This window comes from Rhinoderma darwinii (genome assembly GCF_050947455.1).
Source record: "Rhinoderma darwinii isolate aRhiDar2 chromosome 1 unlocalized genomic scaffold, aRhiDar2.hap1 SUPER_1_unloc_22, whole genome shotgun sequence".
Taxonomy (NCBI): domain Eukaryota; kingdom Metazoa; phylum Chordata; class Amphibia; order Anura; family Rhinodermatidae; genus Rhinoderma; species Rhinoderma darwinii.
The window spans coordinates 107,369-377,998 of record NW_027461659.1 but is presented as its reverse complement, the minus strand read 5'-3'; the positions used below and the strand labels follow the sequence as shown (position 1 = coordinate 377,998).

Sequence of the window (270,630 nt, the reverse complement as noted above, 5' to 3'; positions counted from 1 at the left end):
CTCCAACAATAATATCGTCCTGAAGCCAGCAGACAAGGCGGGCAACATTGATCTCCTGTCCAGTAATTATTATGTAGAGGAGGCCCTTCACCAATTGAATGATCGCACAGTATATAAATTGCTTGATAAGGACCCAACCATGACATACCTGGGATCTTTGATATCATTATTAAGGCGAGGAGTAGTGTAATGATGGGGGTAGGGAAACGGACAAGTGAGCCCTAATCTACCCGCCACTCTGTCCCTGCCTATTTGCAACGACCCGCCCTAGGCGACGGGGTACAACTGGGCGGCGGTCCCTACGCTCAGTAAATGCACGAGACAAACAGACAAGGGTACACAAAGCTAAGGGAAATGGGGCAGTTGCCCACGGCAACACCGTGAGCAACAAGAGTGGTGAACAAGCCGAGTCAAACCAGGAGTGCACGAGGTACCAAACGCAGAGCAGAAGAGTAGTCAGTAAGCCAGGGTCAGAATGGAGCAGGATCAAATAGTCAGAAGCTGTAGCTGGGCCAGGAAACCACACGAGAAGAATCACAAGCAAAGGAGGAACAGGAAAGGCAGGTATAAATAGACAGAGGGCGGGAGCTAGCTCCGTCTGGCCAGGCTGCGATAGGCTCTCCCACTCCTAAGCCTGCCATCCTGAGTGGTGGAAGCTGGAGTCAGTCTCAGAGACATAGACTCAGGTGCAGACTGATTACCTATGGGCGTATACACAGAAGTTGTGCCTGCCACAGATCCTTTACAGTACCCCCCCCTTTTATGAGGGGCCACCGGACCCTTTCTAAGTGGACCTGGTTTATTGGGGAAACGAAGGTGGAACTTCCTGACCAATACCCCAGCTTGAACATCCTGGGCGGGTACCCAAGTCCTCTCCTCAGGCCCGTATCCTCTCCAATGGACCAGGTACTGGAGGGAGCCTTGGACCATCTTGCTGTCCACAATCTTGGCCACCTCGAATTCCACCCCCTCAGGGGTGAGAACGGGAACAGGAGGTTTCCTCGAGGGAGCCAAGGACGGGGAGCAACGTTTAAGGAGGGAGGCATGAAACACGTCGTGTATTCGAAAAGATGGGGGCAACTCCAGTCGGAAGGAGACAGGATTGAGGACTTCAATGACCTTATATGGCCCAATAAACCGGGGAGCAAACGTCTTGGATGGGACCTTAAGGCGCAAGTTCCTAGACGATAACCACACCAGATCCCCGACCATAAACAAGGGGTTAGCAGAACGTCTTCTATCAGCCTGAGTTTTTTGTATGCTCTGGGACGCCTCTAGGTTCTTCTGAACCTGGGCCCAGACTGTGCACAGTTCCTGGTGAACGACCTCTACCTCGGGATTGTTGGAACTACCAGGTGAAACGGAGGAGAACCGTAGATTAAACCCAAAATTACAGAAAAAGGGGGAGACCCCTGACGAGTTACTGACCCAGTTATTAAGGGAAAATTCGGCGAGGGGAATGAATGAGACCCAATCATATTGACAGTCAGAGATAAAACACCTTAAATATTATTCTAGAGATTGATTAGTCCTCTCAGTTTGGCCATTAGTTTCAGGATGGAAGGCAGAGGAGAAGGACAGATCAATCTCCAACTTTTTACAGAAGGCTCTCCAAAACAAAGAAACAAATTGTACCCCTCTGTCCGAAACAATATTGACAGGGACCCCATGGAGACGCAGGATGTGTTTGACAAACAAGGTAGCTAACGTCTTGGCATTGGGTAGTTTCTTGAGGGACACAAAGTGGCACATCTTCCTGAAGCGGTCTACTACAACCCACACCACCAACTTGCCTTGAGATGGAGGCAAATCGGTGATAAAATCCATGGATATATGGGTCCAAGGTCTCTGGGGAATGGGCAAAGAACATAGTAAGCCCGCTGGTCGGGAACTGGGAGTCTTGGACCTAGCACAAACCTCACAAGCGGCGACGTATGCCTTAACGTCTTTAGGCAACCCAGGCCACCAATAGTTTCTGGCAACGAGGTGTTTGGTACCCAGGATGCCTGGATGACCAGATAGTGCGGAGTCATGATTTTCCCTAAGTACCCTTAGCCAGAATTGCAGGGGAACAAACAGCTTGTCCTCAGGAAGGTTCCCGGGAGCTGAACCTTGATCAGCCGCAATTTCAGAGACTAAATCAGAATCAATAGAAGAAATGATTAAACCAGGAGGCAAAATACAAGCAGGATCTTCCTCCAAAGTAAGGCTGGCCATGAAGCTACACGACAGTGCATCGGCCTTAATATTTTTAGACCCAGCCCTATAGGTAACCAAAAAGTTGAATCTGGTAAAAAATAGCGCCCATCGAGCTTGTCTCGGGTTTAGCCTCTGTGCAGATTCTAGGAAAACCAGATTCTTGTGGTCGGTAAGAGCCGTTACCTGATGCCTAGCCCCCTCCAGGAAGTGGCGCCACTCTTCAAATGCCCATTTAATGGCTAAGAGTTCGCGGTTGCCAATATCATAGTTACTCTCAGTGGGCGAAAACTTCCTGGAGAAGTAGGCACAGGGACGGAGATGGGTGAGGGACCTGGTACCCTGGGACAAGACAGCCCCCACTCCCACCTCGGATGCGTCAACTTCCACGATAAATGGCTCCATTTGGTTGGGCTGAACCAGCATCGGGGCCGAGATAAAGCACTTCTTAAGGACCTCAAAGGCCTGGTCAGCCTCAGGAGGCCAGTGGAGGAGATCAGCACCTTTGCGAGTGAGGTCCGTAAGAGGCTTAGCGATAACCGAGAAGTTAGCAATAAATCTCCTGTAATAATTAGCGAACCCCAAGAAACACTGTAACGCCTTCAGGGAGGCAGGTTGGACCCATTCCGCCACAGCCTGGACCTTGGCGGGGTCCATGCGGAATTCATGAGGAGTGAGGATTTGACCCAAAAATGGTATCTCCTGTACCCCAAACACACATTTTTCGGTTTTCGCAAACAGTTTGTTTTCCCGAAGGACCTGGAGCACCTTCCTGACATGCTCAATGTGGGAGGACAAGTCCTTGGAAAACACCAGTATGTCATCAAGGTACACTACAAGAAATACCCCCAGGTAATCTCTTAAAATCTCATTTATGAAATTCTGGAAGACCGCAGGAGCATTACACAACCCAAAGGGCATGACGAGGTATTCGAAATGACCTTCGGGCGTGTTAAACGCAGTCTTCCACTCATCCCCCTCTTTGATGCGGATAAGGTTATACGCCCCCCGTAGATCAAACTTAGAGAACCATTGGGCCACCTGAACCTGATTAAAGAGATCAGGAATCAAAGTAAGGGGATACTGGTTCCTTACAGTGACCTTATTCAAGTTTCGGTAGTCAATGCATGGCCTAAGACCACCATCCTTCTTCCCTACGAAGAAGAAGCCAGCACCTACCGGAGAAGTAGAGGAGCGAATGTAACCCTTGGCCAGGCATTCCTGGATATACTCTCTCATGGCTTCATGTTCGGGACAAGAAAGATTAAATATCCTACCCTTAGGGAGCTTAGCTCCTGGTATCAATTCGATAGCGCAATCGTATTCTCTATGAGGAGGTAACACTTCGGAGGCCTCCTTAGAGAAAACATCAGCGAAGTCCTGAACAAACTCAGGTAGCGTGTTCACCTCCTCAGGGGGAGAAATAGAATTAACAGAAAAACATGACGTCAAGCATTCATTACCCCATTTGGTAAGCTCCCCAGTATTCCAGTCAAACGTGGGATTATGCAACTGCAACCAGGGAAGGCCTAAAACCAAATCGGACGATAATCCCTGCATCAACAGTACAGAGCACTGCTCCAAATGCATGGAGCCAACAAGGAGTTCAAAAACAGGGGTATGCTGTGTAAAATAACCATTAGCAAGAGGAGTGGAGTCGATACCCACTACCGGGACAGGTTTAAGCAAATCAATCAAAGGCATAGCTAGAGACATAGCAAATTCCACAGACATGATATTAGCAGAAGACCCTGAATCCACTAAGGCACTGCCGGTAGCAGACCTACCACCAAAAGAGACCTGAAAGGGAAGCAAGATTTTACTACGTTTCAGATTTATGGGAAATACCTGTGCGCCCAAGTGACCTCCCCGATGACCACTTAGGCGCTGAAGTTTTCCGGCTGCTTATTCTTACGGCTAGGACAGGTGTTCACTTGATGCTTGTCATCCCCACAATAGAAGCAGAGACCATTCTTCCTGCGGAACTCTCTACGTTGTCGGGGGGACACGGAGGCCCCGAGTTGCATAGGTACCTCCGAGTCTTCCGTGGAAGAGCGAAGCAACGGGACCTCGGGAGACATCATGGGGGAGTCAGAGGGGAAAACACAAAAACGTTCAAGTTGTCGTTCGCTGAGACGTCGGTCAAGTCGTACCGCTAAAGCCATAACCTGGTTTAGGGAGTCAGAAGAGGGATAGCTAACTAGCAGGTCTTTCAGGGCGTTCGACAGACCCAACCTAAACTGGCACCTTAAGGCAGGGTCATACCACTGAGAAGCTACGCACCACTTCCTAAAGTCAGAACAATACTCCTCAACAGGTCTCTTACCCTGACGTAAGGTCACCAGCTGACTCTCGGCAAAGGCAGTCCTGTCAGTCTCGTCATAAATGAGTCCGAGAGCAGAAAAGAAACGATCAATGGAGGAAAGTTCAGGGGCGTCAGGAGCCAAGGAGAAGGCCCACTCTTGGGCCCCTTCCTGGAGCCGGGACATAATTATACCCACCCTCTGGCTCTCAGAACCTGAGGAGTGAGGCTTTAAGCGAAAGTAGAGCCTACAACTGTCCCGAAAGGAGAGAAAAGTCCTCCGGCCCCTGAGAACCCGTCAGGCAACTTGAGGTGGGGTTCAAGAGGTGAGGTGAGGGGCACTACCATGGTAGCGTCAGGCTGGTTGACCCTCTGAGCCAGGGCCTGGACCTGTAGGGAGAGACCCTGCATTTGCTGGGCCAGGGTCTCAAGGGGGTCCATAGTAGTGTCAGGGACCAGGGTAGACTAGGTATATGGGCTTGTGATTATGTAATGATGGGGGTAGGGAAACGGACAAGTGAGCCCTAATCTACCCGCCACTCTGTCCCTGCCTACTTGCAACGACCCGCCCTAGGCGACGGGGTACAACTTGGCGGCGGTCCCTACTCTCAGTAAGTGCACGAGACAAACAGACAAGGGTACACAAAGCTAAGGAAAATGGGGCAGTTGCCCACGGCAACACCGTGAGCAACAAGAGTGGTGAACAAGCCGAGTCAAACCAGGAGTGCACGAGGTACCAAACGCAGAGCAGAAGAGTAGTCAGTAAGCCAGGGTCAGAATGGAGCAGGATCAAATAGTCAGAAGCTGTAGCTGGGCCAGGAAACCACACGAGAAGAATCACAAGCAAAGGAGGAACAGGAAAGGCAGGTATAAATAGACAGAGGGCGGGAGCTAGCTCCGTCTGGCCAGGCTGCGATAGGCTCTGCCACTCCTAAGCCTGCCATCCTGAGTGGTGGAAGCTGGAGTCAGTCTCAGAGACATAGACTCAGGTGCAGACTGATTACCTATGGGCGTATACACAGATGTTGTGCCTGGCAGATCCTTTACAAGTAGAGGGAGGGTTTTTCTCAGATCGATTTGCGGAGAAATTGATTATATCCCTACCACATAAGCCATATTGGTATATGATTCCTAAGATACATAAATCTATGACCCATCCACCAGGTCGTCCTATCGTGGCGGGGAGAGGCTCGGTCATTGAGCCACTCTCCCGCTACTTAGATTGGTTATTACGTCCCCTGTTGTTGAACATCCCTTCGTATCTAAGGGACACCGAAGGAATTTCTATCTATCATTACTGATTTTGGGTGGCAACCCCATTTCAAATTGGCCACCATTGACGTCGAGAGCCTGTACACACGCATCCCTCAGAATGCTGGTGTGCAGGCTATCGGTCGTCAATTGGCATATACAAAGGGCGATCCCCTTTTTTCAAAATATATCTGTGAAGCGTTACAGTTTGTCCTCAACCATAACTCTTTCCAATTTGATGGACAGTGGTACCATCAGATAGCCGGTACGGCAATGGGGACCCCTGTGGCCCCCACCTTTGCGAACCTTTTCCTTGCAGAATTGGAGCGTGTATTAGTTTACAATATATCCAATCCCTTTGTTAAACATTTGCAAATCTTTTTGCGTTATATCGATGACATATTCATAGTATGGTCAGGGACACAAAATTAATTTGTCCAGTTCATGGAATATCTCAATAACAACACGATGAACATGAATTTTACTTATAAATTTGGAGATCAAGAGATAGAGTTTTTGGATGTACATGTGAGCATGATTGAGGGTCAACTATGTACTAAGGGATATAGAAAACCTACTGCAACTAATTCATTGCTAAGGTTTGATAGCTATCATGCTGGTCACGTTATGAATTCCATCCCGTATGCACAATTTTTGAGACTAAGGAGACTAAATAATCAAGACGACACATTTTTTGAACAATCTGAGGAACTTAGTCAGAGACTAGCTAGTCGGGGATGCCCTACACATCTCATTGCAAAATCATTAGCTCGCGTTACTGGCCAAAGTCAACGATCATTGTTAAAATCTAGACGTAGGATTGTGATCTTCAAAAAAGACAGCAAACGTTTTGTGTTGTCGTTTGCTTTTAGCCCAATGAGTGAAGTAATACGCTCGATTATTCACAATAATTGGCATCTGGTCGAGAATGATCCTTTACTTACGGACGTCTCGACCAGACGTCCAATTGTTTCTTTCCGTCGCAGTCAAAATCTGAGAGACGTACTTGTTAAGGGGAGGTTTTCTTCCCATTCTGAGTCAGGAGATTGGCTAACAGCATCTTTACCGAAAGGGAATTATAGATGTGGCCAATGTAGGTTTTGTGATCTGCTTTTGCAAACAAGGTACCTAAAATTGGGGGGCTGTTCGTTCTACGTAGATGACATGATTACCTGTAAATCGCAATTTGTGGTCTATGTGATTTTCTATCCTTGCAAAAAATTTTATATAGGCAAGACAATACGCCAGATGCAGAAACGCTTTGGTGAACATGTGAGATCCTTAGACACAGGAAAGGGCTGCCCAAGATTCATGCAGCATATGAACGAGTGCCATGGTAACAATTACAGGATTAACTCAGATTAAATTGTCCCCATCGGGGGGAGACAGGCATGGCACCCTATTAAGAAAGGAGGCTGAATTTATTTTAAAAACTGAGGCACTGGGACCGCTGGGTCTGAATGACCGCAACGATCTTAGTTCCTTTTTAATGTAATTATTGTTTCAATTTGTTGAATAAATTTCGTTCTACATGCACATTGTTAGATCTTAAAGGACCAGTGTCACGAAAAAAAATATTTTTTAGTTCAATTTGATTTTAGTGTTTTATTAAACATTTTTTTATTTATTTGTGTGTTTGTGTTTTACTTTTTTTTATTTTTTCACTTTTTTTTCCCTATGGGGGCTGCCATTTTTTTTTTCCATCTCTGTATGTGTCGATTAACGACACATACAGACATGGAATACGGTACATACAGTCCAATAGTGAATGCGAACGGGGCCCGTTCCATCCACTATGCTGTACACCGTCTGTGTGGGAACGGCGCATGCGCCACTCCAACACAGTCCAAGTTGAACTGTGCGACGTCCGGCGCCATTTTCCTGTGGACCGGAAGTCGCGGCCGGACAGTAAGATTACTACTTCCGGTCGCGGCTTCCGGACTTGTGCACTTGGAGCGGAGGTAGCAGACGGAGCGGAGGGAGCGGCAGGAGCAGGTAAGTTATTTCTGTGTATGTTCGTGTTTTAGTGTGTTTACTACTGTATGTAAACCTACTACACTGTGTGTTAGCTCAAAAAATGGCGACACACAGTGTAGGAGGTTTGACCGTTCAATCCCCTCGTTTCTCCCGGCACTAGCCAGGATAAAGGAGGGGGGGGGATTCTGAGAGCTCACTAGAGCGAGTGAGTTTTCTCAAATTTTGCAGCATAAAGCAATGTGGTTGCTTTACCACATGCAATGCTGCAATTTTGGGAATTGCTCCATCTAGTGACCAGCGCTGGGAAATATTATAAATTAGAATCTAATTTATAATATTTCCTGACTCGTGAAAAAACTTAAAAAAATTCGAACAATGTTTAATCACCTACACACTAATAGTTTAACTAAAAAAAAAAAAATTTTTTTCTAGCGTCACATTCCCTTTAAGTATCTTGTTACCTATTTTCTGTGCACTCTTGTGTTCCTTTTTATGTGTTTCCTTTATTGTACTTGTAAGCTCTTATGGGCGTGTTATAAAAGGAGCAATGAGGAAGTGACGTGTTAGCCTTGACAAAGCGCTCTCAGAGTTAAACAGTCGTTGGCATCTTGGTACATCATCATTGACCAAGAGCTGTTCAAATAAATCCTTTCTATTGCCAATGCGGTGAGTGCTTCGTACATTCCTCCTGTCCATCTTACATAATAATAGTCTGGACATGCTGGGAGTTGTAGTCTTCTCCTCTTATACCCCTCCCCATAATGTCCTCTGATATCACATAATAACAGCCTGGACATGCTGGCAGTTGTAGTACTCTACTCTGGTACCCCTCCCTGTAATGTCCCCTGACATCCCATAATAACAGTCTGGACATGCTAGGAGTTGTAGTTCTCTCCTCTTATACCTCCTCCCTGAAATGTCCTCTGATATCCCATAATAACAGTCCGGACATGCTGGGAGTTGTAGTCCTCTCTTATACCTCCTCTCTGTAATGTTCTCTGATATCACATAATAACAGTCTAGACATGCTGGGAGTTGTAGTGCTCTCCTTTTATACTCCTTCCTGTAATGTCCTCTAAAATATAATAACAGTGTGGACATGCTGGGAGTTGTAGTCCTCTCTACTTATACCCCTCCCTGTAATGTCCTCTGATATCACATAATAACAATCTAGACATGTTGGGAGTTGTAGTTCTCTCCTCTTATACCTCCTCCCTGTAATGTCCTCTGATATCGCATAATAACAGTCTGGACATGCTGGGAGTTGTAGTCCTCTCTTATACCTCATCCCTGTAATGTCCTCTGATATCACATCATAACCTGGACATGCTGGGAGTTGTAGTTCTCTCCTTTTATGCCTCCTCCCTGTAATGTCCTCTAATATCCCATAATAACTGACTGGACATATTGGGAGTTGTAGTACTCTCTTCTCATACTGCCTCCCTGTATTAACCTCTGGTATCCCATAGTAACATTTTGGACATGCTGGGGGTTGTAGTTCTCTCTTATACCTACTCCTTGTAATGTCCTTTGATATCCCATAATAACAGTCTGGACATGCTGGGAGTTGTAGTACTCTCCTCTTATACCCCTCCCTTTAATGTTCTCTGATATTACATAATAATAGTCTGGACATGCTGGGAGTTGTAGTTCTCTACTCTTATATCTATTCCCTTTACTGTCCTCTGATATCACATAATAACAGTCTGGACATGCAGGGATTTGTTCTGTCCTCTACTACCCCTCCCTGTATTGTCCTCTGATATCCCATAATAACATTAAAAAGAAGAACCAAGGAGTCTCTAAGTCAAAAATTACATAATCTTTTTATTTGACAATATTACACTGTTTACAAAAAACAAGTTTCTAAAAATGAATCACAAATAAAAGCATGGCCGCCACATGGGTCAATATACGTCGGATATGGTCATATATGTAAAGACACATTACAGTATACCTCAAAGACAACAATGTAGGTAGTGTGATGTAAATAGGATGAGGTATACAGGCTACAGGTAATATGTTAAACTGCTTCAGGAAAACGGTAAGAGGGATGAGACTCCCATGTATGAAAAATGCAAAAGAGAACAGGACTGAGAAACAACGTGTTATAATGTCCAAAAAGAAAAGCTCAAATATGTGTAAATATCGGGGAGTTGTTCATGCATATATAAGAGAGCCCAAATACCATGAACCAGCAAACACTGAACCAAGGAGCACTATCAAAGTACTAACCCATGTAGCTGAGACTCCAAGAATGGCGGCCGGCCCCAACGCGTTTCGGCTTCCGCCTTCGTCTGGGGGTGACATCTACAAATATGTCCCTCCTATTTATCTAGCCTAAGGACCAATCAAAAAATGATTGGCCAGGTGAAAGCATTGTATAATACACATACCTCAATCAGCTGTGGCGTCATGTCCGCGTTTGTCAGTAGACAAACATCACATGGTGTGGGCATCATGTGATACGCGATGAGTGCGCCGCGTGATGATGTCACAGCGGCGCCCTTCATCCCGCGCACATCAAGATGCCGACTCCTAGTGAGTTGCCAAGGACGCCAGCGCATGCGCACTAGATTGAGGCATGTTGATAATAGATCCACCAAGTGTAATATGTACGTATAGAGAAAGATTACACATCGTACAATGAGAATTAGATGTTCAATGTTCATAAATGTTTATAATTATACAAAAACCATAGTAATCTATGAATATATATGGTTTTTAACCCAAAAGAAATACCCATGTGATATATCGCACAAAATCTTCAAGAAAATGCATAATAGATTTATATTAAAATACATGATTTTATATTAAGACATAAAAAAGAAATTAAACGTGAATTAAACCATTATGTCACAAAATATACTGTGTTGAACAGTACAAATTAGTGTATGTACATATATCTTTTATAGTGAAAAAAGAAAATAAAATAAATAAATGAGTAAGTGTTATATATAACAGACAAAAATTATATACACATACATACACATACATCCAAGTATATATCTCAAACGCATAACACCATACCATATAAAGTAAATATAGAGATAAATATATATGCGTTTATTGTCATGCTCATGTATCTGTATGTACATAAATCATATGCACATATAGTCAGGTGAAAAGATATATATATATGTATATATGTATAGAAATTTTCTGTATGTAAAAGTGCTAACATAATAAATACTTAAGAGTATAGAAATATATATTTCAATACTAAAGTGCAATAGTGCAAAAATTCATAAAGTCTACAAAATTGTTTAAAAATTATACATTTCATTATTTTATTATTATTCTACGCTGCCATATATAGATTCCTATAGAAGTAAGACAACATCTGAAGAACAAATTGTTCTATATATATCAATCACTGTAACACAACGCTTCAGCATACATTGTTGTCTTTCACTGTATAGATAATGCATCACTGTATATCGATGGTATTTCATACACATCTACATCTGGTAGACTAGGGAAGAGAAACTAGGAGAGAGAAAAAAAGGAACATATGTTAAAATCACACAAAATAATACATCACGAGATTAGTTAAAAAATGATGCCACACAAACACATACACAGTGATCAGAGAAACGCGGCATACCCATGCGATTCGTTTAAGCCTCTCGGCTGCATGGTCTTCAAAGTCCAAATCCATTTACTTTCCAATCGCAATAATTTCTTCATCAAATCTCCACCTCTTATATTTAATTCCACATGGTCTATTCCTCGTACCTTTAGTAGTCTAGAATTACAATTGTGATACTGTTTAAAATGGCGTGGAATCGTTTTCAATTTCTCTATTTTATCAGTATCATGGACCTCCTTTGCAGATTCAATATCCCGCACATGTTCACGTACTCTGATTCGAAAATCGCGTGTGGTCAGTCCTATGTATATTTTATTACATGGACACACTGCATAATATACCACCCCGCGTGTAGCACATGTAATGTGCCACACGATTTTGAATATTTTACTTTTCTCAGAATCAGTAAACTCTTCTGCACGTTCAATATTGGGACATGAAATGCATCCTCCACAAGGGGAACACCCCCATTTTGGGCCTTTGGTCCCAAAGAATCTAATTCCCTGTGCAACTGGGGTATAAAAACTTCGGACCAAATGGTCTTTCAAGTTTTTGGCACGACGATAGGTTACAGATGGCTGTATAGGCAATATTTTATTGAGTATCGGATCAGCTTTCAGGATCGGCCAATATCTCTTTAAATAATCTTTCATCTCTTCCCACCGGGAATGGTATGGCGTGATAAATCTCACCTCGTTAATTTTATTTTCTCGAACCGCTGGTTGTAAAAGTTTGTTTCTCTCCGTTTCCTGAGCTCTTTTTTTCGCTTTCCTGATGCACCGATTGCTGTAGCCCCGATCCATAAACCTATATTCTAAATCCTTAGCCTGTTTTCTAAAATCTTCCTCTCTGGAACACGTACGCTTTAGTCTAAGAAATTGACCTGTGGGAATAGCAGCAATAGTTTGTTTAGGATGTGCAGAGGTAGCGTGTAAAAGAGAATTCACAGATGTCTCTTTCCTGAAAAGATCAGTTTGGACATCACCATTTACATCACATTGGATTTTAATGTCCAAAAAATCTACTTGTTTTTTGTCACATTTGTATGTGAGTTTGATATTCTGATCATTCAGATTTAATTCTGCCATAAATTGCTGTAATTGTTCAAGAGTCCCCTGCCAGATCAAGAAGATATCGTCAATGAAGCGGGCCCAAAAAATGACCCGGTTCATTGACGTACCGTGATCTGACAGGAACAAATTTCTCTCCCACAGCCCCAGGAACAAGTTGGCATATGAGGGGGCACAAGATGCCCCCATTGCCGTTCCCTGGAGCTGTAGGTAGAATGACTCATTGAACGTGAACACATTGTGTGTCAAGGCAAAATCTAATAGTACACCAAGCAGTTTAATAAGCCCTTCCTCCAAATTGCTCGTACTCAAGAAAAAATTGGTAGCTTTTATCCCATCGTGGTGTCTAATGCTGGTATAAAGCGATTCAACGTCGCAGGTGACTAACCACATGTCGACATCTAGATGGGTGCATTCCAATTTCTGTAAGAGATCTGAGGAGTCCCTGATATAGGAGGGTAAGCATTCCACTAATGGCTTAAGATAATAATCTATAAATTTACAGATGTTCTCTGTAAAGTTACCTTGGCCAGAGATAATCGGTCTTCCTGGTGGAGTCTTTATATTTTTATGGACTTTTGGCAAAAGGTACAATGTCGCTACTACAGGTATTGGAACAAGGAGTGCATCATATAAATCCTTAGTCACAACTCCATCATCCATCGCTTGTTTTAGAATTTTGGCCAGTTGTTCACTATAAGAAGAGATAGGGTTGAATGTTAATTTTTTGTAGCATTTTTTGTCTCTTAACTGACGATTCGCTTCGTTTACGTACATCGTCCTCGGCCACACAACAATGTTTCCCCCTTTATCGGCGGGTTTGTAAATGACGTCTCTAAGATTTTTTAACTTATAGAGACTTTCTCTTTCATTTTTAGATAAATTGTCATTAACCAAAGTTGTTGGTATTCTATCAAATTCTTTGGACACTGTTTTCACGAATGTATCAATTGCTGGGCATAGGAATAGAGGTGGAAATTTGGCCGATTTTCTTTTTATACAGTCAGGAATGGCTCTTACCTGTATGTCATCTTGTTCGCCCATAAGTGTTTCTAGATCTCTTAGTGCAGTCCTTTCCTCAACAGTGTCAAAGATCTGATCCTCTTCCTTATAGTGCCATCTCTTGAACATCAAGGTTCTGGCAAACAGGTTCAGATCTTTTATGGCTGTAAAAGCATCAAATGGTGCAGTCGGTGAGAAAGTCAAACCTCTGCTTAATACATTTATATCAGTTACAGAAAGTATATGTTCTGACAAATTGATTACCTTGGGATTTCGATCCAAGGATTCAGCAGGTCTGTTAGCTCTCCTTTTATTATAGCCACTATCTTTGTAATCAAATTTGCGTTTGGATCTAGTGGGTCTTTGACTAAGTGTGAGGGACTGTAGTGTTGTTACTTCATTCTCACTTTGAAGTGAAGTAGATGACATAGAGGATGATCTGCTCAAATTTCCCTGACGTTCTTTTCGTCTCCAACGATACACTCTGTGTTGAGATGCATCATTTTGATCTCTTGAAAGTTTTTTGGTCTTCATGACTTGTATCTCCTTCTCCCAAATCTCAAACTGCTTATCCAAATCATGGCTAAAAAGTGAGAGATTTTCTGGTGTAGTGATCTCTTTCAATTCAATATTTAGTGCCTCAATTTCAACATCTATTGTTTCTAATGTTCCTTTATTGAGACCTATCAATAGGTTCATAAACTTTTTAGAACATATATTACAGGCTTCTTCCCAATCAGAGATGAAGCTCTCATTATCTATAGGGAAGGAGGGAAATAGCTGTATACGCAGCCCCCTAGGTATTAACCCTTTATATATGTATTGTTCAAGGAAAGCTCTGTTCCACCAGGTTTTTGTTCGTCTGTGAAGTAAATTCTTAAGTTTCCTTTGTATGTCTAAACTATTTCTCTGATCACTGGTGCTAGTATCTGTGGACTCATTATTAAAAACAGATTCAATCTTGGACTGCCAGGCACGTTCTCTGGCTTTGTAGTCCATCGGGATTGTGATGCCCAATTCTGTAATAAATACAGACAAAAATACAATAAATCCTATATACAGGGCATACATGCTGCATCATCTGGCACAAATTATGTATATCATCCCTTATAACTTACGACTGTACTCCCAAAATATATTGCACCAAAAAGAAGAACCAAGGAGTCTCTAAGTCAAAAATTACATAATCTTTTTATTTGACAATATTACACTGTTTACAAAAAACAAGTTTCTAAAAATGAATCACAAATAAAAGCATGGCCGCCACATGGGTCAATATACGTCGGATATGGTCATATATGTAAAGACACATTACAGTATACCTCAAAGACAACAATGTAGGTAGTGTGATGTAAATAGGATGAGGTATACAGGCTACAGGTAATATGTTAAACTGCTTCAGGAAAACGGTAAGAGGGATGAGACTCCCATGTATGAAAAATGCAAAAGAGAACAGGACTGAGAAACAACGTGTTATAATGTCCAAAAAGAAAAGCTCAAATATGTGTAAATATCGGGGAGTTGTTCATGCATATATAAGAGAGCCCAAATACCATGAACCAGCAAACACTGAACCAAGGAGCACTATCAAAGTACTAACCCATGTAGCTGAGACTCCAAGAATGGCGGCCGGCCCCAACGCGTTTCGGCTTCCGCCTTCGTCTGGGGGTGACATCTACAAATATGTCCCTCCTATTTATCTAGCCTAAGGACCAATCAAAAAATGATTGGCCAGGTGAAAGCATTGTATAATACACATACCTCAATCAGCTGTGGCGTCATGTCCGCGTTTGTCAGTAGACAAACATCACATGGTGTGGGCATCATGTGATACGCGATGAGTGCGCCGCGTGATGATGTCACAGCGGCGCCCTTCATCCCGCGCACATCAAGATGCCGACTCCTAGTGAGTTGCCAAGGACGCCAGCGCATGCGCACTAGATTGAGGCATGTTGATAATAGATCCACCAAGTGTAATATGTACGTATAGAGAAAGATTACACATCGTACAATGAGAATTAGATGTTCAATGTTCATAAATGTTTATAATTATACAAAAACCATAGTAATCTATGAATATATATGGTTTTTAACCCAAAAGAAATACCCATGTGATATATCGCACAAAATCTTCAAGAAAATGCATAATAGATTTATATTAAAATACATGATTTTATATTAAGACATAAAAAAGAAATTAAACGTGAATTAAACCATTATGTCACAAAATATACTGTGTTGAACAGTACAAATTAGTGTATGTACATATATCTTTTATAGTGAAAAAAGAAAATAAAATAAATAAATGAGTAAGTGTTATATATAACAGACAAAAATTATATACACATACATACACATACATCCAAGTATATATCTCAAACGCATAACACCATACCATATAAAGTAAATATAGAGATAAATATATATGCGTTTATTGTCATGCTCATGTATCTGTATGTACATAAATCATATGCACATATAGTCAGGTGAAAAGATATATATATATGTATATATGTATAGAAATTTTCTGTATGTAAAAGTGCTAACATAATAAATACTTAAGAGTATAGAAATATATATTTCAATACTAAAGTGCAATAGTGCAAAAATTCATAAAGTCTACAAAATTGTTTAAAAATTATACATTTCATTATTTTATTATTATTCTACGCTGCCATATATAGATTCCTATAGAAGTAAGACAACATCTGAAGAACAAATTGTTCTATATATATCAATCACTGTAACACAACGCTTCAGCATACATTGTTGTCTTTCACTGTATAGATAATGCATCACTGTATATCGATGGTATTTCATACACATCTACATCTGGTAGACTAGGGAAGAGAAACTAGGAGAGAGAAAAAAAGGAACATATGTTAAAATCACACAAAATAATACATCACGAGATTAGTTAAAAAATGATGCCACACAAACACATACACAGTGATCAGAGAAACGCGGCATACCCATGCGATTCGTTTAAGCCTCTCGGCTGCATGGTCTTCAAAGTCCAAATCCATTTACTTTCCAATCGCAATAATTTCTTCATCAAATCTCCACCTCTTATATTTAATTCCACATGGTCTATTCCTCGTACCTTTAGTAGTCTAGAATTACAATTGTGATACTGTTTAAAATGGCGTGGAATCGTTTTCAATTTCTCTATTTTATCAGTATCATGGACCTCCTTTGCAGATTCAATATCCCGCACATGTTCACGTACTCTGATTCGAAAATCGCGTGTGGTCAGTCCTATGTATATTTTATTACATGGACACACTGCATAATATACCACCCCGCGTGTAGCACATGTAATGTGCCACACGATTTTGAATATTTTACTTTTCTCAGAATCAGTAAACTCTTCTGCACGTTCAATATTGGGACATGAAATGCATCCTCCACAAGGGGAACACCCCCATTTTGGGCCTTTGGTCCCAAAGAATCTAATTCCCTGTGCAACTGGGGTATAAAAACTTCGGACCAAATGGTCTTTCAAGTTTTTGGCACGACGATAGGTTACAGATGGCTGTATAGGCAATATTTTATTGAGTATCGGATCAGCTTTCAGGATCGGCCAATATCTCTTTAAATAATCTTTCATCTCTTCCCACCGGGAATGGTATGGCGTGATAAATCTCACCTCGTTAATTTTATTTTCTCGAACCGCTGGTTGTAAAAGTTTGTTTCTCTCCGTTTCCTGAGCTCTTTTTTTCGCTTTCCTGATGCACCGATTGCTGTAGCCCCGATCCATAAACCTATATTCTAAATCCTTAGCCTGTTTTCTAAAATCTTCCTCTCTGGAACACGTACGCTTTAGTCTAAGAAATTGACCTGTGGGAATAGCAGCAATAGTTTGTTTAGGATGTGCAGAGGTAGCGTGTAAAAGAGAATTCACAGATGTCTCTTTCCTGAAAAGATCAGTTTGGACATCACCATTTACATCACATTGGATTTTAATGTCCAAAAAATCTACTTGTTTTTTGTCACATTTGTATGTGAGTTTGATATTCTGATCATTCAGATTTAATTCTGCCATAAATTGCTGTAATTGTTCAAGAGTCCCCTGCCAGATCAAGAAGATATCGTCAATGAAGCGGGCCCAAAAAATGACCCGGTTCATTGACGTACCGTGATCTGACAGGAACAAATTTCTCTCCCACAGCCCCAGGAACAAGTTGGCATATGAGGGGGCACAAGATGCCCCCATTGCCGTTCCCTGGAGCTGTAGGTAGAATGACTCATTGAACGTGAACACATTGTGTGTCAAGGCAAAATCTAATAGTACACCAAGCAGTTTAATAAGCCCTTCCTCCAAATTGCTCGTACTCAAGAAAAAATTGGTAGCTTTTATCCCATCGTGGTGTCTAATGCTGGTATAAAGCGATTCAACGTCGCAGGTGACTAACCACATGTCGACATCTAGATGGGTGCATTCCAATTTCTGTAAGAGATCTGAGGAGTCCCTGATATAGGAGGGTAAGCATTCCACTAATGGCTTAAGATAATAATCTATAAATTTACAGATGTTCTCTGTAAAGTTACCTTGGCCAGAGATAATCGGTCTTCCTGGTGGAGTCTTTATATTTTTATGGACTTTTGGCAAAAGGTACAATGTCGCTACTACAGGTATTGGAACAAGGAGTGCATCATATAAATCCTTAGTCACAACTCCATCATCCATCGCTTGTTTTAGAATTTTGGCCAGTTGTTCACTATAAGAAGAGATAGGGTTGAATGTTAATTTTTTGTAGCATTTTTTGTCTCTTAACTGACGATTCGCTTCGTTTACGTACATCGTCCTCGGCCACACAACAATGTTTCCCCCTTTATCGGCGGGTTTGTAAATGACGTCTCTAAGATTTTTTAACTTATAGAGACTTTCTCTTTCATTTTTAGATAAATTGTCATTAACCAAAGTTGTTGGTATTCTATCAAATTCTTTGGACACTGTTTTCACGAATGTATCAATTGCTGGGCATAGGAATAGAGGTGGAAATTTGGCCGATTTTCTTTTTATACAGTCAGGAATGGCTCTTACCTGTATGTCATCTTGTTCGCCCATAAGTGTTTCTAGATCTCTTAGTGCAGTCCTTTCCTCAACAGTGTCAAAGATCTGATCCTCTTCCTTATAGTGCCATCTCTTGAACATCAAGGTTCTGGCAAACAGGTTCAGATCTTTTATGGCTGTAAAAGCATCAAATGGTGCAGTCGGTGAGAAAGTCAAACCTCTGCTTAATACATTTATATCAGTTACAGAAAGTATATGTTCTGACAAATTGATTACCTTGGGATTTCGATCCAAGGATTCAGCAGGTCTGTTAGCTCTCCTTTTATTATAGCCACTATCTTTGTAATCAAATTTGCGTTTGGATCTAGTGGGTCTTTGACTAAGTGTGAGGGACTGTAGTGTTGTTACTTCATTCTCACTTTGAAGTGAAGTAGATGACATAGAGGATGATCTGCTCAAATTTCCCTGACGTTCTTTTCGTCTCCAACGATACACTCTGTGTTGAGATGCATCATTTTGATCTCTTGAAAGTTTTTTGGTCTTCATGACTTGTATCTCCTTCTCCCAAATCTCAAACTGCTTATCCAAATCATGGCTAAAAAGTGAGAGATTTTCTGGTGTAGTGATCTCTTTCAATTCAATATTTAGTGCCTCAATTTCAACATCTATTGTTTCTAATGTTCCTTTATTGAGACCTATCAATAGGTTCATAAACTTTTTAGAACATATATTACAGGCTTCTTCCCAATCAGAGATGAAGCTCTCATTATCTATAGGGAAGGAGGGAAATAGCTGTATACGCAGCCCCCTAGGTATTAACCCTTTATATATGTATTGTTCAAGGAAAGCTCTGTTCCACCAGGTTTTTGTTCGTCTGTGAAGTAAATTCTTAAGTTTCCTTTGTATGTCTAAACTATTTCTCTGATCACTGGTGCTAGTATCTGTGGACTCATTATTAAAAACAGATTCAATCTTGGACTGCCAGGCACGTTCTCTGGCTTTGTAGTCCATCGGGATTGTGATGCCCAATTCTGTAATAAATACAGACAAAAATACAATAAATCCTATATACAGGGCATACATGCTGCATCATCTGGCACAAATTATGTATATCATCCCTTATAACTTACGACTGTACTCCCAAAATATATTGCACCAAAAAGAAGAACCAAGGAGTCTCTAAGTCAAAAATTACATAATCTTTTTATTTGACAATATTACACTGTTTACAAAAAACAAGTTTCTAAAAATGAATCACAAATAAAAGCATGGCCGCCACATGGGTCAATATACGTCGGATATGGTCATATATGTAAAGACACATTACAGTATACCTCAAAGACAACAATGTAGGTAGTGTGATGTAAATAGGATGAGGTATACAGGCTACAGGTAATATGTTAAACTGCTTCAGGAAAACGGTAAGAGGGATGAGACTCCCATGTATGAAAAATGCAAAAGAGAACAGGACTGAGAAACAACGTGTTATAATGTCCAAAAAGAAAAGCTCAAATATGTGTAAATATCGGGGAGTTGTTCATGCATATATAAGAGAGCCCAAATACCATGAACCAGCAAACACTGAACCAAGGAGCACTATCAAAGTACTAACCCATGTAGCTGAGACTCCAAGAATGGCGGCCGGCCCCAACGCGTTTCGGCTTCCGCCTTCGTCTGGGGGTGACATCTACAAATATGTCCCTCCTATTTATCTAGCCTAAGGACCAATCAAAAAATGATTGGCCAGGTGAAAGCATTGTATAATACACATACCTCAATCAGCTGTGGCGTCATGTCCGCGTTTGTCAGTAGACAAACATCACATGGTGTGGGCATCATGTGATACGCGATGAGTGCGCCGCGTGATGATGTCACAGCGGCGCCCTTCATCCCGCGCACATCAAGATGCCGACTCCTAGTGAGTTGCCAAGGACGCCAGCGCATGCGCACTAGATTGAGGCATGTTGATAATAGATCCACCAAGTGTAATATGTACGTATAGAGAAAGATTACACATCGTACAATGAGAATTAGATGTTCAATGTTCATAAATGTTTATAATTATACAAAAACCATAGTAATCTATGAATATATATGGTTTTTAACCCAAAAGAAATACCCATGTGATATATCGCACAAAATCTTCAAGAAAATGCATAATAGATTTATATTAAAATACATGATTTTATATTAAGACATAAAAAAGAAATTAAACGTGAATTAAACCATTATGTCACAAAATATACTGTGTTGAACAGTACAAATTAGTGTATGTACATATATCTTTTATAGTGAAAAAAGAAAATAAAATAAATAAATGAGTAAGTGTTATATATAACAGACAAAAATTATATACACATACATACACATACATCCAAGTATATATCTCAAACGCATAACACCATACCATATAAAGTAAATATAGAGATAAATATATATGCGTTTATTGTCATGCTCATGTATCTGTATGTACATAAATCATATGCACATATAGTCAGGTGAAAAGATATATATATATGTATATATGTATAGAAATTTTCTGTATGTAAAAGTGCTAACATAATAAATACTTAAGAGTATAGAAATATATATTTCAATACTAAAGTGCAATAGTGCAAAAATTCATAAAGTCTACAAAATTGTTTAAAAATTATACATTTCATTATTTTATTATTATTCTACGCTGCCATATATAGATTCCTATAGAAGTAAGACAACATCTGAAGAACAAATTGTTCTATATATATCAATCACTGTAACACAACGCTTCAGCATACATTGTTGTCTTTCACTGTATAGATAATGCATCACTGTATATCGATGGTATTTCATACACATCTACATCTGGTAGACTAGGGAAGAGAAACTAGGAGAGAGAAAAAAAGGAACATATGTTAAAATCACACAAAATAATACATCACGAGATTAGTTAAAAAATGATGCCACACAAACACATACACAGTGATCAGAGAAACGCGGCATACCCATGCGATTCGTTTAAGCCTCTCGGCTGCATGGTCTTCAAAGTCCAAATCCATTTACTTTCCAATCGCAATAATTTCTTCATCAAATCTCCACCTCTTATATTTAATTCCACATGGTCTATTCCTCGTACCTTTAGTAGTCTAGAATTACAATTGTGATACTGTTTAAAATGGCGTGGAATCGTTTTCAATTTCTCTATTTTATCAGTATCATGGACCTCCTTTGCAGATTCAATATCCCGCACATGTTCACGTACTCTGATTCGAAAATCGCGTGTGGTCAGTCCTATGTATATTTTATTACATGGACACACTGCATAATATACCACCCCGCGTGTAGCACATGTAATGTGCCACACGATTTTGAATATTTTACTTTTCTCAGAATCAGTAAACTCTTCTGCACGTTCAATATTGGGACATGAAATGCATCCTCCACAAGGGGAACACCCCCATTTTGGGCCTTTGGTCCCAAAGAATCTAATTCCCTGTGCAACTGGGGTATAAAAACTTCGGACCAAATGGTCTTTCAAGTTTTTGGCACGACGATAGGTTACAGATGGCTGTATAGGCAATATTTTATTGAGTATCGGATCAGCTTTCAGGATCGGCCAATATCTCTTTAAATAATCTTTCATCTCTTCCCACCGGGAATGGTATGGCGTGATAAATCTCACCTCGTTAATTTTATTTTCTCGAACCGCTGGTTGTAAAAGTTTGTTTCTCTCCGTTTCCTGAGCTCTTTTTTTCGCTTTCCTGATGCACCGATTGCTGTAGCCCCGATCCATAAACCTATATTCTAAATCCTTAGCCTGTTTTCTAAAATCTTCCTATTGATAGGTCTCAATAAAGGAACATTAGAAACAATAGATGTTGAAATTGAGGCACTAAATATTGAATTGAAAGAGATCACTACACCAGAAAATCTCTCACTTTTTAGCCATGATTTGGATAAGCAGTTTGAGATTTGGGAGAAGGAGATACAAGTCATGAAGACCAAAAAACTTTCAAGAGATCAAAATGATGCATCTCAACACAGAGTGTATCGTTGGAGACGAAAAGAACGTCAGGGAAATTTGAGCAGATCATCCTCTATGTCATCTACTTCACTTCAAAGTGAGAATGAAGTAACAACACTACAGTCCCTCACACTTAGTCAAAGACCCACTAGATCCAAACGCAAATTTGATTACAAAGATAGTGGCTATAATAAAAGGAGAGCTAACAGACCTGCTGAATCCTTGGATCGAAATCCCAAGGTAATCAATTTGTCAGAACATATACTTTCTGTAACTGATATAAATGTATTAAGCAGAGGTTTGACTTTCTCACCGACTGCACCATTTGATGCTTTTACAGCCATAAAAGATCTGAACCTGTTTGCCAGAACCTTGATGTTCAAGAGATGGCACTATAAGGAAGAGGATCAGATCTTTGACACTGTTGAGGAAAGGACTGCACTAAGAGATCTAGAAACACTTATGGGCGAACAAGATGACATACAGGTAAGAGCCATTCCTGACTGTATAAAAAGAAAATCGGCCAAATTTCCACCTCTATTCCTATGCCCAGCAATTGATACATTCGTGAAAACAGTGTCCAAAGAATTTGATAGAATACCAACAACTTTGGTTAATGACAATTTATCTAAAAATGAAAGAGAAAGTCTCTATAAGTTAAAAAATCTTAGAGACGTCAAGGTCCATGATACTGATAAAATAGAGAAATTGAAAACGATTCCACGCCATTTTAAACAGTATCACAATTGTAATTCTAGACTACTAAAGGTACGAGGAATAGACCATGTGGAATTAAATATAAGAGGTGGAGATTTGATGAAGAAATTATTGCGATTGGAAAGTAAATGGATTTGGACTTTGAAGACCATGCAGCCGAGAGGCTTAAACGAATCGCATGGGTATGCCGCGTTTCTCTGATCACTGTGTATGTGTTTGTGTGGCATCATTTTTTAACTAATCTCGTGATGTATTATTTTGTGTGATTTTAACATATGTTCCTTTTTTTCTCTCTCCTAGTTTCTCTTCCCTAGTCTACCAGATGTAGATGTGTATGAAATACCATCGATATACAGTGATGCATTATCTATACAGTGAAAGACAACAATGTATGCTGAAGCGTTGTGTTACAGTGATTGATATATATAGAACAATTTGTTCTTCAGATGTTGTCTTACTTCTATAGGAATCTATATATGGCAGCGTAGAATAATAATAAAATAATGAAATGTATAATTTTTAAACAATTTTGTAGACTTTATGAATTTTTGCACTATTGCACTTTAGTATTGAAATATATATTTCTATACTCTTAAGTATTTATTATGTTAGCACTTTTACATACAGAAAATTTCTATACATATATACATATATATATATCTTTTCACCTGACTATATGTGCATATGATTTATGTACATACAGATACATGAGCATGACAATAAACGCATATATATTTATCTCTATATTTACTTTATATGGTATGGTGTTATGCGTTTGAGATATATACTTGGATGTATGTGTATGTATGTGTATATAATTTTTGTCTGTTATATATAACACTTACTCATTTATTTATTTTATTTTCTTTTTTCACTATAAAAGATATATGTACATACACTAATTTGTACTGTTCAACACAGTATATTTTGTGACATAATGGTTTAATTCACGTTTAATTTCTTTTTTATGTCTTAATATAAAATCATGTATTTTAATATAAATCTATTATGCATTTTCTTGAAGATTTTGTGCGATATATCACATGGGTATTTCTTTTGGGTTAAAAACCATATATATTCATAGATTACTATGGTTTTTGTATAATTATAAACATTTATGAACATTGAACATCTAATTCTCATTGTACGATGTGTAATCTTTCTCTATACGTACATATTACACTTGGTGGATCTATTATCAACATGCCTCAATCTAGTGCGCATGCGCTGGCGTCCTTGGCAACTCACTAGGAGTCGGCATCTTGATGTGCGCGGGATGAAGGGCGCCGCTGTGACATCATCACGCGGCGCACTCATCGCGTATCACATGATGCCCACACCATGTGATGTTTGTCTACTGACAAACGCGGACATGACGCCACAGCTGATTGAGGTATGTGTATTATACAATGCTTTCACCTGGCCAATCATTTTTTGATTGGTCCTTAGGCTAGATAAATAGGAGGGACATATTTGTAGATGTCACCCCCAGACGAAGGCGGAAGCCGAAACGCGTTGGGGCCGGCCGCCATTCTTGGAGTCTCAGCTACATGGGTTAGTACTTTGATAGTGCTCCTTGGTTCAGTGTTTGCTGGTTCATGGTATTTGGGCTCTCTTATATATGCATGAACAACTCCCCGATATTTACACATATTTGAGCTTTTCTTTTTGGACATTATAACACGTTGTTTCTCAGTCCTGTTCTCTTTTGCATTTTTCATACATGGGAGTCTCATCCCTCTTACCGTTTTCCTGAAGCAGTTTAACATATTACCTGTAGCCTGTATACCTCATCCTATTTACATCACACTACCTACATTGTTGTCTTTGAGGTATACTGTAATGTGTCTTTACATATATGACCATATCCGACGTATATTGACCCATGTGGCGGCCATGCTTTTATTTGTGATTCATTTTTAGAAACTTGTTTTTTGTAAACAGTGTAATATTGTCAAATAAAAAGATTATGTAATTTTTGACTTAGAGACTCCTTGGTTCTTCTTTTTGGTGCAATATATTTTGGGAGTACAGTCGTAAGTTATAAGGGATGATATACATAATTTGTGCCAGATGATGCAGCATGTATGCCCTGTATATAGGATTTATTGTATTTTTGTCTGTATTTATTACAGAATTGGGCATCACAATCCCGATGGACTACAAAGCCAGAGAACGTGCCTGGCAGTCCAAGATTGAATCTGTTTTTAATAATGAGTCCACAGATACTAGCACCAGTGATCAGAGAAATAGTTTAGACATACAAAGGAAACTTAAGAATTTACTTCACAGACGAACAAAAACCTGGTGGAACAGAGCTTTCCTTGAACAATACATATATAAAGGGTTAATACCTAGGGGGCTGCGTATACAGCTATTTCCCTCCTTCCCTATAGATAATGAGAGCTTCATCTCTGATTGGGAAGAAGCCTGTAATATATGTTCTAAAAAGTTTATGAACCTATTGATAGGTCTCAATAAAGGAACATTAGAAACAATAGATGTTGAAATTGAGGCACTAAATATTGAATTGAAAGAGATCACTACACCAGAAAATCTCTCACTTTTTAGCCATGATTTGGATAAGCAGTTTGAGATTTGGGAGAAGGAGATACAAGTCATGAAGACCAAAAAACTTTCAAGAGATCAAAATGATGCATCTCAACACAGAGTGTATCGTTGGAGACGAAAAGAACGTCAGGGAAATTTGAGCAGATCATCCTCTATGTCATCTACTTCACTTCAAAGTGAGAATGAAGTAACAACACTACAGTCCCTCACACTTAGTCAAAGACCCACTAGATCCAAACGCAAATTTGATTACAAAGATAGTGGCTATAATAAAAGGAGAGCTAACAGACCTGCTGAATCCTTGGATCGAAATCCCAAGGTAATCAATTTGTCAGAACATATACTTTCTGTAACTGATATAAATGTATTAAGCAGAGGTTTGACTTTCTCACCGACTGCACCATTTGATGCTTTTACAGCCATAAAAGATCTGAACCTGTTTGCCAGAACCTTGATGTTCAAGAGATGGCACTATAAGGAAGAGGATCAGATCTTTGACACTGTTGAGGAAAGGACTGCACTAAGAGATCTAGAAACACTTATGGGCGAACAAGATGACATACAGGTAAGAGCCATTCCTGACTGTATAAAAAGAAAATCGGCCAAATTTCCACCTCTATTCCTATGCCCAGCAATTGATACATTCGTGAAAACAGTGTCCAAAGAATTTGATAGAATACCAACAACTTTGGTTAATGACAATTTATCTAAAAATGAAAGAGAAAGTCTCTATAAGTTAAAAAATCTTAGAGACGTCATTTACAAACCCGCCGATAAAGGGGGAAACATTGTTGTGTGGCCGAGGACGATGTACGTAAACGAAGCGAATCGTCAGTTAAGAGACAAAAAATGCTACAAAAAATTAACATTCAACCCTATCTCTTCTTATAGTGAACAACTGGCCAAAATTCTAAAACAAGCGATGGATGATGGAGTTGTGACTAAGGATTTATATGATGCACTCCTTGTTCCAATACCTGTAGTAGCGACATTGTACCTTTTGCCAAAAGTCCATAAAAATATAAAGACTCCACCAGGAAGACCGATTATCTCTGGCCAAGGTAACTTTACAGAGAACATCTGTAAATTTATAGATTATTATCTTAAGCCATTAGTGGAATGCTTACCCTCCTATATCAGGGACTCCTCAGATCTCTTACAGAAATTGGAATGCACCCATCTAGATGTCGACATGTGGTTAGTCACCTGCGACGTTGAATCGCTTTATACCAGCATTAGACACCACGATGGGATAAAAGCTACCAATTTTTTCTTGAGTACGAGCAATTTGGAGGAAGGGCTTATTAAACTGCTTGGTGTACTATTAGATTTTGCCTTGACACACAATGTGTTCACGTTCAATGAGTCATTCTACCTACAGCTCCAGGGAACGGCAATGGGGGCATCTTGTGCCCCCTCATATGCCAACTTGTTCCTGGGGCTGTGGGAGAGAAATTTGTTCCTGTCAGATCACGGTACGTCAATGAACCGGGTCATTTTTTGGGCCCGCTTCATTGACGATATCTTCTTGATCTGGCAGGGGACTCTTGAACAATTACAGCAATTTATGGCAGAATTAAATCTGAATGATCAGAATATCAAACTCACATACAAATGTGACAAAAAACAAGTAGATTTTTTGGACATTAAAATCCAATGTGATGTAAATGGTGATGTCCAAACTGATCTTTTCAGGAAAGAGACATCTGTGAATTCTCTTTTACACGCTACCTCTGCACATCCTAAACAAACTATTGCTGCTATTCCCACAGGTCAATTTCTTAGACTAAAGCGTACGTGTTCCAGAGAGGAAGATTTTAGAAAACAGGCTAAGGATTTAGAATATAGGTTTATGGATCGGGGCTACAGCAATCGGTGCATCAGGAAAGCGAAAAAAAGAGCTCAGGAAACGGAGAGAAACAAACTTTTACAACCAGCGGTTCGAGAAAATAAAATTAACGAGGTGAGATTTATCACGCCATACCATTCCCGGTGGGAAGAGATGAAAGATTATTTAAAGAGATATTGGCCGATCCTGAAAGCTGATCCGATACTCAATAAAATATTGCCTATACAGCCATCTGTAACCTATCGTCGTGCCAAAAACTTGAAAGACCATTTGGTCCGAAGTTTTTATACCCCAGTTGCACAGGGAATTAGATTCTTTGGGACCAAAGGCCCAAAATGGGGGTGTTCCCCTTGTGGAGGATGCATTTCATGTCCCAATATTGAACGTGCAGAAGAGTTTACTGATTCTGAGAAAAGTAAAATATTCAAAATCGTGTGGCACATTACATGTGCTACACGCGGGGTGGTATATTATGCAGTGTGTCCATGTAATAAAATATACATAGGACTGACCACACGCGATTTTCGAATCAGAGTACGTGAACATGTGCGGGATATTGAATCTGCAAAGGAGGTCCATGATACTGATAAAATAGAGAAATTGAAAACGATTCCACGCCATTTTAAACAGTATCACAATTGTAATTCTAGACTACTAAAGGTACGAGGAATAGACCATGTGGAATTAAATATAAGAGGTGGAGATTTGATGAAGAAATTATTGCGATTGGAAAGTAAATGGATTTGGACTTTGAAGACCATGCAGCCGAGAGGCTTAAACGAATCGCATGGGTATGCCGCGTTTCTCTGATCACTGTGTATGTGTTTGTGTGGCATCATTTTTTAACTAATCTCGTGATGTATTATTTTGTGTGATTTTAACATATGTTCCTTTTTTTCTCTCTCCTAGTTTCTCTTCCCTAGTCTACCAGATGTAGATGTGTATGAAATACCATCGATATACAGTGATGCATTATCTATACAGTGAAAGACAACAATGTATGCTGAAGCGTTGTGTTACAGTGATTGATATATATAGAACAATTTGTTCTTCAGATGTTGTCTTACTTCTATAGGAATCTATATATGGCAGCGTAGAATAATAATAAAATAATGAAATGTATAATTTTTAAACAATTTTGTAGACTTTATGAATTTTTGCACTATTGCACTTTAGTATTGAAATATATATTTCTATACTCTTAAGTATTTATTATGTTAGCACTTTTACATACAGAAAATTTCTATACATATATACATATATATATATCTTTTCACCTGACTATATGTGCATATGATTTATGTACATACAGATACATGAGCATGACAATAAACGCATATATATTTATCTCTATATTTACTTTATATGGTATGGTGTTATGCGTTTGAGATATATACTTGGATGTATGTGTATGTATGTGTATATAATTTTTGTCTGTTATATATAACACTTACTCATTTATTTATTTTATTTTCTTTTTTCACTATAAAAGATATATGTACATACACTAATTTGTACTGTTCAACACAGTATATTTTGTGACATAATGGTTTAATTCACGTTTAATTTCTTTTTTATGTCTTAATATAAAATCATGTATTTTAATATAAATCTATTATGCATTTTCTTGAAGATTTTGTGCGATATATCACATGGGTATTTCTTTTGGGTTAAAAACCATATATATTCATAGATTACTATGGTTTTTGTATAATTATAAACATTTATGAACATTGAACATCTAATTCTCATTGTACGATGTGTAATCTTTCTCTATACGTACATATTACACTTGGTGGATCTATTATCAACATGCCTCAATCTAGTGCGCATGCGCTGGCGTCCTTGGCAACTCACTAGGAGTCGGCATCTTGATGTGCGCGGGATGAAGGGCGCCGCTGTGACATCATCACGCGGCGCACTCATCGCGTATCACATGATGCCCACACCATGTGATGTTTGTCTACTGACAAACGCGGACATGACGCCACAGCTGATTGAGGTATGTGTATTATACAATGCTTTCACCTGGCCAATCATTTTTTGATTGGTCCTTAGGCTAGATAAATAGGAGGGACATATTTGTAGATGTCACCCCCAGACGAAGGCGGAAGCCGAAACGCGTTGGGGCCGGCCGCCATTCTTGGAGTCTCAGCTACATGGGTTAGTACTTTGATAGTGCTCCTTGGTTCAGTGTTTGCTGGTTCATGGTATTTGGGCTCTCTTATATATGCATGAACAACTCCCCGATATTTACACATATTTGAGCTTTTCTTTTTGGACATTATAACACGTTGTTTCTCAGTCCTGTTCTCTTTTGCATTTTTCATACATGGGAGTCTCATCCCTCTTACCGTTTTCCTGAAGCAGTTTAACATATTACCTGTAGCCTGTATACCTCATCCTATTTACATCACACTACCTACATTGTTGTCTTTGAGGTATACTGTAATGTGTCTTTACATATATGACCATATCCGACGTATATTGACCCATGTGGCGGCCATGCTTTTATTTGTGATTCATTTTTAGAAACTTGTTTTTTGTAAACAGTGTAATATTGTCAAATAAAAAGATTATGTAATTTTTGACTTAGAGACTCCTTGGTTCTTCTTTTTGGTGCAATATATTTTGGGAGTACAGTCGTAAGTTATAAGGGATGATATACATAATTTGTGCCAGATGATGCAGCATGTATGCCCTGTATATAGGATTTATTGTATTTTTGTCTGTATTTATTACAGAATTGGGCATCACAATCCCGATGGACTACAAAGCCAGAGAACGTGCCTGGCAGTCCAAGATTGAATCTGTTTTTAATAATGAGTCCACAGATACTAGCACCAGTGATCAGAGAAATAGTTTAGACATACAAAGGAAACTTAAGAATTTACTTCACAGACGAACAAAAACCTGGTGGAACAGAGCTTTCCTTGAACAATACATATATAAAGGGTTAATACCTAGGGGGCTGCGTATACAGCTATTTCCCTCCTTCCCTATAGATAATGAGAGCTTCATCTCTGATTGGGAAGAAGCCTGTAATATATGTTCTAAAAAGTTTATGAACCTATTGATAGGTCTCAATAAAGGAACATTAGAAACAATAGATGTTGAAATTGAGGCACTAAATATTGAATTGAAAGAGATCACTACACCAGAAAATCTCTCACTTTTTAGCCATGATTTGGATAAGCAGTTTGAGATTTGGGAGAAGGAGATACAAGTCATGAAGACCAAAAAACTTTCAAGAGATCAAAATGATGCTTCTCAACACAGAGTGTATCGTTGGAGACGAAAAGAACGTCAGGGAAATTTGAGCAGATCATCCTCTATGTCATCTACTTCACTTCAAAGTGAGAATGAAGTAACAACACTACAGTCCCTCACACTTAGTCAAAGACCCACTAGATCCAAACGCAAATTTGATTACAAAGATAGTGGCTATAATAAAAGGAGAGCTAACAGACCTGCTGAATCCTTGGATCGAAATCCCAAGGTAATCAATTTGTCAGAACATATACTTTCTGTAACTGATATAAATGTATTAAGCAGAGGTTTGACTTTCTCACCGACTGCACCATTTGATGCTTTTACAGCCATAAAAGATCTGAACCTGTTTGCCAGAACCTTGATGTTCAAGAGATGGCACTATAAGGAAGAGGATCAGATCTTTGACACTGTTGAGGAAAGGACTGCACTAAGAGATCTAGAAACACTTATGGGCGAACAAGATGACATACAGGTAAGAGCCATTCCTGACTGTATAAAAAGAAAATCGGCCAAATTTCCACCTCTATTCCTATGCCCAGCAATTGATACATTCGTGAAAACAGTGTCCAAAGAATTTGATAGAATACCAACAACTTTGGTTAATGACAATTTATCTAAAAATGAAAGAGAAAGTCTCTATAAGTTAAAAAATCTTAGAGACGTCATTTACAAACCCGCCGATAAAGGGGGAAACATTGTTGTGTGGCCGAGGACGATGTACGTAAACGAAGCGAATCGTCAGTTAAGAGACAAAAAATGCTACAAAAAATTAACATTCAACCCTATCTCTTCTTATAGTGAACAACTGGCCAAAATTCTAAAACAAGCGATGGATGATGGAGTTGTGACTAAGGATTTATATGATGCACTCCTTGTTCCAATACCTGTAGTAGCGACATTGTACCTTTTGCCAAAAGTCCATAAAAATATAAAGACTCCACCAGGAAGACCGATTATCTCTGGCCAAGGTAACTTTACAGAGAACATCTGTAAATTTATAGATTATTATCTTAAGCCATTAGTGGAATGCTTACCCTCCTATATCAGGGACTCCTCAGATCTCTTACAGAAATTGGAATGCACCCATCTAGATGTCGACATGTGGTTAGTCACCTGCGACGTTGAATCGCTTTATACCAGCATTAGACACCACGATGGGATAAAAGCTACCAATTTTTTCTTGAGTACGAGCAATTTGGAGGAAGGGCTTATTAAACTGCTTGGTGTACTATTAGATTTTGCCTTGACACACAATGTGTTCACGTTCAATGAGTCATTCTACCTACAGCTCCAGGGAACGGCAATGGGGGCATCTTGTGCCCCCTCATATGCCAACTTGTTCCTGGGGCTGTGGGAGAGAAATTTGTTCCTGTCAGATCACGGTACGTCAATGAACCGGGTCATTTTTTGGGCCCGCTTCATTGACGATATCTTCTTGATCTGGCAGGGGACTCTTGAACAATTACAGCAATTTATGGCAGAATTAAATCTGAATGATCAGAATATCAAACTCACATACAAATGTGACAAAAAACAAGTAGATTTTTTGGACATTAAAATCCAATGTGATGTAAATGGTGATGTCCAAACTGATCTTTTCAGGAAAGAGACATCTGTGAATTCTCTTTTACACGCTACCTCTGCACATCCTAAACAAACTATTGCTGCTATTCCCACAGGTCAATTTCTTAGACTAAAGCGTACGTGTTCCAGAGAGGAAGATTTTAGAAAACAGGCTAAGGATTTAGAATATAGGTTTATGGATCGGGGCTACAGCAATCGGTGCATCAGGAAAGCGAAAAAAAGAGCTCAGGAAACGGAGAGAAACAAACTTTTACAACCAGCGGTTCGAGAAAATAAAATTAACGAGGTGAGATTTATCACGCCATACCATTCCCGGTGGGAAGAGATGAAAGATTATTTAAAGAGATATTGGCCGATCCTGAAAGCTGATCCGATACTCAATAAAATATTGCCTATACAGCCATCTGTAACCTATCGTCGTGCCAAAAACTTGAAAGACCATTTGGTCCGAAGTTTTTATACCCCAGTTGCACAGGGAATTAGATTCTTTGGGACCAAAGGCCCAAAATGGGGGTGTTCCCCTTGTGGAGGATGCATTTCATGTCCCAATATTGAACGTGCAGAAGAGTTTACTGATTCTGAGAAAAGTAAAATATTCAAAATCGTGTGGCACATTACATGTGCTACACGCGGGGTGGTATATTATGCAGTGTGTCCATGTAATAAAATATACATAGGACTGACCACATGCGATTTTCGAATCAGAGTACGTGAACATGTGCGGGATATTGAATCTGCAAAGGAGGTCCATGATACTGATAAAATAGAGAAATTGAAAACGATTCCACGCCATTTTAAACAGTATCACAATTGTAATTCTAGACTACTAAAGGTACGAGGAATAGACCATGTGGAATTAAATATAAGAGGTGGAGATTTGATGAAGAAATTATTGCGATTGGAAAGTAAATGGATTTGGACTTTGAAGACCATGCAGCCGAGAGGCTTAAACGAATCGCATGGGTATGCCGCGTTTCTCTGATCACTGTGTATGTGTTTGTGTGGCATCATTTTTTAACTAATCTCGTGATGTATTATTTTGTGTGATTTTAACATATGTTCCTTTTTTTCTCTCTCCTAGTTTCTCTTCCCTAGTCTACCAGATGTAGATGTGTATGAAATACCATCGATATACAGTGATGCATTATCTATACAGTGAAAGACAACAATGTATGCTGAAGCGTTGTGTTACAGTGATTGATATATATAGAACAATTTGTTCTTCAGATGTTGTCTTACTTCTATAGGAATCTATATATGGCAGCGTAGAATAATAATAAAATAATGAAATGTATAATTTTTAAACAATTTTGTAGACTTTATGAATTTTTGCACTATTGCACTTTAGTATTGAAATATATATTTCTATACTCTTAAGTATTTATTATGTTAGCACTTTTACATACAGAAAATTTCTATACATATATACATATATATATATCTTTTCACCTGACTATATGTGCATATGATTTATGTACATACAGATACATGAGCATGACAATAAACGCATATATATTTATCTCTATATTTACTTTATATGGTATGGTGTTATGCGTTTGAGATATATACTTGGATGTATGTGTATGTATGTGTATATAATTTTTGTCTGTTATATATAACACTTACTCATTTATTTATTTTATTTTCTTTTTTCACTATAAAAGATATATGTACATACACTAATTTGTACTGTTCAACACAGTATATTTTGTGACATAATGGTTTAATTCACGTTTAATTTCTTTTTTATGTCTTAATATAAAATCATGTATTTTAATATAAATCTATTATGCATTTTCTTGAAGATTTTGTGCGATATATCACATGGGTATTTCTTTTGGGTTAAAAACCATATATATTCATAGATTACTATGGTTTTTGTATAATTATAAACATTTATGAACATTGAACATCTAATTCTCATTGTACGATGTGTAATCTTTCTCTATACGTACATATTACACTTGGTGGATCTATTATCAACATGCCTCAATCTAGTGCGCATGCGCTGGCGTCCTTGGCAACTCACTAGGAGTCGGCATCTTGATGTGCGCGGGATGAAGGGCGCCGCTGTGACATCATCACGCGGCGCACTCATCGCGTATCACATGATGCCCACACCATGTGATGTTTGTCTACTGACAAACGCGGACATGACGCCACAGCTGATTGAGGTATGTGTATTATACAATGCTTTCACCTGGCCAATCATTTTTTGATTGGTCCTTAGGCTAGATAAATAGGAGGGACATATTTGTAGATGTCACCCCCAGACGAAGGCGGAAGCCGAAACGCGTTGGGGCCGGCCGCCATTCTTGGAGTCTCAGCTACATGGGTTAGTACTTTGATAGTGCTCCTTGGTTCAGTGTTTGCTGGTTCATGGTATTTGGGCTCTCTTATATATGCATGAACAACTCCCCGATATTTACACATATTTGAGCTTTTCTTTTTGGACATTATAACACGTTGTTTCTCAGTCCTGTTCTCTTTTGCATTTTTCATACATGGGAGTCTCATCCCTCTTACCGTTTTCCTGAAGCAGTTTAACATATTACCTGTAGCCTGTATACCTCATCCTATTTACATCACACTACCTACATTGTTGTCTTTGAGGTATACTGTAATGTGTCTTTACATATATGACCATATCCGACGTATATTGACCCATGTGGCGGCCATGCTTTTATTTGTGATTCATTTTTAGAAACTTGTTTTTTGTAAACAGTGTAATATTGTCAAATAAAAAGATTATGTAATTTTTGACTTAGAGACTCCTTGGTTCTTCTTTTTGGTGCAATATATTTTGGGAGTACAGTCGTAAGTTATAAGGGATGATATACATAATTTGTGCCAGATGATGCAGCATGTATGCCCTGTATATAGGATTTATCCCATAATAACAGTCTGGACATGCTGGGAGTTGTAGTACTCTATTCTTATACCCCTCCCTGTTATCTCCTCTGATATCCCATAATAATTGTCTGGACATGCTAGGAGTCGTAGTCCTTTCCTCCCATAAACCTCCCTGTAATATCCTCTGATAACCCATAATAACAGTCTGGACATGCTGGAAGTTGTAGTCCTCTCCTCTTATACCTCCTCCCTGTAATGTCCTCTAATATTCCATAATAACAGCCTGGACATGCTAGGAGTTGTAGTCCTCTACTCTTCTACCCCTCCCTCTAATGTCCTCTGATATTACATAATAATAGTCTGGACATGCTGGGAGTTGCAGTTTTCTCCTCTCCTCTTATACACCTCCTTGTAATGTCCTCTGATATTACATAATAACAGTCTGGACATGCTGGGAGTTGTAGTCCTCTCCTCTTATACCCCTCCCTGTAATGTCCTCTGATATCACATAATAACAGCCTGGACATGCTGGGAGTTGTAGTATTCTACTCTTATAACCCTCCCTGTAATGTCCTCTGATATCCCATAATAACAGTCCGGACATGCTGGGAGTTGTAGTTCTCTCCTCTTATTTCTCCTCCCTGTAATGTCCTCTGATATCACATAATAATAGTCTGGACATGCTGGGAGTTGTAGTCCTCTCTTATACCTCCTCCCTGTAATGTTCTCTGATATCACATAATAACAGTCTGGACATGCTGGGAGTTGTAGTCCTCTCTTTTTATACCCCTCCCTGTAATGTCCTCTGATATCACATAATAACAATCTAGACATGCTGGGAGTTGTAGTACTCTGCTCTTATACCACCTCCCTGTAATGTCCTCTGATATCTCATAATAACAGTCTGGACATGCTGGGAATTGTAGTTCTCTCCTCTTATACCACCTCCCTGTAATGTCCTCTGATATCTCATAATAACAGTCTGGACATGCTGGGAATTGTAGTTCTCTCCTCTTATACTCCTCCCTGTAATGTCCTCTGAAATCCCATAACAGTCTGGACATTCTGGGGGTTGTAGTCCTCTCTTATACCTCATCCCTGTAATGTCCTCTGATATCACATAATAACCTGGACATGCTGGGAGTTGTAGTTCTCCTTTTATACCTCCTCCCTGTAATGTCCTCTAATATCCCATAATAACAGACTGGACATATTGGGAGTTGTAGTACTCTCTTCTCATACTGCCTCCCTGTATTAACCTCTGGTATCCCATAGTAACATTTTGGACATGCTGGGGGTTGTAGTTCTCTCTAATACCTGCTCCCTGTAATGTTCTCTGATATAACATAATAACAGTCTGCACATTCTGGGAGTTGTAGTCCTCTCTTATACCTACTCCTTGTAATGTCCTCTGATATCCCATAATAACAGTCTGGACATGCTGGGAGTTGTAGTACTCTCCTCTTATACTCCTCCCTGTAATATCCTCTGATATACCATAATAACAGTCTGGACATGCTGGGAGTTGTAGTTCTCTCCTCTTATACCTCCCTGTAATGTCCTCTGAAATCCCATAACAGTCTGGACATTCTGGGGGTTGTAGTCCTCTCTTATACCTCATCCCTGTAATGTCCTCTGATATCACATAATAACCTGGACATGCTGGGAGTTGTAGTTCTCCTTTTATACCTCCTCCCTGTAATGTCCTCTAATATCCCATAATAACAGACTGGACATATTGGGAGTTGTAGTACTCTCTTCTCATACTGCCTCCCTGTATTAACCTCTGGTATCCCATAGTAACATTTTGGACATGCTGGGGGTTGTAGTTCTCTCTAATACCTGCTCCCTGTAATGTTCTCTGATATAACATAATAACAGTCTGCACATTCTGGGAGTTGTAGTCCTCTCTTATACCTACTCCTTGTAATGTCCTCTGATATCCCATAATAACAGTCTGGACATGCTGGGAGTTGTAGTACTCTCCTCTTATACTCCTCCCTGTAATATCCTCTGATATACCATAATAACAGTCTGGACATGCTGGGAGTTGTAGTTCTCTCCTCATAGCCCTCCCTGTAATGTCCTCTGATATCCCATAATAACAGTCTGGACATCTTGGGAGTTGTAGTACTCTCCTCTTATACCCCTCCCTGTAATGTCTTCTGATATTCCATAATAATAGTCTGGACATGCTGGGAGTTGTAGTTCTCTCTTATACCTCTTCCGTGTAATGTCCTCTTATATACCATAATAACAGCCTGGACATGCTGGGAGTTGTAGTTCTTTCCTCTTATACCTCCTCCCTGTAATGTCCTCTGATATCCCATAATAACTGTCTGGACATTCTGGGAATTGTAGTACTCTCCTCAATTACCCCTACCTGTAATATCCTCTGATATCCCATAATAATAGTCTGGACATGCTGGGAGTTGTAGTTCTCTCCTTTTATACCCCTCACTGTAATGTTCTCTGATATCCCATAATAACAGTATGGACATGCTGGGAGTTTTATTACTCTCCTCTTACACCTCTCCCTGTAATGTTCTCTGATATTACATAATAATAGTCTGGACATGCTTGGAGTTGTAGTTCTCTCCTCTTATATATATTCCCTATAATGTCCTCTGATATCACATAATAACTGTCTGGACATGCTGGGAGTTGTTCTCTCCTCTACTACCCCTCCCTGTATTGTCCTCTGATATCCCATAATAACAGTCTGGACATGATGGGAGTTGTAGTACTCTACTCTTATACTCCTCCCTGTTATGTCCTCTGATATCCCATAATAATTGTCTGGACATGCTAGGAGTTGTAGTCCTCTGCTCCCATACACCTCCCTGTAATATCCTCTTATATCCCATAATAACTGTCTGGACATGCTGGAAGTTGTAGTCCTCTCCTCTTATACCTTTTCCCTGTAATGTCCTCTGATATTCAACAATAGCAGTCTGGACTTACTAGGAGTTGTAGTCCTCTACTCTTCTACTTCTCCCTCTAATGTCCTCTGATATTACATAATAATAGTCTGGGCATGCTGGGAGTTGCAGTTTTCTCCTCTTCTCTTATACTCCTCTTTGTAGTGTCCTCTGATATTACATAAGAACAGTCTGTAATGTCCTCTTATCTTACATAATAATAGTGTTCCGGAAGTCATAGCTCAAAATATAGGAGACTGAAATTTAGACGAGTGTTCCAACAGACACTCCAAGAATGTTATCCAGGTGCTAAGCATGTATTAGATCGATATATATATCGAGAGAGGAATAAAACACACAGACAATGCTCGCATGGTCAAAATACTCCTCTGAGGTTTATTGCCAAAATCTATTACAATAATATCATTCAAAAGGGGTGTAGGCGTGAGGTTAACCAATCAGAGGCAATGTGACAACAACTCGGATTCAGCCAATAGTAAACAATGAGGATATTTCATATTCAGCCAATAGCATATGTCACTGCATAATTTACTTTGTCCCTTAACTTTGGACATTATCTGAACTTGTCTATGCGTTCCATATTAATGAATGCTCTCTCACTGGTGGATCTGAGAGAGGCCGGCCGGCTGGAAAGAGACCATGGCACGCAGCGTTGGTGTTCAAAACAGTATCTGCCCCTGGGAGGTGCAAATGCATCTTTGTTTATAAGGAAATGAGAGTAGGCGTTCCCCTCATAATTACACATATACATTCTACATATGGTAACATACAGAATCCTCATCTTAGTATGTATCTTTAGCCAAAAGAAATACAATGTCTTCAAGTCTTGTCACGTCCGCCTCTGTAACAGCTGAATGTAAATTCATACACCAGAAGGCTTAGAATAGGATAGCCACACCCTCTTCTGTAGGCTGTTGTTACAGCAGTTCTGTAATCACCAGTTACACCTATCCATAGCAGTAGATAGTACATAGCACTTTTATGTTCACACATATAAAGGTATTAAAATATCTTTGACGATTCCCTTCTTTTGAACATAAATTTGCTTAGCCATGTATTAGAATACTCATACGAGACTACGTTCTGATCAGATCCCCTGAATCAGGGTATCCCGTTGTGCCATTCACCTTTGGATGGGTACTCAGTATACATGTCTAGCAATAGGTGAGTATACAGCGTTACATACTGTACACACCTGAAGATTTAGGGAATTCCAGGTTTTACAATTCGGGCAATACCATCTATTTTGGTGTCGTGCTACGGCTTGACAAATAACTTTATTAGGTATGAAAGCATTCAGTGTCACGTAAACAGGTAGCCCTGAATGTCTCCTCCTTTCTCGGTGCTACGGGTGGTGGATGGAACCACATGCACTTTAATATCCTGTGCTGTTTTCTTAACTTCTGATACTTTTTCAATCAAACATATTACAAGTTTAAACATAATATATCTCTATCTAAGTACCTAAGCACGTCCACTGGAGTGATTAAACACTCCGGCAATCCAGTAGAACAAGATCATGTCCCGTCCAGTGGCATTTATCGATGCCACCTCTTTATTAGTTAGATTACCTTTTATTGCACTTTCTAGGCCCTGCATCATCCATTTTCAAGCTGTCTCGGAGCACTGGGAGCTGGCAGTTGGTTTTACCCCAACACAATATACATATTCCGTGTTTTCTTTCCCTCACAGTCGGTGAGGTTTAAAGCATCAAACAACATGTCATTTTTATTAACCTGACCTATGTTTACACATCACACAGTGTCATTGGCGTAACATCTAATCATGGACTGCATTATTCCTGGCCTGAGATCTCTTTTCCACAGTGCTTGCCTTTTTAAATGTCATAAACGGTAAAACAGCCATGGAACTAATGTAACCTGGCTATTATAAGGGAAACAACTCAGGAGAATTGGGGTTATGTGCTAGGGAAAAGAGATGGGACAGCAAGGCCAAGGCAATAACCTCCTCTATCTTCAGGGGTATTGCTAGATCTGGCATTGTTTTTGAATGGATACATATCCAACAGTCCAGCAATTTAGTCAAAACGGATATCACTTCATGTTTGATAAATGTGTCATTAAACTCTTCTTCTAGCTCATCATTTAGACAGTAGGTAAATTAGATATGATAGAAAAGATGGTCAGCTGGAGCTTGACGAGACCCATAGTTCAGCATCGTGATTGAGGACCTTTTAGCAGTGACTGGCGTGTATCTAAGTTGTTTTCTCTTCTAACTTAATGGATGTGGAAGTTGTGAATTGGACTTAGTATGGAGGTCACAGTGCGGCTCTAGCGTTTTTTTACTGTGTCTCTTTAAACATGCCCAGTCCCCTGGCTGTAAACAATGTCCTCCTTTCACTTAGGATCTGGAATGGAATCATAAACATATTTATACATCTGCGTGAGGTTTTTTGTTTTTTTTACAGAGCTCCTACATAACTTGTGAGGTCAGAGTGCAATGGACAGACACTCAGTCCTTGGTTTATGGGTTTCAGCCATGACCTTCTGGATTTTTAACTTTAAAGTGCTATTCAACCTTTCTACCTTCCCACTGCTCTGGGGATAAGGGGTGTGAGAAGCTGCTCTATACCCAGGGCCTTCAAGTTTTCTTGGAGTACCTCTCCAGTAAAGTGAGTTTCTCTATCACTTTCTATTGTCTCAGGACTCCATATCTACATACCACTTCTGAGAGCAGTTACTTTTGCTACGGCCCTCGTTACTGGAAACGCCTCAGGCCACCTAGAGAACAGATCTACACAGGCCGGTACATGTTCATATTGTCCCACCTTTGGTAACTGAGTCAATCTGCAATCGCTGATATTAGTAGTCTGCCTTTACCATATGCCTTTTTGCAACCCGCACAGTTTTGCCTATGTTATGGCAAACACATGTCATACACCTCTGGACAAATCTGGCAGCAGCACTGCTGAAACCTGGGGCTATCCACCATTTGGTCACCATTGCACACATCCCTTCTCTTGACACATACGTGGGTCTTTGCATTAGTTGGGTTACCATGGGGAAGAGGACTCTGGGTAGGCACATCCTGTTACCCACCTTCCATAGTCCATCCTCCTCTTCACTGGCACCTTTTGTCTGCCAGTGTCCTTTTTCTTCTTTTGTGGCTTGACTTTGTAGTCTACTTTAATATTATCATGTCTATGGGACCAGATGCTTTGCTGGTCAAGAATACGTCCTCCTCTTTGAGGGACGTGAGAGCCGCAGCTTTCGCAGCCTCGTCTGCAAGTCTATTTCTCCTCTCTTCAGGGGTAGCTCGCACTTTCAGTATACCTACCTGCTTTGGCAGTGTCAGAGCTTCAAACAGTTCGTTCACACTCTCAACATTATGGGTTTACCTGTGGATCCAGAAAATCGCTGCCCCTCTAGATTTGGCCATAATCATGTGCAATACCAAAAAGCATATCTAGAGTCAGTATATACAGTGAATGAAATAAGTATTTGATCCCTTGCTGATTTTGTAAGTTTGCCCACTGTCAAAGACATGAACAGTCTAGAATTTTTAGGCTAGGTTAATTTTACCAGTGAGAGATAGATTATATAAAATAAAAAAAAGAAAATCACATAGTCAAAATTATATATATTTATTTGCATTGTGCACAGAGAAATAAGTATTTGATCCCCTACCAACCATTAAGAGTTCAGCCTCCTCCAGACCAGTTACACGCTCCAAATCAACTTGGTGCCTGCATTAAAGACAGCTGTCTTAAATGGTCACCGGTATAAAAGACTCCTGTCCACAGACTAAATTAATCAGTCTGACTCTAACCTCTACAACATGGGCAAGACCAAAGAGCTTTCTAAGGATGTCAGGGACAAGATCATAGACCTGCACAAGGCTGGAATGGGCTGCAAAACCATAAGTAAGATGCTGGGTGAGAAGGAGACAACTGTTGGTGCAATAGTAAGAAAATGGAAGACATACAAAATGACTGTCAATCGACATCGATCTGGGGCTCCTTGCAAAATTTCACCTCATGGGGTATCCTTGATCCTGAGGAAGGTGAGAGCTCAGCCGAAATCTACACGGGGGGAACTTGTTAATGATCTCAAGGCAGCTGGGACCACAGTCACCAAGAAAACCATTGGTAACACATTACGCCACAATGGATTCAAATCCTGCAGTGCCCGCAAGGTCCCCCTGCTCAAGAAGGCACATGTACAGGCCCGTCTGAAGTTTGCAAATGAACATCTGGATGATTCTGAGAGTGATTGGGAGAAGGTGCTGTGGTCAGATGAGACTAAAATTGAGCTCTTTGGCATTAACTCAACTCGCCGTGTTTGGAGGAAGAGAAATGCTGCCTATGACCCAAAGAACACCGTCCCCACTGTCAAGCATGGAGGTGGAAAAATAATGTTTTGGGGGTGTTTCTCTGCTAAGGGCACAGGACTACTTCACCGCATCAATGGGAGAATGGATGGAGCCATGTACCGTCAAATCCTGAGTGACAACCTCCTTCCCTCCACCAGGACATTAAAAATGGCTCGTGGCTGGGTCTTCCAGCACGACAATGACACAAAACATACAGCCAAGGCAACAAAGGAGTGGCTCAAAAAGAAGCACATTAAGGTTATGGAGTGGCCTAGCCAGTCTCCAGACCTTAATCCCATCGAAAACTTATGGAGGAAGCTGAAGATCCGAGTTGTCAAGCGACAGCCTCGAAATCTTAATGATTTACAGATGATCTGCAAAGAGGAGTGGGCCAAAATTCCATCTAACATGTGTGCAAACCTCATTATCAACTACAAAAAACGTCTGACTGCTGTGCTTGCCAACAAGGGTTTTGCCACCAAGTATTAAGTCTTGTTTGGCAAAGGGATCAAATACTTATTTCTCTGTGCACAATGCAAATAAATATATACGGGTCATTTATATGGATACACCTAAATAAAATGGGAATGGTTGGTGATATTAAATTTCTGTTTGTGGCACATTAGTATATGGGAGGGGGAAACTTTTCAAGCTGGGTGTTGACCATGGCGGGCATTTTGAAGTCGGCCATTTTGTATCCAACTTTAGTTTTTTCAATGGGAAGAGGGTCATGTGACACATCAAACTTATCGAGAGGACGGGAGTGGTTCTTACTTTAAGGGGGGATTCACACGAACGTGTATTCGGTCCGTGCGGGCCGCGTGGTTTTCACGCGCCACGCACAGACCAATACAAGTATATGGGGCAGTACAGACAGTCCGTGCTTTTTGCGCAGCGTTTGTCAGCTGCGCAAAAAACGCGACATGTTCAATATCTCCGGCATTCACTGTCGAGGGTGCTGAAAGAGTTACTGCCGATCAGTTAGCTCTTTCAGCACCTTGGACAGTGACGGACGTCGACTAGCCTCATCTCTATGATGGCGGCTGCGCGAAAATCACGCAGCCGCGCATCATACACGGATGACACACGCAGCTGTCAAATGGTTTTTGCGCGCGCAAAACGCTGCGTGGTTTGCGCGCGCAAAAACGCAACGTTCGTCTGAATCTGCCCTAATACCTCTGTTTTGGTAGTAATAGTATACCCAGTCTTGTAGCATCCTTCATGGTGGTACCTGGAACCATCTACAAAAAAAACTCAAAATCTGGATTAGATATGGGATCCTCTGTTACATTTTTCTTATATTTTCATCTCTATTGTCATTAATTCAGGACAATTTTGTTGGTGATCTGGGTACTGGGGAATCAAATGCGCTGGGAAATCAACTTCCCACCAAGTTGGAAATTCTCTGTCTGCTATTTCGTGCAGCTTATCCCATTCCCCCTCAAGTCCCCCATTGATCATATAACCTATCCTTCTCTTCCTCCTCTGTTGGACCCTGCGGAAGCAATGTAGAAGGGTTCAACACTGTACATCTCTGTATGGTTAGGTTAGATGGGGTGATGAGACTAGTCTTATACTTAGTGATACATAAAGTAGACATATGCTTAGTATGTGTTTTAGTATGAATCTCACTAACAGCCTTGGGGCACCATGAGAACTAGGGGCTAATCTTAGCACGGTCTGTTGTCTTGTCTTTGTGTAGAGCAGCTGCTGCTACGACACAGATACAAGCATGCTTCAGAAAGTTAATGGCTTCAACTTCTTCCTCTGTCAAAGTGAAGGGTTACTGCCCTATTGCATCGTATAGGAGTTGCATTATGGCAAAGGCGGAGTGCACCCATTCTTTACAGTACCCTATGAGAGAGACGCTGGAAGGTACAAAGTTGCTTGGCATTCTTAGGGAGTTGGGCGTTTGCAAGCACATACACATTTCTTCAGTACCCCTGCCTCCAAATACTGTCTTATCTGGTTGTCAATACTTTTCCACTGTGGGAGGCTAAGAGGGCACTGCTTCAACTGAGGTTTGGGGCTGTTTGCAAACATTTTATTAGTCACAAGGGCCACAGACATGTGTCCTACGTCTGTTTACCCTGTGCCCAGAAGGAGGACAGGACCACCCTCAATATTTCCTGAGATGTGAGGTCTTCCTCTCAGCGCAATACCTCATAGAGTACAACACACACAAAATTTAGCATATAATCAGTAACTTCAATTTGTTCATTAGGCTTATATTGGATGACAACCTACATTGCTACAAGGATGTCAGAAACTAACAGATCAACTGGACAGGAATCTGATACCAGAAACTTGGCAGCAAGCTCTTGTGAATGTTGTAATATTATTTGCATTTTCATTACGTCAAATATATTCCCAATATGTGTGTGTGTGTGTGTGTGTGTGTGTGTGTGCAGCGCCCATGGCCGCAGGCCGTCGGGTTTACTCACCTCCCGACGCCCGCAGCCATGGATCTGTGAGCGCTGGCCTCCGTCTACCGCCTAGGAGATGCCAGCACTCACTTCCGCTCCGTTCGGCTGGGTCCCGTAGGGTGCGCGCGCACGCTCGCGCCCGGCCTTAAAGGGCCAGCGCGCGCAATTAGGAAATCGTCATCACAATCAACCGCCACGATTTCCTGATCTATATGAAGGCCCCTGGCCTTCTAATCCTTGCCTGAGCGTTGTTAGTCTTTCCCAGTCTGTCTCGCAAATGGTCCCTTAGTGTCTCCCGTTCCAGCTGTTACACGTGCCCTTTTACCGTTCCTGTATTCCGTATTGTGCCTGTGCCTACCCGCATTCAAGTGTCATCTGCAACATTAAGTGCCATCTGCCATGTCAAGTGCCATCTGCCACGTCAAGTGTCTTCTGCCACGTCAAGTGCCTTCTGCCACGTCAAGTGTCTTCTGCCTTGTCAAGTGCCATCTGCCACGTCAAGTGCCATCTGCCACATCAAGTGCCATCTGCCACGTCAAGTGTCTTCTGCCACGTCAAGTGCCTTCTGCCACGTCAAGTGTCTTCTGCCACGTCAAGTGCCATATGCCACGTCAAGTGCCATCTGCCACGTCAAGTGTCATCTGCCACGTCAAGTGCCATGTGCCAAGTCAAGTGCCATCTGCCACGTCAAGTGTCTTCTGCCACATCAAGTGCCATCTGCCACGTCAAGTGCCATCTGCCACGTCAAGTGTCATCTGCCACGCCAAGTGTAATCTGCCATGCCAAGTGCCATCTGCCACGTCAAGTGTCATCTGCCACGTCAAGTGTCTACCGTCAAGTGCCGCGCCTGCCTCCATCCGTGCTGAAGCCACAGCCACCGCCCGGACTATTTCAGGTACCCAAGCATTACTGCCTGCCATTTACTTCTGCTTAGACTGCGACCTGGTCAGCTGCCTCCCCGCTACGGCGGAGCGGCCTAGTGGGTCCACAAACCCTGTGTCCGTGACAGTGTGTGTGTGTGTGTGTGTGTGTATAACAAAAAAAGATACTGGTATAAATTATAAATAGATGTTTGAAAAATATTTATTTCCTTAATTAGTATATGAAAATGTGGAGTTGTTCAGATAGCACTAGTTTTTCTCAGGTGCTCAGAATAGGGTCCCAACCCAGTTGAAAAAATAGAAAGAAATTTATTCGGCACACTCTTAGAAAGGTAAAGTAAATTTTATTTTGATTTTTCAAAATGTCAGTGGCTATATGCGCAACGTTTTGGTCATTAGAGCTTCATCGGGCACTAGAAAAACATATACAAGTAATTTAGTATAATGTAAAGATAGCATTAAAAATACAGGATGTATAATGTTTAACAATGAAATACATTGCAAAGAGTTCATACAAAACAGTGATATGTACAACATTGGATAATATAAAAAAGGAAGGAACAGTGTCTAGCATCATGTGACAGTATAAGGCATCAAGTAGCTGGGTGATAATATCTTAACAGTATCTGAATTGTAGTTACGGAAGCAAGTAGACAATGTAACATATGGTGTGTAGTGAGTCATAGTTTCACATCAACCTGTCATAGAATGTGAAATCTACGGGGTGACCAATAGGGCACAACGCTGGATAGTCATAAGTACGATACATTTTGACAAGACACATAACAACAACAGCATGACATATCACAGCATTACATACCTGAGCCATACTGGGGACTGTTTTAACGTAGATGGTGCTCTGTAAATAATGGCGGCTTGCCGCTTAAAATGGCGCTGATTATCAATAGTGGATGTTATGTCCAAGGGGAGAAAGGGGGCGGCGTTGGCGCTCCGGTGTATGAACTGACGTCATGCTGCGCGTCGGCAAAATAATTTATTGCATAGTTAGTATTGAATACAGGAATACAAGTACAGTGAAGGAAATAAGTATTTGATCCCTTGCCGATTTTGTAAGTTTGCCCACTGTCAAAGACATGAACAGTCTAGAATTTTTAGGCTAGGTTCATTTTACCAGTGAGAGATAGATTATCTAAAAAAAAACAACTGAAAATCACATAGTCAAAATGATATATATTTATTTGCATTGTGCACAGAGAAATAAGTATTTGATCCCTTTGGCAAACAAGACTTAATACTTGGTGGCAAAACACTTGATGGCAAGCACAGCAGTCAGACGTTTTTTGTAGTTGATGATGATGTTTGCACACATGTTAGATGGCATTTTGGCCCACTCCTCTTTGCAGATCATCTGTAAATGATTAAGATTTCGAGCCTGTCGCTTGACAACTCGGATCTTCAGCTCCCTCCATAAGTTTTCGATGGGATTAAGGTCTGGAGACTGGCTAGGCCACTCCATGACCTTAATGTGCTTCTTTTTGAGCCACTCCTTTGTTGCCTTGGCTGTATGTTTCGGGTCATTGTCTTGCTGGAAGACCCAGCCACGAGCCATTTTTAATGTCCTGGTGGAGGGAAGGAGGTTGTCACTCAGGATTTGACGGTACATGGTTCCATCCATTCTCCCATTGATGCGGTGAAGTAGTCCTGTGCCCTTAGCAGAGAAACACCCCCAAAACATAATGTTTCCACCTCCATGCTTGACAGTGGGGACTGTGTTCTTTGGGTCATAGGCAGCATTTCTCTTCCTCCAAACACGGCGAGTTGAGTTAATGCCAAAGAGCTCAATTTTAGTCTCATCTGACCACAGCACCTTCTCCCAATCACTCTCAGAATCATCCAGATGTTCATTTGCAAACTTCAGACGGGCCTGTACATGTGCCTTCTTGAGCAGGGGGACCTTGCGGGCACTGCAGGATTTGAATCCATTACGGCGTAATGCGTTACCAATGGTTTTCTCGGTGACTGTGGTCCCAGCTGCCTTGAGATCATTAACAAGTTCCCCCCGTGTTGTTTTCGGCTGAGCTCTCACCTTCCTCAGGATCAAGGATACCCCACGAGGTGAGATTTTGCATGGAGCCCCAGATCGATGTCGATTGACAGTTATTTTGTATGTCTTCCATTTTCTTACTATTGCACCAACAGTTGTCTCCTTCTCACCCAGCGTCTTACTTATGCTTTTGTAGCCCATTCTAGCCTTGTGCAGGACTATGATCTTGTCCCTGACATCCTTAGAAAGCTCTTTGGTCTTGCCCATGTTGTAGAGGTTAGAGTCAGACTGATTAATTGAGTCTGTGGACAGGAGTCTTTTATACAGGTGACCATTTAAGACCGCTGTCTTTAATGCAGGCACCAAGTTGTTTTGGAGCGTGTAACTGGTCTGGAGGAGGCTGAACTCTTAATGGTTGGTAGGGGATCAAATACTTATTTCTCTGTGCACAATGCAAATAAATATATATAATTTTGACTATGTGATTTTCTTTTTTTTTTTTAATATAATCTATCTCTCACTGGTAAAATTAACCTAGCCTAAAAATTCTAGACTGTTCATGACTTTGACAGTGGGCAAACTTACAAAATCAGCAAGGGATCAAATACTTATTTCCTTCACTGTATATACTGACTCTAGATATGCTTTTTGGTATTGCACATGATTATGGCCAAATCTAGAGGGGCAGCGATTTTCTGGATCCACAGGTAAACCCATAATGTTGAGAGTGTGAACGAACTGTTTGAAGCTCTGACACTGCCAAAGCAGGTAGGTATACTGAAAGTGCGAGCTACCCCTGAAGAGAGGAGAAATAGACTTGCAGACGAGGCTGCGAAAGCTGCGGCTCTCACGTCCCTCAAAGAGGAGGACGTATTCTTGACCAGCAAAGCATCTGGTCCCATAGACATGATAATATTAAAGTAGACTACATGTGATTTTCAGTTTTTTTTTAAATATAATTTATCTCTCACTGGTAAAATTAACCTAGCCTAAATATTCTAGACTGTTCATGTCTTTGACAGTGGGCAAACTTACAAAATTAGCAAGGGATCAAATACTTATTTCCTTCACTGTATATGTATGTTATCTAATGATCAGTGTCTAATGTTATATTTATTGTATATTGAGATGTGAATACAGGAATACAAGTATGTGCATGTTCTCTACTTATCACTGTCTTATGTGATATTTATTGTATATTAAGATGTGAGTACAGGACTACAAGTATGTGTGTTCTCTACTGTTCACTGTCTTATGTGATATTTATTGTACAACTAGATCTGAGTACAGGAATACAAGTATGTGCATGTTCTTTACTTATCACTGTCTTATATGATATTTTTTGTATAGTAAGTATCAAGTACGGGAATACAAGTATGTGTATGTTCTATACATATCACTGTCTTATGTGATATTTATTGTATATTGAGATTTGAGTACAAGAATACAAATAAGTGCATGTTCTCTACTGCTCACGGTCTTATGTGACATTTATTTTATAGTTAGTATTGAATACCGGAATAGAAAAATGTGCATGATCTCTACTGATAACTTTCTTATGTGATATTTATTGTATATTAAAGGGGCTCTGTCACCAGATTATAAAATCCCTATCTCCTATAGCATGTGATCGGCGCTGCAATGTAGATAACAGTAAAGTTTTTTTTTGTTTTTTTTTAAACAATCATATTTGGCCAAGTTATGAGCAATTTTATATTTATGCAAATGAGCCTTTCTAATGGACAACTGGGCGTGTTTTCTCTTATTTACAACTGGGCGTGTCTTGTGTTTGTAACATCTGGGCGTGTTTACTTGTTTTACTAGCTTGGCGTTGTGAATAGAAGTGTTTGTCAGCATCATACACTTCTATTCACAACGCCCAGCTAGTAAAACAAGTAAAGATGTTATAAACACAAGACACGCCCAGTTGGAAATAAGAGAAAACACGCCAAGTTGTCCATTAGAAAGGCTCATTTGCATAAATATAAAATTGCTCATAACTTGGCAAAAAATGATCGTTTAAAAAAAACAAAAAAAAACGTTACTGTTATCTACATTGCAGCGCCGATCACATGCAATAGGAGATAGGGATTTGATAATCTGGTGACAGAGCCTCTTTAAGTTTTGTGTACAGGAATACAATATGTTCTCTACTGATCCGTCTTATATGATATTTATTGTATAATTAGATGTGAGTACAGGAATACAAGTATGTGTATGTTCTCCACTGATCACTGCCTTATGTGATATTTATTGTATATTTTGATGTGAGTACAGGAATACAAGTATGTGCATGTTCTTTACTGAAAATCATCTTATGTGATATTTAGGGTATAGTTAGACCTGAGAACGGGAATACAAGTGTGTATGTTTTATACTAATTACTGTCATGTGATATTTATTGTATGGTAAGATGTGAATACAGGAATACAAGTATGTGCATGTTCGCTACTGATCACTGTCTTATGTGATATTAATTGTATAGTTAGTGGTCAAAACAGGAATACAAGTATGTGTATGTTCTCTACTGATCACTGTCTTATGTGATATTTATTGTCCAGTTAGTATTGAGTACGGGAATCCAAGTATTTGCTTGTTCTCTACTAATCATGCCTTGTGTGATATGTATTATAAAGTTAGATATGAGTACAGGAACATAAGTATGGATGTAGCCATCTTTAACTTGACTCTGATAACTTGCTGCAGTGTGATATTACAAAACAAAATGTATTGAAAAATAATTGAAAAGGCAAAATAAGGGATCTAGCCACTGTTTATTTAATGCGTTAAAAGTCAAGGTAAAGACAGCTAAATCTGTATGTGCATGTTCTCTACTGATCACTGTCTTATGTCATTTTTATTGTGTAATTAGACGTGAGTACAGGAATACTATAATGTGCATGTTCTCTACTGATCAATGTCGTATGTGATATTTATTGTATAGTTAGATGTGAGTACAGGAACGTAAGTAAGGATTTAGCCATGTTTAACTTGACTCTGATAACTTGCTGCATTGTGATATCACACAACAAAAGCCATTGAAAAGTCATTGAAAAAGTCAAAATAAGGGATCTAGCCACTGTTTATTTAATGCGTTAAAAGTCAAGGTAAAGACAGATAAATCTGTAAGTGTATGTTCTCTACTGATCACTGTCTTATGTGATATTTATTGTACAGTTTGATATGAGTACAGGAATACAAGAATGTGCATGTGCTCTACTGATCACTGTCTTATGTGATATTTAATTGATAGTTAGTATTGAGTACTAGAATACAAGTATTTGCATGTTCTCTACTGATCCTTTTCTTATGTGATATTTATTGTATTTGAAGATATGAGTACAGGAATACAATCATGTGCTTGTTCTCTACTGATAACTATCTAGTTAAATGTATGTAGGGAACTACAAGTATGTATATGTTCTCTACGGATCACTGTATTATGTGATAGCTATTGCATTGTCAGTATTGAGTACTGGAATACAAGTATGTGTATATTCTCTACTGATCACGGACTTATGTTTTATTTATTGTATAGTAAGATGTGAGTACAGGAATACAAGTATATACATGTTCTCTACTGATCACTGTCTAGTTAAATGTGAGTACAGGAATACAAGTATGTTAATGTTCTCTAATGAAGATTGTCTTATGTGATAATTATTGTATAGTTAGTATTGAGTACTGGAATACAAATATGTGCATGTTCTCTACTTATCACTATCTAGTTAAATGTGAGTACAGGAATACAAGTATGTGTATGTTCTCTACTGATCTGTCTTATGTGATATTTTATGTATAGTTAAATATGAGTACAGGAATACAAGTATGAGCATGTTCTCTACTGATCATTGTCTTATGTGATATTTATAATATAGTAGGTTTTGAGTACAGGAATACAAGTGTGTGTATGTTCTCAACTGATTACTGTCTTTTGTGATATTTTTTGTATAGTTTGATGTGACTACCGGAATATAAATATGTGCATGTTCTCTTCTGATCACCGTCTTATGTGATATTTATTATATATCAAATTTTGAGTACAGGAATACAAGTATATGCATGTTCTCTACTGATCACCGTCTTATGTGACATTGATGGTATAGTTACATGTGAGTATAGGAATACAAGTGTGTATATGTTTTATTCTTATCACTGTCATATGTGATATTTATTGTATAGTTGTATTCATGTACTGACATCTAACTATACAATAAATATCACATATGACAGTAATCAGTAGAGAAAATGCACATACTTGTATTCATGTACTGACATCTAAGTATGTGCATGTTCTCTACTGATTACAGTCCTATGTGATATTTATTGTATAATTAGTATTGAGTACAGGAATCCAAGTATGTTCATGTTCTCTACTAATCATGTCTTATGTGGCATTTATTATATAGTTAGATGTGAGTACAGGAACATTTGTACGGATGTAGCCATATTAACTTGACTATGTTAATTTGCTGCAGTGTGATATCACACAACAAAAGCCAATGAAAAGTCATTAAAATAATCAAGATAACAGATTTAGCCACTGTTTATTTAATGCGTTAAAAGTCCAGGTAAAGACGGCTAAATCTGAATTCACATGTTCTCTACTGATCACTGTTTTATGTGATTTTTATTGTATGAAATGTTGTGAGTACAGGAATACAAGTAAGTGTATGTTCTCTACTGATCACTGTCTTATGTGATATTTATTGTATAGTTTTATGTGAGTACAGGAATACAAATATGTGCATGTTCTCTGCTGATCATCGTCTTCTGTGATATTTATGGTATACTTAGATGTGAGTATGGGAATACAAGTGTGTTTGTGTGTGTGTGTGTTTGTGTGTGTTCTATACTGATCACTGTCATATGTGATATTTATTGTATGGTAAGATGTGAGTACAGGAATACAAGTATGTGCATGTTCTCTACTGATCACCGTCTTATGTGATATTGATGGTATAGTTACATGTGAGTACGGGAATACAAGTGTGTGTATATTCTATTCTGATCACTGTTATATGTGATATTTATTGTACAGTTAGATGTCAGTACATAAATACAAGTATGCGCATGTTCTCTACTGATCACTGTGTTATGTGATATTTATTGTAGTTAGTATTGAGTACGGGAATCCAAGCATATGCATGTTCTCTACTAATCATGTCTTATGTGGCATTTATTTTATAGTTAGATGTGAGTACAGGAACATAAGTACGGATGTAGCCATATTAACTTGACTATGTTAACTTGCTGCAGTGTGATATCACACAACAAAAGCCAATGAAAAGTCATTAAAATAATCAAGATAAGAGATCTAGCCACTGTTTATTTAATGCGTTAAAAGTCAAGGTAAAGACGGCTAAATCTGAATTCGCATTTTCTCTACTCATCACTGTCTTTTGTGATTTTTATTGGATAAAATGATGTGAGTACAGGAATACAAGCAAGTGTATGTTCTCTACTGATCACTGTCTTATGTTATATTTATTGTATAATTAGATGTGTAGTGTCCATTGCCGTGGGCCGTCGGGTTTACTCACCTCCCGACGTCTACAGCCATGGATCCGTGAGCGCTGGCCCCCATCTCCTTTCTAGGAGACGCCAGCGCTCACATTCACTCTGTTCTTCTGTGTCCCGTAGTATGCGCGGCATGCACTTGCCCGGCCTTATAGTAAGTCTTCATCATCATCAACTGCCACGATTTCCTGGTCTATAAGAAGGCCCCAGGCCTTCTGATCCTTGCCTGAGCGTTGTTAGTTTTCCCAGTCTGTCTTGCAAATGGTCCCATAGTGTTTCCCGTTCCAGTTGTTACCCGTATCATGTTCCCTGTTCCTGTTTCCCATTCTGTGCCTTTAGTATCTAGTCATCTGCCACGTCCGGAGGAATCCGCCATGTCCTGTGTCCTTTGCCACGTCCGGAGGTATCCAAAACGTCCTGTGTCCTCTGCCACGTCCGGAGGAATCCGGCACGTCCTGTGTCATCTTCCACGTCCGGAGGAATCCGCCACGTCCTGTGTTATCTGCCACGTCCGGAGGAATCCGCCACGTCATGTGTCATCTGCCTTGTCCGGAGGATTCTGCCACATATGGCGCAACCTGCGGCACCTGTGTCATCCGCCATGTTTGGTGTCATCTGCCGCAACCATATACATAAGTGCCAGAGCTGCGCCCACCGTCTGGACTATCCAGGTACCCTTGTGGGAGACATTGTATTTCTGGGGTTTCCTGTTGTTTGGCCGGCTGCCTCCTCGCTACGGCGGTACGGCCTAGTGGGTCCACTAACGTGCTCCGTGACAAGATGTGAGTACAGGAATACAGGTAAGTGTATGTTCTCTACTGATCTCTGTCTTATGTGATATTTATTGTATAGTTTTATGTGAGTACAGAACTACAAGTAAGTGTATGTTCTCTACTGATCACTGTCTAATGTGATATTTATTGTAAAGTTAGATGTGAGTACAGGAATACAAGTATGTGCATGTTCTCTTCTGATCACTGTCTTATGTGATATTTATTGTATAGTTACATAGTTACATAGTTACATAGTTAGTACGGCTGAAAAAAGACACATGTCCATCAAGTTCAACCAAGGGAAGGGAAAAGGGAAGGAAAAATTTCTACACATAGGAGCTAATATTTTTTTGTTCTAGGAAATTATCTAACCCTTTTTTAAAGCCATCTACTGTCCCTGCTGTGACCAGCTCCTGCGGTAGACTATTCCATAAATTCACCGTTCTCACTGTAAAGAAGCCTTGTCGCCTCTGCAGCTTGAACCTTTTTTTCTCCAGACGGAGGGAGTGCCCCCTTGTTTTTTGAGGGGGTTTTACAAGGAACAGGATTTCACCATATTTTTTGTATGTGCCATTAATATATTTATATAAGTTAATCATGTCCCCCCTTAGTCGTCTTTTTTCAAGGCTAAATAGGTTTAATTCTTTCAATCTTTCCTCATAACTTAAATTCTCCATGCCCCTAATTAGCTTCGTTGCTCTTCTTTGTATTTTTTCCAACTCCAGGGCATCCTTTCTATGAACTGGAGCCCAGAACTGGACTGCATATTCTAGATGAGGCCTCACTAATGCTTTGTAAAGTGGTAATATTACATCCCTGTCCCGCGAGTCCATGTCTCTTTTAATACACGACAATATCCTGCTGGCCTTTGAAGCAGCTGATTGACACTGCATGCTGTTATTGAGTTTATGATTTACAAGTACACCCAGATCCTTCTCAACAAGTGAATCCGCCAGTGTAGCTCCCCCTAGGACATATGATGCATGCAGGTTGTTGGTACCCAGATGCATAACTTTACATTTATCTACATTAAACTTCATCTGCCAAGTGGACGCCCAAACACTTAGTTTGTTTAAATCTGACTGTAATTCATGAACATCTTCCATAGTCTGAACTATATTGCATAGCTTGGTGTCATCTGCAAAAATAGAAATAGTGCTATTAATCCCATCCTCTATATCATTAATAAATAAGTTGAATAATAGGGGTCCCAGCACTGAACCCTGGGGTACACCACTTATAACCGGTGACCATTCAGAGTAGGAATCAATGACCACAACTCTCTGGATACGGTCCTTGAGCCAATTCTCAATCCAATTACAAACTATATTCTCTAAACCTATAGTCCTTAATTTACCCATTAGGCGTCTATGGGGGACAGTGTCAAATGCCTTTGCAAAGTCCAAAAACACTAAATCCACAGCGGCCCCTCTGTCTAGACTTCTGCTCACCTCTTCATAAAAACAGATTAGGTTAGTTTGACAACTTCTGTACTTAGTAAAACCGTGCTGGCTGTCACTTATAATGCTATTTATTGTCACATAATCCTGTATATAGTCCCTCATTTAGGTTTTGCTTTGTTTCTCGGAAATTTTCTGGGAACTGTAATTCAGGGGCAATGTTTCAAATATTGGAAAAAGCTTTTGATTAGTAAAGGAGAACTTATGAATGTCAATGAGTATAGGAAGTATTTTAGAGAACGAGTCAGGCCTGATATAAGTTTTCTGAGAAGGAGGACAGAAATTGTTCTTTTCCTGAGAAACTGCAGCATGATTCATTTTAGTTATTTTACAGTTTTAATAGGTTTATGAGACAGGAAAGGCTCAAAGTGAAACTAAAGGAATTCATGTATTTCGGGAAAGTTTTAATTTCCTGTGTAAAATGCTTTGCTGTGAACAGGATTTCAACCTGTGCAGGGAGACCCCATTGGATTTCGAGTGCAATGCCTTAACCCCTCGGCCATCACAGCTTAGGTTTTGCTTTGTTTCTCGGAAATCTTCTGGGAACTGTAATTCAGGGGCAATGTCTCAAAAATCATAAAAAGCTTTTGATTAGTGAAGGAGAACCTATGAATGTCAATGAGTATAAGAAGTATTTTAGAGAACGAGTCAGGTCTGATACAAGTTTTCTGAGAAGTAGGAAAGAAATTGTTCTTTTCCTGAGAAACCGCAGCATGATTCATTTTAGTTATTTTACAGTTTTAATAGGTTTATGAGACAGGAAAGGCTCAAAGTGAAACGAAAGGAATACATGTATTTCGGGAAAGTTTTAATTTCCTGTGTAAAATGCTTCGCTGTGAACAAGATTTGAACCTGTGCAGGGAAACCCCATAGGATTTCGAGTCCAACGCCTTAACCTCTCGGCCATCACAGCTTAGGTTTTGCTTTGTTTCTCGGAAATCTTCTGGGAACTGTAATTCAGGGGCAATGTTTCAAATATTGGAAAAAGCTTTTGATTAGTGAAGGAGAACTTATGAATGTCAATGAGTATAAGAAGTATTTTAGAGAACGAGTCAGGTCTGATATAAGTTTTCTGAGAAGGAGGACAGAAATTGTTCTTTTCCTGAGAAACTGCAGCATGATTCATTTTAGTTATTTTACAGTTTTAATAGGTTTATGAGACAGGAAAGGCTCAAAGTGAAACTAAAAAAATTCATGTATTTCGGGAAAGTTTTAAATTCCTGTGTAAAATGCTTTGCTGTGAACAGGATTTCAACCTGTGCAGGGAGACCCGATTGGATTTCGAGTGCAATGCCTTAACCCCTCGGCCATCACAGCTTAGGTTTTGCTTTGTTTCTCTGAAATCTTCTGGGAACTGTAATTCAGGGGCAATGTCTCAAATATTGGATAAAGCTTTTGAATAGTGAAGGAGAACTTATGAATGTCAATGAGTATAAGAAGTATTTTAGAGAACGAGTCAGGTCTGATATAAGATTTCTGAGAAGGAGGAAAGAAATAGTTCTTTTCCTGAGAAACCGCAGCATGATTAATTTTAGTTATTTTACAGTTTTAATGGGTTTATGCGACAGGAAAGGCTCAAAGTGAAACGAAAGGAATTCATGTATTTCAGGAAAGTTTTAATTTCCTGTGTAAGATGCTTCGCTGTGAACAGGATTTGAATCTGTGCAGGGAAACCCCATTGGATTTCGAGTCCAACGCCTTAACCCCTCGGCCATCACAGCTTAGGTTTTGCTTTGTTTCTTGGAAATCTTCTGGGAACTGTAATTCAGGGGGCAATGTCTCAAATATTGGAAAAAGCTTTTGATTAGTGAAGGAGAACTTATGTATGTCAATGAGTATAAGAAGTATTTTAGAGAACGAGTCAGGTCTGATATAAGTTTTCTGAGAAGGAGGAAAGAAATAGTTCTTTTCCTGAGAAACCGCAGCATGATTCATTTTAGTTATTTTACAGTTTTAATTGGTTTATGAGACAGGAAAGGCTCAAAGTGAAACTAAAGGAATTCATGTATTTCGGGAAAGTTTTAATTTCCTGTGTAAAATGCTTCGCTGTGAACAGGATTTGAACCTGTGCAGGGAGACCGCATTGGATTTCGAGTGCAATGCCTTAACCTCTCGGCCATCACAGCTTAGGTTTTGCTTTCTTTCTCGGAAATCTTCTGGGAACTGTAATTCAGGGGCAATATCTCAAAAATCGTAAAAAGCTTTTGATTAGTGAAGGAGAACCTATGAATGTCAATGAGTATAAGAAGTATTTTAGAGAACGAGTCAGTTCTGATACAAGTTTTCTGAGAAGGAGGAAAGAAATTGTTCTTTTCCTGAGAAACCGCAGCATGATTCATTTTAGTTATTTTACAGTTTTAATAGGTTTATGAGACAGGAAAGGCTCAAAGTGAAACTAAAGGAATTCATGTATTTCGGGAAAATTTTTACTTCCTGTGTAAAATGCTTCACTGTGAACAGGTTTTGAACCTGTGCAGAGAAATCCTGCTGGATTTCGAGTCCAACGCATTAACCTCTCGGCCATCACAGCTTAGGTTTTGCTTTGTTTCTTGGAAATCTTCTGGGAACTGTAATTCAGGGGCAATGTCTCAAATATTGGAAAAAGCTTTTGATTAGAGAAGGAGAACTTATGAATGTCAATGAGTATAGGAAGTATTTTAGAGAAAGAGTCAGGTCTGATATAAGTTTTCTGAGAAGGAGGACAGAAATTGTTCTTTTCCTGAGAAACTGCAGCATGATTCATTTTAGTTATTTTACAGTTTTAATAGGTTTATGAGACAGGAAAGGCTCAAAGTGAAACTAAAGGAATTCATGTATTTCTGGAAAGTTTTAATTTCCTGTGTAAAATGCTGCGCTGTGAATAGGATTTTAACCTGTGCAGGGAAACCCCATTGGATTTCGAGTCCAACGCCTTAACCTCTCGGCCATCACAGCTTAGGTTTTGCTTTGTTTCTCGGAAATCTTCTGGGAACTGTAATTCAGGGGGCAATGTCTCAAATATTGGAAAAAGCTTTTGATTAGTGAAGGAGAACGTATGTATGTCAATGAGTATAAGAAGTATTTTAGAGAACGAGTCAGGTCTGATATAAGTTTTCTGAGAAGGAGGAAAGAAATAGTTATTTTCCTGAGAAACCGCAGCATGATTCATTTTAGTTATTTTACAGTTTTAATGGGTTTATGAGACAGGAAAGGCTCAAAGTGAAACTAAAGGAATTCATGTATTTCGGGAAAGTTTTAATTTCCTGTGTAAAATGCTTTGCTGTGAACAAGATTTGAACTTGTGCAGGGAAACCCCATTCGATTTCGAGTCCAACGCCTTAACCTCTCGGCCATCACAGCTTAGGTTTTGTTTTGCTTCTCGGAAATCTTCTGGGAACTGTAATTCAGGGGCAATGTTTCAAATATTGGAAAAAGCTTTTGATTAGTGAAGGAGAACTTATGAATGTCAATGAGTATAAGAAGTATTTTAGAGAACGAGTCAGGTCTGATATAAGTTTTCTGAGAAGGAGGACAGAAATTGTTCTTTTCCTGAGAAACTGCAGCATGATTCATTTTAGTTATTTTACAGTTTTAATAGGTTTATGAGACAGGAAAGGCTCAAAGTGAAACTAAAGGAATTCATGTATTTCGGGAAAGTTTTAATTTCCTGTGTAAAATGCTTTGCTGTGAACAGGATTTCAACCTGTGCAGGGAGACCCCATTGGATTTCGAGTGCAATGCCTTAACCTCTCGGCCATCACAGCTTAGGTTTTGCTTTGTTTCTCGGAAATCTTCTGGGAACTGTAATTCAGGGGCAATGTCTCAAAAATCGTAAAAAGCTTTTGATTAGTGAAGGAGAACTTATGTATGTCAATGAGTATAAGAAGTATTTTAGAGAACGAGTCAGGTCTGATATAAGTTTTCTGAGAAAGAGGAAAGAAATAGTTCTTTTCCTGAGAAACTGCAGCATAATTCATTTTAGTTATTTTACCGTTTTAATGGGTTTATGAGACAGGAAAGGCTCAAAGTGAAACTAAAGGAATTCATGTATTTCGGGAAAGTTTTAATTTCCTGTGTAAAATGCTTTGCTGTGAACAGGATTTCAACCTGTGCAGGGAGACCCCATTGGATTTCGAGTGCAATGCCTTAACCCCTCGGCCATCACAGCTTAGGTTTTGCTTTGTTTCTCGGAAATCTTCTGGGAACTGTAATTCAGGGGGCAATGTCTCAAATATTGGAAAAAGCTTTTGATTAGTGAAGGAGAACTTATGTATGTCAATGAGTATAAGAAGTATTTTAGAGAACGAGTCAGGTCTGATATAAGTTTTCTGAGAAGGAGGAAAGAAATAGTTCTTTTCCTGAGAAACCGCAGCATGATTCATTTTAGTTATTTTACTGTTTTAATGGGTTTATGCGACAGGAAAGGCTCAAAGTGAAACTAAAGGAATTCATGTATTTTGGGAAAGTTTTAAGTTCCTTTGTAAGATGCTTCGCTGTGAACAGGATTTGAACCTGTGCAGGGAAACCCCATTGGATTTCGAGTCCAACGCCTTAACCTCTCGGCCATCACAGCTTAGGTTTTGCTCTGTTTCTCGGAAATCTTCTGGGAACTGTAATTCAGCGGCAATGTTTCAAATATTGGAAAAAGCTTTTGATTAGTGAAGGAGAACTTATGTATGTCAATGAGTATAAGAAGTATTTTAGAGAACGAGTCAGGTCTGATATAAGTTTTCTGAGAAGGAGGAAAGAAATAGTTCTTTTCCTCAGAAACTGCAGCATGATTCATTTTAGTTATTTTACAGTTTTAATGGGTTTATGTGACAGGAAAGGCTCAAAGTGAAACTAAAGGAATTCATGTATTTCGGGAAAGTTTTAATTTCCTGTGTAAAATGCTTCGCAGTGAACAGGATTTGAACCTGTGCAGGGAGACCACATTGGATTTCGTGTGCAATGCCTTAACCTCTCTGCCATCACAGCTTAGGTTTTGCTTTGTTTCTCGGAAATCTTCTGGGAACTGTAATTCAGGGGCAATGTCTCAAATATCGGAAAAAGCTTTTGATTAGTGAAGGAGAACCTATAAGAAGTATTTTAGAGAACGAGTCAGGTCTGATATAAGTTTTCTGAGAAGGAGGAAAGAAGTTGTTCTTTTCCTGAGAAACCGCAGCATGATTCATTTGAGTTATTTTACAGTTTTAATGGGTTTATGAGACAGGAAAGGCTCAAAGTGAAACTAAAGGAATTCATGTATTTCGGGAAAGTTTTAATTTCCTGTGTAAAATGCTTCGCTGTGAACAGGATTTCAACCTGTGCAGGGAGACCCCATTGGATTTCAAGTGCAATGCCTTAACCCCTCGGCCATCACAGCTTAGGTTTTGCTTTGTTTCTCGGAAATCTTCTGGGAACTGTAATTCAGGGGCAATGTCTCAAATATTGGAAAAAGCTTTTGATTAGTGAAGGAGAACTTATGAATGTCAATGAGTATAGGAAGTATTTTAGAGAAAGAGTCAGGTCTGATATAAGTTTTCTGAGAAGGAGGACAGAAATTGTTCTTTTCCTGAGAAACTGCAGCATGATTCATTTTAGTTATTTTACAGTTTTAATAGGTTTATGAGACAGGAAAGGCTCAAAGTGAAACTAAAGGAATTCATGTATTTCGGGAAAGTTTTAATTTCCTGGGTAAAATGCTTTGCTGTGAACAGGATTTCAACCTGTGCAGGGAGACCCCATTGGATTTCGAGTGCAATGCCTTAACCCCTCGGCCATCACAGCTTAGGTTTTGCTTTGTTTCTCGGAAATCTTCTGGGAACTGTAATTCAGGGGGCAATGTCTCAAATATTGGAAAAAGCTTTTGATTAGTGAAGGAGAACTTATGTATGTCAATGAGTATAAGAAGTATTATAGAGAACGAGTCAGGTCTTATATAAGTTTTCTGAGAAGGAGGAAAGAAATAGTTCTTTTCCTGAGAAACCGCAGCATGATTCATTTTAGTTATTTTACAGTTTTAATGGGTTTATGCGACAGGAAAGGCTCAAAGTGAAACTAAAGGAATTCATGTATTTCGGGAAAGTTTTAATTTCCTTTGTAAGATGCTTCGCTGTGAACAGGATTTGAACCTGTGCAGGGAAACTCCATTGGATTTCGAGTCCAATGCCTTAACCTCTCGGCCATCACAGCTTAGGTTTTGTTTTGTTTCTCGGAAATCTTCTGGGAACTGTAATTCAGGGGCAATGTTTCAAATATTGGAAAAAGCTTTTGATTAGTGAAGGAGAACTTATGAATGTCAATGAGTATAAGAAGTATTTTAGAGAACGAGTCAGGTCTGATATAAGTTTTCTGAGAAGGAGGACAGAAATTGTTCTTTTCCTGAGAAACTGCAGCATGATTCATTTTAGTTATTTTACAGTTTTAATAGGTTTATGAGACAGGAAAGGCTCAAAGTGAAACTAAAGGAATTCATGTATTTCGGGAAAGTTTTAATTTCCTGTGTAAAATGCTTTGCTGTGAACAGGATTTCAACCTGTGCAGGGAGACCCCATTGGATTTCGAGTGCAATGCCTTAACCTCTCGGCCATCACAGCTTAGGTTTTGCTTTGTTTCTCGGAAATCTTCTGGGAACTGTAATTCAGGGGCAATGTCTCAAAAATCGTAAAAAGCTTTTGATTAGTGAAGGAGAACTTATGTATGTCAATGAGTATAAGAAGTATTTTAGAGAACGAGTCAGGTCTGATATAAGTTTTCTGAGAAAGAGGAAAGAAATAGTTCTTTTCCTGAGAAACTGCAGCATAATTCATTTTAGTTATTTTACCGTTTTAATGGGTTTATGAGACAGGAAAGGCTCAAAGTGAAACTAAAGGAATTCATGTATTTCGGGAAAGTTTTAATTTCCTGTGTAAAATGCTTTGCTGTGAACAGGATTTCAACCTGTGCAGGGAGACCCCATTGGATTTCGAGTGCAATGCCTTAACCCCTCGGCCATCACAGCTTAGGTTTTGCTTTGTTTCTCGGAAATCTTCTGGGAACTGTAATTCAGGGGGCAATGTCTCAAATATTGGAAAAAGCTTTTGATTAGTGAAGGAGAACTTATGTATGTCAATGAGTATAAGAAGTATTTTAGAGAACGAGTCAGGTCTGATATAAGTTTTCTGAGAAGGAGGAAAGAAATAGTTCTTTTCCTGAGAAACCGCAGCATGATTCATTTTAGTTATTTTACTGTTTTAATGGGTTTATGCGACAGGAAAGGCTCAAAGTGAAACTAAAGGAATTCATGTATTTTGGGAAAGTTTTAAGTTCCTTTGTAAGATGCTTCGCTGTGAACAGGATTTGAACCTGTGCAGGGAAACCCCATTGGATTTCGAGTCCAACGCCTTAACCTCTCGGCCATCACAGCTTAGGTTTTGCTCTGTTTCTCGGAAATCTTCTGGGAACTGTAATTCAGCGGCAATGTTTCAAATATTGGAAAAAGCTTTTGATTAGTGAAGGAGAACTTATGTATGTCAATGAGTATAAGAAGTATTTTAGAGAACGAGTCAGGTCTGATATAAGTTTTCTGAGAAGGAGGAAAGAAATAGTTCTTTTCCTCAGAAACTGCAGCATGATTCATTTTAGTTATTTTACAGTTTTAATGGGTTTATGTGACAGGAAAGGCTCAAAGTGAAACTAAAGGAATTCATGTATTTCGGGAAAGTTTTAATTTCCTGTGTAAAATGCTTCGCAGTGAACAGGATTTGAACCTGTGCAGGGAGACCACATTGGATTTCGTGTGCAATGCCTTAACCTCTCTGCCATCACAGCTTAGGTTTTGCTTTGTTTCTCGGAAATCTTCTGGGAACTGTAATTCAGGGGCAATGTCTCAAATATCGGAAAAAGCTTTTGATTAGTGAAGGAGAACCTATAAGAAGTATTTTAGAGAACGAGTCAGGTCTGATATAAGTTTTCTGAGAAGGAGGAAAGAAGTTGTTCTTTTCCTGAGAAACCGCAGCATGATTCATTTGAGTTATTTTACAGTTTTAATGGGTTTATGAGACAGGAAAGGCTCAAAGTGAAACTAAAGGAATTCATGTATTTCGGGAAAGTTTTAATTTCCTGTGTAAAATGCTTCGCTGTGAACAGGATTTCAACCTGTGCAGGGAGACCCCATTGGATTTCAAGTGCAATGCCTTAACCCCTCGGCCATCACAGCTTAGGTTTTGCTTTGTTTCTCGGAAATCTTCTGGGAACTGTAATTCAGGGGCAATGTCTCAAATATTGGAAAAAGCTTTTGATTAGTGAAGGAGAACTTATGAATGTCAATGAGTATAGGAAGTATTTTAGAGAAAGAGTCAGGTCTGATATAAGTTTTCTGAGAAGGAGGACAGAAATTGTTCTTTTCCTGAGAAACTGCAGCATGATTCATTTTAGTTATTTTACAGTTTTAATAGGTTTATGAGACAGGAAAGGCTCAAAGTGAAACTAAAGGAATTCATGTATTTCGGGAAAGTTTTAATTTCCTGGGTAAAATGCTTTGCTGTGAACAGGATTTCAACCTGTGCAGGGAGACCCCATTGGATTTCGAGTGCAATGCCTTAACCCCTCGGCCATCACAGCTTAGGTTTTGCTTTGTTTCTCGGAAATCTTCTGGGAACTGTAATTCAGGGGGCAATGTCTCAAATATTGGAAAAAGCTTTTGATTAGTGAAGGAGAACTTATGTATGTCAATGAGTATAAGAAGTATTATAGAGAACGAGTCAGGTCTTATATAAGTTTTCTGAGAAGGAGGAAAGAAATAGTTCTTTTCCTGAGAAACCGCAGCATGATTCATTTTAGTTATTTTACAGTTTTAATGGGTTTATGCGACAGGAAAGGCTCAAAGTGAAACTAAAGGAATTCATGTATTTCGGGAAAGTTTTAATTTCCTTTGTAAGATGCTTCGCTGTGAACAGGATTTGAACCTGTGCAGGGAAACTCCATTGGATTTCGAGTCCAATGCCTTAACCTCTCGGCCATCACAGCTTTGGTTTTGCTCTGTTTCTCGGAAATCTTCTGGGAACTGTAATTCAGGGGCAATGTTTCAAATATTGGAAAAAGCTTTTGATTAGTGAAGGAGAACTTATGTATGTCAATGAGTATAAGAAGTATTTTAGAGAACGAGTCAGGTCTGATATAAGTTTTCTGAGAAGGAGGAAAGAAATAGTTCTTTTCCTCAGAAACTGCAGCATGATTCATTTTAGTTATTTTACAGTTTTAATGGGTTTATGTGACAGGAAAGGCTCAAAGTGAAACTAAAGGAATTCATGTATTTCGGGAAAGTTTTAATTTCCTGTGTAAAATGCTTCGCAGTGAACAGGATTTGAACCTGTGCAGGGAGACCACATTGGATTTCGAGTGCAATGCCTTAACCTCTCTGCCATCTCCGCTTAGGTTTTGCTTTGTTTCTCGGAAATCTTCTGGGAACTGTAATTCAGGGGCAATGTCTCAAATATTGGAAAAAGCTTTTGATTAGTGAAGGAGAACTTATGAATGTCAATGAGTATAGGAAGTATTTTAGAGAAAGAGTCAGGTCTGATATAAGTTTTCTGAGAAGGAGGACAGAAATTGTTCTTTTCCTGAGAAACTGCAGCATGATTCATTTTAGTTATTTTACAGTTTTAATAGGTTTATGAGACAGGAAAGGCTCAAAGTGAAACTAAAGGAATTCATGTATTTTGGGAAAGTTTTAATTTCCTGGGTAAAATGCTTTGCTGTGAACAGGATTTCAACCTGTGCAGGGAGACCCCATTGGATTTCGAGTGCAATGCCTTAACCCCTCGGCCATCACAGCTTAGGTTTTGTTTTGTTTCTCGGAAATCTTCTGGGAACTGTAATTCAGGGGCAATGTTTCAAATATTGGAAAAAGCTTTTGATTAGTGAAGGAGAACTTATGAATGTCAATGAGTATAAGAAGTATTTTAGAGAACGAGTCAGGTCTGATATAAGTTTTCTGAGAAGGAGGACAGAAATTGTTCTTTTCCTGAGAAACTGCAGCATGATTCATTTTAGTTATTTTACAGTTTTAATAGGTTTATGAGACAGGAAAGGCTCAAAGTGAAACTAAAGGAATTCATGTATTTCGGGAAAATTTTTACTTCCTGTGTAAAATGCTTCACTGTGAACAGGTTTTGAACCTGTGCAGAGAAATCCTGTTGGATTTCGAGTCCAACGCATTAACCTCTCAGCCATGACAGCTTAGGTTTTGCTTTGTTTCTTGGAAATCTTCTGGGAACTGTAATTCAGGGGCAATGTCTCAAATATTGGAAAAAGCTTTTGAATAGTGAAGGAGAACTTATGAATGTCAATGAGTATAAGAAGTATTTTAGAGAACGAGTCAGGTCTAATACAAGTTTTCTGAGAAGGAGGAAAGAAATTGTTATTTTCCTGAGAAACCGCAGCATGATTCATTTTAAGTTATTTTACAGTTTTAATGGGTTTATGAGACAGGAAAGGCTCAAAGTGAAACTAAAGGAATTCATGTATTTCTGGAAAGTTTTAATTTCCTGTGTAAAATGCTGCGCTGTGAACAGGATTTGAACCTGTGCAGGGAAACCCCATTGGATTTCGAGTCCAACGCCTTAACCTCTCGGCCATCACAGCTTAGGTTTTGCTTTGTTTCTCGGAAATCTTCTGGGAACTGTAATTCAGGGGGCAATGTCTCAAATATTGGAAAAAGCTTTTGATTAGTGAAGGAGAACGTATGTATGTCAATGAGTATAAGAAGTATTTTAGAGAACGAGTCAGGTCTGATATAAGTTTTCTGAGAAGGAGGACAGAAATTGTTCTTTTCCTGAGAAACTGCAGCATGATTCGTTTTAGTTATTTTACAGTTTTAATAGGTTTATGAGACAGGAAAGGCTCAAAGTGAAACTAAAGGAATTCATGTATTTCGGGAAAGTTTTAATTTCCTGGGTAAAATGCTTTGCTGTGAACAGGATTTCAACCTGTGCAGAGAGACCCCATTGGATTTCGAGTGCAATGCCTTAACCCATCGGCCATCACAGCTTAGGTTTTGTTTTGTTTCTCGGAAATCTTCTGGGAACTGTAATTCAGGGGCAATGTCTCAAAAATCGTAAAAAGCTTTTGATTAGTGAAGGAGAACCTATGAATGTCAATGAGTATAAGAAATATTTTAGAGAACGAGTCAGTTCTGATACAAGTTTTCTGAGAAGGAGGAAAGAAATTGTTCTTTTCCTGAGAAACCGCAGCATGATTCATTTTAGTTATTTTACAGTTTTATTAGGTTTATGAGACAGGAAAGGCTCAAAGTGAAACTAAAAAAATTCATGTATTTCTGGAAAGTTTTAATTTCCTGTGTAAAATGCTGCGCTGTGAACAGGATTTGAACCTGTGCAGGGAAACCCAATTGGATTTCGAGTGCAATGCCTTAACCTCTCGGCCATCACTGCTTAGGTTTTGCTTTGTTTCTCGGAAATCTTCTGGGAACTGTAATTCAGGGGCAATGTCTCAAAAATCGTAAAAAGCTTTTGATTAGTGAAGGAGAACGTATGTATGTCAATGAGTATAAGAAGTATTATAGAGAACGAGTCAGGTCTGATATAAGTTTTCTGAGAAGGAGGAAAGAAATAGTTATTTTCCTGAGAAACCGCAGCATGATTCATTTTAGTTATTTTACAGTTTTAATGGATTTATGAGACAGGAAAGACTCAAAGTGAAACTAAAGGAATTCATGTATTTCGGGAAAGTTTTAATTTCCTGTGTAAAATGCTTCGTTGTGAACAAGATTTGAACTTGTGCAGGGAAACCCCATTGGATTTCGAGTCCAACGCCTTAACCTCTCGGCCATCACAGCTTAGGTTTTGTTTTGTTTCTCGGAAATCTTCTGGGAACTGTAATTCAGGGGCAATGTTTCAAATATTGGAAAAAGCTTTTGATTAGTGAAGGAGAACTTATGTATGTCAATGAGTATAAGAAGTATTTTAGAGAATGAGTTAGGTCTGATATAAGTTTTCTGAGAAGGAGGAAAGAAGTTGTTCTTTTCCTGAGAAACAGCAGCATGATTCATTTGAGTTATTTTACAGTTTTAATGGGTTTATGAGACAAGAAAGGCTCAAAGTGAAACTAAAGGAATTCATGTATTTCGGGAAAGTTTTAATTTCCTGTGTAAAATGCTTCGCAGTGAACAGGATTTGAACCTGTGCAGGGAGACCACATCGGATTTCAAGTGCAATGCCTTAACCTCTCTGCCATCACAGCTTAGGTTTTGCTTTGTTTCTCGGAAATCTTCTGGGAACTGTAATTCAGGGGCAATGTCTCAAATATCGGAAAAAGCTTTTGATTAGTGAAGGAGAACCTATAAGAAGTATTTTAGAGAACGAGTCAGGTCTGATATAAGTTTTCTGAGAAGGAGGAAAGAAGTTGTTCTTTTCCTGAGAAACCGCAGCATGATTCATTTGAGTTATTTTACAGTTTTAATGGGTTTATGAGACAGGAAAGGCTCAAAGTGAAACTAAAGGAATTAATGTATTTCGGGAAAGTTTTAATTTCCTGTGTAAAATGCTTCGCTGTGAACAGGATTTCAACCTGTGCAGGGAGACCCCATTGGATTTCGAGTGCAATGCCTTAACCCCTCGGCCATCACAGCTTAGGTTTTGCTTTGTTTCTCGGAAATCTTCTGGGAACTGTAATTCAGGGGCAATGTCTCAAATATTGGAAAAAGCTTTTGATTAGTGAAGGAGAACTTATGAATGTCAATGAGTATAGGAAGTATTTTAGAGAAAGAGTCAGGTCTGATATAAGTTTTCTGAGAAGGAGGACAGAAATTGTTCTTTTCCTGAGAAACTGCAGCATGATTCATTTTAGTTATTTTACAGTTTTAATAGGTTTATGAGACAGGAAAGGCTCAAAGTGAAACTAAAGGAATTCATGTATTTCGGGAAAGTTTTAATTTCCTGGGTAAAATGCTTTGCTGTGAACAGGATTTCAACCTGTGCAGAGAGACCCCATTGGATTTCGAGTGCAATGCCTTAACCCCTCGGCTATCACAGGTTAGGTTTTGTTTTGTTTCTCGGAAATCTTCTGGGAACTGTAATTCAGGGTTAATGTTTCAAATATTGGAAAAAGCTTTTGATTAGTGAAGGAGAACTTATGAATGTCAATGAGTATAAGAAGTATTTTAGAGAACGAGTCAGTTCTGATACAAGTTTTCTGAGAAGGAGGAAAGAAATTGTTCTTTTCCTGAGAAACTGCAGCATGATTCATTTTAGTTATTTTACAGTTTTAATAGGTTTATGAGACAGGAAAGGCTCAAAGTGAAACTAAAGGAATTCATGTATTTCTGGAAAGTTTTAATTTCCTGTGTAAAATGCTTTGCTGTGAACAGGATTTCAACCTGTGCAGGGAGACCCCATTGGATTTCGAGTGCAATGCCTTAACCTCTCGGCCATCACAGCTTAGGTTTTGCTTTGTTTCTCGGAAATCTTCTGGGAACTGTAATTCAGGGGCAATGTCTCAAAAATCGTAAAAAGCTTTTGATTAGTGAAGGAGAACCTATGAATGTCAATGAGTATAAGAAGTATTTTAGAGAACGAGTCAGTTCTGATACAAGTTTTCTGAGAAGGAGGAAAGAAATTGTTCTTTTCCTGAGAAACCGCAGCATGATTCATTTTAGTTATTTTACAGTTTTAATAGGTTTATGAGACAGGAAAGGCTCAAAGTGAAACTAAAGGAATTCATGTATTTCGGGAAAATTTTTACTTCCTGTGTAAAATGCTTCACTGTGAACAGGTTTTGAACCTGTGCAGGGAAACCCCATTGGATTTCGAGTGCAATGCCTTAACCTCTCGGCCATCACTGCTTAGGTTTTGCTTTGTTTCTCGGAAATCTTCTGGGAACTGTAATTCAGGGGCAATGTCTCAAAAATCGTAAAAAGCTTTTGATTAGTGAAGGAGAACGTATGTATGTCAATGAGTATAAGAAGTATTATAGAGAACGAGTCAGGTCTGATATAAGTTTTCTGAGAAGGAGGAAAGAAATAGTTATTTTCCTGAGAAACCGCAGCATGATTCATTTTAGTTATTTTACAGTTTTAATGGATTTATGAGACAGGAAAGGCTCAAAGTGAAACTAAAGGAATTCATGTATTTCGGGAAAGTTTTAATTTCCTGTGTAAAATGCTTCGCAGTGAACAGGATTTGAACCTGTGCAGGGAGACCACATCGGATTTCAAGTGCAATGCCTTAACCTCTCTGCCATCACAGCTTAGGTTTTGCTTTGTTTCTCGGAAATCTTCTGGGAACTGTAATTCAGGGGCAATGTCTCAAATATCGGAAAAAGCTTTTGATTAGTGAAGGAGAACCTATAAGAAGTATTTTAGAGAACGAGTCAGGTCTGATATAAGTTTTCTGAGAAGGAGGAAAGAAGTTGTTCTTTTCCTGAGAAACCGCAGCATGATTCATTTGAGTTATTTTACAGTTTTAATGGGTTTATGAGACAGGAAAGGCTCAAAGTGAAACTAAAGGAATTAATGTATTTCGGGAAAGTTTTAATTTCCTGTGTAAAATGCTTCGCTGTGAACAGGATTTCAACCTGTGCAGGGAGACCCCATTGGATTTCGAGTGCAATGCCTTAACCCCTCGGCCATCACAGCTTAGGTTTTGCTTTGTTTCTCGGAAATCTTCTGGGAACTGTAATTCAGGGGCAATGTCTCAAATATTGGAAAAAGCTTTTGATTAGTGAAGGAGAACTTATGAATGTCAATGAGTATAGGAAGTATTTTAGAGAAAGAGTCAGGTCTGATATAAGTTTTCTGAGAAGGAGGACAGAAATTGTTCTTTTCCTGAGAAACTGCAGCATGATTCATTTTAGTTATTTTACAGTTTTAATAGGTTTATGAGACAGGAAAGGCTCAAAGTGAAACTAAAGGAATTCATGTATTTCGGGAAAGTTTTAATTTCCTGGGTAAAATGCTTTGCTGTGAACAGGATTTCAACCTGTGCAGAGAGACCCCATTGGATTTCGAGTGCAATGCCTTAACCCCTCGGCTATCACAGGTTAGGTTTTGTTTTGTTTCTCGGAAATCTTCTGGGAACTGTAATTCAGGGTTAATGTTTCAAATATTGGAAAAAGCTTTTGATTAGTGAAGGAGAACTTATGAATGTCAATGAGTATAAGAAGTATTTTAGAGAACGAGTCAGTTCTGATACAAGTTTTCTGAGAAGGAGGAAAGAAATTGTTCTTTTCCTGAGAAACTGCAGCATGATTCATTTTAGTTATTTTACAGTTTTAATAGGTTTATGAGACAGGAAAGGCTCAAAGTGAAACTAAAGGAATTCATGTATTTCTGGAAAGTTTTAATTTCCTGTGTAAAATGCTTTGCTGTGAACAGGATTTCAACCTGTGCAGGGAGACCCCATTGGATTTCGAGTGCAATGCCTTAACCTCTCGGCCATCACAGCTTAGGTTTTGCTTTGTTTCTCGGAAATCTTCTGGGAACTGTAATTCAGGGGCAATGTCTCAAAAATCGTAAAAAGCTTTTGATTAGTGAAGGAGAACCTATGAATGTCAATGAGTATAAGAAGTATTTTAGAGAACGAGTCAGTTCTGATACAAGTTTTCTGAGAAGGAGGAAAGAAATTGTTCTTTTCCTGAGAAACCGCAGCATGATTCATTTTAGTTATTTTACAGTTTTAATAGGTTTATGAGACAGGAAAGGCTCAAAGTGAAACTAAAGGAATTCATGTATTTCGGGAAAATTTTTACTTCCTGTGTAAAATGCTTCACTGTGAACAGGTTTTGAACCTGTGCAGAGAAATCCTGTTGGATTTCGAGTCCAACGCATTAACCTCTCAGCCATCACAGCTTAGGTTTTGCTTTGTTTCTTGGAAATCTTCTGGGAACTGTAATTCAGGGGCAATGTCTCAAATATTGGAAAAAGCTTTTGAATAGTGAAGGAGAACTTATGAATGTCAATGAGTATAAGAAGTATTTTAGAGAACGAGTCAGGTCTAATACAAGTTTTCTGAGAAGGAGGAAAGAAATTGTTATTTTCCTGAGAAACCGCAGCATGATTCATTTTAGTTATTTTACAGTTTTAATGGGTTTATGAGACAGGAAAGGCTCAAAGTGAAACTAAAGGAATTCATGTATTTCTGGAAAGTTTTAATTTCCTGTGTAAAATGCTGCGCTGTGAACAGGATTTGAACCTGTGCAGGGAAACCCCATTGGATTTCGAGTCCAACGCCTTAACCTCTCGGCCATCACAGCTTAGGTATTGCTTTGTTTCTCGGAAATCTTCTGGGAACTGTAATTCAGGGGGCAATGTCTCAAATATTGGAAAAAGCTTTTGATTAGTGAAGGAGAACGTATGTATGTCAATGAGTATAAGAAGTATTTTAGAGAACGAGTCAGGTCTGATATAAGTTTTCTGAGAAGGAGGAAAGAAATAGTTCTTTTCCTGAGAAACCGCAGCATGATTCATTTTAGTTATTTTACAGTTTTAATGGATTTATGAGACAGGAAAGGCTCAAAGTGAAACTAAAGGAATTCATGTATTTCGGGAAAGTTTTAATTTCCTGTGTAAAATGCTGCGCTGTGAACAAGATTTGAACTTGTGCAGGGAAACCCCATTGGATTTCGAGTCCAACGCCTTAACCTCTCGGCCATCACAGCTTAGGTTTTGTTTTGTTTCTCGGAAATCTTCTGGGAACTGTAATTCAGGGGCAATGTTTCAAATATTGGAAAAAGCTTTTGATTAGTGAAGGAGAACTTATGAATGTCAATGAGTATAAGAAGTATTTTAGAGAACGAGTCAGGTCTGATATAAGTTTTCTGAGAAGGAGGACAGAAATTGTTCTTTTCCTGAGAAACTGCAGCATGATTCATTTTAGTTATTTTACAGTTTTAATAGGTTTATGAGACAGGAAAGGCTCAAAGTGAAACTAAAGGAATTCATGTATTTCGGGAAAGTTTTAATTTCCTGTGTAAAATGCTTTGCTGTGAACAGGCTTTCAACCTGTGCAGGGAGACCCCATTGGATTTCGAGTGCAATGCCTTAACCTCTCGGCCATCACAGCTTAGGTTTTGCTTTGTTTCTCGGAAATCTTCTGGGAACTGTAATTCAGGGGCAATGTCTCAAAAATCGTAAAAAGCCTTTGATTAGTGAAGGAGAACTTATGTATGTCAATGAGTATAAGAAGTATTTTAGAGAACGAGTCAGGTCTGATATAAGTTTTCTGAGAAAGAGGAAAGAAATAGTTCTTTTCCTGAGAAACTGCAGCATAATTCATTTTAGTTATTTTACCGTTTTAATGGGTTTATGAGACAGGAAAGGCTCAAAGTGAAACTAAAGGAATTCATGTATTTCGGGAAAGTTTTAATTTCCTGTGTAAAATGCTTCGCTGTGAACAGGATTTCAACCTGTGCAGGGAGACCCCATTGGATTTCGAGTGCAATGCCTTAACCCCTCGGCCATCACAGCTTAGGTTTTGCTTTGTTTCTCGGAAATCTTCTGGGAACTGTAATTCAGGGGGCAATGTCTCAAATATTGGAAAAAGCTTTTGATTAGTGAAGGAGAACTTATGTATGTCAATGAGTATAAGAAGTATTTTAGAGAACGAGTCAGGTCTGATATAAGTTTTCTGAGAAGGAGGAAAGAAATAGTTCTTTTCCTGAGAAACCGCAGCATGATTCATTTTAGTTATTTTACAGTTTTAATGGGTTTATGCGACAGGAAAGGCTCAAAGTGAAACTAAAAGAATTCATGTATTTTGGGAAAGTTTTAATTTCCTTTGTAAGATGCTTCGCTGTGAACAGGATTTGAACCTGTGCAGGGAAACCCCATTGGATTTCGAGTCCAACGCCTTAACCTCTCGGCCATCACAGCTTAGGTTTTTTTCTGTTTCTCGGAAATCTTCTGGGAACTGTAATTCAGGGGCAATGTTTCAAATATTGGAAAAAGCTTTTGATTAGTGAAGGAGAACTTATGTATGTCAATGAGTATAAGAAGTATTTTAGAGAACGAGTCAGGTCTGATATAAGTTTTCTGAGAAGGAGGAAAGAAATAGTTCTTTTCCTCAGAAACTGCAGCATGATTCATTTTAGTTATTTTACAGTTTTAATAGGTTTATGAGACAGGAAAGGCTCAAAGTGAAACTAAAGGAATTCATGTATTTCGGGAAAATTTTTACTTCCTGTGTAAAATGCTTCACTGTGAACAGGTTTTGAACCCGTGCAGAGAAATCCTGTTGGATTTCGAGTCCAACGCATTAACCTCTCAGCCATCACAGCTTAGGTTTTGCTTTGTTTCTTGGAAATCTTCTGGGAACTGTAATTCAGGGGCAATGTCTCAAATATTGGAAAAAGCTTTTGAATAGTGAAGGAGAACTTATGAATGTCAATGAGTATAAGAAGTATTTTAGAGAACGAGTCAGGTCTAATACAAGTTTTCTGAGAAGGAGGAAAGAAATTGTTATTTTCCTGAGAAACCGCAGCATGATTCATTTTAGTTATTTTACAGTTTTAATAGGTTTATGAGACAGGAAAGGCTCAAAGTGAAACTAAAGGAATTCATGTATTTCTGGAAAGTTTTAATTTCCTGTGTAAAATGCTGCGCTGTGAACAGGATTTGAACCTGTGCAGGGAAACCGCATTGGATTTCGAGTCCAACGCCTTAACCTCTCGGCCATCACAGCTTAGGTTTTGTTTTGTTTCTCGGAAATCTTCTGGGAACTGTAATTCAGGGGCAATGTTTCAAATATTGGAAAAAGCTTTTGATTAGTGAAGGAGAACTTATGAATGTCAATGAGTATAAGAAGTATTTTAGAGAACGAGTCAGGTCTGATATAAGTTTTCTGAGAAGGAGGACAGAAATTGTTCTTTTCCTGAGAAACTGCAGCATGGTTCATTTTAGTTATTTTACAGTTTTAATAGGTTTATGAGACAGGAAAGGCTCAAAGTGAAACTAAAGGAATTCATGTATTTCGGGAAAGTTTTAATTTCCTGTGTAAAATGCTTTGCTGTGAACAGGATTTCAACCTGTGCAGGGAAACCCCATTGGATTTCAAGTCCAACGCCTTAACCTCTCGGCCATCACAGCTTAGGTTTTTTTCTGTTTCTCGGAAATCTTCTGGGAACTGTAATTCAGGGGCAATGTTTCAAATATTGGAAAAAGCTTTTGATTAGTGAAGGAGAACCTATAAGAAGTATTTTGGAGAACGAGTCAGGTCTGATATAAGTTTTCTGAGAAGGAGGAAAGAAGTTGTTCTTTTCCTGAGAAACCGCAACATGATTCATTTGAGGTATTTTACAGTTTTAATGGGTTTATGAGACAGGAAAGGCTCAAAGTGAAACTAAAGGAATTCATGTATTTCGGGAAAGTTTTAATTTCCTGTGTAAAATGCTTCGCTGTGAACAGGATTTCAACCTGTGCAGGGAGACCCCATTGGATTTCGAGTGCAATGCCTTAACCCCTCGGCCATCACAGCTTAGGTTTTGCTTTGTTTCTCGGAAATCTTCTGGGAACTGTAATTCAGGGGCAATGTCTCAAATATTGGAAAAAGCTTTTGATTAGTGAAGGAGAACTTATGAATGTCAATGAGTATAGGAAGTATTTTAGAGAAAGAGTCAGGTCTGATATAAGTTTTCTGAGAAGGAGGACAGAAATTGTTCTTTTCCTGAGAAACTGCAGCATGATTCATTTTAGTTATTTTACAGTTTTAATAGGTTTATGAGACAGGAAAGGCTCAAAGTGAAACTAAAGGAATTCATGTATTTCTGGAAAGTTTTAATTTCCTGTGTAAAATGCTTTGCTGTGAACAGGATTTCAACCTGTGCAGGGAGACCCCATTGGATTTCGAGTGCAATGCCTTAACCTCTCGGCCATCACAGCTTAGGTTTTGCTTTGTTTCTCGGAAATCTTCTGGGAACTGTCATTCAGGGGCAATGTCTCAAAAATCGTAAAAAGCTTTTGATTAGTGAAGGAGAACCTATGAATGTCAATGAGTATAAGAAGTATTTTAGAGAACGAGTCAGTTCTGATACAAGTTTTCTGAGAAGGAGGAAAGAAATTGTTCTTTTCCTGAGAAACCGCAGCATGATTCATTTTAGTTATTTTACAGTTTTAATAGGTTTATGAGACAGGAAAGGCTCAAAGTGAAACTAAAGGAATTCATGTATTTCGGGAAAATTTTTACTTCCTGTGTAAAATGCTTCACTGTGAACAGGTTTTGAACCTGTGCAGAGAAATCCTGTTGGATTTCGAGTCCAACGCATTAACCTCTCAGCCATCACAGCTTAGGTTTTGCTTTGTTTCTTGGAAATCTTCTGGGAACTGTAATTCAGGGGGCAATGTCTCAAATATTGGAAAAAGCTTTTGATTAGTGAAGGAGAACGTATGTATGTCAATGAGTATAAGAAGTATTTTAGAGAACGAGTCAGGTCTGATATAAGTTTTCTGAGAAGGAGGACAGAAATTGTTCTTTTCCTGAGAAACTGCAGCATGATTCATTTTAGTTATTTTACAGTTTTAATAGGTTTATGAGACAGGAAAGGCTCAAAGTGAAACTAAAGGAATTCATGTATTTCGGGAAAGTTTTAATTTCCTGTGTAAAATGCTTTGCTGTGAACAGGATTTCAACCTGTGCAGGGAGACCCCATTGGATTTCGAGTGCAATGCCTTAACCTCTCGGCCATCACAGCTTAGGTTTTGCTTTGTTTCTCGGAAATCTTCTGGGAACTGTAATTCAGGGGCAATGTCTCAAAAATCGTAAAAAGCCTTTGATTAGTGAAGGAGAACTTATGTATGTCAATGAGTATAAGAAGTATTTTAGAGAACGAGTCAGGTCTGATATAAGTTTTCTGAGAAAGAGGAAAGAAATAGTTCTTTTCCTGAGAAACTGCAGCATAATTCATTTTAGTTATTTTACCGTTTTAATGGGTTTATGAGACAGGAAAGGCTCAAAGTGAAACTAAAGGAATTCATGTATTTCGGGAAAGTTTTAATTTCCTGTGTAAAATGCTTCGCTGTGAACAGGATTTCAACCTGTGCAGGGAGACCCCATTGGATTTCGAGTGCAATGCCTTAACCCCTCGGCCATCACAGCTTAGGTTTTGCTTTGTTTCTCGGAAATCTTCTGGGAACTGTAATTCAGGGGGCAATGTCTCAAATATTGGAAAAAGCTTTTGATTAGTGAAGGAGAACTTATGTATGTCAATGAGTATAAGAAGTATTTTAGAGAACGAGTCAGGTCTGATATAAGTTTTCTGAGAAGGAGGAAAGAAATAGTTCTTTTCCTGAGAAACCGCAGCATGATTCATTTTAGTTATTTTACAGTTTTAATGGGTTTATGCGACAGGAAAGGCTCAAAGTGAAACTAAAAGAATTCATGTATTTTGGGAAAGTTTTAATTTCCTTTGTAAGATGCTTCGCTGTGAACAGGATTTGAACCTGTGCAGGGAAACCCCATTGGATTTCGAGTCCAACGCCTTAACCTCTCGGCCATCACAGCTTAGGTTTTTTTCTGTTTCTCGGAAATCTTCTGGGAACTGTAATTCAGGGGCAATGTTTCAAATATTGGAAAAAGCTTTTGATTAGTGAAGGAGAACTTATGTATGTCAATGAGTATAAGAAGTATTTTAGAGAACGAGTCAGGTCTGATATAAGTTTTCTGAGAAGGAGGAAAGAAATAGTTCTTTTCCTCAGAAACTGCAGCATGATTCATTTTAGTTATTTTACAGTTTTAATAGGTTTATGAGACAGGAAAGGCTCAAAGTGAAACTAAAGGAATTCATGTATTTCGGGAAAATTTTTACTTCCTGTGTAAAATGCTTCACTGTGAACAGGTTTTGAACCTGTGCAGAGAAATCCTGTTGGATTTCGAGTCCAACGCATTAACCTCTCAGCCATCACAGCTTAGGTTTTGCTTTGTTTCTTGGAAATCTTCTGGGAACTGTAATTCAGGGGCAATGTCTCAAATATTGGAAAAAGCTTTTGAATAGTGAAGGAGAACTTATGAATGTCAATGAGTATAAGAAGTATTTTAGAGAACGAGTCAGGTCTAATACAAGTTTTCTGAGAAGGAGGAAAGAAATTGTTATTTTCCTGAGAAACCGCAGCATGATTCATTTTAGTTATTTTACAGTTTTAATAGGTTTATGAGACAGGAAAGGCTCAAAGTGAAACTAAAGGAATTCATGTATTTCTGGAAAGTTTTAATTTCCTGTGTAAAATGCTGCGCTGTGAACAGGATTTGAACCTGTGCAGGGAAACCGCATTGGATTTCGAGTCCAACGCCTTAACCTCTCGGCCATCACAGCTTAGGTTTTGTTTTGTTTCTCGGAAATCTTCTGGGAACTGTAATTCAGGGGCAATGTTTCAAATATTGGAAAAAGCTTTTGATTAGTGAAGGAGAACTTATGAATGTCAATGAGTATAAGAAGTATTTTAGAGAACGAGTCAGGTCTGATATAAGTTTTCTGAGAAGGAGGACAGAAATTGTTCTTTTCCTGAGAAACTGCAGCATGGTTCATTTTAGTTATTTTACAGTTTTAATAGGTTTATGAGACAGGAAAGGCTCAAAGTGAAACTAAAGGAATTCATGTATTTCGGGAAAGTTTTAATTTCCTGTGTAAAATGCTTTGCTGTGAACAGGATTTCAACCTGTGCAGGGAGACCCCATTGGATTTCGAGTGCAATGCCTTAACCTCTCGGCCATCACAGCTTAGGTTTTGCTTTGTTTCTCGGAAATCTTCTGGGAACTGTAATTCAGGGGCAATGTCTCAAAAATCGTAAAAAGCTTTTGATTAGTGAAGGAGAACTTATGTATGTCAATGAGTATAAGAAGTATTTTAGAGAACGAGTCAGGTCTGATATAAGTTTTCTGAGAAAGTGGAAAGAAATAGTTCTTTTCCTGAGAAACTGCAGCATAATTCATTTTAGTTATTTTACCGTTTTAATGCGTTTATGAGACAGGAAAGGCTCAAAGTGAAACTAAAGGAATTCATGTATTTCGGGAAAGTTTTAATTTCCTGTGTAAAATGCTTCGCTGTGAACAGGATTTCAACCTGTGCAGGGAGACCCCATTGGATTTCGAGTGCAATGCCTTAACCCCTCGGCCATCACAGCTTAGGTTTTGCTTTGTTTCTCGGAAATCTTCTGGGAACTGTAATTCAGGGGGCAATGTCTCAAATATTGGAAAAAGCTTTTGATTAGTGAAGGAGAACTTATGTATGTCAATGAGTATAAGAAGTATTTTAGAGAACGAGTCAGGTCTGATATAAGTTTTCTGAGAAGGAGGAAAGAAATAGTTCTTTTCCTGAGAAACCGCAGCATGATTCATTTTAGTTATTTTACAGTTTTAATGGGTTTATGCGACAGGAAAGGCTCAAAGTGAAACTAAAGGAATTCATGTATTTCGGGAAAGTTTTAATTTCCTTTGTAAGATGCTTCGCTGTGAACAGGATTTGAACCTGTGCAGGGAAACCCCATTGGATTTCAAGTCCAACGCCTTAACCTCTCGGCCATCACAGCTTAGGTTTTTTTCTGTTTCTCGGAAATCTTCTGGGAACTGTAATTCAGGGGCAATGTTTCAAATATTGGAAAAAGCTTTTGATTAGTGAAGGAGAACCTATAAGAAGTATTTTGGAGAACGAGTCAGGTCTGATATAAGTTTTCTGAGAAGGAGGAAAGAAGTTGTTCTTTTCCTGAGAAACCGCAACATGATTCATTTGAGGTATTTTACAGTTTTAATGGGTTTATGAGACAGGAAAGGCTCAAAGTGAAACTAAAGGAATTCATGTATTTCGGGAAAGTTTTAATTTCCTGTGTAAAATGCTTCGCTGTGAACAGGATTTCAACCTGTGCAGGGAGACCCCATTGGATTTCGAGTGCAATGCCTTAACCCCTCGGCCATCACAGCTTAGGTTTTGCTTTGTTTCTCGGAAATCTTCTGGGAACTGTAATTCAGGGGCAATGTCTCAAATATTGGAAAAAGCTTTTGATTAGTGAAGGAGAACTTATGAATGTCAATGAGTATAGGAAGTATTTTAGAGAAAGAGTCAGGTCTGATATAAGTTTTCTGAGAAGGAGGACAGAAATTGTTCTTTTCCTGAGAAACTGCAGCATGATTCATTTTAGTTATTTTACAGTTTTAATAGGTTTATGAGACAGGAAAGGCTCAAAGTGAAACTAAAGGAATTCATGTATTTCTGGAAAGTTTTAATTTCCTGTGTAAAATGCTTTGCTGTGAACAGGATTTCAACCTGTGCAGGGAGACCCCATTGGATTTCGAGTGCAATGCCTTAACCTCTCGGCCATCACAGCTTAGGTTTTGCTTTGTTTCTCGGAAATCTTCTGGGAACTGTCATTCAGGGGCAATGTCTCAAAAATCGTAAAAAGCTTTTGATTAGTGAAGGAGAACCTATGAATGTCAATGAGTATAAGAAGTATTTTAGAGAACGAGTCAGTTCTGATACAAGTTTTCTGAGAAGGAGGAAAGAAATTGTTCTTTTCCTGAGAAACCGCAGCATGATTCATTTTAGTTATTTTACAGTTTTAATAGGTTTATGAGACAGGAAAGGCTCAAAGTGAAACTAAAGGAATTCATGTATTTCGGGAAAATTTTTACTTCCTGTGTAAAATGCTTCACTGTGAACAGGTTTTGAACCTGTGCAGAGAAATCCTGTTGGATTTCGAGTCCAACGCATTAACCTCTCAGCCATCACAGCTTAGGTTTTGCTTTGTTTCTTGGAAATCTTCTGGGAACTGTAATTCAGGGGGCAATGTCTCAAATATTGGAAAAAGCTTTTGATTAGTGAAGGAGAACGTATGTATGTCAATGAGTATAAGAAGTATTTTAGAGAACGAGTCAGGTCTGATATAAGTTTTCTGAGAAGGAGGACAGAAATTGTTCTTTTCCTGAGAAACTGCAGCATGATTCATTTTAGTTATTTTACAGTTTTAATAGGTTTATGAGACAGGAAAGGCTCAAAGTGAAACTAAAGGAATTCATGTATTTCGGGAAAGTTTTAATTTCCTGTGTAAAATGCTTTGCTGTGAACAGGATTTCAACCTGTGCAGGGAGACCCCATTGGATTTCGAGTGCAATGCCTTAACCTCTCGGCCATCACAGCTTAGGTTTTGCTTTGTTTCTCGGAAATCTTCTGGGAACTGTAATTCAGGGGCAATGTCTCAAAAATCGTAAAAAGCCTTTGATTAGTGAAGGAGAACTTATGTATGTCAATGAGTATAAGAAGTATTTTAGAGAACGAGTCAGGTCTGATATAAGTTTTCTGAGAAAGAGGAAAGAAATAGTTCTTTTCCTGAGAAACTGCAGCATAATTCATTTTAGTTATTTTACCGTTTTAATGGGTTTATGAGACAGGAAAGGCTCAAAGTGAAACTAAAGGAATTCATGTATTTCGGGAAAGTTTTAATTTCCTGTGTAAAATGCTTCGCTGTGAACAGGATTTCAACCTGTGCAGGGAGACCCCATTGGATTTCGAGTGCAATGCCTTAACCCCTCGGCCATCACAGCTTAGGTTTTGCTTTGTTTCTCGGAAATCTTCTGGGAACTGTAATTCAGGGGGCAATGTCTCAAATATTGGAAAAAGCTTTTGATTAGTGAAGGAGAACTTATGTATGTCAATGAGTATAAGAAGTATTTTAGAGAACGAGTCAGGTCTGATATAAGTTTTCTGAGAAGGAGGAAAGAAATAGTTCTTTTCCTGAGAAACCGCAGCATGATTCATTTTAGTTATTTTACAGTTTTAATGGGTTTATGCGACAGGAAAGGCTCAAAGTGAAACTAAAAGAATTCATGTATTTTGGGAAAGTTTTAATTTCCTTTGTAAGATGCTTCGCTGTGAACAGGATTTGAACCTGTGCAGGGAAACCCCATTGGATTTCGAGTCCAACGCCTTAACCTCTCGGCCATCACAGCTTAGGTTTTTTTCTGTTTCTCGGAAATCTTCTGGGAACTGTAATTCAGGGGCAATGTTTCAAATATTGGAAAAAGCTTTTGATTAGTGAAGGAGAACTTATGTATGTCAATGAGTATAAGAAGTATTTTAGAGAACGAGTCAGGTCTGATATAAGTTTTCTGAGAAGGAGGAAAGAAATAGTTATTTTCCTCAGAAACTGCAGCATGATTCATTTTAGTTATTTTACAGTTTTAATAGGTTTATGAGACAGGAAAGGCTCAAAGTGAAACTAAAGGAATTCATGTATTTCGGGAAAATTTTTACTTCCTGTGTAAAATGCTTCACTGTGAACAGGTTTTGAACCTGTGCAGAGAAATCCTGTTGGATTTCGAGTCCAACGCATTAACCTCTCAGCCATCACAGCTTAGGTTTTGCTTTGTTTCTTGGAAATCTTCTGGGAACTGTAATTCAGGGGCAATGTCTCAAATATTGGAAAAAGCTTTTGAATAGTGAAGGAGAACTTATGAATGTCAATGAGTATAAGAAGTATTTTAGAGAACGAGTCAGGTCTAATACAAGTTTTCTGAGAAGGAGGAAAGAAATTGTTATTTTCCTGAGAAACCGCAGCATGATTCATTTTAGTTATTTTACAGTTTTAATAGGTTTATGAGACAGGAAAGGCTCAAAGTGAAACTAAAGGAATTCATGTATTTCTGGAAAGTTTTAATTTCCTGTGTAAAATGCTTTGCTGTGAACAGGATTTCAACCTGTGCAGGGAGACCCCATTGGATTTCGAGTGCAATGCCTTAACCTCTCGGCCATCACAGCTTAGGTTTTGCTTTGTTTCTCGGAAATCTTCTGGGAACTGTAATTCAGGGGCAATGTCTCAAAAATCGTAAAAAGCTTTTGATTAGTGAAGGAGAACTTATGTATGTCAATGAGTATAAGAAGTATTTTAGAGAACGAGTCAGGTCTGATATAAGTTTTCTGAGAAAGTGGAAAGAAATAGTTCTTTTCCTGAGAAACTGCAGCATAATTCATTTTAGTTATTTTACCGTTTTAATGCGTTTATGAGACAGGAAAGGCTCAAAGTGAAACTAAAGGAATTCATGTATTTCGGGAAAGTTTTAATTTCCTGTGTAAAATGCTTCGCTGTGAACAGGATTTCAACCTGTGCAGGGAGACCCCATTGGATTTCGAGTGCAATGCCTTAACCCCTCGGCCATCACAGCTTAGGTTTTGCTTTGTTTCTCGGAAATCTTCTGGGAACTGTAATTCAGGGGGCAATGTCTCAAATATTGGAAAAAGCTTTTGATTAGTGAAGGAGAACTTATGTATGTCAATGAGTATAAGAAGTATTTTAGAGAACGAGTCAGGTCTGATATAAGTTTTCTGAGAAGGAGGAAAGAAATAGTTCTTTTCCTGAGAAACCGCAGCATGATTCATTTTAGTTATTTTACAGTTTTAATGGGTTTATGCGACAGGAAAGGCTCAAAGTGAAACTAAAGGAATTCATGTATTTCGGGAAAGTTTTAATTTCCTTTGTAAGATGCTTCGCTGTGAACAGGATTTGAACCTGTGCAGGGAAACCCCATTGGATTTCAAGTCCAACGCCTTAACCTCTCGGCCATCACAGCTTAGGTTTTTTTCTGTTTCTCGGAAATCTTCTGGGAACTGTAATTCAGGGGCAATGTTTCAAATATTGGAAAAAGCTTTTGATTAGTGAAGGAGAACCTATAAGAAGTATTTTGGAGAACGAGTCAGGTCTGATATAAGTTTTCTGAGAAGGAGGAAAGAAGTTGTTCTTTTCCTGAGAAACCGCAACATGATTCATTTGAGGTATTTTACAGTTTTAATGGGTTTATGAGACAGGAAAGGCTCAAAGTGAAACTAAAGGAATTCATGTATTTCGGGAAAGTTTTAATTTCCTGTGTAAAATGCTTCGCTGTGAACAGGATTTCAACCTGTGCAGGGAGACCCCATTGGATTTCGAGTGCAATGCCTTAACCCCTCGGCCATCACAGCTTAGGTTTTGCTTTGTTTCTCGGAAATCTTCTGGGAACTGTAATTCAGGGGCAATGTCTCAAATATTGGAAAAAGCTTTTGATTAGTGAAGGAGAACTTATGAATGTCAATGAGTATAGGAAGTATTTTAGAGAAAGAGTCAGGTCTGATATAAGTTTTCTGAGAAGGAGGACAGAAATTGTTCTTTTCCTGAGAAACTGCAGCATGATTCATTTTAGTTATTTTACAGTTTTAATAGGTTTATGAGACAGGAAAGGCTCAAAGTGAAACTAAAGGAATTCATGTATTTCTGGAAAGTTTTAATTTCCTGTGTAAAATGCTTTGCTGTGAACAGGATTTCAACCTGTGCAGGGAGACCCCATTGGATTTCGAGTGCAATGCCTTAACCTCTCGGCCATCACAGCTTAGGTTTTGCTTTGTTTCTCGGAAATCTTCTGGGAACTGTCATTCAGGGGCAATGTCTCAAAAATCGTAAAAAGCTTTTGATTAGTGAAGGAGAACCTATGAATGTCAATGAGTATAAGAAGTATTTTAGAGAACGAGTCAGTTCTGATACAAGTTTTCTGAGAAGGAGGAAAGAAATTGTTCTTTTCCTGAGAAACCGCAGCATGATTCATTTTAGTTATTTTACAGTTTTAATAGGTTTATGAGACAGGAAAGGCTCAAAGTGAAACTAAAGGAATTCATGTATTTCGGGAAAATTTTTACTTCCTGTGTAAAATGCTTCACTGTGAACAGGTTTTGAACCTGTGCAGAGAAATCCTGTTGGATTTCGAGTCCAACGCATTAACCTCTCAGCCATCACAGCTTAGGTTTTGCTTTGTTTCTTGGAAATCTTCTGGGAACTGTAATTCAGGGGGCAATGTCTCAAATATTGGAAAAAGCTTTTGATTAGTGAAGGAGAACGTATGTATGTCAATGAGTATAAGAAGTATTTTAGAGAACGAGTCAGGTCTGATATAAGTTTTCTGAGAAGGAGGACAGAAATTGTTCTTTTCCTGAGAAACTGCAGCATGATTCATTTTAGTTATTTTACAGTTTTAATGGGTTTATGTGACAGGAAAGGCTCAAAGTGAAACTAAAGGAATTCATGTATTTAGGGAAAGTTTTAATTTCCTGTGTAAAATGCTTCGCAGTGAACAGGATTTGAACCTGTGCAGGGAGACCACATTGGATTTCGAGTGCAATGCCTTAACCTCTATGCCATCACAGCTTAGGTTTTGCTTTGTTTCTCGGAAATCTTCTGGGAACTGTAATTCAGGGGCAATGTCTCAAATATCGGAAAAAGCTTTTGATTAGTGAAGGAGAACCTATAAGAAGTATTTTGGAGAACGAGTCAGGTCTGATATAAGTTTTCTGAGAAGGAGGAAAGAAGTTGTTCTTTTCCTGAGAAACCGCAGCATGATTCATTTGAGTTATTTTACAGTTTTAATGGGTTTATGAGACAGGAAAGGCTCAAAGTGAAACTAAAGGAATTCATGTATTTCGGGAAAGTTTTAATTTCCTGTGTAAAATGCTTCGCTGTGAACAGGATTTGAACCTGTGCAGGGAAACCCCATTGGATTTCGAGTCCAACGCCTTAACCTCTCGGCCATCACAGCTTAGGTTTTGCTTTGTTTCTCGGAAATCTTCTGGGAACTGTAATTCAGGGGGCAATGTCTCAAATATTGGAAAAAGCTTTTGATTAGTGAAGGAGAACGTATGTATGTCAATGAGTATAAGAAGTATTTTAGAGAACGAGTCAGGTCTGATATAAGTTTTCTGAGAAGGAGGACAGAAATTGTTCTTTTCCTGAGAAACTGCAGCATGATTCATTTTAGTTATTTTACAGTTTTAATAGGTTTATGAGACAGGAAAGGCTCAAAGTGAAACTAAAGGAATTCATGTATTTCGGGAAAGTTTTAATTTCCTGTGTAAAATGCTGCGCTGTGAACAGGATTTGAACCTGTGCAGGGAAACCCCATTGGATTTCGAGTCCAACGCCTTAACCTCTCGGCCATCACAGCTTAGGTTTTGCTTTGTTTCTCGGAAATCTTCTGGGAACTGTAATTCAGGGGGCAATGTCTCAAATATTGGAAAAAGCTTTTGATTAGTGAAGGAGAACGTATGTATGTCAATGAGTATAAGAAGTATTTTAGAGAACGAGTCAGGTCTGATATAAGTTTTCTGAGAAGGAGGACAGAAATTGTTCTTTTCCTGAGAAACTGCAGCATGATTCATTTTAGTTATTTGACAGTTTTAATAGGTTTATGAAACAGGAAAGGCTCAAAGTGAAACTAAAGGAATTCATGTATTTCGGAAAAGTTTTAATTTACTGTGTAAAATGCTTTGCTGTGAACAGGATTTCAACCTGTGCAGGGAGACCCCATTGGTTTTCGAGTGCAATGCCTTAACCTCTCGGCCATCACAGCTTAGGTTTTGCTTTGTTTCTCGGAAATCTTCTGGGAACTGTAATTCAGGGGCAATGTCTCAAAAATCGTAAAAAGCTTTTGATTAGTGAAGGAGAACTTATGTATGTCAATGAGTATAAGAAGTATTTTAGAGAACGAGTCAGGTCTGATATAAGTTTTCTGAGAAAGAGGAAAGAAATATTTCTTTTCCTGAGAAACTGCAGCATAATTCATTTTAGTTATTTTACCGTTTTAATGGGTTTATGAGACAGGAAAGGCTCAAAGTGAAACTAAAGGAATTCATGTATTTCAGGAAAGTTTTAATTTCCTGTGTAAAATGCTTCGCTGTGAACAGGATTTCAACCTGTGCAGGGAGACCCCATTGGATTTCGAGTGCAATGCCTTAACCCCTCGGCCATCACAGCTTAGGTTTTGCTTTGTTTCTCGGAAATCTTCTGGGAACTGTAATTCAGGGGGCAATGTCTCAAATATTGGAAAAAGCTTTTGATTAGTGAAGGAGAACTTATGTATGTCAATGAGTATAAGAAGTATTTTAGAGAACGAGTCAGGTCTGATATAAGTTTTCTGAGAAGGAGGAAAGAAATAGTTCTTTTCCTGAGAAACCGCAGCATGATTCATTTTAGTTATTTTACAGTTTTAATGGGTTTATGCGACAGGAAAGGCTCAAAGTGAAACTAAAGGAATTCATGTATTTCGGGAAAGTTTTAATTTCCTTTGTAAGATGCTTCGCTGTGAACAGGATTTGAACCTGTGCAGGGAAACCCCATTGGATTTCGAGTCCAACGCCTTAACCTCTCGGCCATCACAGTTTAGGTTTTGCTCTGTTTCTCGGAAATCTTCTGGGATCTGTAATTCAGGGGCAATGTTTCAAATATTGGAAAAAGCTTTTGATTAGTGAAGGAGAACTTATGTATGTCAATGAGTATAAGAAGTATTTTAGAGAACGAGTCAGGTCTGATATAAGTTTTCTGAGAAGGAGGAAAGAAATAGTTCTTTTCCTGAGAAACCGCAGCATGATTCATTTTAGTTATTTTACAGTTTTAATGGGTTTATGCGACAGGAAAGGCTCAAAGTGAAACTAAAGGAATTCATGTATTTCGGGAAAGTTTTAATTTCCTTTGTAAGATGCTTCGCTGTGAACAGGATTTGAACCTGTGCAGGGAAACCCCATTGGATTTCGAGTCCAACGCCTTAACCTCTCGGCCATCACAGCTTAGGTTTTGCTTTGTTTCTCGGAAATCTTCTGGGAACTGTAATTCAGGGGGCAATGTCTCAAATATTGGAAAAAGCTTTTGATTAGTGAAGGAGAACGTATGTATGTCAATGAGTATAAGAAGTATTTTAGAGAACGAGTCAGGTCTGATATAAGTTTTCTGAGAAGGAGGACAGAAATTGTTCTTTTCCTGAGAAACTGCAGCATGATTCATTTTAGTTATTTTACAGTTTTAATAGGTTTATGAGACAGGAAAGGCTCAAAGTGAAACTAAAGGAATTCATGTATTTCGGGAAAGTTTTAATTTCCTGTGTAAAATGCTGCGCTGTGAACAGGATTTGAACCTGTGCAGGGAAACCCCATTGGATTTCGAGTCCAACGCCTTAACCTCTCGGCCATCACAGCTTAGGTTTTGCTTTGTTTCTCGGAAATCTTCTGGGAACTGTAATTCAGGGGGCAATGTCTCAAATATTGGAAAAAGCTTTTGATTAGTGAAGGAGAACGTATGTATGTCAATGAGTATAAGAAGTATTTTAGAGAACGAGTCAGGTCTGATATAAGTTTTCTGAGAAGGAGGACAGAAATTGTTCTTTTCCTGAGAAACTGCAGCATGATTCATTTTAGTTATTTGACAGTTTTAATAGGTTTATGAAACAGGAAAGGCTCAAAGTGAAACTAAAGGAATTCATGTATTTCGGAAAAGTTTTAATTTACTGTGTAAAATGCTTTGCTGTGAACAGGATTTCAACCTGTGCAGGGAGACCCCATTGGTTTTCGAGTGCAATGCCTTAACCTCTCGGCCATCACAGCTTAGGTTTTGCTTTGTTTCTCGGAAATCTTCTGGGAACTGTAATTCAGGGGCAATGTCTCAAAAATCGTAAAAAGCTTTTGATTAGTGAAGGAGAACTTATGTATGTCAATGAGTATAAGAAGTATTTTAGAGAACGAGTCAGGTCTGATATAAGTTTTCTGAGAAAGAGGAAAGAAATATTTCTTTTCCTGAGAAACTGCAGCATAATTCATTTTAGTTATTTTACCGTTTTAATGGGTTTATGAGACAGGAAAGGCTCAAAGTGAAACTAAAGGAATTCATGTATTTCAGGAAAGTTTTAATTTCCTGTGTAAAATGCTTCGCTGTGAACAGGATTTCAACCTGTGCAGGGAGACCCCATTGGATTTCGAGTGCAATGCCTTAACCCCTCGGCCATCACAGCTTAGGTTTTGCTTTGTTTCTCGGAAATCTTCTGGGAACTGTAATTCAGGGGGCAATGTCTCAAATATTGGAAAAAGCTTTTGATTAGTGAAGGAGAACTTATGTATGTCAATGAGTATAAGAAGTATTTTAGAGAACGAGTCAGGTCTGATATAAGTTTTCTGAGAAGGAGGAAAGAAATAGTTCTTTTCCTGAGAAACCGCAGCATGATTCATTTTAGTTATTTTACAGTTTTAATGGGTTTATGCGACAGGAAAGGCTCAAAGTGAAACTAAAGGAATTCATGTATTTCGGGAAAGTTTTAATTTCCTTTGTAAGATGCTTCGCTGTGAACAGGATTTGAACCTGTGCAGGGAAACCCCATTGGATTTCGAGTCCAACGCCTTAACCTCTCGGCCATCACAGTTTAGGTTTTGCTCTGTTTCTCGGAAATCTTCTGGGATCTGTAATTCAGCGGCAATGTTTCAAATATTGGAAAAAGCTTTTGATTAGTGAAGGAGAACTTATGTATGTCAATGAGTATAAGAAGTATTTTAGAGAACGAGTCAGGTCTGATATAAGTTTTCTGAGAAGGAGGAAAGAAATAGTTCTTTTCCTGAGAAACCGCAGCATGATTCATTTTAGTTATTTTACAGTTTTAATGGGTTTATGCGACAGGAAAGGCTCAAAGTGAAACTAAAGGAATTCATGTATTTCGGGAAAATTTTTACTTCCTGTGTAAAATGCTTCACTGTGAACAGGTTTTGAACCTGTGCAGAGAAATCCTGTTGGATTTCGAGTCCAACGCATTAACCTCTCAGCCATCACAGCTTAGGTTTTGCTTTGTTTCTTGGAAATCTTCTGGGAACTGTAATTCAGGGGCAATGTCTCAAAAATCGTAAAAAGCTTTTGATTAGTGAAGGAGAACTTATGTATGTCAATGAGTATAAGAAGTATTTTAGAGAACGAGTCAGGTCTGATATAAGTTTTCTGAGAAGGAGGAAAGAAATTGTTATTTTCCTGAGAAACCGCAGCATGATTCATTTTAGTTATTTTACAGTTTTAATGGGTTTATGCGACAGGAAAGGCTCAAAGTGAAACTAAAGGAATTCATGTATTTCGGGAAAATTTTTACTTCCTGTGTAAAATGCTTCACTGTGAACAGGTTTTGAACCTGTGCAGAGAAATCCTGTTGGATTTCGAGTCCAACGCATTAACCTCTCAGCCATCACAGCTTAGGTTTTGCTTTGTTTCTTGGAAATCTTCTGGGAACTGTAATTCAGGGGCAATGTCTCAAATATTGGAAAAAGCTTTTGAATAGTGAAGGAGAACTTATGAATGTCAATGAGTATAAGAAGTATTTTAGAGAACGAGTCAGGTCTAATACAAGTTTTCTGAGAAGGAGGAAAGAAATTGTTATTTTCCTGAGAAACCGCAGCATGATTCATTTTAGTTATTTTACAGTTTTAATGGGTTTATGAGACAGGAAAGGCTCAAAGTGAAACTAAAGGAATTCATGTATTTCGGGAAAGTTTTCATTTCCTGTGTAAAATGCTGCGCTGTGAACAGGATTTGAACCTGTGCAGGGAAACCCCATTGGATTTCGAGTCCAACGCCTTAACCTCTCGGCCATCACAGCTTAGGTTTTGCTTTGTTTCTCGGAAATCTTCTGGGAACTGTAATTCAGGGGGCAATGTCTCAAATATTGGAAAAAGCTTTTGATTAGTGAAGGAGAACGTATGTATGTCAATGAGTATAAGAAGTATTTTAGAGAACGAGTCAGGTCTGATATAAGTTTTCTGAGAAGGAGGAAAGAAATAGTTCTTTTCCTGAGAAACCGCAGCATGATTCATTTTAGTTATTTTACAGTTTTAATGGGTTTATGCGACAGGAAAGGCTCAAAGTGAAACTAAAGGAATTCATGTATTTCGGGAAAGTTTTAATTTCCTTTGTAAGATGCTTCGCTGTGAACAGGATTTGAACCTGTGCAGGGAAACCCCATTGGATTTCGAGTCCAACGCCTTAACCTCTCGGCCATCACAGTTTAGGTTTTGCTCTGTTTCTCGGAAATCTTCTGGGATCTGTAATTCAGCGGCAATGTTTCAAATATTGGAAAAAGCTTTTGATTAGTGAAGGAGAACTTATGTATGTCAATGAGTATAAGAAGTATTTTAGAGAACGAGTCAGGTCTGATATAAGTTTTCTGAGAAGGAGGAAAGAAATAGTTCTTTTCCTGAGAAACCGCAGCATGATTCATTTTAGTTATTTTACAGTTTTAATGGGTTTATGCGACAGGAAAGGCTCAAAGTGAAACTAAAGGAATTCATGTATTTCGGGAAAATTTTTACTTCCTGTGTAAAATGCTTCACTGTGAACAGGTTTTGAACCTGTGCAGAGAAATCCTGTTGGATTTCGAGTCCAACGCATTAACCTCTCAGCCATCACAGCTTAGGTTTTGCTTTGTTTCTTGGAAATCTTCTGGGAACTGTAATTCAGGGGCAATGTCTCAAAAATCGTAAAAAGCTTTTGATTAGTGAAGGAGAACTTATGTATGTCAATGAGTATAAGAAGTATTTTAGAGAACGAGTCAGGTCTGATATAAGTTTTCTGAGAAGGAGGAAAGAAATTGTTATTTTCCTGAGAAACCGCAGCATGATTCATTTTAGTTATTTTACAGTTTTAATGGGTTTATGCGACAGGAAAGGCTCAAAGTGAAACTAAAGGAATTCATGTATTTCGGGAAAATTTTTACTTCCTGTGTAAAATGCTTCACTGTGAACAGGTTTTGAACCTGTGCAGAGAAATCCTGTTGGATTTCGAGTCCAACGCATTAACCTCTCAGCCATCACAGCTTAGGTTTTGCTTTGTTTCTTGGAAATCTTCTGGGAACTGTAATTCAGGGGCAATGTCTCAAATATTGGAAAAAGCTTTTGAATAGTGAAGGAGAACTTATGAATGTCAATGAGTATAAGAAGTATTTTAGAGAACGAGTCAGGTCTAATACAAGTTTTCTGAGAAGGAGGAAAGAAATTGTTATTTTCCTGAGAAACCGCAGCATGATTCATTTTAGTTATTTTACAGTTTTAATGGGTTTATGAGACAGGAAAGGCTCAAAGTGAAACTAAAGGAATTCATGTATTTCGGGAAAGTTTTCATTTCCTGTGTAAAATGCTGCGCTGTGAACAGGATTTGAACCTGTGCAGGGAAACCCCATTGGATTTCGAGTCCAACGCCTTAACCTCTCGGCCATCACAGCTTAGGTTTTGCTTTGTTTCTCGGAAATCTTCTGGGAACTGTAATTCAGGGGGCAATGTCTCAAATATTGGAAAAAGCTTTTGATTAGTGAAGGAGAACGTATGTATGTCAATGAGTATAAGAAGTATTTTAGAGAACGAGTCAGGTCTGATATAAGTTTTCTGAGAAGGAGGACAGAAATTGTTCTTTTCCTGAGAAACTGCAGCATGATTCATTTTAGTTATTTTACAGTTTTAATAGGTTTATGAGACAGGAAAGGCTCAAAGTGAAACTAAAGGAATTCATGTATTTCGGGAAAGTTTTAATTTCCTGTGTAAAATGCTTTGCTGTGAACAGGATTTCAACCTGTGCAGGGAGACCCCATTGGTTTTCGAGTGCAATGCCTTAACCTCTCGGCCATCACAGCTTAGGTTTTGCTTTGTTTCTCGGAAATCTTCTGGGAACTGTAATTCAGGGGCAATGTCTCAAAAATCGTAAAAAGCTTTTGATTAGTGAAGGAGAACTTATGTATGTCAATGAGTATAAGAAGTATTTTAGAGAACGAGTCAGGTCTGATATAAGTTTTCTGAGAAAGAGGAAAGAAATATTTCTTTTCCTGAGAAACTGCAGCATAATTCATTTTAGTTATTTTACCGTTTTAATGGGTTTATGAGACAGGAAAGGCTCAAAGTGAAACTAAAGGAATTCATGTATTTCAGGAAAGTTTTAATTTCCTGTGTAAAATGCTTCGCTGTGAACAGGATTTCAACCTGTGCAGGGAGACCCCATTGGATTTCGAGTGCAATGCCTTAACCCCTCGGCCATCACAGCTTAGGTTTTGCTTTGTTTCTCGGAAATCTTCTGGGAACTGTAATTCAGGGGGTAATGTCTCAAATATTGGAAAAAGCTTTTGATTAGTGAAGGAGAACTTATGTATGTCAATGAGTATAAGAAGTATTTTAGAGAACGAGTCAGGTCTGATATAAGTTTTCTGAGAAGGAGGAAATAAATAGTTCTTTTCCTGAGAAACCGCAGCATGATTCATTTTAGTTATTTTACAGTTTTAATGGGTTTATGCGACAGGAAAGGCTCAAAGTGAAACTAAAGGAATTCATGTATTTCGGGAAAGTTTTAATTTCCTTTGTAAGATGCTTCGCTGTGAACAGGATTTGAACCTGTGCAGGGAAACCCCATTGGATTTCGAGTCCAACGACTTAACCTCTCGGCCATCACAGCTTAGGTTTTGCTCTGTTTCTCGGAAATCTTCTGGGAACTGTAATTCAGGGGCAATGTTTCAAATATTGGAAAAAGCTTTTGATTAGTGAATGAGAACTTATGTATGTCAATGAGTATAAGAAGTATTTTAGAGAACGAGTCAGGTCTGATATAAGTTTTCTGAGAAGGAGGAAAGAAATAGTTCTTTTCCTCAGAAACTGCAGCATGATTCATTTTAGTTATTTTACAGTTTTAATGGGTTTATGTGACAGGAAAGGCTCAAAGTGAAACTAAAGGAATTCATGTATTTCGGGAAAGTTTTAATTTCCTGTGTAAAATGCTTCGCAGTGAACAGGATTTGAACCTGTGCAAGGAGACCACATTGGATTTCGAGTGCAATGCCTTAACCTCTCTGCCATCACAGCTTAGGTTTTGCTTTGTTTCTCGGAAATCTTCTGGGAACTGTAAATCAGGGGCAATGTCTCAAAAATCGTAAAAAGCTTTTGATTAGTGAAGGAGAACCTATAAGAAGTATTTTAGAGAACGAGTCAGGTCTGATATAAGTTTTCTGAGAAGGAGGAAAGAAGTTGTTCTTTTCCTGAGAAACTGCAGCATGATTCATTTGAGTTATTTTACAGTTTTAATGGGTTTATGAGACAGGAAAGGCTCAAAGTGAAACTAAAGGAATTTATGTATTTCGGGAAAGTTTTAATTTCCTGTGTAAAATGCTTCGCTGTGAACAGGATTTCAACCTGTGCAGGGAGACCGCATTGGATTTCGAGTGCAATGCCTTAACCCCTCGGCCATCACAGCTTAGGTTTTGCTTTGTTTCTCGGAAATCTTCTGGGAACTGTAATTCAGGTGCAATGTCTCAAAAATCGTAAAAAGGTTTTGATTAGTGAAGGAGAACCTATAAGAAGTATTTTAGAGAACGAGTCAGGTCTGATATAAGTTTTCTGAGAAGGAGGAAAGAAATAGTTCTTTTCCTGAGAAACCGCAGCATGATTCATTTTAGTTATTTTACAGTTTTAATGGGTTTATGCGACAGGAAAGGCTCAAAGTGAAACTAAAGGAATTCATGTATTTCGGGAAAGTTTTAATTTCCTTTGTAAGATGCTTCGCTGTGAACAGGATTTGAACCTGTGCAGGGAAACCCCATTGGATTTCGAGTCCAACGACTTAACCTCTCGGCAATCACAGCTTAGGTTTTGCTCTTTTTCTCGGAAATCTTCTGGGAACTGTAATTCAGGGGCAATGTTTCAAATATTGGAAAAAGCTTTTGATTAGTGAATGAGAACTTATGTATGTCAATGAGTATAAGAAGTATTTTAGAGAACGAGTCAGGTCTGATATAAGTTTTCTGAGAAGGAGGAAAGAAATAGTTATTTTCCTCAGAAACTGCAGCATGATTCATTTTAGTTATTTTACAGTTTTAATGGGTTTATGTGACAGGAAAGGCTCAAAGTGAAACTAAAGGAATTCATGTATTTCGGGAAAGTTTTAATTTCCTGTGTAAAATGCTTCGCAGTGTACAGGATTTGAACCTGTGCAGGGAGACCACATCGGATTTCGAGTGCAATGCCTTAACCTCTCTGCCATCACAGCTTGGGTTTTGCTTTGTTTCTCGGAAATCTTCTGGGAACTGTAAATCAGGGGCAATGTCTCAAAAATCGTAAAAAGCTTTTGATTAGTGAAGGAGAACCTATAAGAAGTATTTTAGAGAACGAGTCAGGTCTGATATAAGTTTTCTGAGAAGGAGGAAAGAAGTTGTTCTTTTCCTGAGAAACCGCAGCATGATTCATTTTAGTTATTTTACAGTTTTAATAGGTTTATGAAACAGGAAAGGCTCAAAGTGAAATAAAAAGGAATTCATGTATTTCGGGAAAGTTTTAATTTCCTGTGTAAAATGTTTAGCTGTGAACAAGATTTGAACCTGTGCAGGGACACACCATTCGATTTCGAGTGCAATGCCTTAACCTCTCGGCCATCACAGCTAAGATTTTGCTTTGTTTCTCGGAAATCTTCTGGGAACTGTAATTGAGTGGCAATGTCTCAAATATCGGAAAAAGCTTTTGATTAGTGAAGGAGAACCTATGAAGGTCAATGAGTATAAGAAGTATTTTAGAGAACGAGTCAGGTCTGATATAAGTTTTCTGAGAAGGAGGACAGAAATTTTTATTTTCCTGAGAAACCGCAGCATGATTCATTTTAGTTATTTTACAGTTTTAATAGGTTTATGAGACAGGAAAGGCTCAAAGTGAAACTAAAGGAATTCATGTATTTCGGGAAAGTTTTAATTTCCTGTGTAAAATGCTTCGCTGTGAACAGGTTTTGAACCTGTGCAGTGAAATCCTGTTGGATTATCAAGTCATCACAGCTAAGGTTTTGCTTTGTTTCTCGGAAATCTTCTGGGAACTGTAATTCAGGGGCAATGTCTCAAATATCGGAAAAAGCTTTTGATTAGTGAAGGAGAACCTATAAGAAGTATTTTAGAGAACGAGTCAGGTCTGATATAAGTTTTCTGAGAAGGAGGAAAGAAGTTGTTCTTTTCCTGAGAAACCACAGCATGATTCATTTTAGTTATTTTACAGTTTTAATGGGTTTATGAGACAGGAAAGGCTCAAAGTGAAACTAAAGGAATTCATGTATTTCGGGAAAGTTTTAATTTCCTGTGTAAAATGCTTAGCTGTGAACAAGATTTGAACCTGTGCAGGGAGACGCCATTGGATTTCGAGTGCAATGCCTTAACCTCTCGGCCATCACAGCTAAGGTTTTGCTTTGTTTCTTGGAAATCTTCTGGGAACTGTAATTCAGGGTCAATGTCTCAAATATTGGAAAAAGCTTTTGAATAGTGAAGGAGAACTTATGAATGTCAATGAGTATAAGAAGTATTTTAGAGAACGAGTCAGGTCTAATACAAGTTTTCTGAGAAGGAGGAAAGAAATTGTTATTTTCCTGAGAAACCGCAGCATGATTCATTTTAGTTATTTTACCGTTTTAATGTGTTTATGAGACAGGAAAGGCTCAAAGTGAAACTAAAGGAATTCATGTATTTCTGGAAAGTTTTAATTTCCTGTGTAAAATGCTGCGCTGTGAACAGGATTTGAACCTGTGCAGGGAAACCCCATTGGATTTCGAGTCCAACGCCTTAACCTCTCGGCCATCACAGCTTAGGTTTTGCTTTGTTTCTCGGAAATCTTCTGGGAACTGTAATTCAGGGGGCAATGTCTCAAATATTGGAAAAAGCTTTTGATTAGTGAAGGAGAACGTATGTATGTCAATGAGTATAAGAAGTATTTTAGAGAACGAGTCAGGTCTGATATAAGTTTTCTGAGAAGGAGGAAAGAAATAGTTCTTTTCCTGAGAAACCGCAGCATGATTCATTTTAGTTATTTTACAGTTTTAATGGGTTTATGAGACAGGAAAGGCTCAAAGTGAAACTAAAGGAATTCATGTATTTCGGGAAAATTTTTACTTCCTGTGTAAAATGCTTCACTGTGAACAGGTTTTGAACCTGTGCAGAGAAATCCTGTTGGATTTCGAGTCCAACGCATTAACCTCTCAGTCATCACAGCTTAGGTTTTGCTTTGTTTCTTGGAAATCTTCTGGGAACTGTAATTCAGGGGCAATGTCTCAAATATTGGAAAAAGCTTTTGAATAGTGAAGGAGAACTTATGAATGTCAATGAGTATAAGAAGTATTTTAGAGAACGAGTCAGGTCTAATACAAGTTTTCTGAGAAGGAGGAAAGAAATTGTTATTTTCCTGAGAAACCGCAGCATGATTCATTTTAGTTATTTTACAGTTTTAATGGGTTTATGAGACAGGAAAGGCTCAAAGTGAAACTAAAGGAATTCATGTATTTCGGGAAAGTTTTCATTTCCTGTGTAAAATGCTGCGCTGTGAACAGGATTTGAACCTGTGCAGGGAAACCCCATTGGATTTCGAGTCCAACGCCTTAACCTCTCGGCCATCACAGCTTAGGTTTTGCTTTGTTTCTCGGAAATCTTCTGGGAACTGTAATTCAGGGGGCGATGTCTCAAATATTGGAAAAAGCTTTTGATTAGTGAAGGAGAACGTATGTATGTCAATGAGTATAAGAAGTATTTTAGAGAACGAGTCAGGTCTGATATAAGTTTTCTGAGAAGGAGGACAGAAATTGTTCTTTTCCTGAGAAACTGCAGCATGATTCATTTTAGTTATTTTACAGTTTTAATAGGTTTATGAGACAGGAAAGGCTCAAAGTGAAACTAAAGGAATTCATGTATTTCGGGAAAGTTTTAATTTCCTGTGTAAAATGCTTTGCTGTGAACAGGATTTCAACCTGTGCAGGGAGACCCCATTGGTTTTCGAGTGCAATGCCTTAACCTCTCGGCCATCACAGCTTAGGTTTTGCTTTGTTTCTCGGAAATCTTCTGGGAACTGTAATTCAGGGGCAATGTCTCAAAAATCGTAAAAAGCTTTTGATTAGTGAAGGAGAACTTATGTATGTCAATGAGTATAAGAAGTATTTTAGAGAACGAGTCAGGTCTGATATAAGTTTTCTGAGAAAGAGGAAAGAAATATTTCTTTTCCTGAGAAACTGCAGCATAATTCATTTTAGTTATTTTACCGTTTTAATGGGTTTATGAGACAGGAAAGGCTCAAAGTGAAACTAAAGGAATTCATGTATTTCAGGAAAGTTTTAATTTCCTGTGTAAAATGCTTCGCTGTGAACAGGATTTCAACCTGTGCAGGGAGACCCCATTGGATTTCGAGTGCAATGCCTTAACCCCTCGGCCATCACAGCTTAGGTTTTGCTTTGTTTCTCGGAAATCTTCTGGGAACTGTAATTCAGGGGGCAATGTCTCAAATATTGGAAAAAGCTTTTGATTAGTGAAGGAGAACTTATGTATGTCAATGAGTATAAGAAGTATTTTAGAGAACGAGTCAGGTCTGATATAAGTTTTCTGAGAAGGAGGAAAGAAATAGTTCTTTTCCTGAGAAACCGCAGCATGATTCATTTTAGTTATTTTACAGTTTTAATGGGTTTATGCGACAGGAAAGGCTCAAAGTGAAACTAAAGGAATTCATGTATTTCAGGAAAGTTTTAATTTCCTTTGTAAGATGCTTCGCTGTGAACAGGATTTGAACCTGTGCAAGGAGACCACATTGGATTTCGAGTGCAATGCCTTAACCTCTCTGCCATCACAGCTTAGGTTTTGCTTTGTTTCTCGGAAATCTTCTGGGAACTGTAAATCAGGGGCAATGTCTCAAAAATCGTAAAAAGCTTTTGATTAGTGAAGGAGAACCTATAAGAAGTATTTTAGAGAACGAGTCAGGTCTGATATAAGTTTTCTGAGAAGGAGGAAAGAAGTTGTTCTTTTCCTGAGAAACTGCAGCATGATTCATTTGAGTTATTTTACAGTTTTAATGGGTTTATGAGACAGGAAAGGCTCAAAGTGAAACTAAAGGAATTTATGTATTTCGGGAAAGTTTTAATTTCCTGTGTAAAATGCTTCGCTGTGAACAGGATTTCAACCTGTGCAGGGAGACCGCATTGGATTTCGAGTGCAATGCCTTAACCCCTCGGCCATCACAGCTTAGGTTTTGCTTTGTTTCTCGGAAATCTTCTGGGAACTGTAATTCAGGTGCAATGTCTCAAAAATCGTAAAAAGCTTTTGATTAGTGAAGGAGAACCTATAAGAAGTATTTTAGAGAACGAGTCAGGTCTGATATAAGTTTTCTGAGAAGGAGGAAAGAAATAGTTCTTTTCCTGAGAAACCGCAGCATGATTCATTTTAGTTATTTTACAGTTTTAATGGGTTTATGCGACAGGAAAGGCTCAAAGTGAAACTAAAGGAATTCATGTATTTCGGGAAAGTTTTAATTTCCTTTGTAAGATGCTTCGCTGTGAACAGGATTTGAACCTGTGCAGGGAAACCCCATTGGATTTCGAGTCCAACGACTTAACCTCTCGGCCATCACAGCTTAGGTTTTGCTCTGTTTCTCGGAAATCTTCTGGGAACTGTAATTCAGGGGCAATGTTTCAAATATTGGAAAAAGCTTTTGATTAGTGAATGAGAACTTATGTATGTCAATGAGTATAAGAAGTATTTTAGAGAACGAGTCAGGTCTGATATAAGTTTTCTGAGAAGGAGGAAAGAAATAGTTATTTTCCTCAGAAACTGCAGCATGATTCATTTTAGTTATTTTACAGTTTTAATGGGTTTATGTGACAGGAAAGGCTCAAAGTGAAACTAAAGGAATTCATGTATTTCGGGAAAGTTTTAATTTCCTGTGTAAAATGCTTCGCAGTGAACAGGATTTGAACCTGTGCAGGGAGACCACATCGGATTTCGAGTGCAATGCCTTAACCTCTCTGCCATCACAGCTTAGGTTTTGCTTTGTTTCTCGGAAATCTTCTGGGAACTGTAAATCAGGGGCAATGTCTCAAAAATCGTAAAAAGCTTTTGATTAGTGAAGGAGAACCTATAAGAAGTATTTTAGAGAACGAGTCAGGTCTGATATAAGTTTTCTGAGAAGGAGGAAAGAAGTTGTTCTTTTCCTGAGAAACCGCAGCATGATTCATTTTAGTTATTTTACAGTTTTAATAGGTTTATGAAACAGGAAAGGCTCAAAGTGAAATAAAAAGGAATTCATGTATTTCGGGAAAGTTTTAATTTCCTGTGTAAAATGTTTAGCTGTGAACAAGATTTGAACCTGTGCAGGGAGACACCATTCGATTTCGAGTGCAATGCCTTAACCTCTCGGCCATCACAGCTAAGATTTTGCTTTGTTTCTCGGAAATCTTCTGGGAACTGTAATTGAGTGGCAATGTCTCAAATATCGGAAAAAGCTTTTGATTAGTGAAGGAGAACCTATGAAGGTCAATGAGTATAAGAAGTATTTTAGAGAACGAGTCAGGTCTGATATAAGTTTTCTGAGAAGGAGGACAGAAATTGTTATTTTCCTGAGAAACCGCAGCATGATTCATTTTAGTTATTTTACAGTTTTAATAGGTTTATGAGACAGGAAAGGCTCAAAGTGAAACTAAAGGAATTCATGTATTTCGGGAAAGTTTTAATTTCCTGTGTAAAATGCTTCGCTGTGAACAGGTTTTGAACCTGTGCAGTGAAATCCTGTTGGATTATCAAGTCATCACAGCTAAGGTTTTGCTTTGTTTCTCGGAAATCTTCTGGGAACTGTAATTCAGGGGCAATGTCTCAAATATCGGAAAAAGCTTTTGATTAGTGAAGGAGAACCTATAAGAAGTATTTTAGAGAACGAGTCAGGTCTGATATAAGTTTTCTGAGAAGGAGGAAAGAAGTTGTTCTTTTCCTGAGAAACCACAGCATGATTCATTTTAGTTATTTTACAGTTTTAATGGGTTTATGAGACAGGAAAGGCTCAAAGTGAAACTAAAGGAATTCATGTATTTCGGGAAAGTTTTAATTTCCTGTGTAAAATGCTTAGCTGTGAACAAGATTTGAACCTGTGCAAGGAGACGCCATTGGATTTCGAGTGCAATGCCTTAACCTCTCGGCCATCACAGCTAAGGTTTTGCTTTGTTTCTTGGAAATCTTCTGGGAACTGTAATTCAGGGTCAATGTCTCAAATATTGGAAAAAGCTTTTGAATAGTGAAGGAGAACTTATGAATGTCAATGAGTATAAGAAGTATTTTAGAGAACGAGTCAGGTCTAATACAAGTTTTCTGAGAAGGAGGAAAGAAATTGTTATTTTCCTGAGAAACCGCAGCATGATTCATTTTAGTTATTTTACAGTTTTAATAGGTTTATGAGACAGGAAAGGCTCAAAGTGAAACTAACGGAATTCATGTATTTCGGGAAAGTTTTAATTTCCTGTGTAAAATGCTTTGCTGTGAACAGGATTTCAACCTGTGCAGGGAGACCCCATTGGATTTCGAGTGCAATGCCTTAACCTCTCGGCCATCACAGCTTAGGTTTTGCTTTGTTTCTCGGAAATCTTCTGGGAACTGTAATTCAGGGGCAATGTCTCAAAAATCGTAAAAAGCTTTTGATTAGTGAAGGAGAACTTATGTATGTCAATGAGTATAAGAAGTATTTTAGAGAACGAGTCAGGTCTGATATAAGTTTTCTGAGAAAGAGGAAAGAAATAGTTCTTTTCCTGAGAAACTGCAGCATAATTCATTTTAGTTATTTTACCGTTTTAATGGGTTTATGAGACAGGAAAGGCTCAAAGTGAAACTAAAGGAATTCATGTATTTCGGGAAAGTTTTAATTTCCTGTGTAAAATGCTTCGCTGTGAACAGGATTTCAACCTGTGCAGGGAGACCCCATTGGATTTCGAGTGCAATGCCTTAACCCCTCGGCCATCACAGCTTAGGTTTTGCTTTGTTTCTCGGAAATCTTCTGGGAACTGTAATTCAGGGGGCAATGTCTCAAATATTGGAAAAAGCTTTTGATTAGTGAAGGAGAACTTATGTATGTCAATTAGTATAAGAAGTATTTTAGAGAACGAGTCAGGTCTGATATAAGTTTTCTGAGAAGGAGGAAAGAAATAGTTATTTTCCTGAGAAACCGCAGCATGATTCATTTTAGTTATTTTACAGTTTTAATGGGTTTATACGACAGGAAAGGCTCAAAGTGAAACTAAAGGAATTCATGTATTTCGGGAAAGTTTTAATTTCCTTTGTAAGATGCTTCGCTGTGAAGAAGATTTGAACCTCTGCAGGGAGACCACATTGGATTTTGAGTGCAATGCCTTAACCTCTTGGCCATCACAGCTAAGATTTTGCTTTGTTTCTCGGAAATCTTCTGGGAACTGTAATTCAGGGGCAATGTCTCAAATATCGGAAAAAATCTTTTGATAAGTGAAGGAGAATCTATGAAGGTCAATGAGTATAAGAAGTATTTTAGAGAACGAGTCAGGTCTGATATAAGTTTTCTGAGAAGGAGGAAAGAAATTGTTCTTTTCCTGAGAAACCGCAGCATGATTCATTTTAGTTATTTTACAGTTTTAATGGGTTTATGAGACAGGAAAGGCTCAAAGTGAAACTAAAGGAATTCATGTATTTCGAAAAGTTTGAATTTCCTGTGTAAAATGCTTCGCTGTGAAGAAGATTTGAACCTGTGCAGGTAGACCCCATTGGATTTCGAGTGCAATGCCTTAACCTCTTGGCCATCACATCTAAGGTTTTGCTTTGTTTCTCGGAAATCTTCTGGTAACTGTAATTCAGGGGCAATGTCTCAAATATCGTAAAAAGCTATTGATTAGTGAAGGAGAACCTATAAGAAGTATTTTAGAGAACGAGTCAGGTCTGATATAAGTTTTCTGAGAAGGAGGAAAGAAGTTGTTCTTTTCCTGAGAAACCGCAGCATGATTCATTTTAGTTATTTTACAGTTTTAACCCCTTCCCTCTTTAGCCACTTTTGACCTTCCTGACACAGCCTCATTTTTCAAATCTGACATGTTTCACTTTATGTGGTAATAACGTTGAAATGCTTTCACATATCCGGTCGATTCTGAGATTGTTTTCTCGTGACACATTGGACTTTAAGATAGTGGTAAAATTTGGTCGATACATTCAGTATTTAATTGTGAAAAACACGAAAATATAGTGAAAAATTGCAAAAATTAGCATTTTTCTCAATTTAAATGTATCTGCTTGTAAGACAGGCAGTTATACCACACAAAATTGTTGCTAATTAACATCCCCCATATGTCTACTTTAGATTGGCATCGTTTTTTGAACATCCTTTAATTTTTCTATGGCCTCACAAGGCTTAGAACTTTAGCAGCAATTTCTCACATTTTCAAGAAAATTTCAAAAGGCTATTTTTACAGGGGCCAGTTCAGTTGTGAAGTGGTTTTGAGGGCCTTATATATTAGAAACCCCCAAAAAGTCACCCCATTTTAAAAACTTCACCCCTCAAAGTATTCAAAACAGCATTTAGAAAATGTCTTAACCCTTTACACATTTCACAGGAATTAAAGCAAAGTAGAGGTGAAATTTACAAATTTCATATTTTTTTACAGAAATAAATTTTTAATACAATTTTTTTTATAAGACAGAAGGTTTTACCAGAGAAATGCAACTCAATATTTGTTGCCCAGTTTCTTCAGTTTTAGGAAATATCCCACATGTGGCCGTAGCGTGCTACTGGACTGAAGCACCGGCCTCAGAAGCAAAGGAGCACCTAGTGGATTTTGGGGCCTTATTTTTGTTAGAATATATTTTAGGCACCATGTCCGGTTTGAAGGGCTCTTGCGGTGCCAAAACAGTGAAAATCCCCCAAAAGTGACCCCATCTGGGAAACTAGACACTAGACACTAGACACCGGGAAATTATCTAGGGGTGTAGTGAGCATTTTGACCGCACAGGTTTTTTACAGAAATTATTGGAAGTAGGCCGTGAAAATTAAAATCAACATTTCTTCAAAGAAAATGTAGGTTTAGCGATTTTTTTTCTCATTTCCACAAGGACTAATGGAGAAAAAGCATCACAAAATTTGTAAAGCAATTTCTCCCGAGTAAAACACTACCCCATATGTGGTAATAAATGGATATTTGGACACACGGCAGGGCTTAGAAGGGAAAGAGCGCCGTTTGGCTTTTGGAGCTCAAATTTAGCAGGAATGGTTTGAGAGGCCATGTCACATCTACAAAGCCCCTGAGGGGACAAAACAGTGGAAACCCCCCACAAGTGACCCCATTTCGGAAACTACACCCATTGAGGAAATTATATAGGGGTATAGTGAGCGTTTTGACCCCACAGGTTTTTTGCATAAATTATTGAAAGTAGGCTGTGAAAATGATAATCTAAATTTTTTCAAAGAAAATGTAGGTTTAGCTAATTTATTCTCATTTCCACAAGGACTGAAGGAGAAAAAACATCGTAAAATTTGTAAAGCAATTTCTGCCGAGTAAAACAATACCCCACATGTGGTAATAAACGGCTGTTTGGACACACGGCAGGGCTTAGAAGGGAAAGAGCGCCATTTGGCTTCTGGAGTCCACATTTAGCAGGAATGGTTTGCGGAGGCCATGTCACATTTACGAAGCCCCTGAGGGGACAAAACAGTGGAAACCCCCCACAAGTGACCCCATTTTGGAGACTACACCCATTGAGGAAATTATCTAGGGGTATAGTGAGCGATTTGACTCCACAGTTTTTTTGCAGAAAATATTGGAAGTAGGCCCTGAAAATAATAATCTACATTTTTTCAAAAAAAATCTAGGTTTAGCTAATTTTTTCTCATTTCCAGAAGGACTGAAGGAGAAAAAGCACCACAAAATTTGTAAAGCAATTTCTCCCGAGTAAAACAATACCCCACATGTGGTAATAAACGGCTGTTTGGACACAGGGCAGGGCTTAGAAGGGAAACAGCACTATTTGGCTTTTTGAGATCACATTTAGCAGGAATGGTTTGAGGCGGCCATGTCACATTTGCAAAGCCCCTGAGGGGACAAAACAATGAAAACGCCCAAAAAGGGACTCCATTTCCTGTGTAAAATGCTTCGCTGTGAACAGGGTTTAAACCTGTGCAGGGAGACCCCATTGGATTTCGAGTCCAACGCCTTAACCTCTCGGCCATCACAGCTTAAGTTTTGCTTTGTTTCTCGGAAATCTTCTGGGAACTGTAATTCAGGGGCAATGTCTCAAATATTGGAAAAAGCTTTTGATTAGTGAAGGAGAACTTATGAATGTCAATGAGTATAAGAAGTATTTTAGAGAACAAGTCAGGTCTGATATAAGTTTTCTGAAAAGGAGGAAAAAATTGTTCTTTTCCTGAGAAGCCGCAGCATGATTCATTTTAGTTATTTTACAGTTTTAATGGGTTTATGAGAAAGGAAAGGCTCAAAGTAAAACTTAAGGAATTAATGTTTAATTTCCTGTATAAAATGCTTTGCTGTGAACAGGATTTTTAGCCTGTGCAGGGAGACCCCATTGGATTTCGAGTCCAATGCCTTAACCTCTCGGCCATCACAGCTTAGGCTTTATTTTGTTTCTCGGAAACCTTCTGGGAACTGTAATTCAGGGGCAATGTCTCAAAAATTCGAAAAAGCTTTAATTAGTGAAGGAGACTCTATGAATGTCAATGAGTATAAGAAGTATTTTAGAGAACGAGTCAGGTCTGATACAAGTTTTCTGAGAAGGAGGAAAGAAATTGTTCTTTTCCTGAGAAACCGCAGCATGATTCATTTTAGTTATTTTACAGTTTTAATGGGTTTATGAGAAAGGAAAGGCTCAAAGTGAAACTAAAAGAATTAATATATTAAGGGAATGTTTTAATTTCGTGTATAAAATGATTCGCTGTGAACAGGATTTGAACCTGTGCAGGGAGACCCCATTGGATTTCGAGTCCAACACCTTAACCTCTCGGCCATCACAGCTTAAGTTTTGTTTTGTTTCTCGGAAATCTTCTGGGAACTGTAATTCAGGGGCAATGTCTCAAATATTGGAAAAAGCTTTTGATTAGTGAAGGAGACCCTATGAATGTCAATGAGTATAAGAAGTATTTTAGAGAACGAGTAAGGTCTGATATAAGTTTTCTGTGAAGGAGGAAACAAATTGTTCTTTTCCTGAGAAACCTCAGCATGATTCATTTTAGTTACTTTACCGTTTTAATAGGTTTATGAGACAGGAAAGGCTCAAAGTGAAACTAAAGGAATTCATGTATTTCGGGAAAGTTTTAATTTCCTGTATAAAATGCTTCGCTGTGAACAGGATTTTTAGCCTGTGCAGGGAGACCCCGTTGGATTTCAAGTCCAATGCCTTAACCTCTCGGCCATCACAGCTTAGGCTTTATTTTGTTTCTCGGAAATCTTCTGGGAACTGTAATTCAGGGGCAATGTCTCAAATATTCGAAAAAGCTTTTAATTAGTGAAGGAGACTCTATGAATGTCAATGAGTATAAGAAGTATTTTAGAGAACGTGTCAGGTCTGATATAATTTGTCTGAGAAAGATTACAGAAATTTTTATTTTCCTGAGAAACTGCAGCATGATTCATTTTAGTTATTTTACAGTTTTAATGGGTTTATGAGACAGGAAAGGCTCAAAGTGAAACTAAAGGAATTCTTGTATTTCGGGAAAGTTTTAATTTCCTGTATAAAATGCATCGCTGTGAACAGGATTTGAGCCTGTGCAGGCAGACCCCATTGGATTTCAAGTCCAACGCCTTAATCTCTCAGCCATCACAGCTTACGTTTTGTTTTGTTTCTCGGAAATCTTCTGGGAACTGTAATTCAGGGGCAATGTCTCAAATATCGGAAAAAGCTTTTGATTAGTGAAGGAGAACCTATGAATGTCAATGAGTATAAGAAGTATTTTAGAGAACGAGTCAGGTCTGATATAAGTTTTCTGAGAAGGAGGAAAGAAATTGTTCTTTTCCTGAGAAACCTCAGCATGATTCATTTTAGTTATTTTACCGTTTTAATAGGTTTATGAGACAGGAAAGGCTCAAAGTGAAACTAAAGGAATTCATGTATTTCGGGAAAATTTTAATTTCCGGTGTAAAATGCTCCGCTGTGAATAGCATTTGAACCTGTGCAGGGAGACCCCATTGGATTTCGAGTGCAACGCCTTAAACTCTCGGCCATCACAGCTTAGGTTTTGCTTTGTTTCTCTGAAATCTTCTGGGAACTGTAATTCAGGGGGCAATGCCTCAAATATTGGAAAAAGCTTTCGATTAGTCAAGGAGACCCTATGAAAGTCGATGAGTATAAGAAGTATTTTAGAGAAAGAGACACGTCTGATATAAGTTTTCTGAGAGGGAGGACAGAAATTGTTCTTTTCCTGAGAAACTGCAGCATGATTCATTTTAGTTATTTTACAGTTTTAATGGGTTTATGAGAAAGGAAAGGCTCAAAGTGAAACTAAAGGAATTAATATATTAAGGGAATGTTTTAATTTCCTGTATAGAATGCTTCGCGTTGAACAGTATTTGAACCTGTGCAGGGAGACCCCATTGGATTTCGAGTCCGATGCATTAACCTCTCGCCATCACAGCTTAAGTTTTGTTTTGTTTCTCGGAAATCTTCTGGGAACTGTAATTCAGGGAGCAATGTCTCAAATATTGGAAAAAGCTTTTGATTAGTGAAGGAGACCCTATGAATGTCAATGAGTATAAGAAGTATTTTAGAGAACGAGTCAGGTCTGATATAAGTATTCTGTGAAGGAGGAAACAAATTGTTCTTTTCCTGAGAAACCTCAGCATGATTCATTTTAGTTATTTTACCGTTTATATAGGTTTATGAGACAGGAAAGGCTCAAAGTGAAACTAAAGGAATTCATGTATTTCGGGAAAATTTTAATTTCCTGTGTAAAATGCTCCGCTGTGAACAGGATTTGAACCTGTGCAGGGAGACCCCATTGGATTTCGAGTGCAACGCCTTAAACTCTCGGCCATCACAGCTTAGGTTTTGCTTTGCTTCTCTGAAATCTTCTAGGAACTGTAATTCAGGGGGCAATGCCTCAAATATCGGAAAAAGCTTTTGATTAGTGAAGGAGAACCTATGAATGTCAATGAGTATAAGAAGTATTTTAGAGAACGAGTCAGGTCTGATATAAGTTTTCTGAGAAGGAGGACAGAAATTGTTCTTTTCCTGAGAAACTGCAGCATGATTCATTTTAGTTATTTTACAGTTTTAATAGGTTTATGAGACAGGAAAGTCTCAAAGTGAAACTAAAGGAATTCATGTATTTCGGGAAAGTTTTAATTTCCTGTGTAAAATGCTTTGCTGTGAACAGGATTTCAACCTGTGCAGGGAGACCCCATTGGATTTCGAGTGCAATGCCTTAACCTCTCGGCCATCACAGCTTAGGTTTTGCTTTGTTTCTCGGAAATCTTCTGGGAACTGTAATTCAGGGGCAATGTCTCAAAAATCGTAAAAAGCTTTTGATTAGTGAAGGAGAACTTATGTATGTCAATGAGTATAAGAAGTATTTTAGAGAACGAGTCAGGTCTGATATAAGTTTTCTGAGAAAGAGGAAAGAAATAGTTCTTTTCCTGAGAAACTGCAGCATAATTCATTTTAGTTATTTTACCGTTTTAATGGGTTTATGAGACAGGAAAGGCTCAAAGTGAAACTAAAGGAATTCATGTATTTCGGGAAAGTTTTAATTTCCTGTGTAAAATGCTTCGCTGTGAACAGGATTTCAACCTGTGCAGGGAGACCCCATTGGATTTCGAGTGCAATGCCTTAACCCCTCGGCCATCACAGCTTAGGTTTTGCTTTGTTTCTCGGAAATCTTCTGGGAACTGTAATTCAGGGGGCAATGTCTCAAATATTGGAAAAAGCTTTTGATTAGTGAAGGAGAACTTATGTATGTCAATGAGTATAAGAAGTATTTTAGAGAACGAGTCAGGTCTGATATAAGTTTTCTGAGAAGGAGGAAAGAAATAGTTCTTTTCCTGAGAAACCGCAGCATGATTCATTTTAGTTATTTTACAGTTTTAATGGATTTATGAGACAGGAAAGGCTCAAAGTGAAACTAAAGGAATTCATGTATTTCGGGAAAGTTTTAATTTCCTGTGTAAAATGCTTCGCTGTGAACAAGATTTGAACTTGTGCAGGGAAACCCCATTGGATTTCGAGTCCAACGCCTTAACCTCTCGGCCATCACAGCTTAGGTTTTGTTTTGTTTCTCGGAAATCTTCTGGGAACTGTAATTCAGGGGCAATGTTTCAAATATTGGAAAAAGCTTTTGATTAGTGAAGGAGAACTTATGAATGTCAATGAGTATAAGAAGTATTTTAAAGAACGAGTCAGGTCTGATATAAGTTTTCTGAGAAGGAGGACAGAAATTGTTCTTTTCCTGAGAAACTGCAGCATGATTCATTTTAGTTATTTTACAGTTTTAATAGGTTTATGAGACAGGAAAGGCTCAAAGTGAAACTAAAGGAATTCATGTATTTCGGGAAAGTTTTAATTTCCTGTGTAAAATGCTTTGCTGTGAACAGGATTTCAACCTGTGCAGGGAGACCCCATTGGATTTCGAGTGCAATGCCTTAACCTCTCGGCCATCACAGCTTAGGTTTTGCTTTGTTTCTCGGAAATCTTCTGGGAACTGTAATTCAGGGGCAATGTCTCAAAAATCGTAAAAAGCTTTTGATTAGTGAAGGAGAACTTATGTATGTCAATGAGTATAAGAAGTATTTTAGAGAACGAGTCAGGTCTGATATAAGTTTTCTGAGAAAGAGGAAAGAAATAGTTCTTTTCCTGAGAAACTGCAGCATAATTCATTTTAGTTATTTTACCGTTTTAATGGGTTTATGAGACAGGAAAGGCTCAAAGTGAAACTAAAGGAATTCATGTATTTCGGGAAAGTTTTAATTTCCTGTGTAAAATGCTTCGCTGTGAACAGGATTTCAACCTGTGCAGGGAGACCCCATTGGATTTCGAGTGCAATGCCTTAACCCCTCGGCCATCACAGCTTAGGTTTTGCTTTGTTTCTCGGAAATCTTCTGGGAACTGTAATTCAGGGGGCAATGTCTCAAATATTGGAAAAAGCTTTTGATTAGTGAAGGAGAACTTATGTATGTCAATGAGTATAAGAAGTATTTTAGAGAACGAGTCAGGTCTGATATAAGTTTTCTGAGAAGGAGGAAAGAAATAGTTCTTTTCCTGAGAAACCGCAGCATGATTCATTTTAGTTATTTTACAGTTTTAATGGGTTTATCCGACAGGAAAGGCTCAAAGTGAAACTAAAGGAATTCATGTATTTCGGGAAAGTTTTAATTTCCTTTGTAAGATGCTTCGCTGTGAACAGGATTTGAACCTGTGCAGGGAAACCCCATTGGATCTCGAGTCCAACGCCTTAACCTCTCGGCCATGACAGCTTAGGTTTTGCTCTGTTTCTCGGAAATCTTCTGGGAACTGTAATTCAGGGGCAATGTTTCAAATATTGGAAAAAGCTTTTGATTAGTGAAGGAGAACTTATGTATGTCAATGAGTATAAGAAGTATTTTAGAGAACGAGTCAGGTCTGATATAAGTTTTCTGAGAAGGAGGAAAGAAATAGTTCTTTTCCTCAGAAACTGCAGCATGATTCATTTTAGTTATTTTACAGTTTTAATGGGTTTATGTGACAGGAAAGGCTCAAAGTGAAACTAAAGGAATTCATGTATTTAGGGAAAGTTTTAATTTCCTGTGTAAAATGCTTCGCAGTGAACAGGATTTGAACCTGTGCAGGGAGACCACATTGGATTTCGAGTGCAATGCCTTAACCTCTCTGCCATCACAGCTTAGGTTTTGCTTTGTTTCTCGGAAATCTTCTGGGAACTGTAATTCAGGGGCAATGTCTCAAATATCGGAAAAAGCTTTTTATTAGTGAAGGAGAACCTATAAGAAGTATTTTGGAGAACGAGTCAGGTCTGATATAAGTTTTCTGAGAAGGAGGAAAGAAGTTGTTCTTTTCCTGAGAAACCGCAGCATGATTCATTTGAGTTATTTTACAGTTTTAATGGGTTTATGAGACAGGAAAGGCTCAAAGTGAAACTAAAGGAATTCATGTATTTCGGGAAAGTTTTAATTTCCTGTGTAAAATGCTTCGCTGTGAACAGGATTTCAACCTGTGCAGGGAGACCCCATTGGATTTCGAGTGCAATGCCTTAACCCCTCGGCCATCACAGCTTAGGTTTTGCTTTGTTTCTCGGAAATCTTCTGGGAACTGTAATTCAGGGGCAATGTCTCAAATATTGGAAAAAGCTTTTGATTAGTGAAGGAGAACTTATGAATGTCAATGAGTATAGGAAGTATTTTAGAGAAAGAGTCAGGTCTGATATAAGTTTTCTGAGAAGGAGGACAGAAATTGTTCTTTTCCTGAGAAACTGCAGCATGATTCATTTTAGTTATTTTACAGTTTTAATAGGTTTATGAGACAGGAAAGGCTCAAAGTGAAATTAAAGGAATTCATGTATTTTTGGAAAGTTTTAATTTCCTGTGTAAAATGCTTTGCTGTGAACAGGATTTCAACCTGTGCAGGGAGACCCCATTGGATTTCGAGTGCAATGCCTTAACCTCTCGGCCATCACAGCTTAGGTTTTGCTTTGTTTCTCGGAAATCTTCTGGGAACTGTAATTCAGGGGCAATGTCTCAAAAATCGTAAAAAGCTTTTGATTAGTGAAGGAGAACCTATGAATGTCAATGAGTATAAGAAGTATTTTAGAGAACGAGTCAGTTCTGATACAAGTTTTCTGAGAAGGAGGAAAGAAATTGTTCTTTTCCTGAGAAACCGCAGCATGATTCATTTTAGTTATTTTACAGTTTTAATAGGTTTATGAGACAGGAAAGGCTCAAAGTGAAACTAAAGGAATTCATGTATTTCGGGAAAATTTTTACTTCCTGTGTAAAATGCTTCACTGTGAACAGGTTTTGAACCTGTGCAGAGAAATCCTGTTGGATTTCGAGTCCAACGCATTAACCTCTCAGCCATCACAGCTTAGGTTTTGCTTTGTTTCTTGGAAATCTTCTGGGAACTGTAATTCAGGGGCAATGTCTCAAATATTGGAAAAAGCTTTTGAATAGTGAAGGAGAACTTCTGAATGTCAATGAGTATAAGAAGTATTTTAGAGAACGAGTCAGGTCTAATACAAGTTTTCTGAGAAGGAGGAAAGAAATTGTTATTTTCCTGAGAAACCGCAGCATGACTCATTTTAGTTATTTTACAGTTTTAATGGGTTTATGAGACAGGAAAGGCTCAAAGTGAAACTAAAGGAATTCATGTATTTCTGGAAAGTTTTAATTTCCTGTGTAAAATTCTGCGCTGTGAACAGGATTTGAACCTGTGCAGGGAAACCCCATTGGATTTCGAGTCCAACGCCTTAACCTCTCGGCCATCACAGCTTAGGTTTTGCTTTGTTTCTCGGAAATCTTCTGGGAACTGTAATTCAGGGGGCAATGTCTCAAATATTGGAAAAAGCTTTTGATTAGTGAAGGAGAACGTATGTATCTCAATGAGTATAAGAAGTATTTTAGAGAACGCGTCAGGTCTGATATAAGTTTTCTGAGAAGGAGGACAGAAATTGTTCTTTTCCTGAGAAACTGCAGCATGATTCATTTTAGTTATTTTACAGTTTTAATAGGTTTATGAGACAGGAAAGGCTCAAAGTGAAACTAAAGGAATTCATGTATTTCGGGAAAGTTTTAATTTCCTGGGTAAAATGCTTTGCTGTGAACAGGATTTCAACTTGTGCAGAGAGACCCCATTGGATTTCGAGTGCAATGCCTTAACCCCTCGGCCATCACAGCTTAGGTTTTGTTTTGTTTCTCGGAAATCTTCTGGGAACTGTAATTCAGGGTTAATGTTTCAAATATTGGAAAAAGCTTTTGATTAGTGAAGGAGAACTTATGAATGTCAATGAGTATAAGAAGTATTTTAGAGAACGAGTCAGTTCTGATACAAGTTTTCTGAGAAGGAGGAAAGAAATTGTTCTTTTCCTGAGAAACTGCAGCATGATTCATTTTAGTTATTTTACAGTTTTAATAGGTTTATGAGACAGGAAAGGCTCAAAGTGAAACTAAAGGAATTCATGTATTTCTGGAAAGTTTTAATTTCCTGTGTAAAATGCTTTGCTGTGAACAGGATTTCAACCTGTGCAGGGAGACCCCATTGGATTTCGAGTGCAATGCCTTAACCTCTCGGCCATCACAGCTTAGGTTTTGCTTTGTTTCTCGGAAATCTTCTGGGAACTGTAATTCAGGGGCAATGTCTCAAAAATCGTAAAAAGCTTTTGATTAGTGAAGGAGAACCTATGAATGTCAATGAGTATAAGAAGTATTTTAGAGAACGAGTCAGTTCTGATACAAGTTTTCTGAGAAGGAGGAAAGAAATTGTTCTTTTCCTGAGAAACCGCAGCATGATTCATTTTAGTTATTTTACAGTTTTAATAGGTTTATGAGACAGGAAAGGCTCAAAGTGAAACTAAAGGAATTCATGTATTTCGGGAAAATTTTTACTTCCTGTGTAAAATGCTTCACTGTGAACAGGTTTTGAACCTGTGCAGAGAAATCCTGTTGGATTTCGAGTCCAACGCATTAACCTCTCAGCCATGACAGCTTAGGTTTTGCTTTGTTTCTTGGAAATCTTCTGGGAACTGTAATTCAGGGGCAATGTCTCAAATATTGGAAAAAGCTTTTGAATAGTGAAGGAGAACTTATGAATGTCAATGAGTATAAGAAGTATTTTAGAGAACGAGTCAGGTCTAATACAAGTTTTCTGAGAAGGAGGAAAGAAATTGTTATTTTCCTGAGAAACCGCAGCATGATTCATTTTAAGTTATTTTACAGTTTTAATGGGTTTATGAGACAGGAAAGGCTCAAAGTGAAACTAAAGGAATTCATGTATTTCTGGAAAGTTTTAATTTCCTGTGTAAAATGCTGCGCTGTGAACAGGATTTGAACCTGTGCAGGGAAACCCCATTGGATTTCGAGTCCAACGCCTTAACCTCTCGGCCATCACAGCTTAGGTTTTGCTTTGTTTCTCGGAAATCTTCTGGGAACTGTAATTCAGGGGGCAATGTCTCAAATATTGGAAAAAGCTTTTGATTAGTGAAGGAGAACGTATGTATGTCAATGAGTATAAGAAGTATTTTAGAGAACGAGTCAGGTCTGATATAAGTTTTCTGAGAAGGAGGACAGAAATTGTTCTTTTCCTGAGAAACTGCAGCATGATTCGTTTTAGTTATTTTACAGTTTTAATAGGTTTATGAGACAGGAAAGGCTCAAAGTGAAACTAAAGGAATTCATGTATTTCGGGAAAGTTTTAATTTCCTGGGTAAAATGCTTTGCTGTGAACAGGATTTCAACCTGTGCAGAGAGACCCCATTGGATTTCGAGTGCAATGCCTTAACCCATCGGCCATCACAGCTTAGGTTTTGTTTTGTTTCTCGGAAATCTTCTGGGAACTGTAATTCAGGGGCAATGTCTCAAAAATCGTAAAAAGCTTTTGATTAGTGAAGGAGAACCTATGAATGTCAATGAGTATAAGAAATATTTTAGAGAACGAGTCAGTTCTGATACAAGTTTTCTGAGAAGGAGGAAAGAAATTGTTCTTTTCCTGAGAAACCGCAGCATGATTCATTTTAGTTATTTTACAGTTTTAATAGGTTTATGAGACAGGAAAGGCTCAAAGTGAAACTAAAGGAATTCATGTATTTCGGGAAAATTTTTACTTCCTGTGTAAAATGCTTCACTGTGAACAGGTTTTGAACCTGTGCAGAGAAATCCTGTTGGATTTCGAGTCCAACGCATTAACCTCTCGGCCATCACAGCTTAGGTTTTGCTTTGTTTCTCGGAAATCTTCTGGGAACTGTAATTCAGGGGGCAATGTCTCAAATATTGGAAAAAGCTTTTGATTAGTGAAGGAGAACGTATGTATGTCAATGAGTATAAGAAGTATTTTAGAGAACGAGTCAGGTCTGATATAAGTTTTCTGAGAAGGAGGAAAGAAATAGTTCTTTTCCTGAGAAACCGCAGCATGATTCATTTTAGTTATTTTACAGTTTTAATGGATTTATGAGACAGGAAAGGCTCAAAGTGAAACTAAAGGAATTCATGTATTTCGGGAAAGTTTTAATTTCCTGTGTAAAATGCTTCGCTGTGAACAACATTTGAACTTGTGCAGGGAAACCCCATTGGATTTCGAGTCCAACGCCTTAACCTCTCGGCCATCACAGCTTAGGTTTTGTTTTGTTTCTCGGAAATCTTCTGGGAACTGTAATTCAGGGGCAATGTTTCAAATATTGGAAAAAGCTTTTGATTAGTGAAGGAGAACTTATGAATGTCAATGAGTATAAGAAGTATTTTAGAGAACGAGTCAGGTCTGATATAAGTTTTCTGAGAAGGAGGACAGAAATTGTTCTTTTCCTGAGAAACTGCAGCATGATTCATTTTAGTTATTTTACAGTTTTAATAGGTTTATGAGACAGGAAAGGCTCAAAGTGAAACTAAAGGAATTCATGTATTTCGGGAAAGTTTTAATTTCCTGTGTAAAATGCTTTGCTGTGAACAGGATTTCAACCTGTGCAGGGAGACCCCATTGGATTTCGAGTGCAATGCCTTAACCTCTCGGCCATCACAGCTTAGGTTTTGCTTTGTTTCTCGGAAATCTTCTGGGAACTGTAATTCAGGGGCAATGTCTCAAAAATCGTAAAAAGCTTTTGATTAGTGAAGGAGAACTTATGTATGTCAATGAGTATAAGAAGTATTTTAGAGAACGAGTCAGGTCTGATATAAGTTTTCTGAGAAAGAGGAAAGAAATAGTTCTTTTCCTGAGAAACTGCAGCATAATTCATTTTAGTTATTTTACCGTTTTAATGGGTTTATGAGACAGGAAAGGCTCAAAGTGAAACTAAAGGAATTCATGTATTTCGGGAAAGTTTTAATTTCCTGTGTAAAATGCTTCGCTGTGAACAAGATTTGAACTTGTGCAGGGAAACCCCATTGGATTTCGAGTCCAACGCCTTAACCTCTCGGCCATCACAGCTTAGGTTTTGCTTTGTTCCTCGGAAATCTTCTGGGAACTGTAATTCAGGGGGCAATGTCTCAAATATTGGAAAAAGCTTTTGATTAGTGAAGGAGAACGTATGTATGTCAATGAGTATAAGAAGTATTTTAGAGAACGAGTCAGGTCTGATATAAGTTTTCTGAGAAGGAGGAAAGAAATAGTTCTTTTCCTGAGAAACCGCAGCATGATTCATTTTAGTTATTTTACAGTTTTAATGGATTTATGAGACAGGAAAGGCTCAAAGTGAAACTAAAGGAATTCATGTATTTCGGGAAAGTTTTAATTTCCTGTGTAAAATGCTTCGCTGTGAACAAGATTTGAACTTGTGCAGGGAAACCCCATTGGATTTCGAGTCCAACGCCTTAACCTCTCGGCCATCACAGCTTAGGTTTTGTTTTGTTTCTCGGAAATCTTCTGGGAACTGTAATTCAGGGGCAATGTTTCAAATATTGGAAAAAGCTTTTGATTAGTGAAGGAGAACTTATGAATGTCAATGAGTATAAGAAGTATTTTAGAGAACGAGTCAGGTATGATATAAGTTTTCTGAGAAGGAGGACAGAAATTGTTCTTTTCCTGAGAAACTGCAGCATGATTCATTTTAGTTATTTTACAGTTTTAATAGGTTTATGAGACAGGAAAGGCTCAAAGTGAAACTAAAGGAATTCATGTATTTCGGGAAAGTTTTAATTTCCTGTGTAAAATGCTTCGCTGTGAACAGGATTTGAACCTGTGCAGGGAAACCCCATTGGATTTCGAGTCCAACGCCTTAACCTCTCGGCCATCACAGCTTAGGTTTTTTTCTGTTTCTCGGAAATCTTCTGGGAACTGTAATTCATGGGCAATGTTACAAATATTGGAAAAAGCTTTTGATTAGTGAAGGAGAACTTATGTATGTCAATGAGTATAAGAAGTATTTTAGAGAACGAGTCAGGTCTGATATAAGTTTTCTGAGAAGGAGGAAAGAAATAGTTCTTTTCCTCAGAAACTGCAGCATGATTCATTTTAGTTATTTTACAGTTTTAATGGGTTTATGTGACAGGAAAGGCTCAAAGTGAAACTAAAGGAATTCATGTATTTAGGGAAAGTTTTAATTTCCTGTGTAAAATGCTTCGCAGTGAACAGGATTTGAACCTGTGCAGGGAGACCACATTGGATTTCGAGTGCAATGCCTTAACCTCTATGCCATCACAGCTTAGGTTTTGCTTTGTTTCTCGGAAATCTTCTGGGAACTGTAATTCAGGGGCAATGTCTCAAATATCGGAAAAAGCTTTTGATTAGTGAAGGAGAACCTATAAGAAGTATTTTGGAGAACGAGTCAGGTCTGATATAAGTTTTCTGAGAAGGAGGAAAGAAGTTGTTCTTTTCCTGAGAAACCGCAGCATGATTCATTTGAGTTATTTTACAGTTTTAATGGGTTTATGAGACAGGAAAGGCTCAAAGTGAAACTAAAGGAATTCATGTATTTCGGGAAAGTTTTAATTTCCTGTGTAAAATGCTTCGCTGTGAACAGGATTTCAACCTGTGCAGGGAGACCCCATTGGATTTCGAGTGCAATGCCTTAACCTCTCGGCCATCACAGCTTAGGTTTTGCTTTGTTTCTCGGAAATCTTCTGGGAACTGTAATTCAGGGGCAATGTCTCAAAAATCGTAAAAAGCTTTTGATTAGTGAAGGAGAACTTATGAATGTCAATGAGTATAGGAAGTATTTTAGAGAAAGAGTCAGTTCTGATACAAGTTTTCTGAGAAGGAGGAAAGAAATTGTTATTTTCCTGAGAAACCGCAGCATGATTCATTTGAGTTATTTTACAGTTTTAATAGGTTTATGAGACAGGAAAGGCTCAAAGTGAAACTAAAGGAATTCATGTATTTCGGGAAAATTTTTACTTCCTGTGTAAAATGCTTCACTGTGAACAGGTTTTGAATCTGTGCAGAGAAATCCTGTTGGATTTCGAGTCCAACGCATTAACCTCTCAGCCATCACAGCTTAGGTTTTGCTTTGTTTCTTGGAAATCTTCTGGGAACTGTAATTCAGGGGCAATGTCTCAAATATTGGAAAAAGCTTTTGAATAGTGAAGGAGAACTTATGAATGTCAATGAGTATAAGAAGTATTTTAGAGAACGAGTCAGGTCTAATACAAGTTTTCTGAGAAGGAGGAAAGAAATTGTTATTTTCCTGAGAAACCGCAGCATGATTCATTTTAGTTATTTTACAGTTTTAATGGGTTTATGAGACAGGAAAGGCTCAAAGTGAAACTAAAGGAATTCATGTATTTCGGGAAAGTTTTCATTTCCTGTGTAAAATGCTGCGCTGTGAACAGGATTTGAACCTGTGCAGGGAAACCCCATTGGATTTCGAGTCCAACGCCTTAACCTCTCGGCCATCACAGCTTAGGTTTTGCTTTGTTTCTCGGAAATCTTCTGGGAACTGTAATTCAGGGGGCAATGTCTCAAATATTGGAAAAAGCTTTTGATTAGTGAAGGAGAACGTATGTATGTCAATGAGTATAAGAAGTATTTTAGAGAACGAGTCAGGTCTGATATAAGTTTTCTGAGAAGGAGGACAGAAATTGTTCTTTTCCTGAGAAACTGCAGCATGATTCATTTTAGTTATTTTACAGTTTTAATAGGTTTATGAGACAGGAAAGGCTCAAAGTGAAACTAAAGGAATTCATGTATTTCGGGAAAGTTTTAATTTCCTGTGTAAAATGCTGCGCTGTGAACAGGATTTGAACCTGTGCAGGGAGACCCCATTGGTTTTCGAGTGCAATGCCTTAACCTCTCGGCCATCACAGCTTAGGTTTTGCTTTGTTTCTCGGAAATCTTCTGGGAACTGTAATTCAGGGGCAATGTCTCAAAAATCGTAAAAAGCTTTTGATTAGTGAAGGAGAACTTATGTATGTCAATGAGTATAAGAAGTATTTTAGAGAACGAGTCAGGTCTGATATAAGTTTTCTGAGAAAGAGGAAAGAAATATTTCTTTTCCTGAGAAACTGCAGCATAATTCATTTTAGTTATTTTACCGTTTTAATGGGTTTATGAGACAGGAAAGGCTCAAAGTGAAACTAAAGGAATTCATGTATTTCAGGAAAGTTTTAATTTCCTGTGTAAAATGCTTCGCTGTGAACAGGATTTCAACCTGTGCAGGGAGACCCCATTGGATTTCGAGTGCAATGCCTTAACCCCTCGGCCATCACAGCTTAGGTTTTGCTTTGTTTCTCGGAAATCTTCTGGGAACTGTAATTCAGGGGGCAATGTCTCAAATATTGGAAAAAGCTTTTGATTAGTGAAGGAGAACTTATGTATGTCAATGAGTATAAGAAGTATTTTAGAGAACGAGTCAGGTCTGATATAAGTTTTCTGAGAAGGAGGAAAGAAATAGTTCTTTTCCTGAGAAACCGCAGCATGATTCATTTTAGTTATTTTACAGTTTTAATGGGTTTATGCGACAGGAAAGGCTCAAAGTGAAACTAAAGGAATTCATGTATTTCGGGAAAGTTTTAATTTCCTTTGTAAGATGCTTCGCTGTGAACAGGATTTGAACCTGTGCAGGGAAACCCCATTGGATTTCGAGTCCAACGCCTTAACCTCTCGGCCATCACAGCTTAGGTTTTGCTCTGTTTCTCGGAAATCTTCTGGGATCTGTAATTCAGGGGCAATGTTTCAAATATTGGAAAAAGCTTTTGATTAGTGAAGGAGAACTTATGTATGTCAATGAGTATAAGAAGTATTTTAGAGAACGAGTCAGGTCTGATATAAGTTTTCTGAGAAGGAGGAAAGAAATAGTTCTTTTCCTGAGAAACCGCAGCATGATTCATTTTAGTTATTTTACAGTTTTAATGGGTTTATGCGACAGGAAAGGCTCAAAGTGAAACTAAAGGAATTCATGTATTTCGGGAAAGTTTTAATTTCCTTTGTAAGATGCTTCGCTGTGAACAGGATTTGGACCTGTGCAGGGAAACCCCATTGGATTTCGAGTCCAACGACTTAACCTCTCGGCCATCACAGCTTAGGTTTTGCTCTGTTTCTCGGAAATCTTCTGGGAACTGTAATTCAGGGGCAATGTTTCAAATATTGGAAAAAGCTTTTGATTAGTGAATGAGAACTTATGTATGTCAATGAGTATAAGAAGTATTTTAGAGAACGAGTCAGGTCTGATATAAGTTTTCTGAGAAGGAGGAAAGAAATAGTTCTTTTCCTCAGAAACTGCAGCATGATTCATTTTAGTTATTTTACAGTTTTAATGGGTTTATGTGACAGGAAAGGCTCAAAGTGAAACTAAAGGAATTCATGTATTTCGGGAAAGTTTTAATTTCCTGTGTAAAATGCTTCGCAGTGAACAGGATTTGAACCTGTGCAAGGAGACCACATTGGATTTCGAGTGCAATGCCTTAACCTCTCTGCCATCACAGCTTAGGTTTTGCTTTGTTTCTCGGAAATCTTCTGGGAACTGTAAATCAGGGGCAATGTCTCAAAAATCGTAAAAAGCTTTTGATTAGTGAAGGAGAACCTATAAGAAGTATTTTAGAGAACGAGTCAGGTCTGATATAAGTTTTCTGAGAAGGAGGAAAGAAGTTGTTCTTTTCCTGAGAAACTGCAGCATGATTCATTTGAGTTATTTTACAGTTTTAATGGGTTTATGAGACAGGAAAGGCTCAAAGTGAAACTAAAGGAATTTATGTATTTCGGGAAAGTTTTAATTTCCTGTGTAAAATGCTTCGCTGTGAACAGGATTTCAACCTGTGCAGGGAGACCGCATTGGATTTCGAGTGCAATGCCTTAACCCCTCGGCCATCACAGCTTAGGTTTTGCTTTGTTTCTCGGAAATCTTCTGGGAACTGTAATTCAGGTGCAATGTCTCAAAAATCGTAAAAAGCTTTTGATTAGTGAAGGAGAACCTATAAGAAGTATTTTAGAGAACGAGTAAGGTCTGATATAAGTTTTCTGAGAAGGAGGAAAGAAGTTGTTCTTTTCCTGAGAAACCGCAGCATGATTCATTTTAGTTATTTTACAGTTTTAATAGGTTTATGAGACAGGAAAGGCTCAAAGTGAAATAAAAAGGAATTCATGTATTTTGGGAAAGTTTTAATTTCCTGTGTAAAATGCTTAGCTGTGAACAAGATTTGAACCTGTGCAGGGAGACACCATTCGATTTCGAGTGCAATGCCTTAACCTCTCGGCCATCACAGCTAAGATTTTGCTTTGTTTCTCGGAAATCTTCTGGGAACTGTAATTGAGGGGCAATGTCTCAAATATCGGAAAAAGCTTTTGATTAGTGAAGGAGAACCTATGAAGGTCAATGAGTATAAGAAGTATTTTAGAGAACGAGTCAGGTCTGATATAAGTTTTCTGAGAAGGAGGACAGAAATTGTTATTTTCCTGAGAAACCGCAGCATGATTCATTTTAGTTATTTTACAGTTTTAATAGGTTTATGAGACAGGAAAGGCTCAAAGTGAAACTAAAGGAATTCATGTATTTCGGGAAAGTTTTAATTTCCTGTGTAAAATGCTTCGCTGTGAACAGGTTTTGAACCTGTGCAGTGAAATCCTGTTGGATTATCAAGCCATCACAGCTAAGGTTTTGCTTTGTTTCTCGGAAATCTTCTGGGAACTGTAATTCAGGGGCAATGTCTCAAATATCGGAAAAAGCTTTTGATTAGTGAAGGAGAACCTATAAGAAGTATTTTAGAGAACGAGTCAGGTCTGATATAAGTTTTCTGAGAAGGAGGAAAGAAGTTGTTCTTTTCCTGAGAAACCACAGCATGATTCATTTTAGTTATTTTACAGTTTTAATGGGTTTATGAGACAGGAAAGGCTCAAAGTGAAACTAAAGGAATTCATGTATTTCGGGAAAGTTTTAATTTCCTGTGTAAAATGCTTCGCTGTGAACAAGATTTGAACCTGTGCAGGGAGACGCCATTGGATTTCGAGTGCAATGCCTTAACCTCTCGGCCATCACAGCTAAGGTTTTGCTTTGTTTCTTGGAAATCTTCTGGGAACTGTAATTCAGGGGCAATGTCTCAAATATTGGAAAAAGCTTTTGAATAGTGAAGGAGAACTTATGAATGTCAATGAGTATAAGAAGTATTTTAGAGAACGAGTCAGGTCTAATACAAGTTTTCTGAGAAGGAGGAAAGAAATTGTTATTTTCCTGAGAAACCGCAGCATGATTCATTTTAGTTATTTTACAGTTTTAATGGGTTTATGAGACAGGAAAGGCTCAAAGTGAAACTAAAGGAATTCATGTATTTCTGGAAAGTTTTAATTTCCTGTGTAAAATGCTACGCTGTGAACAAGATTTGAACTTGTGCAGGGAAACCCCATTGGATTTCGAGTCCAACGCATTAACCGCTCGGCCATCACAGCTTAGGTTTTGTTTTGTTTCTCGGAAATCTTCTGGGAACTGAAATTCGAGGGGCAATGTTTCAAATATTGGAAAAAGCTTTTGATTAGTGAAGGAGAACTGATGAATGTCAATGAGTATAAGAAGTATTTTAGAGAACGAGTCAGGTCTGATATAAGTTTTCTGAGAAGGAGGACAGAAATTGTTCTTTTCCTGAGAAACTGCAGCATGATTCATTTTAGTTATTTTACAGTTTTAATAGGTTTATGAGACAGGAAAGGCTCAAAGTGAAACTAAAGGAATTCATGTATTTCGGGAAAGTTTTAATTTCCTGTGTAAAATGCTTTGCTGTGAACAGGATTTCAACCTGTGCAGGGAGACCCCATTGGATTTCGAGTGCAATGCCTTAACCTCTCGGCCATCACAGCTTAGGTTTTGCTTTGTTTCTCGGAAATCTTCTGGGAACTGTAATTCAGGGGCAATGTCTCAAAAATCGTAAAAAGCTTTTGATTAGTGAAGGAGAACTTATGTATGTCAATGAGTATAAGAAGTATTTTAGAGAACGAGTCAGGTCTGATATAAGTTTTCTGAGAAGGAGGAAAGAAATAGTTCTTTTCCTGAGAAACCGCAGCATGATTCATTTTAGTTATTTTACAGTTTTAATGGGTTTATGCGACAGGAAAGGCTCAAAGTGAAACTAAAGGAATTCATGTATTTCGGGAAAGTTTTAATTTCCTTTGTAAGATGCTTCGCTTTGAACAGGATTTGAACCTGTGCAGGGAAACCCCATTGGATTTCGAGTCCAACGCCTTAACCTCTCGGCCATCACAGCTTAGGTTTTGCTCTGTTTCTCGGAAATCTTCTGGGAACTGTAATTCAGGGGCAATGTTTCAAATATTGGAAAAAGCTTTTGATTAGTGAAGGAGAACTTATGTATGTCAATGAGTATAAGAAGTATTTTAGAGAACGAGTCAGGTCTGATATAAGTTTTCTGAGAAGGAGGAAAGAAATAGTTCTTTTCCTCAGAAACTGCAGCATGATTCATTTTAGTTATTTTACAGTTTTAATGGGTTTATGTGACAGGAAAGGCTCAAAGTGAAACTAAAGGAATTCATGTATTTCGGGAAAGTTTTAATTTCCTGTGTAAAATGCTTCGCAGTGAACAGGATTTGAACCTGTGCAAGGAGACCACATTGGATTTCGAGTGCAATGCCTTAACCTCTCTGCCATCACAGCTTAGGTTTTGCTTTGTTTCTCGGAAATCTTCTGGGAACTGTAAATCAGGGGCAATGTCTCAAAAATCGTAAAAAGCTTTTGATTAGTGAAGGAGAACCTATAAGAAGTATTTTAGAGAACGAGTCAGGTCTGATATAAGTTTTCTGAGAAGGAGGAAAGAAGTTGTTCTTTTCCTGAGAAACTGCAGCATGATTCATTTGAGTTATTTTACAGTTTTAATGGGTTTATGAGACAGGAAAGGCTCAAAGTGAAACTAAAGGAATTTATGTATTTCGGGAAAGTTTTAATTTCCTGTGTAAAATGCTTCGCTGTGAACAGGATTTCAACCTGTGCAGGGAGACCGCATTGGATTTCGAGTGCAATGCCTTAACCCCTCGGCCATCACAGCTTAGGTTTTGCTTTGTTTCTCGGAAATCTTCTGGGAACTGTAATTCAGGTGCAATGTCTCAAAAATCGTAAAAAGCTTTTGATTAGTGAAGGAGAACCTATAAGAAGTATTTTAGAGAACGAGTAAGGTCTGATATAAGTTTTCTGAGAAGGAGGAAAGAAGTTGTTCTTTTCCTGAGAAACCGCAGCATGATTCATTTTAGTTATTTTACAGTTTTAATAGGTTTATGAGACAGGAAAGGCTCAAAGTGAAATAAAAAGGAATTCATGTATTTTGGGAAAGTTTTAATTTCCTGTGTAAAATGCTTAGCTGTGAACAAGATTTGAACCTGTGCAGGGAGACACCATTCGATTTCGAGTGCAATGCCTTAACCTCTCGGCCATCACAGCTAAGATTTTGCTTTGTTTCTCGGAAATCTTCTGGGAACTGTAATTGAGGGGCAATGTCTCAAATATCGGAAAAAGCTTTTGATTAGTGAAGGAGAACCTATGAAGGTCAATGAGTATAAGAAGTATTTTAGAGAACGAGTCAGGTCTGATATAAGTTTTCTGAGAAGGAGGACAGAAATTGTTATTTTCCTGAGAAACCGCAGCATGATTCATTTTAGTTATTTTACAGTTTTAATAGGTTTATGAGACAGGAAAGGCTCAAAGTGAAACTAAAGGAATTCATGTATTTCGGGAAAGTTTTAATTTCCTGTGTAAAATGCTTCGCTGTGAACAGGTTTTGAACCTGTGCAGTGAAATCCTGTTGGATTATCAAGCCATCACAGCTAAGGTTTTGCTTTGTTTCTCGGAAATCTTCTGGGAACTGTAATTCAGGGGCAATGTCTCAAATATCGGAAAAAGCTTTTGATTAGTGAAGGAGAACCTATAAGAAGTATTTTAGAGAACGAGTCAGGTCTGATATAAGTTTTCTGAGAAGGAGGAAAGAAGTTGTTCTTTTCCTGAGAAACCACAGCATGATTCATTTTAGTTATTTTACAGTTTTAATGGGTTTATGAGACAGGAAAGGCTCAAAGTGAAACTAAAGGAATTCATGTATTTCGGGAAAGTTTTAATTTCCTGTGTAAAATGCTTCGCTGTGAACAAGATTTGAACCTGTGCAGGGAGACGCCATTGGATTTCGAGTGCAATGCCTTAACCTCTCGGCCATCACAGCTAAGGTTTTGCTTTGTTTCTTGGAAATCTTCTGGGAACTGTAATTCAGGGGCAATGTCTCAAATATTGGAAAAAGCTTTTGAATAGTGAAGGAGAACTTATGAATGTCAATGAGTATAAGAAGTATTTTAGAGAACGAGTCAGGTCTAATACAAGTTTTCTGAGAAGGAGGAAAGAAATTGTTATTTTCCTGAGAAACCGCAGCATGATTCATTTTAGTTATTTTACAGTTTTAATGGGTTTATGAGACAGGAAAGGCTCAAAGTGAAACTAAAGGAATTCATGTATTTCTGGAAAGTTTTAATTTCCTGTGTAAAATGCTACGCTGTGAACAAGATTTGAACTTGTGCAGGGAAACCCCATTGGATTTCGAGTCCAACGCATTAACCGCTCGGCCATCACAGCTTAGGTTTTGTTTTGTTTCTCGGAAATCTTCTGGGAACTGAAATTCGAGGGGCAATGTTTCAAATATTGGAAAAAGCTTTTGATTAGTGAAGGAGAACTGATGAATGTCAATGAGTATAAGAAGTATTTTAGAGAACGAGTCAGGTCTGATATAAGTTTTCTGAGAAGGAGGACAGAAATTGTTCTTTTCCTGAGAAACTGCAGCATGATTCATTTTAGTTATTTTACAGTTTTAATAGGTTTATGAGACAGGAAAGGCTCAAAGTGAAACTAAAGGAATTCATGTATTTCGGGAAAGTTTTAATTTCCTGTGTAAAATGCTTTGCTGTGAACAGGATTTCAACCTGTGCAGGGAGACCCCATTGGATTTCGAGTGCAATGCCTTAACCTCTCGGCCATCACAGCTTAGGTTTTGCTTTGTTTCTCGGAAATCTTCTGGGAACTGTAATTCAGGGGCAATGTCTCAAAAATCGTAAAAAGCTTTTGATTAGTGAAGGAGAACTTATGTATGTCAATGAGTATAAGAAGTATTTTAGAGAACGAGTCAGGTCTGATATAAGTTTTCTGAGAAGGAGGAAAGAAATAGTTCTTTTCCTGAGAAACCGCAGCATGATTCATTTTAGTTATTTTACAGTTTTAATGGGTTTATGCGACAGGAAAGGCTCAAAGTGAAACTAAAGGAATTCATGTATTTCGGGAAAGTTTTAATTTCCTTTGTAAGATGCTTCGCTTTGAACAGGATTTGAACCTGTGCAGGGAAACCCCATTGGATTTCGAGTCCAACGCCTTAACCTCTCGGCCATCACAGCTTAGGTTTTGCTCTGTTTCTCGGAAATCTTCTGGGAACTGTAATTCAGGGGCAATGTTTCAAATATTGGAAAAAGCTTTTGATTAGTGAAGGAGAACTTATGTATGTCAATGAGTATAAGAAGTATTTTAGAGAACGAGTCAGGTCTGATATAAGTTTTCTGAGAAGGAGGAAAGAAATAGTTCTTTTCCTCAGAAACTGCAGCATGATTCATTTTAGTTATTTTACAGTTTTAATGGGTTTATGTGACAGGAAAGGCTCAAAGTGAAACTAAAGGAATTCATGTATTTCGGGAAAGTTTTAATTTCCTGTGTAAAATGCTTCGCAGTGAACAGGATTTGAACCTGTGCAAGGAGACCACATTGGATTTCGAGTGCAATGCCTTAACCTCTCTGCCATCACAGCTTAGGTTTTGCTTTGTTTCTCGGAAATCTTCTGGGAACTGTAAATCAGGGGCAATGTCTCAAAAATCGTAAAAAGCTTTTGATTAGTGAAGGAGAACCTATAAGAAGTATTTTAGAGAACGAGTCAGGTCTGATATAAGTTTTCTGAGAAGGAGGAAAGAAGTTGTTCTTTTCCTGAGAAACTGCAGCATGATTCATTTGAGTTATTTTACAGTTTTAATGGGTTTATGAGACAGGAAAGGCTCAAAGTGAAACTAAAGGAATTTATGTATTTCGGGAAAGTTTTAATTTCCTGTGTAAAATGCTTCGCTGTGAACAGGATTTCAACCTGTGCAGGGAGACCGCATTGGATTTCGAGTGCAATGCCTTAACCCCTCGGCCATCACAGCTTAGGTTTTGCTTTGTTTCTCGGAAATCTTCTGGGAACTGTAATTCAGGTGCAATGTCTCAAAAATCGTAAAAAGCTTTTGATTAGTGAAGGAGAACCTATAAGAAGTATTTTAGAGAACGAGTAAGGTCTGATATAAGTTTTCTGAGAAGGAGGAAAGAAGTTGTTCTTTTCCTGAGAAACCGCAGCATGATTCATTTTAGTTATTTTACAGTTTTAATAGGTTTATGAGACAGGAAAGGCTCAAAGTGAAATAAAAAGGAATTCATGTATTTTGGGAAAGTTTTAATTTCCTGTGTAAAATGCTTAGCTGTGAACAAGATTTGAACCTGTGCAGGGAGACACCATTCGATTTCGAGTGCAATGCCTTAACCTCTCGGCCATCACAGCTAAGATTTTGCTTTGTTTCTCGGAAATCTTCTGGGAACTGTAATTGAGGGGCAATGTCTCAAATATCGGAAAAAGCTTTTGATTAGTGAAGGAGAACCTATGAAGGTCAATGAGTATAAGAAGTATTTTAGAGAACGAGTCAGGTCTGATATAAGTTTTCTGAGAAGGAGGACAGAAATTGTTATTTTCCTGAGAAACCGCAGCATGATTCATTTTAGTTATTTTACAGTTTTAATAGGTTTATGAGACAGGAAAGGCTCAAAGTGAAACTAAAGGAATTCATGTATTTCGGGAAAGTTTTAATTTCCTGTGTAAAATGCTTCGCTGTGAACAGGTTTTGAACCTGTGCAGTGAAATCCTGTTGGATTATCAAGCCATCACAGCTAAGGTTTTGCTTTGTTTCTCGGAAATCTTCTGGGAACTGTAATTCAGGGGCAATGTCTCAAATATCGGAAAAAGCTTTTGATTAGTGAAGGAGAACCTATAAGAAGTATTTTAGAGAACGAGTCAGGTCTGATATAAGTTTTCTGAGAAGGAGGAAAGAAGTTGTTCTTTTCCTGAGAAACCACAGCATGATTCATTTTAGTTATTTTACAGTTTTAATGGGTTTATGAGACAGGAAAGGCTCAAAGTGAAACTAAAGGAATTCATGTATTTCGGGAAAGTTTTAATTTCCTGTGTAAAATGCTTCGCTGTGAACAAGATTTGAACCTGTGCAGGGAGACGCCATTGGATTTCGAGTGCAATGCCTTAACCTCTCGGCCATCACAGCTAAGGTTTTGCTTTGTTTCTTGGAAATCTTCTGGGAACTGTAATTCAGGGGCAATGTCTCAAATATTGGAAAAAGCTTTTGAATAGTGAAGGAGAACTTATGAATGTCAATGAGTATAAGAAGTATTTTAGAGAACGAGTCAGGTCTAATACAAGTTTTCTGAGAAGGAGGAAAGAAATTGTTATTTTCCTGAGAAACCGCAGCATGATTCATTTTAGTTATTTTACAGTTTTAATGGGTTTATGAGACAGGAAAGGCTCAAAGTGAAACTAAAGGAATTCATGTATTTCTGGAAAGTTTTAATTTCCTGTGTAAAATGCTACGCTGTGAACAAGATTTGAACTTGTGCAGGGAAACCCCATTGGATTTCGAGTCCAACGCATTAACCTCTCGGCCATCACAGCTTAGGTTTTGTTTTGTTTCTCGGAAATCTTCTGGGAACTGAAATTCGAGGGGCAATGTTTCAAATATTGGAAAAAGCTTTTGATTAGTGAAGGAGAACTGATGAATGTCAATGAGTATAAGAAGTATTTTAGAGAACGAGTCAGGTCTGATATAAGTTTTCTGAGAAGGAGGACAGAAATTGTTCTTTTCCTGAGAAACTGCAGCATGATTCATTTTAGTTATTTTACAGTTTTAATAGGTTTATGAGACAGGAAAGGCTCAAAGTGAAACTAAAGGAATTCATGTATTTCGGGAAAGTTTTAATTTCCTGTGTAAAATGCTTTGCTGTGAACAGGATTTCAACCTGTGCAGGGAGACCCCATTGGATTTCGAGTGCAATGCCTTAACCTCTCGGCCATCACAGCTTAGGTTTTGCTTTGTTTCTCGGAAATCTTCTGGGAACTGTAATTCAGGGGCAATGTCTCAAAAATCGTAAAAAGCTTTTGATTAGTGAAGGAGAACTTATGTATGTCAATGAGTATAAGAAGTATTTTAGAGAACGAGTCAGGTCTGATATAAGTTTTCTGAGAAGGAGGAAAGAAATAGTTCTTTTCCTGAGAAACCGCAGCATGATTCATTTTAGTTATTTTACAGTTTTAATGGGTTTATGCGACAGGAAAGGCTCAAAGTGAAACTAAAGGAATTCATGTATTTCGGGAAAGTTTTAATTTCCTTTGTAAGATGCTTCGCTTTGAACAGGATTTGAACCTGTGCAGGGAAACCCCATTGGATTTCGAGTCCAACGCCTTAACCTCTCGGCCATCACAGCTTAGGTTTTGCTCTGTTTCTCGGAAATCTTCTGGGAACTGTAATTCAGGGGCAATGTTTCAAATATTGGAAAAAGCTTTTGATTAGTGAAGGAGAACTTATGTATGTCAATGAGTATAAGAAGTATTTTAGAGAACGAGTCAGGTCTGATATAAGTTTTCTGAGAAGGAGGAAAGAAATAGTTATTTTCCTCAGAAACTGCAGCATGATTCATTTTAGTTATTTTACAGTTTTAATGGGTTTATGTGACAGGAAAGGCTCAAAGTGAAACTAAAGGAATTCATGTATTTCGGGAAAGTTTTAATTTCCTGTGTAAAATGCTTCGCAGTGAACAGGATTTGAACCTGTGCAGGGAGACCACATCGGATTTCGAGTGCAATGCCTTAACCTCTCTGCCATCACAGCTTAGGTTTTGCTTTGTTTCTCGGAAATCTTCTGGGAACTCTAAATCAGGGGCAATGTCTCAAAAATCGTAAAAAGCTTTTGATTAGTGAAGGAGAACCTATAAGAAGTATTTTAGAGAACCAGTCAGGTCTGATATAAGTTTTCTGAGAAGGAGGAAAGAAGTTGTTCTTTTCCTGAGAAACCGCAGCATGATTCATTTGAGTTATTTTACAGTTTTAATGGGTTTATGAGACAGGAAAGGCTCAAAGTGAAACTAAAGGAATTTATGTATTTCGGGAAAGTTTTAATTTCCTGTGTAAAATGCTTCGCTGTGAACAGGATTTCAACCTGTGCAGGGAGACCGCATTGGATTTCGAGTGCAATGCCTTAACCCCTCGGCCATCACAGCTTAGGTTTTGCTTTGTTTCTCGGAAATCTTCTGGGAACTGTAATTCAGGTGCAATGTCTCAAAAATCGTAAAAAGCTTTTGATTAGTGAAGGAGAACCTATAAGAAGTATTTTAGAGAACGAGTCAGGTCTGATATAAGTTTTCTGAGAAGGAGGAAAGAAGTTGTTCTTTTCCTGAGAAACCGCAGCATGATTCATTTTAGTTATTTTACAGTTTTAATAGGTTTATGAAACAGGAAAGGCTCAAAGTGAAATAAAAAGGAATTCATGTATTTCGGGAAAGTTTTAATTTCCTGTGTAAAATGTTTAGCTGTGAACAAGATTTGAACCTGTGCAGGGAGACACCATTCGATTTCGAGTGCAATGCCTTAACCTCTCGGCCATCACAGCTAAGATTTTGCTTTGTTTCTCGTAAATCTTCTGGGAACTGTAATTGAGTGGCAATGTCTCAAATATCGGAAAAAGCTTTTGATTAGTGAAGGAGAACCTATGAAGGTCAATGAGTATAAGAAGTATTTTAGAGAACGAGTCAGGTCTGATATAAGTTTTCTGAGAAGGAGGACAGAAATTGTTATTTTCCTGAGAAACCGCAGCATGATTCATTTTAGTTATTTTACAGTTTTAATAGGTTTATGAGACAGGAAAGGCTCAAAGTGAAACTAAAGGAATTCATGTATTTCGGGAAAGTTTTAATTTCCTGTGTAAAATGCTTCGCTGTGAACAGGTTTTGAACCTGTGCAGTGAAATCCTGTTGGATTATCAAGTCATCACAGCTAAGGTTTTGCTTTGTTTCTCGGAAATCTTCTGGGAACCGTAATTCAGGGGCAATGTCTCAAATATCGGAAAAAGCTTTTGATTAGTGAAGGAGAACCTATAAGAAGTATTTTAGAGAACGAGTCAGGTCTGATATAAGTTTTCTGAGAAGGAGGACAGAAATTGTTATTTTCCTGAGAAACCGCAGCATGATTCATTTTAGTTATTTTACAGTTTTAATAGGTTTATGAGACAGGAAAGGCTCAAAGTGAAACTAAAGGAATTCATGTATTTCGGGAAAGTTTTAATTTCCTGTGTAAAATGCTTCGCTGTGAACAGGTTTTGAACCTGTGCAGTGAAATCCTGTTGGATTATCAAGTCATCACAGCTAAGGTTTTGCTTTGTTTCTCGGAAATCTTCTGGGAACTGTAATTCAGGGGCAATGTCTCAAATATCGGAAAAAGCTTTTGATTAGTGAAGGAGAACCTATAAGAAGTATTTTAGAGAACGAGTCAGGTCTGATATAAGTTTTCTGAGAAGGAGGAAAGAAGTTGTTCTTTTCCTGAGAAACCACAGCATGATTCATTTTAGTTATTTTACAGTTTTAATGGGTTTATGAGACAGGAAAGGCTCAAAGTGAAACTAAAGGAATTCATGTATTTCGGGAAAGTTTTAATTTCCTATGTAAAATGCTTAGCTGTGAACAAGATTTGAACCTGTGCAGGGAGACGCCATTGGATTTCAAGTGCAATGCCTTAACCTCTCGGCCATCACAGCTAAGGTTTTGCTTTGTTTCTTGGAAATCTTCTGGGAACTGTAATTCAGGGGCAATGTCTCAAATATTGGAAAAAGCTTTTGAATAGTGAAGGAGAACTTATCAATGTCAATGAGTATAAGAAGTATTTTAGAGAACGAGTCAGGTCTAATACAAGTTTTCTGAGAAGGAGGAAAGAAATTGTTATTTTCCTGAGAAACCGCAGCATGATTCATTTTAGTTATTTTACCGTTTTAATGTGTTTATGAGACAGGAAAGGCTCAAAGTGAAACTAAAGGAATTCATGTATTTCTGGAAAGTTTTAATTTCCTGTGTAAAATGCTGCGCTGTGAACAGGATTTGAACCTGTGCAGGGAAACCCCATTGGATTTCGAGTCCAACGCCTTAACCTCTCGGCCATCACAGCTTAGGTTTTGCTTTGTTTCTCGGAAATCTTCTGGGAACTGTAATTAAGGGGGCAATGTCTCAAATATTGGAAAAAGCTTTTGATTAGTGAAGGAGAACGTATGTATGTCAATGAGTATAAGAAGTATTTTAGAGAACGAGTCAGGTCTGATATAAGTTTTCTGAGAAGGAGGAAAGAAATAGTTCTTTTCCTGAGAAACCGCAGCATGATTCATTTTAGTTATTTTACAGTTTTAATGGGTTTATGAGACAGGAAAGGCTCAAAGTGAAACTAAAGGAATTCATGTATTTCGGGAAAGTTTTAATTTCCTGTGTAAAATGCTTCGCTGTGAACAAGATTTGAACTTGTGCAGGGAAACCCCATTGGATTTCGAGTCCAACGCCTTAACCTCTCGGCCATCACAGCTTAGGTTTTGTTTTGTTTCTCGGAAATCTTCTGGGAACTGTAATTCAGGGGCAATGTTTCAAATATTGGAAAAAGCTTTTGATTAGTGAAGGAGAACTTATGAATGTCAATGAGTATAAGAAGTATTTTAGAGAACGAGTCAGGTCTGATATAAGTTTTCTGAGAAGGAGGACAGAAATTGTTCTTTTCCTGAGAAACTGCAGCATGATTCATTTTAGTTATTTTACAGTTTTAATAGGTTTATGAGACAGGAAAGGCTCAAAGTGAAACTAACGGAATTCATGTATTTCGGGAAAGTTTTAATTTCCTGTGTAAAATGCTTTGCTGTGAACAGGATTTCAACCTGTGCAGGGAGACCCCATTGGATTTCGAGTGCAATGCCTTAACCTCTCGGCCATCACAGCTTAGGTTTTGCTTTGTTTCTCGGAAATCTTCTGGGAACTGTAATTCAGGGGCAATGTCTCAAAAATCGTAAAAAGCTTTTGATTAGTGAAGGAGAACTTATGTATGTCAATGAGTATAAGAAGTATTTTAGAGAACGAGTCAGGTCTGATATAAGTTTTCTGAGAAAGAGGAAAGAAATAGTTATTTTCCTGAGAAACCGCAGCATGATTCATTTTAGTTATTTTACAGTTTTAATGGGTTTATACGACAGGAAAGGCTCAAAGTGAAACTAAAGGAATTCATGTATTTCGGGAAAGTTTTAATTTCCTGTGTAAAATGCTTCGCTGTGAACAGGATTTCAACCTGTGCAGGGAGACCCCATTGGATTTCGAGTGCAATGCCTTAACCTCTTGGCCATCACAGCTAAGATTTTGCTTTGTTTCTCGGAGATCTTCTGGGAACTGTAATTCAGGGGCAATGTCTCAAATATCGGAAAAAATCTTTTGATAAGTGAAGGAGAATCTATGAAGGTCAATGAGTATAAGAAGTATTTTAGAGAACGAGTCAGGTCTGATATAAGTTTTCTGAGAAGGAGGAAAGAAATTGTTCTTTTCCTGAGAAACCGCAGCATGATTCATTTTAGTTATTTTACAGTTTTAATGGGTTTATGAGACAGGAAAGGCTCAAAGTGAAACTAAAGGAATTCATGTATTTCGAAAAGTTTGAATTTCCTGTGTAAAATGCTTCGCTGTGAAGAAGATTTGAACCTGTGCAGGTAGACCCCATTGGATTTCGAGTGCAATGCCTTAACCTCTTGGCCATCACATCTAAGGTTTTGCTTTGTTTCTCGGAAATCTTCTGGTAACTGTAATTCAGGGGCAATGTCTCAAATATCGTAAAAAGCTATTGATTAGTGAAGGAGAACCTATAAGAAGTATTTTAGAGAACGAGTCAGGTCTGATATAAGTTTTCTGAGAAGGAGGAAAGAAGTTGTTCTTTTCCTGAGAAACCGCAGCATGATTCATTTTAGTTATTTTACAGTTTTAACCCCTTCCCTCTTTAGCCACTTTTGACCTTCCTGACACAGCCTCATTTTTCAAATCTGACATGTTTCACTTTATGTGGTAATAACGTTGAAATGCTTTCACATATCCGGTCGATTCTGAGACTGTTTTCTCGTGACACATTGGACTTTAAGATAGTGGTAAAATTTGGTCGATACATTCAGTATTTAATTGTGAAAAACACGAAAATATAGTGAAAAATTGCAAAAATTAGCATTTTTCTCAATTTAAATGTATCTGCTTGTAAGACAGGCAGTTATACCACACAAAATTGTTGCTAATTAACATCCCCCATATGTCTACTTTAGATTGGCATCGTTTTTTGAACATCCTTTAATTTTTCTATGGCCTCACAAGGCTTAGAACTTTAGCAGCAATTTCTCACATTTTCAAGAAAATTTCAAAAGGCTATTTTTACAGGGGCCAGTTCAGTTGTGAAGTGGTTTTGAGGGCCTTATATATTAGAAACCCCCAAAAAGTCACCCCATTTTAAAAACTTCACCCCTCAAAGTATTCAAAACAGCATTTAGAAAATGTCTTAACCCTTTACACATTTCACAGGAATTAAAGCAAAGTAGAGGTGAAATTTACAAATTTCATATTTTTTTACAGAAATAAATTTTTAATACAATTTTTTTTATAAGACAGAAGGTTTTACCAGAGAAATGCAACTCAATATTTGTTGCCCAGTTTCTCCAGTTTTAGGAAATATCCCACATGTGGCCGTAGCGTGCTACTGGACTGAAGCACCGGCCTCAGAAGCAAAGGAGCACCTAGTGGATTTTGGGGCCTTATTTTTGTTAGAATATATTTTAGGCACCATGTCCGGTTTGAAGGGCTCTTGCGGTGCCAAAACAGTGAAAATCCCCCAAAAGTGACCCCATCTGGGAAACTAGACACTAGACACCGGGAAATTATCTAGGGGTGTAGTGAGCATTTTGACCGCACAGGTTTTTTACAGAAATTATTGGAAGTAGGCCGTGAAAATTAAAATCAACATTTCTTCAAAGAAAATGTAGGTTTAGCGATTTTTTTTCTCATTTCCACAAGGACTAATGGAGAAAAAGCATCACAAAATTTGTAAAGCAATTTCTCCCGAGTAAAACACTACCCCATATGTGGTAATAAATGGATATTTGGACACACGGCAGGGCTTAGAAGGGAAAGAGCGCCGTTTGGCTTTTGGAGCTCAAATTTAGCAGGAATGGTTTGAGAGGCCATGTCACATCTACAAAGCCCCTGAGGGGACAAAACAGTGGAAACCCCCCACAAGTGACCCCATTTCGGAAACTACACCCATTGAGGAAATTATATAGGGGTATAGTGAGCGTTTTGACCCCACAGGTTTTTTGCATAAATTATTGAAAGTAGGCTGTGAAAATGATAATCTAAATTTTTTCAAAGAAAATGTAGGTTTAGCTAATTTATTCTCATTTCCACAAGGACTGAAGGAGAAAAAACATCGTAAAATTTGTAAAGCAATTTCTGCCGAGTAAAACAATACCCCACATGTGGTAATAAACGGCTGTTTGGACACACGGCAGGGCTTAGAAGGGAAAGAGCGCCATTTGGCTTCTGGAGTCCACATTTAGCAGGAATGGTTTGCGGAGGCCATGTCACATTTACGAAGCCCCTGAGGGGACAAAACAGTGGAAACCCCCCACAAGTGACCCCATTTTGGAGACTACACCCATTGAGGAAATTATCTAGGGGTATAGTGAGCGATTTGACTCCACAGTTTTTTTGCAGAAAATATTGGAAGTAGGCCCTGAAAATAATAATCTACATTTTTTCAAAAAAAATCTAGGTTTAGCTAATTTTTTCTCATTTCCAGAAGGACTGAAGGAGAAAAAGCACCACAAAATTTGTAAAGCAATTTCTCCCGAGTAAAACAATACCCCACATGTGGTAATAAACGGCTGTTTGGACACAGGGCAGGGCTTAGAAGGGAAACAGCACTATTTGGCTTTTTGAGATCACATTTAGCAGGAATGGTTTGAGGCGGCCATGTCACATTTGCAAAGCCCCTGAGGGGACAAAACAATGAAAACGCCCAAAAAGGGACTCCATTTAGGAAACTACACCTCTTGAGGAATTCATCTAGGGGTGTAGTAAGCATTTTGACCCCACAGACGTTTCATAGAATTTATTAGAATTAGGCAGTGAAAATAAAAACAGTCCTTTTTCTTCAATAAGACGTAGCTTTAGCGCAAATTTTTTCAATACCCCATATGTGGTCATAAACTGCTGTTTGGGCAAACGGCAGGGCTCAGAAGGAAAGGACTGCCATTTGGAGTGCAGATGTTGCTGGATTGGTTTCTGGGCGCCTGTGGGCCCAAAACAGTGGAAACCCCCCAGAAGTGACCCCATTTTGGAAACGACACCCCTCAATGCATTTACCAAGGGGTGTAGTAAGCATTTTAACCCTGCAGGTGTTTTGTAGAAATTAGTGTGCACTCGATGTTGCAGAGTGAAAATGGGATTTTCTTCCATAGATATGCCAATATGTGGTGCCCGGCTTGTGCCACCATAACAAGACAGCCCTCTAATTATTATGCGGTGTTTCCCGGTTTTAGAAACACCCTACATGTGGCCCTAATCTTTTGCCTGGACATATGACAGGGCTCAGGAGTGAAGAGTACCATGCGGAGTGGAGGCCTAATTTGGCGATTTACAAAGTATTGGTTCACAACTGCAGAGGCTCAGATGTGAAATAATAAAAAGAAACCCCTGAGAAGTGACCCCATTATGGAAACTGCACCCCTCAAGGCATTTATTAAGAGGTGTAGTGAGGATTTTCACCCCACAGGACTTTTCCATAAATGAATGCACTGCGGATGGTGCAAATTAAAAATTAATATTTTTCCCTAGATATGCCATTCAGTGGCAAATATGTCATGCCAAGCTTATGACACTGGAGACACACACCCCAAAAATTGTTAAAAGGGTTCTCCCGGGTATGACGATGCCATATATGTTTAAGGAAACTGCTGTTTGGGCACGCTGTAGGGTTCAGAGCCGAGGGAGCACCATTTGGCTTTTGGAGAGCGGATTTTGCTTGGTACTAAATTTGTTTGAGTATTGCTGGTGTTTTATAATGTGGGGGTACATGTAAGCGGGGCGGAGTATATAAGGGGCATAGTCAGGTGGTATGAAAAAAATAAAATAATCCATAGATGTGTGTTACGCTGTGAAGCAATCCTTTCCGCACAGGCCAGTGTCGCACTGATAAATGGTGTAATTTCTTATCCCCCTTTTGGTCCACACTCTGCACCTTTGTAGTTTGAGGAATTTTGCTGGGAAGTGTTGTCCTGGTATAATACGGGCACCGTCGCTTCCAGTGGATATGTTTGGGCCCTCCCTTTCCTGGTTCCCTAATTTTAGGTCCTTGATAAATCGCCTCTTCAAACTGAAGAAATGTTCCCCTCGGGTACAACTGCATATTTTTTTATTTCCTGACTTATTGGAGCCATAACTAATTTTATTTTTCATAGACGTAGCGGTATGAGGGCTGGTTTGTTGCGGGACGAGCTGTAGTTATTATTGGTACCATTTTGGGGTACATGTGACTTTTTGATCACCTTTTATCCTATTTTTTGGGATGCCAGGTAAACAAAAAAATGCAATTCTGGCACAGCTTTTTTCGGTTTTTTTATACAGCGTTCACCATGCGTTATAAATTACATGTTAACTTTATTCTGTGGGTCAGTACGATTCTGGCGATACCTAATTTATAGCACTTTTTTATGTTTTACAACTTTTTTCACAATAAAATTACTTTTGTAAAAAGAATGTATTTTTTTCTGTCGCCAAGTTGTGAGAACCATAACGTTTTAATTTTTTTGTCGACGGAGGTGTATGAGGGCTTGTTTTTTGCGGGACGAGCTATAGTTTTTATAGGTACCATTTTTGAATACGTGCGACTTTTTGATCACTTTTTATTCTAATATTTGTAGGGCAAAGTGACTAAAAAACAGAAACTCTGGTAACGTTTTTTACGGTTTTTTTTACGCTGTTCACCACGTGCAATAAATAATACAATATTTTGATACCTCAGGTCGTTACGGTCATGGCGATACCAAATACATATGGTTTATTATTATTTTTCAATAATAAAGGACTTGATAAGAGTAAAAGGGGGATTGTGTTTTATTTGATTACTTGAAACTTTTATTGTTTTCAAACTTTTATTTTTTGCACTTTTTTTGACACTTTTTTACACTTTTTTTACACTTTTCTTCAAGTCCCACTAGGGGACTTGAAGGTCCAACGGTCAGATTTTTTTTTTTTCTAATACATTGCACTACCTATGTAGTGCAATGTATTAGATCTGTCAGTCATTCACTGACAGCAAGCCGGTTAGGCTTCGCCTCCCGGCGGGGCCTAAATCGGCTTCCGTAATGGCAGAGCAGGAGACCATTGTGTCTCCTGTTGCCATAACAGCAGTCGCCAGTCCCAATTGCCTGTCAGGGCTGGCGATCTGCTAGTAACCGCTACGATGCAGCAATCGCTTTCGATTGCTGCATCGAAGGGGTTAATGGCAGGGATCGGAGCTAGCTCCGGTTCCTGCCGTTACAGGTGGATGTCAGCTGTACAGTACAGCTGACATCCACCGCTGATGACGCCGGATCAGCTCCTGACCCGGCGCCATCTTGCCGGCAGCTACGGAAGCCGATCAGGCTCCGCCGCCGGGCGGATCTTGACCGGCTTCGGTGCTAGGCAGACCGGGAGGCCAGTATTAGGCCTCCGGTTGCCATTGCAGCCACCAGAACCCCGGCAATTTCATTGCTGGGGCTCCGATGAGCTGCAAACACCTTAAGTGCAGTGATCGCGTTTGAGCGCTGCACTTAAGGGGTTAATGGCGGGGATCGAAGCTAATTTCGGTCCCCGCCGTTACAGTCGGATGTCAGCTGTAAGATACAGCTGAGATCCGGTGATGATGGCACCGACTCAGTTTCTGAGCCGGTGCCAAACAATTGACGTACATGTACGGCATTTTGCGGGAAGTCAATGCTTTCCATGACGTACATGTACGGCAAATGTCGGGAAGAGGTTAATAGGTTTATGAGACAGTAAAGGCTCAAAGTGAAATTAAAGGAATTCATGTATTTCGGGAAAGATTTAATTTCCTGTGTAAAATGCTTTGCTGTGAACAAGATGCGAACCTGTGCAGGGAGACCCCATTGGATTTCGAGTGCAATGCCTTAACCTCTCGGCCATCACAGCTAAGGTTTTGCTTTGTTTCTCGGAAATCTTCTGGGAGCTGTAATTCAGGGGCAATGTCTCAAATATCGTAAAAAGCTTTTGATTAGTGAAGGAGAACCTATGAAGGTCAATGAGTATAAGAAGTATTTTAGAGAACGAGTCAGGTCTGATATAAGTTTTCTGACAAGGAGGAAAGAAATTGTTCTTTTCCTGAGAAACAGCAGCATGATTCATTTTAGTTATATTACCGTTTTAATAGGTTTATGAGACAGGAAAGGCTCAAAGTGAAACTAAAGGAATTCATGTATTTCGGGAAAATTTTAATTTCCTGTGTAAAATGCTCCGCTGTGAACAGGATTTGAACCTGTGCAGGGAGACCCCATTTGATTTCGAGTGCAACGCCTTAAACTCTCGGCCATCACAGCTTAGGTTTTGCTTTGTTTCTCTGAAATCTTCTGGGAGCTGTAATTCAGGAGGCAATGCCTCAAATATTGGAAAAAGCTTTCGATTAGTCAAGGAGACCCTATGAAAGTCGATGAGTATAAGAAGTATTTTAGAGAAAGAGACACGTCTGATATAAGTTTTCTGAGAGGGAGGACAGAAATTGTTCTTTTCCTGAGAAACTGCAGCATGATTCATTTTAGTTATTTTACAGTTTTAATGGGTTTATGAGAAAGGAAAGGCTCAAAGTGAAACTAAAGGAATTAATATATTAAGGGAATGTTTTAATTTCCTGTATAGAATGCTTCGCGTTGAACAGTATTTGAACCTGTGCAGGGAGACCCCATTGGATTTCGAGTCCGATGCATTAACCTCTCGCCATCACAGCTTAAGTTTTGTTTTGTTTCTCGGAAATCTTCTGGGAACTGTAATTCAGGGAGCAATGTCTCAAATATTGGAAAAAGCTTTTGATTAGTGAAGGAGACCCTATGAATGTCAATGAGTATAAGAAGTATTTTAGAGAACGAGTCAGGTCTGATATAAGTATTCTGTGAAGGAGGAAACAAATTGTTCTTTTCCTGAGAAACCTCAGCATGATTCATTTTAGTTATTTTACCGTTTATATAGGTTTATGAGACAGGAAAGGCTCAAAGTGAAACTAAAGGAATTCATGTATTTCGGGAAAATTTTAATTTCCTGTGTAAAATGCTCCGCTGTGAACAGGATTTGAACCTGTGCAGGGAGACCCCATTGGATTTCGAGTGCAACGCCTTAAACTCTCGGCCATCACAGCTTAGGTTTTGCTTTGCTTCTCTGAAATCTTCTAGGAACTGTAATTCAGGGGGCAATGCCTCAAATATCGGAAAAAGCTTTTGATTAGTGAAGGAGAACCTATGAATGTCAATGAGTATAAGAAGTATTTTAGAGAACGAGTCAGGTCTGATATAAGTATTCTGTGAAGGAGGAAACAAAATGTTATTTTCCTGAGAAACCTCAGCATGACTCATTTTAGTTATTTTACAGTTTTAATGGGTTTATGAGACAGGAAAGGCTCAAAGTGAAACTAAAGGAATTCATGTATTTCGGGAAAGTTTTAATTTACTGTGTAAAATGCTCTGCTGTGAACAGGATTTGAACCTGTGCAGGGAGACCCCATTGGATTTCAAGTGCAACGCCTTAAACTCTCGGCCATCACAGCTTAGGTTTTGCTTTGTTTTTCGGAAATCTTCTGGGAACTGTAATTCAGGGGCAATGTCTCAAATATCGGAAAAAGCTTTTGATTAGTGAAGGAGAACCTATGAATGTCAATGAGTATAAGAAGTATTTTAGAGAACGAGTCAGGTCTGATATAAGTTTTCTGAGAAGGAGGAAAGAAATTGTTCTTTTCCTGAGAAGCCGCAGCATGATTCATTTTAGTTATTTTACAGTTTTAATAGGTTTATGAGACAAGAAAGGCTCAAAGTGAAACTAAAGGAATTAATATATTAAGGGAATGTTTTAATTTCCTGTATAAAATGCTTCGCTGTGAACAGGATTTGAACCTGTGCAGGGATACCCCATTGGATTTCGAGTCCAACGCCTTAACCTCTCGGCCATCACAGCTTAAGTTTTGCTTTGTTTCTCGGAAATCTTCTGGGAACTGTAATTCAGGGAGCAATGTCTCAAATATTGGAAAAAGCTTTTGATTAGTGAAGGAGACCCTATGAATGTCAATGAGTATAAGAAGTATTTTAGAGAACGAGTCAGGTCTGATATAAGTTTTCTGTGAAGGAGGAAACAAATTGTTCTTTTCCTGAGAAACCGCAGCATGATTAATTTTAGTTATTTTACCGTTTTAATGGGTTTATGAGACAGGAAAGGCTCAAAGTGAAACTAAAGGAATTCATGTATTTCTGGAAAGTTTTAATTTCCTGTGTAAAATGCTTTGCTGTGAACAGGATTTCAACCTGTGCAGGGAGACCCCATTGGATTTCGAGTGCAATGCCTTAACCTCTCGGCCATCACAGCTTAGGTTTTGCTTTGTTTCTCGGAAATCTTCTGGGAACTGTAATTCAGGGGCAATGTCTCAAAAATCGTAAAAAGCTTTTGATTAGTGAAGGAGAACCTATGAATGTCAATGAGTATAAGAAGTATTTTAGAGAACGAGTCAGTTCTGATACAAGTTTTCTGAGAAGGAGGAAAGAAATTGTTCTTTTCCTGAGAAACCGCAGCATGATTCATTTTAGTTATTTTACAGTTTTAATAGGTTTATGAGACAGGAAAGGCTCAAAGTGAAACTAAAGGAATTCATGTATTTCTGGAAAGTTTTAATTTCCTGTGTAAAATGCTGCGCTGCGAACAGGATTTGAACCTGTGCAGGGAAACCCCATTGGATTTCGAGTCCAACGCCTTAACCTCTCGGCCATCACAGCTTAGGTTTTGTTTTGTTTCTCGGAAATCTTCTGGGAACTGTAATTCAGGGGCAATGTTTCAAATATTGGAAAAAGCTTTTGATTAGTGAAGGAGAACTTATGAATGTCAATGAGTATAAGAAGTATTTTAAAGAACGAGTCAGGTCTGATATAAGTTTTCTGAGAAGGAGGACAGAAATTGTTCTTTTCCTGAGAAACTGCAGCATGATTCATTTTAGTTATTTTACAGTTTTAATAGGTTTATGAGACAGGAAAGGCTCAAAGTGAAACTAAAGGAATTCATGTATTTCGGGAAAGTTTTAATTTCCTGTGTAAAATGCTTTGCTGTGAACAGGATTTCAACCTGTGCAGGGAGACCCCATTGGATTTCGAGTGCAATGCCTTAACCTCTCGGCCATCACAGCTTAGGTTTTGCTTTGTTTCTCGGAAATCTTCTGGGAACTGTAATTCAGGGGCAATGTCTCAAAAATCGTAAAAAGCTTTTGATTAGTGAAGGAGAACTTATGTATGTCAATGAGTATAAGAAGTATTTTAGAGAACTAGTCAGGTCTGATATAAGTTTTCTGAGAAAGAGGAAAGAAATAGTTCTTTTCCTGAGAAACTGCAGCATAATTCATTTTAGTTATTTTACCGTTTTAATGGGTTTATGAGACAGGAAAGGCTCAAAGTGAAACTAAAGGAATTCATGTATTTCGGGAAAGTTTTAATTTCCTGTGTAAAATGCTTCGCTGTGAACAGGATTTCAACCTGTGCAGGGAGACCCCATTGGATTTCGAGTGCAATGCCTTAACCCCTCGGCCATCACAGCTTAGGTTTTGCTTTGTTTCTCGGAAATCTTCTGGGAACTGTAATTCAGGGGGCAATGTCTCAAATATTGGAAAAAGCTTTTGATTAGTGAAGGAGAACTTATGTATGTCAATGAGTATAAGAAGTATTTTAGAGAACGAGTCAGGTCTGATATAAGTTTTCTGAGAAGGAGGAAAGAAATAGTTCTTTTCCTGAGAAACCGCAGCATGATTCATTTTAGTTATTTTACAGTTTTAATGGGTTTATGTGACAGGAAAGGCTCAAAGTGAAACTAAAGGAATTCATGTATTTCTGGAAAGTTTTAATTTCCTGTGTAAAATGCTTCGCAGTGAACAGGATTTGAACCTGTGCAGGGAGACCACATTGGATTTCGAGTGCAATGCCTTAACCTCTCTGCCATCACAGATTAGGTTTTGCTTTGTTTCTCGGAAATCTTCTGGGAACTGTAATTCAGGGGCAATGTCTCAAATATCGGAAAAAGCTTTTGATTAGTGAAGGAGAACCTATAAGAAGTATTTTAGAGAACGAGTCAGGTCTGATATAAGTTTTCTGAGAAGGAGGAAAGAAGTTGTTCTTTTCCTGAGAAACCGCAGCATGATTCATTTGAGTTATTTTACAGTTTTAATGGGTTTATGAGACAGGAAAGGCTCAAAGTGAAACTAAAGGAATTCATGTATTTCGGGAAAGTTTTAATTTCCTGTGTAAAATGCTTCGCTGTGAACAGGATTTCAACCTGTGCAGGGAGACCCCATTGGATTTCGAGTGCAATGCCTTAACCCCTCGGCCATCACAGGTTAGGTTTTGCTTTGTTTCTCGGAAATCTTCTGGGAACTGTAATTCAGGGGCAATGTCTCAAATATTGGAAAAAGCTTTTGATTAGTGAAGGAGAACTTATGAATGTCAATGATTATAGGAAGTATTTTAGAGAAAGAGTCAGGTCTGATATAAGTTTTCTGAGAAGAAGGACAGAAATTGTTCTTTTCCTGAGAAACTGCAGCATGATTCATTTTAGTTATTTCACAGTTTTAATAGGTTTATGAGACAGGAAAGGCTCAAAGTGAAACTAAAGGAATTCATGTATTTCGGGAAAGTTTTAATTTCCTGTGTAAAATGCTTTGCTGTGAACAGGATTTCAACCTGTGCAGGGAGACCCCATTGGATTTCGAGTGCAATGCCTTAACCTCTCGGCCATCACAGCTTAGGTTTTGCTTTGTTTCTCGGAAATCTTCTGGGAACTGTAATTCAGGGGCAATGTCTCAAAAATCGTAAAAAGCTTTTGATTAGTGAAGGAGAACTTATGTATGTCAATGAGTATAAGAAGTATTTTAGAGAACGAGTCAGGTCTGATATAAGTTTTCTGAGAAAGAGGAAAGAAATAGTTCTTTTCCTGAGAAACTGCAGCATAATTCATTTTAGTTATTTTACCGTTTTAATGGGTTTATGAGACAGGAAAGGCTCAAAGTGAAACTAAAGGAATTCATGTATTTCGGGAAAGTTTTAATTTCCTGTGTAAAATGCTTCGCTGTGAACAGGATTTCAACCTGTGCAGGGAGACCCCATTGGATTTCGAGTGCAATGCCTTAACCCCTCGGCCATCACAGCTTAGGTTTTGCTTTGTTTCTCGGAAATCTTCTGGGAACTGTAATTCAGGGGGCAATGTCTCAAATATTGGAAAAAGCTTTTGATTAGTGAAGGAGAACTTATGTATGTCAATGAGTATAAGAAGTATTTTAGAGAACGAGTCAGGTCTGATATAAGTTTTCTGAGAAGGAGGAAAGAAATAGTTCTTTTCCTGAGAAACCGCAGCATGATTCATTTTAGTTATTTTACAGTTTTAATGGGTTTATTCGACAGGAAAGGCTCAAAGTGAAACTAAAGGAATTCATGTATTTCGGGAAAGTTTTAATTTCCTTTGTAAGATGCTTCGCTGTGAACAGGATTTGAACCTGTGCAGGGAAACCCCATTGGATCTCGAGTCCAACGCCTTAACCTCTCGGCCATGACAGCTTAGGTTTTGCTCTGTTTCTCGGAAATCTTCTGGGAACTGTAATTCAGGGGCAATGTTTCAAATATTGGAAAAAGCTTTTGATTAGTGAAGGAGAACTTATGTATGTCAATGAGTATAAGAAGTATTTTAGAGAACGAGTCAGGTCTGATATAAGTTTTCTGAGAAGGAGGAAAGAAATAGTTCTTTTCCTCAGAAACTGCAGCATGATTCATTTTAGTTATTTTACAGTTTTAATGGGTTTATGTGACAGGAAAGGCTCAAAGTGAAACTAAAGGAATTCATGTATTTCTGGAAAGTTTTAATTTCCTGTGTAAAATGCTTCGCAGTGAACAGGATTTGAACCTGTGCAGGGAGACCACATTGGATTTCGAGTGCAATGCCTTAACCTCTCTGCCATCACAGCTTAGGTTTTGCTTTGTTTCTCGGAAATCTTCTGGGAACTGTAATTCAGGGGCAATGTCTCAAATATCGGAAAAAGCTTTTGATTAGTGAAGGAGAACCTATAAGAAGTATTTTAGAGAACGAGTCAGGTCTGATATAAGTTTTCTGAGAAGGAGGAAAGAAGTTGTTCTTTTCCTGAGAAACCGCAGCATGATTCATTTGAGTTATTTTACAGTTTTAATGGGTTTATGAGACAGGAAAGGCTCAAAGTGAAACTAAAGGAATTCATGTATTTCGGGAAAGTTTTAATTTCCTGTGTAAAATGCTTCGCTGTGAACAGGATTTCAACCTGTGCAGGGAGACCCCATTGGATTTCGAGTGCAATGCCTTAACCCCTCGGCCATCACAGCTTAGGTTTTGCTTTGTTTCTCGGAAATCTTCTGGGAACTGTAATTCAGGGGCAATGTCTCAAATATTGGAAAAAGCTTTTGATTAGTGAAGGAGAACTTATGAATGTCAATGATTATAGGAAGTATTTTAGAGAAAGAGTCAGGTCTGATATAAGTTTTCTGAGAAGGAGGACAGAAATTGTTCTTTTCCTGAGAAACTGCAGCATGATTCATTTTAGTTATTTTACAGTTTTAATAGGTTTATGAGACAGGAAAGGCTCAAAGTGAAACTAAAGGAATTCATGTATTTCGGGAAAGTTTTAATTTCCTGGGTAAAATGCTTTGCTGTGAACAGGATTTCAACCTGTGCAGAGAGACCCCATTGGATTTCGAGTGCAATGCCTTAACCCCTCGGCCATCACAGCTTAGGTTTTGTTTTGTTTCTCGGAAATCTTCTGGGAACTGTAATTCAGGGGCAATGTTTCAAATATTGGAAAAAGCTTTTGATTAGTGAAGGAGAACTTATGAATGTCAATGAGTATAAGAAGTATTTTAGAGAACGAGTCAGTTCTGATACAAGTTTTCTGAGAAGGAGGAAAGAAATTGTTCTTTTCCTGAGAAACTGCAGCATGATTCATTTTAGTTATTTTACAGTTTTAATAGGTTTATGAGACAGGAAAGGCTCAAAGTGAAACTAAAGGAATTTATGTATTTCTGGAAAGTTTTAATTTCCTGTGTAAAATGCTTTGCTGTGAACAGGATTTCAACCTGTGCAGGGAGACCCCATTGGATTTCGAGTGCAATGCCTTAACCTCTCGGCCATCACAGCTTAGGTTTTGCTTTGTTTCTCGGAAATCTTCTGGGAACTGTAATTCAGGGGCAATGTCTCAAAAATCGTAAAAAGCTTTTGATTAGTGAAGGAGAACCTATGAATGTCAATGAGTATAAGAAGTATTTTAGAGAACGAGTCAGTTCTGATACAAGTTTTCTGAGAAGGAGGAAAGAAATTGTTCTTTTCCTGAGAAACCGCAGCATGATTAATTTTAGTTATTTTACAGTTTTAATAGGTTTATGAGACAGGAAAGGCTCAAAGTGAAACTAAAGGAATTCATGTATTTCGGGAAAATTTTTACTTCCTGTGTAAAATGCTTCACTGTGAACAGGTTTTGAACCTGTGCAGAGAAATCCTGTTGGATTTCGAGTCCAACGCATTAACCTCTCTGCCATCACAGCTTAGGTTTTGCTTTGTTTCTTGGAAATCTTCTGGGAACTGTAATTCAGGGGCAATGTCTCAAATATTGGAAAAAGCTTTTGAATAGTGAAGGAGAACTTATGAATGTCAATGAGTATAAGAAGTATTTTAGAGAAAGAGTCAGGTCTGATATAAGTTTTCTGAGAAGGAGGACAGAAATTGTTCTTTTCCTGAGAAACTGCAGCATGATTCATTTTAGTTATTTTACAGTTTTAATAGGTTTATGAGACAGGAAAGGCTCAAAGTGAAACTAAAGGAATTCATGTATTTCTGGAAAGTTTTAATTTCCTGTGTAAAATGCTGCGCTGTGAACAGGATTTGAACCTGTGCAGGGAAACCCCATTGGATTTCGAGTCCAACGCCTTAACCTCTCGGCCATCACAGCTTAGGTTTTGCTTGGTTTCTCGGAAATCTTCTGGGAACTGTAATTCAGGGGGCAATGTCTCAAATATTGGAAAAAGCTTTTGATTAGTGAAGGAGAACGTATGTATGTCAATGAGTATAAGAAGTATTTTAGAGAACGAGTCAGGTCTGATATAAGTTTTCTGAGAAGGAGGAAAGAAATAGTTCTTTTCCTGAGAAACCGCAGCATGATTCATTTTAGTTATTTTACAGTTTTAATGGGTTTATGAGGCAGGAAAGGCTCAAAGTGAAACTAAAGGAATTCATGTATTTCGGGAAAGTTTTAATTTCCTGTGTAAAATGCTGCGCTGTGAACAGGATTTGAACCTGTGCAGGGAAACCCCATTGGATTTCGAGTCCAACGCCTTAACCTCTCGGCCATCACAGCTGAGGTTTTGCTTTGGTTCTCGGAAATCTTCTGGGAACTGTAATTCAGGGGCAATGTCTCAAAAATCGTAAAAAGCTTTTGATTAGTGAAGGAGAACTTATGTATGTCAATGAGTATAAGAAGTATTTTAGAGAACGAGTCAGGTCTGATATAAGTTTTCTGAGAAAGAGGAAAGAAATAGTTATTTTCCTGAGAAACCGCAGCATGATTAATTTTAGTTATTTTACCGTTTTAATGGGTTTATGAGACAGGAAAGGCTCAAAGTGAAACTAAAGGAATTCATGTATTTCGGGAAAGTTTTAATTTCCTGTGTAAAATGCTTCGCTGTGAACAGGATTTCAACCTGTGCAGGGAGACCCCATTGGATTTCGAGTGCAATGCCTTAACCCCTCGGCCATCACAGCTTAGGTTTTGCTTTGTTTCTCGGAAATCTTCTGGGAACTGTAATTCAGGGGGCAATGTCTCAAATATCGGAAAAAGCTTTTGATTAGTGAAGGAGAACCTATAAGAAGTATTTTAGAGAACGAGTCAGGTCTGATATAAGTTTTCTGAGGAGGAAAGAAGTTGTTCTTTTCCTGAGAAACCGCAGCATGATTCATTTGAGTTATTTTACAGTTTTAATGGGTTTATGAGACAGGAAAGGCTCAAAGTGAAACTAAAGGAATTTATGTATTTCGGGAAAGTTTTAATTTCCTGTGTAAAATGCTTCGCTGTGAACAGGATTTCAACCTGTGCAGGGAGACCGCATTGGATTTCGAGTGCAATGCCTTAACCCCTCGGCCATCACAGCTTAGGTTTTGCTTTGTTTCTCGGAAATCTTCTGGGAACTGTAATTCAGGTGCAATGTCTCAAAAATCGTAAAAAGCTTTTGATTAGTGAAGGAGAACCTATAAGAAGTATTTTAGAGAACGAGTCAGGTCTGATATAAGTTTTCTGAGAAGGAGGAAAGAAGTTGTTCTTTTCCTGAGAAACCGCAGCATGATTCATTTTAGTTATTTTACAGTTTTAATAGGTTTATGAGACAGGAAAGGCTCAAAGTGAAATAAAAAGGAATTCATGTATTTCGGGAAAGTTTTAATTTCCTGTGTAAAATGCTTAGCTGTGAACAAGATTTGAACCTGTGCAGGGAGACACCATTCGATTTCGAGTGCAATGCCTTAACCTCTCGGCCATCACAGCTAAGATTTTGCTTTGTTTCTCGGAAATCTTCTGGGAACTGTAATTCAGGGGCGATGACTCAAATATTGGAAAAAGCTTTTGATTAGTGAAGGAGAACTTATGAATGTCAATGAGTACAAGAAGTATTTTAGAGAACGAGTCAGGTCTGATATAAGTTTTCTGAGAAGGAGGACAGAAATTGTTCTTTTCCTGAGAAACTGCAGCATGATTCATTTAAGTTATTTTACAGTTTTAATGGGTTTATGAGACAGGAAAGGCTCAAAGTGAAACTAAAGGAATTCATGTATTTCTGGAAAGTTTTAATTTCCTGTGTAAAATGCTTCGCTGTGAACGAGATTTGAACCTGTGCAGGGAGACCCCATTGGATTTCGAGTCCAATGCCTTAACCTCTCGGCAATCACAGCTTAAGATTTGATTTGTTTCTCGGAAATCTTCTGGGAACTGTAATTCAGGGGCAATGACTCAAATATTGGAAAAAGCTTTTGATTAGTGAAGGAGAACCTATGAATGTCAATGAGTATAAGAAGTATTTTAGAGAACGAGTCAGGTCTGATATAAGTTTTCTGAGAAGGAGGAAAGAAATTGTTCTTTTCCTGAGAAACCGCAGCATGATTCGTTTTAGTTATTTTACAGTTTTAATGGGTTTATGAGACAGGAAAGGCTCAAAGTGAAACTAAAGGAATTCATGTATTTCTGGAAAGTTTTAATTTCCTGTGTAAAATGCTTTGCTGTGAACGAGATTTGAACCTGTGCAGGGAGACCCCATTGGATTTCGAGTCCAATGGCTTAACCTCTCGGCAATCACAGCTTAAGATTTGCTTTGTTTCTCGGAAATCTTCTGGGAACTGTAATTCAGGGGCAATGTCTCAAATATCGGAAAAAGCTATTGATTAGTGAAGGAGAACCTATAAGAAGTATTTTAGAGAACGAATCAGGTCTGATATAAGTTTTCTGAGAAGGAGGAAAGAAGTTGTTCTTTTCCTGAGAAACCGCAGCATGATTCATTTTAGTTATTTTACAGTTTTAATAGGTTTAGGAGACAGGAAAGGCTCAAAGTGAAACTAAAGGAATTCATGTATTTCTGGAAAGTTTTAATTTCCTGTGTAAAATGCTTCGCTGTGAACGAGATTTGAACCTGTGCAGGGAGACCCCATTGGATTTCGAGTCCAATGCCTTAACCTCTTGGCAATCACAGCTTAAGATTTGCTTTGTTTCTCGGAAATCTTCTGGGAACTGTAATTCAGGGGCAATGACTCAAATATTGGAAAAAGCTTTTGATTAGTGAAGGAGAACTTATGAATGTCAATGAGTATAAGGGTATGTTCACACGAGGGCGTCCGTTACGGCTAAAATTACGGGGATGTTTCAGCCTGAAAACATCCCCGTAATTTCAGCCGTAACGGCATGTGCAGGCGCTTGAACGCCGCGTCAATTACGGGCATAATTGGCGCTGCTATTCATTGGAGTCAATGAATAACGGCTCCAATTACGGCCAAAGAAGTGACAGGTCACTTCTTTGACGCTGGTGTCTATTTACGCGCCGTCATTTGACAGCGGAGCGTAAATTACGCCTCGTGTGAACAGACAAACGTCTGCCCATTGCTTTCAATGGGCAGATGTTTGTCAGCGCTATTGAGGCGCTATATTCGGACGTAATTCGGGGCAAAAACGCCCGAATTACGTCCGTAAATAGGCCGTGTGAACATACCCTAAGAAGTATTTTAGAGAACGAGTCAGGTCTGATATAAGTTTTCTGAGAAGGAGGAAAGAAATTGTTCTTTTCTTGAGAAACCGCGGCATGATTCATTTTAGTTATTTTACAGTTTTAATGGGTTTATGAGACAGGAAAGGCTCAAAGTGAAACTAAAGGAATTCATGTATTTCGAAAAGTTTGAATTTCCTGTGTAAAATGCTTCGCGGTGAAGAAGATTTGAACCTGTGCAAGGAGACCACATTGGATTTCGAGTGCAATGCCTTAACCTCTTGGCCATCACAGCTAAGATTTTGCTTTGTTTCTCGGAAATCTTCTGGGAACTGTAATTCAGGGGCAATGTCTCAAATATCGGAAAAAATATTTTGATAAGTGAAGGAGAATCTATGAAGGTCAATGAGTATAAGAAGTATTTTAGAGAACGAGTCAGGTCTGATATAAGTTTTCTGACAAGGAGGAAAGAAATTGTTCTTTTCCTGAGAAACCGCAGCATGATTAATTTTAGTTATTTTACAGTTTTAATGGGTTTATGAGACAGGAAAGGCTCAAAGTGAAACTAAAGGAATTCATGTATTTCGAAAAGTTTGAATTTCCTGTGTAAAATGCTTCGCTGTGAAGAAGATTTGAACCTGTGCAGGTAGACCCCATTGGATTTCGAGTGCAATGCCTTAACCTCTTGGCCATCACATCTAAGGTTTTGCTTTGTTTCTCGGAAATCTTCTGGTAACTGTAATTCAGGGGCAATGTCTCAAATATCGTAAAAAGCTATTGATTAGTGAAGGAGAACCTATAAGAAGTATTTTAGAGAACGAGTCAGGTCTGATATAAGTTTTCTGAGAAGGAGGAAAGAAGTTGTTCTTTTCCTGAGAAACCGCAGCATGATTCATTTTAGTTATTTTACAGTTTTAACCCCTTCCCTCTTTAGCCACTTTTGACCTTCCTGACACAGCCTCATTTTTCAAATCTGACATGTTTCACTTTATGTGGTAATAACGTTGAAATGCTTTCACATATCCGGTCGATTCTGAGATTGTTTTCTCGTGACACATTGGACTTTAAGATAGTGGTAAAATTTGGTCGATACATTCAGTATTTAATTGTGAAAAACACGAAAATATAGTGAAAAATTGCAAAAATTAGCATTTTTCTCAATTTAAATGTATCTGCTTGTAAGACAGGCAGTTATACCACACAAAATTGTTGCTAATTAACATCCCCCATATGTCTACTTTAGATTGGCATCGTTTTTTGAACATCCTTTAATTTTTCTATGGCCTCACAAGGCTTAGAACTTTAGCAGCAATTTCTCACATCTTCAAGAAAATTTCAAAAGGCTATTTTTACAGGGGCCAGTTCAGTTGTGAAGTGTTTTTGAGGGCCTTATATATTAGAAACCCCCAAAAAGTCACCCCATTTTAAAAACTTCACCCCTCAAAGTATTCAAAACAGCATTTAGAAAATGTCTTAACCCTTTACACATTTCACAGGAATTAAAGCAAAGTAGAGGTGAAATTTACAAATTTCATATTTTTTTACAGAAATAAATTTTTAATACAATTTTTTTTATAAGACAGAAGGTTTTACCAGAGAAATGCAACTCAATATTTGTTGCCCAGTTTCTGCAGTTTTAGGAAATATCCCACATGTGGCTGTAGCGTGCTACTGGACTGAAGCACCGGCCTCAGAAGCAAAGGAGCACCTAGTGGATTTTGGGGCCTTATTTTTGTTAGAATATATTTTAGGCACCATGTCCGGTTTGAAGGGCTCTTGCGGTGCCAAAACAGTGAAAATCCCCCAAAAGTGACCCCATCTGGGAAACTAGACACTAGACACTAGACACCGGGAAATTATCTAGGGGTGTAGTGAGCATTTTGACCGCACAGGTTTTTTACAGAAATTATTGGAAGTAGGCCGTGAAAATTAAAATCAACATTTCTTCAAAGAAAATGTAGGTTTAGCGATTTTTTTTCTCATTTCCACAAGGACTAATGGAGAAAAAGCATCACAAAATTTGTAAAGCAATTTCTCCCGAGTAAAACACTACCCCATATGTGGTAATAAATGGATATTTGGACACACGGCAGGGCTTAGAAGGGAAAGAGCGCCGTTTGGCTTTTGGAGCTCAAATTTAGCAGGAATGGTTTGAGAGGCCATGTCACATCTACAAAGCCCCTGAGGGGACAAAACAGTGGAAACCCCCCACAAGTGACCCCATTTCGGAAACTACACCCATTGAGGAAATTATATAGGGGTATAGTGAGCGTTTTGACCCCACAGGTTTTTTGCATAAATTATTGAAAGTAGGCTGTGAAAATGATAATCTAAATTTTTTCAAAGAAAATGTAGGTTTAGCTAATTTATTCTCATTTCCACAAGGACTGAAGGAGAAAAAACATCGTAAAATTTGTAAAGCAATTTCTGCCGAGTAAAACAATACCCCACATGTGGTAATAAACGGCTGTTTGGACACACGGCAGGGCTTAGAAGGGAAAGAGCGCCATTTGGCTTTTGGAGTCCACATTTAGCAGGAATGGTTTGCGGAGGCCATGTCAAATTTACGAAGCCCCTGAGGGGACAAAACAGTGGAAACCCCCCACAAGTGACCCCATTTTGGAGACTACACCCATTGAGGAAATTATCTAGGGGTATAGTGAGCGATTTGACTCCACAGTTTTTTTGCAGAAAATATTGGAAGTAGGCCCTGAAAATAATAATCTACATTTTTTCAAAAAAAATCTAGGTTTAGCTAATTTTTTCTCATTTCCAGAAGGACTGAAGGAGAAAAAGCACCACAAAATTTGTAAAGCAATTTCTCCCGAGTAAAACAATACCCCACATGTGGTAATAAACGGCTGTTTGGACACAGGGCAGGGCTTAGAAGGGAAACAGCACTATTTGGCTTTTTGAGATCACATTTAGCAGGAATGGTTTGAGGCGGCCATGTCACATTTGCAAAGCCCCTGAGGGGACAAAACAATGAAAACGCCCAAAAAGGGACTCCATTTAGGAAACTACACCTCTTGAGGAATTCATCTAGGGGTGTAGTAAGCATTTTGACCCCACAGACGTTTCATAGAATTTATTAGAATTAGGCAGTGAAAATAAAAACAGTCCTTTTTCTTCAATAAGACGTAGCTTTAGCGCAAATTTTTTCAATACCCCATATGTGGTCATAAACTGCTGTTTGGGCAAACGGCAGGGCTCAGAAGGAAAGGACTGCCATTTGGAGTGCAGATGTTGCTGGATTGGTTTCTGGGCGCCTGTGGGCCCAAAACAGTGGAAACCCCCCAGAAGTGACCCCATTTTGGAAACGACACCCCTCAATGCATTTACCAAGGGGTGTAGTAAGCATTTTAACCCTGCAGGTGTTTTGTAGAAATTAGTGTGCACTCGATGTTGCAGAGTGAAAATGGGATTTTCTTCCATAGATATGCCAATATGTGGTGCCCGGCTTGTGCCACCATAACAAGACAGCCCTCTAATTATTATGCGGTGTTTCCCGGTTTTAGAAACACCCTACATGTGGCCCTAATCTTTTGCCTGGACATATGACAGGGCTCAGGAGTGAAGAGTACCATGCGGAGTGGAGGCCTAATTTGGCGATTTACAAAGTATTGGTTCACAACTGCAGAGGCTCAGATGTGAAATAATAAAAAGAAACCCCTGAGAAGTGACCCCATTATGGAAACTGCACCCCTCAAGGCATTTATTAAGAGGTGTAGTGAGGATTTTCACCCCACAGGACTTTTCCATAAATGAATGCACTGCGGATGGTGCAAATTAAAAATTAATATTTTTCCCTAGATATGCCATTCAGTGGCAAATATGTCATGCCAAGCTTATGACACTGGAGACACACACCCCAAAAATTGTTAAAAGGGTTCTCCCGGGTATGACGATGCCATATATGTTGAAGGAAACTGCTGTTTGGGCACGCTGTAGGGTTCAGAGCCGAGGGAGCACCATTTGGCTTTTGGAGAGCGGATTTTGCTTGGTACTAAATTTGTTTGAGTATTGCTGGTGTTTTATAATGTGGGGGTACATGTAAGCGGGGCGGAGTATATAAGGGGCATAGTCAGGTGGTATGAAAAAAATAAAATAATCCATAGATGTGTGTTACGCTGTGAAGCAATCCTTTCCGCACAGGCCAGTGTCGCACTGATAAATGGTGTAATTTCTTATCCCCCTTTTGGTCCACACTCTGCACCTTTGTAGTTTGAGGAATTTTGCTGGGAAGTGTTGTCCTGGTATAATACGGGCACCGTCGCTTCCAGTGGATATGTTTGGGCCCTCCCTTTCCTGGTTCCCTAATTTTAGGTCCTTGATAAATCGCCTCTTCAAACTGAAGAAATGTTCCCCTCGGGCACAACTGCATATTTTTTTATTTCCTGACTTATTGGAGCCATAACTAATTTTATTTTTCATAGACGTAGCGGTATGAGGGCTGGTTTGTTGCGGGACGAGCTGTAGTTATTATTGGTACCATTTTGGGGTACATGTGACTTTTTGATCACCTTTTATCCTATTTTTTGGGATGCCAGGTAAACAAAAAAATGCAATTCTGGCACAGCTTTTTTCGGTTTTTTTTATACAGCGTTCACCATGCGTTATAAATTACATGTTAACTTTATTCTGTGGGTCAGTACGATTCTGGCGATACCTAATTTATAGCACTTTTTGATGTTTTACAACTTTTTTCACAATAAAATTACTTTTGTAAAAAGAATGTATTTTTTTCTGTCGCCAAGTTGTGAGAACCATAACGTTTTAATTTTTTTGTCGACGGAGGTGTATGAGGGCTTGTTTTTTGCGGGACAAGCTATAGTTTTTATAGGTACCATTTTTGAATACGTGCGACTTTTTGATCACTTTTTATTCTAATATTTGTAGGGCAAAGTGACTAAAAAACAGAAACTCTGGTAACGTTTTTTACGGTTTTTTTTACGCTGTTCACCACGTGCAATAAATAATACAATATTTTGATACCTCAGGTCGTTACGGTCATGGCGATACCAAATACATATGGTTTATTATTATTTTTCAATAATAAAGGACTTGATAAGAGTAAAAGGGGGATTGTGTTTTATTTGATTACTTGAAACTTTTATTGTTTTCAAACTTTTATTTTTTGCACTTTTTTTGACACTTTTTGACACTTTTTTTACACTTTTCTTCAAGTCCCACTAGGGGACTTGAAGGTCCAACGGTCAGATTTTTTTTTTTTCTAATACATTGCACTACCTATGTAGTGCAATGTATTAGATCTGTCAGTCATTCACTGACAGCAAGCCGGTTAGGCTTCGCCTCCCGGCGGGGCCTAAATCGGCTTCCGTAATGGCAGAGCAGGAGACCATTGTGTCTCCTGTTGCCATAACAGCAGTCGCCAGTCCCAATTGCCTGTCAGGGCTGGCGATCTGCTAGTAACCGCTACGATGCAGCAATCGCTTTCGATTGCTGCATCGAAGGGGTTAATGGCAGGGATCGGAGCTAGCTCCGGTTCCTGCCGTTACAGGTGGATGTCAGCTGTACAGTACAGCTGACATCCACCGCTGATGACGCCGGATCAGCTCCTGACCCGGCGCCACCTTGCCGGCAGCTACGGAAGCCATCTTGACCGGCTTCGGTGCTAGGCAGACCGGGAGGCCAGTATTAGGCCTCCGGTTGCCATTGCAGCCACCGGAACCCCGGCAATTTCATTGCTGGGGCTCCGATGAGCTGCAAACACCTTAAGTGCAGTGATCGCGTTTGAGCGCTGCACTTAAGGGGTTAATGGCGGGGATCTAAGCTAATTTCGGTCCCCGCCGTTACAGTCGGATGTCAGCTGTAAGATACAGCTGAGATCCGGTGATGATGGCACCGACTCAGTTTCTGAGCCGGTGCCAAACAATTGACGTACATGTACGGCATTTTGCGGGAAGTCAATGCTTTCCATGACGTACATGTACGGCAAATGTCGCGAAGGGGTTAATAGGTTTATGAGACAGTAAAGGCTCAAAGTGAAACTAAAGGAATTCATGTATTTCGGGAAAGATTTAATTTCCTGTGTAAAATGCTTTGCTGTGAACAAGATGCGAACCTGTGCAGGGAGACCCCATTGGATTTCGAGTGCAATGCCTTAACCTCTCGGCCATCACAGCTAAGGTTTTGCTTTGTTTCTCGGAAATCTTCTGGGAGCTGTAATTCAGGGGGCAATGTCTCAAATATCGTAAAAAGCTTTTGATTAGTGAAGGAGAATCTATGAAGGTCAATGAGTATAAGAAGTATTTTAGAGAACGAGTCAGGTCTGATATAAGTTTTCTGAGAAGGAGGAAAGAAATTGTTCTTTTCCTGAGAAACCGCAGCATGATTCATTTTAGTTATTTTACAGTTTTAATAGGTTTATGAGACAGGAAAGGCTCAAAGTGAAACTAAAGGAATTCATGTATTTCGAAAAGTTTGAATTTCCTGTGTAAAATGCTTCGCTGTGAAGAAGATTTGAACCTGTGCAGTGAGACCCCATTGGATTTCGAGTGCAATGCCTTAACCTCTTGGCCATCACAGCTAAGGTTTTGCTTTGTTTCTCTGAAATCTTCTGGGAACTGTAATTCAGGGGCAATGTCTTAAATATCGGAAAAAAGCTTTTGATTAGTGAAGGAGAATCTATGAAGGTCAATGAGTATAAGAAGTATTTTAGAGAACGAGTCAGGTCTGATATAAGTTTTCTGAGAAGGAGGAAAGAAATCTTCTGGGAACTGTAATTCAGGGGCAATGTCTCAAATATCGGAAAAAGCTTTTGATTAGTGAAGGAGAACCTATAAGAAGTATTTTAGAGAACGAGTCAGGTCTGATATAAGTATTCTGTGAAGGAGGAAACAAAATGTTATTTTCCTGAGAAACCTCAGCATGACTCATTTTAGTTATTTTACAGTTTTAATGGGTTTATGAGACAGGAAAGGCTCAAAGTGAAACTAAAGGAATTCATGTATTTCTGGAAAGTTTTAATTTCCTGTGTAAAATGCTTTGCTGTGAACGAGATTTGAACCTGTGCAGGGAGACCCCATTGGATTTCGAGTCCAATGGCTTAACCTCTCGGCAATCACAGCTTAAGATTTGCTTTGTTTCTCGGAAATCTTCTGGGAACTGTAATTCAGGGGCAATGTCTCAAATATCGGAAAAAGCTATTGATTAGTGAAGGAGAACCTATAAGAAGTATTTTAGAGAACGAATCAGGTCTGATATAAGTTTTCTGAGAAGGAGGAAAGAAGTTGTTCTTTTCCTGAGAAACCGCAGCATGATTCATTTTAGTTATTTTACAGTTTTAATAGGTTTAGGAGACAGGAAAGGCTCAAAGTGAAACTAAAGGAATTCATGTATTTCTGGAAAGTTTTAATTTCCTGTGTAAAATGCTTCGCTGTGAACGAGATTTGAACCTGTGCAGGGAGACCCCATTGGATTTCGAGTCCAATGCCTTAACCTCTCGGCAATCACAGCTTAAGATTTGCTTTGTTTCTCGGAAATCTTCTGGGAACTGTAATTCAGGGGCAATGACTCAAATATTGGAAAAAGCTTTTGATTAGTGAAGGAGAACTTATGAATGTCAATGAGTATAAGGGTATGTTCACACGAGGGCGTCCGTTACGGCTAAAATTACGGGGATGTTTCAGCCTGAAAACATCCCCGTAATTTCAGCCGTAACGGCATGTGCAGGCGCTTGAACGCCGCGTCAATTACGGGCATAATTGGCGCTGCTATTCATTGGAGTCAATGAATAACGGCTCCAGTTACGGCCAAAGAAGTGACAGGTCACTTCTTTGACGCTGGCGTCTATTTACGCGCCGTCATTTGACAGCGGAGCGTAAATTACGCCTCGTGTGAACAGACAAACGTCTGCCTATTGCTTTCAATGGGCAGATGTTTGTCAGCGCTATTGAGGCGCTATATTCGGACGTAATTCGGGCCAAAAACGCCCGAATTACGTCCGTAAATAGGCCGTGTGAACATACCCTAAGAAGTATTTTAGAGAACGAGTCAGGTCTGATATAAGTTTTCTGAGAAGGAGGAAAGAAATTGTTCTTTTCCTGAGAAACCGCAGCATGATTCATTTTAGTTATTTTACAGTTTTAATGGGTTTATGAGACAGGAAAGGCTCAAAGTGAAACTAAAGGAATTCATGTATTTCGTGAAAGTTTTTATTTCCTGTGTAAAATGCTGCGGTTCTGAACAGGATTTGAACCTGTGCAGGGAGACCCCGTTGGATTTCGAGTCCAACGCCTTAACCTCTCGGCCACCACAGCTTAGGTTTTGCTTTGTTTCTCGGAAATCTTCTGGGAACTGTAATTCAGGGGCAATGTCTAAAATATTGAAAAAAGATTTTGATTAGTGAAGGAGACCCTATGAATGTCAATAAGTATAAGAAGTATTTTAGAGAAAGAGACATGTCTGATATAAGTTTTCTGAGAAACTGTTATTTTCCTGAGAAACTGCAGGATGATTCATTTTAGTTATTTTACAGTTTTAATGGGTTTATGAGAAAGGAAAGGCTCAAAGTGAAACTAAAGGAATTAATATATTAAGTGAATGTTTTAATTTCGTGTATAAAATGATTCGCTGTGAACAGGATTTGAACCTGTGCAGGGAGACCCCATTGGATTTCGAGTCCAACGCCTTAACCTCTCGGCCATCACAGCTTAAGTTTTGTTTTGTTTCTCGGAAATCTTCTGGGAACTGTAATTCAGGGGCAATGTCTCAAATATTGGAAAAAGCTTTTGATTAGTGAAGGAGACCCTATGAATGTCAATGAGTATAAGAAGTATTTTAGAGAACGAGTAAGGTCTGATATAAGTTTTCTGTGAAGGAGGAAACAAATTGTTCTTTTCCTGAGAAGCCGCAGCATGATTCATTTTAGTTATTTTACCGTTTTAATAGGTTTATGAGACAGGAAAGGCTCAAAGTGAAACTAAAGGAATTCATGTATTTCGGGAAAATTTTAATTTCCTGTGTAAAATGCTCTGCTGTAAACAGGATTTGAACCTGTGCAGGGAGACCCCTTTGGATTTCAAGAGCAACGCCTTAAACTCTCGGCCATCACAGCTTAGGTTTTAGGCTTACGAGACAAGAAAGGCTCAAAGTGAAACTAAAGGAATTAATGTATTAAGGGAATGTTTTAATTTCCTGTATAAAATGCTTCGCTGTGAACAGGATTTTTAGCCTGTGCAGGGAGACCCCGTTGGATTTCAAGTCCAATGCCTTAACCTCTCGGCCATCACAGCTTAGGCTTTATTTTGTTTCTCGGAAATCTTCTGGGAACTGTAATTCAGGGGCAATGTCTCAAATATTCGAAAAAGCTTTTAATTAGTGAAGGAGACTCTATGAATGTCAATGAGTATAAGAAGTATTTTAGAGAACGTGTCAGGTCTGATATAATTTGTCTGAGAAAGATTACAGAAATTTTTATTTTCCTGAGAAACTGCAGCATGATTCATTTTAGTTATTTTACAGTTTTAATGCGTTTATGAGACAGGAAAGGCTCAAAGTGAAACAAAAGGAATTCTTGTATTTCGGGAAAGTTTTAATTTCCTGTATAAAATGCTTCGCTGTGAACAGGATTTGAGCCTGTGCAGGGAGACCCCATTGGATTTCAAGTCCAACGCCTTAACCTCTCAGCCATCACAGCTTACGTTTTGTTTTGTTTCTCGGAAATCTTCTGGGAACTGTAATTCAGGGGCAATGACTCAAATATCGGAAAAAGCTTTTGATTAGTGAAGGAGAACCTATGAATGTCAATGAGTATAAGAAGTATTTTAGAGAACGAGTCAGGTCTGATATAAGTTTTCTGAGAAGGAGGAAAGAAATTGTTCTTTTCCTGAGAAACCTCAGCATGATTCATTTTAGTTATTTTACCGTTTTAATAGGTTTATGAGACAGGAAAGGCTCAAAGTGAAACTAAAGGAATTCATGTATTTCGGGAAAATTTTAATTTCCTGTGTAAAATGCTCCGCTGTGAATAGCATTTGAACCTGTGCAGGGAGACCCCATTGGATTTCGAGTGCAACGCCTTAAACTCTCGGCCATCACAGCTTAGGTTTTGCTTTGTTTCTCTGAAATCTTCTGGGAACTGTAATTCAGGGGGCAATGCCTAAAATATTGGAAAAAGCTTTCGATTAGTCAAGGAGACCCTATGAAAGTCGATGAGTATAAGAAGTATTTTAGAGAAACAGACACGTCTGATATAAGTTTTCTGAGAGGGAGGACAGAATATGTTCTTTTCCTGAGAAACTGCAGCATGATTCATTTTAGTTATTTTACAGTTTTAATGGGTTTATGAGACAGGAAAGGCTCAAAGTGAAACTAAAGGAATTCATGTATTTCGGGAAAGTATTAATTTACTGTGTAAAATGCTTCGCTGTGAACAGGATTTGAACCTGTGCAGGGAGACCCCATTGGATTTCAAGTCCAACGGCTTAACCTCTCGGCCACCACAGCTTAGGTTTTGCTTTGTTTCTCTGAAATCTTCTGGGAACTGTAATTCAGGGGCAATGCCTCAAATATTGGAAAAAGCTTTTGATTAGTGAAGTAGACCCTATGAATGTCAATGAGTATAAGAAGTATTTTAGAGAAAGAGACATGTCTGATATAAGTTTTCTAAAAGGGAAGACAGAAATTGTTCTTTTCCTAAAAAACTGCAGGATGATTCATTTTAGTTATTTTACAGTTTTAATGGGTTTATGAGAAAGGAAAGGCTCAAAGTGAAACTGAAGGAATTAATATATTAAGGGAATGATTTAATTTCCTGTATAGAATGCTTCGCGGTGAACAGTATTTGAACCTGTGCAGGGAGACCCCATTGGATTTCGAGTCCAAGGCATTAACCTCTCGCCATCACAGCTTAAGTTTTGTTTTGTTTCTCGGAAATCTTCTGGGAACTGTAATTCAGGGAGCAATGTCTCAAATATTGGAAAAAGCTTTTGATTAGTGAAGGAGACCCAATGAATGTCAATGAGTATAAGAAGTATTTTAGAGAACGAGTCAGGTCTGATATAAGTTTTCTGTGAAGGAGGAAACAAATTGTTCTTTTCCTGAGAAACCTCAGCATGATTCATTTTAGTTATTTTACCGTTTTAATAGGTTTATGAGACAGGAAAGGCTCAAAGTGAAACTATAGGAATTCATGTATTTTGGGAAAATTTTAATTTCCTGTGTAAAATGCTTCTCTGTGAACAGGATTTGAACCTGTGCAGTGAGACCCTATAGGATTTCAAGTGCAACGCCTTAAACTCTTGGCCATCACAGCTTAGGTTTTGCTTTGTTTCTCGGAAAACTTCTGGGAACTGTAATTCAGGGGCAATGTCTCAAATATCGGAAAAAGCTTTTGATTAGTGAAGGAGACCCTATGAATGTCAATGAGTATAAGAAGTATTTTAGAGAACGAGTCAGGTCTGATATAAGTTTTCTAAGAAGGAGGAAAGAAATTGTTCTTTTCCTGAGAAACCTCAGCATGATTCATTTTAGTTATATTACCGTTTTAATAGGTTTATGAGACAGGAAAGGCTCAAAGTGAAACTAAAGGAATTCATGTATTTCGGGAAAGTTTTAATTTACTGTGTAAAATCCTCTGCTGTGAACAGGATTTGAACCTGTGCAGGGAGACCCCATTGGATTTCAAGTGCAACGCCTTAAACTCTCGGCCATCACAGCTTAGGTTTTGCTTTGTTTTTCGAAAATCTTCTGGGAACTGTAATTCAGGGGCAATGTCTCAAATATCGGAAAAAGCTTTTGATTAGTGAAGGAGACCCTATGAATGTCAATGAGTATAAGAAGTATTTTAGAGAACGAGTCAGGTCTGATATAAGTTTTCTGTGAAGGAGGAAACAAATTGTTCTTTTCCTGAGAAACCTCAGCATGATTCATTTTAGTTATTTTACCGTTTTAATAGGTTTATGAGACAAGAAAGGCTCAAAGTGAAACTAAAGGAATTCATGTATTTCGGGGAAAGTTTTAATTTCCTGTGTAAAATGCTTCGCTGTGAACAGGGGCAATGTCTCAAATATCGGAAAAAGCTTTTGATTAGTGAAGGAGAACCTATGAATGTCAATGAGTATAAGAAGTATTTTAGAGAACGAGTCAGGTCTGATATAAGTTTTCTGAGAAGGAGGAAAGAAATTGTTCTTTTCCTGAGAAGCCGCAGCATGATTCATTTTAGTTATTTTACAGTTTTAATAGGTTTATCAGACAAGAAAGGCTCAAAGTGAAACTAAAGGAATTCATGTATTTCGGGGAAAGTTTTAATTTCCTGTGTAAAATGCTTCGCTGTGAACAGGGGCAATGTCTCAAATATCGGAAAAAGCTTTTGATTAGTGAAGGAGACTCTATGAATGTCAATGAGTATAAGAAGTATTTTAGAGAAAGAGACATGTCTGATATAAGTTTTCTGAGAGGGAGGACAGAAATTGTTATTTTCCTGAGAAACTGCAGCATGATTCATTTTAGTTATTTTACCGTTTTAATGGGTTTATGAGAAAGGAAAGGCTCAAAGTGAAACTTAAGGAAATAATGTTTAATTTCCTGTATAAAATGCTTCACTGTGAACAGGATTTGAACCTGTGCAGGGAGACCCCATTGGATTTCGAGTCCAACGCCTTAACCTCTCGGCCATCACAGCTTAGGTTTTGCTTTGTTTCTCGGAAATCTTCTGGGAACTGTAATTCAGGGGCAATGTCTCAAATATTGAAAAAAAGATTTTGATTAGTGAAGGAGACCCTATGAATGTCAATAAGTATAAGAAGTATTTGAGAGAAAGAGACATGTCTGATATAAGTTTTCTGAGAAATTGTGAAGGAGACCCTATGAATGTCAATGAGTATAAGAAGTATTTTAGAGAACGAGTCAGGTCTGATATAAGTATTCTGTGAAGGAGGAAACAAATTGTTCTTTTCCTGAGAAACCTCAGCATGATTCATTTTAGTTATTTTACCGTTTTAATAGGTTTATGAGACAGGAAAGGCTCAAAGTGAAACTAAAGGAATTCATGTATTTCGGGAAAATTTTAATTTCCTGTGTAAAATGCTCTGCTGTGAACAGGATTTGAACCTGTGCAGGGAGACCCCATTGGATTTCAAGTGCAACGCCTTAAACTCTCGAGCATCACAGCTTAGGTTTTGCTTTGTTTTTCGGAAATCTTCTGGGAACTGTAATTCAGGGGCAATGTCTCAAATATTCGAAAAAGCTTTTAATTAGTGAAGGAGACTCTATGAATGTCAATGAGTATAAGAAGTATTTTAGAGAACGTGTCAGGTATGATATAAGTTGTCTGAGAAAGATTACAGAAATTGTTATTTTCCTGAGAAACTGCAGCATGATTCATTTTAGTTATTTTACCGTTTTAATGGGTTTATGAGACAGGAAAGGCTCAAAGTGAAACTAAAGGAATTCATGTATTTCGGGAAAGTTTTAATTTACTGTGTAAAATGCTCTGCTGTGAACAGGATTTGAACCAGTGCAGGGAGACCCCATTGGATTTCAAGTGCAACGCCTTAAACTCTCGAGCATCACAGCTTAGGTTTTGCTTTGTTTTTCGGAAATCTTCTGGGAACTGTAATTCAGGGGCAATGTCTCAAATATCGGAAAAAGCTTTTGATTAGTGAAGGAGAACCTATGAATGTCAATGAGTATAAGAAGTATTTTAGAGAACGAGTCAGGTCTGATATAAGTTTTCTGAGAAGGAGGAAAGAAATTGTTCTTTTCCTGAGAAGCCGCAGCATGATTCATTTTAGTTATTTTACAGTTTTAATAGGTTTATGAGACAAGAAAGGCTCAAAGTGAAACTAAAGGAATTAATATATTAAGGGAATGTTTTAATTTCCTGTATAAAATGCTTCGCTGTGAACAGGATTTGAACCTGTGCAGGGATACCCCATTGGATTTCGAGTCCAACGGCTTAACCTCTCGGCCATCACAGCTTAAGTTTTGCTTTGTTTCTCGGAAATCTTCTGGGAACTGTAATTCTGGGAGCAATGTCTCAAATATTGGAAAAAGCTTTTGATTAGTGAAGGAGACCCTATGAATGTCAATGAGTATAAGAAGTATTTTAGAGAACGAGTCAGGTCTGATATAAGTTTTCTGTGAAGGAGGAAACAAATTGTTCTTTTCCTGAGAAACCTCAGCATGATTCATTTTAGTTATTTTACCGTTTTAATAGGTTTATGAGACAGGGAAGGCTCAAAGTGAAACTAAAGGAATTCATGTATTTCGGGAAAATTTTAATTTCCTGTGTAAAATGCTCTGCTGTGAACAAGATTTGAACCTGTGCAGGGAGACCCCATTGGATTTCAAGTGCAACGCCTTAAACTCTCGGCCATCACAGCTTAGGTTTTGCTTTGTTTTTCGGAAATCTTCTGGGAACTATAATTCAGGGGCAATGTCTCAAATATCGGAAAAAGCTTTTGATTAGTGAAGGAGAACCTATGAATGTCAATGAGTATAAGAAGTATTTTAGAGAACGAGTCAGGTCTGATATAAGTTTTCTGAGAAGGAGGAAAGAAATTGTTCTTTTCCTGAGAAGCCACAGCATGATTCATTTTAGTTATTTTACAGTTTTAATAGGTTTATGAGACAAGAAAGGCTCAAAGTGAAACTAAAGGAATTCATGTATTTCGGGGAAAGTTTTAATTTCCTGTGTAAAATGCTTCACTGTGAACAGGGGCAATGTCTCAAATATCGGAAAAAGCTTTTGATTAGTGAAGGAGAACCTATGAATGTCAATGAGTATAAGAAGTATTTAATTTACTGTGTAAAATGCTTCGCTGTGAACAGGATTTGAACCTGTGCAGGGAGACCCCATTGGATTTCGAGTCCAACACCTTAACCTCTCGGCCACCACAGCTTAGGTTTTGCTTTGTTTCTCGGAAATCTTCTGGTCTCAAATATTGAAAAAAGATTTTGATTAGTGAAGGAGACCCTATGAATGTCAATAAGTATAAGAAGTATTTTAGAGAAAGAGACATGTCTGATATAAGTTTTCTGAGAAATTGTGAAGGAGACCCTATGAATGTCAATGAGTATAAGAAGTATTTTAGAGAACGAGTCAGGTCTGATATAAGTATTCTGTGAAGGAGGAAACAAATTGTTCTTTTCCTGAGAAACCTCAGCATGATTCATTTTAGTTATTTTACCGTTTAAATAGGTTTATGAGACAGGAAAGGCTCAAAGTGAAACTAAAGGAATTCATGTATTTCGGGAAAATTTTAATTTCCTGTGTAAAATGCTCTGCTGTGAACAGGATTTGAACCTGTGCAGGGAGACCCCATTGGATTTCAAGTGCAACGCCTTAAACTCTCGAGGATCGCAGCTTAGGTTTTGCTTTGTTTTTCGTAAATCTTCTGGGAACTGTAATTCATGTATTTCGGGAAAATTTTAATTTCCTGTGTAAAATGCTCTGCTGTGAACAGGATTTGAACCTGTGCAGGGAGACCCCATTGGATGTCAAGTGCAACGCCTTAAACTCTCGGCCATCACAGCTTGGATGTTGCTTTGTTTTTCGGAAATCTTCTGGGAACTGTAATTCAGGGGCAATGTCTCAAATATCGGAAAAAGCTTTTGATTAGTGAAGGAGAACCTATGAATGTCAATGAGTATAAGAAGTATTTAATTTACTGTGTAAAATGCTTCGCTGTGAACAGGATTTGAACCTGTGCAGGGAGACCCCATTGGATTTCAAGTCCAACGCCTTAACCTCTCGGCCACCACAGCTTAGGTTTTGCTTTGTTTCTCGGAAATCTTCTGGTCTCAAATATTGAAAAAAGATTTTGATTAGTGAAGGAGACCCTATGAATGTCAATAAGTATAAGAAGTATTTTAGAGAACGAGTCAGGTCTGATATAAGTATTCTGCGAAGGAGGAAACAAATTGTTCTTTTCCTGAGAAACCTCAGCATGATTCATTTTAGTTATTTTACCGTTTAAATAGGTTTATGAGACAGGAAAGGCTCAAAGTGAAACTAAAGGAATTCATGTATTTCGGGAAAATTTTAATTTCCTGTGTAAAATGCTCTGCTGTGATCAGGATTTGAACCTGTGCAGGGAGACCCCATTGGACTTCAAGTGCAACGCCTTAAACTCTCGAGCATCACAGTTTAGGTTTTGCTTTGTTTTTCGGAAATCTTCTGGGAACTGTAATTCAGGGGCAATGTCTCAAATATCGGAAAAAGCTTTTGATTAGTGAAGGAGAACCTATGAATGTCAATGAGTATAAGAAGTATTTTAGAGAAAGAGACATGTCTGATATAAGTTTTCTGAGAGGGAGGACAGAAATTGTTATTTTCCTGAGAAACTGCAGGATGATTCATTTTAGTTATTTTACAGTTTTAATGGGTTTATGAGACAGGAAAGGCTCAAAGTGAAACTAAAGGAATTCATGTATGTCGTGAAAGTTTTAATTTCCTGTATAAAATGCTTCGCTGTGAACAGGATTTTTAGCCTGTGCAGGGAGACCCCATTGGATTTCGAGTTCAATGCCTTAACCTCTCGGCCATCACAGCTTAGGCTTTATTTTGTTTCTCGGAAATCTTCTGGGAACTGTAATTCAGGGGCAATGTCTCAAATATTCGAAAAAGCTTTTAATTAGTGAAGGAGACTCTATGAATGTCAATGAGTATAAGAAGTATTTTAGAGAAAGAGACATGTCTGATATAAGTTTTCTGAGAGGGAGGACAGAAATTGTTATTTTCCTGAGAAACTGCAGCATGATTCATTTTAGTTATTTTACCGTTTTAATGGGTTTATGAGAAAGGAAAGGCTCAAAGTGAAACTTAAGGAAATAATGTTTAATTTCCTGTATAAAATGCTTCACTGTGAACAGGATTTGAACCTGTGCAGGGAGACCCCATTGGATTTCGAGTCCAACGCCTTAACCTCTCGGCCATCACAGCTTAGGTTTTGCTTTGTTTTTCGGAAATCTTCTGGGAACTGTAATTCAGGGGCAATGTCTCAAATATCGGAAAAAGCATTTGATTAGTGAAGGAGAACCTATGAATGTCAATGAGTATAAGAAGTATTTTAGAGAACGAGTCAGGTCTGATATAAGTTTTCTGAGAAGGAGGAAAGAAATTGTTATTTTCCTGAGAAGCCGCAGCATGATTCATTTTAGTTATTTTACAGTTTTAATAGGTTTATGAGACAAGAAAGGCTCAAAGTGAAACTAAAGGAATTCATGTATTTCGGGGAAAGTTTTAATTTCCTGTGTAAAATGCTTCGCTGTGAACAGGGGCAATGTCTCAAATATCGGAAAAAATTTTTGATTAGTGAAGGAGAACCTATGAATGTCAATGAGTATAAGAAGTATTTAATTTACTGTGTAAAATGCTTCGCTGTGAACAGGATTTGAACCTGTGCAGGGAGACCCCATTGGATTTCGAGGCCAAGGCCTTAACCTCTCGGCCACCACAGCTTAGGTTTCGCTTTATTCCTCGGAAATCTTCTGGTCTCAAATATTGAAAAAAGATTTTGATTAGTGAAGGAGACCCTATGAATGTCAATAAGTATAAGAAGTATTTTAGAGAAAGAGACATGTCTGATATAAGTTTTCTGAGAAATTGTGAAGGAGACCCTATGAATGTCAATGAGTATAAGAAGTATTTTAGAGAACGAGTCAGGTCTGATATAAGTATTCTGTGAAGGAGGAAACAAATTGTTCTTTTCCTGAGAAACCTCAGCATGATTCATTTTAGTTATTTTACCGTTTAAATAGGTTTATGAGACAGGAAAGGCTCAAAGTGAAACTAAAGGAATTCATGTATTTCGGGAAAATTTTAATTTCCTGTGTAAAATGCTCTGCTGTGAACAGGATTTGAACCTGTGCAGGGAGACCCCATTGGATTTCAAGTGCAACGCCTTAAACTCTCGAGCATCACAGCTTAGGTTTTGCTTTGTTTTTCGGAAATCTTCTGGGAACTGTAATTCAGGGGCAATGTCTCAAATATTCGAAAAAGCTTTTAATTAGTGAAGGAGACTCTATGAATGTCAATGAGTATAAGAAGTATTTTAGAGAACGTGTCAGGTATGATATAAGTTGTCTGAGAAAGATTACAGAAATTGTTATTTTCCTGAGAAACTGCAGCATGATTCATTTTAGTTATTTTACCGTTTTAATGGGTTTATTAGACAGGAAAGGCTCAAAGTGAAACTAAAGGAATTCATGTATTTCGGGAAAGTTTTAATTTACTGTGTAAAATGCTCTGCTGTGAACAGGATTTGAACCTGTGCAGGGAGACCCCATTGGATTTCAAGTGCAACGCCTTAAACTCTCGAGCATCACAGCTTAGGTTTTGCTTTGTTTTTCGGAAATCTTCTGGGAACTGTAATTCAGGGGCAATGTCTCAAATATCGGAAAAAGCTTTTGATTAGTGAAGGAGAACCTATGAATGTCAATGAGTATAAGAAGTATTTTAGAGAACGAGTCAGGTCTGATATAAGTTTTCTGAGAAGGAGGAAAGAAATTGTTCTTTTCCTGAGAAGCCGCAGCATGATTCATTTTAGTTATTTTACAGTTTTAATAGGTTTATGAGACAAGAAAGGCTCAAAGTGAAACTAAAGGATTTAATATATTAAGGGAATGTTTTAATTTCCTGTATAAAATGCTTCGCTGTGAACAGGATTTGAACCTGTGCAGGGATACCCCATTGGATTTCGAGTCTAACGCCTTAACCTCTCGGCCATCACAGCTTAAGTTTTGCTTTGTTTCTCGGAAATCTTCTGGGAACTGTAATTCAGGGAGCAATGTCTCAAATATTGGAAAAAGCTTTTGATTAGTGATGGAGACCCTATGAATGTCAATGAGTATAAGAAGTATTTTAGAGAAAGAGACATGTCTGATATAAGTTTTCTGAGAAATTGTGAAGGAGACCCTATGAATGTCAATGAGTATAAGAAGTATTTTAGAGAACGAGTCAGGTCTGATATAAGTATTCTGTGAAGGAGGAAACAAATTGTTCTTTTCCTGAGAAACCTCAGCATGATTCATTTTAGTTATTTTACCGTTTAAATAGGTTTATGAGACAGGAAAGGCTCAAAGTGAAACTAAAGGAATTCATGTATTTCGGGAAAATTTTAATTTCCTGTGTAAAATGCTCCGCTGTGAACAGGATTTGAACCTGTGCAGGGAGACCCCATTGGATTACGAGTGCAACGCCTTAAACTCTCGGCCATCACAGCTTAGGTTTTGCTTTGCTTCTCTGAAATCTTCTAGGAACTGTAATTCAGGGGGCAATGCCTCAAATATCGGAAAAAGCTTTTGATTAGTGAAGGAGAACCTATGAATGTCAATGAGTATAAGAAGTATTTTAGAGAACGAGTCAGGTCTGATATAAGTATTCTGTGAAGGAGGAAACAAAATGTTCTTTTCCTGAGAAACCTCAGCATGACTCATTTTAGTTATTTTACAGTTTTAATGGGTTTATGAGACAGGAAAGGCTCAAAGTGAAACTAAAGGAATTCATGTATTTCGGGAAAGTTTTAATTTACTGTGTAAAATGCTCTGCTGTGAACAGGATTTGAACCTGTGCAGGGAGACCCCATTGGATTTCAAGTGCAACGCCTTAAACTCTCGGCCATCACAGCTTAGGTTTTGCTTTGTTTTTCGGAAATCTTCTGGGAACTGTAATTCAGGGGCAATGTCTCAAATATCGGAAAAAGCTTTTGATTAGTGAAGGAGAACCTATGAATGTCAATGAGTATAAGAAGTATTTTAGAGAACGAGTCAGGTCTGATATAAGTTTTCTGAGAAGGAGGAAAGAAATTGTTATTTTCCTGAGAAGCCGCAGCATGATTCATTTTAGTTATTTTACAGTTTTAATAGGTTTATGAGACAAGAAAGGCTCAAAGTGAAACTAAAGGAATTAATATATTAAGGGAATGTTTTAATTTCCTGTATGAAATGCTTCGCTGTGAACAGGATTTGAACCTGTGCAGGGATACCCCATTGTATTTCGAGTCCAACGCCTTAACCTCTCAGCCATCACAGCTTAAGTTTTGCTTTGTTTCTCGGAAATCTTCTGGGAACTGTAATTCAGGGAGCAATGTCTCAAATATTGGAAAAAGCTTTTGATTAGTGAAGGAGACCCTATGAATGTCAATGAGTATAAGAAGTATTTTAGAGAACGAGTAAGGTCTGATATAAGTTTTCTGTGAAGGAGGAAACAAATTGTTCTTTTCCTGAGAAACCTCAGCATGATTCATTTTAGTTATTTTACCGTTTTAATAGGTTTATGAGACAGGGAAGGCTCAAAGTGAAACTAAAGGAATTCATGTATTTCGGGAAAATTTTAATTTCCTGTGTAAAATACTCTGCTGTGAACAGGTTTTGAACCTGTGCAGGGAGACCCCATTGGATTTCAAGTGCAACGCCTTAAACTCTCGGCCATCACAGCTTAGGTTTTGCTTTGTTTTTCGGAAATCTTCTGGGAACTGTAATTCAGGGGCAATGTCTCAAATATCGGAAAAAGCTTTTGATTAGTGAAGGAGAACCTATGAATGTCAATGAGTATAAGAAGTATTTTAGAGAACGAGTCAGGTCTGATATAAGTTTTCTGAGAAGGAGGAAAGAAATTGTTCTCTTCCTGAGAAGCCGCAGCATGATTCATTTTAGTTATTTTACAGTTTTAATAGGTTTATGAGACAAGAAAGGCTCAAAGTGAAACTAAAGGAATTCATGTATTTTGGGGAAAGTTTTAATTTCCTGTGTAAAATGCTTCGCTGTGAACAGGGGCAATGTCTCAAATATCGGAAAAAGCTTTTGATTAGTGAAGGAGAAACTATGAATGTCAATGAGTATAAGAAGTATTTAATTTACTGTGTAAAATGCTTCGCTGTGAACAGGATTTGAACCTGTGCAGGGAGACCCCATTGGATTTCGAGTCCAACGCCTTAACCTCTCGGCCACCACAGCTTAGGTTTTGTTTTGTTTCTCGGAAATCTTCTGGGAACTGTAATTCAGGGGCAATGTCTCAAATATCGGAAAAAGCTTTTGATTAGTGAAGGAGAACCTATGAATGTCAATGAGTATAAGAAGTATTTTAGAGAACGAGTCAGGTCTGATATAATTTTTCTGAGAAGGAGGAAAGAAATTGTTATTTTCCTGAGAAGCCGCAGCATGATTCATTTTAGTTATTTTACAGTTTTAATAGGTTTATGAGACAAGAAAGGCTCAAAGTGAAACTAAAGGAATTAATATATTAAGGGAATGTTTTAATTTCCTGTATAAAATGCTTCGCTGTGAACAGGATTTGAACCTGTGCAGGGATACCCCATTGGATTTCGAGTCCAACACCTTAACCTCTCGGCCATCACAGCTTAAGTTTTGCTTTGTTTTTCGGAAATCTTCTGGGAACTGTAATTCAGGGGCAATGTCTCAAATATCGGAAAAAGCATTTGATTAGTGAAGGAGAACCTATGAATGTCAATGAGTATAAGAAGTATTTAATTTACTGTGTAAAATGCTTCGCTGTGAACAGGATTTGAACCTGTGCAGGGAGACCCCATTGGATTTCGAGTCCAACGCCTTAACCTCTCGGCCACCACAGCTTAGGTTTTGTTTTGTTTCTCGGAAATCTTCTGGGAACTGTAATTCAGGGGCAATGTCTCAAATATCGGAAAAAGCTTTTGATTAGTGAAGGAGAACCTATGAATGTCAATGAGTATAAGAAGTATTTTAGAGAACGAGTCAGGTCTGATATAAGTTTTCTGAGAAGGAGGAAAGAAATTGTTCTTTTCCTGAGAAGCCGCAGCATGATTCATTTTAGTTATTTTACAGTTTTAATAGGTTTATGAGACAGGAAAGGCTCAAAGTGAAACTAAAGGAATTCATGTATTTCGGGAAAATTTTAATTTCCTGTGTAAAATGCTCTGCTGTGAACAGGATTTGAACCTGTGCAGGGAGACCCCATTGGATTTCAAGTGCAACGCCTTAAACTCTCGAGCATCACAGCTTAGGTTTTGCTTTGTTTTTCGGAAATCTTCTGGGAACTGTAATTCAGGGGCAATGTCTCAAATATTCGAAAAAGCTTTTGATTAGTGAAGGAGACCCTATGAATGTCAATGAGTATAAGAAGTATTTTAGAGAACGAGTCAGGTCTGATATAAGTATTCTGTGAAGGAGGAAAGAAATTGTTCTTTTCCTGAGAAACCTCAGCATGATTCATTTTAGTTATTTTACAGTTTTAATAGGTTTATGAGACAAGAAAGGCTCAAAGTGAAACTAAAGGAATTCATGTATTTCGGGGAAAGTTTTAATTTCCTGTGTAAAATGCTTCGCTGTGAACAGGGACAATGTCTCAAATATCGGAAAAAGCTTTTGATTAGTGAAGGAGAACCTATGAATGTCAATGAGTATAAGAAGTATTTTAGAGAACGAGTCAGGTCTGATATAAGTATTCTGTGAAGGAGGAAACAAATTGTTCTTTTCCTGAGAAACCTCAGCATGATTCATTTTAGTTATTTTACCGTTTAAATAGGTTTATGAGACAGGAAAGGCTCAAAGTGAAACTAAAGGAATTCATGTATTTCGGGAAAATTTTAATTTCCTGTGTAAAATGCTCTGCTGTGAACAGGATTTGAACCTGTGCAGGGAGACCCCATTGGATTTCGAGTCCAACGCCTTAACCTCTCGGCCACCACAGCTTAGGTTTTGTTTTGTTTCTCGGAAATCTTCTGGGAACTGTAATTCAGGGGCAATGTCTCAAATATCGGAAAAAGCTTTTGATTAGTGAAGGAGAACCTATGAATGTCAATGAGTATAAGAAGTATTTTAGAGAACGAGTCAGGTCTGATATAAGTTTTCTGAGAAGGAGGAAAGAAATTGTTCTTTTCCTGAGAAGCCGCAGCATGATTCATTTTAGTTATTTTACAGTTTTAATAGGTTTATGAGACAGGAAAGGCTCAAAGTGAAACTAAAGGAATTCATGTATTTCGGGAAAATTTTAATTTCCTGTGTAAAATGCTCTGCTGTGAACAGGATTTGAACCTGTGCAGGGAGACCCCATTGGATTTCAAGTGCAACGCCTTAAACTCTCGAGCATCACAGCTTAGGTTTTGCTTTGTTTTTCGGAAATCTTCTGGGAACTGTAATTCAGGGGCAATGTCTCAAATATTCGAAAAAGCTTTTGATTAGTGAAGGAGACCCTATGAATGTCAATGAGTATAAGAAGTATTTTAGAGAACGAGTCAGGTCTGATATAAGTATTCTGTGAAGGAGGAAAGAAATTGTTCTTTTCCTGAGAAACCTCAGCATGATTCATTTTAGTTATTTTACAGTTTTAATAGGTTTATGAGACAAGAAAGGCTCAAAGTGAAACTAAAGGAATTCATGTATTTCGGGGAAAGTTTTAATTTCCTGTGTAAAATGCTTCGCTGTGAACAGGGACAATGTCTCAAATATCGGAAAAAGCTTTTGATTAGTGAAGGAGAACCTATGAATGTCAATGAGTATAAGAAGTATTTTAGAGAACGAGTCAGGTCTGATATAAGTATTCTGTGAAGGAGGAAACAAATTGTTCTTTTCCTGAGAAACCTCAGCATGATTCATTTTAGTTATTTTACCGTTTAAATAGGTTTATGAGACAGGAAAGGCTCAAAGTGAAACTAAAGGAATTCATGTATTTCGGGAAAATTTTAATTTCCTGTGTAAAATGCTCTGCTGTGAACAGGATTTGAACCTGTGCAGGGAGACCCCATTGGATTTCAAGTGCAACGCCTTAAACTCTCGAGCATCACAGCTTAGGTTTTGCTTTGTTTTTCGGAAATCTTCTGGGAACTGTAATTCAGGGGCAATGTCTCAAATATCGGAAAAAGCTTTTGATTAGTGAAGGAGAACCTATGAATGTCAATGAGTATAAGAAGTATTTTAGAGAACGAGTCAGGTCTGATATAAGTTTTCTGAGAAGGAGGAAAGAAATTGTTCTTTTCCTGAGAAGCCGCAGCATAGGTTTATGAGACAAGAAAGGCTCAAAGTGAAACTAAAGGAATTCATGTATTTTGGGGAAAGTTTTAATTTCCTGTGTAAAATGCTTCGCTGTGAACAGGGGCAATGTCTCAAATATCGGAAAAAGCTTTTGATTAGTGAAGGAGAACCTATGAATGTCAATGAGTATAAGAAGTATTTAATTTACTGTGTAAAATGCTTTGCTGTGAACAGGATTTGAACCTGTGCAGGGAGACCCCATTGGATTTCGAGTCCAACGCCTTAACCTCTCGGCCACCACAGCTTAGGCTTTGCTTTGTTTCTCGGAAATCTTCTGGTCTCAAATATTGAAAAAAGATTTTGATTAGTGAAGGAGACCCTATGAATGTCAATAAGTATAAGAAGTATTTTAGAGAACGAGTCAGGTCTGATATAAGTATTCTGCGAAGGAGGAAACAAATTGTTCTTTTCCTGAGAAACCTCAGCATGATTCATTTTAGTTATTTTACCGTTTAAATAGGTTTATGAGACAGGAAAGGCTCAAAGTGAAACTAAAGGAATTCATGTATTTCGGGAAAATTTTAATTTCCTGTGTAAAATGCTCTGCTGTGATCAGGATTTGAACCTGTGCAGGGAGACCCCATTGGATTTCAAGTGCAACGCCTTAAACTCTCGAGCATCACAGCTTAGGTTTTGCTTTGTTTTTCGGAAATCTTCTGGGAACTGTAATTCAGGGGCAATGTCTCAAATATCGGAAAAAGCTTTTGATTAGTGAAGGAGAACCTATGAATGTCAATGAGTATAAGAAGTATTTTAGAGAAAGAGACATGTCTGATATAAGTTTTCTGAGAGGGAGGACAGAAATTGTTATTTTCCTGAGAAACTGCAGCATGATTCATTTTAGTTATTTTACCGTTTTAATGGGTTTATGAGAAAGGAAAGGCTCAAAGTGAAACTTAAGGAAATAATGTTTAATTTCCTGTATAAAATGCTTCGCTGTGAACAGGATTTGAACCTGTGCAGGGAGACCCCATTGGATTTCGAGTCCAACGCCTTAACCTCTCGGCCATCACAGCTTAGGTTTTTCTTTGTTTCTCGGAAATCTTCTGGGAACTGTAATTCAGGGGCAATGTCTCAAATATTGAAAAAAGATTTTGATTAGTGAAGGAGACCCTATGAATGTCAATAAGTATAAGAAGTATTTGAGAGAAAGAGACATGTCTGATATAAGTTTTCTGAGAAATTGTGAAGGAGACCCTATGAATGTCAATGAGTATAAGAAGTATTTTAGAGAACGAGTCAGGTCTGATATAAGTTTTCTGTGAAGGAGGAAACAAATTGTTCTTTTCCTGAGAAACCTCAGCATGATTCATTTTAGTTATTTTACCGTTTTAATAGGTTTATGAGACAGGAAAGGCTCAAAGTGAAACTAAAGGAATTCATGTATTTCGGGAAAATTTTAATTTCCTGTGCAAAATGCTCCGCTGTGAACAGGATTTGAACCTGTGCAGGGAGACCCCATTGGATTTCGAGTGCAACGCCTTAAACTCTCGGCCATCACAGCTTAGGTTTTGCTTTGTTTCTCGGAAATCTTCTGGGAACTGTAATTCAGGGGCAATGTCTCAAATATCGGAAAAAGCTTTTGATTAGTGAAGGAGAACCTATGAATGTCAATGAGTATAAGAAGTATTTTAGAGAACGAGTCAGGTCTGATATAAGTTTTCTGAGAGGGAGGACAGAAATTGTTCTTTTCCTGAGAAACTGCAGCATGATTCATTTTAGTTATTTTACAGTTTTAATGGGTTTATGAGACAGGAAAGGCTCAAAGTGAAACTAAAGGAATTCATGTATTTCGGGAAAGTTTTAATTTCCTGTATAAAATGCTTCGCTGTGAACAGGATTTTTAGCCTGTGCAGGGAGACCCCATTGGATTTCGAGTCCAATGCCTTAACCAATCGGCCATCACAGCTTAGGCTTTATTTTGTCTCTCGGAAATCTTCTGTGAACTGTAATTAAGGAGCAATGTCTCAAATATTGGAAAAAGCTTGTGATTAGTGTAGGAGACCCTATGAATGTCAGTGAGTTTAAGAAGTATTTTAGAGAAAGAGACATGTCTGATATAAGTTTTCTGAGAGGGAGGGCAGAAATTGTTCTTTCCCTGAGAAACTGCCCCATTATTCATTTTAGGTATTTTACCATTTTAATGGGTTTATGAGACAGGAAAGGCTTAAAGTGAAACTAAAGGAATTCATGTATTTCGTGAAAGTATTTATTTCCTGTATAAAATGCTTCGCTGTGAACAGGATTTGAACCTGTGCAGGGAGACCCCATTGGATTTCGAGTCCAATGCCTTAACCAATCGGCCATCACAGCTTAGGCTTTATTTTGTCTCTCGGAAATCTTCTGGGAACTGTAATTCAGGGGCAATGTCTCAAATATTGAAAAAAGATTTTGATTAGTGAAGGAGACCCTATGAATGTCAATAAGTATAAGAAGTATTTTAGAGAAAGAGACATGTCTGATATAAGTTTTCTGAGAAATTGTTCTTTTCCTGAGAAACTGCAGGATGATTCATTTTAGTTATTTTACAGTTTTAATGGGTTTATGAGAAAGGAAAGGCTCAAAGTGAAACTAAAGGAATTAATATATTAAGGGAATGTTTTAATTTCCTGTATAAAATGATTCGCTGTGAACAGGATTTGAACCTGTGCAGGGAGACCCCTTTGGATTTCGAGTCCAACGCCTTAACCTCTCGGCCATCACAGCTTAAGTTTTGTTTTGTTTCTCGGAAATCTTCTGGGAACTGTAATTCAGGGGCAATGTCTCAAATATTGGAAAAAGCTTTTGATTAGTGAAGGAGACCCTATGAATGTCAATGAGTATAAGAAGTATTTTAGAGAACGAGTCAGGTCTGATATAAGTATTCTGTGAAGGAGGAAACAAATTGTTATTTTCCTGAGAAACCTCAGCATGATTCATTTTAGTTATTTTACCGTTTAAATAGGTTTATGAGACAGGAAAGGCTCAAAGTGAAACTAAAGGAATTCATGTATTTCGGGAAAATTTTAATTTCCTGTGTAAAATGCTCTGCTGTGAACAGGATTTGAACCTGTGCAGGGAGACCCCATTGGATTTCAAGTGCAACGCCTTAAACTCTCGGCCATCACAGCTTAGGTTTTGCTTTGTTTTTCGGAAATATTCTGGGAACTGTAATTCAGGTGCAATGTCTCAAATATCGGAAAAAGCTTTTGATTAGTGAAGGAGAACCTATGAATGTCAATGAGTATAAGAAGTATTTTAGAGAACGAGTCAGGTCTGATATAAGTTTTCTGAGAAGGAGGAAAGAAATTGTTCTTTTCCTGAGAAGCCGCAGCATGATTCATTTTAGTTATTTTACAGTTTTAATAGGTTTATGAGACAAGAAAGGCACAAAGTGAAACTAAAGGAATTAATATATTAAGGGAATGTTTTAATTTCCTGTATAAAATGCTTCGCTGTGAACAGGATTTGAACCTGTGCAGAGATACCCCATTGGATTTCGAGTCCAACGCCTTAACCTCTCGGCCATCACAGCTTAAATTTTGCTTTGTTTCTCGGAAATCTTCTGGGAACTGTAATTCAGGGAGCAATGTCTCAAATATTGGAAAAAGCTTTTGATTAGTGAAGGAGACCCTATGAATATCAATGAGTATAAGAAGTATTTTAGAGAACGAGTCAGGTCTGATATAAGTTTTCTGTGAAGGAGGAAACAAATTGTTCTTTTCCTGAGAAACCTCAGCATGAGTCATTTTAGTTATTTTACCGTTTTAATAGGTTTATGAGACAGGAAAGGCTCAAAGTGAAACTAAAGGATTTCATGTATTTCGGGAAAGTTTTAATTTCCTGTGTAAAATGCTTTGCTGTGAACAGGATTTGAACCTGTGCAGGGAAACCCCATTGGATTTCGAGTCTAACGCCTTAACCTCTCGGCCATCACAGCTTAGGTTTTGCTTTGTTTCTCGGAAATCTTCTCGGAACTGTAATTCAGGGGCAATGTCTCAAATATCGGAAAAAGCTTTTGATTAGTGAAGGAGAACCTATAAGAAGTATTTTAGTGAACGAGTCAGGTCTGATATAAGTTTTCTGAGAAGGAGGAAAGAAGTTGTTCTTTTCCTGAGAAACCGCAGCATGATTCATTTTAGTTATTTTACAGTTTTAATAGGTTTATGAGACAGGAAAGGCTCAAAGTGAAACTAAAGGAATTCATGTATTTCGGGAAAGTTTTAATTTCCTGTATAAAATGCTTCGCTGTGAACAGGATTTTTAGCCTGTGCAGGGAGACCCCATTGGATTTCGAGTCCAATGCCTTAACCAATCGGCCATCACAGCTTAGGCTTTATTTTGTCTCTCGGAAATCTTCTGTGAACTGTAATTCAGGAGCAATGTCTCAAATATTGGAAAAAGCTTGTGATTAGTGTAGGAGACCCTATGAATGTCAGTGAGTTTAAGAAGTATTTTAGAGAAAGAGACATGTCTGATATAAGTTTTCTGAGAGGGAGGGCAGAAATTGTTCTTTCCCTGAGAAACTGCCCCATTATTCATTTTAGGTATTTTACCATTTTAATGGGTTTATGAGACAGGAAAGGCTTAAAGTGAAACTAAAGGAATTCATGTATTTCGTGAAAGTATTTATTTCCTGTATAAAATGCTTCGCTGTGAACAGGATTTGAACCTGTGCAGGGAGACCCCATTGGATTTCGAGTCCAATGCCTTAACCAATCGGCCATCACAGCTTAGGCTTTATTTTGTCTCTCGGAAATCTTCTGGGAACTGTAATTCAGGGGCAATGTCTCAAATATCGGAAAAAGCTTTTGATTAGTGAAGGAGACCCTATGAATGTCAATGAGTATAAGAAGTATTTTAGAGAACGAGTCAGGTCTGATATAAGTTCTCTGAGAAGGAGGAAAGAAATTGTTCTTTTCCTGAGAAGCCGCAGCATGATTCATTTTAGTTATTTTACAGTTTTAATAGGTTTATGAGACAAGAAAGGCTCAAAGTGAAACTAAAGGAATTCATGTATTTCGGGGAAAGTTTTAATTTCCTGTGTAAAATGCTTCGCTGTGAACAGGATTTGAACCTATGCAGGGAGACCCCATTGGATTTCAAGCACAACGCCTTAACCTCTCGGCGTTTTTGACCGAAAAATAAAAAAGTCATCGCTCTCAGAATATGGTGACACAAAAAATAATTTATTTTATAAATAAGTGATTTTATTGCACAAACGCTGCAAAACATAAAAAAATTATATACATGTGGTATCGCCATAATCGTACCGACCCGCAGTATAAAATGTAATGGTAAATTATAGCCCAGGGTGAACGCCATAAAAAAAAAGAATAAAAAACATTGTCAGAATTGATGGTTTTTGGTCACTTTGCTTGCCAAAAAATGGAATAAAACGTGATCCAAAAAATTTCTGGTACCCCAAAATGATACCAATGAAAACTACAGATTGTCCCGCAAAGAATAAACCCTCACACAGCTCCGTTGGAGAAAAAATAAAACAGTTCTGGCTCTCAGAATATGGCGATGCAAAATGTAGAGAGTGTTCCAAAAGCGGATAAGATTGGGCGCCATTTATCAGTGCGACACCAGCCACATATCTGCGGATTATTATTTATTTACTGCATTATTATACCCTCTTATTATACCCTGATGTACCCCGCACAGATTATATATGCCCCCACATTATAAACTGAAACACCAGTAAAACCCCAAACAGAACAACTACCAACCTACATCTGTGCCCCAAAAGCCAAATGCCGCTCCCTCCCTTCTGAGCTCTGCAGCATGCTCAAACACCAGTTTACGTCCATACATATGGCATCGCCATAACCGGGAGAACCCGGTTAATATTTTATGAGGTATTTGTCTTCAGTGGCACAAACTGGGCATAACATGTAGTGCACTAAAATGGCATATGAGTGGAAAATTGTAATTTTCACTCTGCACCATCCGCAGCACATTAACCCCTTCGCGCACCACGACATAGCATGTTGTAGTGTGGGGGGTGATGTATGGAGCGTCTCACGGGAAAAATAAAGCATTTAAAATGGCAAAATCACTGTTTTCTGGTCACCTTGGCTCTACCTAAAAATGTAATAAAAAGTGCTCAAAAAGTTGTATGTACCAAAAAATGGTACCAATAAAAACGACCGCTCATCCCTTAATAAATAAGCCCTCATACCGCTCTATTGACTGAAAAATAAAAAAGTTGTGGCTCTTGGAACGCGCGGAGGAAAAAACTAAAAAGGAAAAGAAAAAAATGGATCAGTCCAGAAAGGGTTTATTACTTTCTAATGAAAAACCATGTATGACCACACGTGGGGTATTGCCGTACTCGGGAGAAATTGCTTTACAAATGTTGTTCAGCTTTTACCCCCTTTATCCTTTGTGAAATTGAAAAAATGCAACATTTTAGTGGAAGAAATGTTGATATTCATTTTCACGGCTTAATTCCAATAAATCCTGCAAAAGACTTGTGGGGTCTAAATGCCCACTATATTCCTAGATAGATTCTTTAAGTGGTGTTATTTCCACTTTTGGGGGGTTTCCACTGTTTTGGCCTCTCAGGGGGTTTGCAAATGCGACATGGCACCCAACAACCATTTCAGCTAAATTTGAGCTCCAAAAGCCAAATAGCGCTCCTTCCCTTCTAAGCCTTGCTGTGGGTCCAAACAGCAGTTTATTACCAAATATGGCATATTTCCGTAATCGGGAGAAATTGTTTTACAAATGTTGGGGTGCTTTTTCTCCTTTATTCCTTGTAAAAATTAAAAATCGCTACCTTTTTTCAGAAAAAAAAGTAGATTTTTACCTTTACAGAATAATTCCAATGAATTCAGCAAAACAACTGTGGGGTCAAAATGCTAACTTTACTCCTAGAAAAATTCCTTGATGAGTGTAGTTTCCAAAATGGGTTCCGTTTCCGGGGGTTTCCACTATTTTGTTCCCTCCAGTGCATTTCAAACACGACACGGTCTGATATAAGTATTCTGTGAAGGAGGAAACAAATTGTTATTTTCCTGAGAAACCTCAGCATGATTCATTTTAGTTATTTTACCGTTTTAATAGGTTTATGAGGAAAGGCTCAAAGTGAAACTAAAGGAATGCACGTATTTCGGGATAGTTGTAATTTCCTGTATAAAATGCGTAACTGTGAACAGGATTTGAACCTGTGCAGGGAGACCCCTTTGGATTTACAAGTCCAACGCCTTAACCTCTCGGCCCTCACAGCTTAAGCTTAACCCTTCTCTAGATTTTCCTTAATGTATTGAGACATAGTTTCTGTCTCAGGTACAGACAAAGGGTATACCCAGCCCCGAGGATGAGCAGACTTGGTTACCAGGTCAATGGCACAATGGTACAATCTTTTTGTGTCCCAGCATTTGAAATGCAATCCTGCCAGAGATAGGGAGAGGTGGGCAGAGCAGGAAGCAGTGGAAAAAAGAGGCATATAATGTATGACATCATATTCTACAGGGAGGGAGGCTTTTTATAAGAAGTCAGATACAAAATAATCTGATTTTATTTGGCACAGTTTTAAAGCTTAGACATATCCAGTAAGAAAGCAGTACGATAGTGGGGGAAGAAGTAGGTTTTTGTCAGCTGTACGATAGTGGAGGAAGAAGTACGTTTTTGTTAGCAGTACAGCAGTGGAGGAAGAAGTTGAATCATGGGGCTGGAGAAGAGGATTTGCAGATAAAACCCTTCTCAGGGTTTATAAAGCGCATTCAAATCAAGACACCTCTATTATTTGCTTCAGGAAATTGTAAAAAATGTTTCCAGTGTCCCAAGAACTGATTGGCATATGAGGGCACGCATGCATGTTGCCCCCATTGCCACTCCTCTTTTTTGTAAGAAGTATCGACCCTTGAAAAGGAATAGATTATGATGTAACACAAATTCCAATAGAAAAATCAGAAGTTCAATCAGATCAGGTTCCAGGTTAGTTCTGTTTAAATAGAATCGAGTTGCTTCAATTCCATTCTTATGTTCAATTATGGTGTAAAGTGACTCTATGTCACATGTCACAAAATAGTTGTCTTGTCCCATGAACACCCCCTCCAATCTATTGAGGACTTCCGTGGAGTCGTGAATATATGATGGAAGTTCAGCCACCAAAGGTCTTAAATAAATATCTAGAAATCTGCAAATAGTCTCACAATAACTCCCCATGTTAGAAACTATAGGTCTTCCTGGGGGATCTGCTGTGGTTTTGGGGAGTAAATGGAGGGTAGATATTACTGGTTTATCTTCAATCAGACCTTACAGTGTGGATTTAGGAATGATGATTAGTTCAAACACGCACAACAAAATCCTATCAAGCTGTCTTTTGTAGTTCATCAGGGGACAACTATCAAGTTTCTTATGGCATGATTTTTTATTAAGTTGCCGAAATGCTTCCTTCTCATACTTATCAATGGGCCATACCCCCACGTTCCTACCCTTGTCGGCTGGTTTGATACCCACCGTTTTTAGACTTTTTAATTCCTGCAAGGTTTCTCTTTGTACCGTGTGCATATTGTCATGGGTGCAATGTGGAGAAAACTTCCTAAACTAATTTGTAACAAGTTTAACAAAAGTATTCACTGCAGGACACATGGACAAGGGGGGAAATGAGGTGGAACGAACCCTAATATCAGGAGGGAACTTGGGTTCACTAATTGGTTCCTGTTCCTTAAGTAGATCTTCCAGGATTCTAAGATCTGTTGATCATCCCTATCTAGGAATAAACTGGTATCATTTCTGGGAAAAAGTTTTTTTTAAAAGCAACTTCCGTGCAAACAAAAAAACATCTTTAATTGCCTCAAAACAATCAAAATTAGATACTGGGGAGAAGATGAGACCCATACTAAGTACTTCGGTCTGAGCTTGAGATAGAATCACATTTGAAAGGTTAATTATCGGGGCGTGGTCTGGACCAGCATGAGAGCGGACGCATAAGATCTTGCTCCTCCACTGACTGAAGCTAAAATCGGCTAAACTAAACCTCTGCTGTAAAAGTGGACTGTTCATAATCATCGGGGATTCCTCAGGTCCTTGTGGAGCAAAGGGGCAGAGTGACTTTGAGCTGCCGGCGTGTCTCCTGCTTGTCGGACTTGCTTGGTATCGCTGCGGCCTAAGACATGTGGGGACCGGGGAGTAAAGTGGAGCCGGAGCCCAGCGTCCAGTGAGGCGGACGGTGCAGTGTTTCTCTGCTCGTCCTCTGGGGATACAGTGTGCTGCTGCTAGAAGAGACTGCCATCTCTCTGTTTTGCACGTCCTTACCTCGGGTCTCTGAAGATGAGGATCCTCCTGTAACCTACGCCGATTTTCTCAGTCATCCGTCATCTTCTCCACAGTGAGTACACCTCGTGGTCTATGTAGTACTGCAGCACTCCCAGCCAGACATTTTGATCTGATACTACTTGCTACCATCACTTGCCATTACAAAACTTTTGCTAAGTAACGTCATTATAGTGTGCTGCACTATACCTGAATCGTTCCATTTCTCTCCTGCTGGTGGAAGTGTTTTGGGAGTGATAGTTCCTTTTCTATTATACAAGTCGCATGTTTATATATATTTGACTGTTTCTCTGACTGCGGCACAAGTATTTCCTTCTCACCATGGGTGGTTCGACTAAAAAAAAATGGCAAGTCCAAACCTACGAAACTCACAGAGTTTTTTCAGAATTCCTCTTCTCAGTCCTCGGATGTTAATAGACGTATATCGCTTCCTCCATCCTCACCTACCCCCTAATCTAGAGCTGAATCTCTGGTTAGTGGGATGCATGATCCCCTGGAATCTCACCCTGTGTCAGAGGCGGTGATTAAAAAGCTTTTAAATTCACTGAGAGATTCTCTTCAAACGGATATTAGACAAGCCTTGGGGGATTGAGGTCTGATATTCAGTCCATTGCTACATGTACAGATCATATTGAAAGCAAGATGGCGGCTTTTGCTAAATCGCATAACTCCTTGATTGATGCTAATGCTACCTTAGAAGAAGAAGTGCAGAGACTTTCTAACAAAGTTCTGGATCTGGAAGATAGGTCCAGAAGTAATAATGTACGAATTCGTGGTATCCCAGAATCTATCACTCCGGATTTGCTATCTCCATATTTGAAAGATCTTATGTCCCTGGTCCTTCCTCAAATCTCTGATCTTGATCTAACTATTGACAAAATTCACCGGATTCCCAAGTCGCGGCATATTGCTGCTCATCTTTCTAGAGATACTATTGCACGTATCAATTTTTACCATGTCAAAGATTATTTTTTGAAAGCCCTAAAGAAATCTCCAGAAGTTCCGGATAAATTTCAAGATATATTGATTTATCCTGACCTCCCCGCGGCCACTATGTTATGTCGAAAGGAATACTTACCTATGACCAAACTTCTGAGAGAGAAATGCATCTTGTACAAGTGGGGATTTCCGGTCAAACTTATAATTTCAAGAAATGGATCTCAACATGTGTGTTTCTCTCCGGTGGAGGCAAGAGATCTTCTTCAATCTTGGGGTCTCCTTTCAACCACACCTAACAGTCCGCATCGCAAGCAAGACACCGGACCAGAAACGGTGACGCCTCTCTGGTCCGAAAAGGTTACCCGTTCTAAGCACAAAGTTGGAGATTGAGATTGTTCTACTTCTGCTTTCCATTTAGATGTCCAAGCTTCAGATAAGTGTGGGACTCTCTGCTTTGGTCAGATTTCGTGGCCCTATGTTAGAGGGTAGCAACGTTCCACTGACTTTTGCATCCTTTTCTTTTTCCCTGAAAGAGCGATATTGATTATACTGTTATATATCTCAATATAAGTTTTTTGTCTCTACTCATTTCATCAGTTTTATACTGTTGTGTGTTGATAAGATTGATTGCTTTCTGACTCATTTGTGATAATCTTAATGGGAATCAAGTTTCTTTCATTTAATGTTCATGGGCTGAATTCTCCATTTAAAAGATCGCTTCTCTGGAAAGAAGCAATTAAATCACGATGTGATGTTTTGTGTATCCAGGAATCTCATTTATGTACTAAACATACTTCTCTCCTTAAACATTCAAGAGTTCCTCACGTTTTTTCAGCTTCTATTGACAAAAATAAGGTGGGGGTATCCATAGCTATTAAAAATTCAGTTGCGTTTAAACATGTTAAAGATGTCATTGATCCAATGGGCAGATATGTGATCCTGGTTTGTGAACTTAATGCCATTACTTTTACTATTGTTTTGGTGTATGCTCATAATTCTAGACAGCATACCCCTTTATAAGAAAAGTTATTGTAAAGGCCAAAGCCATACAGCAGGGGGGGCTGGTCTTCTGTGGGGACTTTAATGTAGTTACTCATGCTCGGTTGGATAGATCTGTACCTACTGCTAGAGGGTCTCCTGATATTAGCGATATTTTACTAGTGGAATGCCTACATGATGTATGGAGATACCAGCATGCTTCAGAGAGCGATTACTCCTTTTTCTCTTCCCCTCGTCAGGTTTATTCTAGGATAGACATGTTTTTGGTGGATAGAGGTATGCATCTAAATTCAATATCTTCAGATATAGGGATTATTACCTGGTCTGACCATGCCCCTATTGAGCTAATAATATCTGATAACTATGATTTACCCCCTAGATCCCCTTGGAGACTTAGAACTCACTTTTTGAAGACCCCCAAGGTCCTAGCTTCCATTGAAAAGGGATTGTCTGAGTTTTTTTACATTAATGTTCCTTCTGCTTCTTCTCCTGAATTATTATGGTGTACCCATAAAGCCTATATCAGAGGTTTATTTATACAATTAGCATCTAGAGCCAAAAAGGAAATAATCCGGGAAATAGATGATCTTCTACATAAAATCCAACAGTACAAGGGTTTAATTAAACAAAGTCTTTTACCAGTCTATGAGGAAATACTAAAAACTTTAAGGAACAAATTGAAATCCTTGAATTTTTTTAAACAAATTTTAAACGTATGAAATGGAATTTTTACACTCAGGGCGATAGGCCTAGTAGATCATTGGCGAATAGAGTGAAAAATCAAACAGCTAAATCTAAAATTTCAAACCTCAAAACCGAAGAGGGTTTAGACACTTATGATCCCCAAAAAATAGTGGACGTTTTTGCTGATTATTATAGTGATCTGTATAATCTGAAAGATGATCCTACTCTTCCAACATGCAAGAGCGATCAGTAGCACGACCAAATTTGTTTCTCCAGAGGGGAACAAGGTAGATAATCCCAGCCAGGGATGGTGCAAGCAGCGTAAATGTCCCAGGTCCAACAGGACAACTTGTACACAGTAATAAGAAGAAAGACTGCAGCACTCAGATATCCAAAACAGTGTAGGTTTATTCACTAAGCATAAAAAACTGCAACGTTTCAACCCCTATTGGGTCTTTGTCAAGCATAGTGATAATACATTAGTGCACGCTTTATATACCACATGTTGTGTGACATCACTTCCTGAATGTATACAACATCAACAACAGTAAAATACTCTCATAAATACATCATCACATAGTTAAGAAAGCCCCCACATCATCAGAATAAAATACAGTGAAAATACATATATATATCGCCAATGCAGTACCTGTGTGTCAGTCTATTAGAACATATCTTGTCTCGTACGTGTCCATAGTTCTCATAGCGCATGACAGGAAGTACTAGTTTCTTCAATGTCCGGCGTCTGCCGTTACTATGGTTGCGCATCGCGGTCTCACTCTGGACCATGCATGCGCGTGCGCATTAGATTAGGTTACGCAATTGTAACCTAATCAACAGAGAACTATTTGTCATCATAACAAAAGGACGCTAACAAATTACATATGAATCCCAAAGGGAGTAATATTCTGCGTGTCTGATCAACAAAGCATAAATCGTACAATTTTATAAGTGCAAATCCCTACCATTGGGAAAAGCAATATTGTTTTCAATCACAATTGTATATGGTTAAAGGATAACGTATTAAAAATGAGGCCATCCAATGCCTATAATTTTATGATAAGACAGGCAGAAAATCTTAGTACGAGCAGCATTCCCAGAGACTGATCAGGTTTCTTCAATAGCTTTCTTCACCAATAATTCCAAAAGCGATTCAAAAGACAATTCCCCATAAGGTTTAAATAGCCTAAAAAAAGAAACAATATAACATTAAAAAATATCCAATAATATAGTAATCACATGGCTAATAGCCAGGCACTCTATCACAATCTCATTACTGATGACGGTGTGTCCAGAATCCTGCCCACAGATACACTCCTAACAGATACCCGTGGTCCTGAACTCCCTATTTAGCCCCTTAGGCTCAGGGGTATCCAGTTCGTACATCCATTTTAGTTCTAATTTTTTGAGGATCTTTTCCCTGTCTCCTCCTCCCCTCATGGGAGCAACCCCATCAATAATTCTAAACCGCAATTGCAAAATATTGTGTCCGAATTTAATAAAATGTTCTGGGATTGGTAAGTCAACCTTTTTACTCCTAATAGTATATTTGTGCTGGTTAATTCGTGTTCTGCACTCCTGCGTAGTTTCTCCCACATATAAAAATACACATGGACATTGTATGACATATATAATAAACTTGGAGAGACATGTGAAAGACTGTTTGGTCCCATAGATTTTCCCTGTCCTTGGATGTACCATGGTATTACCCCGCATCATACTGTTGCAATTCCAACATCCAAGGCAGGGAAAACATCCCTTTTTTTGAGACTTAGTTTTGGTTAAGGAAACAATGTCTGCACGCACCAAGCGGTCCCTCAGATTAGGGGGTCTACGAAAGGACATAATAGGAGGATCTTGGAATTCAATGTTCTCAGGAAAAGTATCACTGAGGATAGGCCAATAGTCCCTAAGAATTTTAGAGATTTTTCTACTAGTAGGGGAATATGTCGACACAAATGGAATTCTCTTAAGTATCTTCTTATTAGAGTTTTTCACCAACAGATCACTACGCTTGTGTTTTTTTACCTTATTAGTTGCCCTTTCTATGACAGATCTAGGGTAACCTCGTCTAAGGAATTTATTGCACATATTACTAAGTCTATCCTCTACAACATTGTCCTCTGAGACAATGCTTTTGACTCTAAGGAGTTGACTAAATGGAAGGGATTCCACTGTTCCCCGGGGATGACAACTACTATAATGCAACAAATTGTTGCAGTCAGTGGGTTTTACACATAGGTCCAGAACAAGGCAATTATTCTTCTTTGTAACAGTCGTATCCAGAAATTGTATATTATCCTGTGAATATATCAAAGTGAATTGAAGTTCAGGAAAATGGCTATTAATTTCTTCTTGAAATTTCAGTAGCTGTACTTCACTGTTATACCACACAAAGAAAATATCGTCTATGTACCTCATCCAGCCCCCTACATGTTGGAAGAAGCTGGATGGTACACAAACTTATCTTCAAAAAATGCCATGAAGATGTTGGCGTATGTTGGAGAGACATTGGACCCCATAGCCGTGCCTTTGCACTGAATATAGAAGGTGTCCTGAAAGAGAAAATAATTGCACTGCAATACAATCTCCAATAATGCCACTACAAATTATTTTTGTTCATTGTCAAGGGTCCAATGTCGCAACAATTCAATAACCGCCAACATCCCCTTCTCATGTCCTATACTGGTATATAAAGATACTACGTCGAAAGATACCAGAAAGCAATCATCAGAGACTTCAATATCCTTCAATTTATTAATGAATTGGGTTGTGTCCTGAACGTAAGACCTAGTATTCACTGCTCCTTTACGTAGCAACTGGTCAAGAAATGTAGCAAGCGGTGTGAATAATGATCCAATACCCGAGACAATAGGTCTACCGGGCGGTTTACACATGCTTTTGTGGAACTTAGGGAGTAAGTATAAAACGGGTGTCCTAGGATGTTCGACCCGTAAATACTCATATAGTTTGATGTCAATTAAATCCAAAGCATATGCATTATCCACAATAATTTAAATTTTTCTAATGATATCAAATTTTGGATCATAGTCAAGTTTTTTATACACCTGTACATCCCCCAGTTGTCTGACAGCTTCCTCGATGTAGTCGCTGGTGTCCATGACCACGACCGCACCCCCTTTATCAGCGGGTTTGATCGTAAGGTAATGTGCACCAGCAAGTGCATCAAGAGCATTAATCTCTACTTTAGTTAGATTAGCCTTTTTTAAAGGACTACCCATCAATTCTTTCAATTTATGTATTGTAATGATGGGGTAAGGAGACAGACAGGTGAGCCCTAATCTACCCGCCACTCAGTCCCTGCCTACTTGCAACGACCCGTCCTAGGCGACGGGGTACAACTGGGTGACGGTCCCTACGCTCAGTAAGTGCACGACAGACAAACAGACAAGGGTACACAGAAGCTAGGGAAATGGGGCAGCTGCCCACGGAGACACCGTGCGCAACGAGAGTAGTGAACGAGCCGAGTCAAACCAGGAGTGCACGAGGTACAAAGCGCTGAGCAGGAGAGTGGTCAGTAAGCCAAGGTCAATAACAATCAGAGGATCAGTAGTTCAAGCAGCAGCAGCAGAGCCAGGAAACAAGCAGAGCAGAATCACAGGCAAAGGAGGACCACAAAGGCAGGTATAAATAGACAGTGGGCGGGAGCTAGCTCCATCTGGCCAGGCTGTGATAGGCTCTCCCACTCCTAAGCCTGCCATCCTGAGTGGTGGAAGATGGAGTCAGTCTCACAGACATAGGAGCAGGTGCAGACTGATTACCCACGGGCGTCGACACAGAAGCTGTGTCTGGCAGATCCTTTACAGTACCCCCTTTTTATGAGGGGCCACCGGACCCTTTCTAGGTGGACCTGGCTTATTGGGGAAACGAAGGTGGAACCTCCTGAGCAATACCCCAGCGTGAACAACCCGGGCGGGTACCCAAGTCCTCTCCTCAGGCCAGTATCCTCTCCAATGGACCAGGTACTGGAGGGAGCCTTGGACCATCCTGCTGTCCACAATCTTGGCTACATCGAATTCTACCCCCTCGGGGGTGAGAACAGGGACCGGAGGTTTCCTCGAGGGAGCCAAGGACGGGGAGCAGTGTTTAAGGAGGGAGGCATGAAACACGTCGTGTACGCGAAAAGACGGGGGCAACTCCAGTCGGAAGGAGACGGGGTTAAAGACTTCAATGACCTTGTACGGCCCTATAAATCGGGGAGCAAACTTCTTGGATGGGACTTTAAGGCGCAAATTTTTTGAAGATAGCCACACCAGATCCCCGACCACAAACAAGGGGTTAGCAGAACGTCTTCTATCTGCCTGAGCCTTTTGTATGCTCTGGGATGCCTCTAGGTTCTTCTGAACCTGGGCCCAGACTTTGCACAGTTCCCGATAAACGACCTCTACCTCGGGATTGTTGGAACTACCAGGTGAAACGGAGGAGAAACGTGGATTAAACCCAAAATTACAGAAAAAGGGGGAGACCCCTGACGAGTTACTGACCCGGTTATTAAGGGAAAATTCGGCGAGGGGAATGAAGGAGACCCAATCATATTGACAGTCAGAGATAAAACACCTTAAATATTGTTCTAGAGACTGATTAGTCCTCTCAGTTTGGCCATTACTTTCAGGATGGAAGGCCGAGGAGAAGGACAGATCAATCTCCAACTTTTTACAGAAGGCTCTCCAAAACAATGAAAAAAATTGTACCATTCTGTCAGAAACAATATTGACAGGAATCCCATTGAGACGCAGGATGTGTTTGACAAACAAGGTAGCTAACGTCTTAGCATTGGGTAGTTTCTTGAGGGGCACAAAGTGGCACATCTTACTGAAGCGGTCTACTACAACCCACACCACTGACTTGCCTTGAGATGGAGGCAAATCGGTGATAAAATCCATGGAGATATGGGTCCAAGGTCTCTGGGGAATGGGCAAAGAACATAGTAAGCCCGCTGGTCGGGACCTGGGAGTCTTGGACCTAGCACAAACTTCACAAGCGGCGACGTAGACCTTAACGTCTTTAAGCAACCCAGGCCACCAGTAGTTTCTGGCAATGAGGTGCTTGGTACCCAGGATGCCTGGATAGCCAGATAGTGCAGAGTCATGATTTTCCTTAAGTACCCTTAGCCGGAATTGCAGGGGAACAAACAGCTTGTCCTCAGGAAGGTTCCCGGGAGCTGAACCTTGATCAGCCGCAATTTCGGAGACTAAATCAGAATCAATAGCGGAAATGATTATACCTGGAGGCAAAACACAAGCAGGATATTCCTCCGAAGGAGGGCTGGCCATGAAGCTACGCGACAGTGCATCAGCCTTAATATTTTTAGACCCAGCCCTATAGGTGACCAAAAAGTTGAATCTGGTAAAAAATAACGCCCATCGAGCTTGTCTAGGGTTTAGCCTCCGGGCAGATTCTAGGAAAACCAGATTCTTGTGGTCGGTAAGGACCGTAACCTGGTGCCTAGCCCAATCTTCAAATGCCCATTTAATGGCTAAGAGTTTGCGGTTGCCAATATCATAGTTACTCTCAGTGGGCGAAAACTTCCTGGAGAAGTAGGCACAGGGACGGAGATGGGTGAGGGACCTGGTACCCTGGGACAAGACAGCACCCACTCCCACCTCTGAGGCGTCAACCTCCACGATGAATCACTCCATTTGGTTGGACTGAACCAGCACTGGGGCCGAGATAAAGCACTTCTTAAGGACCTCAAAAGCCTGGACAGCCTCAGGAGGCCAGTGGAGGAGATCAGCACCTTTGCGAGTGAGATCCGTAAGAGGCTTAGCGATGACCGAGAAGTTAGCAATAAATCTCATGTAATAATTAGCGAACCCCAGGAAGCACTGTAACGCCTTCAGGGAGGCAGGTTGAACCCATTCCGCCACAGCCTGGACCTTGGCGGGGTCCATGCGGAATTCATGAGGAGTGAGGATTTGACCCAAAAATGGTATCTCCTGCACCCCAAACACACATTTTTTGGTCTTAGCAAACAGTTTGTTTTCCCGAAGGGCCTGGAGCACCTTCCTGACATGCTCAATGTGGGAGGACCAGTCCTTGGAAAACACAAGTATGTCATGAAGGTACACTACAAGACATACCCCCAGGTAGTCTCTTAAAATCTCATTTATGAAATTCTGGAAGACCGCGGGAGCATTACACAACCCAAAGGGCATGACGAGGTATTCGAAATGACCTTCGGGCATGTTAAACCCAGTCTTCCACTCATCCCCTTCTTTGATGCGGATAAGGTTATATGCCCCCCGTAGATAAAACTTAAAGAACCATTGGGCCCCCTGAACCTGATTGAAGAGATCAGGAATCAAAGGAAGGGGGTACTGGTTCCTTACAGTGACCTTATTCAAGTTCCAGTAGTCAATGCACGGCCTAAGACCACCATCCTTCTTCCCTACGAAGAAGAAGCCAGCACCTACCGGAAAAGTAGAGGGGCGAATGTAACCCTTGGCCAGGCATTCCTGGATATACTCTCTCATGGCTTCACGTTTGGGACAAGAGAGATTAAATATCCTACCCTTAGGGAGCTTAGCTCCTGGTACCAAATTGATTGCGCAATCGTATTCTCTATGAGGAGGTAACACTTCGGAGGCCTCTTTAGAGAAAACATCAGCAAAATCCTGAACAAACTCAGGTAGAGTGTTCACCTCCTCAGGGAGAGAAATAGAATTAACAGAAAAACATGACGTCATGCATTCATTACCCCATTTGGTAAGATCCCCAGTATTCCAGTTAAACGTGGGAAAATGCAACTGCAACCAGGGAAGGCCTTAAACCAAATCGGAGGATAATCCCTGAATTACCAGTACAGAGCACTGCTCCAAATGCATGGAGCCAACCCAACAAGGAGTTCAAAAACAGGGGTATGCTGTGTAAAATAACCATTAGCAAGAGTGGAGTTGATACCCACTACCGGGACAGGTTTAGGCAAATCAATCAATGGCATAGCTAGAGACATAGCAAATTCCACAGACATAATATTAGCAGAAGACCCTGAATCCACGAAGGCACTGCCGGTAGCAGACCTACCACCAAAAGAGACCTGAAAGGGAAGCAAGATTTTATTAGGTTTCATATTTACGGGAAATACCTGTGCGCCCAAGTGACCTCCCCGATGATCACTTAGGCGCGGAAGTTTTCCGGCTGCTTATTCTTACGCCTAGGACAGTTGTTCACTTGATGCTTGTCATCCCCACAGTAGAAGCAGAGACCATTCTTCCTGCAGAATTCTCTACGTTGATGGGGGGACACGGAGGCCCCGAGTTGCATAGGTACATCCCAGTCTTCCGTGGAAGAACAAAGCAACGGATCCTCGGGAGGCATCATGGGGGAGTCAGAGGAGAAGGCACAAAAACGTTCAAGTCGTCGTTCCCTGAGACGTCGGTCAAGTCGTACCGCTAAAGCCATAAGCTGATCTAGGGAGAGCATGGTGTGTTGTTGTTGTTTGGCATAGCAAGCAGGGTAGCCCGCTCTATGAACTATCAAGGCGTCACAAATAGGCTTCTACCTGGCTATACACATTGTGCCTCATGATGTACACACTATCCCTCCATGTTTCACTCACTTGCACCCCATTATCCATTTATTTCTATTGAGGCACTTCACTCATTATATTTCACTTATAGTATTACACTTGCACACACACTATTCATTTATTATTTCTTACTACACATCCCATGCACCACACACACCACTCCCCTTAAGACTAGAGGGAGTGGCTATTATTATTTAAAGCACCTGCTCACTCCTTTATCAGCGTTTCTGACCTGGCTGTGTCCATTTGTAAGTATGGCCTTTTTCGGTGTTTTTGTATATGTCCCCTTGTTTTTATCGGTTCTGATCTAGGGAGTCAGAAGAGGGACAGCTAACTAGCAGGTCTTTCAGGGCGTTTGACAGACCCAATCTAAACTGGCACCTTAAGGCAGGGTCATTCCGAGAAACTACACGCCACTTCCTAAAGTCAGAACAATACTCCTCAACAGGTCTCTTACCCTGACGTAAGGTCACCAGCTGACTCTCGGCAAAAGCAGTCTTGTCAGTCTCGTCATAAATGAGCCCGAGAGCAGAAAAGAAAAGATCAACGGAGGAAAGTTCAGGGGTGTCAGGAGCCAAGAAGCAGGCCCATTCTTGGGGCCTGTCCTGGAGCCGGGACATAATTATACCCACCCGCTGGCTCTCAGACCCTGAGGAGTGGGGCTTTAAGCGAAAATAGAGCTTACAACTCTCCCGAAAGGAGAGAAAAGTCTTCCGGTCCCCTGAGAATCGTCAGGCAACTTGAGGTGGGGTTCAAGAGGTTAGGTGGGGGGCACTACCAGGGTAGCATCATGCTGGTTGTCCCTCTGAGCCAGGGCTTGGACCTGTAGGGAGAGGCCCTGCATTTGCTGAGCCAGGGTCTCAAGGGGGTCCATAGTTGTGTCAGGGACCAGAGTAGACTAGGTATATGGGCCTGTGATTATGTAATGACCGGGTAGGGAGACAGACAGGTGAGCCCTAATCTACCCGCCACTCAGTCCCTGCCTACTTGCAACGACCCGTCCTAGGCGACGGGGTACAACTGGGCGACGGTCCCTACGCTCAGTAAGTGCACGACAGACAAACAGACAAGGGTACACAGAAGCTAGGGAAACGGGGAAGCTGCCCACCGAGACACCGTGAGCAACGAGAGTAGTGAACGAGCCGAGTCAAACCAGGAGTGCACGAGGTACAAAACGCTGAGCAGGAGAGTGGTCAGTAAGCCAAGGTCTATAACAAGTAGAGGATAAGTAGTTCAAGCAGCAGCAGCAGAGCCAGGAAACAAGCAGAGCAGAATCACAGGCAAAGGAGGAACAGGAAAGGCAGGTATAAATAGACAGTGGGCGGGAGCTAGCTCCGTCTGGCCAGGCTGTGATAGGCTCTCCCACTCCTAAGCCTGCCATCCTGAGTGGTGGAAGATGGAGTCAGTCTCACAGACATAGGAGCAGGTGCAGACTGATTACCCACGGGCGTCGACACAGAAGCTGTGTCTGGCAGATCCTTTACATGGATCTTATCCTTCACCAACTGAATATATGTCTCAACAGCCTTATTAACAGGAGGCGGCTGAATATTCGACATCATATGATTTGATATTTTTTTTGTACGTTTTCTTCGCTACCTAAAGCTAAGATGGTGCTGATATATCTTGAAGTTGGTTAATCTAAATTTGAAATTACTATTGGAGCAATTTATGTTTTTCCAATTGCATTTTTCTCTTCCCCCATGAGAATGCAGTGCGAAATTCGCACTATGTTTGTTCTCAACTTATTTTTATTTTTTCCTTTTCTTCTTCCTTTCTCCTTCTTTTTAGCATGTACTTTCTTGTACACAAATTACTTACATAAAGGGGCAGCTTTGAATTTTGTGCCTCAGGGTCAGGTTGGGATTATTTGGCGCTTATTTGTATCTGTTTTTTAACTTGTAAATAGAGATGAGCGAACTGGGACAACCGAACCCGGTTTCGGTCCGAACTCCCGGAAAAGTTCTGTTCGCAGCGAATCCGAACTTCACCGGGTTCGGCCGAACCCGTTTTGACCGAACCCGGTCAAAAATATTATACAAATCGGCAGCCACTTGTCTCTATCAATCACTGATAGAGAAAAGAGGCTGCTGATTAAAAATAAAATAAAAAGCATTTCATACGTACCCGGTCGTTGTCTTGGTGACGAGTCCCTCTTCTTCCTCCAGTCCGACCTTCTTTTCTGACGCGGCAGCCTGTGATTGGCTGCAGAGGCCTCTGCAGCCTGAGGCTTGGCTGCAGAGGCCTCTGCAGCCTGTGATTGGCTGCAGCGCTCACATGGGCTGCATCGTCATCAAGGAATGTCAGGCCGGATGCTTCACTACAGCCAAGTTTAAGGACGCGGCAGTCGTCCGAAACGCGTAGGCCCCGAGGACAATTACCTCTACTTCTTACACACCCAGGACTATATACAACTGGACTTCCTTTTAACCCATGCCATTAAACTTGGAACAGAAAATCCATTTTAAACTCGACTCAGCGCTGGATCCTACTTCTTCCTTTCTTGCTAGCCCACCGTGTGCCGACACGAGGATCCGAGTGCTATCCACAAACACACCGGAGTGTGTCAGGTGAGCTGGAGGTTCCCTCCCCAGTTTCTTGTGTTTGTGTATATATGGGTGTGTTTGGGTATATGTGTGTGTATATATGGGTGTATTTGTGTATATGTTTGTGTGTAGATGTTTGTGTGTGTGTGTTTTTGTATATGTGTGTGTTTGTGTATATGTGTGTATATGGGTGTGTTTATGTGTGTGTGTTTGTGTATATATGGGTGTGTTTGTGTATATGTGTTTGTGTATATGTGTGTATTTGTGTATATGTGTGTGTTTGTGTATATGTGTGTGTTTGGGTACGTGTGTTTTTGCTTGTATATGTGTTTGTGTATATGTGTTAGTTCGTGTATATGTGTGTGTATATGTGTGTGTGTTTGTGTATATCTTGTTGTGGTGTTTGTGTATAACTGTGTATATGTGTTTGTGTATGTGTGTGTGTTTGTGTATATGTGTGTGTTCTTGTATATGTGTGTGTTTGGATATGTGTGTTTTTGTTTGTATATGTGTGAGTTCGTGTATATGTGTGTGTGTTTGTCTGTTTGTGTATATCTTGTTGTGTTTGTGTATATATGTGTGTGTTTGTGTATGGTTGTTTGTTTGTGTGTGCGTGTATATATGTGTGTAGGTGAGTAGAAGTATTGGTATTTTTCACATTGATAACTGTTTTTTATGTTGTTGCTGATTTTGATGTACCGATTGGACTACATCTTCGATTCGTTGGACTACTGCGTAGATCTACGTTTCTTCAAATTTTAATAAAATGGTTAACGAGGGTTTTGTTGGGGATTTCTTATTTCAATAAAAAAGAATTGTCTTTGTGTTTTTTTGTAAACTTTATTAGTGCCTAGATAATGGCAGTTGGCTGATTGACAGCGTCCATTATTAAGCACTAACCACCCATTATTACCCCGGTACCCACCACCACCAGGGGTGCCGGGAAGAGCTTGGTACGATCCAGTACCCGACCATCTGTTGTGATGGTCGGGTACTGGGGCGGCCGTAGGCTGGTATTATGAGGCTGGGAAGGGCCAAAAACAGTGGACCTTCCCACCCTTGTAATGCTAGGCTGCTGCTGCTGTGTTGTATCGGACTGGTTATAAAAATGGGGGGGACCCCCACGTCGTTTTTTTTTTTAATTTAACAAATTTAACAATAGACGGGTCCCCCACATTTTTATTAACCAGCCATATAGAAGGCCGCAGCAGTCTGGCATTACATGGATGGGAAGGGCCACTGGTTTTGTCCATTCCCAGGCTAATAACACTGTGTTGTATGTGGCTGGTTATGATAAATTGGGTGGAACCCCATGTCTTTAAAAAAAAAAAATAATAATAATTAAAAAAATTGACGTGGGGTCCCCCCCACTTTTATAACCAGCCAGATACAACACAGCAGCAGCAGCCTAGCATTACAAGGGTGGGAAGGTCCACTGTTTTTGGCCCTTCCCAGCCTCATAATACCAGCCTGCGGCCGCCCCAGAACACGACCATCGCAACAGATGGTCGAGTACTGGAACCTACCGGGCTCTTCCCGGCACCCCTGGTGGTGGTGGGTACCGGGGTAATAATGGTGGCTAGTGTTAGCCTCTGCACCGGCTAACACTAAGCCTCGCCTTAGTAATGGATGTTGTCACTCAGACAGCGGCCATTACTAAAGTGGTAGTAATAAAATTTGAAAAGAAAAAGACAAAGATATAGATAAAATGTTTTATTGAAATAAAGCACCCCCAACACAACTCTCATTAACCATTTTATTGTAGAAAAACCGTCATCTAAGTAGTCCTCGAAACCAACGTAGTCCAAACACCAAACCTGTAAAAAAAAAATGAAATAAAACATGTCGTAGGCTTAGATTTAGTTTAATGTGTGATACTGACTGTTATACCATGTATAGAAGCCTGCCGCGAAGTTGACTTAGATACAGGGCGCCAGCAGACAGTATCATACATGGCCATACAGACATATATACAAACAAACATACATGCAAACATACATACATATATACAAACATACATACATACATACATACATACAAGCATGCACATATATAAATGCAAATATACATACATGCAAACATACACACATATATACATACATACATGCAAACTATCATACATACATACATGCATACACACACACATGAAAACATACATACATACAAACAAACAAGCAAAGATACATACATACATATATACAAGCATGCACAAATATACATGCAAACATAAATACATGCAAACATAATTACATACATGCATATATATATATAAACATACATGCAAACATACATGCAAAAATAAAAACAAGCAAACATACATACATGCACATATATACATACATACATACATACATACATACATACATACATACATACATACATACATACATGACAACATACATACATACATGCAAACATACATACATACATACAAACATACATTCATACATACATACATACATGCAAACATACATTCATGCAAACATACATACATGCAAACATACATACATACATTCATGCAAACATACATACATGCAAACATACATACATGCAAATATATACATGCAAATATACATACACACATGCACATATATACATACATGCCAACATACATGCAAACATACATGCACATATATACATACATATATACATGACAACATACATACATACATGACAACATACATACATGCCAACATACATACATACATACATACATGCCAAAATACATGCCAAAAAATAATAATAATACGTTCATACTTACTTTCCTCCTGTCCGGCCTCCAGCAATGACATTTCATCCATGTCGCCGCTGCAGCCTGTGATTGGCTGCAGAGGCGGTCACGTGGGATGAAGCGTCATCCTGACGTGCGTGACCGCCACTACAGCCTGTGATTGGCTGCAGCGGCGAAAGGGAGGAAACGTCATCGCTGGAGGCCGGACAGGAGGAAAGTAAGTACGAACGTATTATTTTTATTTTTTTATTACATTAAAATTGTATTTTCCGCGCGCCGAGCATGTACTGTCAAGGTTGCTGAAAGAGTTAGTGCAGCCCCTTAACTCTATCAGCACCCTGGACAGTAGCATGCTCGGCGCACGGAAGTGACAGGTTCGGTCCGAATCAAACTTTTTTGTGAAATTCGGCGAACTAGCCGAACCGAACTTTTGATAAGTTCGCTCATCTCTACTTGTAAACATGGTATTAAAAATGTGTTCAATTCATGTAAGGCGTTTTAATAGCCCCTTTAAGAGAAGTCTGTTGTGGCGTGAAGCTAAGGCTCTAAAATGTGACGTTTTATTGGTACAAGAAACTCATTTTCAGGCGGAAAGAACCCCAAAATGTTCAAATAAATACTTCACACATATCTTCACTTCTTCATGTTTGACTAAACGTAAAGGAGTCATGATTGCTATTAAAAATACAGTTGCCTTTATTTTTAAATCACTTATAAGCGATCCTCAAGGAAGATATTTGGGAGTAGTATGTGAAATCAATAATATATTGTATACTATTATTAATGTTTACTTTCCAAACAAACACCAACATAAATACCTGGTCTCTATATTATCCAAAATTAAAGCCGTATCACAAGGTATGCTGATTGTAGGTGGAGACTTTAATATGATTATCGACTCAGATATAGATTGTACCACTAAAAATAGACAAGTGTCTCCCTTTGCACTGACCCTGGCGGAGGAAGGTTTGTTTGATGTGTGGAGATGTCAACATGGAGGGGAGAGGGATTATACTTTCTTTTCTCCCCCACATGGTTCTTACTCCAGGATTGATCTGTTCTTGGTAAACAATAAGGCACTTTTACAATCCAAAGCCTCGGAAATCGGACAGATAACCTGGTCCGATCATGCACCAATTTCGCTTTATATAGAAGAAAAAATATTGCTTTCCTATCCGTCACAGTGGCGTTTGAACGACTATATACTCCACCACCCTGACCATGCTACAAAACTGCCTAAAGAATTGTCTTTCTTCTTTGAAGTAAATGTAGGCTCAGTTCCTTGTCCTTTTACGGTTTGGAATGCGCATAAAGCATTTATGAGAGGGCTGTTAATTAACCCCTTAATGACCGCCGATAAGCCTTTTCACGGCGGTCATTAATGGGCTTTATTCTACAGCGCCGCCATACTACGGCGCTGCTGTAGAATAAAGTAAACAGAGCAGGGAGCCGTCAAATCTCCCTGCTCTCAGCTGCCAGAGGCAGCTGAGGGCTGGGGGCGTCCCTGCTCTGCCGGGTGAGATCGATATTAGTATCGATCTCACCCGTTTAACCCTTCAGATGAGGTGCACAATAGCGTGCACCGCATCTGAATGGTTTTGGAGAGAGGGAGGGAGCTCCCTCTCATCCCACCGACACCCGGCGATAAAATCGCCGAGTGTCTGTGTCTTCTATGGCAGCCGGGGGTCTAATAAAGGCCCCCAGGTCTGCCTGGAGCGAATGCCTGCTAGATCATGCCGCAGGCATGACCTAGCAGATGCCTGTCCGTTTTAAACTGCCAGGCAGTAATACACTGCAATACAAAAGTATTGCAGTGTATTATAATAGCGATCGGAGGATAGTGAAGTCCCCTAGTGGGACTAGTATAAAAGTAAAAAAAGTTTAATAAAGTTAATTTAAAAAAAAAGTGAAAAAAAAAAATGAAAAACACACTTTTTCCCCTTACAAAATGCTTTACTATTAAAAAAAACTACAATAAAGCAAAAAAGTTACACATATTTGGTATCGCCGCGTCCGTAACGACCCCGACTATAAAGCTGTTACATTAATTAACCCGCACGGTGAACGCCGTAAAAAATTAAATAAAAAACAATGGAAAAATTGCTGTTTTCTGTCAATCCTGACTTTAAAAAAATGTGATAAAAAGTGATCAAAAAGTCGCATCTACTCTCAAATGGTACCAATAAAAACTGCAAGTCGTCCCGCAAAAAACAAGACCTTATACAGCTATGCCGACGCAAAAATAAAAAAGTTACAGCTCTTCGAATGTGACAATGGAAAAATGTAAAAAATGGCTTGGACATTAGGGCCCAGAATGCAAGCAGGGGGAAGGGGTTAAAGCTTGCTCTCAGGCTAAAAGAAAAAGAGAAAAAGAGATTTTTAATACCGTGTTTCCCCGATAGTAAGACACCCCCGATTGTAAGACGTATCGGGGGTTTCAGGGGGGTCGGCTAATATAAGCCGTACCCCGAAAGTAAGACATATGTCTTACTTTCGGGGAAACACGGGGGTATTGCCGCCTCCTGCCCACTTCCACTCCCACTTAACGCCGAAGGACGGATATATCCGTCCTCAGCAGCTGCTAGTTCGCGCAGGAGGACGGATATATCCGTCCTGTGATGGCGCGGGTACTGAGACTGTACCCACGCGATCAGCGGCAGGAGCACGGCTGTTATACACAGCCTGGCTCCTGCTGCAACTGCCGGAATCGAAGCGCGCGCCGATTCCGGCAGTTTAACCCATTAAATGCCGCTGTCAATAGTGACAGCGGCATTTAATGTGTTTGACAGAGGGGGGAGCTCCCTCTGTCACCCGATCGGCGCCCCCGCAGACAAATCGCGGGTCGCCGTCGGGTTTCCATGACAGCCGGGGGTCTAACAAAGACCCCCAGGTCTGCCTTCAGCATCTGCCTGTTAGGCGATGCCGGAGGCATGACCTAATAGGTTGCCTGTCAGTTTTACACTGACAGGCAATAATGCTTCGGTATACTAAGTATACCAAAGCATTATATATGCGATCGGCACATCGCATAGTGAAGTCCCCTGGTGGGACAAAAAAAAAATGTAAAACAGTTAAATAAAGTTTGTGAAAAAAAAAATAACATTTTTTTTTTTCCAATATAAGACATACCCCGAAAGTAAGACATAGTGGGGCTTTTGGGGATAAAAAGAAAGTAAGACACTGTCTTACTTTCGGGGAAACACGGTATTAGTAAGCAGATAACAGTTATAAATGGTAAAAACAAGGCTACACCTACACCGGCATACTCTTCTGAACTGAGATCCTTGCATTTGTCATTGCAGTCACTGCTGGCAACCCAACATGATATTCATCTTAAACGTTTACAAATGAACACTTACGTACATAACAACAAAGCTGGCGCTTTTTTGGCCAAAAGGATAAAACAGCTTACCCCATGTTCTCGTCTTACTCACCTTATTGATAACCAAGGTAATAAAATAATAGATCCTAGGCTGATAGCTGGTCAATTTCGAACTTATTATAATAATCTCTATAACTTACATACGGATGATAATACTTATCAGCCTTCACAGTTATTGCAGATTTTCTCCTTACAATTCCACTGCCTCAGGTTTCCCAATCTCAACTTGCAGCCATATCGGCTCCTTTCTCTGAGCCCGAGGTACTTAAAGCAATATCATTGCTTAAACTTCATAAAGCTCCCTATTGAGTGCAGATATTTAATAAAGCAGCACAGGAGGGCGCTTTCCCTATGGAAATGCTTTTGGCCACGGTAGTTACTCTCCCGAAGCCAGATAAGGATCCTACGTCCCCAGTAAATTTTAGACCAATTTCTCTTTTAAATACAGACATTAAAATATATGCAAAAATGCTTTCGCAAAGATTATATCATATTATCCCTCATTTGATTAACCCTGACCAAGTTGGGTTTGTGGCGGGTCGTCAGGTCTCTGATGGAACCCAGCGGTTTATGAATCTAATCCAGTGCGCGGAGACCTTGAGAACACCTTCTCTGCTTCTTTCCTTAGATGCGGAGAAGGCGTTCAATAGAATACACTGGGGTTACTTGTCCCAACCTTTTGAACATTTTGGTCTTAAGGGACGAATAAAATCGTCAATACTGGCACTATATTCGTCCCCCTCAGCTAGAGTTCTTTCCGCTGGTTTTCTCTCTGACCCTTTCTTAGTAACGAACGGCACTCGTCAAGGCTGCCCACTTTCTCCAATCGTGTTTGCCCTAGCAATTGAACCTTTAGCAGAAGCAATAAGACTTAATATAAAAATTCAGGGCATCAAAGTGGGAACTAAAGCCCATAAAATCGGTCTGTATGCGGACGATGTACTTTTGATGGTCTCCGATCCCTTTAACTCATTACCCGCTATTCAAGACACCCTTTCCAAATTTAGTAAAATTTCATATTATAAAGTTAACTCAAACAAGTCTAAAATGATGGGGATTGGATTAGATCAGGTAATGAAAACCTATTTCATTATACGCGAGTATTACATACCTAGGTACCTTTATTACAAGTTCGAGTTCGACATTATTTTCAAAGAATTACCTTCTGCTTTTACTTAAGGTATCAAAACTAGCGGACAGCTTCTCCAAACCAATGATCTCTTGGGCCTGGAAAATTGCTATCGTTAAGATGATGATCCTGCCTATAATACTATATGTATTCCGTACAGTAACTATTCCACTTCCTATTAATTACCTTTCGAAACTTCAAAAGTTAATTACGGACTTCATATGGGCTGGCAAAAAACCTAGGATTCGATTTTCCACCATGTCCCGCTCTTGGTCCACAGGGGGTACCTGATATTGGGCGATATTTTCACTCTACGGTTCTCAGTCAGATTTACCATTGGTGGGGTAGGCATAATAATCTTAAATGGGTAGAAATTGAGAGGGCTACTCTGGGGACTCACCTAATTTCTCTTTTGTCACTAGACCGCCCCAAGCGCCCGCATAGGAATATAAATATGCTTTCTATTGTTGCCTCTATAGCCTCTTGGCAATATTTGATTTCACATACCTCTAAGGCTGACTGGCACCCCCTTCGGCTATTACCCCTTCGGTACCTCTCCTCCTTCATGCCGGATTTAAATGTATTAAAATGGGAAGCAGCTGGGATAGTTACGATCGGTTATCTTTACGAATTAAAGGGAATGTTGCCCTTTAACAAATTGGTTGAATCATACTGCATATCTACTCATGATATGTACAAATACTTTCAGATCCGTCATATTTTAAGCAGTAGGAACTTGGATGGGCGAATATTCTGAAAAAGTGCATTTGTGGCTTTCAACTCCGCTGCGCCTAAAATGAAGTGCATTTCATGGTTTTATTCTACCATTTCTAATTCTCAGAGATTAACTAAACCAGGGTATTTGCTTAAATGGGAGGTGGATCTGAATGTGGTTATCACCTTAGCAGAATGACAACAGGTGATGAATTGGGTCTCTAAAATTTCTAAAGGTGAGAGTCATAGAGAAGTAGCACACAAAATACTGCTTAGATGGTATAGAACCCCAATACTGTTGACTAAATGTAATCCTTCTTACTCTCCCCTCTGTTGGAGAAATTGTGGCATGTTAGGTGACTATGCATGTGTGATGGAACTGCCCTGTAGTTTTTAGCTTCTGGAAAGCTACATTTGTATTTTTGTCCACCATTCTACGTCATACAATACGCCCTTCCCCTGCATTGGCGTTGTGCTTTATTGGTTTGATTGACATCCCTAGAGACCTAAGGTGCATAACGGGGCATGTTATTCTTGCAGCTAGATTGTTGATAGCCAGGTCTTGGAAATCTTCAGACCTTATTACTATCACTGAGTTAATAAATCTTGTCCAATTTGATTATACCATGGAAAAAATTTCATATGGGAAATTTTTAAGCAACTGGATGTTATGGTCAGACTATAATACCTCAAGATTATTTCCTTCTTAGGTTATAAGTATTACAAGCTTTCCTAATTGATTGGTGTAAGGACATTAGGACATAGCAACAAGGATTTAATAATATTAACGAACTGGATCTATAGTAGATTACAAAGATAAAGTCCCGTATTGTTACTCATGTCGCAAAAAAAAAAAAAATAGTTAGTCAAATTACTTTCGGAAAAAAATCGTAACTGCCTTTTTTGTATTATGCACGCTTTCTTATTTATTTATTTTCCTTTCTCTTTCTGTAATGTTTTTACTGTATTGGTTGAATAGTGGAAAAGACAATTTAATACTTAATGGTATTTGGATATGTATGTTAAATTAACCTGTCTTTTTCTTTTGTTATGTTTATGTTATGTTGAAAAATAATAATAAAACTAAAATGTAAAAAAAAAAAAGGAGGCGGCTGAAACGTACTAGATGCGGATAATTCAAAATCACAAAATCTGAATTTACTTATGTCACAAGATGTGGATTTCCCTTCCATCTGGTCAACTCCCGAAAAGAATGCTTTGAGTCGTATTCTCCTAAAAAAAGGCAATAAGGTCAAGTTCACACTGAAACCAATCAAAATGCCTATGTGGGCTAAAGGAAAGGCCTCTATTAAGAATGGCAAGCTCAGAGCTAGAGAGTTCCACAGACGAGATATTCACCACTAGTCTGTCCATTTCCTTGTGGTCTTGTTGGCAGTCTTCCCGGTCGGTGGTAGCTTCGATCGCGTTATTCTGCCTTTTGCGTTTTCTTTGGTGTTTTCTACCACCCCTCCTGTGGCGTTGTCTTTCCTCCTTATATTCTCTCCTAAAAAAGATGAAGATGTCGTAGGGCCCACTGGTCGTGATGTTTCATCCGATGAGTCGGTTTCAGAGACCATGTTTGTTGGCCCTCTGCGCCTTCGTTTTTGGATCTGTCTTTGAGGAAAATTTACAGGAAAGGTCTCATTTATCTGCCACTTATATACAGTTCCTCTCTTATAATCCTCTAGATCCCTATGCCATTTTTGACGCTTGGTTCTTTCAGTATCCTTACGATAGGAATCCAAATGTGAAGTAACTTTGTCATTGAACTCTCCAAATTCAAGTTCAGACATCAATTCTCGCAGCCCCTTTTTTGAAGATAAGTTTGTGTACCCATCCAGCTTCTTCGGGATGTTATCCCTGTGGAAACTGTAAATCCTGTGCTAATATCTGTTGTGCAACTGATTTTCTGACGGTTGATGGAACGAGGCAGTTTGAGATTAGGGATTATATCTCATGCAGCACCACACATGTGATATATTATGCCACATGTGGGTGTCCGAAAGTCTATATAGGACTGACCTCTAGGGAGCTGAGAATCCGCACGAGAGAGCACGTACGAGACATCATGGGGGCTAATGAGATTGAAGATCCAGCACAACTAAAGACGCTTCCGCGACAGGCACATTCCCCCTGAGGAAGCACTCAAGGTGAAACGCGCATTGGGGTGGCTGTGGCAGAGCCAACATTGGTGTTAATACTCCCTTCTTTCTGATGCTATAATGGGTAAGCCTGTTTTCTGACGGTTATTACATATAGTGATACCTCCCCCTGTCTTTTCCCCACTTCTACCAGTGTTTAATTTAAATTATATGGGACACTAGAAGACATCAGGGTCTATTAGAACCAAACTTTCTGTGGGCTAAATAGATATATACATATATATATATATATATATATATATATATATATATATATATATATATATATGTTTTGTATCCAGTCAGTACAGTCTATGCAATCTATTGCATCTTGCACTCAGTAATTTCCATGTTGTGTTCCACAATACCACACTATATGTACTAGAGTCTTGCGATTATATGTATTTTTAAATGTCTGTTATATTAATGTAATAAATAAATTTTTCATATTTATACAAACTTTGGCTATAGAGCTCTATTCTTTCTGGTATGGTTCAAATGGCTATGGAGCAGCCTATATGGTAAAATATGGGGGGATGTTGGTATATTAAACATTACCCAGCCTTTAACAATTATGCATGTGGAGCTTGTCTATTTCCAATGTGGGAATAGAGCAGAATAAAGGTGTATTCCCAACACAGAATATGCCATAAACGTCTGGTAGATGCAGGCCCCGTAACTGGTACCCGCACCTACGTGGAAAATAGGGGTCCCCTGACCTGCCTGATGAGTTGGCTGCTCCATCATGGTGGAGAAGGAATGGAGAGGTAGCCACACATGGGCATATACTAGAGCGTTTTTTGTTTTTTGTTTTATAGAAAAACTTCTTGGTTTAAGACCTCTGATATAGATGTTTCCAGCTGAGGAAGTCCGCAACCATGTTTTCTTATCATTTTAGATGGACTAATGAGAGGGACTGATTTTCCTTGGCCCAGGTGGCATACATAGTATTGTCCGACAGAATGATGTCTTAATTGTAGAAAAGCCAATTTTAGAGTTTTCCAGGCTGCTCTCAATTCTTGGAAAGTTGAAGATCTTTACTAGCCGTCCTGAGGCCAAGTTCCCTGTAGAAATTTGTCCCTGAAATAAGATCCAACGGACGTTTCATAATTGCACAGAAATGTAGAGATTATGTTAAAATTCTTTTGGCTAAAGCCACAAATAAAAAAGGAAGAGAAATTCCACACTGTAAATGTAAAGAGAATTGTCCAAATATATCTTGAAGCCACACAGGCTTGGTTGAAGAACTAAAATCTTCTCGTCCTTGTTCCAGGGGAAAAATAAATAAAGCAATAAGGCCAAAAAATATTAACAGAATGGTGGTTCATACGCAGGGCCAATTCTAGCTTTTCTGCGAAAATTTAAATGGCGCCCCCCCCCCCACAGATTTTGATTGACATCCCCCTGTTCTACATCACTACCAGTCTCCATCTCTTACGGATGCTCCATTGGCTTGTACTCCCCTGGCATGCGCAGTGCACCGATGAAGCTGGGCAGAGTCCACCTAGCTGCACAGTATCTGCCCAAGTAGTACAAGGCAATGGCGCATCCGAGCAAGTTGGAGTGGACTGGTAGTGATGTATAACAGCCGGGGGATGTCAATCAAGTATGGAAAGGTGGGTTTGGAGGCAGGACAATGTGACTCTTCAGGATAGCGGCACCGCCCCATGACCCTCTAATGAGTAATTAGCATATAGAGTGCGCCGTTTTAAAAGTTGATTTTATAGATTTTGTTGCATCTGAAAAATACACGGAAATGTTTGTAAATATTGTCAGGTCATGTATTACTGCATGGTGGCAGTTCAAGGGGTTAAAACTACCAGACAATTTACCATTAAATATACAATGAATTGCAACAATTCCATCTGCCCTGCAATTTTGTTATTATAAATACAGTAAAAAATAGTGTAGTACCGTGTTAGCCAGAGACAATATGAAATGTTAAATACTTTTGTGTCAAAAAAGACAAAAGTATAATAGGTATGATACCTTTATTGGCTAACCATAAAAGTTCTATATGCAAGCTTTCAGAGCGCAGAGGCTCCTTCTTCAGGCAGTTTAAAAATGAATGACTTAGAAAAAAGCACAACATTTAGATGTTACACAAAGACAATTAGTACATGAGGTGATACATCATTAAGATAAGCCAGGGCAATAAAACTGAGGTTATAGGGGTGATGACTTAGGAGTTAAAGAGGCTCTGTCACCAGATTTTACAACCCCTATCTCCTATTGCAGCAGATCGGCGCTGCAATGGAGATAAGAGTAACGTTTGTTTTTTTTTAAAAACGAGCATTTTTGGCGAAGTTATGACCATTTTTATATTTATGTAAATGAGGCTTTCTAAAGTACAACTGAGCGTGTTTAAAGTTAAAGTACAACTGGGCGTGTATTATGTGTGTACATCTGGGCATGTTTACTTATTTTACTAGCTGGGCGTTCTGACGAGAAGTATCATCCACTTCTCTTCAGAACGCCCAGCTTCTGGCAGTGCACAGACACAGCGTGTTCTCGAGAGATCACGCTGTGACGTCACTCACTTCCTGCCCCAGGTCCTGCATCATGTCGGCCACATCGGCACCAGAGGCTACAGTTGATTCTGCAGCAGCATCAGCGTTTGCAGGTAAGTAGCTACATCGACTTACCTGCAAACGCCGATGCTGCTGCAGAATCAACTGTAGCCTCTGGTGCCGATGTGTCCTCGCTCATCCGACACGATGCAGGACCTGGGGCAGGAAGTGAGTGACGTCACAGCGTGATCTCTCGAGAACACGCTGTGTGTCTGCACTGCCAGAAGCTGGGCGTTCTGAAGAGAAGTGGATGATACTTCTCGTCAGAACGCCCAGCTAGTAAAATAAGTAAACACGCCCAGATGTAACACACACAATACACGCCCAGTTGTACTTTAACTTTAAACACGCCCAGTTGTACTTTAGAAAGCCTCATTTACATAAATATAAAAATGGTCATAACTTGGCCAAAAATGCTTGTTTTTTTAAAAAAAAACATTACTCTTATCTCCATTGCAGCGCCGATCTGCTGCAATAGGAGATAGGGGTTGCAAAATCTGGTGACAGAGCCTCTTTAAGGCATCTGGAGTCAGTCTGATGGGGGATGTGACGTTTGTCCATGTAGTGGCTCATAAATCCTGGTGTTAAATTGAGGCCTTGTGTCAATGACTGGAATTTTATCATCATCTTGAATTCCCAAATTTTTCTTTCTCTGTTGTTTTTAAAATGACCCTTCAGAATGAGTACCTTTAAATCTGCCAAACTGTGATCAGGTCCAGAGAAATGTTTTCCCACGGGTGTATCCACCTCCTGTTTTATTGTAGGTCTGTGAAGATTCATCCTATATATTTACAGCACCGGAATCAAGCTCATATATATTGTAACAGGTTGAGGGGGTTAATCTGCCACGGGAGATATATTCCTAGACGCCTATTAAGAGGTTAACATAGTGTCTTCCCTCTACACAGGTGCAAGGTGATTAAATAAGAGAAAACACTGCGGGGAGAGTGTGTGAGAGAGCAAGAGTGTAAAGACTGGTCTGCTGCTGACCAGACCTGATATTAACAGAGGGGGGAGAGCTAACCCCTGCAAAGGGCTGGACTGTGTACTTTGTGCTTGGACTTTTGTATTACTTGAAATGGTTCTTGATGATCAAACCTTTGTGTATGTTGAGGGGACAAGCTACCTTTGTGTTTATTTGGCTTGCCTGCTTGAAAGAGAAATAAAGGTTCTAAGTCCTATTTAACCAGAATACTGCGCTGAGAGTGTCTCTTTGCCTAACTACATTCCCCAAAGTGCTACATATGGTGGAGAACACGGGGGTCCTGTCTGCGCTAGTTCTTGGTTGCTAGGAGCAACGACGGAAACACTTCTAAGAGCGAGTAGTGAATATATGTACTGGTTGAAAGCTGCTACCCTGATCTCCAGACCATCTGCCAACATGGAGGAGTTAATCCAGCAGCTGGTTCAGGTCAGTTTGCAGCAACAACAAGCTTATGCTGATGTCATGCAAACCCAACATCAAACAAACAACCTGCCCATGCAGCAACTGGCAGCATTACAACTAACTGGGATTGTCCAACAGGCCTCCTCTCAGACCGTTGCCTATAGCAACCCCCAAAAGAGTGGTGCAGAGGGCAATGCAACGGATGGAGGAAGGAGAGGATATCAAGGCCTACCTTTCCCTGTTTGAACGTACTGCAGAAAGGGAACGTTTGCCGGAGTCTTAGTGGGCTGAAGTCCTGGCTCCGTTACTAGCAGGTGAGCCGCTAAAAGCTTATTGTGACTTGTTTGCAGAAAATGCAAAGGACTATGGGTTTCTTAAAGCCGAGATACTCGCACAGCTGGGTCTTTTTTTGATGGTTCGTGCCCAAAGGGTACACCAGTGGCAATATGATGCCAATAAGCCTCCCAGGTGCATGACCTGATGAGAATCTGTTCAATAAATGGCTTGAACCAGAGAGGTTGTCTCCGCGGGAGGTGGTGGATCGGATCATCATTGAACGCCTGTTTTGTGCACTCTCCAGGGATTTACAAAACTGGGTGATGCAAGCGGATTCCCAGACCTCTGAGCAAATGATCTCTGCCCTGGAAAGACATACAGTGGCGGAGAGACTTACTGGGAAAAAGGAAACGTACTGGAGAATCCTAGGAGTCTAAGGTTTGCTGCTCCTCAAGTTTCTCCATCCACTACAGGTCCACAGATCAGGGTCATCCCACCCCAACACCTTCCTAAACTTCGCTGCTGAAGGTGTCATGAAGTTGGGCATATTGCAGCCCAATGCCCAGAAGCTGAGGAACCCATGGACCGGACTATGGCAAGGCGCCAGTCACTGTCCACTCTGTGTGCACTGAAATGGCACCGGCCCAACGGCGGATTTGTGAAGTGTTGTTGAATGGCCTGCAGGTCGTAGCCCTTCTTGACACAAGCAGCGTGGTCACATTACTCCGAGCTACCGTTCCACATAAGGTGGTGCACCTTGGAAAAAAAATGGCAGTACAGTGTGTACATGAAAAAATTAATTAAAAAAAAAGAGTACCCCGTTGCGCAGGTCTCTGTGGAAAACTTTAATGGGACTGTTACCAGCAACGTGGGGGTTGTACCTGGATTGATACATGAACTTATTCTCAGCTGTGACTTTCCATCATTCTGGCTACTGTGGGAAAAGACACTGACAGATAAGGACGAGCCTTCGTGTAAGAAAGATCGGTCTCTTTCCTTAAGTAATGATGATAATGTTGTTGCTGATAGCATTGGGAATAAAGTGTTTCCCTTTTGTGTCTTAGCTGGTGATAAACCTGAGGATTCCCTCCCTGAGCAGGAAATCCCTGATTTGGGAATTCCTAGGACAAATTTTGGCCCTGCTCAATTGAGAGACCCCAGTCTAAAAAAAGCATTTGAAAATGTAAAAATTGTGAATGGCGTGGCCCAGGAGCCTGAGGAAAATATGCATTATCCATATTTTGTGTTGGTCAATGATCTATTGTATAGAGTGGATAAGGCAAACGAGGAGGTTACTGAACAGTTTGTGGTGCCACAACCTTACAGGCGCCAGGTCCTGGAACTGGCCCACACACAAGTTTTAGGAGGACATTTAGGGGTGGAAAAAATACAGGAGCGCATCTTGTAGTGGTTATCCTGGCCCAGAGTATACCGAGAAGTGAAAGACTTCTGTGGTTCCTAACCTACCTGCCAGCTGAGCACCCCAATGCCTCATTTACGCAGCCCCTTAGTCCCACTCCCAATCATTGAGATTCCCTTTGAGCGCATAGCGATGGCTCTCGTGGATCCCCTGGTCAAATCGGCCAGAGGGCACCAGTATGTCCTGGTGATCCTGGATTATCCAACTCGGTACCCAGAGGCTATACCATTGAGGAACTCCTCTTCAAAAGTAATTGCAAGAGAGTTATTTCAGGTATTTACTAGAACAGGCTTACCAAAGGAACTTCTGACTGACCAAGGTACCCCATTTATGTAAAATATAATGAAAGAATTGTGTAAATTGTTTAAGATTAGACCGTTGTGAACTTCTGTCTACCACCCACAATCAGACGGACTGGTCGAGAGGTTTAACAGACCCTCAAAGGCATGTTAAAAATGGTGGTGGGGAAAGATGGAAGAGATTGGGACATGCTGTTACCTTATTTACTTTTTGCTATCCGTGAAGTACTGTAGGCCTCCACTGGGTTCTCACCGTTTGAAACGGTCTACGGTTGGCATCCACGTGGACTGCTTGATGTGGTTAAGGAAACCTGGGAACAAGTGGTCAGTCCTTATAAAACTATGGTGGAACATGTGTCCCAGATGCAGGACAGAATGCAGGCCATAATGGCCGTAGTCAGACAGCACTTGCTCCAAGCACAGGAAGCTCAGTGCAGGGTATACAATCGACCTGCTAAAATATGTGAGTTCAGCCCTGGTGACCACGTCTTACTGCTCATCCCAACGGTAGAGAGCAAGTTTTTAGCTAAGTGGCAGGGACCCTTTGAAATTATAGAGAAAATTGGCCCAGTGAATTATAAAGTGTTTCAGCCATCTAAAAGAAAACATTATCAAATTTATCATGTCAACCTGATTAAGCCCTGGAAGGAGAGGGAGTCATTGTCCACAGGGATAGTGCCAAAAAAAGGTGGTGTCAATGAGATGAACATAGTGAAATTGGCAGCTACCTTTTTCCAACACCAAAAACAAGAGGTAAAGGAGTTTCTCCAAGGAAATAGCGATTTCTTTACTGAGGTACCAGGTAAAACTAATGTAATACAACATGAGATTCTTAATGTACATCCTTATCGAATCCCAGAAGCTCGACGACAGACTGTCACAGCAGAAATAAGCACAATGCTTGAGCTTGGTGTCATTGAGAAATCCTCCAGCGGGTGGTCCAGTCGTATAGTCCTGGTTCCAAAACCCAACGGTACTTGGAGGTTCTGAAATGACTTCAGGAAACTAAATGAGGTCTTTAAATTTGATGCATAACCCATGCCCTGGGTTGATGAATTAATTGAAAGAATTGGTAGAGCAAGGTATATTACAACCCTAGATCTCCCCAAAGGTTATTGGCAAATTCCTTTGTCTAAGGAGTCCAAAGAGAAGACGGCCTTCTCTACCCCGGATGGCTCATTTCAGTATGTCAACATGCCATGTGGTCTACAGGGAGCCCCGGCCACATTTTAACGAGCTATGGACCGGGTCCTGAGGCCTCATAGAGAATACGCGGCTGCTTATTTAGATGACATTGTGATTTGTAGTACAGACTGGGACAGCCACTTAAGCAAGGTTCAGAATGTGATCAACTCCCTCAGAAAGGCTGGATTCACAGCTAATCCTGAAAAAAGTGCCATAGGCTTAGAGGAAGCCAAGTATTTGGATATATTGTGGGCAGATGAGTGATTAAAGCCCAGTTAAAAGGGTTTGAGGCTATTCAAAAGTGACCACGTCCCACTTAAAAAAAACAGGTGGGAACATTTTTGGGCATTGTGGGCTACTATTGGCGGTCTGTACAACATTTTTCCACCCTGGCAGAACCACTTATTGACCTAACAAAAGGGTCTAGGTCTACTGCTGTACACTGGACTCCTGACTTGGAAAAAACCTTTACAGTATTGAAATCGGATTTGTGTCAACAGCCGGTTCTGATTGCTCCCGATTTTAAGAAAGAGTTAATTGTTCAGACTGATGCTTCAGATGTAGGACTGGGTGCAGTGTTGTCACAGGTGGTGAACGGAGCAGAACATCCGGTGATTTACTTCAGTAGAAAGCTGTCACCAGCAGAGATAAATCACTCGATTATGGAGGAGTGCCTAGCCGTATAGTGGGCATTAGATGCCTTAGGTACTATTTGGTAGGTAGGCTATTTAGGCTGATCTCAGACCATGCCCCCTCACTTGGATGGCACAAAATAAGGACCGCAATCCCTGAGTAACAAGGTGGTTCCTAACTCTGCAGGAGTATAAATTTATAGTAGAACACAGGGCTGGGAGAGAACATCAGAATGCGGATGCCCTCTCAAGGATACACTGCCTGTTAGGTGTAAGTGTCCAGACCTGCGGCCCGGAGCAAAGGGGGGGGCGTGTAACAGGTTGAAGGGGGTAATCTGCCAAGGGAGATATATTCCTAAACGCCTATTAAGAGTTTAACAGGGTGATTAAATAAGACAAAAGCACTGCTGGGAGAGTGTGTGAAAAAACAGGAGTGTGAAGACTGATCTGCTGCTGAACAGACCTGCTATTTACAAAGGGGTGAGAGCTAACCCATGCAAAGGGTTGGACTCTGTGCTTTATACTTGGACTTTTGTTACTTGAAACATTTCTTTGTGTTCTAAACTTTGTGTATGCTGAGGAAACAAGATACCTTTGTGTTTATTGGACTTTCCTGCTTGAAAGAGAAATAAAGCTTCTAAGTCCTATTTAACAAGAATATTGCGCTGAGAGTGTCTTTGACTAACAACATTCCCCAAACTGCTACAATAGTTTATTTTGCCAACAGTAAAGGACTTGATAAGGGAAAAAAGGCGATTTTTTATTTTATTACTTGAAAATTATTTTATTTTTTTATACATTTTTAACTTTTTTTTTACTCCCAGTAGGGGACTTGAATGCCTGATCTTCTAAATGCTATTCTAATACATTGAACTACCTATGTAGTGAAATGCATTAGAACGGTCAGTCTCACACGGTCAAGCAAGCCTATTACGCTCCACCTTTGGAAGGGCCTAATAGACTTCTGTACAGGGTAGACCTGGAAGCAATCATTTCATGGGGGTGCCGATCGGATACAAACCATTTAGATGTCGCAGTCGCTATTGACCGTGGGATCTAAGGGGTTATTGCGGGGATCAGAGAAAGGTCTGATCCCTGCCGTTACAGCAGGGTGTTGGCTGTAATATACAGCTGACACCCATTCGCGATGGTGCGGGCTCAGGTTCTGAGCCCGCGGCATCAGTTTATCTTAACCGTACGACAAAATGCAGCAACACCTTGCCGCTCGTTACATAGTTATAAGAGTCAGGAAGGGGTTAAAAAATATGTTTATCTAAAAGCATGGTTTAACGAATATGTAATAATCTGATGTTATATCCCCTTTAAGTTCACATGTATCGTAAATACTGCGGAATCCCTTGGGATGAAACGTCATCCCAATGCTGCAGGACATCAGAGGGATGCGTCGCCATGGTAAGTATAACCATTTTTCTTTCCTTCATGTTGTTATCTGCAGCGGACATTCCAACCAAAAACTGCACCACAATAGGCCGGCCAGCATTCCCTGCGGGCACCGGGGCAGATACGCTGTGTACCTTTATGCAGCGTAGCTGCCACGTGTGAACTTACCCGAAGGCCTGATTCACAAAAACATAGCAGATCCCCCAGGAAGACCTATAGTTTCTGATAAGGGGAGTTTGCAGGAAACGGTTTGCTGATTTATAGATTTTTATTTAAAACCTTTGGTGGCCGAACTTCCATCATATATTCAGGACTCCACGGAAGTCTTTAATAGATTGGAGGGAGTGTTCATGGGACAAGATGATTATTTTGTGACATGTGACGTAGAGTCACTTTATACCATAATTGAACATAAGAATGGAATTGAAGCAACTCGATTCTATTTGAACAGAACTAACCCGGAACTTGATCTGATTGAACTTCTGATTCTCCTATTAGAATTTGTGTTACATCATAATCTATTCCTTTTCAAGGATCGATACTTCTTACAAAAAAGAGGCCTGCCCTCATATGCCAATCTGTTCTTGGGACACTGAAAACAATATTTACAGTTTCCTGAAGCAAATAATGGAAGCGTCTTGATTTGGATGCACTTTATAAACCTAGAGAAGGGTTTTATTTGCAAATCCTCTTCTCCAGCCCCATGATTCAACTTCTTCCACAACTATCATACTGCTGACAAAAACGTACTTCTTCCTCCTATCGTACTGCTGTCTTATAGGATATGTCTAAGCTTTAAAGCTGTGACACATAAAATCAGATTACTTTGTATCTGACTTCTTATAAAAGAAACCTCCCTCCCTGTAGAATATGATGTCATACATTATATGCCTCTTATTTCCACTGCTTCCTGCTATCCCCACCTCTCCCTATCTCTGGCAGGATGATGTTTCAAATGCTGGGATGCAAATAGATCGTACCATTGTGCCATTGACCTGGTAACCAATTCTGCTCCTCCTCGGGTCAGGGTATACCCTTTGTCTGTCCATGAGACAGAAGCTATGTCTCAATACATTAAGGAAAATCTAGAGAAGGGTTTCATCTGTAAATGCTCTACTCCAGCTCCATGATTCATTTTCTTCCTCTACTAGCATACTGCTGACAAAAACGTACTTCTTCTTCCACTATCGTACTGCTGTCTTACTGGATATGTCTAAGCTTTAAAGCTGTGCCAAATAAGGTCAGATTACTTTGTGTCTGACTTACTTCTTATAAAAACTCATTGACATTCATAGGGTCTCCTTCACTAATCAAAAGCCTGATCCAATATTTGAGGCCTTGCCCCTGAACTACAGTTCCCAGAAGATTTCAGAGAAAAAAAGCAACATATGGGCAGTGATGGCCGAGAGGTTACGGTGTAGGACTTGAAATCCAATGGGGTCTCCCTGCACAGGTTCAAATCCTGTTCACAACAAAGCATATTATACAGAAAAATAAAACTTTCCCGAAAACATGAATTCCTTTCGTTTCACTTTGAGCCTTTCCTGTCCCATAAACCTATTAAGATTGTAAAATAACTAAAATGTATCATGCTGCAGTTTCTCAGGAAAATAACAATATCCATCTTCCTTCTCAGAAAACTTATATAAGAGACCTGTCTCTTTCTCATAGAGCCCTACCCAACAGCTCTGTCACTAATCAGAAGCCGGATTCTACATTTTAAACCCTGACCCTAAACTGATTTTCCCAAAAGATGTAAAAAAAAAAGTAGGAAGGGTAAAATCTGTGTTGGACACATGGATATAGGCCTGTCCCACATGAAGTCACACGACCATGCTTCGGGTGTTTACCTCTGACTAGGGTGATTCTCTGTACACTGAACACTTGGTTATCTACTCTCCCTGTAGAATATGATGTCATACATTATATGCCTCCTATTTCCTCTGCTCTCCCCACGTCTGGCGGGATCCTGTTTCAAATGCTAAGGCGCAAGTAGTGTAGAGTACAGCGGCGCTGTGTTTCAGTTTTACACAATGAGTAATTATAGCACTACTTTACACATTGTAAGAGAAGAGCAAACATTAATGAAAACCTGGAGAATGGTTTTATCCGCAAATCAAGTTCTCCTGCTCCACGATATAACTTTTTCCTCCACTATCGTACTGATTTTAAAAAAACGTAAAAGTCTGTTACTGCATCTCATTCATTTGATCCTGATGATCAAAATTCTGCATGTCAATTTATCATCGATCCTAGTCGTATTTGGTCTGAGGCACCTATAGAAGTTGTCAACATTCCTCCCGGAAATAGTCATATGTTTTTTTTAAATCGTGATTTTATTAAGCATTTTCCAAATACAAGAAACAAAAATGTAAGAACAAACGAATCAATGTTGTACTCCTCAGCAATCACATCCCATAACAATTTAATATCATTGTGTAGGAATAATGTGACCCTATATCTATTGACTAAGCAAATCAAGAGGTTATTTAGAGAAGAACAAGGGTCAAGAAGTTTCAGTTCAAGACTTCAAGCTGTGCTATGGATGGGATTTTGGCCAAACAAGAAATAAGCGACATTATTCTTTCAAGGAGCAGGCGATCAGCAATGAAAGAATGGAAACCAGGGAATAGGGAAAACTAGGCAAAAGGGAGAAGGGAAGGGGAGGGTAAGTGGACACACGTCTCATCCAATGGTAATGCACACCACACTAAAAGAAGGAGCACTATGTAGTGAGTGGTACATCACTAATCAATTGATGCTACAAGTACTAAGTAGTAGAACCAAAGCAATTTGTGAGTTTTTGTTTCAAATGAGATGGGAGAAGTAAAAATTTATCTTTTTCCTTGCAATGAGAAGTCTCCACCCAGTCTATCCGAAACAATAATTTTGCCAAAAAAATACGATGAGTGGGAGGAGCAGTCCCAATCCAAACCTGTAAGATTGTTTATCGTGCACCTGCTGACACATGGCACAGCGGTTTTTTATGGTGTTTTGGAATATTAATCATAGATGAGAAAAATACCAAAAAGTCCCCATTTAAGAGTAACAGGACAGTGAAGCGAAAATTAACCCGAAACAAATTGTTGTATTCGTAACCAAAACGCAGTAATATAGGGGCATGACCAAAAGCCATAAATCTGCATGAGGCACATTACATTTTGGGCAAGAATGGTCAGAGGAATTCTACAGGAGAAATCCCCTGTGAGGAGAGATGTAGGCTCTGTGGGCTATCTTAAATGTCAGGAGAAAAAGCAGGGGTAGTAGTATAGAGCTATATAAGTCGTCCAACTAGTTTTGACAGGTACCACGCCCCTTAGGGCATGGCAAGGGTGTGGCTATATGTTAGCCACGCCCCCAACTTGTGATCTTTGGTATTAGGTGCCTCCCCCAGACCATGCCCTTCCGATTCAGCTGAAATAATGACATGCCTCTACTGGAACCGGTGTTCCCCAGAACACGCCCTTCAGTTTCCGGCTGAAATATTGACCCGACTCTTCCGGATCCGTCGTACACCCCTTACCGTTCCGGTTTGCTAGAGCTATATAAGTCATCAAACTATTTTTGAAAGGTGACCCGCCCCTTTAAGGGCATGGCTATATGTTTGCCACACCCCCAACCTTTGATCTTTGCTATTAGGTGCCTCCCAGACCACGCCCATTCGGTTCCAGTTGAAATATTGACCCACCTCTTCCGGATCTGTCAAACACCTCCTTCCGGGTCCGGTAGATGACCTCGCCCCTTACAGAACAGCATCATATGACGAACAAGTAGAAGGATTGTGATTGGTGCTCGCTGATGCCATGATGTGATTGGTGCATACGACATTGTGGGCGTGTTCATGCCCGTAGAATGAATGTGATTGATGCTCGCTGAAGCCATGATGTGATTGGTGCGTACTGAGTTGTGGGCGTGTTCATTGAACAGAAACATGCCCTGTCATGCCTGGAACGCGTCCGAACATGTTTTCTGCGGTTTTCTGAAACTAAAAGTATACCTGTGCACATGACAGGGTCACATTTTGAATAACTATTGTGATTGGTGCTCGCTGTAACCAAGACATGACCAGGGTTATATTTGAACACGTTATTCACAAATTATTTGAATAAAAGCTCAATTTGTTCTTTTTGTATAAACACATAAAATTGATGGGTAAATTTATTGTAAAAAATTAAAATTAAAAATAAAACAATGTTTAAAAGAACTACCTGGGGTGGGATTTGAACCCACGCCAGCTTATATGCCGATTGGATTTTTAAGTACAACACCTTAAACCAGTCGGCCACCCTGGTATAGGATGGTTAATGTGGAAATAGAATAATATGAAGAAGTGTATTAAGGAGATGATTCATATGAAATTTAGTTCAGGCCGTAGCTAACATTGAGAAGCAATGTACATTTGACGTAGTCAACCATTAAGGTAACGTCAATCACACACAGTCCATAGCCAGCATATGAGGATGTACATACATCTGGTACAGATAACAGATGGCTTCATTCACACGCATTATAAAAACAGGCCGTCAGGATATTGATGCTTAAAGGTCAGAGGCCAACTTTTACAGACACCAGGTTGATTCACACGCATTATAAAAACAGGACGTCAGGATATTGAAGCTTAAAGGTCAACATCCATCATTTCAAACAAGCAAATTTGTGACAGCTGCTACAGATAAAATTAGCATGGCAAAGGTGGACAATACGACTCATGATGAATTACTACATAAAATCTATTATGATGCTAAGCATGTCGGTGGTTTTGGAGGGGTTAAAAATTTATACCAAGAGGCAAAAAAACACGGCTTAAGAATCAAAAATGTAAAAAATTGGTTATCGGCTCAAGATGCCTATTCTCTTCATAAGGGATTAAGGCATCATTTTAAAAGAAATATGATTTGTATATCGATGGTAGACGCCCAATAGCAGGCCGATCTCGTGTCCATGATTGATGTTGCCAATTTCAACTAAAGCGGAAAATATATTCTCACAGTTATTGATGTATTTTCAAAATATGCCTGGGCGACCGTTTTACAGGCGAAAACAGGCACAAGTGTTGCAGGGGCCTTTCAGACCATTTTACTCGATGGACGTATGCCCCAAAAATTGCAAACCGATAGAGGCAAAGAGTTTTTTAATACAAATGTAAAAAAAAGTACTACAGATTAACAATATACACCATTTTCTAACCAACAACGACGTTAAAGCCGCCGTAGTAGAGCGATTTAACCGGACATTAAAATCCAAAATGTGGTGTTATTTTACAGCGCACAACACTTTCCGTTATATAGATGTACCGCAGGATTTAATGTCCAGTTATAATCACACACGACACAGGACAATACGCTGTCGACCGTTGGACGTCACAAACTCAAATTCGCTAGACATTTGGAAGAATATTTACTGCGAATATTTAAAAGCGAAAAAAGTTAAACCCTTGTTTAAAGACGGCGACCAGGTCAGGATTTCGAAATTTAAGGATCTTTTCAGCAAAGGCTATGAACAGACGTTCATGATGAAATATTTACTGTGCAGGCGGTAAACACTAAAGGATTGAAGCCTCTGTACAAGTTAAAGGACGCCTCTGGGGACCCGATCGAAGACTCTTTCTACGCCGAAGAAATACAAAAAATATCGGAAAACCACGATCTTGTGTACAGAATTGAAAACGTTTTTTAAAAAAAAGCGTGTCAGAGGTGAAACATTATATTACGTCAAGTGGCGCGGTTACCCAACATCATTCAATAGTTGGATTGAAAAGCGGCAGTGAACAAGTATTTAAAAACGCAGAAAGATGGAGACGGCTCCGTTTTATATAACGCTTCCAAGCAATGTATCATACCGTACATATCCACAAAATGAGATATATCTAATTACACAATCAAACTTTTTAAACAGGTTACATTAATTGGACCCTGGGAAGTCAGGCTTACAGAGATACAGTACCCACACACTTGGAATAAATTTGAAATGGATGAAGGCTACATATATTTAGGTCTGCCGGGCGATGCACTTAAGCAAGTCAACGTGAAGTCAGGATATTACAATTCTGTTAAAGAACTGGTAAAAAGCGTCATCGAGAGGATTGAGAATTACAAGCACCCGCCTATTGATGTAAAATTGTCATATGACGCCATTGAAAGAATAGTGACTGTAACAGGGCTGCATCCTATCATACTTAGCGATAGACTGACGGATATATTGGGCTTAGACTCTAATAAAACCAATGTATCCGGAATTGGCACAAAATGTGCCGATATAAAAAGCGGCTTTTACATACGTCTATACAGATATAATCGAACATCAAAGAGTCGGGGATAGTTTTGTACCCCTAGTACGAACGGTTGAAATTACAGCCAATAACAACGAAATGATCACGCAGCATTATGTCAAACCTGATTACGTCAACGTCAGTAAAAAACACTTTGGACATATTACTATTCAAATAGAGAGCGATCAAAACAGAAATGTGCCATTTAAGTACGGGAAGTCGAATATTAAACTACACTTTCGCCCGCTAAGAGGCACGTACTAATTAAAAGGGCAGCATGGTGATCGTGAAAAACTATGGGGAGCCGCATATTTACGCCAGCTACTATAGGGCAAAGGCCGGGCATGGCTTACCAGGATTTCACGGTAACGCATACATGTCTGGTCATGGTTTAGGTGGTGTCTTTCAAAGATTATTCAGGAAGCCGTGCCCGGCCTGTGCCCTATAGTAGCTGGCGTAAATATGCGGCTCCCCATAGTTTTTCACACTCACCGTGCCGCCTTTTAATGTGTCGAAACTAGTTTGACGACTTATATAGCTCTATACTACTGGCTTTGATGTGCTGTTCCGATGCGTCTGCACACCGGGACACCATAGAGGGGTATGCGCAGTAACTATATTTGAGGCCTGGACGTAGCAGGGAAGGGTGTCGGACCATACATGACTGCGGATGCATGCTATCTCAGACGAGATTTTGCCATTCAGAGAGGGCCAGTTTTCTGCGGTGGGTGGGCATAAGAAGAAGAACGAACGAGACTGCCGGACTAAAAGGTGCGAAATGTTTGCGGACCGTTAATTACGGTTAGAGGAGGAGTTTAGAAGAGAGGATAACGGCAATTAACTTTTGACAGCAGCGGCCAGCAAGGGGTGAGTAGAGTTCAATAGGTGAAATGCTGGTGACAGGTTCCCTTTAAAAACATTAAAAGAGACAAATCACCCGGTCCGGATGGTATACACCTCCGCATTCTGCAGGAATTAAGTGCCGTGATAGACAGACCACTATATCTGATATTTAAGGATTTTATCATGATTGGGTCTGTTCCACAGGACTGGCGCATAGCAAATGTGGTGCCAATATTAAAAAAGGGGTAAAAAAGTGGGCCCGGAAACTATAGACCTGTAAGTTTTACCTCAATTGTGGGTAAAATATTTGAGGGTTTTCTAAGAGATGCTATTCTCTAGTATGTCAATGTAAATAATCTGCTAATGCAGCCTCAGAATGGGTTTATGAGGGATCGGTCCTGTTAAACCAATCTGATTAGCATCTATGAGGAGTTAAGTTCTAGACTGGACCTGGATAAGGCTGGGGATGTTATATATATAGACTGGACCTGGGTAAGGCTGTGGATATTGTGTATCTAGACTGGATCTGGGTAATGCTGTGGATGTGCTGTATTTAGACAGAGACCTGTGTAAGGCTGTGGTTGTTGTGTATCTAGATAGGTCCTGGGTAAGGCTGTGGTGTATCTAGACTGGACCTGGGTAAGGCTTTGTATGTGGTGTATCTAGATTGGACCTGGGTAAGGCTGTGGATGTGGTATATCTACACTGGACCTGGGTGTGGATGTTGTGTATCTAGACTGGACCTGGGTAAGGCTGTGGATGTTGTGTATCTAGACTGGACCTGGGTAAGGCTGTGGATGTTGTGTATCTAGACTGGACCTGGGTAAGACTGTGGATGTGGTGTATCTAGACTGAACCTGAGAAAGGCTGTAGATGTGTATCTAGACTAGACCTAGGTAAGGCTGTGTATGTGGTGTATCTAGACTCGACCTGGGTAAGGCTGGGGATGTTATGTATCTAGACTGGACCTGGGTAAGACTGTGGATGTTGTGTATCTAGACTGGACCTGGTAAGGCTGTGGATGTTATGCATCTAGACTGGACCTGGGTAAGGCTGTGAATGTGGTGTATCTAGACTGGACCTGGCTAAGGCTGTGGATGTGGTGTATCACGACTGGACCTGGATAAGTCTGGGTAAGTGCTGTATCTAGATTTTTGAAAGGTGTTTGACACTGTGCCGCATTAAAGGTTGGTATATAAAATGAAAATCCTGGGACTGTGGGTAAACATGTGTAATTGGTTCAACAACTGGTTCAGTGGTAGAAAACAGAGGGTGGTGTCACAAAGGGTTTGTGGACCCACTGGGCCGTACCGCCTTGGCGGTAAGGCAGCTGGCCAACAGGGTGCAGGACAATGTCTATAGTTCGTATATAGGATACCTGTGGCAGCACAGACAGTAGCTTGGCAGGAACTAGGCAGCAGGTGACGACAGGCGTGGGTAGGCAGTCAAGCGTGGTATCCAGCACGGCACGGCAATAGCAAGCACGGCACTATCGGGATATAGGAACAGGAGCAGGAACGGGAAACACTGGGAGCAAGAAACACTAAGGGACCAATTTGCATAGACAGACTAAGGAATACACAACAACGCTGAGGCATCGAACTAGGGGGCTGGACCCTCTTATAGTCCAGGGTACTCACGGGTCAAAGGTCGTCCATGATGTCCGGTGCGCGCGCTGCCCCTTTAAGAGCGGGGACGAGCGTGCGCGCGCACACTATGGGATCCGGCAGAGGTGAGTGGATGCAAGCGCTGGCGTCTCCTGAGGAGGAGGCTGGGGCCAGCGCTTGCCGACTCGTGGCTGCGGCTGTCAGCGGGAGGTTGGTGCCGACAGCCCGCAGCCACGGACATTACAGTATCCCCCCTCTTACGCCCTCTCTTCTTGGGACCAGAGCGAGAGAGAAACTTCTTCAGAAGGAGTAGGGGCATTGAGGTTCTCCTCTGGCTCCCATGACCTCTCTTGAACAGGAGTGAACCAGTACCGACAGAGAATGTGTCCACCTCCAACGAGAACTGTAGAGAGATATCCAGATGATGGAGGATAGAAGCTGATGTGAAGGCATTCTTCAGGCTATTGAATGCAGACTCTGCCTCGGGAGTCCACACCTTGGCGTTCATACCCTTCTTAGTAAGTTTAGAGATGGGATAAGTCAGTGAAGAGAAGTTCGGAATTAACTGCCTGTAAAAGTTGGCAAATCCCAAAAAGCGCTGTATGGCCCTCAAGCCTTGAGGGCGTGGCCACTCCAGGACAGACTTTACCTTCACAGGGTCCATCTCGAGACCTCTAGTCGAGACGATGTAGCCCAGGAAGGGTAGAGCATCCTTGTCAAATACGCACTTCTCCAACTTGGCGTACAGACGATTCTCCCAACGGCCTTGACACTCAGGGCCCCACTGAAGAACCTCTCCAGAATTCCAGTCCAGAACTGGGGCATGCAGCCGGAGACAAGGCAGGCCCAGCAACACAGGATTAACGGCTTTGGGTAGGACATAGAACGACAGGAGTTCGGTGTGAAGAGCTTCCACTTGGAGCCTCAGCGGCTTGGTCACCGCAATAACTGGGTCTGGCAGAGGTAGACCATTCACTGAGGAAACTGTCAACGGACTCTCCAGGAGGGTGGTGGGTAATTGCAGACGATCCACCAGATCTCTGCGGATAAAATTAGCAGCGGATCCAGAGTCCAGATACGCAGAGACCTGATGCGTTCTCTCGCCGACCACTATAGTCACGGTTATAGATAATTTAGACGGAAGTCCATCTTTACCCAGGGTCGTCACTCCAAGCAATCCTAGGTTTTGGGACTTTTGGGGACACAGGCGCACCAGGTGGCGATCGAGGCCGCAATAAAGACAAAGTCCAGATGTGCGTCTGTGTAGTCTCACTTGGGTGGATAACTTATAACGATCCGTTATTACCGACTTTTCAGGAGGATCGGCATCTGAGGACAGCAGGGGTTGCTGCAACGTAGGGGCCAGACTAGGAAGGGTTCCCTCCCGTCGAACCTCTTGGAGGCGTTCACGGATCCGCATATCAATCTGTGCAGAGAGAAGGATGAGGTCATCCACGGTAGACGGCAGATCCCGGGTGGCAAGTTCGTCTTTAATTCTGGAAAATAGTCTGTGCCAGAATGCAGCCACCAGAGCCTCATTGTTCCATGCGACCTCTCCCGCCAGGGTGCAGAAGTGGATGGAGTATTCACTCACGGAGGGGTCTCCTTGGCGCAGGTCAATCAAAGAAGCCGCTGCAGATGAGACCCGGCCAGGCTCCTCAAACATCATGCGAAACGTTCGAAGGAAGGCAGGGAAGTTAAGGGTTTCTGGTCCTTGTCTCTCCCAGACAGGGTTCGCCCATGCAAGGGCCTTTCCGGTGAGGAGAGAAATGATGAAAGCGGCCCTGGCGCCATCAGACGAAAATGTCCTAGCATACAAGCTGAAGTGGATCTGGCATTGATTAAAGAAACCGCAACAGGCACTTGTTTCTCCATCGTAGCGGTCAGGAAGGGGCAAAGAAACACGTGGGTCAATACTGCCAAGCGGTGTAGACGGAGGATCCACATCTCCAGGAGGTGTAGTAGGAGGAACAATATTGCCAGGAGGTGTAGTAGGAGGAACAGCAGCTTGTGCCTCCTGCCGACGTGCAAGAATGTTCAACGCCTGGAGGAGTTGGTCCTGTCGGGACCGGAGGTCCAGCATATCCGCTCGCATCTCTTGCGTCGTCGTCGTCATAGTTTTGAACCGGCCAGCGGGGTCCATGGCCTGAGCGTATTGTCACGAAGGGTCTGTGGATCGACTGGGCCATACCACCTTGGCGGTAAGGCAGCTGACTAACAGGGTGCAGGACTATGTCTATAGTTCGTATATAGGATACCTGTGGCAGCACGGACAGTAGCTTGGCAGGAACTAGGCAGCAGGTGACGACAGGCGTGGGTAGGCAGTCAAGCGTGGTATCCAGCACAGCATGGCAATAGAAAGCACGGCACTATCGGGATATAGGAACAGGAGTAGGAACGGAAAACACTGGGAGCAAGAAACACTAAGGGACCAATTTGCATAGACAGACTAAGGAATACACAACAACGCTCAGGCATCGAACTAGGGGGCTGGACCCCTCTTATAGTCCAGGGTACTCACGGGTCAAAGGTTGTCCATGATGTCTGATGAGCGCGCTGCCCCTTTAAGAGCGGGGACGAGCGTGTGCGCGCACCCTACGGGATCCGGCAGAGGTGAGTGGATGCAAGCTGCCGACTCGTGGCTACGGCTGTCAGCGGGAGGTTGGAGCTGACAGCCCGCAGCCACATACATTACAGGTGGCTATTAATGGTACATCCTCAGAGTGGGTTGCAGTTACCAGTGGGGTCCCACAGGGGTCAGTATTGGGTCCAATTCTTTTTAATATGATTATTAATGACCTTGTAGAGGGTTTACAGAGTATAATTTGAGTATTTGCAGATGATACTAAACTCTGTAAAGGAGCTGGAGGTCTGGACGGAGTACTGGCAAATTAAGTTTAATGTTGATAAATGTAAGGTTATGCACTTGGGCCGAGGAAACATATTTTACAATTATGCATTAAATGGTAAAACACTGGGTAAACCTGCTACTGGAAAAGATGAGGATATTGGTGGACAGTATATTTACCTTTAGCAACCAGTGCCAGGCAGCTGCTGCCAAAGCAAATAAAATCACAGGATGCATCAAAAGAGACCTAGATGCTCATGATAAGAACATCGTTTTGCCTCTATTCAAATCACAAGTCATAAGTTTTAAGACGCACGATAAGCGGCAATGTGCCGAATTGGGGATTTTGGAGGAAGATCTTCCTCATGTCAGGTTACTTGAGGAATTATGGGACGAGGGCCAAAGAGACTTGGGCGAGGTGCCCTTTACTGATTTGAGAATGCCCTTAACAAAGAACCCACCCCTTAACGATAACTCCTTGTTGGATGTGTTTTTGAAAATGGTCACTGACCAACTGAGTAGATTGGAGGCTGATTATTACATGAGTCATAACCTATCATGGGAGGAATTGTTGGCTCGTCAGAGTCTTGAGAATGATTCTGAAATCATAATTAAACCCTCTGACAAGGGGGGAAACTTGGTTATTATGAACCATAGTCAATACATAACAATGCGCATGAACACACTAAAGGACAAAGTTTGCTATCGTGTCCTGGCTGAGAATCCAACGTATAACTTTCTGGTGAGCTTAAAGAAATTGTGGTTGAGGCTAAGCGTGAGAAGATTATTGATGGTCGTGAACTGGCTTTTTGGTGGGGAAATGTCCTTAGGTGGCTACCTTTTATAGTCTCCCTAAGGGCCACAAGGGATTTTTTCCCTCAACGGGAGACCGATTGTCTCGGGCATTGGGAGTTTATCCCAGAATCCCAGTATCTATGTTGATAAGATCCTGAGACCCTTTGTGACGGCACTTCCATCGTATGTTAGAGATAAGATGGAGGTGCTTAGGAAACTAGAGGGTATTAGATGTGACCCCCAATGTCTTTTTTGCTAGTCTCGATGTGGAGGCACTCTATAGCTCCATCCCCCATTCATTGGGATGTGGAGCCGTTGAATATTTCCTCCAGGATAGAGGAACCCACTTTTATGCACATAACCAATTTAGACTTAAGTTACTTAGATTTGTTTTAGAACACAATTTTTTTCTTTTTGACCAAAAGATCTTCCACCAGCTCAGGGGGGTTGCAATGGGTAGCCCCTGTGCCCCCACTTTTGCTAACCTTTACCTGGGCTGGTGGGAGTGGGAATTTGTGTTCTGTGATAAAATGGATAAATATACCTCCTCTATTATGATGTGGCTTAGGTTTATTGATGACGTGTTCATCCTGTGGTCAGGAACATCTGATGAGTTTAAGAAGTTTGTTTCCGTTCTGAATATCTATAACCTTGGTCTCTTTTTTTACATCTGAGATTCAGGAAAGGAGTATTACATTCCTTGACAGCAGAATAGGGAAAACAGATCTTGGTTATATACAGACAGAAATGTTCAGAAAAAGCACTGCAATGAATAATTTGCTCAGGTGGGATAGCTGGCACCCTATACCCCTTAAAAGAGGGCAGTACATGAAGGCCAGACAAAACTGTACAACAATATCGGATTTCAAGACTTCAGCAGGAGGTTTGAAAAATAGGTTTGAACGGAGAGGCTATCCTACTTAAAACAGCTTACCAACATGCCCATAGGGACCTATGACTCTGCTCATCAGGATGTCTGGAGAATACTTCCTTCCTACTGGGATATCCTGAAAGCAGATCCAGATGTGGATAGTCTTGTTGGTGAGAGGCCCCAGATCACTTTTAAAAGAGGTCGAAACATCAAAGATAGACTAGTACACAGTCATCTTCACATGGGTAAAACTATAACCTGGCTATCATCAAACCTGAAGGGAACTTTTTGTTGTGGTCGATGTAAAGCTTGTAGCTCTACTTGGAACACCAAAACCTTTACGAGCTAAAGAACAGGGGAAACGTTTGACACAAGAACTTTTATAAACTGTTTGACTAAGGGGGTGGTATACCTACTAACCTGTATTTGTGGAGCACAATATGTTGGAAAGACCAAGAGGGAATTTAGGCGAAGGGTGAGGGATCATATCTGTGACATTGCTAGTAGAGAAGATACATCAGTATCTCGACACGTGTCAAACATCATTCAGGAGATCATACGGTCCTCAAATTTCAGGGGATGGAACATGTTCGGCCATTCGCAAGAGATGGGGACTGGGATAGGAGGATCTTGCAGATAGAGGCCCAGTGGATATTCAGGATGCAAACCATCAATCCACTGGGGCTCAATGAACAGATATCCTTCCTCCCATTTATCTAATTTGAACATCAGTTTATAACTACAAAATAATATAGGTATCACTGTTCCCCCTTCTCAGCATGTTTTGTTTACCATTATTTATCTTTTATCATCTACCGCCCTTGCCTATCATTTAGGTCTTTATTTCAGCGTTATTGTCAGTTTTTGGAGCATGTACAAAATGAGTGGCCTCATTCTATTTTGATGACTTATCTATTCGAGGGAGCATCACAACGCACATATTTGTAATAATACGTATTTAATTGGTTAGGTTCAAGTGCTGTGTGGTCTTACCCTATTTAGTCCATCATTTCACTTTGATTGGCTCCTTTGCTTTATGCATCCCTTTCTACTTTAATTGTCCAGCAGTGTATGATTCAGCCACCTGTAGCTCCCCTAGTGACTACCTGATGCTTGATGCATTCATCTCATTGGACATGACGTTACTAAGGGGGCCGCTTCAGCTGGTGGGCGTCAGTGTGACGTGTTATACACCGGTTGGTCGAGGCTCCGATGACACGTATCATGTAGGTTGGCCTAAGCCTTATAAGGCTCGTGAGTTTCCCGGCGCGCTACTAGACCAGCCATCAGTGTGTAGTGCACGCCGAATACAAAAAACAAACAGCATAATTGGTGCTGACCGTCAGTGAGAATATACTCATAGCAATTTATACCCCTGAGGACGCTCCCCTGTATCACAGGGGCGCAGAAACACATAGGGAAAGAAAATTGGCACCTTTTTGGCAAACAGACCAATGTTATAAGTGTGAAGGTTTTTTGTTTTTGAGTGTCATAGTGATACATGCTGTTACCAGTGTATCTGAGACATCCTAAAAAAAGACCTTTTATACGTGTATCGCTCTGGCAAACAGACCAGTAGTTTGGTTTACTACTCCTGTGCAGTGTTGTATCGGCATTTGAGTTTAGTGAACTGTGAATAATCATATGTCAGGCACTCCACAAAGAACCTATGATCTGTGCTGCCAACACCTGTACTCAGATTCTTTGGCATTAGTGCCCTTTTCTTTTAAGATAGCATTCATAAAATTATTTTTAAACGTTTAGACAGACAGTAAAATTTATCAATAAATTTAAACATATACCTATTACACTATTTTTGTAATTTAAAGTCATACGACTCGTGGAATATTGCATACAGTTTTAGGCACCTGTGTAGAAGGACATGGCGGAACTAGACCGGGTGCAAAGGAGGGAAACCAAGGTAATTAGGCGAATGGGCGGATTGCAGTACCAATAAAGGTTATCAAACTTGGGGCTATTCAGCTTAGTAAATAAGACGTCTTAGGGGTGATCTAATTACAATGTACAGATATATAATTGGACAGTGCAGAGATCTTTCTATATTTCAATGTTTTTATTGAATTTTTCATAAACAGGGGAAGGCCGGTACATACAGGTTATAACAAATTCAGACACAGAGGAATTACACAGTTCAAGTGTTGCATAAGAAATTACATCTCAAATTCGACCTTTTTAAAAATATAAATTACATAATTTATAAGGTATAAAGTTGGGTCATTTTCCGGGTTACCTATTGACAAGAAGGAAAAAGTTAAACAGACCTAAATATACCTGCATAAGGGGGAAGGGAATGTGGGAAGGGGTGTTATTGTGGGGTTATACTTCCACAGATTTACTCTGTGGGGTGATAACAGATAATAAGGGGAGTTGTACAGAACAACAACAGTGAACAATCTCTCTCTTGATTTGTCGATGAACATCTGACATGTCTCATTAGAGACCCATATGTTCCTCAGTCAATCATGGCTCACAAGGCCTCCATCTAATCCATTTTTATCAGAAAATAAAACTTTTTCAAAATACAATTTAAATGGCGGGGAGGTCGGGCGTGTCTAAGTGTGCAAGATCATTTTTATGGCTTCAGCGGCGGGCCTGAAAACTAACTTCCTGCTACCCAAAGTGCATGAGATATTTTCCACATTAATGTGGTCGAATATGGCCCAAATAGGGTTGAATGGGACACAGTTGACCAAATGAGTGGTAATGAAGTGTACTTTTGTCCAGAAGGACTGAATCCTTGGACAACTCCAAAGACAATTATATATATCCGCTGAATCTTCTTGGCACCTAAAACACTTATCAGTGGAAAATACAGTCATTTTTAAGCCCCGAACTGGAGATATATATGCCCTATGGTAGATCTGCAGTCATCTCAGTGTATCTACTTGAGGGAAGGTATCTGATGCCATTTTCAAAAGCAATTAGTAGGCTCTGTGTTGTGAGTTGTGGTATGTCCCTCAACCATCTGGTCAGAGCGACCTGAGATTCCTCATAATCCAAGGGACTATGTATCCAGGGGGGCCTGGATGCCTTTCTTGAAAAATATAATATTACAAGTTACAAGTACTAGATTCTGGAGATGGGACGTTGATCCAGAGATTTATTCTGATTGCCTTATTTGGAGTCAAGGAGGAATTTCCCCCCCAAATGAGGAACTGGCATCAACCTTCCCCTGGATCAACATGGTAGGATTATAGGTTAGAGAAGGCAGAGTTACTAAATGGGTTCTTTAGCTCTGTATATACAACAAAAGAAAGAGCAGCTGATGTAGATGGTGCCAGTGTTGTTAATATATCAGTTGATATACTGAATTGGCTGAATGTAGATATGGTTCCAGCTAAATTAAATTAAATAAAATGTACACAAGGCCCCTGGACCAGATGGGTTACACCTTAGAGTTCTTAAAGAGCTTAGTTCAGTTATTTCTGTCCCCCTCTTCATAATATTTAGAGATTCTCTAGTGACTGGTATAGTGCCAAGGGACTGGCGTTGGGCAAATGTGGTGCCTATTTTCAAAAAGGGCTCTAGGTCTTCCCCGGGTAATTATAGGCCAGTAAGCTTAACATCCATCGTGGGGAAAATGTTTGAGGGGCTATTGAGGGACTATATACAGGATTATGTGACAATAAATAGCATTATAAGTGACAGCCAGCACGGTTTTACTAAGGACAGAAGTTGTCAAACCAAACTCTGTTTTTATGAAGAGGTAAGTAAAAGCCGAGGCAGAGGGGCCGCTATGGATATAGTGTTTTGGGACTTTGCAAAGGCATTTGACACTGTCCCTCATAGACATCTAATGGGTAAATTAAGGACTATAGGTTTAGAAAGTATAGTTTGTAATTGGATTGAGAATTGGCTCAAGGACCGTATCCAGAGAGTTGTGGTAAATGATTCCTACTCTGAATGGTCCCGGTTATAAGTGGTGTACCCCAGGGTTCCGTGCTGGGACAACTATTATTCAACTTATTTATTAATGATATGGAGGATGGGATTAATTGCACTATTTCTATTTTTGCAGATGACACCAAGCTATGTAGTAATGTTCAGTCTATGGAAGAGGTTTGTAAATTACAAGCTGATTTGAACACAATGAGTGTTTGGGCGTCCACTTGGCAAATTAAGTTGAATGTAGATAAATGTAAAGTTATGCAGCTGGGTACCAACAATCTGCATACATCATATGTCCTAGGGGGGAGCTACACTGGGGGTTTCACTTGTTGAGAAGGATCTGGGTGTACTTGTAGATCATAAACTAAATAACAGCATGCAATATGAATCAGCTGCTTCTAAGGCCAGAAAGATATTGTCGTGTATTAAAAGAGGCATGGACTCGCGGGACATGGATGTGATATTACTTTACAAAGCATTAGTGCGGCCTCATCTAGAATATGAAGTTCAGTTCTGGGCTCCAGTTCATAGAAAGGATGCTCTGGAGTTGGAAAAAAATACTAAGAAGGGCAACTAAGCTAATAAGGGGCATTGAGAATCTAAGTTATGTGGAAAGATTAAAAGAATGAAACCTATTTAGCTTTGAAAAAACACAACTAAGGGGGGGGGGGACATGATTAACTTATATAAATGTATTAATGGCACAAACAAAAAATATGGTGAAATCATGTTCCATGTAAAACCCCCTCAAAAAAACAAGGGGGACCAGTCAGACCGTCGGGAGAAAAAAAAGGTTAAATCTGCAAAGGCGACAAGCCTTCTTTAGTGTGAGAACTGTGAATCTATGAATCTGCAGGAGCTTGTCACAGTAGCTGGCTTTAAAAAAAGGCTTAGATCATTTCCTAGAACAAAAAAATATCAGCTCCTATGTGTAGACATTTTCCCCTTCCCTTGGTTGAACTTGATAGACATGTGTCTTTTTTCAACCATACTAACTATGTAACATACAGAACATCAAAATAGCTTCTACTCTGTGTGACTTCTCTGATGAGCACTAAGTTTGCCTTTAGTAGTATAACATTTCCCACATTCTGAACATGAATACGGCTTCTCTCCTGTGTGGATTCTCTTATGAGTAACAAGACGTGATTTATAGGTAAAACATTTCCCACATTCTGAACATGAATACAGGTTCTCTCCTGTGTGACTTCTCTGATGTATAACAAGATCTGATTTTTGTGTGAAACATTTCCCACATTCTGAACATGAATACGGCTTCTCTCCTGTGTGACTTCTCTCATGTATAGCAAGATTTGATTTATTTGTAAAACATTTCCCACATTCTAAACATGAATATGGCTTCTCTCCTGTGTGACTTCTCTCATGTATAACAAGATACGATTTTTGTGTAAAACATTTCCCACATTCTGAACATGAAAACGGCTTCTCTCCTGTGTGACTTCTCTCATGTATAACAAGATATGATTTCTCTGTAAAACATTTCCCACATTCTGAACATGAATATGGCTTCTCTCCTGTGTGACTTCTCTCGTGTCTAACAAGATATGATTTATGTGTAAAACATTTCCCACATTCTGAACATGAATACGGCTGCTCTCCTGTATGACTTCTCTCGTGTCTAACAAGATATGATTTCTCTGCAAAACATTTCCCACATTCTGAACATGAATACGGCTTCTCTCCTGTGTGACTTCTCGCATGTATAACAAGATATGATTTTTGTGTAAAACATTTCCCACATTCTGAACATGAATACAGTTTCTCTCCTGTGTGAATTCTCTTATGATTAGCAATACTTGATTTCTCTGTAAAACATTTCCCACATTCTGAACATGAATACGGCTTCTTTCCTGTGTGAATTCTCTCATGTCTAACAAGATATGATTTGTAGAAAAAGCATTTCCCGCATTCTGGACATGAATACGGCTTCTCCCCTGTATGAATTTTCTCATGTATAACAAGATTTGATTTATTTGGAAAACGTTTCCCACATTCTGAACATGAATACGGCTTCTCTCCTGTGTGACTTCTCTCATGTCTAACAAGATGTGATTTTTGTGTAAAACATTTCCTACATTCTGAACATGAATACGGCTTCACCCCTGTGTGAATTCTTCTGCTTGTAAAAAGACCTGAGATTATTTTGAGCCGTTTACCACATTGAAACCTTTCATCCCCTTTCTGAGCTGTACTTGTGGTAACTATCTGTGATTTGTCAGGAGTAGGTTCCTCATTATTAGTGGAATTATAAGATAGCTCTCTACTGTGATGTCCTGGTTGTACATTAAGGGTAATGAGGTTTTCTCCTGAAGACTGCTGCATGAGATCTTCATCTTCTACTTTAAAATTTAGCGATACCATGAAGTTTCCCTCAGACTTCTTAGTGGGATTTTCTGTTAGGATTAAAAATGTATTTTCTGATTTTGTTTCAAAACACAAAACTTGAAAGATGTAGAACATTCATATTAATCTGGAAACACACATGCAGTGTTTTGAGCCAAATCCAGAAGTGGATCAAGCAGGAAGACGTTTAAGCCATGACTTTTAAATCCACTCCAAGATTTAGCTCAAAAACCTGCCTCAAAAATTGTGTGTGTTATTCCAGTCTTAAAAGGCTTTGTATAAACAGTTTAAAATATATTCATGACCAGCGTTCATTGTTCTGGTTTACACCCAGTCCTCCACTTTTAATACATAAAGCTAAACTTGATAAAAAAATTTTTGGGGCAAAAGCAGAATCTTCTGACAATGAAGCCTGTCCTCTGCCAACACATTTGGCCCTTCAATACTCATTAGACATACAACATCTTAACTCAACTCAAAAGTTATTGACTATCTAATCTTGGCCACAGTTTACATTTAACAAGATAATGTGTCATGACACAAAGCACACATCTCAGGCTGAATTCATGGAAATGACAATGATGCCTGTATTTCCTAATGGCTGAACAGTAACCGGATCTCAATTTTATAGAACATCTGTGGGATGTAATGGAATAGACGAAGTAAAGTAATCAATCAGAATCTGTAATAAAGGTTTCCAGTACATTGTTGTATCATTCCACTAAGAATTCAGGCTGTGAATGCACCCGGAACTCCGGTGGGAGAGGACGTGCTTCCCGAGCTCCGCTGGTGGCACACTTTATCCACCTCCATCCTCTCTCCCGGAGCCCATCATCCTCCTGGCCGCTGTCCTGTTGCACTCCCGTTGTCGAGGGGCACAGTTTGGGACCTTTCTTGCCCAAATCGGACAAATTTTATTTTCGGGCCTAGTAGTGGGAGCGGATAACCGGCCTAAATTTCTGACGGAAGCCGGCCACTTCCGGTCGGACCAGAACAGCCCAGAACAGAGGAGGACCGCGGTTACACAGCCAGGGCCCTGCATCAAGGCCTCAGTGCTGCCCTGATACCCTAGTACTACGTAGGCACAGGAGTGGTGAGTGACTTTAGCAGCTTGCTGCCACCGACACTGTGGGTATGACACGACCTCCCTGCTATCCCTGCCTACACCGCACAGATGTAACCTGGATATGATGGGACACGTGGAGGATCTTCCCCCTTGCATATAATTCTCTAATATATATGTGACTGTGCACTGATCAGAGGCGATTCTCTGTTCTTACACCATCCTGCTGCTAAGGGTACTCACATAATGGCTTCCTCCAAGCAATCCAAAATTATGGTTAAGTTGGACAAGTCCACTGGTCCTGCATCTGAGCCCCGCACTCCGTGGTCTTCTGAAGCTTCCGCCTCTCCTTCCACTACTGTCTACTCCCCTCCTGAGCCGTCCAAGTTAGACGTGCTGAAGGCTATCACGGAATCTCATACGGCTTTAACTGAGAAAATTTATGCCCTTCAAACAGACTTTGGTCTTCACAGAGCTGATGTGCATGCACTGCGTGAAAGAGCTACAGAGTCTGAGAAGCGTATTTCTGACTTGGTGGATGTAGTGACTCCGCCGAGGACATAAATCAAAATTCTAGAAACGCAACAGTCTGCATGGCGGGCTAAAATTAATGATATGGATAACCACTTGCTTAGAGGTAACATCCACTTCATTGACCTGCCTGAAGGCATGGAAAAACCTGCTGTGTTTTTGGAACATTGGCTCAAACCAACATTTGGGGATACTGCTTTTTCTCCTATGTTCTGTGTGGAATGTGCGCATCGGATCAAGACTAGAGCTCCTTCACCAAAAGGCACCACCGTGTACTTTTATTGCTATGTTTCTGAAATTCAAAGACAGAGATAAATTGCTGGAACTTGTAAGGAAACAAGGGTGTAATGACGGGGTAGGGAGAAGACAGGTGAGCCCTAATCTACCCGCCACTCAGTCCCTGCCTACTTGCACGGCCCGTCCTAGGCGACGTCGTACAACTGGGAGACGATCCCTACGCTCAATATGTGCACAACAGACAAGGGTACACAGAAGCTAAGGGAAATGGGGCAGTTGTCCACGGCAAGACTGTGAGCAACAAGAGTAGTGAAAGAGCCGAGTCAAACCAGGAGTGTATGAGGTACCAAACGCAGAGCAGGAGTGTAGTCAGTAAAGCCAGGGTCAAAATGAAGCAAGGTCAATAATGATAGCAGGAGCAGCAGAGCCCGGAAACAGGAAAGAATCACAGGCAGAGACAAGCAGGAAATGAAGGTATAAATAGACCGAGAGTGGGAGCTAGAACCGTCTGGCCAGGCTGTGATAGGTTCTCCCACTCCTGAGCCTACAAGCCTGAGTGGTAGCAGATCGAGTCACTCTATCAGACTTAGGAGCAGGTGCAGACTTATTAACCACAGGCGTCGACACAGAAGCTGTGTCTGGCAGATCCTTTACAAAGGGCCTTTGAAACATCCCAACTAAGATTTGAGTCTTTCCTGACTATTCGTTGAAGGTACAAAAACAGAGGCAGAAGTTTACGGAGGCCAAGCAATATTTGAGGGAGAAACAAATAGTCTATTCTATGCTATACCTACGCAAAACTCAGATTGGTGCACAATGGCTCCGCCATATTCCTCGACAAGCCGGAAGACGTATTTGCCTGGTTAGAAAGTAATGGACTTTAATGGACTCTGGTTTCTACACTCCTGTAATTTTGTATCTCATGTGACGGAGACATACCACAGGGGGAAACTGTTCTGCAACGTGGAACATGTTCTTAATTTTTCTCCTTGACTGAGCTCTCGATTCTCCTCAAAGATTTCAAGTCTGATGGGTGCTGAGAGATGCGCCAAATTATCGATCTACGTTAGGTACTCTAACTATTGGGCTCCTATCGCTCCATATTTTCCTATGCTGTAAGGAACTATAATAAAGGGAGACTGTTTTATACCATGGAACATGTTCTTCACTTTACTCTTCGGGTGAAGATTTGGAGTTTCCTCGATGATATCATCAGTGATGATGGATGTCAGGTCATCGACCAGGACTTGGATATATTGCCATAATACTTCTGTCTTCCAAGCTGTAGTTCTCTCAGGTCTATTGATTTTATGTGAAAATACTTGCTGTTTTCTAGGGGAAGGGGGTTGCCCCTATGTTTAAAAGACCCTTTTGCTAATCATTTCAACATACCTTGTAGTTTAGTTTCTGTTTTCTGCTACTTACTGCAATTGGGAATGAAACCTGTCTCAAGTTCGGGGGCATGGGTAGGGTGGGTTGAATTTAAATGTTCTTGCCTTTCATACTTGTCTGCTTGTATTTATGTAATTTCTCTGAATATGTGGACTTTTGATTTGATCTATGAGAGTGCTGCTGCTGATTTCCATAGGGGACACAAATTCAATATTCAACCCCAGTATGCTGCAGCTTTCCAGATTTATATTGCCCTTATTATTAATCGTGGAAAAGTTACGCCATCTTAAAATTATCTCCTGGAACGTGAGAGGATTAAATTACAAATTCAAACTTGCTCTAGTGTTTAATTTCCTCTCTACGTACAATCCACAGGTCGTTCTTTTACAAGAGACCCATTTACTTTACTTGGTTCCAAGCTGCAAGCTCTTACACGGCCTTGGGTCAGGAACGGTTAACACGCCAGTTACTCCTGTAGGGTCTCTTTGCTGGTTAGCAAATCTCTATAATGTGGTCATGAATGTAAGGAAAGATCCAAGGGGAAGTTCATTGTGTTATTCTGCCAAATCTATTTTACATCCTTTATTATAATGAATATCTATAATCCTCCTCCGGCCCCTATCCAACTACTCACTGATATGACGCTGGTTTCGGAACTTGGACCTGTACCTCTTCTGCTCCTGTGCGATTTTAACCTCTTGCTGTGTTCTGGCCCAGATAAACTGGGAGGGAGTCCCGGGTTCCCTTTTAACGGATTAGGCTGCCATGTATCATCTACGGGAAATTTGGCAAGCTAGTTATCCTAACTCTGTAGCTTATTCATGCCACTCACCAGCCTATAGATCATTCTCCCGAATTGACTTGGCATTTGGTAATGCTGCCTCGTTGGCATATGAATTGGATGCGCAATGCCTCCCTTGAGGAATCTCGGATCACTCTCCCCTCATGGTTACTCTGGGGTTCCCCGAAATGTCAAAACGTGAGATCTGGAGACTGAGTCCCCTTTGGCTCTCCTGTGCTGAGATTATGACTACATTGGAAAAATAAATTGTAGGGTTCTGGAGTAGTAATCTGGGTTCGGCAGATAGCAATCTGGTATGGGATGCCTTCAAGGCATATATTAGAGTGGTAGTTATACGGACAATATCCTTGTAAAGGAAGGAGCTATCTCAGCAGCTACAGTTTTGGAAGCGGAGTTGGCAGTGGCAGAGGAAGATTATCTTAGGACTGGGGAGTCTTCAGCCTTTGCTGCCTTCTCCGAGAAACAACGAGAATAGTCTTATGTTAACTGAACTTACTAAGAAAAAAACTTTATATTCTTGGCAGAAGGTTTTTAAGCATGAAGACGAGAATGGTCTTTTGCTGGCCTACCTGGCTAGAGCGGACACTACCCCAAACCCTATTTTGGAAATAACCTCCTGTACTGGTATGTATGTTAGGGACTCCCATGGCCATTAATTTAGTCTTTGCTAAATTTTATTGTGACTTATAGTTTTCCACTACCCCTTCTGATCTAGAGGCATACTTTGAGAATATTGGGTTCCCTACCCTGTATAGAGAGGACGTTGGTATACTCGAAGCCGATTTGACGATAGAGGAAATTACGGAGGCTATTGGCTCCTTTCCGAACTGGAAAACCCTGGGACTGGATGGCCTGAATGGTATAAACTACACGTTGATTTAATTGCCCCTCATTTGCTTAAACTTTTCCAATCTTTTGATGGGGGCGATACCCTCCCTCCCTCTATGAGAGAGGCTCTTGTAGTACTGTTACCCAAGCCCCCTAAAGATCCGAAAGAGTGTGGCTCCTATCAGCCTATCTCGCTCCTTAATTGAGACATTAAAATATTGGCCAAAATTTTAGCGATGCGTCTGCAAAAAATATCATTCCTCATATTATCCATCCGGACCAGTCTGGTTTTATGCCCAGGAAGGCCACTGATGTTAACCTTTGAAGGCTCTTTACCAACATGTCCTCTGCTGTGGGCTTGGGAGGGTCCGGAATTGTTGCGCCTCTAGATCTTGAAAAAGGTGTTTGACTCGGTAGAATGGTCTTATCTGTGGTCTGTACTTGGATGAATCTGGGTCCAAACCCAAACTTACCAATAGATTCAGCTATTATACCATCAACCTATAGCCAGAAGACCAAATGTCACATCTCCCCCCTCATTCACACTAGCCTGAGGGACTAGACAGGGTTGCCATCTCTCACCTTCCCTCTTTGCAGTAGCCATTGAGCCTCTTGCGTTAGCTATAAGGGCCTCTCCTGACATAAAGGGATTTGTGATGGGTGGGAGGGAGGAGCATGTCTCTCTCTATGCTGACGATATGCTTCTATTTCTTAATGATCTGGGTCCATCTCTGCGGGCAATGTTATCCTTGTTTGATTTATTTGCATCCTTCTCTGGACTTCGTGTGAATTGGTCAAAGTCCTTGGTGATTGCGATAGATGATGCAGCTGGGGGGGGTTGCACTTCCTTCCCCACTACAGTGTGCAGACAAAATTACTTATTTAGGTGTAGTAATTAGGCTCAATATATGTAGCTTTATACCAGATAATATCACTCCTTTGGTACAGTCTCTGAAGTTAGACCTTGATAGATGGAAACACCTCCCTCTCACAGCTACGGGTAGAATTAATCTTTTTAAAATGAAGTCCCTGCCCAGGTTTTTGTATATTTTTCATAACTCTCCAGTGTAGCTACCACTATCACTGTATACTAATATCGATAAAGATCTTCGATCTTTTATTTGGGCAGGGGGCACTCCTATAATTGCTCTGAGCACACTACAATGCCGCACTGAGCAGGGGGTGGTTGGCTCTCCTGAATTTATATCTTTACTTCCTTGCCAGCCAATTGGTGTACGTTTGGTGGTGTTTTACTCATAGGCATTTTAACCCCTGTACTGAGCTGGAGGCTTCACTTCTTGATTCCTATAAAGCCCTAGTGAAATCTAATTATAGGCAGGCCCCCCCTCCGGGATACACTCTTACAGTCCTAATGCAGACTACTCTTGGCAGAGATCAATACTGCTATATGTCAGAGGGGGAGTCCTGATCGTCTAGGACTCCACTATGGTATAACCCGCTTTTACCACAGCTAAGAAGACTCCCTGACCCTAGTGAGTGGGCAGCCCTTCAGTTATTGACCTTGGAGGATGGGGTGGTGGAGGACAAGATTGCCACTTTCACTCAGCTTAGATCCAAAGACCAGATTCCGACTCATCTCAGGTTACGCTATTTTAAGCTTAGACACACTCTTTGGTCGCAATTTGCAGGATATAATGTCTGACTATGTACATCCACGGTGGAGGATTGGGTGACACAGGAGACGTTGGTTAAACCATTGCCCACATTTTAATCGGCAGTTGCTTAATGTATCTTCCAATAAACTTGACAAAGCCTTGGACCGATGGTCTCTGACTCTTCCCTCTGTATCTGTGGGTGATCATAAAGAAATACCATCTGCTCTGACAGGTCCTTTAATATCTACAAGAGACCGACTTATTCAAGTAAAATTTGTCCACCAAATTTATTACACTCCTTCCAAATTATTTAGAATAGGACATATACCTACTCATGTTTGCCCGCGTTGCTGTGGAGCTGAGGGCTCCTTCCTGCATATGTTCTGGGAATGTCCAATTATTAATAATTTCTGGGCTGAAGTACTTGAATTTCTTGAGCTCCCTCGTATTCTTGAGCTGTTAGATCTCTCATGACACTACTATTATTCTATGTTAAAAAAAACAACCTACTCCTGCACTGGAAACATCCTAAGGTTCTTACGTTAGCAAGCCTCATACTAGCTCTTAACATGATATTGTCAAGGATATCTGAATGTGGACTCTGCTGCCGTCTCTGTGTGTCCCCCACTCCTCCACTGCACTTCTCCATTCAGGGGTACTCACCAAATTCTTTTGTATATTCTCTTTTGTTTTTGTTTTCTAATATCTATGCATATTGATGTGTCAAAACTATATTTGTATGTTTCAATTGATAACGGACCTTATACATAGGTACTATTGTATTGTCTCCTCTATGTATTATGCAGGCTCAACTGCCTTTGTACCTGTACCGCTGTTTGTTTTGAGGTCTTAATAAAATTACCTTTAAAAAAAATAAATAAAAATTCAGGCTGTTCTAAGGGGAAAGAGGGTCCTATCCAGTACTAATAAGGTGGACCTAATGAAGAGGCCACATTCAAGTTTGTTATGTGACAATTTAATAGCAAATTGTTGTGCTATTCCTTTGCCGACCTATATTTATTTGGTCTTGTTTTTCTCAGAACATATAGGGCTTCAATTTTGCATAATAAAATAAGTGATCTATGTAACTCTGATGGAGTGGAAGAGGCGTAGAGAGGAAAACTCTGGACCTTTTTTAAACGTCCTTGCAGAGATGGGTGTGGACCACCAGGACGTTTATAGTCTATGGGCAGTATGTAAATGAGTCTTTATTAGACAACTGGTAGGTAACAGCAGCGGTTCTCCTGAGGTGGAGCCTCCTCACAGCCTCTGACGGTGTTCTATCAGCATGAATCTGCTTTACACAGTGTGAGACACAGTCTAGAAGGAAGAGGGATCACTTCAAAACAGCCATATCTCTGGATGTTGATCACCTAGAACAGCGGTTCTGGTGCCATATGAAAGAGGAGATTCTAATCTTTCATATGACCGTTCTATCTGTGACAGAACCGGAGATATCTCCAGTTGAACACACAGTCGGGTATAGAAGCTGTATACTATATGATCACACTGTGTTGCTGGGCAGGGAAGTGGGTGAAGCTGTATTCTGATTGGACAGCGTCATACAGAAAACATTACACCGCCCAGACTGAAAAGAAAGCGTCACATCCTATTTGGCTATTGGAGCCAAAATAATATATTTAGAAAAATGCTCATAACTTTGCAAATAATAAACGTTTTTTTTTAAACAAATCACAATGTAGGTATCAGCAGAAAAGCACCTTTTAGATTAGTTAGGGAATTAATGAACTGGTGGCAGATCCTCTTTAAAGAAGACATGTTCCAAAAAACTATTTAGTGTAAAGCAGATTATAGTGGGGATCTGATGGCTTGCTATTGAGGCCTTAGGTTGTACTACGGAAATATCCTGAATACAACATGTCCCCCCTTGACTTGTGTGCAGAGTTGTCATGGGGCCCTTGTATTTTCTAATAGCTCCTAAATTCTAGTGTGTGTGTGTGTGTGTGTGTGTCACAATTGCAGGAGTCATCTTTGTGTAAGTGTCATATTGTCACAGTGTCCTGGCAAATATACATGATAGTTGGACAGGGCAAGTGACAGGTAAGCCATGTGGACTAAACAAATAAACAAACTTGTATACATTATAATTATTATAGTTAATACTTTATCTGTAATAAAAATGGAACTGGGAAACACTAGGAGAACATTTGCTTAGACAGACTAGGGTACGACAACAATGCTCAGGCATTGCAGGGAGGGGTACAGCCCTTCTTAATGCCCAGGGTGCTCTGGGAGCAATCAGCTCAATCTGCCACCTGTGTGCACTTTGGCTCCTTAAGTCTGAACTGAGCTCGCGAGTGCACCCTGGTGGTCACTGTGAAACAGGACGGCCGCATGTGAAGACCTCTCTGGAGAGTAGGGCGTCGACTGGATGGAAGGAGTTCGTGGTCAGCGACCACGGACGTTACATGGTGTCAGCTGTGTATTACAGCTGACACCCGGACTGACGGCCAGGAACAGCAATCGCTGAAAACTTTATGTAACTATTTTGAACACTTTTTATTAGTTCCCCTAGGGGATTTGAACCAGAGATATTCAGATTGCTGGTTCAATACACTGCAATACTAATGTATCATAGTGTATTGTAATTTTTACAGGCTCCTAGTGCCCCTCCCAAAATCTGATAGGCAAGTTAAAGTGTATGTTCACAATTGCCAGAAGTCTAGCAAGCAAAATGGGGGAGCTGGAGGCCTTGGTACTGGAAGAAAATATAGATATAGTTGGTGTTGCTGAAACATGGCTACACTCTTCTCATGACTGGGCTGTAAATCTACAGGGTTTTACACTTTTTCGGAAAGACAGGGCGAATAGGAAAGGTGGTGGCGTATGTCTGTATGTGAGAAGCGATATGAAGGCGAGTGTGAATGAGACAGAGGGTGAAGATTGTGAGGAGGTTGAAACTTGAGGGTGGACTTACAAAGGAAAGTAAACACTGAAAAAATTACTTTTGGTGTAATCTATAGACCCCCCAATATAACTGAGGAGATGGAAGTTCAGCTATATAATCAGATGGAGCAGGCTGCACAGGCGGGTACTGTAGTGATAATGGGAGATTTTAATTACCGAGATATTAATTGGTGTCATGGTTCAGCTTCAACTGCAAAGAGGAGATATTTCCTCAACCTGTTGCAGGAAAATTTTATGGTCCAGTTTGTGGAAGACCCGACTAGAGGTGAAGCTCTGTTGGATCTGGAGATTTCTAATAATGCAGAGCTTGTTGGGAACGTCAATGTTCGTGAAAACCTCGGTAACCATGATCATAATATAGTTACATTTTGCATATACTGTAAAAAACAAACACAGGCTGGGAGGGCAAAAACACTTAATTTTAAGAAGGCCAATTTCCCCAGGATGAGAGCTGCAATTCAGGGTATAGACTGGGAAGAACTAATGTCAAATAATGGTACAAATGATAAATGGGAGATTTTAAAATCTACTTTGGGTAATTACACTGCAAAATTTATTTCGTATAAATGACTAAAATGAAACCCCACATGGCTTACACCTTCTGTAAAAAGGGCAATACGTGACAAAAAAAGGGCATTTGAAAAATACAAATCTGAGGGTACAGCTGTAGCCTTTGTAAAATATAAAGAGCTTAATAAAATCTGTAAAAAGGTAATAAAATCAGCAAAAATACAAAATGAAAGGCAGGTGGCCAAGGATGGTAAAACAAATTCCCAAAAATTCTTTAAGTATATAAATGCAAAAAAGCCAAGGTCTGAACATGTAGGACCCCTAGATAGTGGTAATGGGGAGTTGGCCACAGGGGATCAAGAGTATTCAGAGTTACTAAATGGGTTCTTCCACTCTGTATATACACTACCGTACAAAAGTTTAGAGTCATTTAGAAATTTCCTTATATTTGAAAGAAAAGCACAGTTTTTTTCAATGAAGATAACATTAAATGAATCAGAAATACACTCTATACATTGTTAATGTGCTAAATAACTATTCTAGCTGCAAACGTCTGGTTTTTAATGCAATATCTACATAGGTGTATAGAGGCCCATTTCCAGCAACCATCACTCCAGTGTTCTAATGGTACATTGTGTTTGCTAACTGTGTTAGAAGGCTAATGGATGATTAGAAAACATTTGAAAACCCTTGTGCAATTAGGTTATCACCGCTGTAAACAGTTTTGCTGTTTAGAGGAGCTATAAAACTGACCTTCCTTTGAGCTAGTTGAGAATCTGGAGCATTATATTTGTGGGTTCGATTAAACTCTCAAAATGGCTAGAAAAAGAGAGCTTTCATGTGAAACTCGACAGTCTATTCTTGTTCTTAGAAATGAAGGCTATTCCATGCGAGAAATTGCCAAGAAACTGAAGATTTCCTACAACGGTGTGTACTACTCCCTTCAGAGGACAGCACACACAGGCTCTAACCAGAGTAGAAAGAGAAGTGTGAGGCCTCGCTGCACAACTGAGCAACAAGACAAGTACATTAGAGTCTCTAGTTTGAGAAATAGACGCCTCACAGGTCCTCAACTGGCAGCTTCATTAAATAGTACCCGCAAAACGCCAGTGTCAACGTCTACAGTGAAGAGGCGACTCCGGGATGCTGGCCTTCAGGGCAGAGTGGCAAAGAAAAAGCCATATCTGAGACTGGCTAATAAAAGGAAAAGATTAATATGGGCAAAAGCACACAGACATTGGACAGAGGAAGATTGGAAAAAAGTGTTATGGACAGACGAATCGAAGTTTGAGGTGTTTGGATCACACAGAAGAACATTTGTGAGACGCAGAACAACTGAAAAGATGCTGGAAGAGTGCCTGACACCACCTGTCAAGCATGGTGGAGGTAATGTGATGGTCTGGGGTTGCTTTGGTGCTGGTAAAGTGGGAGATTTGTACAAGGTAAAAGCGATTTTGAATAAGGAAGGCTATCACTCCATTTTGCAATGCCATACCCTGTGGACAGCGCTTGATTGGAGCCTATTTCACCCTACAACAGGACAATGACCCAAAGCACACCTCCAAATTATGCAAAAACTATTTAGGGAAGAAGCAGGCAGCTGGTATTCTATCTGTAATGGAGTAGCCAGCGTAGTCACCAGATATCAACCCCATAGAGCTGTTGTGGGAGCAGCTTGACCGTATGGTACGAAAGAAGTTCCCATCAAGCCAATCCAACTTGTGGGAGGGCCTTCTGGAAGGATGGGGTGAAATTTCTCCCGAGTACCTCAGCAAATTAACAGCTAGAATGCCAAAGGTCTGCAATGCTGTAATTGCTGAAAATGGAGCATTCTTTGACGAAAGCAAAGTTAAGGAGAAAATTATTATTTCAAATAAAAATCATTATTTCTAACCTTGTTGTCTTGACTATATTTTCTAGTCATTTTGCAACTCATTTGATAAATATAAGTGTGAGTTTTCTTGGAAAACACAAAATTGTCTGGGTGACCCCAAACTTTTGAACGGTAGTGTACAACAGAAGAGCAGCTGATGTAGCCGCTGCCAGTGCTGTTAATATATCAGTTGATATACTGAATTGGATGAATGGAGATATGGTGCAAGCTAAATAAAATAAAATAAACATACACAAGGCCCCGGGACCAGATGGGTTACACCCTAGAGTTCTTAAGGAGCTTAGTTCAGTTATTTCTGTCCCCCTCTTCATAATATTTAGAGATTCTCAAGAGACTGGTATAGTGCCAAGGGACTGGCGCATTGCAAATGTGGTGCTTATTTTCAAAAAGAGCTCTAGGTCTTCGCCGGGTAATTATAGACCAGTAAGCTTAACATCAATTGTGGGGAAAATGTTTGAGGGGCTATTGCAGGACTATATACAGAATTATGTGACAATAAATAGTATTATAAGTGACATCCAGCACGGTTTTACTAAGTACAGAAGCTGTCAAACCAACCCGATATGTTTTTATGAAGAGGTGAGCAGAAGCCTAGACAGAGGGGCCACTGTGGATATAGTGTTTTTGGACGTTGCAAAGGCATTTGACACTGTCCCCCATAGACGTCTAATGGGTAAATTAAGGACTATAGGTTTAGAAAGTATCGTTTGTAATTGGAGTGAGAATTGGCTCAAGGACCGTATCCAGAGATTTGTGGTAAATGATTCCTACTCTGAATGGTCACCGGTTATAAGTGGTGTACCCCAGGGTTCAGTGCTGGGACCACTATTATTCAACTTATTTATTAATGATATAGAGGATGGGATTAATAGCACTATTTCTATTTTTGCAGAGGACACCAAGCTATGTAATATAGTTCAGACTATGGAAGATGTTCGTGAATTGTAAGTGGATTTAAACAAACTGAGTGTTTGGGCGTCCACTTGGCAGATGAAGTTTAATGTAGATAAATGTAAAGTTATGCACCTGGGTACGAACAACCTGCATGCATCATATGTCCTAGGGGGAGCTACACTGGGGGAGTCACTTGTTGAGAAGGATCTGGGTGTACTTGTAAATCATAAACTAAATAACAGCATGCAGTGTCAATCAGCTGCTTCAAAGGCCAGCAGGATATTGTGGTGTATTAAAAGAGGCATGGACTCACGAGACAGGGATGTAATATTACCACTTTACAAAGCATTAGTGAGGCCTCATCTAGAATATGCAGTTCAGTTCTGGGCTCCAGTTCATAGAAAGGATGCCCTGGAGTTGGAAAAAATACAAAGAAGAGCAACGAAGCTAATAAGGGGCATGGAGAATCTAAGTTATGAGGAAAGATTAAAAGAACTAAACCTATTTAGCCTTGAAAAAAGACGACTAAGGGGGACATGATTAACTTATATAAATATATGAATGGCACATACAAAAAATATGGTGAAATCCTGTTCCATGTAAAACCCCTTCAAAAAACAAGGGGGCACTCCCTCCGTCTGGAGAAAAAAAGGTTCAACCTGCAGAGGCGACAAGCCTTCTTTACTGTGAGAACTGTGAATGTATGGAATAGTCTACCGCAGGAGCTGATCACAGCAGGGACAGTAGATGGCTTTAAAAAAGGCTTAGATAATTTCCTAGAACAAAAAAATATTAGCTCCTATGTGTGGAAATTTTTTACTTCCCCTTTCACATCCCTTGATTGAACTTGATGGACATGTGTCTTTTTTCAATCATACAAACTATGTAACTATGATCGGATTCATAGAATACCTCGTACAGAACTTCTATGTGCAGTCGCAGATCCCTCGGGTCCTGCACTATGTATAACACATTGTCTGACGTGTTACTGTAATGTAGAACTAAGGAGGAACCCCACCTTACCAAACCTCCCAATTCACTTTCTAATATCATTATTACTTACCTGTGGTAACACCTCCTGGAATTTCCTCCTGCACTTCACTCTTACACGGTTGATCACCCCTCACCCGCTCTTCTTTTGTTTCATCCTCCACTTTATTATTAGTCAGATCTTCCCCCTGATTTCACATATGTAAAAATTCAGTACAATACAGCAGAGAGTGCGAAGAATATAACAGATCAACATAAGAAACTACCAAAATCTATGACCCCTTCAATGACCGCAGGACCAAAAAGCTCCACACCCCCTATATAGATCTGGTATACGGCTCAGCTTCATCTACCTGATGATTCTCTGGGACATTGTGATTTTCCTCTGGACAGTCCTGGGAATACAGAGGACTGGAACATCTCTCTGTTAGATTTCTCCTACTGGATCCATCTGTAGGAAACAAACAGTGACTGAATACATGACTATTGTACGTCTGTCTATATATCAGACACTTCTCTCTACACTTCTATGTTTACTGATCACAGCCGAAATTAAAATGTTGAGGTCCTCGCTACCTGTGTCAAGGACTCTACGCCTTGAAAGACGCAGGCCTAAAGTAAACTGTAACCTTCCACAGTGAACGACGGGGTGCTGACTAGGGATGCACGGTACATCGAAACTTCGATACTGTTTCGATACTGTGCATCCCTAAACGGTTCGATACCGCTATTTCCTGTATTTCGATACTGAGCTGGGCAGCCGCACAGCTCAGTATAGTAACACATGAATGTATGGGAGCGCGGCTGCGGCTGTGTAATTCAGCCACAGCCCCGCTCCTGAGTCATGATAAGTTTGCGGGGTCAGGATGATGCGATGCGGCCATCGCTGCACTAATGAGCGGCGGCACTGGAGACAGAACATGGCGGGCGCGCTACAAAACACCTCCATGTTCTGTCTCCAGTGCCTGAACTACCGCTCATTACTGCAGCGCCGGCCGCATCACCTCATGCTGACCGCGCGCACTTCCTGTCAGGAGCGGGGCAATGGCTGTATTACACAGCCGCAGCCCCGCTCTATAACGGTGGAGACCAGAGAAACCTCTCATCTCCGCCGTTATTCCCCTGAATGCTGCGATCACAGCTGACTGCAGCATTCAGGAGAAAATGAGAGGGGGGATGCCCCTGGATCGCGTCACAGTGAATTCCTGTGACGCGATCGAGGGCCATACCATATATGGGCAGACAGCCCAAGGTCTATTGACGGACCCCAGGGCTGTCTTACCATATTTCATGTTGTTAGAACATACCCAAGTATGTCCTCACAACTGCCTGTGTGCTATACATACACCGGCTAATGTACTGGCACATATCTGATATATGTCTGTGTGTTATCTGTCCACAGGCTGATGTACTGGCACATATCTGATATATGTCTGTGTGTTATCTGTCCACAGGCTGATGTACTGGCACATATCTGATATATGTCTGTGTGCTATCTGTCCAGAGGCTGATGTACTGGCACATATCTGATATATGTCTGTGCTATCTGTCCACAGGTTAATGTACTGGCACATATCTGATATATGTCAGTACATTAAAGTTTAAAAATAAAGTCAAAACAAAGTATTGTTAAATTTTAAAAAAAATACACATTCACCTTTTTTACAGTAAACATTAAAATAAGTCTCAATACATAAAATATACACATATTCAGTAATGGCGCGCACAACAATGTTTTTGCATCATTTATGATGTGTACGCTGTAAAAAAATTAAATAAGCACGGCTTTCATTCACTTATTAATGTGAGGCGCGATGAATTTACCCTCCATGTTCCTCACATTAATAGTAATTAACCCCATCATGTACCTCGCACATTAACCCATTATGACTGAGAAACAGGATGGGATTAATTACTATTAATGTGAGGCGCGTTCAAAATTCATCACACGTCGCGCCTCACCTCAGAAAACGGAAGAATTTTTTTTTTTATTACTGTTGGCAAAAATATCGAAGTTGGTATCGAAATCGCAATACTAAACGAAGTATCGGTATCGAAGTCCAAATTCTGGTATCGTGACATCCCTAGTGCTGACATAGTATTTAATTGTATCTGCGTTCTATGGACACGGATACACATGAAAGTGACGGGACACAGGGCGCCTCTATTTTAAGAGTTCCCTGCAACCAAAAAAATTGTCAGGGTGTAATCGGCTTATTATCCTCTTAAAGGCTGTGTACACCTTTATAGACAATATTTTCTATACATTTTTATTAACCCCTTCACGACAGCCCTACGGCTATATACGTTCCAGTTTCCACATATATAAACGTTGGCAAAATGGAATAGGGTTTAATGTGTGCAGCGCTTTTTCAGTGTAAGCAGGGCTACACTTTCAAGTCCGCCGGCTCTCTCCACAAGTGCCGTTACATCTCCCCCTTAGTTTCATCAAACTTAAATGCCAAATCCCTTCAGATAACAGTTCAACCCCCTGTAGATAGTGCCACACCATCTCCCGTAGATAATGCCACCCCACTGTAGATAGTGCCACACCATCTCCCGTAGATAATGCCACCGCACTGTAGATAGCGCCACACCCCCCTACCCCCCATAGATAGCACCACTGAAGCGGAATCCCTTAGCAGAGCATTGCCGTCACTTTGGCCGGGAATTGTGCTTCTAGAGGGAGCCCCTCACGTCTCTGTCAATATATGGACAGGGACAGTGATGACAGGGACTCATCGGGGAGTCACAACATCCTGTGGCAGAGAATTCCATAGTCTCACTGCTCTTACAGTAGAGAATCCCCGCCTGTGTTGATATAGAAACCTTCTTCATCCAGATGTAGAGGATGCCCACTTGTCACAGGCCCAGGTGTAAAAAGATCATTAGAAAGAACTCTGGACTGTCCAATTATATATCTATATATATATAAGGGGTGGCCTTTCACTGTCTGTGGATCACGATCTTACTTTCTTTCAACTTTGGGTGAGTGTATACTTCCTAGCTCTATTCGGTGATTCCGGAGTAGTAGCCATGCATATGGTGTATACTTTGCACATTGAGTGCAGCTATTACTATAAGTCCTTGGACTTTTTAGATTGAATGGCACTTTGTTCCAGTAATAGGGATTTCCTCATACGGCACACTTACCTTTGACATAGACTTTATGTTGTCCTTTTTCCCTTTAATATCAGCAGTGCTGGATAAATTGTTAACGGTGCATTTGTGCAATATATACCTGCATGCTCTCGTGTCATTCATTGTTTATTATACAAATATACCCATGGTCGTATATACTCTCCAAATGTGACCCACAGGCATATCTCTTCTTTTTAGAAACCTCGCCATGTTTTTTATTAAAATCATTTATGTCAATTATATCTAATAAAATTGTATTTTGTACTTTATATATAGCTCATGACTCTTTTCTGTCTCATATATATGCCAATTATATATCTGTACATTGTAATAAGATCGCCCCTAAGCCGTCTTACATTCTAAACTGAAAAGCCCAAAGTCTGAAAACCTTTCTTGGTACTGCAATCCACCCTTTCCATTGATTACCTTGGTCTCCCTCTTCTTCACCCGTTCTAGTTCAGCCATGTCCTTCTTTTACACAAGCGCCCAAAATTGTACCCAATATTCCACGTGTGGTCTGACTAGTGATTTGTATCTAGGCCTCTTTTGATGCATCCTATGATTTTATTTGCTTTGGCAGCACCTGCCTGGCACTGGTTGCTAAAGTGGCCCTGACTTTGGTGCTATCTAATAAACCTCGTGGATTACTCTGTGCTACCACCAGCGGACAACAATCTGCTCTAAATAGTCTGTCAGAAATAATACAACTCCTCCTGTAAGAAGCCAACGGGGGTTGTATAATCTACATTATCGGTGGATAATCACTTCTTAACCCCTTGGCACTGCAGCCATTTTTAGTTTTTTTATGTTTTCCTCCCCGCCTTAATTTATTTTTCCATGGACATAGCCATATGAGGGTGTGTTTTTTGCTGGACACGTTGTAGTTTTTAATAAAACTATTTCATGTACCATATAACGTACTGGGAAACGGAAAAATAATTATTTGTGGGATGGAATTATAAAAAAAAAAACAATTCTTACATTGTTTTTTGGGTTTTGTCGTCATGGCGACCACCGTGCAGTAAAAGTGACATAACTTCATTCTGCGGGTCAATACGATTATGGCGATAGCAGCCGAATGGACTGGGCTCAGCCCATGAGCCCGCTCCATACGTCTCCAATGCGCCATGACGTACAGTGTCGTCGTGGTGCGGCAAGTGGTTAAAGAGCATCTGTCATCAAAATGTGTTTATTGCGCCATTCTTATATGCTGAAATATAACCCAATTGTGGCCTAACGAGGAAGGAGGGCTCTGTTGATTTTTAGGGCAGAGTTTTTGATAAAATGATTTGCAGCCGTTATTTTAGACCTGCAGGGGTTCTCAGTTTTGTGAACCACTAGTCTAAAGCTGGCCATACACTCTAGATAGATGTCAGGTGAACCATCGTTCCTCCCCTCCCCCATATACATGAACGCTCGGTCGGGTGTTTAGGTGTCCTCAATAGGGAGAAAGCCACCACAAGACTCCTCAGGCAGCGACTTATCTACTAACAAAATAATCCGGCATGTTGAAATTCCACAGCCCGATCCTTATCTCTCCTGACATCTGCCATCCCAGGAGAGTTGGGGAGTCGCCATATACATTAGAAAAGCAGCAGGTCCGGCCGACATAAATCTAATGTGTATGACCAGCTTAGCACACTGGTGGAGAGTGATGACCGGCAGTAACATACACCTGGTACGACTGCCCATAATCCACACTGCAAATGAGCAGCATGTCACAGAATATAATTGTGTTGTCCCTTCTCACAAGTGTGCACAGATGTGTAAAGTATTGGCACTCACATCACAGATTTACAGAAGGTGATCTCAATGTCTGTGGGGAGGCTGATATTAACCGTTCCAAAATCGCTCCTTAAATGTTCTGCACGGACAGAAGGTTAAGCAAGAAATGTGTGTTTGGAGCTCCGGCATCGGGAACATCTGTCACAGCTTCAGATTTTATGATCAGGATCACAAAGAAAAAGCGGTCAATCATTCTGTGTGGGCGGGGCATGCAGGACTCACAGGATTTCTCTAGGAGTCCTGGCAGCATTTAGAAGGGAACCTGTCAGACGGTTTGGAGCCATTGGACCCCCAGTATGTCGTTATGTAGCTGGAGTTTAGTGTTCCAAACCGGCCCACGTCAAAACCCTCCGTTTCAGCATAAGAACTTGCAAGTTACTGAGAGGAGTCCAGTAGAAGAGACCGACGGCAAGAGCACATGAAGCCGAGGACGGTGCACCTTGCTTTACTGCGCTCGTACAGTGTACTGCTCTGGGCTTCATTTGTCCCAAAGGAAAATCTGTCTGGTGAATGGAGCGCTCTGGATTTTTTGGGACATATACAGGAAACGTATGGTATCTAACAAAATTGTGGAGCACCTACATTATATGTCATTGTACACACTTATATATGTACTGCACATGACGATATTAAGACTTCAACATGGCCGCCAGTCCAGCCTATGCCCACAGTAACGCCCAATATATCGGCCTCTCCTTACCTTGTGATGTGCGCGGCTGGTAGTCCTCCATCATGACCTCCTCGTACCGATCCTTGTGTCCTTCTAGATACTCCCACTCCTCCATGGAGAAATAGACAGTGACATCCTGACACCTTATAGGAAACTGACACACACAATGATACAGTCATCACGCAGACACCTCCAGTGCTGTTACTGTAGAATTTCCCAGCATTCCCAGCAGTGTCACCTCTCCAGTCAGCAGCTCAGTCATCTTGTAGATAAGTTCTAAGATCTTCTTCTCATGTATCCGGGAGTGAGGGGCAGGCTCTGTGATGGGGCTCTGACTACTGCTCGATCCTCCTGACTCATGGATGATGGGAGTCGTACAGTCACCCGATGTCTTCTTCACTATTGTGTACTCCTGTGTATGGAGAGAGACACTTAGAGAACTGAACACAGTATTCCCCCCTCAGTAGAAAGAGGGAGATTGTGACCCCGCTGTATAGAGCTCTAGTGACCCCACATCTGTAATACTGGAGACCTCACCTACAAAAAGACATTGAGAAAATAGAACGAGGCCAAAACTAAAAAGGAAATAAAAAGGGGGAGGGGGGGGGGGACTAGATGGACCATGTGCTCTCCTCCTGCCGTCATCTTCTATGTTTCTATATAGATGTCATCCTGATCCTCCTGGTTCCTTGTCATTCTTATTGCTCTACAACATTACTATTGCTGCATTGGTGACATGACACATAACTGACCATATTGGTGGTTGATCTTCAGCTTTTCTGCTGTTGGCTTCTTGACGTCACTTGGAAGGTCTGGACGCTGTTATACAGGACACTGGATTCTTTCTATTACTTCCTAATATGTATTGTCCCTTCCCTATGTGTGACTTGCTCTATAATGTAGAAAAGTTTACCTCTCCGCTCAACAGGTAGATGATCTCCAAGGTGAAGTCTAATATTCTTCTGCTCATCTCATTCCTGTCCTTGTCCATCCTTGGTGGGTCACTCAGGAGAAGGAGCGTTGTGGAGGAGAAGATGAGAAAACTGGAGGAACTGGAGGATCTAGTACTGCAGACGTCTTTATAAAGAAAGGAGAAGATGGAAATCATACAGGGGACAACATCATGTGTGACATACAGAACCTCACTTATTCATCATTGAGAGAAACATCTTCTCAGAGCTGTCACCACATGGAATAAAGGGGTATTCCCAACACGGACAGACCTCTCCCCAGGATATGCCAGAAATGTCTGATAGATGCGGCTCCACCACTGGCCATGCTCGGCTGTTTCTGGAACTCCTATACAAGTGAATGGAAAGATTTATGCACATGTTTGGTCACCTCTCCATTCATTCTCCACCTGGAAGTAGTCATCACCTCACCAGGCGGGTCGGGGGACCCCCGTTCTCCACATAGAGGTGGGACCCCATTTATCAGACATTTATGGCATATCTCTCAGGTGAGAATTTGCCGCTTCTTTTTCTCGTTGAATTCACTGGGGGACACAGTATCATGGGTATAAGCTGCAGTCACTAGGAGGCTGACACTAGGTAAATATATAAAAAACAAGTGTGGCTCCGCCCAGTGAGCTATACCCTCTGCCGAACACTCAGCTCCTCAGTTTGTACCAAGAGCAGTAGAAGAGCAGAGAAGATTTAACACAATATGTTTTCCATGAGAAAAGCAACCTCAAGAAGCCCAAAAATAGAACAATAGAGAAATAGGGCAGGACCTGTGTCCCCCAGTGAATTTAACAAGAAAGAGATTTTACTGGTAAGTACAAAAATCCTTTTGTTTTCTAGTTAAAGCACTCACTGTCACTTTGAGTTCGTGGACCCACTGGGCCGTACCGCCTTGGCGGTATGGCAGCTGGCCAACAGGACGCAGTCTATAGTTCGTATAGTATAACTGTGGCAGCTCGGACAATAGCGAGACAGGCTCGGCTGAAACTAGGCAGCAGGTAGATGTCAGGCGTGGAGAAGCAGGACAGGCGTGATATACAGCACAGCACAATTACAGCTCAGCACGGCACTTGACCAGGATACAGGTACAGGAACGGGGAACACTGGAAAACACTAGGAGACCATTTGCAGAGACAAACTTTGTGTACGACAACAACGCTCAGGCATGGGGGGGAAGGGGCTGAGCCCTCCTTATAGTCCAGGGGACTCATGGGCTAATTTTACATTAAACTCCGGTGCGCGCGCTGACCCTTTAAGAGCAGGCACGAGCGTGTGCGTGCACCCTACGAGATCTGGCCGAGGTAAGCGGAAGTCAGCACCGGCGTCACCTGAGGAGGAGACTGGGGCCAGCACACTCACTTGGGAACATAGTACCATTGGACATCCTAAAGCAGTCCATTAGGGTCGGAAAAAAGAATCATAGCCATGTGAGCAGGCTAAACAATGGCTGTTTGCAGCACCATCCGACCCAAACTGGCATCGGCAGAGGTCAAAGAATGGATCCAGTAAATCCTCAAAAAAGTATGTAACGAGGAACAGGTGGTGGCTTTAGAGACCTGGAGGGCAGAAGCGCCCAGGAGGCCCCAACTTCCCTGGTAGAATGAGCAGTGACCCGGAAGGGAGGTTACCTACCCTTAGCAGAATAGGCCCTTTTAACAGCCAACCAGATCCAGCTAGCAATGGTGGCCGTTGAAGCCGGGCCACTCTACTTTTTTTGTTTTTTTAAATTGCCTTTATTTTTCCCAAACTTTTGCAATTTGTTACAGTACAAACAAGTACAGTAAATAAAACAATGGAAAACAGACAAACGACACGGCATCTGGTAGGCACTCTAATGCAAGAATATTTTCAAAAGAGATGTAGCACATATAGTGAAGTGTGCCCTTGAAATGCCTCACAATAAAACAAGTCACACCACATTCATCCCATGCCCCATTCTTCCCAAACCCCCCCCCCCCTCCCCAATCCAATCAGAATTTCTTCCACCTTTAAACTGCAGATTCGGATGTCTCCAACCATCTGGACCAGATCTTATCAAATTTATCAGGACAATTTCTGTTTAAATATAATTTACGTTACATTGGTCCATATTTATTCACCGTTTGCTTCCAGTGAGCCAAGCTAGGGCCCTCAGTGGCCTTCCACGTCATAAATCACAATTTTTCTAACGCAGAATAGAACAAAACGGAAAAAGATTTTTTTAATAGTAATTCTGTACGACATCATTTATGATACCCAAAAGACACACCTAAGGGGAAAGGAGCCTCGGAAATTCAAAGTGGGTATGAAGAAATTCTACCTCTGACCAAAAGGGGACAATCCTGGGACACTTCCATACACAGTGTATATATGTACCTACTTCTGACTGGCATCTAAAACAGCTATCCGAAGACAGCATCCCAATCCTCTGGAGTCTAACTGGTGTATAGTAAATCTGATGCAGAAAACGAGATTGTATCAGAAAATCTCTTGCACTAGTAACCGAATCAAAAAAAATGTACAGTAGGACCGTTGTGACCTTTATCATAGAATGAGCAGCCTTCCATGCTACAGCCACCATTTGAAGTGGGGGAGGTACACTATCCCGGCATTTGAATCTATAAAAGTAAGTTTGTAAGACTTTCATAAGATGCCATAAGTGCCCCTGCAAGTGTGAAGCCGGGTCACTCTTACGAGGGCCCTTAGGAACAACTAATAGAAAGTCCGACTTTCGGAAGGACTTCGTAGCTGCAATGTGGACCCGAGTGGCAATGTAAGGCGTGTTCATGTGGATGAGAAGATTTAGAACAAAACGAAGGAAAGACAATGTCCTCATTAAGTTGGAAGCCACCTTAGGAAGGAAGAATAGAAATGGACGTAGCACCACCTTGTCCCTATGAAAAACCGTAAAACTAAGGTTTGCAAGACAAGGCTGCCATCTCAGAAACTCTACGGATAGAGGTGATCGCCACAAGGAAAACTACCTTCCAAGATAAGATCATCAGAGAAACTTCCCACAAAGGTTCGAAGAGTGCAGCCTGGAGAGCGTCAAGGACCAGATTGAGATCCCACGGTTCCAAAGGAAACGGATAAGGAGAAGCACAATATGTGACACCCTGCAAAAAAAATCTTAATTGGAGCGTGGAAAGTCAAAATTAGTTGGAAAAAAAAAATAGATAGGGCTGAAACCTGCCCCTTTAGAGTAGCCAATATGAGTTCACGATCCAAGTCAACCTGGAGGAAGGCCAGAATTTGCGAGATGGAAAAACGGAGGGGGTGGAGCTGATGGGATTCACACCATCTAAACTAAGCCAACCAATCGCGATGGTAAATGCTTTGCGATTGAGTCTTCTGAGCCTTAATCATGGTCTGAATGACCTTTGAACTTCAAAACCGCGATTTCAATAGCAGAGCCGTCCAACATTGGACCTTGGGAAAGGAGGTTGTGCCACTGAGGAAGCAGCCATGGGGCATCTGCTAACATGAGCAATAGATCCACGTACCAAGCCATTTGAGGCTAGTCTGTGGCTAACAGAATGGCTGGGATTCCTGCATCCTTGTCCCTTTTTAGTACTCGAGGCCGGAGTGGAAGGGGGAGGAAAAAGATAAAAGGAGGTTGAAGGACGACTAGGGTAGAACTTAGACGTCGGCTCCTATAGTCGTGGGATCCCTGGTTCTGGTGACGTAGTCCGGGCACTCGTGATTGAGGTGAGGAGATCCACGTCCGGGAAACCCCACCGAATGCAAATGCGGTGAAAAATCTCTGGATGAAGAGATCATTATCCAGGATCCAGGCATTCCGCCTTCCAGTGGTCTACTCCTGGGATGTTGTAACGCTGGTAGTCGCCGATCATCACCATCCTACTTCCCCTGACGCCAGCGTCTCCCATCTCGGTACCGGAATCCTCCACCTACTTTTGGGGGACACCGGCGTGTTCTGGCCTCTGTCACTGCTGCTCGTAGGGTGTGCGGGCTCGCTCCCGGCCTTAAAAGGGCCAGCAGGCGTATCAGGAAAATCTCCTCAACCTATCCCAGCATACCAGGAACTACAAAAGGGACTCTGCCCATTCATTCTTTGCCTGAACAATGTGGTGTCTACCCATGTTTGTCTAGCAAATGGTTCCTTAGCTGAATTTTGTTTTCCTGTATCCAGTATCTGTGTTCGAGACGACTGCATTTTTCATGTTGAGTGTCCGGGTCAAGTGTCCGTGCCAAGTCAAGTGTCCGTGCCAAGTCAAGTGTCCGTGCCCGACTCTTGTTTGGCCAGTTGTTACTCCGTGAAGTGGACCGGCCTAGGGAGTCCACATTCCCCACGAGGTGTGACAAATGTGCACTGCCGAGATTGCTGGGAAATTTTGTTCTGCCCAGCGAAGCATCTTATGCGTTTCCTTCCATACAGTCCTGTTTCCTGTACCTACGTGATGATTGAGGTAAGCCACTGCTGTAGAGTTGTCTGTCTGTATCCGCACTGGAAGAGCCTGGAGACGAGACATCATGTTGATCTGGAGCCGAGCTTCTGGGTCGGATCAGGTGCCCTGGACAGTGAGGCAGCCGAAGACCACCCGCATCCAGACAAACTTCCATCCATTGTGATGACTTGCCAGGTGATAGTTCTGAAGGGTTTTTCCTGAGAGAGGTCGTGGAAAGACATCCACCACAGCAGCTCCTCTTTGACTGAAGGGGGCAGATGGATCATCAGATCCAAGGACTCCGGAGACTTGTCCCTACTAGATAGTATAGCCAGTTAGAGATCAGGAGTAAAATTTAGCAAATGGGACTGTCTTGATTTCCCCAAGACTTTCATGAAGAAGCGAATGACGCAAGTGGAGTACTGTCACTGTCCTGTTTGAAAGGTGCCTTTACCAGAAGATCGTCCAAGTATGGGATAACCGCTATCCCCCTGGATCTGAGAAAAGCCATGGCCATCCTAAAGGGGAGAGCCATAAACTAGAAATGCTCGGAACCTACTGCAAAGTGCAGGAAACGCTGATGTACTTGAACAATGGGAACATGACGATAAGTATTCTTGATATTTGTTGAGGACAGGAACTTGTCGACCCCCCAGGGAAGCGACCACCAATTGCAGAGACTCCACGCGAAACCTTTGAATCTTCCAATATCGATGGAGACGTTTTAGATCCAAAATGGGTCGAAGAGGTCTGTCCTTCTTTTGTACTCTAATAAAGGTTTGAATAAAACCCTTTGAACAGTTCTGGAGTTGATACTGGGACAATTGCTCCTTGATGGAGGAGGCTTTGAATGGCTTGAGAAAAAGCTTGGGCCCTGGAGGGGCACTGAGGGGGTGTTGACAGGAAAAAACACCCAGGAGGGCGAGAAGAAAACTGTATTTTGTAGCCTGTCAACACAACCTCCCGCACACCGGCGTCTTTGATGTTTTCGAGCAATGTCTCCTGGAAGTAGAGCAGCCGTCCCCCCACACGAAGGAGCAGCTCAGATGGGGGCAAATTTTCAGGATGTGGAAGCCCGCTGTGCCGGAGCAGGTATAGAGGGTCTGTTGCGAGGCTGCCACGAGTTTCTAGACCGGAAAAAAGGTCTGTGCGCTCGGAAGGGAGTTCTGCCTCTGACGTGGGTCAGAGTACTAAAAAGAAAGAAATCATCTTTCTCTTCTGACTGAGGTAACTGTGCGTCGTCTTTGACGACATTGTTGAAGTAAAGTGCTTCTTCTTCCTGTAGCCTCAGAAACTAGTTGGACCAGGCCAGGTCCATAAAGGAGATCCTGGGCAAACTAAAGAAGATTTTCGTCCTTCCCAGGGGCACTTCCTAAAGGCACTGTCAGTATTCCAGCTCCTAGTCCAAATGGCCCTACGGACAGCTACTGCATTAGTCGTGGCCTTAGCCGGCTTTTGGGCAGCTTAGACAGAGACATCACAGATACATTTAGACATTTGCAAAAGCTCTGCAGCTAGCAGGGAATTATCCACTTGAGAGTCCCCTGAATCAATTGCGGCCTGTAGTTGAGTAGCTAGTTCAATATTAGCCATGCTAAACCAATATGCTGTAAAAGGGGGGTCTGACTGAAGCTGCGGCCGCACTGAAAGTGGCTTTAGCCATAGACTCCACTTCGGCATCAACAGGAACCTTTAAGGCAGAAACATCTGCAACCGGTAAGGTAGTATTTTCATAAAGCCGGGCCATTGTAGCCCCTGAAAATTTGGCAATACACTCATCGGAGAAAGGAAACATCGTCCACACTCTTGGACAGATGCATAGACCGGTCAGAGTGTTTCCATGCATCAGAAAACAATTTGTCAAAACCCTTGTGATCTGGAAAGAACAGAGGGGGTCGCCTGTGTCGCTGCAATAATTCATTGAAGAAGTTGGTTCAGATATATCTCTTGAATGAAAAGAATGAAGGACGCCTGCAGCATTTTTTTTCCAAAGAGGAATTAGAGGAAGAATGATATTGTCTTGATTTCCTGGCCCAGTTGTCGGATAAACTGGGAGAACTAGAACGAGTGCAATACAGGGAAGAACGTCTGGGGGCCTGAATGGACTGTGGTGCCTGAGAGGCGTCTGACAATTGGGACGCTAACTGATGAGGAAGGCGTTGTAAGGCATCCGCCATGGCCTGAGAGAGACGGGTGATTTTATCTACCACCTGGGTGAGGGACGCTGCCCATTGGGGTGTAATATGCGCACCAACCATGTGAGCTGGGGAGTCCTGTAGTGGTTTATGCGGAGTGCATTGAACACAGACTGGGTCAGCCTGTCTGCATGGAAATTTAGTACTGCACCGCGAACACGCAAAGTGCGCTACAATGGTGGGGGGTTGGGGGTCTTGGGAGCTTTTCCCTTTTCTGACATATCATGAGCCTTTTACAAAACAACACCATAGCTAATGGCTATTCGACCAGACCCCCTAGGTGCTATGTCCCCCGTGCAGCAGGAATGTTTCCAGCACTATATGACTTCTGTATACCGCTCAGTGTACTATGGCGTTCACTACTAGTGAGAATTGTCTGACGAGAACCGAATTACCCCTCACTTCCAGCCAGAAACCTGCGCCATGCTGATTGGACAGGGCAGGCATGTGACTCAGGACCCGCTTGGTGAGCAATCAAAACGGGAAAACGGTGCAGAAACACAGTTGGGCGGGGAGGAGAGCCGGCAAGAGCGCAAGGGGCGTGGCCAGCTTGCAATCTAGCAGAGAACCCATGGTGCAGTCCGCGGAAGATTCATTGGTGATGCATTGTTTTGTGTGGAATAAGATTTAGTATAAACTTGTATTTTACTCATTTAACCCCTTCCTGCACAGGATATTTACCGCTCAGGACTTGTTCACATGACATAGGGAAGACCGGAGACCTACTGCAAAGGCCGGAGACCTGAAAGAACTGCGATTAAGGCCATTTAACCCCTTCGATGCTGCAGTCAATAGTGACTGAGGCACCTAAGTGTTTGGGAGGGGGCTCCTCTGTAAGATCATCCTCACCTCGAGATTGTGGAGTAATGATGAGTTGTCAATTTCAATTGTGTAGAAAAAAAAATTCATAATAAAGCATTTTGTAAGGTGAAGTTTTTAATTGCCCCAAAAATAATGTCCGGAGTTATAAATGATGATATTTTACGACTTCTTTCAGCGTGAAGTATAAGGAGCTCAGAAACATTATTGTAAAGTGTCTTCCCATTTGCGGTCAGGACTGGATGACATTATTCGGGATGGTGTACGAGTTATTCCAGAGAGACCCCAACACGAGGACAACGTCTCCCCCGAGTTTATGTGACAGTGAAATACGGAGTCAGACTTGTCTCACCACTGAAGGTTATTTCCACCGTGGTCATAAAAAGCCGATCCTGGAATTATAACAGAGCTACAAATAGTTCTTGGTCTTGTACAGATAACGGGGTGTCACTAGTAAGACAGATATAGATTATACACATCACGTCATTTATCTCATCCGCTCTCTACAATGTCAGGGTCAATATGTCGGTTGTACAACATTAATGGTGCGAATACATAAACCTCTTCTAGATAGTAACAAGAAAGACGCCAATAATCCATCAGTCATGCCCAAAGGCGGGCATCCCCATGACAACACTGAATGTCATGGGGAGAAGTACGGAGCGGGTTTACAGGCTGAGCCCGCTCCACACGCTGCGGGTGTATTACAGCCGACACCTCGCACTAACCGCCAGGATCAGAGAGAACGCCGATCCCGGACATTTAACTACTTAGACGCTGCGGTCAAGAGTGACTGCAGAATCTAAGCTTTTAGAAAGAGGGGGGGGGGTCCTCTCTGAGAACTCATCGGCCCCTCGCAACGCGATCACGGGGTGCAGATGGTTGCCACAGTAGCCTGGGGGGATAATGAAGGCCCGCAATCTTTCTGTTCCTATTAACCCCTTAATCTTAATCACGATATACTGCGACACATTAGTATTAGGGCTTATTTAGACGAACGTGTAATAGGTCAGTGCAGTTAGTCAATGGGGCCGTTCAGTCTGTGATTTTCACGCAGCGTATGTCCGTTACGCAAAACTCACGACATGTCCTATATTTGTGCGTTGTTCGCGCATCATGTACCCATTGAAGTCAATGGGTGCGTAAAAATCAAGCGCAGCACACGGAAGCACTTCCGTGTGACGCGCGTAATTCACGCAACAGCAGTCAAAACTATGAATGAAAACAGCAAAGCACCACGTTCTTTTCTATTTACAAACATACAGAGTGTCATAATGATGGCGGCTGCGCGAAAATCACACAGCCGCGCATCATAGGGGGATGACACACAAAGCTGTTAAGTGCCTTTTGTGTGCGCAAAACGCCTTGTTTTTTGCGCACGCAAAACGCACACGCTCGAGTAAATCCGGCCTTACAATGTAAAGTACCGGCGATCTAATCAGCACTAGTTCATGTCCCCCAGAGGTGTAATAAAAAAAAAATAAAAAAAAATATATATATAATAAAAAAAATAAACATAACTGGAATCACAATATCCATAAAAGTCAAAATCATTACAGTAGAACATTATTTACCCCGTACGGTGAACGCCGAAAAAAAAAAAGAAGTTAATTGCTGTTATTTCGTCACATCAGCACTAAAAAAAAAGTAAAATAAAGTAACATGTAGTAAAAAGTGACCAAAACCTACAACCCGCCCTGCAAAAACTAATCCCCAACACCGCTCCATCAACGAAATTTTTTTTAAAAAAAGTTAGGAAAGGAGGGAAAAACGAAAACTAAACTGGCCTGGTGGTTAAAGAGGCTCTGTCACCAGATTTTGCAACCCCTATCTGCTATTGCCTGTGATCGGCGCTGCAATGTAGATTACAGTAACGTTTTTATTTTTAAAAAACGAGCATTTTTGGCCAAGTTATGACCATTTTTGTATTTATGCAAATGAGGCTTGCAAAAGTCCAAGTGGGTGTGTTTAAAAGTAAAAGTCCAAGTCGGCGTGTATTATGTGCGTACATCGGGGCGTGTTTACTACTTTTACTAGCTGGGCTTTCTGATGAGAAGTAACATCCTCTTCTCTTCAGAACGCCCAGCTTCTGGCAGTGCAGACACAGGCGTGTTCTCGAGAGATCACGCTGTGTCATCACTCACAGGTCCTGCATCGTGTCAGACGAGCGAGGACACATCGGCACCAGAGGCTACAGATGATTCTGCAGCAGCATCGGCGTTAGCAGGTAAATCGATGTAGCTACTTACCTGCAAATGCCGATGCTGCTGCAGAATCATCTGTAGCCTCTGGTGTCGATGTGTCCTCGCTCGTCTGACACGATGCAGGACCTGTGAGTGACGTCACAGCGTGATCTCTCGAGAACACGCCTGTGTCTGCACTGCCAGAAGCTGGGCGTTCTGAAGAGAAGTGGATGATACTTCTCGTCAGAACGCCCAGCTAGTAAAAGAAGTAAAAACGCCCCGATGTACGCACATAATACACGCCCACTTGGACTTTTACTTTTAAACACACCCACTTGGACTTTTGCAAGCCTCATTTGCATAAATACAAAAATGGTCATAACTTGGCCAAAAATGCTCGTTTTTTAAAAATAAAAACGTTACTGTAATCTACATTGCAGCGCCGATCACAGGCAATAGCAGATAGGGGTTGCAAAATCTGGTGACAGAGACTCTTTAAGAGGTTAACCTGCGGTGCGGATTATAAACACGCAGGATATCGGATTTATACCGCGGATTCGCTGCGCATTTGTTGCAGAATTTCCCTATTAATTTCAATGGGAAAGTCAAGTTCCGCCACAAACGCCATTGTTCCCAGAATCCTCTGCGGCTCCACCGCGTGTTCACAGCAACGCTGCAGGTTACACATATATAAAAAAAGAAGGCGTCATGTGACCCCTGCAGCCAATCACAGGCCGGAGAGGTCACATGTCATTATAGGGGTCACCTGGACACAGCCGGAAGAGCAGGGACGTGTTGCTATGGTAACGCTCGGGGAGGTGGGGATCGGCCTTGTTGTATTTCTGGAGTAGATATTCGGGAGGATTATACGTCCACCATTTGGGGTGAATATTCGGGGGGATTTCCTGGCATGTTGTGGGTCGAATTCGCTGCGTGTGAACATTCCCTTAAACCGCACGGTGAACGACATTAACAAGAAATGTATAAAAGTCAGTGAATAAGTTGTATGTCCCGAATATTATGTCATTACAAAACACGACTCGTCCCACAAAACATCCGACCACTACAAAGACCAGAAATAACAACTTACCCCAAAGAGGCCGGCACTGGAGGGGTTACATCCCGGCTAGGAGTCCAGTGGGCGGGGTCACTCAATGATTGACAGCTCTCTGCATACACACTCATACAGGGGTGACTGATAACAGAGAGAACACCCGACCAGCGCTGCTCTCTACCTCATACACGGAAATAGCTGAAGGACCTGAGATGACGTCACCACCACGTGACCGGGGCAGGAGGGGCGGAGCTTATCAGTGGAGAGAAGGCGTGGTGGATGAAGGACCTGTGACGATATAAAGATCACGTGACCGCTGCATATTAGAACTTAGAAGTGGAAAAAATTAGAGATGTATGAAGGACCTGTGATGATCACGTGTCGTGAGGATGTAATAAGGATCATGTGACCAGTGCAGGAGAGATCGGTGCTAAGCAGTGCAAAATATAATGGGTTGTGGCTAAAGGACATGTGATGACGTCACCACCATGTGACCAATGCAGAACGGGCGGAGCTTATGAGTGGGGATGAGACGTGGAGGTGAAAGACCTGTGATGTTGATCACGTGACAGGTGGGTCTATGTGAGGGGGCGGGGCTCATGTGCTGTGTGGAGAAGTGTTGATGATCACATGACGTTATATCCCATAATAACAACCTGGACATGCTGGGAGTTGTAGTTCTCTCCTCTTATACCCCTCCCTTTAATGTCCTCTGATATCCCATAATAACTCTCTGGACATGCTGGGAGTTGTAATTCTCTCCTCTTATACCCCTCCTTGTAATGTCCTCTGATATACCATAATAACTCTCTGGACATGCTGTGAGTTGTAGTTCTCTCCTCTAATACGCCTCCCTGTATTGTCCTCTGATGTCCCCTAATAACAGCTGGACATGCTGGGAGTTGTAGTTCTCTTTGTAGTTCTCTCCTCTTATACCTCCTCCCTGTAATGTCCTCTGATATCCCATAATAACAGTCTGGATATGCTGGGAGTTGTAGTCCTCTTAATCTTCACGGTGGGGCTTACTTCACAGTGGTGTGTTACCCCTGTTTTTAAAACGAGTTACTATTAAAAGGTATATTTTACTCAGTTGTCACTTCAGTGAACCTTCTAATTTTCTTATATTGTGGGAGCACAATTATATTTATATCAATTTATTCAGTGAATTTCTGGTTGTTAAGGGGTTAAATCCCTGCTCAGTCTGGGTGTAGGAGTCCAGTGGGCAGGGTCACTCAATGATTGACGGCTCTCTGTATACACACTTATATAGGGGTAACTGATAACAGAGAAAACACCCGACCAAAGCTGCTCTCTGCCTATCATGCTGCAATCACTGAAGGACCTGTGATAATGATCACAGGACATGAGGGGGCTTGGCTCCTGTGCTGTGTGTGATGATTTCAGTCTGGATAACAGTCTGGACATGCTGTGAGTTGTAGTTCTCTCCTCTATTACCTCCTCCCTGTAATGTCCTCTGATATCACATATTAACAGTCTGGACATGCTGGGAGTTGTAGTCCTCTGCTTTTATACCTCTTCCCTGTAATGTCCTCTGATATCCCATAATGACAGCCTGGACATGCTGGGAGTTGTAATTCTCTCCTCTTATTCCTCCTCCCTGTAATGTCCTCTGATATCACATAATAACAGTCTGGACATGCTGGGAGTTGTAGTTCTCTCCTCTTATACCTCCTCCCTGTAATGTCCCCTGATATCCCATAATAACAGCCTGGACATGCTGGGAGTTGTAGTTCTCTCCTCTTATACCTCCTCCATGTAATGTCCTCCGATATCCCATAATAACAGTCTGGACATGCTGGGAGTTGTAGTTCTCTCTTATACCCCCTCCATGTAATGTCCTCCGATATCCCATAATAACAGTCTGGACATGCTGGGAGTTGTAGTTCTCTCTTATACCCCCTCCATGTAATGTCCTCCGATATCCCATAATAACAGTCTGGACATGCTGGGAGTTGTAGTTCTCTCCTCTTATACATCCTCCCTGTAATGTCCTCCGATATCCCATAATAACAGTCTGGACATGCTGGGAGTTGTAGTTCTCTCCTCTTATACCCCCTCCATGTAATGTCCTCCGATATCCCATAATAACAGTCTGGACATGCTGGGAGTTGTAGTCCTCTCCTCTTATACCCCTCCATGTAATGTCCTCCGATATCCCATAATAACAGTCTGGACATGCTGGGAGTTGTAGTTCTCTCTTATACCCCCTCCATGTAATGTCCTCCGATATCCCATAATAACAGTCTGGACATGCTGGGAGTTGTAGTTCTCTCTTATACCCCCTCCATGTAATGTCCTCCGATATCCCATAATAACAGTCTGGACATGCTGGGAGTTGTAGTCCTCTCCTCTTATACCCCTCCATGTAATGTCCTCCGATATCCCATAATAACAGTCTGGACATGCTGGGAGTTGTAGTTCTCTCTTATACCTCCTCCCTGTAATGTCCTCCGATATCCCATAATAACAGCCTGGACATGCTGGGAGTTGTAGTTCTCTCTTATACCTCCTCCCTGTAATGTCCTCCGATATCCCATAATAACAGTCTGGACATGCTGGGAGTTGTAGTTCTCTCCTCTTATACCTCCTCCCTGTAATGTCCTCTGATATCACATAATAACAGTCTGGACATGCTGGGAGTTGTAGTTCTCTCCTCTTATATCTCCTCCCTGTAATGTCCTCTGATATCACATATTAACAGTCTGGACATGCTGGGAGTTGTAGTCCTCTGCTCTTATACATCCTCCCTGTAATGTCCTCTGATATCCCATAATAACAGCCTGGACATGCTGGGAGTTGTAGTTCTCTCCTCTTATACCTCCTCCCTGTAATGTCCTCTGATATCCCATAATAACAGTCTGGACATGCTGGGAGTTGTAGTTCTCTCCTCTTATACGTCCTCCCTGTAATATCCTCAGATAACATATAATAACAGTCTGGACATGCTGGGAGTTGTAGTCCTCTCCTCTTATATCTACTCCCTGTAATGCCATCTGATATCACATAACAACCTGGACATGCTGGGAGTTGTAGTTCTCTCCTCTTATACCTCCTCCCTGTAATGTCCTCTGATATCCCATAATAACAGCCTGGACATGCTGGGAGTTGTAGTTCTCTCCTCTTATACGTCCTCCCTGTAATATCCTCAGATAACATATAATAACAGTCTGGACATGCTGGGAGTTGTAGTCCTCTCCTCTTATATCTACTCCCTGTAATGTCATCTGATATCACATAACAACCTGGACATGCTGGGAGTTGTAGTTCTCTCCTCTTATACCCCTCCATGTAATGTCCTCCGATATCCCATAATAACAGTCTGGACATGCTGGGAGTTGTAGTTCTCTCCTCTTATACTCCTCCCTGTAATGTCCTCTGATATCCCATAATAACAGTCTGGACATGCTGGGAGTTGTAGTTCTCTCCTCTTATATCTACTCCCTGTAATGTCATCTGATATCACATAACAACCTGGACATGCTGGGAGTTGTAGTTCTCTCCTCTTATACCTCCTCCCTGTAATGTCCTCTGATATTAAATAATAACAGTCTGGACATGCTGGGAGTTGTAGTTCTTTCCTCTTATACCTCCTCCCTGTAATGTCCTCTGATATTAAATAATAACAGTCTGGACATGCTGGGAGTTGTAGTTCTCTCCTCTTATACATCCTCCCTGTAATTTCCTCTGATATCCCATAATAACAGTCTGGACATGCTGGGAGTTGTAGTTCTCTCCTCTTATACCTCCTCCCTGTAATGTCCTCTGATATCCCATAATAACAGTCCGGACATGCTGGGAGTTGTAGTTCTCTCCTCTTATACCTCCTCCTGTAATGTTCCTCTGATACCACATATTAACAGTCTGGACATGCTGGGAGTTGTAGTTCTCTACTCTTATACCCCTCCCTGGAATGACCTCTGATATCCCATAATAACAGTCTGGACATGCTGGGAGTTGTAGTTCTCTCTAATACTCCTCCCTGTAATGTCCACTAATATCCCATAATAACAGCCTGGACATGCTGGGAGTTGTAGTTCTCTCCTCTTATTCCTCCTCCCTGTAATGTCCTCTGATATCACATAATAACAGTCTGGACATGCTGGGAGTTGTAGTCCTCTCCTCTTATACCTCCTCCCTGTAATGTCCTCTGATATCACATAATAACAGCCTGGAATGCTGGGAGTTGTAGTTCTCTCCTCTTATACCTCCTCCCTGTAATGTCCTCTGATATCCCATAATAACAGTCTGGACATGCTGGGAGTTGTAGTTCTCTCCTCTTATACCTCCTCCTGCAATTTCCTCTGATATCACATAATAACAGTCTGGACATGCTGGGAGTTGTAGTTCTCTCCTCTTATACCCCCTCCTGTAATGTGCTCTGATATCCCATAATAACAGTCTGGACATGCTGGGAGTTGTAGTTCTCTCCTCTTATAACTTATCCTGTAAATTCCTCTGATATCACATAACAGCCTGGACATGCTGGGAGTTGTAGTTCTCTCCTCTTATACCTCCTCTCTGTAATGTCCTATGATATCCCATAATAACAGTCTGGACATGCTGGGAGTTATAGTTCTCTCCTCTTATACCTCCTCCTGCAATTTCCTCTGATATCACATAATAACAGTCTGGACATGCTGGGAGTTGTAGTTCTCTCCTCTTATACCTCCTCCTGTAATGTCCTCTGATATCCCATAATAACAGTCTGGACATGCTGGGAGTTGTAGTTCTCTCCTCTTATAACTTATCCTGTAAATTCCTCTGATATCACATAACAGCCTGGACATGCTGGGAGTTGTAGTTCTCTCCTCTTATACCTCCTCTCTGTAATGTCCTATGATATCCCATAATAACAGTCTTGACATGCTGGGAGTTGTAGTTCTCTCCTCTTATACCTCCTCCCTGTAACGTCCTCTGATATCACATAATAACCTGGACATGCTGGGAGTTGTAGTTATCTCCTCTTATACCTCCTCCCTGTAACGTCCTCTGATATCACATAATAACCTGGACATGCTGGGAGTTGTAGTACTCTCCTCTTATACCTCCTCCCTGTAATGTCCTCTGATATCACATAATAACAGTCTGGACATGCTGGGAGTTGTAGTTCTCTCCT

The 270,630-nt window shown here is 40.1% G+C and overlaps 2 protein-coding genes and 168 non-coding genes across 170 annotated transcripts; all 170 read right to left on the bottom strand.

Annotated features, from left to right (window-relative positions):
- Positions 1-56,023: 56,023 nt before the first annotated feature.
- On the bottom strand, positions 56,024-56,105 carry TRNAS-CGA (transfer RNA serine (anticodon CGA)). Its single transcript has one exon. It is a non-coding gene; the product is annotated as a tRNA-Ser (tRNA).
- Positions 56,106-56,427: 322 nt separating this feature from the next.
- On the bottom strand, positions 56,428-56,509 carry TRNAS-CGA (transfer RNA serine (anticodon CGA)). The gene has a single exon. It is a non-coding gene; the product is annotated as a tRNA-Ser (tRNA).
- A 322-nt stretch (positions 56,510-56,831) lies between these two features.
- Positions 56,832-56,913, bottom strand: TRNAS-CGA (transfer RNA serine (anticodon CGA)). Its single transcript has one exon. It is a non-coding gene; the product is annotated as a tRNA-Ser (tRNA).
- A 322-nt stretch (positions 56,914-57,235) lies between these two features.
- TRNAS-CGA (transfer RNA serine (anticodon CGA)) lies at positions 57,236-57,317 on the bottom strand. The gene has a single exon. It is a non-coding gene; the product is annotated as a tRNA-Ser (tRNA).
- A 323-nt stretch (positions 57,318-57,640) lies between these two features.
- On the bottom strand, positions 57,641-57,722 carry TRNAS-CGA (transfer RNA serine (anticodon CGA)). Its single transcript has one exon. It is a non-coding gene; the product is annotated as a tRNA-Ser (tRNA).
- A 726-nt stretch (positions 57,723-58,448) lies between these two features.
- Positions 58,449-58,530, bottom strand: TRNAS-CGA (transfer RNA serine (anticodon CGA)). Its single transcript has one exon. It is a non-coding gene; the product is annotated as a tRNA-Ser (tRNA).
- Positions 58,531-58,853: 323 nt separating this feature from the next.
- TRNAS-CGA (transfer RNA serine (anticodon CGA)) lies at positions 58,854-58,935 on the bottom strand. Its single transcript has one exon. It is a non-coding gene; the product is annotated as a tRNA-Ser (tRNA).
- Positions 58,936-59,257: 322 nt separating this feature from the next.
- Positions 59,258-59,339, bottom strand: TRNAS-CGA (transfer RNA serine (anticodon CGA)). Its single transcript has one exon. It is a non-coding gene; the product is annotated as a tRNA-Ser (tRNA).
- A 322-nt stretch (positions 59,340-59,661) lies between these two features.
- Positions 59,662-59,743, bottom strand: TRNAS-CGA (transfer RNA serine (anticodon CGA)). The gene has a single exon. It is a non-coding gene; the product is annotated as a tRNA-Ser (tRNA).
- A 323-nt stretch (positions 59,744-60,066) lies between these two features.
- TRNAS-CGA (transfer RNA serine (anticodon CGA)) lies at positions 60,067-60,148 on the bottom strand. Its single transcript has one exon. It is a non-coding gene; the product is annotated as a tRNA-Ser (tRNA).
- A 1,114-nt stretch (positions 60,149-61,262) lies between these two features.
- Positions 61,263-61,344, bottom strand: TRNAS-CGA (transfer RNA serine (anticodon CGA)). Its single transcript has one exon. It is a non-coding gene; the product is annotated as a tRNA-Ser (tRNA).
- Positions 61,345-61,667: 323 nt separating this feature from the next.
- TRNAS-CGA (transfer RNA serine (anticodon CGA)) lies at positions 61,668-61,749 on the bottom strand. The gene has a single exon. It is a non-coding gene; the product is annotated as a tRNA-Ser (tRNA).
- A 322-nt stretch (positions 61,750-62,071) lies between these two features.
- On the bottom strand, positions 62,072-62,153 carry TRNAS-CGA (transfer RNA serine (anticodon CGA)). The gene has a single exon. It is a non-coding gene; the product is annotated as a tRNA-Ser (tRNA).
- Positions 62,154-62,475: 322 nt separating this feature from the next.
- TRNAS-CGA (transfer RNA serine (anticodon CGA)) lies at positions 62,476-62,557 on the bottom strand. Its single transcript has one exon. It is a non-coding gene; the product is annotated as a tRNA-Ser (tRNA).
- Positions 62,558-62,880: 323 nt separating this feature from the next.
- Positions 62,881-62,962, bottom strand: TRNAS-CGA (transfer RNA serine (anticodon CGA)). The gene has a single exon. It is a non-coding gene; the product is annotated as a tRNA-Ser (tRNA).
- A 1,114-nt stretch (positions 62,963-64,076) lies between these two features.
- On the bottom strand, positions 64,077-64,158 carry TRNAS-CGA (transfer RNA serine (anticodon CGA)). Its single transcript has one exon. It is a non-coding gene; the product is annotated as a tRNA-Ser (tRNA).
- Positions 64,159-64,481: 323 nt separating this feature from the next.
- Positions 64,482-64,563, bottom strand: TRNAS-CGA (transfer RNA serine (anticodon CGA)). The gene has a single exon. It is a non-coding gene; the product is annotated as a tRNA-Ser (tRNA).
- Positions 64,564-65,289: 726 nt separating this feature from the next.
- Positions 65,290-65,371, bottom strand: TRNAS-CGA (transfer RNA serine (anticodon CGA)). The gene has a single exon. It is a non-coding gene; the product is annotated as a tRNA-Ser (tRNA).
- Positions 65,372-66,098: 727 nt separating this feature from the next.
- On the bottom strand, positions 66,099-66,180 carry TRNAS-CGA (transfer RNA serine (anticodon CGA)). Its single transcript has one exon. It is a non-coding gene; the product is annotated as a tRNA-Ser (tRNA).
- Positions 66,181-66,907: 727 nt separating this feature from the next.
- TRNAS-CGA (transfer RNA serine (anticodon CGA)) lies at positions 66,908-66,989 on the bottom strand. The gene has a single exon. It is a non-coding gene; the product is annotated as a tRNA-Ser (tRNA).
- Positions 66,990-67,311: 322 nt separating this feature from the next.
- On the bottom strand, positions 67,312-67,393 carry TRNAS-CGA (transfer RNA serine (anticodon CGA)). The gene has a single exon. It is a non-coding gene; the product is annotated as a tRNA-Ser (tRNA).
- Positions 67,394-68,103: 710 nt separating this feature from the next.
- Positions 68,104-68,185, bottom strand: TRNAS-CGA (transfer RNA serine (anticodon CGA)). Its single transcript has one exon. It is a non-coding gene; the product is annotated as a tRNA-Ser (tRNA).
- Positions 68,186-68,911: 726 nt separating this feature from the next.
- TRNAS-CGA (transfer RNA serine (anticodon CGA)) lies at positions 68,912-68,993 on the bottom strand. Its single transcript has one exon. It is a non-coding gene; the product is annotated as a tRNA-Ser (tRNA).
- Positions 68,994-70,107: 1,114 nt separating this feature from the next.
- TRNAS-CGA (transfer RNA serine (anticodon CGA)) lies at positions 70,108-70,189 on the bottom strand. Its single transcript has one exon. It is a non-coding gene; the product is annotated as a tRNA-Ser (tRNA).
- A 726-nt stretch (positions 70,190-70,915) lies between these two features.
- Positions 70,916-70,997, bottom strand: TRNAS-CGA (transfer RNA serine (anticodon CGA)). Its single transcript has one exon. It is a non-coding gene; the product is annotated as a tRNA-Ser (tRNA).
- A 726-nt stretch (positions 70,998-71,723) lies between these two features.
- Positions 71,724-71,805, bottom strand: TRNAS-CGA (transfer RNA serine (anticodon CGA)). Its single transcript has one exon. It is a non-coding gene; the product is annotated as a tRNA-Ser (tRNA).
- A 323-nt stretch (positions 71,806-72,128) lies between these two features.
- Positions 72,129-72,210, bottom strand: TRNAS-CGA (transfer RNA serine (anticodon CGA)). The gene has a single exon. It is a non-coding gene; the product is annotated as a tRNA-Ser (tRNA).
- A 322-nt stretch (positions 72,211-72,532) lies between these two features.
- TRNAS-CGA (transfer RNA serine (anticodon CGA)) lies at positions 72,533-72,614 on the bottom strand. The gene has a single exon. It is a non-coding gene; the product is annotated as a tRNA-Ser (tRNA).
- A 322-nt stretch (positions 72,615-72,936) lies between these two features.
- Positions 72,937-73,018, bottom strand: TRNAS-CGA (transfer RNA serine (anticodon CGA)). Its single transcript has one exon. It is a non-coding gene; the product is annotated as a tRNA-Ser (tRNA).
- A 323-nt stretch (positions 73,019-73,341) lies between these two features.
- On the bottom strand, positions 73,342-73,423 carry TRNAS-CGA (transfer RNA serine (anticodon CGA)). Its single transcript has one exon. It is a non-coding gene; the product is annotated as a tRNA-Ser (tRNA).
- A 726-nt stretch (positions 73,424-74,149) lies between these two features.
- TRNAS-CGA (transfer RNA serine (anticodon CGA)) lies at positions 74,150-74,231 on the bottom strand. Its single transcript has one exon. It is a non-coding gene; the product is annotated as a tRNA-Ser (tRNA).
- Positions 74,232-74,941: 710 nt separating this feature from the next.
- On the bottom strand, positions 74,942-75,023 carry TRNAS-CGA (transfer RNA serine (anticodon CGA)). The gene has a single exon. It is a non-coding gene; the product is annotated as a tRNA-Ser (tRNA).
- A 322-nt stretch (positions 75,024-75,345) lies between these two features.
- Positions 75,346-75,427, bottom strand: TRNAS-CGA (transfer RNA serine (anticodon CGA)). The gene has a single exon. It is a non-coding gene; the product is annotated as a tRNA-Ser (tRNA).
- Positions 75,428-76,154: 727 nt separating this feature from the next.
- Positions 76,155-76,236, bottom strand: TRNAS-CGA (transfer RNA serine (anticodon CGA)). Its single transcript has one exon. It is a non-coding gene; the product is annotated as a tRNA-Ser (tRNA).
- Positions 76,237-76,558: 322 nt separating this feature from the next.
- On the bottom strand, positions 76,559-76,640 carry TRNAS-CGA (transfer RNA serine (anticodon CGA)). Its single transcript has one exon. It is a non-coding gene; the product is annotated as a tRNA-Ser (tRNA).
- A 323-nt stretch (positions 76,641-76,963) lies between these two features.
- TRNAS-CGA (transfer RNA serine (anticodon CGA)) lies at positions 76,964-77,045 on the bottom strand. The gene has a single exon. It is a non-coding gene; the product is annotated as a tRNA-Ser (tRNA).
- A 726-nt stretch (positions 77,046-77,771) lies between these two features.
- TRNAS-CGA (transfer RNA serine (anticodon CGA)) lies at positions 77,772-77,853 on the bottom strand. Its single transcript has one exon. It is a non-coding gene; the product is annotated as a tRNA-Ser (tRNA).
- Positions 77,854-78,175: 322 nt separating this feature from the next.
- TRNAS-CGA (transfer RNA serine (anticodon CGA)) lies at positions 78,176-78,257 on the bottom strand. Its single transcript has one exon. It is a non-coding gene; the product is annotated as a tRNA-Ser (tRNA).
- A 322-nt stretch (positions 78,258-78,579) lies between these two features.
- Positions 78,580-78,661, bottom strand: TRNAS-CGA (transfer RNA serine (anticodon CGA)). The gene has a single exon. It is a non-coding gene; the product is annotated as a tRNA-Ser (tRNA).
- Positions 78,662-78,984: 323 nt separating this feature from the next.
- TRNAS-UGA (transfer RNA serine (anticodon UGA)) lies at positions 78,985-79,066 on the bottom strand. The gene has a single exon. It is a non-coding gene; the product is annotated as a tRNA-Ser (tRNA).
- A 306-nt stretch (positions 79,067-79,372) lies between these two features.
- Positions 79,373-79,454, bottom strand: TRNAS-CGA (transfer RNA serine (anticodon CGA)). Its single transcript has one exon. It is a non-coding gene; the product is annotated as a tRNA-Ser (tRNA).
- Positions 79,455-79,776: 322 nt separating this feature from the next.
- Positions 79,777-79,858, bottom strand: TRNAS-CGA (transfer RNA serine (anticodon CGA)). The gene has a single exon. It is a non-coding gene; the product is annotated as a tRNA-Ser (tRNA).
- Positions 79,859-80,585: 727 nt separating this feature from the next.
- On the bottom strand, positions 80,586-80,667 carry TRNAS-CGA (transfer RNA serine (anticodon CGA)). The gene has a single exon. It is a non-coding gene; the product is annotated as a tRNA-Ser (tRNA).
- Positions 80,668-80,989: 322 nt separating this feature from the next.
- On the bottom strand, positions 80,990-81,071 carry TRNAS-CGA (transfer RNA serine (anticodon CGA)). The gene has a single exon. It is a non-coding gene; the product is annotated as a tRNA-Ser (tRNA).
- A 323-nt stretch (positions 81,072-81,394) lies between these two features.
- TRNAS-CGA (transfer RNA serine (anticodon CGA)) lies at positions 81,395-81,476 on the bottom strand. The gene has a single exon. It is a non-coding gene; the product is annotated as a tRNA-Ser (tRNA).
- Positions 81,477-82,202: 726 nt separating this feature from the next.
- Positions 82,203-82,284, bottom strand: TRNAS-CGA (transfer RNA serine (anticodon CGA)). Its single transcript has one exon. It is a non-coding gene; the product is annotated as a tRNA-Ser (tRNA).
- Positions 82,285-82,606: 322 nt separating this feature from the next.
- Positions 82,607-82,688, bottom strand: TRNAS-CGA (transfer RNA serine (anticodon CGA)). Its single transcript has one exon. It is a non-coding gene; the product is annotated as a tRNA-Ser (tRNA).
- A 323-nt stretch (positions 82,689-83,011) lies between these two features.
- Positions 83,012-83,093, bottom strand: TRNAS-UGA (transfer RNA serine (anticodon UGA)). The gene has a single exon. It is a non-coding gene; the product is annotated as a tRNA-Ser (tRNA).
- A 306-nt stretch (positions 83,094-83,399) lies between these two features.
- Positions 83,400-83,481, bottom strand: TRNAS-CGA (transfer RNA serine (anticodon CGA)). Its single transcript has one exon. It is a non-coding gene; the product is annotated as a tRNA-Ser (tRNA).
- Positions 83,482-83,803: 322 nt separating this feature from the next.
- On the bottom strand, positions 83,804-83,885 carry TRNAS-CGA (transfer RNA serine (anticodon CGA)). The gene has a single exon. It is a non-coding gene; the product is annotated as a tRNA-Ser (tRNA).
- A 1,115-nt stretch (positions 83,886-85,000) lies between these two features.
- On the bottom strand, positions 85,001-85,082 carry TRNAS-CGA (transfer RNA serine (anticodon CGA)). The gene has a single exon. It is a non-coding gene; the product is annotated as a tRNA-Ser (tRNA).
- Positions 85,083-85,405: 323 nt separating this feature from the next.
- TRNAS-CGA (transfer RNA serine (anticodon CGA)) lies at positions 85,406-85,487 on the bottom strand. Its single transcript has one exon. It is a non-coding gene; the product is annotated as a tRNA-Ser (tRNA).
- A 727-nt stretch (positions 85,488-86,214) lies between these two features.
- Positions 86,215-86,296, bottom strand: TRNAS-CGA (transfer RNA serine (anticodon CGA)). Its single transcript has one exon. It is a non-coding gene; the product is annotated as a tRNA-Ser (tRNA).
- Positions 86,297-86,619: 323 nt separating this feature from the next.
- On the bottom strand, positions 86,620-86,701 carry TRNAS-CGA (transfer RNA serine (anticodon CGA)). Its single transcript has one exon. It is a non-coding gene; the product is annotated as a tRNA-Ser (tRNA).
- Positions 86,702-87,023: 322 nt separating this feature from the next.
- TRNAS-CGA (transfer RNA serine (anticodon CGA)) lies at positions 87,024-87,105 on the bottom strand. The gene has a single exon. It is a non-coding gene; the product is annotated as a tRNA-Ser (tRNA).
- Positions 87,106-87,428: 323 nt separating this feature from the next.
- Positions 87,429-87,510, bottom strand: TRNAS-CGA (transfer RNA serine (anticodon CGA)). The gene has a single exon. It is a non-coding gene; the product is annotated as a tRNA-Ser (tRNA).
- Positions 87,511-88,237: 727 nt separating this feature from the next.
- On the bottom strand, positions 88,238-88,319 carry TRNAS-CGA (transfer RNA serine (anticodon CGA)). Its single transcript has one exon. It is a non-coding gene; the product is annotated as a tRNA-Ser (tRNA).
- A 323-nt stretch (positions 88,320-88,642) lies between these two features.
- TRNAS-CGA (transfer RNA serine (anticodon CGA)) lies at positions 88,643-88,724 on the bottom strand. Its single transcript has one exon. It is a non-coding gene; the product is annotated as a tRNA-Ser (tRNA).
- A 1,130-nt stretch (positions 88,725-89,854) lies between these two features.
- TRNAS-CGA (transfer RNA serine (anticodon CGA)) lies at positions 89,855-89,936 on the bottom strand. Its single transcript has one exon. It is a non-coding gene; the product is annotated as a tRNA-Ser (tRNA).
- Positions 89,937-90,259: 323 nt separating this feature from the next.
- TRNAS-CGA (transfer RNA serine (anticodon CGA)) lies at positions 90,260-90,341 on the bottom strand. The gene has a single exon. It is a non-coding gene; the product is annotated as a tRNA-Ser (tRNA).
- A 1,130-nt stretch (positions 90,342-91,471) lies between these two features.
- TRNAS-CGA (transfer RNA serine (anticodon CGA)) lies at positions 91,472-91,553 on the bottom strand. The gene has a single exon. It is a non-coding gene; the product is annotated as a tRNA-Ser (tRNA).
- Positions 91,554-92,280: 727 nt separating this feature from the next.
- Positions 92,281-92,362, bottom strand: TRNAS-CGA (transfer RNA serine (anticodon CGA)). Its single transcript has one exon. It is a non-coding gene; the product is annotated as a tRNA-Ser (tRNA).
- A 323-nt stretch (positions 92,363-92,685) lies between these two features.
- On the bottom strand, positions 92,686-92,767 carry TRNAS-CGA (transfer RNA serine (anticodon CGA)). Its single transcript has one exon. It is a non-coding gene; the product is annotated as a tRNA-Ser (tRNA).
- Positions 92,768-93,865: 1,098 nt separating this feature from the next.
- TRNAS-CGA (transfer RNA serine (anticodon CGA)) lies at positions 93,866-93,947 on the bottom strand. Its single transcript has one exon. It is a non-coding gene; the product is annotated as a tRNA-Ser (tRNA).
- A 1,483-nt stretch (positions 93,948-95,430) lies between these two features.
- Positions 95,431-95,512, bottom strand: TRNAS-CGA (transfer RNA serine (anticodon CGA)). Its single transcript has one exon. It is a non-coding gene; the product is annotated as a tRNA-Ser (tRNA).
- Positions 95,513-95,834: 322 nt separating this feature from the next.
- TRNAS-CGA (transfer RNA serine (anticodon CGA)) lies at positions 95,835-95,916 on the bottom strand. The gene has a single exon. It is a non-coding gene; the product is annotated as a tRNA-Ser (tRNA).
- Positions 95,917-96,643: 727 nt separating this feature from the next.
- Positions 96,644-96,725, bottom strand: TRNAS-CGA (transfer RNA serine (anticodon CGA)). The gene has a single exon. It is a non-coding gene; the product is annotated as a tRNA-Ser (tRNA).
- Positions 96,726-97,452: 727 nt separating this feature from the next.
- Positions 97,453-97,534, bottom strand: TRNAS-CGA (transfer RNA serine (anticodon CGA)). The gene has a single exon. It is a non-coding gene; the product is annotated as a tRNA-Ser (tRNA).
- A 323-nt stretch (positions 97,535-97,857) lies between these two features.
- Positions 97,858-97,939, bottom strand: TRNAS-CGA (transfer RNA serine (anticodon CGA)). Its single transcript has one exon. It is a non-coding gene; the product is annotated as a tRNA-Ser (tRNA).
- Positions 97,940-98,633: 694 nt separating this feature from the next.
- TRNAS-CGA (transfer RNA serine (anticodon CGA)) lies at positions 98,634-98,715 on the bottom strand. The gene has a single exon. It is a non-coding gene; the product is annotated as a tRNA-Ser (tRNA).
- Positions 98,716-99,426: 711 nt separating this feature from the next.
- Positions 99,427-99,508, bottom strand: TRNAS-CGA (transfer RNA serine (anticodon CGA)). Its single transcript has one exon. It is a non-coding gene; the product is annotated as a tRNA-Ser (tRNA).
- Positions 99,509-100,602: 1,094 nt separating this feature from the next.
- On the bottom strand, positions 100,603-100,684 carry TRNAS-CGA (transfer RNA serine (anticodon CGA)). Its single transcript has one exon. It is a non-coding gene; the product is annotated as a tRNA-Ser (tRNA).
- Positions 100,685-101,006: 322 nt separating this feature from the next.
- TRNAS-CGA (transfer RNA serine (anticodon CGA)) lies at positions 101,007-101,088 on the bottom strand. Its single transcript has one exon. It is a non-coding gene; the product is annotated as a tRNA-Ser (tRNA).
- A 3,140-nt stretch (positions 101,089-104,228) lies between these two features.
- On the bottom strand, positions 104,229-104,310 carry TRNAS-CGA (transfer RNA serine (anticodon CGA)). Its single transcript has one exon. It is a non-coding gene; the product is annotated as a tRNA-Ser (tRNA).
- Positions 104,311-104,617: 307 nt separating this feature from the next.
- On the bottom strand, positions 104,618-104,700 carry TRNAS-CGA (transfer RNA serine (anticodon CGA)). The gene has a single exon. It is a non-coding gene; the product is annotated as a tRNA-Ser (tRNA).
- Positions 104,701-105,021: 321 nt separating this feature from the next.
- Positions 105,022-105,103, bottom strand: TRNAS-CGA (transfer RNA serine (anticodon CGA)). Its single transcript has one exon. It is a non-coding gene; the product is annotated as a tRNA-Ser (tRNA).
- Positions 105,104-107,043: 1,940 nt separating this feature from the next.
- Positions 107,044-107,125, bottom strand: TRNAS-CGA (transfer RNA serine (anticodon CGA)). The gene has a single exon. It is a non-coding gene; the product is annotated as a tRNA-Ser (tRNA).
- Positions 107,126-107,448: 323 nt separating this feature from the next.
- Positions 107,449-107,530, bottom strand: TRNAS-CGA (transfer RNA serine (anticodon CGA)). The gene has a single exon. It is a non-coding gene; the product is annotated as a tRNA-Ser (tRNA).
- Positions 107,531-107,852: 322 nt separating this feature from the next.
- TRNAS-CGA (transfer RNA serine (anticodon CGA)) lies at positions 107,853-107,934 on the bottom strand. Its single transcript has one exon. It is a non-coding gene; the product is annotated as a tRNA-Ser (tRNA).
- A 323-nt stretch (positions 107,935-108,257) lies between these two features.
- Positions 108,258-108,339, bottom strand: TRNAS-CGA (transfer RNA serine (anticodon CGA)). Its single transcript has one exon. It is a non-coding gene; the product is annotated as a tRNA-Ser (tRNA).
- A 322-nt stretch (positions 108,340-108,661) lies between these two features.
- On the bottom strand, positions 108,662-108,743 carry TRNAS-CGA (transfer RNA serine (anticodon CGA)). The gene has a single exon. It is a non-coding gene; the product is annotated as a tRNA-Ser (tRNA).
- A 322-nt stretch (positions 108,744-109,065) lies between these two features.
- Positions 109,066-109,147, bottom strand: TRNAS-CGA (transfer RNA serine (anticodon CGA)). Its single transcript has one exon. It is a non-coding gene; the product is annotated as a tRNA-Ser (tRNA).
- Positions 109,148-109,470: 323 nt separating this feature from the next.
- Positions 109,471-109,552, bottom strand: TRNAS-CGA (transfer RNA serine (anticodon CGA)). Its single transcript has one exon. It is a non-coding gene; the product is annotated as a tRNA-Ser (tRNA).
- Positions 109,553-110,262: 710 nt separating this feature from the next.
- TRNAS-CGA (transfer RNA serine (anticodon CGA)) lies at positions 110,263-110,344 on the bottom strand. Its single transcript has one exon. It is a non-coding gene; the product is annotated as a tRNA-Ser (tRNA).
- Positions 110,345-110,666: 322 nt separating this feature from the next.
- Positions 110,667-110,748, bottom strand: TRNAS-CGA (transfer RNA serine (anticodon CGA)). The gene has a single exon. It is a non-coding gene; the product is annotated as a tRNA-Ser (tRNA).
- A 726-nt stretch (positions 110,749-111,474) lies between these two features.
- Positions 111,475-111,556, bottom strand: TRNAS-CGA (transfer RNA serine (anticodon CGA)). The gene has a single exon. It is a non-coding gene; the product is annotated as a tRNA-Ser (tRNA).
- A 727-nt stretch (positions 111,557-112,283) lies between these two features.
- On the bottom strand, positions 112,284-112,365 carry TRNAS-CGA (transfer RNA serine (anticodon CGA)). The gene has a single exon. It is a non-coding gene; the product is annotated as a tRNA-Ser (tRNA).
- A 727-nt stretch (positions 112,366-113,092) lies between these two features.
- TRNAS-CGA (transfer RNA serine (anticodon CGA)) lies at positions 113,093-113,174 on the bottom strand. Its single transcript has one exon. It is a non-coding gene; the product is annotated as a tRNA-Ser (tRNA).
- A 1,132-nt stretch (positions 113,175-114,306) lies between these two features.
- TRNAS-CGA (transfer RNA serine (anticodon CGA)) lies at positions 114,307-114,388 on the bottom strand. Its single transcript has one exon. It is a non-coding gene; the product is annotated as a tRNA-Ser (tRNA).
- Positions 114,389-114,710: 322 nt separating this feature from the next.
- On the bottom strand, positions 114,711-114,792 carry TRNAS-CGA (transfer RNA serine (anticodon CGA)). Its single transcript has one exon. It is a non-coding gene; the product is annotated as a tRNA-Ser (tRNA).
- Positions 114,793-115,114: 322 nt separating this feature from the next.
- Positions 115,115-115,196, bottom strand: TRNAS-CGA (transfer RNA serine (anticodon CGA)). The gene has a single exon. It is a non-coding gene; the product is annotated as a tRNA-Ser (tRNA).
- Positions 115,197-115,519: 323 nt separating this feature from the next.
- Positions 115,520-115,601, bottom strand: TRNAS-CGA (transfer RNA serine (anticodon CGA)). Its single transcript has one exon. It is a non-coding gene; the product is annotated as a tRNA-Ser (tRNA).
- Positions 115,602-115,923: 322 nt separating this feature from the next.
- On the bottom strand, positions 115,924-116,005 carry TRNAS-CGA (transfer RNA serine (anticodon CGA)). The gene has a single exon. It is a non-coding gene; the product is annotated as a tRNA-Ser (tRNA).
- A 710-nt stretch (positions 116,006-116,715) lies between these two features.
- Positions 116,716-116,797, bottom strand: TRNAS-CGA (transfer RNA serine (anticodon CGA)). Its single transcript has one exon. It is a non-coding gene; the product is annotated as a tRNA-Ser (tRNA).
- Positions 116,798-117,523: 726 nt separating this feature from the next.
- On the bottom strand, positions 117,524-117,605 carry TRNAS-CGA (transfer RNA serine (anticodon CGA)). The gene has a single exon. It is a non-coding gene; the product is annotated as a tRNA-Ser (tRNA).
- A 323-nt stretch (positions 117,606-117,928) lies between these two features.
- TRNAS-CGA (transfer RNA serine (anticodon CGA)) lies at positions 117,929-118,010 on the bottom strand. The gene has a single exon. It is a non-coding gene; the product is annotated as a tRNA-Ser (tRNA).
- A 322-nt stretch (positions 118,011-118,332) lies between these two features.
- TRNAS-CGA (transfer RNA serine (anticodon CGA)) lies at positions 118,333-118,414 on the bottom strand. Its single transcript has one exon. It is a non-coding gene; the product is annotated as a tRNA-Ser (tRNA).
- Positions 118,415-118,737: 323 nt separating this feature from the next.
- TRNAS-CGA (transfer RNA serine (anticodon CGA)) lies at positions 118,738-118,819 on the bottom strand. The gene has a single exon. It is a non-coding gene; the product is annotated as a tRNA-Ser (tRNA).
- A 322-nt stretch (positions 118,820-119,141) lies between these two features.
- On the bottom strand, positions 119,142-119,223 carry TRNAS-CGA (transfer RNA serine (anticodon CGA)). Its single transcript has one exon. It is a non-coding gene; the product is annotated as a tRNA-Ser (tRNA).
- Positions 119,224-120,322: 1,099 nt separating this feature from the next.
- TRNAS-CGA (transfer RNA serine (anticodon CGA)) lies at positions 120,323-120,404 on the bottom strand. Its single transcript has one exon. It is a non-coding gene; the product is annotated as a tRNA-Ser (tRNA).
- A 690-nt stretch (positions 120,405-121,094) lies between these two features.
- TRNAS-CGA (transfer RNA serine (anticodon CGA)) lies at positions 121,095-121,176 on the bottom strand. The gene has a single exon. It is a non-coding gene; the product is annotated as a tRNA-Ser (tRNA).
- A 322-nt stretch (positions 121,177-121,498) lies between these two features.
- On the bottom strand, positions 121,499-121,580 carry TRNAS-CGA (transfer RNA serine (anticodon CGA)). Its single transcript has one exon. It is a non-coding gene; the product is annotated as a tRNA-Ser (tRNA).
- A 323-nt stretch (positions 121,581-121,903) lies between these two features.
- TRNAS-CGA (transfer RNA serine (anticodon CGA)) lies at positions 121,904-121,985 on the bottom strand. The gene has a single exon. It is a non-coding gene; the product is annotated as a tRNA-Ser (tRNA).
- A 322-nt stretch (positions 121,986-122,307) lies between these two features.
- TRNAS-CGA (transfer RNA serine (anticodon CGA)) lies at positions 122,308-122,389 on the bottom strand. The gene has a single exon. It is a non-coding gene; the product is annotated as a tRNA-Ser (tRNA).
- A 1,099-nt stretch (positions 122,390-123,488) lies between these two features.
- Positions 123,489-123,570, bottom strand: TRNAS-CGA (transfer RNA serine (anticodon CGA)). Its single transcript has one exon. It is a non-coding gene; the product is annotated as a tRNA-Ser (tRNA).
- A 690-nt stretch (positions 123,571-124,260) lies between these two features.
- TRNAS-CGA (transfer RNA serine (anticodon CGA)) lies at positions 124,261-124,342 on the bottom strand. The gene has a single exon. It is a non-coding gene; the product is annotated as a tRNA-Ser (tRNA).
- Positions 124,343-124,664: 322 nt separating this feature from the next.
- Positions 124,665-124,746, bottom strand: TRNAS-CGA (transfer RNA serine (anticodon CGA)). The gene has a single exon. It is a non-coding gene; the product is annotated as a tRNA-Ser (tRNA).
- Positions 124,747-125,069: 323 nt separating this feature from the next.
- Positions 125,070-125,151, bottom strand: TRNAS-CGA (transfer RNA serine (anticodon CGA)). The gene has a single exon. It is a non-coding gene; the product is annotated as a tRNA-Ser (tRNA).
- A 322-nt stretch (positions 125,152-125,473) lies between these two features.
- Positions 125,474-125,555, bottom strand: TRNAS-CGA (transfer RNA serine (anticodon CGA)). Its single transcript has one exon. It is a non-coding gene; the product is annotated as a tRNA-Ser (tRNA).
- Positions 125,556-126,654: 1,099 nt separating this feature from the next.
- Positions 126,655-126,736, bottom strand: TRNAS-CGA (transfer RNA serine (anticodon CGA)). Its single transcript has one exon. It is a non-coding gene; the product is annotated as a tRNA-Ser (tRNA).
- Positions 126,737-127,426: 690 nt separating this feature from the next.
- TRNAS-CGA (transfer RNA serine (anticodon CGA)) lies at positions 127,427-127,508 on the bottom strand. Its single transcript has one exon. It is a non-coding gene; the product is annotated as a tRNA-Ser (tRNA).
- Positions 127,509-127,830: 322 nt separating this feature from the next.
- TRNAS-CGA (transfer RNA serine (anticodon CGA)) lies at positions 127,831-127,912 on the bottom strand. Its single transcript has one exon. It is a non-coding gene; the product is annotated as a tRNA-Ser (tRNA).
- A 323-nt stretch (positions 127,913-128,235) lies between these two features.
- On the bottom strand, positions 128,236-128,317 carry TRNAS-CGA (transfer RNA serine (anticodon CGA)). Its single transcript has one exon. It is a non-coding gene; the product is annotated as a tRNA-Ser (tRNA).
- A 322-nt stretch (positions 128,318-128,639) lies between these two features.
- On the bottom strand, positions 128,640-128,721 carry TRNAS-CGA (transfer RNA serine (anticodon CGA)). The gene has a single exon. It is a non-coding gene; the product is annotated as a tRNA-Ser (tRNA).
- Positions 128,722-129,820: 1,099 nt separating this feature from the next.
- On the bottom strand, positions 129,821-129,902 carry TRNAS-CGA (transfer RNA serine (anticodon CGA)). The gene has a single exon. It is a non-coding gene; the product is annotated as a tRNA-Ser (tRNA).
- A 1,462-nt stretch (positions 129,903-131,364) lies between these two features.
- TRNAS-CGA (transfer RNA serine (anticodon CGA)) lies at positions 131,365-131,446 on the bottom strand. The gene has a single exon. It is a non-coding gene; the product is annotated as a tRNA-Ser (tRNA).
- Positions 131,447-131,769: 323 nt separating this feature from the next.
- Positions 131,770-131,851, bottom strand: TRNAS-CGA (transfer RNA serine (anticodon CGA)). The gene has a single exon. It is a non-coding gene; the product is annotated as a tRNA-Ser (tRNA).
- Positions 131,852-132,173: 322 nt separating this feature from the next.
- Positions 132,174-132,255, bottom strand: TRNAS-CGA (transfer RNA serine (anticodon CGA)). Its single transcript has one exon. It is a non-coding gene; the product is annotated as a tRNA-Ser (tRNA).
- A 322-nt stretch (positions 132,256-132,577) lies between these two features.
- On the bottom strand, positions 132,578-132,659 carry TRNAS-CGA (transfer RNA serine (anticodon CGA)). The gene has a single exon. It is a non-coding gene; the product is annotated as a tRNA-Ser (tRNA).
- A 5,784-nt stretch (positions 132,660-138,443) lies between these two features.
- Positions 138,444-138,525, bottom strand: TRNAS-CGA (transfer RNA serine (anticodon CGA)). Its single transcript has one exon. It is a non-coding gene; the product is annotated as a tRNA-Ser (tRNA).
- A 322-nt stretch (positions 138,526-138,847) lies between these two features.
- TRNAS-CGA (transfer RNA serine (anticodon CGA)) lies at positions 138,848-138,929 on the bottom strand. The gene has a single exon. It is a non-coding gene; the product is annotated as a tRNA-Ser (tRNA).
- A 727-nt stretch (positions 138,930-139,656) lies between these two features.
- On the bottom strand, positions 139,657-139,738 carry TRNAS-CGA (transfer RNA serine (anticodon CGA)). The gene has a single exon. It is a non-coding gene; the product is annotated as a tRNA-Ser (tRNA).
- Positions 139,739-140,465: 727 nt separating this feature from the next.
- TRNAS-CGA (transfer RNA serine (anticodon CGA)) lies at positions 140,466-140,547 on the bottom strand. Its single transcript has one exon. It is a non-coding gene; the product is annotated as a tRNA-Ser (tRNA).
- A 323-nt stretch (positions 140,548-140,870) lies between these two features.
- On the bottom strand, positions 140,871-140,952 carry TRNAS-CGA (transfer RNA serine (anticodon CGA)). The gene has a single exon. It is a non-coding gene; the product is annotated as a tRNA-Ser (tRNA).
- A 322-nt stretch (positions 140,953-141,274) lies between these two features.
- Positions 141,275-141,356, bottom strand: TRNAS-CGA (transfer RNA serine (anticodon CGA)). The gene has a single exon. It is a non-coding gene; the product is annotated as a tRNA-Ser (tRNA).
- A 322-nt stretch (positions 141,357-141,678) lies between these two features.
- TRNAS-CGA (transfer RNA serine (anticodon CGA)) lies at positions 141,679-141,760 on the bottom strand. The gene has a single exon. It is a non-coding gene; the product is annotated as a tRNA-Ser (tRNA).
- A 322-nt stretch (positions 141,761-142,082) lies between these two features.
- Positions 142,083-142,164, bottom strand: TRNAS-CGA (transfer RNA serine (anticodon CGA)). The gene has a single exon. It is a non-coding gene; the product is annotated as a tRNA-Ser (tRNA).
- A 1,115-nt stretch (positions 142,165-143,279) lies between these two features.
- On the bottom strand, positions 143,280-143,361 carry TRNAS-CGA (transfer RNA serine (anticodon CGA)). The gene has a single exon. It is a non-coding gene; the product is annotated as a tRNA-Ser (tRNA).
- A 322-nt stretch (positions 143,362-143,683) lies between these two features.
- Positions 143,684-143,765, bottom strand: TRNAS-CGA (transfer RNA serine (anticodon CGA)). The gene has a single exon. It is a non-coding gene; the product is annotated as a tRNA-Ser (tRNA).
- Positions 143,766-144,088: 323 nt separating this feature from the next.
- TRNAS-CGA (transfer RNA serine (anticodon CGA)) lies at positions 144,089-144,170 on the bottom strand. The gene has a single exon. It is a non-coding gene; the product is annotated as a tRNA-Ser (tRNA).
- Positions 144,171-144,880: 710 nt separating this feature from the next.
- TRNAS-CGA (transfer RNA serine (anticodon CGA)) lies at positions 144,881-144,962 on the bottom strand. Its single transcript has one exon. It is a non-coding gene; the product is annotated as a tRNA-Ser (tRNA).
- A 322-nt stretch (positions 144,963-145,284) lies between these two features.
- TRNAS-CGA (transfer RNA serine (anticodon CGA)) lies at positions 145,285-145,366 on the bottom strand. Its single transcript has one exon. It is a non-coding gene; the product is annotated as a tRNA-Ser (tRNA).
- A 322-nt stretch (positions 145,367-145,688) lies between these two features.
- Positions 145,689-145,770, bottom strand: TRNAS-CGA (transfer RNA serine (anticodon CGA)). Its single transcript has one exon. It is a non-coding gene; the product is annotated as a tRNA-Ser (tRNA).
- A 322-nt stretch (positions 145,771-146,092) lies between these two features.
- Positions 146,093-146,174, bottom strand: TRNAS-CGA (transfer RNA serine (anticodon CGA)). The gene has a single exon. It is a non-coding gene; the product is annotated as a tRNA-Ser (tRNA).
- A 322-nt stretch (positions 146,175-146,496) lies between these two features.
- Positions 146,497-146,578, bottom strand: TRNAS-CGA (transfer RNA serine (anticodon CGA)). Its single transcript has one exon. It is a non-coding gene; the product is annotated as a tRNA-Ser (tRNA).
- A 323-nt stretch (positions 146,579-146,901) lies between these two features.
- TRNAS-CGA (transfer RNA serine (anticodon CGA)) lies at positions 146,902-146,983 on the bottom strand. Its single transcript has one exon. It is a non-coding gene; the product is annotated as a tRNA-Ser (tRNA).
- A 322-nt stretch (positions 146,984-147,305) lies between these two features.
- Positions 147,306-147,387, bottom strand: TRNAS-CGA (transfer RNA serine (anticodon CGA)). Its single transcript has one exon. It is a non-coding gene; the product is annotated as a tRNA-Ser (tRNA).
- A 693-nt stretch (positions 147,388-148,080) lies between these two features.
- On the bottom strand, positions 148,081-148,162 carry TRNAS-CGA (transfer RNA serine (anticodon CGA)). Its single transcript has one exon. It is a non-coding gene; the product is annotated as a tRNA-Ser (tRNA).
- Positions 148,163-148,484: 322 nt separating this feature from the next.
- TRNAS-CGA (transfer RNA serine (anticodon CGA)) lies at positions 148,485-148,566 on the bottom strand. The gene has a single exon. It is a non-coding gene; the product is annotated as a tRNA-Ser (tRNA).
- Positions 148,567-149,276: 710 nt separating this feature from the next.
- Positions 149,277-149,358, bottom strand: TRNAS-CGA (transfer RNA serine (anticodon CGA)). Its single transcript has one exon. It is a non-coding gene; the product is annotated as a tRNA-Ser (tRNA).
- A 6,570-nt stretch (positions 149,359-155,928) lies between these two features.
- TRNAS-CGA (transfer RNA serine (anticodon CGA)) lies at positions 155,929-156,010 on the bottom strand. Its single transcript has one exon. It is a non-coding gene; the product is annotated as a tRNA-Ser (tRNA).
- Positions 156,011-157,261: 1,251 nt separating this feature from the next.
- Positions 157,262-157,343, bottom strand: TRNAS-CGA (transfer RNA serine (anticodon CGA)). The gene has a single exon. It is a non-coding gene; the product is annotated as a tRNA-Ser (tRNA).
- A 715-nt stretch (positions 157,344-158,058) lies between these two features.
- On the bottom strand, positions 158,059-158,146 carry TRNAS-CGA (transfer RNA serine (anticodon CGA)). Its single transcript has one exon. It is a non-coding gene; the product is annotated as a tRNA-Ser (tRNA).
- A 311-nt stretch (positions 158,147-158,457) lies between these two features.
- On the bottom strand, positions 158,458-158,539 carry TRNAS-CGA (transfer RNA serine (anticodon CGA)). The gene has a single exon. It is a non-coding gene; the product is annotated as a tRNA-Ser (tRNA).
- A 3,889-nt stretch (positions 158,540-162,428) lies between these two features.
- Positions 162,429-162,510, bottom strand: TRNAS-CGA (transfer RNA serine (anticodon CGA)). The gene has a single exon. It is a non-coding gene; the product is annotated as a tRNA-Ser (tRNA).
- Positions 162,511-163,725: 1,215 nt separating this feature from the next.
- Positions 163,726-163,807, bottom strand: TRNAS-CGA (transfer RNA serine (anticodon CGA)). Its single transcript has one exon. It is a non-coding gene; the product is annotated as a tRNA-Ser (tRNA).
- An 841-nt stretch (positions 163,808-164,648) lies between these two features.
- Positions 164,649-164,730, bottom strand: TRNAS-CGA (transfer RNA serine (anticodon CGA)). The gene has a single exon. It is a non-coding gene; the product is annotated as a tRNA-Ser (tRNA).
- Positions 164,731-165,514: 784 nt separating this feature from the next.
- On the bottom strand, positions 165,515-165,596 carry TRNAS-UGA (transfer RNA serine (anticodon UGA)). The gene has a single exon. It is a non-coding gene; the product is annotated as a tRNA-Ser (tRNA).
- Positions 165,597-166,691: 1,095 nt separating this feature from the next.
- Positions 166,692-166,773, bottom strand: TRNAS-CGA (transfer RNA serine (anticodon CGA)). The gene has a single exon. It is a non-coding gene; the product is annotated as a tRNA-Ser (tRNA).
- Positions 166,774-167,209: 436 nt separating this feature from the next.
- On the bottom strand, positions 167,210-167,291 carry TRNAS-CGA (transfer RNA serine (anticodon CGA)). The gene has a single exon. It is a non-coding gene; the product is annotated as a tRNA-Ser (tRNA).
- A 1,192-nt stretch (positions 167,292-168,483) lies between these two features.
- On the bottom strand, positions 168,484-168,565 carry TRNAS-CGA (transfer RNA serine (anticodon CGA)). The gene has a single exon. It is a non-coding gene; the product is annotated as a tRNA-Ser (tRNA).
- Positions 168,566-168,972: 407 nt separating this feature from the next.
- Positions 168,973-169,054, bottom strand: TRNAT-CGU (transfer RNA threonine (anticodon CGU)). The gene has a single exon. It is a non-coding gene; the product is annotated as a tRNA-Thr (tRNA).
- Positions 169,055-169,781: 727 nt separating this feature from the next.
- On the bottom strand, positions 169,782-169,863 carry TRNAS-CGA (transfer RNA serine (anticodon CGA)). Its single transcript has one exon. It is a non-coding gene; the product is annotated as a tRNA-Ser (tRNA).
- An 841-nt stretch (positions 169,864-170,704) lies between these two features.
- On the bottom strand, positions 170,705-170,786 carry TRNAS-CGA (transfer RNA serine (anticodon CGA)). The gene has a single exon. It is a non-coding gene; the product is annotated as a tRNA-Ser (tRNA).
- A 322-nt stretch (positions 170,787-171,108) lies between these two features.
- TRNAS-CGA (transfer RNA serine (anticodon CGA)) lies at positions 171,109-171,190 on the bottom strand. Its single transcript has one exon. It is a non-coding gene; the product is annotated as a tRNA-Ser (tRNA).
- A 149-nt stretch (positions 171,191-171,339) lies between these two features.
- TRNAS-CGA (transfer RNA serine (anticodon CGA)) lies at positions 171,340-171,421 on the bottom strand. The gene has a single exon. It is a non-coding gene; the product is annotated as a tRNA-Ser (tRNA).
- A 1,013-nt stretch (positions 171,422-172,434) lies between these two features.
- Positions 172,435-172,516, bottom strand: TRNAS-CGA (transfer RNA serine (anticodon CGA)). The gene has a single exon. It is a non-coding gene; the product is annotated as a tRNA-Ser (tRNA).
- Positions 172,517-174,017: 1,501 nt separating this feature from the next.
- TRNAS-CGA (transfer RNA serine (anticodon CGA)) lies at positions 174,018-174,099 on the bottom strand. The gene has a single exon. It is a non-coding gene; the product is annotated as a tRNA-Ser (tRNA).
- A 690-nt stretch (positions 174,100-174,789) lies between these two features.
- On the bottom strand, positions 174,790-174,871 carry TRNAS-CGA (transfer RNA serine (anticodon CGA)). Its single transcript has one exon. It is a non-coding gene; the product is annotated as a tRNA-Ser (tRNA).
- A 406-nt stretch (positions 174,872-175,277) lies between these two features.
- Positions 175,278-175,359, bottom strand: TRNAS-CGA (transfer RNA serine (anticodon CGA)). The gene has a single exon. It is a non-coding gene; the product is annotated as a tRNA-Ser (tRNA).
- A 322-nt stretch (positions 175,360-175,681) lies between these two features.
- TRNAS-CGA (transfer RNA serine (anticodon CGA)) lies at positions 175,682-175,764 on the bottom strand. The gene has a single exon. It is a non-coding gene; the product is annotated as a tRNA-Ser (tRNA).
- A 322-nt stretch (positions 175,765-176,086) lies between these two features.
- Positions 176,087-176,168, bottom strand: TRNAS-CGA (transfer RNA serine (anticodon CGA)). Its single transcript has one exon. It is a non-coding gene; the product is annotated as a tRNA-Ser (tRNA).
- A 311-nt stretch (positions 176,169-176,479) lies between these two features.
- On the bottom strand, positions 176,480-176,561 carry TRNAS-CGA (transfer RNA serine (anticodon CGA)). Its single transcript has one exon. It is a non-coding gene; the product is annotated as a tRNA-Ser (tRNA).
- Positions 176,562-177,287: 726 nt separating this feature from the next.
- Positions 177,288-177,369, bottom strand: TRNAS-CGA (transfer RNA serine (anticodon CGA)). The gene has a single exon. It is a non-coding gene; the product is annotated as a tRNA-Ser (tRNA).
- Positions 177,370-177,692: 323 nt separating this feature from the next.
- Positions 177,693-177,774, bottom strand: TRNAS-CGA (transfer RNA serine (anticodon CGA)). The gene has a single exon. It is a non-coding gene; the product is annotated as a tRNA-Ser (tRNA).
- A 306-nt stretch (positions 177,775-178,080) lies between these two features.
- Positions 178,081-178,163, bottom strand: TRNAS-CGA (transfer RNA serine (anticodon CGA)). Its single transcript has one exon. It is a non-coding gene; the product is annotated as a tRNA-Ser (tRNA).
- Positions 178,164-178,485: 322 nt separating this feature from the next.
- On the bottom strand, positions 178,486-178,567 carry TRNAS-CGA (transfer RNA serine (anticodon CGA)). The gene has a single exon. It is a non-coding gene; the product is annotated as a tRNA-Ser (tRNA).
- Positions 178,568-180,988: 2,421 nt separating this feature from the next.
- Positions 180,989-181,071, bottom strand: TRNAT-UGU (transfer RNA threonine (anticodon UGU)). The gene has a single exon. It is a non-coding gene; the product is annotated as a tRNA-Thr (tRNA).
- Positions 181,072-233,118: 52,047 nt separating this feature from the next.
- LOC142670927 (uncharacterized) lies at positions 233,119-248,715 on the bottom strand. The gene is made up of 3 exons (XM_075847133.1): positions 248,650-248,715; positions 248,370-248,484; positions 233,119-234,661 (listed from the first exon to the last, which is right to left on the bottom strand). The coding sequence occupies exon 3, from the start codon at positions 234,627-234,629 to the stop codon at positions 233,274-233,276; it is 1,356 nt and encodes a 451-aa protein (XP_075703248.1). The 5' UTR covers positions 234,630-234,661; positions 248,370-248,484; positions 248,650-248,715; the 3' UTR covers positions 233,119-233,273.
- On the bottom strand, positions 240,150-265,865 carry LOC142670928 (gastrula zinc finger protein XlCGF66.1-like). The gene is made up of 5 exons (XM_075847134.1): positions 265,530-265,865; positions 254,806-254,969; positions 254,131-254,304; positions 253,923-254,046; positions 240,150-240,319 (listed from the first exon to the last, which is right to left on the bottom strand). The coding sequence occupies exons 2-5, from the start codon at positions 254,881-254,883 to the stop codon at positions 240,150-240,152; spliced, it is 546 nt and encodes a 181-aa protein (XP_075703249.1). The 5' UTR covers positions 254,884-254,969; positions 265,530-265,865.
- Between the last annotated feature and the right edge of the window lie 4,765 nt (positions 265,866-270,630).

What these genes read in the sequence shown, in the direction of transcription:
- LOC142670928 (XM_075847134.1), bottom strand. Translation starts at nt 254,883, where the DNA reads ATGGACAAGGACAGGAATGAGATGAGCAGAAGAATATTAGACTTCACC. An exon ending in TCTACCTGTTGAGCGGAGAG is followed by an intron (nt 254,305 to 254,805) that starts GTAAACTTTTCT and finishes CTCCATACACAG; the next exon opens with GAGTACACAATAGTGAAGAA. An exon ending in CTGAGCTGCTGACTGGAGAG is followed by an intron (nt 254,047 to 254,130) that starts GTGACACTGCTG and finishes TGTGTGTGTCAG; the next exon opens with TTTCCTATAAGGTGTCAGGA.
- LOC142670927 (XM_075847133.1), bottom strand. Translation starts at nt 234,629, where the DNA reads ATGGTATCGCTAAATTTTAAAGTAGAAGATGAAGATCTCATGCAGCAG.